The sequence below is a fragment of the Leucopleurus acutus genome (genome assembly GCF_964270905.1).
Source record: "Leucopleurus acutus genome assembly, chromosome: 14".
NCBI classification, from domain to species: Eukaryota; Metazoa; Chordata; class Mammalia; order Artiodactyla; family Delphinidae; genus Leucopleurus; species Leucopleurus acutus.
Genome location: NC_139156.1, coordinates 850553 through 1129793, shown reverse-complemented (window position 1 = coordinate 1129793; position 279241 = coordinate 850553). Strand labels below are relative to the sequence as shown.

Here is a 279241-nt window from a genome sequence, read left to right as displayed (position 1 = left end):
CAGGCTCTCTCCTTCCCAGAGCCTCCTGTGACCGGCAGAGCTGCAGTGTGGGGAACACTTTCCCCCTGTTTTGTGGGACTTGAGGGGGGCTCCCCTCCCTGAGAGCCCACTGCTTTCTTTAGGGAGGGGTTGGCCCTGAGACGCAGGGCTGAGATGTCTGCTGTCCCTGGTCGAGGATGACCACCTTGTGGTCAGATGGGAGGTGGGGACAAGTCAGGAAGCAGGGCTGAAGCCTGGGCTCCCCACCAACCTGGGAGAGGATTTTCTTGTCCAGGGTCTGCCCTCTGCCCCACCCCCACCCACCCCTGACCCCAAGGGGGTCTCTTTAAGCCAGGAGGGTGCATCTGGTGGTGGGGCGGGGCTCCCAGCTGGGGGCGGGGCTCCAGGGGTGTCAATCACTCCTCATGCTGGGGCCTTCTGAGCCTTGAGCCTGGGGCACGTGCACAGCCATCAGCCCTCCCAAACCCCCAGCCACTCCCGGCTGGCAGGACCCGGAACAGTTGGCCCGTCTTCAGCCCCTGTGTGCCGGGCCCAAGGCTGCGGGGCTGCAGGACAAGCCTGTGGTCTGGGTCCCTGGGCCACTGAGGATCCTGCACCTTCCCCGGGCAGTTCAGGGCCCCTGGTAGGTAGGGTGGGCACGGGGGGATGCAGGGGTCAGACACCTGCCCTAGGAGAGGGGCAGGGGCACCAAAGGGGGCGGGACTCCTGAGATGGTAAGGGCTGGGTGAAGCTGAGGGAGAGACTCAGGAGAGCTGGGTGGGCGCCCTGGCCCAGTGCTTGGACTCTGAGAGGCCTGCCCCCGGCACTGGACCCTGAGGTAACCTGTGTCCCTTTCTGCTTCCCCCCAGGTCGCAGACAATGAGGGCATGGCTGTTCCCTGCAGCTCCTGACTTCAGGGGTGTCCTCCGCACCCCGGCTCCGTCCCAGGACCCTGCAAGCCTTCCGGCCGGCTGCGCACGGAGCCCCGGCCCGCGGGCTCAGCCTGGTTCGAGGCCTCCGGGGGCAGCGGGTGCATCTGGCCGCGAGGACAGACCGCCGGAGCGCTGCGACTCCTCTGGGCCAAATGTGTTTATCCCCCCGACACAGACTTTAGCTTTTCTGGTTTGTGAAGGGCCAGAGCCCAGCAGCAGGGGTGGCCTCCGGGCTCAGGGCGCCCAGGGGAGCAGGGCCGCATCACCTCCCCGCTGGCTTCGGGACAACCCAGCCCCGGGCGCACGGGGTCTCTGTGCGCTTGGCAACCGGCTGCCCCCCCACCCCCACCCCCCTCCGTGTTCGTCCAGAGCGTGGGTGTCGCCGGGCTCCCCTCGCCAGCCCCAGGGCCACCCTGTCCCCCTGTCCCGTGCGGAGGTGCTGGGGCTGCCACTCTGCAGTGAGACTTCAACGTAACAAGGATGAAAACCTCGCCTGTGCTTTGTAAGAGCGCGTTCCGTACCCCTTTTTGTCACTCTGAAGACCAAAAAGCAAAAAGAAAGATAAAGAAAACGAGTTCTGCCCTTGGTTTAAATGTAAGAGAACAAAGGTCCGCGAGGAAGTCATCGGGGCTCGGGCGCATCTGCAGTGCACGAGGACCCCGGGGAAGCGCTTACCGCGTGGGCAGTGGTGGCTTTGAGGACGGGTCCTTGCGGTGCCCCTTGCCCGGCCCCCCTCAGGGCTCTCTGGCTGGCACGACCTTCCCAGGCAGGACGACGTCTCAGGAGGTGGGGAGTTATGTTCTCGTTTCTCCCTGTGAAACCTCAGCTCCCCGGTTTCCTTGTCGGCTCCTTGAGAGCCGAGGGACACCCCAGAGGGGACGGTGGGGCCTCTGCCTGTTCCTGGCTTTACTAGAACATTCGTGGTGTCCCCGCACCCAGCAGGACCTGCTCCTGGCCAGGCCAGAGGTCCTCTCCAGGATGGGAGGGGGCGGGACTCCCCTCCCCGTGGGGCCTGGGGTTCTGGGCCTGACTCTTGGGCACGGGCAGCGGGAAGACGGTGGTTTTCAAACATTTGAAGCATCAGAGCCCTTTTCTCAAACAAAACCTTACCAGAATAAACCCCCTAGGAGGAGCTGTTCTGGTCCAGGCCCTCCCACCCTGAGACCCCCCCAGAAGAGGGAGGGGAAACCTTGCATGAGTCCAGGAGGGCAGAGAGGGGGTGCTATCCTTTGCCTGCCCTCCCCTACCCAGGGAGCCCCCTTCCTGCCCCTGCCCTGAGGGTCCAGCAGAGCCAAGGCCCCGACTTGGGGCAGGGCAGCCTGGCCTCCGTGTGCAGGCCCGAGGGGCCGTCCAGACCCTCTGTGCCCGCGGTCGCCCGGAGCTGTTCCCACCTCAAGCCCCGCTCGGCGGCCTTGGTCCTAGACGGCTCCCTTGGGGAGGAAGTGCTGACCACGCAGAGAGAGACAGGGCGCTCTCTGTGAGCCAGGCACTGCTCCGTGGAGAAACGCATGTCTTGGAGTGATGGGGACCCTGGTCCCCTGAGATGGCAGCCTGACCTGGGCACGCTCACTCCTGACTACCAGCGCGGCTCTCCCAGCCCGGCTCTCCCAGCCCCTCCCTGCAGGCCAGCGCAGCAGGACCATCCCCAAGGTCAAGTGTGAGGATGGCCACCAGCACATGGGGCTTTGGAGCACCACAGACAGACAGGGGACCGCCTCTGCAGGAGACACAGGCAGTCCCTTGCCCTGGAGTCGCCCCTGGGCCGTCCCAGGCCAGTGCCCTCTATGGTCCAGCTGGGCCCGGCCCTGATAGGACCCTCAGGCCTGTGGGCTCCCCGGTCCCTTGACCACTGTGCTCCTGCCCTGGGCTGGGGGCCTCTCCATGCCATGGCCCCAAGGCTCCCCTCCAGCCACCCACTGCTCAGACACCAAGGGCACCCAGGATGGGGCTGCCCGCACCGAAGCCTTCAGGAGGGCGGCTAGGCCAGAGGGGCTAACGGGGAGCCGAGCCCTGGCCATTCCTGTCCCAGGGCCTTATACGCCCCCGCCAGCTGGGGTGCGCTGTCCCCTGGGGCAGACAGCAGCTCTAATTGAAAGGGAAGGCAGCCTTTTTTTCTCTACAGTCTTTGTGACTGTTTCTTTAAGCAGCAAATTGATCATGTTTTCTTGCCAGTTTGATTTCATTGCGTCTCACCACACCCTTCTGCGTGACCGGCATTCTTCTCCGGACCCAGGAGGTAGGACCCTCACCAAGAGCTGGCCCCCCAGACCTGGGCTGATGGCTGGCTCCTGGTGATATCTGGGATGCCACGGTGATGGCCGGCCCTCAGCTCCTTCTCCACACCGGCGCCCCCCCAGAGGCTGGGCACAGTGCCTGTAGGAAGGGAGTGGGCCTCCAGGGGAGTGGGCACCTTGGGGGGGGCGGGGGGGGAAAAGCTCAGTGGAGCAGGAAGGCCCCTGCCATTCTGGAAGGGGCCGGGGAGGGGCCCTCTCAACAGAGGGACCCCACAAGCACGCCCCAGGCAGGAGCGGTTGGTGTGCTCAGCAGGGGAAGGGCGGGGAGCTGGGCTGTCAGCGGAGCCGAGGGAGCCGTCCAGGGCCCTCCTGACTCTGGGTCCCAGCTTCCCATGGGTCTCCCTATGGGAGCTCGTCTGCTCCGAGAACAGAGCCGGCCGGGCCTCCCTCGTGTCCCTGTGGGGAGGGTTCTGACCCCTTAGCCTTCCAGGGGACCGGGGCGGGCCCCGTGGGGAGCCCTCGCCCCGCCCCACGTGGCGCTCCAGCCTCCAGCCCCACAGGTCCCTGCAGGCACCCAGCAACCACTTGCCCACCCGGTCACACGACCCTGCTCCCCATGGGGCTGGCCGCCCGCCCCCCGCCCCTTGGCCAGCTGTCCTCACCTTTGCTGTGGAGCAGGCTGGCTGGTGGAGGACAGCAGGGTGGAAGGCAACAAGTGTGCAGGGCACATGGCTGGCTTTCTGTCACCCTCCCCCCGCCCAGCCCAGCCCCGTTCCTCCAGGGGATGGGGTCTCGCATCCCCTCCCAGCTGCGGCGGGGGGAGAGCATCTTCCTCTCACTGCCCGTTCGAGGTCCTCCAGCCAGGTGGCCCATTTCGGCCAGTCCCCTCCGCCCCGGAGGCCCGAGCCCCCGACCCCCAATCCACGGTCTTCAGAAGCCAGAGCGTCCAAGGAGGCACGCGCTGCAGGGACAGGGCCCGCGTGGGGTCCTAGGTCTGGAGTCTGGGGTCTCCTTAGCGTGGCCACTTCCAGGCTGAACCCACAGCAAGGAGAAGGAAGGTGGAGGGACACAGGACACAGCCCGTGGTGGCCTGGCTCCCCCCGAACCCAGGGGTGACGGCTTACTTTTGGGCTTGTGGTGTCCATCTAGAAGGAGCCATTGGGTAGAGGGGCACTGATTGGGTGGCGGCCCAAGGAGGCAGTGGAGGCGGGGCTGGGGGCTGGGGGCTTCCCCTGGGATAGAAGGGAAGCCCCCAGATGGCGGAGCTGCTGAGCAGCTGGCCAGAGGGCATGAAGCCTCGCAGGTCCCCCTAGTCTCCCACACCAGCACCACTCGTTTAGTTTCCATGGAAGCCTGGGGCTGGGAGGACCACCGCTGTCCCGTCGTTCAGATGGGGAACCAAGGCCCCGAGACCGCACTGCCAGGCCAGGTGATGCTGGAGGGGTTCGGGACTTGTCCTCTGCGGGGGCAGCCCCTGCTCACCCTGCCGCCCACCAGGGAGGTCGACGTCTTCTTCAGCTCTCGGAACTCCATGGGGTGTGCGACCTGCCTATACCAGGCAGTGTGATTCTAGACATGGGCCTGGACCCCAGGGAGGCCTGGGCTTCCAGGTGGGCCAGGTGCTGTGCGGCACGGGTCGTGGGTGGGGCTCTTGGCCCCAGGATGACCAGCTTCTGCAGCCCCTCAGTCCCCGATCCCCCCTCCCCGCTGCGCCTCTGGTCTCCACTCCCCATGAAACACACAGTGTGGGATCCCCACACGCCACCTGCTAGGCTGCTCTTGGGGGTGGGGTGGGGGCGGTGAGGGGCAGAGCAAACATTTACGGGGCCCTCACCGTGGGCCTGCAAGTTGCCACGGTGCCCACATCTCACAGCTGGGGACACTGGGGCTGGGGCATCCCAGTTGGTCCCCGAGCCCTGTCTGCAGGGTTTAAAGGCCCTGCCACCGGTGGGGTGGCCCCCTTGCTGTACCAGGAACCAGGGTGGTACCTTCCCTTTTCTCCAAGTTTTTTTCTCTGATTATAAAAGAATCCCTGTTGGGGGTAGAACATTAGTAAAATAAAGAAAAGCAGAAAAGAAAAGCAAAATCCCCCGCCGTCCCCCACCCCCGTGGGTCTTCTGCGTATTTCTCCCTGCGCGACTCCTCCGGGCATTACCAGATCCTTCCCTGCGTTCCTGGCCTCCAGCCACCCAGGAAGCTCTGCCTGACTCCCCTGCCCAGTCTCCCCCTGTCCTGGGCTCCCACCCGCCCCCTTCCTGCCTTGGGCCCGGGGCGTGTCCAGCGGGCATCTCCACCCTCCTGGACGCTGCACAGGAGCTGTCAGTGGTCTGAGGCTGGGGCCGCCGGCACCCAGAGCCTCCCGCAGAGAAGGGAGCCGGCCTCTGCCCTGGCCATCGTCAGGCCGCGGTAAGGGATGAAGGTGGAGGAGACGGAAACCAGGTGGGGCACGGCCATCCTGCTGGCCGATGGGGGCCCTGTCCCCGGCCTGAGGGCGGCCGTCGTCTGCTGGGGAAAAGCTAAGTAGCTTGTGCTCTTCCCGCACCCCTAGAGCCCCAAGGAAGCTTCCGGACTGAAGCCCATCAGTACCCAGTGGGAGGCAGGGGCTGGGGCTGGGGTGGGCTGCCCACAGCCCCTCGCCCACCTTTTCGGGCTGGAGGCACGTCAGCGGACGCGCCGGTGCGGCCTTGCTGGGCCTGCGTCCCGTCAGTTACACGGTTACCAGGGCCTCCCTTCCTGCCCCGCCCTCGGAGCATCCTGGCAGTGCTGGCTGATTTATTTTTAGCTCCGCCTGACGCCAGGGTTGCCTTTCACCTCGGAGATCAGAGGCCTCGGGCTGGGCGGCCAGCGCCCTTGACCCTGTATTTTTACAGACTGGCTGGGCGTAGAGGGAGGTGTGCCTTCCTTCCCCAGGGGCCCCAAGCCTGGGGGTGCAGCCCGGGGAGCGCGAAGCTGGGGTGGTGGTCAGAATCCTCATTCTTCAGGAAACTGAGGCTGAGGCCTGAGCAAATGGACCCACCCCTCCTGGGGGTGCAGGTGGGGATGGGGGTGGGGATGGGCGATGGGGATGGGGGTTGGGGGTGGGGTAGGGATGAGGTGGGGTGGGAAGTCCTGGTCAGCTCAGGCTGCGTTCCGAAGTACTGCGGACACGTATTTCTCCCAGAGTGGGAGGCAGACGTGCAGGGTCTGGGTGCCGGCTGATCCAGTGCCGGGTGAGGGGCCCCTCCTGGTGCATAGGTGGCGCCTTCTGATGACTGAGAGCCTGGTCTCCCCTGGGGATAACACTGACCCTATTGTGGGTGTCTCACCCTCATGACCTCATCGAAACTGAATCACCCCTGAGGCGCCTCTCCAAATACCGTTGTGTTGGGGGTTATACGTCACCATGTGGATTTGGGGGTGTGGACACGAGGAGGCACCCTGGACCGGGGGGGTGTGAGCTGGGCCTCAGGGATCAGCCAGGAAGACCGCAGGAGGAAAAGTGGGTGCTGGGGGTCTTGAGGGAGCCGGGAGGACTGTGAATGGACCTGGACCCGACCTGCGGGCACTGGGGAGGGGTGAGTGGGGTGGGGGAGGCCCGAACCGAGGAGGGCTGAGGATGGGGTCCAGGAAGGAGTCCTGCGAAGGGGGTGGGGTCGCAGAGGAGTGTGGCAGCACGGGGGTGGAGGAGGGCAGGCTGGGGTTCAGGGGGAGCCGAGCCGCGGCTGGGCCGCTGGGGCCTGGGTGCTGGTGGTGCACGGGGCCTGGATGGGTGGGGCCCGTGCGCCCACAGGAGGAGGGCTGGGGGGGCCGCCTGCTTTGGGGAGAAAGCCTTGCCCGGCCCCGCCGGCTGCGTCGGCCCCTCTTCCCCCTTGCTCCTGCCCCCTGGTTTTCCGGTGGGAGCAGAATGGGGGATCGCCCAGCACAGGCGTCCGCGGGCAGACGGGAGCTCCTCACGCAGGTGGGAAGGGGCTGTGTTAGGGCCAACCTCAGTGACAGTCACCCGGCCTTTGGGTCCCTAGTGTGGAGGCAGGTTCAAGCACAGAGCTCCTAGTGGCCATCTGTCATGGAGAGAATGGCCCTAAGGAATTCCCCTCATGTTTCTAGGGCGAGGACTCATGACAGGACCAGGGGTCAGGAATCCCTTCAGTCCATCTCACCTCCCCAGGCCAGAGGCACCTGGTCATTCCAGAGCCAGATTCGCAGAGACACCGCTCTCATCCCATCAGACCACCCATCACAGGGTGCGATTCAGCAGGTTTTAGGGCGTTCACAGATGGTACAGCCGTCACCACAGTCGGTTCCAGAGCCTTCCGTCACTGCCTTCAGCCATTGCCTGAGCCCGGCCCAGCCCCCGAGACCTCACCTCTGAGGAGTCGCCCGGCCTGGGCGTCCACACCAGCGGGTCTCGTGGTGCGTGGGCTCGGCGCCCGGCTGGCCCCCGGAGCTCAGTGCTGGCAGCGCCCACGCTGCCGTCTGCGCCAGGGCCCCCGTCCACTGTGGGCAAGAGCGTTCCCGGGCTTGGATGAGCCGTCTTGTTTGTCCGCTTTTCTGTCGGTGGACACTTGGGTTATCTGCCTTGTGGCTGCTGTGAATACTCCGTGCAGTCTCGGGGTGACATGTTTTCGTCTCACCTGGGTACACGGGGTCCTTACCTCATGGGATTCACCGTCTCAGGTGACTTGCTGAGACCCGGCTCCCAGGTTTCGTCTGAGACGCAGGCTCCTGGCCTGTGGCCCAGCTGCCTCCCCGGCCTCCCCCCACGCCCAGGGTTCCGTGCCCCACCCCACCCGAGTGACTGCAGAGAGGGCTGTCGTAGGGTGGGCTCCGGAGAGGAGGGGCACAGGCCTGACTGGTCCTCCAACACCCGGCTCCTGGCACGCTGTCCAGAGACGCCTTCCCATCGTCTGCCTTGCTGCAGACGCGCCAGCCCTTCCGGACTGTCCCCAACCGGCAGTTGCCCGTGTGCTGAGAAGGGGCCTCCTGGCCATCACAGATCGTCCCACTGGTGCTTCGGAGGAGAGTGGCAAGGCAGTGAGTTCCCTCCTGCAGCCAGTCCCAGGCCCCCTGGCCTGGCATTTGGCGACGGGGCCCTGGAGGTGCCCAGACCCAGCAGGGACGACCCTGCAGGTGCAGGCTGGGTCCACCCCACAGGCATCGCCTTCCCTTGATTGGCTTTTTGTTGCATCTGCTGTGGAGTCCTACATCAAGGACACAGGACAGAAGCTCTGGAGTTAACCAAGCCCCCATAGCAACTGTTGCCACGCGCTCTCCTAACCTAAACCGGACCCCCCCCCCCACTCCATATTAGGTAAAACAATCACTATGTAGTAACCTTGTAGTTTCCTGGCCAATCACCGAATGCCACCCTGCCAGCAGGAACTTCCTTTGTCTTGAGGCTATAGAAGTCGGCCACTAGCCTGCAAAGGGGGCCGGCTCTCCCTGGTCTATCAGGAAGTCGCCCGCGTATTCGCAGCGCCCCTCACTAACTCTGTTCTTCGTTCTCAACAAACTCACTCTCATCTAAAATACTCTGTGTCTGGAAATTCTTCTTCCAACCAGCATGGACCACAACACTGCTTTCCTGGCGAGCCCCCTGCATGGATGGCCTGTCCATGTCCGCATAGGCCTTTCCGGGATGGGGAGCATAAAACTCTCAGGGGCCTGGCGTGTGTGTTTGCTGGGACATGGGTGCACCCCTGGCCCAGGGTCTCATATGGTGGCTTGGTTTCTGCAGAAAGGGGAGTGCAGCCCTGCTTTCTCAGCGTAGCACAATGACTGTAAATGTGCTGTGCGGTCATTCCACGCAGTGAGGCTCCGCTAACCAGAGACCTTTCCTACAGACAGCCATCGCTCTGGCCTCAGTCCCGGAGGAACCCTTTCCTTCTGGGTCACATACTGTGCATTTTCCCCTGAAACATTTCAAGTGTTAGGTCCCAGCTTCCAACACATTAGCTCTAAAGTAGACTGTGTTTAGCTTGATTGTTAAGCTGAATTTGGCTCTGAGATTTTAAAACAGAAAAAACTCCTGCCAGAGCTATGTATCTAAAGAGATAACATGTTGATCTTGGCAAGAAGACGTCTCACTTTCTTCAGGCATTTGCGGTTGGGTTAGTATTTATTGGGAGGAGTGCACACCAGGGAAACGTCTAGAACATTAGACAGATGGTGCACATCGACGCGCGTGCTCATGGTGCACATCGACGCGCGTGCTCATGGTGCACATTGACGCGCGTGCTCAAATACTTTATCTCTTTTCAGAAATGAGCCTTTTGGTTTAATTGCTCTGAATGTACTGGCTGAGATTAAACCACGTGCGCCTTCAGAACGGAAAACCCTGCAGAAGTCCTCAGATCCATCTGCAAAGCTGGGAACGGGCCCCACTGGGCAAGCCCTAGGCGGGGCTGTGTGCCTGGGCGTGTGTGCACGTGTGTGAGTTGCATCAACACAGAATTGCACTTTCAGTGCGATCGTTCCTTCCTTTCAGGCCGCTGCGGAGGTGCCCGCTGTCTGTGGCCATCACTGGCTGTGGAGCCCTGGTCTGCGGAGGTTCCTGATGCCCTGCTCCATTCACCAATGGGGAGACTGGCTGTTGGGGGCTGGCCTGAGCCAGGGCCGCTGTTCCCAGGTCCTGCAGGGCTCTAAGGGGCCCCCTTTGGTAGCCTGGGGATAATTTTTTAATATTTAATAAACTTTTTTAAATTAATAGACTTCAGGGCATTCCCTGGCGGTCCAGTGGTTAGGACTGCACGTTCTCACTGCCGAGGGCACAGGTTCAATCCCTGGTCGGGGAACTAAGATCCTACAAGCCACGTGATGCAGCCAAAAAAAATAAAATAAAATAAGAGACTTTATATTTTAGAGCAGTTTTAAGTTCCCAGAATAATTGGGCAGATGGTACGGAGCCTTCCCATCCCCTCACTGCACATCCCTTGTTACTCACACCTGGCACCAGTGGGATACATTTGTGGCAGCTGAGAAGCCAACATTGATACATTATTGTTAATCAAGCCCAATGTCCACGTGAGGGTTCACTCTGAGTCCTACACTCCAGGGTTTTTGACAAACGCGCATGACAGTACCCACCGTTACGGTAGCACACGGAATCATTTCACTGCCCTAAAATCCCCTGTCTGCCACCATTTATTAATGTTTTCAATGAGTAAAGACACATTGGATTTCAAAGGAAGCAGTTATTTTTTAAATAATTATCAAAATATTAACAAAGCGGCCACGTGGGCTCCGTGCTGATCTGGGTGAAGAAGCCCGAGCTGCTGACACCGCCCAGGCTGGGGTCGTGGTGAGCGTGGAGCCCTGTGCTCCCTGGTGCAGGTGAGTGCCAGGCACCGCGGACGCTCCTGGGGAGGGAGACGCTCAGTTTCGGTTGAGCTCAGCGGGGCTAAGACGCCGTTTGTTCCTGTCCACGTTCACAGGCCCCTGAACCAAGAGTCCCTGCTCTAGAAAAAACTTCGGAAGCTGGTGAACTGGGACAACACAGGCGAACGGGAATAGAAAATGTGCTTTCAAAACGAGATCTGTGTTGCCTTTGGAATCTCCCTCACGGCAAGTAGCCAAGTGGCGCTCAGATTTCCCTGGTTGCACAGACGGCTCTGAGCGAATTCAATGATCTCACGTTGACAGAAAAGGGTTAATTAGGAGAAGTTGATCAGGCTTTGCAGGAGGGAGTGTAATTAGTGCCCGTCTGCACCGCAGGCACGAGGGTTGCATGCCAGTGTCTTCCCGGGGCCGGAGAGCTGCTGCCTGAGCCGGGAGAGGCTGCAGGGCGACCACTGTGCCGCTCCCAGGGGTCCAGCAAGCAGCCGGCACCCCGCCGTGCCCTCACCACCCGCCCCCCAGGCCCCGTGACTCCCACTGGTGCACAGGGCACCATGAACAGGCATGGGCTGGGCCCAGGCCACCGGTGCTGCGGGGATGGACGCGCAGCTCGGAGGCCAGGACAGCGACGCCTTCACGGCTGCTGGGAAAAGGCCGCTGGGCTCGAAGGACCAGAGCCTCGGCGGCGTGGCCCTGTTGGCTTGGTGGCCCCCTGGGCAGCGTCAGCCCTCGGTGAGCAGGTGCTTGGGTTCTCTCCTGCTCCGCACCCCCTGCCCGGCTCAGAATAGCGCCGTGTGGCCTGCTCTCCCGCCCCCGCCGCGCCCTTCCTCCCGTTTTCTGCCCCACTCATTTTGACCTGTTCCTTCAGGCCCTCAGATGCCTTTCCCGTCCCAGGATCCCAGAGCTCAGGTGGCTGAGACCTGCACTCACGGCAGGCGCCCTGTCCCCCTGCCCCATTGGTCCCACCGCCAGCGCCTCCCTCCCCTGGAGGCCCAGGCAGGATTGACTGGGGTACCAAGGCAGGGGGCGTACCCAAGTCTCCCTCCTGCTGTGGGAGTGGGGAACCAGAGCAGCTTGTCCAGGTCCCCGGCTGGCCAGGCTACCACTTGTATGTTGATCTCTGCCCCAGGGCCTCAGCCAGACTCACAGTCCCCTCTGGGGTGGCTGCCACCCCCTCCACATGGCGTCTGGCTCTGAGCCTGTGGGCGGGGTGTGCTAGGGACTCTCCGGGGAAGGCCAGGGGTCTACAAGGCTTTCCGTGGCCAGCCATTCTGAGCACCCATCTGCCCCTCCTGTTGTCCCTGCCCTGCCCCTCCCTGCCCCAAAGGCAGGCCCTGGCATACTTGGTCCCACCTGCCAGCCAGCAGGGGTCCCACCCAGAGGGGTCCCACCCCTTCACCCGGGCAACAGGACTCCAGGCCCGCTTCTCCCGGGCCCCCTCCTCTCAGCAGTGCTTTTGTCTCCAGGAAAGCAGGCATCTCAGGAAGGGCTTCTGCCCTGGGTACGGGGCCCGGCCTGGCTGGAGGACGCAGCGGGGTGGTGGGTGGAGGAGAGGGTCCTTTCCTCCCACTTCAGGACCTGGGTGGGCAGAGCCTTGGGCTCCCGGGCCTCTGGAGGGCTGGACTTGGCCTCCCCACGGTGATCTCAGGGCCTGTCCCCAGCCCCCGGGCCCTTCCGCCCACGGGCATCTCATCGGCCTCTGGCGGGCGCCCACGTGTAGCCTGAGTCCCAGGTAGGCTCAAGGGGGCTCGTCTGGCACATGCTGGAGGCCCTCGGGACTCTGTGATGCCGTGACAGTGACCGTGTTTCCTAGGAAACCGCAGCCAGCTGCTGGGCGGCCTGCCTGTTGGGCTGTGGGCGTGGCTGCGGCTGGTGCAGGCAGGGGACACCCGGGCGGGAGGGTGTGTCCCAGCGCGTGTGTCTGTGGGGGGGTCTGTTTGGGGGTGTCTTGTGCGAGCCTGTGCCGTGGCAGGTCTCTGAGGGGCATCTGCCTGAGCGTCCTGGCTCTCTGTCTGGGTCTCCTGGGGGTGTCTGGTGTGGGTGTGTGTGTCGTGGGCGCTTCTCCTCGGGCCTGGGGCTCAGCAGCTCACCCACCAGCACCGAGCTTGCCCTGTCAGCTGGCAGGGCTGCTCCCCTCCCTCGCCCGCCTGGCAGAGGCCTGGGGCCTTCCGGACGCTCCCGTTGGCAAACAAGTGGGGCCGCCCGGGCCTGGCCCAGAGGGAGGAGTGACCCGCCGAGGGGGGTGAGGCCTGGCCGCTCGCTCTCAGCAGGAAGTGGACGGTGCCTCAGAACTGCAGCGTCGTCAAAGCCCACCACCTGCAGCTTCCTGCCAGCCCCTCCGTGTCCCTGCACAGACTCCCTGGGCCTGTTGGTCAACCTCCTCCCCCTGAGGACAGGACGAGCGCACCCTTTGCGTCCCGTGGACTTGGTCGTGTCTGGAGGTCTCTCCCGGGGAGACCTCCCCCACCCCAGGCGTGCTCTGGGTCACCATGAGGGCGCGGGCTGAGCCGTGGGTGGGGCGGGCTTGCAGGTCGGGGGCCCTCAGGACACAGTGGAGACGAGGGCGCCACCTCCCCTCCATCTGCGTGTGACTTTCTGGGCCACACACAGTGCACAAGATCAGGGAGCCCAGGACGCAGGGAGGAGGAGATGCAGGTGTGGCCATCCCGAGGGCCACAGGCCTGTTGACACTGTGGTACCACCCACCCTGCGGTCTGTGGGTGCGCAGGGCCGGTGGGGAGACCCGGGGCTTTGGTGGCCCCTCACCTGACCCTGCTGTTGGCGAGGCCACACGCTCTGCCGGGTGAACTGAGGTGCAGGGCCTGGGGGGGCCCGGCTCCTGGGAGGCACCAAGGACAGAGTCATCTTCAGGGCCTGCCAGCTGGGGCACAGCTACCCCCGCGGCCCTTTCCAGCACCGGGACTGTCCACAGAGGTTCAGTGACTCCCAGCCTGCCTACCGCTGTGGCCCCAGCAGAGGGGCCAGAGTCTCCTCGTCGGGAGCCCATTGCCCCTCCCCTGGGGCTGTGGGGCCCATGGCAAGGCACACTGTCAGGCTGCCAGGGAAACGGGCGGCTCCAAGCACCCTCAGGCCTCAGGCCCTGCACCTCATTCATTCGTTTGTTCAGTTGTTCCGGCAACCCCTGTGGGGATCCAGGCTCCAGGAGCCCAAAGTGGACGCAGAGCAGTCGCTGACTCCTTGGCGCTCAGCCCCAGATGCGTTTTCTTTGAGGACGTGACCTGTGAGGGTGACTGTGACGCGAAGAAGAATCCAGCCCCCTGGGGAAATCAGGGAGACTTCCTGGAGGAGGCAGTCTTCAGGCTGACGCTGAAGCAAGAATGGCAGTTAGCTTGCTGAGGGTGGTGCTGGAGGAGGGAGGAGTTTTCCGGACAGAGTTTGCACGGCCTGGTGCAGGGCTCCCTCTCGGTCCTGCCCAGACACGGGGCCCACGCGAGGACGTGTGTGTGGGGGGTGCTGGTGGAGGGCACAGCAGGGCCATGGAGGTGAGCGAGGCCGAGGCCCTGGAAACCGGGGAGCCTGCTGCAGGCTCTGGAGGAGCACCAGCCTGGGTCTGCGGGGCTGGGGGCTGGGAGCTCTCCCAGGCAGGTCTGCAGTGTGGGCTGTAGCAGAACCTGGGGGTTCTTTGGGGGCGAACAGTGTGGGGCAGGTGAGGAGGGCTCACCCCCAGCGCAGGAGTGAAAGCAGGCGACCCTGGGTGCCCCATCATGCCCTATCCTGAGGTCTGCCTGGGTGCACGTGGTGGTGAGGAGTGGGGTGAGCCCAAACTCCGGTGTCACTAAAGCACATTAAGTACATGGGGGCTTTGGGCCACCCTGTGCCCGGGGCCTCTGCTCCCCACTCCACATTCCAGGAGAAGCAGACCAGCAAGGCACCCCATCCTCCAGGCATGGGGGTGGGCGCAGAGCAGGGAGGCCGGATCGGGAAGGGCTCAGGACCTGCCAGGCCCAGCCCCTGCCAGCAGAGACTCCCAAAGGGCCCTGACCCCAAGGACAGGAAGCAGCACCCTGAGGCCAGGGCTGGGGTGCTCTGAGGGGTCCCCTGTATTGAAAGTACAGAAACGGTGGCCCCAGGGAGGTCCTTTGTACAGCAGCAGCGTGGCCACCACCCCGTGTCCACCCCCTGGGAAGAAGGGGCTGCGGGGTGGAGAGTGACATGGACGGCAGAGGGCCGGCAAAGGGGACGTGCCAGGGAGGGGTCCATCAGGCAGCCCCTCTTCCCACCCGGCCCTTCCCCGCGCCCGCTCTGCTCCCCGCCATGTGGCCCAGTCCCTGAGGGGCCCAATATATAGATATATATATAGAGATTTTCCCCTTTGCTAATTGGAATGTCTGCCTTAGAGGTAACAAAGAATTAGACATGCAGGATTTACAGTTAACATTTAAAAAAAGCACGTTCCCCCCTTTGAGCTAATATTGGATAAGGAGAAGCAGGACGTCAGCCTGCAGCTGACGGGAATGAATGATCACTGTGGCCACCATCGCTCTGAGGAGCCTTCGTCCCTACCCCGGGCCCAGCGCCAGAGCAGCCCGGGGTGGGGGAGGGACTGGCCGGGGTGCACGGTCTGCCGGCCCCTCCCACCCCGGCCTCACAGAGCAGGGAGATCAATCCTCGTGCTGCAAGTCTTTCTGCGACAGGGGAGACTGTCAGGCTGGAGTCACCGTGTGTTCAGGCTGGGGGAAGAAAGCGAGGTGCGCTTCATTATGTAATTGTTCTCGAGTCTAATTTAGCATGGAGTCCTCTTGGGCTCCAGCAGCCACAGCACAGCCCGTGCTTTGATGGGGCGGGGTGGCAGCATTGCTGGGCGTTGTTCAAATTAACGCGGCCACCTTGGATACCGGGTCGAGCACCGCAGAGCCACAAAGCCAGGCGGTGGCTGGCCTGCAAGACTCTGGCCCCAGAGAGGCTGGGAGAGGGGAGGGGGCTTCTCTGGGGGTGGGGCGGGCGGGTGGGTGGAGGGCCCAGTCCGTGGGTGCTGTGAGCAAATTGGGAAGGGGCCCTGGTCCTTCCCGGCTCAAGTGCAGGTCCTCAGCTGTGCTCGAGGTCAGGGCTGGACGCCATGGCCCCGCTGGAGCCAGGGCAGGGCCTCAGTTTCTGTGATGGTGAATTTCACGTGTCTGCTGGGTTGGGCCACGGCGCCAGCTGTGTAGTCAAACAGCAGTCCAGCTGTGGCTGTGAAGGTGTAACGTCTGCAATCCGGGGACTCTGAGGAAGAGCGTTGCTCTCCAGGAAACACAACCCCTGCTTCTCCTTCTCTCACCCACAGGATATTTCCGACGTCAGACCTGTGTGTCTTTCCCACACCAGCTGGGTGTTCTGCTATTTGATTCAATTCAGATACCGACCAGTTAGCTCAGACCCCACAGGGTAGGGGCTCAGTCCCACAACTGTCCCCCACTTCAGCTCCAGTCACAAGTAGTAGGTCCCCAGGTTACCCACAACTTCTGCCCTCTTGGCTACAAATCCCTTGACACTCTCCCACGATTTAATCATTTGCTAGACTAGCTGGAAGAACTCAGGTAAGTGCTTACTTACGTCCACCAGTTTATCAAGTCATAAAGGATGAACAACCGGCTGAAGAGGCACTTACGGGGAGGACTGGGAGTGTCCCAGGTGCAGGAGCTCTGTCCCCGTGGAACTGGGGTGTGTCATCCTCCCAGCACTTGGGTGTGTTCACCCACCTGGACTCTCTCAACCCCGCACTTCAGAGATTTTTATGCTGGCTTCATCATGTGACAGGGAAGAGCTAAATCAGAATCCAGGTTAGGTCTGTCTCTTTAACTTTAACCTTTGCTTTTCGTTGCCTTTGTTATTATAATCATACATAATGGCCTGCCTCAGGGAACCCCGCCCCTCTGCCTGAATGTTAAGCCCAAGTGCCTTGGTACCTCCTGACCCAGTCCACCTGCGGATGGCTACAAGAAAGAAAAATTAACACACCCCTCCCCGAGGCTGGCCGTTCCAGGGGACATTTGCAAATCTTATGGCCTTTTTCCTTTACTTCCTCATCTCCTCCCCCTCTCTGTGCTATAAAAGAAACTGGCATCCAAATCTCGTAAGATGGTTTTTCAGAGACACTAGTCTGCCATCTTCTCCGTCTGCCGCTTTCCGAATAAAGTCGTACTCCTTGTCTCGGCGCCTCGTCTCCCGATTCATTGGCCTGTCATGCAGTGAGCAGAGCGACCTTGGTCTCGGTAACCATCACATCAGGGTGATCGGTCCTTAAGTCAGTCTCCAGCCCCTCCCCATTTCCCGGAGGGTGGTGGGGTGCCGACGAAAGCTCCAGCTCCTAACCGTGTCTTGGTCTTTCTGGTCACCAGCCCCCATCCAGGAGGCCACCCAGAGTCACCTCATTAGACGCTCCTATCACCCAGGAAATCCCGAGGGATTAAGGAGGGCTGCGTCAGGGTCTGGAGACGGGCCGATGTTTATTTTTTCTGTTATTTCACACCCTGCAACCTGTGGTGGGCCTCATCCAATCAGTTGCAGAACGTAAGAGAAAAAGACTGAAATTCCCCTTAGGAAGAGGGAATTCTGCCTCCAGACGTGAACCCTTCCGCGGGTCTGCCCACTGCCGGCCTGCCCTGCAGACTTCAGACTGGCCGCGCCTGCAACGTGTGAGCCAGTCCCTTAAAATAAATCTCCCCCTCCTGGCACCCCCCCACCCTCGCCCACACGCGCACAACCCCCCACTGGTTCTGTCTCTCCGGAGAAGCCTGACCAGCCCGGGAGCCCAGCAGCGATGCGGGGGGCGGGGCATTCCGGGCTGTGAGACTGCGCAGAACCCACAAATGCCCCCAGCCCACCCCTCTAGGCTGCCAGCGCCCTGGGTCCCCTGGTCCTTCTCCATCCTGGATCTGGTTCATCGGGGCTGCAGCTTGGGGTCCAGAGACTGCAGGGCTCAGTGCTGGGTGGGAGCGGAGAGCGGGGAGGGGGGCGGGGGGAGGAATGCCAGATGAAATACAGGGTGCTCAGTTAAATTTGAATTTCAGATAAACAATGAATGAGACAGCTTTATACTGAAATGATTTATTGTTGATCAGAAATTCAAATATCACCTTGCTTTAACTTTGATTTTTTAATTTGCTAATCCTGTCCACCCTCGATGGGAGCCTCAGGACAGGTGGGCACGGGGCACCCTGTGTGCCGTGTGAGGGTCAAGCCTGGCCTCGTCCACCCTGCACTCCGCCCAGGCACTCCGCCCAGGCCTGCCTGCTCCAGCTCTGTCTCCTGGGAGGGGGCTCCTGGCACTCTGGGGAGGGGCTGGACCCAGTTCCCACTAAGGGTCTTCTCAGCGTGAGGGCCCGTGCTGCAGGCAGGTGCTGGACCGATGGGTGCAGCTGGGACCTTTTGGAAGCCACTGTCATAGCCATAAACACAGGGACCGCCAAGCCTCTGCCAACAGGACAGAGCCCACTGCTGTGTCCAGGCCTGGGGACAGTCTCCACCAAGTCCAGCCACCAGGGCTGGTCAGGGACCCTTGTTTCCAAGGATCTCTGGGTGACGCTCGCAATCCCGCCGCCCCACCCATTCCCCAGTGCTTTCCTAGTCGCCTCCAGGCCCTCCGGCATTCACTGGACACAGTGCCAGCCAAGAGACTCCCTGGCGCTAGCTCACAGGGAAGTGGGGATGCGGGAGGGCCTTTCACCCCCACAGAGCCCTGCGTTTAGCTGGCGCGTCGGACATGGAAGCTGCTCACTCCTCCCAGGGGCTCTCTGGCGTTTTGGTCTCGCTGGACACCCCAGAGGAGCACGGATGCTGCCGGCGACCTCTGGTGCACCCCACCTCCTGCGCATCCAGGCCACGTGTCCAGGGCCTCACTGAGTGCAGAGAGCAGAAGGAACATGACTCCCAGTCAGCCCGCTGACCCCTTCAGCCCAGCCTGAGCTCCAGTTTGGAAACTCTCGTGCAGCCTTGGCTCTCAGGGCCAGGATCCCGTTCACGTCCCATCCTCCCGGGGTCGGCCATGACCCCGGCCCTTACTGTGGCGGCGGGTTGGCCTTACGGAGGTGGGGGTGGGTTGGGGAGAGGGTCCCTTATCAGTCGCCTCTTCCTTGAAGCCGCAAATGCAGGCAAAATGCACCCTCTGTTCCTGGAGATGCAGGTCCCCCACCCCGCTCAGACCTGTCCTGCTGGCCAGCCTTTTGTGCCCCTTTCTTGCTCTGTTCTGATTATAAAAGTTACAGCTGCGCATTATACATTAGTAAGAAAACGTGAAAACATTTTAAAGAACAAAATTAAAATTACCCATAATCACACCCAACAGAGATAATCACAGTTGCCTCTTTGGTTTATTTCTTTTGGAGGGATATGCACGCACATGCACACACATAGATACACACATGTGCACACACAGACACATGCACACTCACAGATACATACATATACACGGAGAGACACATACACGCAGATACATGCATGCATGGTTACACACAGAGAGATACACACACACAGAGATACGTGCGTACACACAAACATAGGTACACACACACATACATGCATGCACACGCAGACACACATACATGCATACACGCATACATGCACATATTAGATACATACAGATACACACACAGGTACATACACACAGGTACATACACAGAGCGGTTGAAGTCATTCTATGCACAACATCATTTCATACACCTTTTCTCTTGCATTAAAATTTGTTCAAAATCAACAAGATGTTAAGGGACCGTGTGGAGCTTCTGTAACAAAGTCACCGTTCCTGACCTTTGGATCCGCCACTTGATGCCGTGCGTTTGCATTTACAAACCACCCCTGCTGAGCAGGTCTGCCTTTGTCTGAAGGGGCCGCGCTCGCTGGGAGAGTCTCCTGGGGGAATTCCGGGATCCAGCCCTGAGGACAATTTTAAGGTTCTTGGTAGGAAAAGCCAAGCAACCCTTTACAGAAATATAGATGGTCTAAAATGACACATCTCAAGGGGAAATTTGACACAAAACTTAAATAAATGGTGGACAAGTGTTGGACCATGACTTCTCCTTTCCTTTTCATAACATTTAGGTGTGCCTGGTGTAGAAATAATAGATAGGTATCAGGTCATTAGAAAGGATATTGTAATCCGTGGTCACACCCCCCAGACCAAGCACCTGTCCTTCCGGCCCTGCCTGCTCCCCCATCCTCTGTCTCTGGAGTGGGAGTGCAGTGATGGGGCGGCCCCAGGCCTCAGGCTTCTCCCACGGATGCCCATGGGGCCTTGGCCTGGGTCTGACCCCTCTGAGCCCCATTCTCACTGGAGAGGAGTTACCACCCGGCTGCTGGGTCTTGAAGCTTGGGAGACGGTGCAGCCCAGAGCAGGGCTGCATGGGGTGACCACCACCACCACCACCCACCACCACCCCCCACCACCACCCCCCACCACCCCCCACCACCACCCCCCACCACCCACCACCCACCACCACCCACCACCCACCACCTACCACCACCACCCACCACCACCACCCACCACCACCCACCACCACCTACCACCACCACCCACCACCCACCACCATCACCCACCACCACCCACCACCCACCACCCACCACCACCTACCACCACCACCCACCACCACCCACCATCACCCACCACCACCCACCACCCAAGTCCCCCAGAAGATCTGGCAGTGAGACCCTGAGGAACAGATGGGACCAGGACTGGGGGGCCTGGCAGGGTGAAGCCTGCTGTGGGCACGAGCCTGGGGGCACTGGAGGCCCCAGTCAGGAGCAGAAACTCACCGGCAGCAGGTCGCTCTGGGGCACAGCAAGGTGACTTTTATGTACCTCCAAGTTCCTTTGTACTGTTTTCAGAAATTTGGGGCTGCCCTATTTTTATTCTCTTTAAAAATAGCTTTATTGAGGACTTCCCTGGTAGTCCAGTGGTTAAGACTCCACTTCCACTGCAGGGAACGCGGGTTCGATCCCTGGTTGGGGAAAAAAGATCCTGCAAAACATGTGGCTCGGCCAAAAACAAATAAAACCCTTTTTGAGATATAACTCACATCCCGTACAGTTCTCCCATTTAAACAGCACAGCCAGTGGTTTCAGTGCGTCCACAGGTGCTGCTCGCTGTGCAACCATCACCACAGCCCATGTTGGAGGGGTTCCGTCACGCCAAAGAGAAACTCTGTATCCTGTAGCTGCCACCCCCTGCGCCCCCCGCCACTCCCAGCTGCTGGTAGCTGCTCACCTGCTCTCTGTCTCTACAGATGCACATTTTCTGGACTTTTCACATTAATGGAATCATATAATATGTGGACTTTTGCATCTGGCTTCTTTCACTTGGCGTGATGCTTTCAAGGGTCATCTGTGTTGCAGTGTGTCACGAATTCACTCCTTTGATAGCTGAATGATGCTCTACTTTGTGGATGGACCACATTTTGTTAACCTTCATCCACTGATGGACAAGTAGCTTCTTTCACCTTTTGGCTCGTATGACTAACACTGCCCTGAACATTTGTGTCCAAGTTTCAGTGTGGGCATAGGTTTTCCCTTCTCTTGGGCATAACCCAGGAGCGGAATTGCTGGGTCACATGCTAACTTTGTGTTTGATCTTTTGAGGAACAGCCAGGCTGTCTCCTAAAGTGGCTGCACCTTTTTGCCTTCCCAGCAGGAATGAATGAGGATTCCGATGACACCACCTCCTCCAGCACTGGTTGTTATGTCTTTTTAATTCTAGCCGTCCTAGTGTGTAGGAGGTGTGTAAGAACCCTGCGGTTCTTGGGGGTTCCCTCACTTCCCAGTGAAAAGCTGAAGCAGATAAATGTCCAACAGCAGGGGATCAGATAAATAAATCACAGTAGGCCATAAACAGCACATGCCAAAGGAATGAATTCTAGGAAATGTGAAGTGGTGATTGAAAACATGCGTGTGAACAATTAAGAAGATCATGAAACTATTGCAAAACTTGAAGGCAGAAACACAGTTGAAAATGAAACTGGCGAAAGCCGCTAGTTCTCCTGATCCCATATTTTTAAAGCTTATTTAAAATTTTTTTCTTTTTTTTAGGGTATTTAATTTTTAGAATAAAGTGAATTACGATATGGGAAGAGCTCAGAACAGCTCCTCTGGGTTGTTATTGGTATTGCTCTGGTTATTATTTTCTATTGTGTTATTATTTTCTCCTTCAAGAGAGGAAGCATGTCTTGATCAATTATATTTCTTGCATAATATTTTTAAATCCAGTAGAGGCTTTCACTTCTGCTCCGTAGACAGTGCAAATCTATGTACTCATGCCCCACTGATCCCCGAAGAACATCTTTAGCAATAGTTGCTCCTGGGAAAGGAGCTGGAAGTCCCCTTGGAGGGGCTGAGTGACTTCATCAAAGAGGAAGGTTTTTTCTGCCAGTGGCCTTCAATCTAAGAGGTGTCTTTTAATTTCATTTTTTAAATTAAAATGTGTTCTTTTTTTAAATCTTTGATCCCCTTCACCCATTTCTCCCATGCCCCCATCCTGCCCCACCTCTGGCAACCTCCAATCTGTTCTCTGTATCTACGAGCTTGTTCTTTGTTTTTTAATTCCACATATAAGTGAAATCATATAGTACGATTTTTTCTGTCTGACTTATTTCACTCAGCATAATGCCCTCAAAGTCCATCCATGTGGTCATAAATGGCAAGATTTTCTTCTTTTTTTTTAATCTGAATAATACTCCATTTTATGTATATACCAACTTCTTTATCCATTCGTCTATTGGTGGACACTAAGTTTGTTTCCATATCTTGCTGTTGTAAATGATGCTGCTATGAACATGGGGGTGGTGCAGATACTTTTTTAAAAATTAATTAATTAGTTTTTGGCTGCGTTGGGTCTTTGTTGCTGCACGCAGGCTTTCTGAAGTTGCAGTGAGCGGGGACTACTCTTCGTTGCGGTGCACGGGCTTCTCATTGCGGTGGCTTCTTTTGTTGCGGAGCATGGGCTCTAGGCGTGTGGGCTTAAGTAGTTGTGGCACGCAGGCTCAGTAGTTGTGGCGCACGGGCTTAGTTGATCCGCGGCATGTGGGATCTTCCTGGACCAGGGATTGAACCCGTGTCCCCTGCATTGGCAGGAGGATACTTAACCACTGCGCCACCCCAGGGAAGTCCCCAGATATCTTTTTTGAGTTAAGTGTTTTTGTTTTCTTTGGACAAATACCCAGAAGTGGAATTGTGGGATCACATGGTAGTTCCATTTTTAATTTTTTGAGGAAGCTCCATACTGTTTTCCACAGTGGCGGCACTAATTTACATTCCCACCAACAGTGTAGGAGGGTTCCCTTTTCTCCACATCCTCATCGATACTTACTTCTTGTCTTTTTGATGGCAGCCTTTCTAACAGGTGTGAGGTGGGATCTCACTGTGGTTTTGATTTGATTTCCCTGATGACTAGTGATGTTGAGCATCTTTTGCATGTGCCTGTTGGCCATCTGCATGTCTTCTTTGGAAAAAATGTCTTTTCAGTTCTTCTGCCCACATTTTAGTCAATTGTTTTTTGTTTTTTGTTTTTTTGTGGTACGCGGGCCTCTCACTGTTTTGGCCTCTCCCGTTGTGGAGCACAGGGTCCGGACGTGCAGGCTCAGCGGCCATGGCTCACGGGCCCAGCCGCTCCGCGGCATGTGGGATCCTCTCGGACCGGGGCACGAACCCGTGTCCCCTGCGTCGGCAGGCGGACTCGACCACTGTGCCACCAGGGAAGCCCTAGTCAATTGCTTTTTGTTTGTTTGTTTGTTTTGCTATTGAACTGTGTGAGTTCTTTATGTTTTTTGGATATTAAGCCCTTATCAGATATGATTTGCAAATATTTTCTTTCATTCAGTAGGTTGCCTTTTCATTCTGTTGATGGTTTCCTTTGCTGTGCAGAGGCTTTTTAGTTTGATGTAATCCCACTTGGTTATTTTTACTTTTGTTGCTTTTGCTTTTGGTCTCAAATTCAAAAAATTATTGCCAAGACCTATGTCAGGAAGCATACTGCCTAAGTTTTCTTCTAGGAGATTTATGGCTTCAGGGTTTACATTCAAGTCTTTAATCTATTTTGAGTTAATTTTTGTGTGTGGCCTAGGATAGTGATCTAGTCTCATGCGTTGACTTGTGGCTGTCCAGTTTTCCCAACACTGTTTATTGAAGACAGTGTCCTTTCCCCATTGTATATTCTTGGCTCCTTTGTTGTAAATTAATAGACCAGATATGTGTGGGTTTATTTCTGGGCTCTCTATTCTCTTCCACTGGTCTATGTATCTGTTTTTGTGCCAGTACTATGCTGTTTTGGTTACTGTAGCTTTGTAGTACAGTCTGAAGTCAGGGAGCATGATTCTTCCAGCTTTTGTTCTTTTTTTTCCTCAAGATTTCTTTGGCTATTTGGAGTTCTTTGTGGTTCCACACAAATTTTAGGATTTTTTTGTTCTAATTTCTTTGAAAAATGCTATTGGAATTTTGATAGGGATGGCACTGAATCTGTAGATTGCTTTGGGTAGTATGGACATTTTAACAATATTAATTCTTCCAATCCATGAACATAGTATATCTCTTCACTTATTTGTGTCTTCTTCAGTTTCTTTCATTAATGTCTTATAGTTTTCAATATAAAGGTCTTTCACCTCCTTGGTGAAATTTATTCCTAGATATTTTATTCTTTCTGATGCAGTTATAAACAGGATTGTTTTCTTTCTCTTTCTGATAGTTAGTTATTAGTGTATAGAAATCAACAGATTTTTATGTATTGATTTTATATCCTGTAACTTTCCTGAATTCACTTATTAGTTCTAACAATTATTTGATGGAGTCTTTAGGGTTGTCTATATATAATACCATGTCACCTGCAAACAGTTACAGTTTTACTTCTTCTTTTCTAATTTGGATGCCTTTTATTTCTTTTTCTTGCCTAATTTCTCTGGCTAGGACTTGTAGTATTATGTTGAATAGAAGTGGTGAGAGGGGGCATCCTTGTCTTGTTCCATATTTTGTAAGCTTGTTTTCTTATTACAAAACCAATCCATGCTTCTTAAAGAACACTCACAAAACATTGACCATCATGACCAACATTGACCATCATGACCAACATGACTTTAGAAAGTCATGTTCTAAACCCCCTCACATTTCCCGCACACCCTGAGACAGCTCCTGTTAACCCTGGTCTCGTCTTCTCAGAATGTCTTTAGGTGCAGGCACAGGCCCGTGTATGTAGGTAAGTGTACATTTTTAGCCTATGTGAGTTTATGGGCCACCATGGTATTATAGCCAGACGTTTAACCAGCCCCCAAAGGCTGAACATTTAGGGTCTTTCGAAGTGTTCCTCTTACCAACGGCGTTGCAGGAGCAGCTGGTGACAGAGGAGAGGAAAGGAAAGTGAAAAGTGGGGAACTCGGGGCCTTTTAGAGAAACTACAGGATGTATTTACAGAGCAAGTGAGCTGGCACCAGAAAAGCAGGGGCTGGGCTTGGACCTGATGGCCCTTGTCTCCACTTCGTGTGTGGTTGGACACATCCACAGTAAAAATGTTTAAAAAGTATGGAAGGGGACCAGAAAAATCTGAAAAAAATGCATGTGGTTCTTACAAGGTTGCTCTGGAAGACCCAAAGGGGCTGGGCTGGAGTGTCCCTCTTCAACCTCGGACTTTCGGGCCAATTGTTCCCACTGTGCTCCTCCCTGAGGTCACTGGCACTGACCTCGGGTCCACATAAGCAGCGAGGTGAGGGGACCCCAGTCCGCACTCAGACTGGGAGGGATGACGGCGCTGTACTTTTGTATGAATACAAAAATAATTTGCAACTATCAGCAGTGAGTTAGCTCTTTGATGGGACTTTAATTTTCACACGAATATTTGTGAACTACTGCCAACTGCGCCTGGCGGTTCCCGATTCTGCGCTGCATGATGGTGGCCTGGTTACCCCTCCCGGACCCTCCAGGAGCGGCCGGTGCTGTCTGGAGCTCCCGTCCTCGGGTCCACCTGGCCTTGCGCATCTGCCTGGTGCCCCCACCCTCTGCTCCTCCACCGTAGCCCGCGGCCCCTACCCCTGTCTGAGCACTCGGCCCCGCCTCCCCCCCTCAGCCCTCTCCTCTGGGCTCAGCTAGAATCAGGGCTGGGGCCTAGGGCGTCGTGGGTGGGGGGAGCATGAACCCTCCATCTCCAACTCCTTTCCCAGGATACCAGGCCCCCTTCTAGGGGCACCTGAGACACAGTAAAGAAAAACCCTGACGTCACAGCTTCTGCCAGGTGTTTAAAGGGAGGCCCAGCAGGCGAGAAGGAACCTTTGGCTTGAAAATGAAGGCTCGGAACCAGCCACAGGGAGAGCTCCGAGTGACAAAGTAGCCGAGATTTGGGGTCTGTTCCCATGGAGATGTGCCCAAAGGCCCCCAGAGTCCTCGGAAACAGTGGGCGGGGCCGGGGGTTTAGGGGAGAGTCCAGGTGCCCCAGCAGTGAGGGAGGCGCCCTGTCATAGACTGCGTCCGGGTTTCTCTGCTGTGTATCCGTCCTGATAAGAGGCCAGCTGTGTCCCAGGTCGGGGGTCATGTCTGTGGGTAGGGGCTGTGTCCATAACGAAGGGCCGTTCTAGAAGTTTCCTTGGACAGGCCCAAAGTGGAAGCCACTAGCTGGTGAGCTGTTGTGACGGGCGGTCCGCCCTGGACAAGGCTGTCCTCGAGGGGACAGGCGGCCGAGGCACCCGCAGCACCAGGCCAGCCGCGCGGGCACTGTGCCCCACACGAGCTGGGTGCTGGGACTCGCACGCTGGTCATGGGCTTGAGGCCCTGGCACTGCCCAGCGACTCCTGCCCCTCCTGCTTCTGTCCCCTGGACTCCCACCTCCCCGCCCCCAGCTGGTGGGCTCAGGGGGAGCGGAGCGCCGGGAGGGGACTTTCCCATGGGGGCTGGGGGCAAGGTGACAAGGTCCAGGCCCTGGTCAGCCTCGGGAGCCCAGGCAGCGGAGTGAGGGTGGGCAGGAGGGGTGGCACCCCGAGATCAGCTCGCTGGCTACTCCAACCCGTCCCCACCCCAGGAAGGAACGTGGCTGGGTCAAGGTGGGGTGGGCAGGCCCCCTCCTAGTCAGCTGCTGAGAAAGCCTCAGGTGCAGAGCTTTCCGGAAGCAGGGAGGCCTAGGGAGGGCTTGTAGACTGACCGGCTGAGAACCTCGCAGCTCCCTGCTGACTCACAACAGGAGAGACACAGAGGAAGTGCACTGGGAGGAGCTGGAGGAGGGAGGAGGGACCTGTGGGGCGGGGAAGGTCAAGGGGAGGAGGGGAGATGAGGAGGGGGAGGGGAGGAGGGGGAGGAGGAACCTGTGGGGAAAGTCAAGGGGAGGAGGGGGAGGAGGGGGGAGGGGAGGAGGGGGAGGGGAGGAGGAGGAGGGGGAGGGGGAGGGGGAGGGAGGGGGAGGGGAGGAGGAGACGAGGGGAGGAGGGGAGGAGGGGAGGGGGAGGAGGGGAGGGGGAGGGCCAGGGGCAGGAGGGACCTGCAGGGTGGGAGGGGGGCAGTGGGAAGGCCAAGGCTGGGCGTCCAGGGCCTCCCCAGCAGGCCCTCCGTGGCATGGCGGCTCCCGAGGGCCCTGGGTGCTGAAGGTCACAGCTAGGGGTCGGGCGCCAGGGTCCCGAGGGCCTGCCAGCTGGGCCACAGGGCCTAGGGCCTGAGGACCCAGGAGGTGGGCCTCTGCCTCTGCAGGCCCAGGAGGGCCAGAGGAGCAGTGCTCCGGGGCGGGGGCCCCTAGAGTGATCCATGTGGCCCAGGGGTCTGCCCAACACGGGGTCGTGGGGAGGAGGCCCGCCTGGCGGGGCTGGAGGGCCTTGGGCTGTGGCGGGTGGGCCGGGCACGGCTGGGGGAGGGTGCTCAGAGAGGCCGTGGCGTGGGGGGTGCGTGTGTGCGTAGGTAGCCGAGGTCCGGGCGCCTCCTGGGCCCCTCCTGGCCCGTCCCAGTCGCCCTCCACCGACCATTAGGCTTCCGGTTCTCACACAGACCGCAGCCACAGCCACCCCTGACCAGGAGACCTGCATTCCTCCTCCCAGCGCCCCAGGGCCTGGCTGAGGCCAGACGGCGAGGCGGCCGGAAAAGCCGGTTCCGTGGGGCTGCCTGACCCCAGAGGCCTGTGCTGACAGGTGGATCCTGGGGGCCAGGAATGCGGAGGTGGGGAGGCCCAGGCCACCGTGAGCTGGGAGGCTGGGCTGCGCTGAGCCCAGGGGGCTGAGGACGTCTCCCCCACTCTTGGCGCCTCCCCACCAATTCCCAGGGACCGAGGGTGACGACGTCTACGCTGGGCCCGCCGGCCGCTGGCAGGACGGTTCTGAGAGACTCCCTGACCCTGGAGTGGGGGCGGGCGGTGCAGGGGTTGTGCGGCGGGAGGCCGGGAGCCCAGGAGCCGAGGAGTGGTCTCCCTTGTGTCTGGGAGGGGCTAGCGGCTGCTCGGGCAGAGCAGGAAACAAACGGCCTGTCAGATTCGAAGTTCCCATCCGGCATACGCGCTGGCTCAGCGCTGGGAGAAGGGAAACCCCGCCAAGGCCAGGGTCGCAGCTACCTCCGCACAGGAGGGCCCTCAGCGCAGCGTCCAGTGTCCTGCTCAGCTGCCCCACTGCCCCCTCTGGGGCGCCCCACCCAAGGCCCCCCAGGCCCGCCCCAGCCCTGTCCCAGCTGGGAAGGCCCTGAGCCGCCTGGGCTCAAACCTCCTGGGAACGTAGGGCTTTGTCTTACACTTTCTGTTTTTTAAATAAATTATAATTTTTAACAAAATAAGGTAGTGTTAAAGCTGCTCATTATAAAAGAGTGAAAATACAAAAGTCATCTCCATCCGGGAGAGCCGGAGAAAGGCGCGTGGGGATGGAGGGAGGGAGGGCTCGTGGGGAGGGAGGGAGGGGGGAGGGAGGCCGTGGGGATGGAGGGGGGAGGGAGGGAGCGTGGGGATGGAGGGAGGGGGGAGGGAGGCCGTGGGGATGGAGGGAGGGAGGGAGGGAGGGAGCGTGGGGATGGAGGGAGGGGGGAGGGAGCGTGGGGATGGAGGGAGGGGGGAGGGAGCGTGGGGATGGAGGGAGGGGGGAGGGAGCGTGGGGATGGAGGGAGGGAGGGAGGGAGGCCGTGGGGATGGAGGGAGGGGGAGGGAGGCCGTGGGGATGGAGGGAGGGGGGAGGGAGCGTGGGGATGGAGGGAGGGAGGGCGCGTGGGGATGGAGGGAGGGGGGAGGGAGGCCGTGGGGATGGAGGGAGGGGGGAGGGAGGCCGTGGGGATGGAGGGAGGGGGGAGGGAGCGTGGGGATGGAGGGAGGGGGGAGGGAGGCCGTGGGGATGGAGGGAGGGGGGAGGGAGCGTGGGGATGGAGGGAGGGGGGAGGGAGGCCGTGGGGATGGAGGGAGGGAGGGAGCGTGGGGAGGGAGGGAGGGGGGAGGGAGCGTGGGGATGGAGGGAGGGGGGAGGGAGGCCGTGGGGATGGAGGGAGGGAGGGAGCGTGGGGAGGGAGGGAGGGGGGAGGGAGCGTGGGGATGGAGGGAGGGAGGGAGGGAGGCCGTGGGGATGGAGGGAGGGGGAGGGAGGCCGTGGGGATGGAGGGAGGGGGGAGGGAGCGTGGGGATGGAGGGAGGGAGGGCGCGTGGGGATGGAGGGAGGGGGGAGGGAGGCCGTGGGGATGGAGGGAGGGGGGAGGGAGGCCGTGGGGATGGAGGGAGGGGGGAGGGAGCGTGGGGATGGAGGGAGGGGGGAGGGAGGCCGTGGGGATGGAGGGAGGGGGGAGGGAGCGTGGGGATGGAGGGAGGGGGGAGGGAGGCCGTGGGGATGGAGGGAGGGGGGAGGGAGCGTGGGGATGGAGGGAGGGGGGAGGGAGGCCGTGGGGATGGAGGGAGGGGGGAGGGAGCGTGGGGATGGAGGGAGGGGGGAGGGAGGCCGTGGGGATGGAGGGAGGGAGGGAGCGTGGGGAGGGAGGGAGGGGGGAGGGAGCGTGGGGATGGAGGGAGGGGGGAGGGAGCGTGGGGATGGAGGGAGGGAGGGAGGGAGCGTGGGGAGGGAGGGAGGCCGTGGGGATGGAGGGAGGGGGGAGGCCGGGGGCTGGCTGTCGTCCAGGAGCCCATCCTCCTTGAGCTCAGCACAGCACGGGAGAGCCTCTCGAGCAGTGCGCCCAGCGCCGCGGTGAAGACCCGGCTCCACGCGGGCTAGGTCAGCTGCTGAAAGGCCCAAGTCCTGGAAGCCCCAGACACGGGGCCCACCTGGGCCACGGTGAGGATAGGCGGGGACAGGCGGGGACAGGAGGGGTCAGGCGAGGACAGGCGGGGACAGGAGGGCTCAGCTGGGACTGGCTGGCAGTGGCGTGGGTGTGGATGCTGGGCTGCAGCCCCGGGGGGCACGGCCTGCACGGTGGGATGTCCCCCACGCCAGCCTGTGTGTGATGCGTGGACCAGGGTGACGTGGACCGTCACCTCACAATACGGATCCCCTCTTTAAGTGTGGCTGTGATTCAGTCTATGAAATCATCACATCATCTTTCTACATAAGAGCCTTCTTTATGGTGCCGCCATGAAATAGTCAGTTCTGAGTTGTGCTGACCCAGCCGACACGCCGATGCGGGTGAGTGAGCCGCAGGACGGCCCTTCCCAGGTGCCAGGAGGATGCTGCGGCTGGGACAGGAGTGCTCAGGGAGTTGGGTAGGCAAGTCCCACCCTGGCACCGGGACCCTCCCCGTAGGCCGCACCCTCCGCTCGGGAGCTCCTGGGTCCACATCCACCGGGCAGGCTGTGACCTTGAGCAGGAGATGGCCAGGAAGGGGGTGGGTCTTGGATTTCCAGGGGATGCCTTTGGTGAAGGGAAAGTGAGGGCCAGGATGGGTCGCCCCGGGAGCCACTGAAAGGGCCCCTGTGCCCACGTCACCCTGGACCTGGAGTCCCTCCCTGCCCCTCTCCCCTGCCCAAGCCCCCTTCCTCCGCACCTCCTCTGGCCCCTCCCCAGACAATGGCTGGGAGGCAGAGTGGGCCCTCATGCATGTGCTCTCGGCTGTCCCCCAACCAGAACCAGGTGTGGGACCTCCCCGCCCCCGCCCTTACCAGGCCAAAGGGCTGCCCCTGTCCCGGCCCCTCCTGGGCCTGTTCCTGCCCGTCTGTTCCCTCCAGTTCTGCGACTGGGATTTCTCCGAGGCCACAGCTGTGGAAGCCACCAGACGGCATGTTACCAGACGTGTGTGAGTGTGAGCACGTGTGTGCACGTGTATGTTCAAGTGTACGGCGTGTGTGTGGCATATGTGTGGGCATGCATGTGTGCACGTGGGCATTAAGACTGCAGGTGAGTCTGCAGGTGGAGAGACCCCTGGGTCCTGGGAGGCCCTGGGTTTCGGAGACAAAGAACTGAGTCTGGGGGCCAGGAGGTCCAAGAGGCTCAGGCAGGGCTGGTCCTGAAGCAGACGAGGGGACCCCGGGCAAACACCATCCCCTGGGAGTGAGCCGCGGGCTCGGGTGATGGCCCCCCTCGCCTGCCTGCCTGCCAGCCCCGCCCAACAGGGCAGGCAGAGTGGCTCGTGGTGCCTCAGAAGGAACGCCCGGAGGGAAGCTACCCTTGCCCGGCGGAGGGCTGGACTCACGTGCGACTCCAGGCTATGTGTGGGGTGGCGGGAAGGAGGGAGAGAGGCAGCCCCTCCTGGCGCTTGTGTTGGGGGGACGTTGTTGGGATGCTCAGCTGGACAGGAGGAGTTCTGGGAGAGGAGGGGAGGAGGGAGGGCCCACCTTGGGAGAATGGGGGGCCGACCTCGCCCCGGGTGTGCTTGGAGTGAGGGGACCCCATGGACTGCGGGGTCAAGGCCTGGGGGGCATGGTGAGCTGCAGCCATTGACGGAAAACCGTGAGCCCCATGTGGGGGGCAGCGGGGAGGAGGCTGCAGGCCCCCAGACCCTCCTGGCACAGACACGTGCTGTACCTGGCGGGGGGGGGCAGGGGTGCTCAGAGTGGCCACCAGAGCCTCCTGGTCACCCATCAGAGCACAGCCAAAAGTGCCAACTGGCCTCCAGTCCCGGAGGGAGGCTCCCAGGATGGGCCAGCCCAGCCTGGGGCCCTGTGCAGTCAGCTGGGCACCCAGCAGGCTGGCCCTGCAGTCTCTCTGGGGGGTCCGCACCGCCATGGAGGGGCATGGGGGCCCTCTTCTGGCCGCACTGCAGAAGACATGGCCTCCGCCAAGCACGCAGCCCCGTCAGGCACCCAGGCCGCCCCAGGCCGGCCCGCGTCCCTCACCTTCCCCCGCGGGCCCTCTACCAGCTCCCTGGCCTCCTTGGGCCTGGCTTCCAGGACAGAGGGCTGACCCTCCATCCGTAGGGAGCTGGCTCCAGCCCTGTGGGGTCTCAGCGTTTCCAGCACCCCTAGGACTGGGCCCCCAGAGCTCACGGCCCACCTGGGGCTCAGGGCCAGAGGGATCCTGGGGAGGAGGGGAAGGCTGGAGTGCCGGGCTCCGCTTGGACACTTCAGGCAGCCGAACCTGGGCCAGGTAAGGACCAACAGCCTCCTGTCTCGGTTTCCCCCTTCAGAGCCCCAGGTGTGCGGAAGACTCCAGACGTGTGAAGCCCCTGCAAACCGCACAGCCACGTGAGTCCCTGCTGTCTCACTGGGCCCCTCTGGGGACAATTCAAGCCAGACCGGCCTCCAGCCCTGCCGGGGACTTCCAGGGCATGGTCTCAGGCTGGGCGGCGGGGGCGGGGCGGGGGGGGGGGCCCGGAACGCGACTCGTGCCCCCTGGCGGTGTGCCTTTAAATCCGCAGTGAAGCATCATCACGGGCCGGCGATGCCACCTGCTGACGCTTCTCAGCATCCTGGCCGGAGTGGCCGCAGATGCTGCGGTGGGTGCGGTCGGTCGGGGAGGGGCGAGGGGCCCAGGCAGGGCTTACAAAGCCGGCAGATGCAGACACAGTTACTCCCGCCTAAAGGAAGGGTTTAAAAACTGAATAGCGTCCACTTACCTAACAAACATTTGCTAAATCAAGGCAAGGGAGGAAGCGCACAATAGGGTGATTTCAAGGGAAAAGTCTTTTCTTCTGGGTCTGAGCAGGCAGAGCTGAAGTAGAAGCCCTTCAGGTGGAGGAGGCTCGGGCAAGGGCCAGGGCGGGCCGGCAGCAGGCAGGGGGCTCAGCCCGCTGCTCTGAAGCCCTTCAGGTGGCGGAGGCTCGGGCAAGGGCCAGGGCGGGCCGGCAGAAGGCTGGGGCCAGGGCAGCAGGCAGGGGGCTCAGCCCGCTGCTCTTCAAACCTAGACTTCCACTCTTTTATAGATGGATTTTGGGGGTTTTTTGGCCTTGCCGCGGCTGTCAGAATCTTAGTTCCCCGACCAGGGATCGAACCCAGGCCCTCGGTATTAAGAGCACGGGAGTCCTAACCACTGGACCACAGGGGAATTCCCAACAGGCTTTCCACTCTTTTGAAGTCCATACTCCACGTCTATTTGTAAGTCTAAAAACTGTCACAGGGTCTTTAAATAACTGTTCCCACTTACAAACTTCCAACATTTTAAACTGCATTTATTAGTTTAATATATTTGGTTCCTTAAGTAGTTCGTTGTGTGGATTAACAAACACAACTTGGGTAACTGATGTATAACGTCTAGAAACCTAATACATTTGTTAAAAAATAATTTTCAGTAAAAGGTAAGATTGTGACTCACAGATATAAAAATGAGCTCACGTGAAAGATGTTATTTACTTATTAATCAAGGGAGAACCAGGCAGATGTTCTAAGCAACTCCAGAGAGAAGCTGCAGGACAGACGTACTGAAAGGTCACTGATGTTGAAACCAACAGAGGAAAACCTGGTTTCTGTGCAGGGGTCGGGGAGGGGAGATGGAATTTCGCATCTACCCCCTTGGTGGAGCTGAGCTGACTGAAAGTCAGATCAGACGCCCTCTACACGATGCAGAATTTTCCACTGAAACGTAATTTTTCGATCTAGATTACAAGTGTGAACACTGACCTTCAGCCTCACTTAGTATTCTCGCAGCACTGTCAGCGTCTATCTGGGAGGATTTGTCTGTTACACACTTTGCAGACGCGAGGAAGCTGGCGTTCGGCCCACGTTCTCTGACACGTCACAGAAAAGACCAAATGTGCACAAGTACATTTGCAATACTCACAGGAACCTAGGATAGACTGTGACTTCCTGCCTGTTTCTGCACTGAATCCCAGCTGATCCTGGGCAGGACGGGTGTCTCCCACTGGAATGGTCCTTGGGCCAGGTGGGCCGAGCCCTTGGTCCCCAAACACCCTGACCACGAGTGGTGGGATGTCGAGGGCCTGATGGGGAGGAGTGGGGCCCGCAGGGCTGGACAGAGGGGCGCAGGTCGGAATTGACCGAGACCTGGGGGTTTGGTTAGAGGCGGTTCTTTCAACGCAGGGGCGGGGGCTTGATCAGGGCTGGGGAAGGATCTGGGTGCCTCAGTGTGGCGGACAGGACAAGGTGAGGGCTCGGAGGTGAGAGATTCGCAGGAGCTGAGGCACTGATGGTCAGTGTTTCCTGCTGCAGGGCCCATGGTCTCTGGAAGTCCCCGTCACCAGCAACCGAGCTTCCTGCCGGGCAGAGGCTCCGGGAGACGTGCCGTCTTGCTGATGAAGATGGTGGCCCCAAAGGCATGTCTGGGATGGTGAGGGCTGCCGGTACCCAGGGTCCAGGCTGCACCTCCAGAGAGTCTGGGGCAGGTCCCGCAGGGCTTGGGTAGAACTGGGGGACAGGCCTGCCTGAGGGCCCCTCGTCTCTCCATCCCCGTGCAGAGCTTACTCTCTTGTGGAAGGGTGTCTTGGGCCTGCCCCAGCGCTGACACACGCAGACAGGCAGCCTTGGATGAGACCCGGCCCCTGAGTACGAGCTCACCGAGGGGCAGAACCCTGGCTGGGCTCCCACCCCAGCCTCCCTGCTCCCGGGTGTCCAGCAGGAGGCCTTGATGTGGACAGAATCAACCGCTGGGCCGAAGGTAGTCATTTTCAACCCTGGGCTGGAGCCCAGTGAGCCGCAGATGACAGGGTCTTCGGGGTGAGTCACATTCAGACGTCAAGTGTGACCTAAAAATATGACGCCTGCAATTACGGCACCGCAGCAGGGGGAGGGAGGCCTTCCAGACGAGGACGCGAGCCCAGCCCCGGGGGCCCCTGGTGGCCCATCTATTATTAGAAGAGCTAAAACCTCCTCGAACCCACACAGTACAAAGACCGGCTCCGTTCACCCCGAGTGCGGCGGCCACATTGACCTCAGTCCAGGGGCCGCCCACTGCCCACCGGACAGAGTCAGTGCGGTGGGTCCAGTCCCGCCCATTTCCCGGGAACTGCGCCCCGATGTGGGCTGGCGCTGGGGCACGGGTGGGGAAAGAGCAGCGGCCAGGGCACGTTCCCGAGGGAGTCCTGCTGACGGAGTCCCTGCTGAGAGAACCCCTGGGGAAGGCCCAGCCGGCCCCACCCCTCCTGTGACAGTGAGTCCCCAGCAGGGCTGGTGGCACCCTGCGACAGCTGGAGAAGGCAGCCTGGGTGGGGTAGCCAGACCCTGCCCCCAGGCTGCTCCAGGGGGTCAGGGGTGCAGCCCGAGAGGAGGGGCCCGGTCCCGCCCACCCGCTGCAGCGCCCGCCACCGCCGGCAGAGGGCGCCCCGCATACCGCACTCCGCGCCCCACTGCGACCCCATGAGCTCCATCGTGACCACTCCCTCCTCACAATGCTCACAGCTCGATCTTTGCTCCAAACACTCTGGCTACAATGCCGCAGGGGCTGCTGCAGGACACGTGGCAGCTTAAAGAGGAAAATGAGTGTCCGACCCAGAGGGTCTCTCCTCCCTGACGCTCTCCTAAGAGGGCAGCTTTCCTGCTTGTCTCCCCACGTCACTCAAGCTGCACCCTGTTTCACTCGCCCCGTCGCTGAGCGCTTAGGCCCCTGCCAGCTCTCTGCACGAGGACGAGGACGCTGCGGTGACAGCGCGCCGGCGGTGTGGGAGCCGCCATTGTCTTCGTCTCGGCCATCGCCATGCCGCTCCCTGCCTGCCCCCCCCCCCCCGTCGAATCTGGACCCTCAGCTGCGGGTCTGAGGGCTGCAGTCCGTGTCAGACAGCGCGGGGCTTGTCCTCCCTGACCTCACGTGACTGGGCTCCCAGCTCTGACCTCGGAGGGCTTGACCACAGGGCGGGCAGCACAGGAGAGGCCGTGGGGATGGTCACCCTGTGACCTCTGCCGCCCGCAGTGCTCCCCAAGCAACTGTGACCCCAGACAGGCCCCTCCTGTAAAGCCACGGGGGCTCCAAGTGTCTCCCAGGCTGACCGTCTGCTGTTCGTGACCAGCATGAAGGCCAGAAGGACGGGGATCAGGGGCTGGGGTGCCCAGGGCGAGCGGGGCGCTGCCTCTCACCCCACGGTCCTGCTCCCTGGAGCTGCAGCCACACATGGACTTACTGTCCACATGACGACCTGGGGCTGACCACAAACGTGTGGTGACCACGGGCGGTGCTGGGCCTGGTCTTCCCGTGTGTGTGTGTGTGTGTGTGTGTGTGTGTGTGCGCGCGTGTGAGTGTGTATTTGCATATGTGCACGCATGTGCACCAGCCACATTCTATTCTTGGGCAGGACTCTCCGTTCCAAGGAGGAGGGTGTATGAGTTTCTGTGGCTGCTGTAACAAAAGGCCAGAGTTCAGTGGCTTAGAAGATGCAAACTTAGGGTCTTACAGTCTTGGGGTCAGAGTCTGACGTGGGTATCCCTGGGCTAAATCCAGGTGAGGGCCGGGCTGCTCCCCTCCAGAGGCTCCGGGGAGAATCCATTTCCCCTCCTTTTCCAGCTTCTAGAGGTGCCTGCAGCCCTCAGCTCGTGGCCCCTCCTCTACCTCAGGCCGCCAGTTGCCTTCTCTGATCCTCTGGCCCTCCTGCCTCCCTCCTCCCCTGTGAGGACCCTTGAGATTACGCTGGGCCCACCTGCACGGTGCAGGACGATCTCCCCATCTTGAAATCAGCCAACTGTCAACCTTCATTCCGGCTACAGCCTTGACGCCCTTCTGCCCTGTGAGCAACAAAAACCCAGGCCCCGGGTCCCTTATTTTCCCACCACGCGTGGTCTCTTCTCCGGGCCCCAGGCCCTGTGCCTGGAGTCGAGGCTTGGAGTGGACAACCTGTGCCGCACTCAGGCCATCATTGGGGTGACCAGGGGTGCCTGGCCACGGGGGGACCAGTCGCTGGGAGCACAGGCTTGGGGCTAAACCTGCTTGTCAGGTGAGCTGGGTCTTCCAGGGGCTGCAGCCTAACCCTAACCCCACTCAGCTGCCTCTGCTGCCTCTCCTTCCAAGGCATCAGCAAGGGCTGCCCATCCTGGAGTTCCGGCCCCCTCCCCTTCCAGGCCCCTCCTCCTCCCAGGGCCCCTCCTCCTCCCAGGCCCCCTCCTCCTCCCAGGGCCCCTCCTCCTCCCAGGCCCCTCCTCCTCCCAGGTCCCCTCCACTCCCCAGACCCCCTCCTCCTCCCAGACCCCCTCCCCTCCCAGGGCCCCTCCACCCCCTCCACCACACAGGGGCAGGGTGTTTCCTGGGGAGGGAGGGCTGCACAGCACGGAGAGGGCAAGGCGCCACATCACAGAGGCCTCAGCTCAGTGGTTTGGGCCCCAGTGTATGTCTGGCGCCAGTTCAAAGGCTTCAGCAGATGCCTCTTGAGCGATAGTGAGGGACTCCTCTTTGCTCTGCGGGTCAGGAAAGCCATCAGGATTCAGGGTCGCCCAAAAGTGGAGCTGCCCCAGGACACTGCCGCAGCCACCCAGCGGCCTGGGAGGAGGAGGGGCGGGCCATGGGGCAGGGTGACAGCAGCCAGGGTGGGCCTGCAGCAGGGCCCAAGTTGGGGGCGGGGTCTCTCCGGGCCTGTCCCAGCCATGCTGGCGAGCAGAGAAGTGGACAGGGCGAGCACAGCGATTCCCGGGGCTCCCTGAGCCCCCGACCTGGGGCAGCTGCAGGCAGGTGGGCATCAGGCGACTGTCACACAGGTAACCTGTCTGGGCACCTGTCCAGCCTGCATGCAGGTCTGTTCGGTCCTAGACGGCTGGGCTTGCCCATGCCCTTGGAACCTGGGGGCCACCGAGGACTGGACTCTGGGCCTCCCTCACCGGCACCGGCCAAGCCCCTGCCCTACCCCTCCCGCTCCAAGAACCCATGTGTCTCCTATGCCCCCACCCCAGCGCTCCCCATCTCAGTCCTCATCTCCTCCCTGGAGCCCTCTCCCACCCTTCCCACCCCCGCAAGGCCCCCCAGGCCTCTCTCTCCCCGCGGCCCCGATGCCCCGCCCATCCCAGGGCGTGAACTGCTCTGCTCCGGGTCCCCTGCCCCAGCCTGGATGCTCACGTGCGTGTGCGCGAGACACTAGGCTGATGAGTGAATAAACGGGGGGCCTGGGCATTGCCCACCTGAGTAGGACCTGGCTGGCTGGCTCCCGGGCCCTGCCCTGGCATTGCACGTGGGTCCCCGGGACTCAGGGAGGACGAAGCTCTGGGGGCACTGGGTCGGGGAGTGGGGTGCCGGCTGCCGGGCTGACGGTGCCAGGTCTCCAGGCTGGGGTGGGCCTTTCGCCTCAGACCTCTTAGAGTCGCTGTCTCCCGCTGTGGAAGGGAACCTCGTGGGGGGTCCCGGGAGCGGAGGCTTGGGGTCCACCCAGGAGTGTTGGCCGCGGTGACGCGAGTCTGCACCTTCCAGATCTGGAATGCAAGCTGTCCTCCTCACGGCGTTGCTGGGTTCCCCTGGGACGGGGTCTGCAGCTGGGGGGGGCGCCCCCCTGGGAGGGGTCTGCAGCTGGGGGGGGGGTGCCGGCGAGCACCCCGCTGGAGCAGCCTGCCCTGCCACCAGCTCCTGCCTGCCCTGCCGAGCTCGCTGCCTTTGCGGGCGCCTCCTTCTTCCGAGGGTAAATCAGGTTACCCACAGCTTTTCCTCGAGGAATAAGGAGGCAGCCTTTGAAACCAGGACAGATGGCAGCCCTTCTCCAGGGGGAGCTGGCTCATTAATCGTTTCTAAATTAGTCAGAGGGATGGTGGGACTACACGGGCTCTGGGAACCCACGGAGCCACCTTCCCAGCCCCAGCGGGGGGGCTGCAGCTTCTGCTCTGGCCCAGCCGCCTGGTCTCATGCTTCCTTCCTTCTCTCCCTCTCCTGCCCCTCCCCATTCTCTCCCCAGACCTGAGCAGCTTCTGGAAATGTCTGGGAGAGAAGAGCCTGCCTGCAGGGGGCTGTGGGAAAGGACAGTGGGCCAGGGGGCATCAGGCTGGTCCAGGGCTGGGCCCTGAGTGCCCCAGCTGGGACGCAGTGGGGACAGTGGCTTGGGGCTGCTCCAGGCCCCCTCTCGAAGGGCAGGGGTGGGAGGGGCAGGCACAGCTGCAGTGGACACAGGCCAGGCGGGGCAGAGGGGCCAGCCAGGACCAGGGCAGGGCCGGGAGGCTGGTGGGCCGACGGCCAGGCAGGGCCAGGGCTGGCAGGGCACCTCAGAGCTGACATAGGCGCTCAGGTGCCCAGCGCACGTGGTGGAGGCTTGAGTCTGGGGGTGGCCGGGACTAGGCCCGAGACGTGGGCTGGGGGTCTGTTCGGGCTCCAGCTGTAGGGGCAGAGCTCCCGGCACTGTGATGGTGGGTCTGGGGCCTCTGATCCTGTCTCCTCAGACGTTGTTGCTGATGGTGGCCACTCCCTCAGCTCCTCCTGGCTGTACCAGCATCGGGGAACCTCCACCGGCCTGCCGGACACAGAGCCCGGGACGCCTGCACCCTGGGGCCTGGGGTCCAGGCCAGCTCGCCATTCAGGGACTCGGGGAGGACTTGCGTCTCCGGCTGCTATTTCCTCTCCTGTAAACCAGGCCGTGGACCCCTTCAGCCTGTGCACCAAGGGGCTGGTGAGAGCCAGTGCAAAGACCCAGGCCGACTCTGCTCAGGGGCTCCCTTCCCTGTGCCCCCGACAGAGACCCCTCCCCACTCCCCCGACTTGTGTCCTCGGGCTCTCTCTCCTCTGCTGGACTCTACGATCCCTGAGGGCATGGTCCTCCTGGGCCCCCAGTACAGCCGGGACGGAAAATGAGCTCTCACCCTGTCTGCAAACCTGACTGACACAGAGGAGAGGAAGCTGTCCTGACAGAGGGTCACCAGCCCACCTCTGTCCCCAGGAGGGAGGCAGGGCCCCCTCTGCTGAGCTTCCCGCCCCACTGACCTCATCACTGTTCAGTCTCCCTGCATCTCTGGGGCCCATATCACAGATAGGTAAGTGGGGCTGAGGGCGGAGTCACTCACGGAGGACACCCAGCCTCAGACAGCGTCTCAGGGGTCAAACCAGGCAGTCTGGGGCCTTAACCCCGAGGCTGCCTGAACCCACACCCCACCCCCGTCCGGGGCCAGCAGCCAGAGCGCCCCTACGCTCCCATCACAGGCCCCGCAGGCTTGTGGGATGGAGGCCAGCCCAGCAGACACCCTCGCTGGATGCCCACCTGGCCCCCAGGGCCAGCACCTGGAGAGGACAGGCTTGGCAGCCCCCGGCCGGATGAGGGGAGCCTGCGGTGGAGGCCGCCCGGCCCCGCCCACACTCCCTGGAAGGGCCGCCCGGCCCCGCCCACACTCCCTGGAAGGGCTGCCCGGCGCGCTGGGCCAGAGCCGCATGTTTTCCGGCTTTGATGAAAACCAGCTTGTTCTGTCCAAGCCTGGACCCGGCCCAGGCTTCCAGAAGGGGCCGAGCCAGCCCGAGTCTCACACTTGGCTCGGGGAAGGCCCGTTCTCTCCAGCATTCCTGAGCCTCCGCGCCGCCCGCCTGCCCTGCCCGCAGGTGTGCGGGCCCGGCTGGCCCAGCAGATGCGGCTCTTGGTGAAAGCTGACCCCAGGGCAGGTGTGGGTCTGGGCTGGGATGAAGGGAAACTGAGGCCCCAGGGGTGGTCACCTCCCCTGGTGGTCAGGCTGGCCCCTGAGTCTCAGATCTGTGCGCCTCACTGCTTCAGACAAGCCTATGGCGGGGCCTGGGGCCTGGGGTTCATGGGGCTGCCTCCCCCAGAGAGCAGGGGGGCTGGGAAGGGACAGGGAGTGGTTTGTGGTGGGCGAGGGTACCCCTCCTCCAGGGCCCCAGACCTCTCGGAGGCCGCTCGTTCTTCTCTGGGAGCAGCGCTCAGTGCTGGCCCGAGGCTGGGAACGGCAGTGCCAGGCCTGGCTCCCAGCAGGCGCAGCTGGTTCTCTTCTCTGGCTGGAGTCCATGGCGTCGCCTGCCGTGACTGGGGAGCCTCCAGGACGCCCTGCAGGCCGAGCGGCCACACCCAAGCCCGGCGGGAGGAGGAAGCCGAGACGCAGGCCGGGGACGCAGATGCTCGCGGCTGGAGCTCGGCTCCGTACTGACGTTTCAGAGCCTCAGCCCTTCACCTGTGAGGTGGCGCCCACAGCCTGGTGCCTCCAGGTCAACCACGGGATGGTGGGGCAGCGGCCTGGCCCGGGGCCCGCCGGCCAGGTCAGAGGCGGTGAGGCCCTCGCGGCTCCCGCCGGGCCCGGAACGGCCACTTTCTGTTTCGTGAGCCGGGAGCCGGACTAGAACCCTTGCTGGCCCCACCTGGGCCTCGTCTCCAAGTCGCTCTTGGAGTCACACAAGGATCTAGCCACGAGCTCCAGGACCCAGCGCTAAAGGGCTAGGGGACCCCGCGTGTAGCCCCACACGGCGTGAAACGTGTGAAGGAGGTCAAAGGCCCGCTCTTTCCCGGACAGACTACGTGGGTGCATTTTAGAAATGACAAATATCAAATCCTTCCAGAAACGGTCGCCGGAGGTCCGCCCCGCCGATGCCCAAGGCGTGCCGATGCGCAACCCCGAGCGCCCGCCTGAACCGCGGGGGAAGCCGTGGCTGTGAGCCGAAGGACAGGCCGCACCAGGCTCCTCTGGGAAGCCCCTGCCGCTCCAGGCCCACGGCCTCCGGGGGCTCCGCCCCCCTCCAGGGTGGGATCTGCCCCAGGGCGGTGAGACAGCCTGTCCTAGCTTCCCCCAGTGCCAGGCTCACCCCGCCCCGAGCCAGGCCTGGCTACCTGCCCACTCCATAACGGGGAAAGCTGAGGGGATCCGGGCCGCTTGGAGTGGGTTCCCCAGGAAAGAGGGTCCCTCTCGCGGGAGGGAGGGAAGGCGGCTGGGCACGCAGGAGCAACACTCGACTCCTGACGGACCCGCCACTCTCGGGTCAAGGCCACGTGTCACCCCACACCAGGTGGTCCTGGAGATAGACCGCAGGCTCTGCTGTGTGCCCCATGTGTCTGGCTAGTCCCCGGTCCTCTGAGCACACCTGGACAGATGGGGGCAGGGCCCGGGGCAGCGCCTGGTCTCATCTGATCAGACTCTCTTGCACCTGGGGACACAGTGGCCAGGAGGGGTCAGTCCTGCCTGAGGACGCAGGACTGCTGTGACAGCCCAGGGTGTGGGTGGAAGGAAAGGCCGTCTCCATCTGGCCATCGCTGGCTGAGGTCATGTGGAATCAGCTGCTGAGCTGGCTGCCCCTTGCAGGCAGGAACAGGGCAGGGCACATGGCAGGTGACACCCTGGGTGACAACTCGATGGGGAGGCCTGGAGATCCAGGCCCTGGGGCCATGTAGAGCACACAGTCACCAAGGCGCCCCAGCTCGTGGCCATTTGACTAAAGAAGGAACAATCTGGAAGAAAAAAGGCTGGCCCAGAGGGGAGGGTGTCTGCGGCTCAGGCCTCCTGTCTTTGGGCCCAGGGGATGCTCTGTGAAAGGGGGGCTTTTGATGATGGGGGGTCACCCGGCCAGGCCGCGCACCCACACCACCATCGTACCCCGAGAGCACCTGGACCGAGCTGACCTGTGCTCTGGCCGTTCCTGCCGGCCTGGGGGCCTGGGGTTGGAGAGGCATGTTGGCACCTGTGGGGAGAGACTCTGGCCCTGCCCCCTCCCCACATCCCAGCCCTCCCCTCGGCCGCCCTCATCCCAGTGCCCCAGATCCTGCTTCTGGAAATACACTTGCAATTAAATCAAAAGGCCCAAGCGCTGCCTGGAGAGCCAAGCGGTGGTTACACAACCCTCATCCCCGTGGCTCCCAGCGGCCCAGAAGACACACGTGCCGCCCAGGCCGTGCTCTGGTCCTGGTTGCAGCCTCCCGGATGGGGCACGCATGGGCTCCAGGAAGTGTGGGTCCAACCCGGGCGCCCTCCCGGCTGGAAGGCAGGAGGAGGGCAGGGAGCTGGTGTGGCTCCAGGGCTTGGTTGCCCTCTGCCCTCTGCTTGCAGGTCCCTCAGGGCTTCATGTGGGAGGACACAGCCCCTTCCCCGGTCTGGCTAACAGACACAGTGCGTGCAGCACAAGGTGACCCGACAAGCGGCCGCCCGTTTCCAGGCCGAGTCTTGAGGGAGACAGTCGTGCTGAGCAGAGCAGCATTGCCTGAGGGTGGGCTCCAGGCCGGGAGGGGCAGCCAGACTGTGGGCTGGATTCTCAGGGCTGGGAGAGGGGTGACAGCCCCCTGGGACGTGCCCGGAGAGGCTGGTGGCGGCTCAGGCATGGGGGCAGCCCCAGGGATCAGGGCCCCCGCTGGGACAAGGCTGAGAGCTGGCCAGCCCGCAGGGTCCCCAAGTCCAGACTCGCTGGCCACCGGCCACCAGGAGGGGCTGCAGCAGGAGTGGCAGCACCAGCCTGGGGCAGGGCTCTCTGGGCCGGTGGACCCTCTGCTGCCCCTGCCCTGGGCCCGCTCCTGCCTCCTGGGCAATGGCTGGGAGTGACCGGGCCACATCACAGCTGAGAGGCTCTGGCAGAGCTGGTGCTGGCAGCCTGCCCTGGGCAACAGGACACTTCCGGGGCAGGAGGTGTTTACGGCCCTTTGACCAAGAGGAGCCCAGCCAGGCCCTGTTGTGTGGCCCAGGCCCAGCACCGGGCCCTCCTCCCTGCCCCGCCCCCTCCGGCCCCTTTCTTTGCTAAGTGTCCACAAGATGAAAACTCAGAGGGTTCTCCTGGCATTGGCTTTCCCTTAAAAACAACGTGTGCTGCCTTTTCCAGTGATGGAGCTGATTTGTCAGTACAGTGGAACATCTGCAAAACCAGATGTCACTCATACATCCATAGACGAAGGGACCGTGGTGAGCACATTAGCCACGCCCTTCTAGCCTGTCCCCAAGACTCCTCTTGCCCATTCTGTGCCGGCCTTAGCGGTAGACAGGGTCCCTGTCACAGTGACGCTCATGCCCTGGTAGGGAAACCAACGTGCAGACCTGCGAGAGACCAGGCGCCAACAGGGATGAACCGGGTGTGCAGGGGCCGCCGTCCAGCCGGGCTGGCTACAGGGCGGGGGGCCCAGCTGAGGACGGGACATTTAAAAAGATCTGTTTGTATAAAGGAGGCAGCAGTGGGAATATCTGGGGAGAGTGTTCTGGGCAGAGGGCAAAGCAAGTACAAAGGCCCTGGGGCAGGAGATGGTTCGTGGCAGGAGCAGAAAGGGCCAGTGAGTGAAGCCCTTGAGTTGGGCAAGCCTGGGGAGGCTGGGATCCCTGCGGGCCTCAGAGGCCCAGACAGGGGGCGGGTGTTTGGGGCAGGCAGGTTGGGGAGGTGGGGGAGGCAGGGATGTGCAGGGGCCCGGCATGGAGAGGGTGTCCGCAGCAGGGTGCAAACCTTACATTCTGTGGTTTAACTTTCAGCAGCCCTTCCTGCCCTGGGGTGGGGGTGCGGGGGGCTGCCAAGTTTGTCTCCAGGGGAAACTGCTTATTTGTTTAGGAAGATATGTTAACGGACCTTTCGTTTCTAAAAGGAAAATTCCAGGGCTTAGTCTGGACTGGAATCAAAACAGAGTCAAAGTGTCCCCCCCCCCAAGAAGGAGGCACTCTGGAAGTAAAGCTATTAGGTGACGCCCCACCCCCCCAAACCTTGGCCCTGCAGCAGGGGAGGGAGAGGGAGAAGGCTGGACCACGAGGTAAGGGGTAAATCGGACCTAGTTTTCACTTAATTTCTCTGATGGCTGGAGAGGTTAAGTACTTTCACTTTAGACATTTGAATTGTTTTATGTAAATTGTTTTATCCTAGTCTTTCCCCATTTTCCATTGGGATATTTGTCTTTTTTATTAATTTTGGAAATCTTCGTCTGTCACAAATATTTTTTCCGATTTGTCACTTGGCATTTAATTTTTCAAAGATATTTGTATATATAAAAATGTTCAAATTGTATGCCCTCAAATTTATCCATATTTTCCTTTCACGACTATTCTTTGGGTTAATACTTAGCAAGCTCTTACCAAATTTAAAACTGGTGTGGTACCTCCGTGCGCCTTTTTCATTTATACCATGATTTTCTTCTTTATTTGCTTCTCTAATCCATCTGGAATTTATGTGGGTACTTGGCTAGGGATATAAGTTTATTTTTCTCTCCAGATAATTAACCAATTATCCTGTCAGTGTTTGTTGATATTCACTATGTAACAGAGTTCTCCTGCTTGGTCTGGTACTTCGACTAAGACTTAATAAAGGGGGTGACTCAGAGACGTGGGCAGGGTTTAAGGCAAGAGAGAGGGACTGAGCCTTGCCCAGGAGTGTGGAACTGGGGGTCCTGGGCCTGAAGCTGCACAGAGAGTGTCACAGGGCCCCACAGGGCAGCTGTTTGCAGAGAGACCCTGCAGGGTCCTGCCCCTGGGGAAGAGACACAGCCAGTCCAGAGCAAACTGGCTGAGCCCGTCAGGAAAGAATTCCCTGGCCTCTCTCTCCTCCCACGTCCCCCCTGGCAGGTGGAGGAGTTCTCAAAGGCAGAGGGAAACGTCTGCAGTCCCACCCCTCAGGGGGGATCTCCTCAGCCCCTCCCCCGGGGCGGTCACCAGATTGCCACCTCTCCTCTCGAAGCCCTGGGGCCAAGGGGCCCAACCTGCTGGGCAGGCAGGTAAGGAGCAGACTGGGTCTAACTCAAACTGCTGTCAGCCCCGCCCAGCTCCATCCTCCCCTGGACGGACCAGTCCAGCCCTCACTCCTCTGTCTAGAAGGTAATGTCTAGTGGAAGGGACGTCACCTGGATATCACCGGTTCTTTCATGCACAGTGTTAAGCTTGTAACCAACCATTACCAAACATGGAAGAGGCAAGAAAACAGGACCCACAATTAGGAGGAAAAAGTAGACAATAAAAGTGGACCCGAAGATGGATGCTAGAGCTAGCAGACAAGGACTTTAAAAGAACTGTGATGAGTGTATTGCAGAAAACTGAGGAAAAGATGAATAAATAAGCAGATGAAAAATGGAAAATTTCACCAGAGAATTGACGTCTTAAAATATGATTTAAATTATAAAAGAACATCAATGGACGTTTAATAACTACAATAGTCAATCAAGGGCTTTAATAGCAGAACACAGGATTGGTGAACTGGAGGGCAGGTCAATGGAAAATACCCAAACTGAAGCACAGAGAATGAAAACAGAGACACATGGAACATGCTCAAAAGTTCTAACGTACTTAGAGTTCCCGAAAGAGAGGAGAGAGAATGAGGCAGAAGCAAAGTGCAAAGAGATAATTACCTAGAATTTTCCAGAACCGATGAAAGACATCAACCCATGAATTCAAGAGGCCCTGCAAACCCCAGGCAGAAAAAGAAGGAAATGATTAACTCCAGGAAAATATTAGGTTGTATAACAAAGAGAATACAATCAAATGACATTTCATGGCTCGAGTCTGAATGGCATTGACCTAATCTAATAACACAGCCATCCATTTTGATTTAATAAAAAATTGTGATAAAGTCCATAAAAGTGGGGGAAGAGAAGTTCATGGGTCTGTGTGGGGCAGAGGCAAAGGGAGAATTTACCTTCATCTTCCAAACCAGGGAGCTGATAGAGAACACCTAGAACTGAAAAATCAAGCCATGGTAGGTAAGTATGTTGTTTAGAAGTGGATTGGTAAATAGCTGGGGGGATCTCTAAAAAGAGCTGAAGGCAGTGACCCCTGGGGAGCAGCGAGAGGAGAGGGTTATGCATTATATAACCCCAGACGGGCTTGCCGTTTAAGGTTGATAATGAATGTTCATCGACAGAGGAATGGATAAAGATGATGTGCTGCATACACACAGTGGAATACTACTCACCCATAAAAAGGAAGGAAATAATGCCATCTGCAGCAACATGGATGGACTAGAGATGATCATACTAAGTGAAGTAAGTCAGACGGAGAAAGACAAGTATCATATGATATCACTTATATGTGGAATCTAAAATATGACATGAATGAACTTATCTACGAAACAGAAACAGACCCACAGACGTAGAGAACAGACTTGTGGTTGCCAAGGGGGAGAAAGGGTGGGGGAGGGGTGGAATGGGAGGTTGGGATTAGCGGATCAAACCAGTATATAGAGAATGGATAAACAACAAGCTCTTACTGTGTAGCACAGGGAGCTATAGTCAATATCCTGTACTGAACTATATTCAGTATTCAATTATGATAAACCATAATGGAAAAGAACATGAAAAATAATGTATATGTATAACTGAATCACTTTGCTGTACAGCAGAAATTAACACAACGTTGTAAATCAACTCTACTCCATTAAAATAAATTTTTAAAATTAAGGTTAATGAATATTAAGTATTATCAAATGCCTTTTGTGGTGTCTATTGATAATCAGATTATCATATTTCTGATTTAATCTATGGATGTGATTAAATTATTAATACAATTTAGATTGTATCATTTTAACTCATCCTTGCCTACGATGGATAAAATTAATGCACTCAATGAATTGTTAATTTACGATAGTGACTGAACTTAATTTGCTGAGAATTTATTCGGACTTCTTATATTTGTGTTCATAATTGACATTGTATCATAAGGGTTTTCTTGTAATGCTGTCTTTGCTAAGTCTTAAGTATCAAGGTTAAATTAGTGGTATAAAGTTAATATTTCATTAATTATCAGTTGATAGCCTATATATGCACGTGTATATATAGATGGCATTGAAAATATCTGTTCCTTGAAATTATAGAATAAATTCGCCCACAAGGTTGTGTTGACCTGGTGCCACTTATGCGAATAACTCCTTGGCAAGCCTTTCAGTTTAGTCCGTGGTTATTCATCTATTAAAGTTTTCAAGTTTCCTAGTGAGACAATTTTGGAAAAGCATATTTTCCTAGAAAATTGTCCCTTTCTTCGAGGTGTACAAACATTGTAATAGTGTTGTGCATGAGTTCACTTATTGTTTTTACGCTACTGTGGTTTTTTTAAGAATTGTTTTGACGTTTAATTCTGTTTTGCAATCAACTACAATTATTTAGGCTAATTCCAGGTGTAATTGATTTCAGAACTCACTACAGATCGTTCCAATTTCAGGACGTCCCCCGTGCCCTTCGTCTCCTTGGGCAGAAGGAAGGCACCTCCTCTGCCCTTTCCATCGCACAGTCCCGCTCCTCTGGTTTGCTTTCATTCCTCTGAGATCTCGCTTCTGCTTTCTTTCGGTCCGGCAACACTTTTCGTTCTACCTGATGTTCGGGCAGCTGCTCTCTTTTTACAAAGCGTATCTTATCCCACTGAGACTTCTCATTTGTCCTCTTGTTTCCTCAGTACGTTTATTCTTGATTCTTAATGAAAGTACAAAGCAGACACTTTCAAATATACACTCTTCTCTATTAGAAAATATTTTGTAAAATGTGTTTTCCATTTTCATCTTGGTTGCTATGTTCTCTGTCTCTCAGGATGGAGGACTGTTTTTACAGGGCCCAAGTGGGTGTATGCACACGGGTGCATGTGTATACATGTGTGCACACACGTGTGGGTTACACATGGGCATGCATGTGTGCACAAGTGTGAACACACGTGTGTGTATGTGAACATGAATGCGCTTGTGCACATGTGTATGTGTGGGTGTGGGTATGCATGTCTGTTTGCCCATGTATTTGTGTATGTTTGCATATGTGAGTGTGAGTGTGTGTGTGTGTGTACAGCCTGAGTGTGTTTCTTGTCTGTCACCCTGGAGAGGCCGGAGGCCCCGTGCCCTGGTGAAGGTAGACATCCGTGTGTGGAAGCTGGGGTGCGTGGTGCCCCCGGCCGCCCTGCCATCTGCTGGCCCTTCACCCCACGTGGAGGCCACCGGCCATCATCCCCCTTGAGAACCGGATCCAGGTGACCCCTGGCAGCGGGCCTGAGCGCCATGGCCCCAGGGTCGGCTGCACCCATCGCAGACCAGGGGTGGAGGGGAAGAGCCCCCAAGCCGGCCTCCAGAGGGCTGTGCCCTGGGAACTCCAGTCCCAGAGAGGACGCAGGCAGGTGGGTGCCTGGGCTGGGACCTCGGAGCCCAGCTGCTGCCTGTGTCCGGAGGGAGTGCGTGCCCTCCCGGGTGTGTGAGAGCCCACTGCTATCGATAAGCCGTTTACAGCCGTGGAAAGGGGAGAGGTCGGCTGCCGGCCCCGTGGCATTTTGGCGGAAGAGCATTCGTCGGCAGCGACCTTCGCGTTTGTCAGCCGCCCACGTGTTCCAGAAGCCTGGCCTGCCTGACGTGGTCACGGCCGTGGGGGTCCTCCCCGACTAGGAGGAACTGGGGGCTGTGGTTGGTTCCTCCCGTGACCCAGGCGCCTAGGAACCGGGGACCCTCCTGGACGCCCACCCTCACACTGGCAGCCAAGCCCCCCGTCTCTAACAGGCACCCCACCCCACTCTCACCCCGCCACCTCCCTCCCGATGACACCTGGTGCCGGGCCCTCTGCTCTGCCCCGCCAGCCGGGGGTCCACCCCCTGCCCCTCCCGCCCCCACCTGGGGCCCTCTCCTCCTGGCCCCGGGGGTCTGAGGCCTCACCGCCTCAGCCTGGCGCACAGCAGGGGCCTGTCGGTGGAGCTGTGGTGGGGAGGTCCTGTGTCCTGTCACCATCCTGCTAGTGTGGGCTGACCTGCTCCCTCCTAGATGACCTGGGAGACCCCTGCCCCTTCCAGAGCCTGAGGCCGCTGAGGGGTCAGGAGAAGTCCCTGAGCTCCGGAAGGAATTGGAACCACCTGCTTCCTGGAAGCCTCTGGGTGGATCCACCCAGAGGGTGTGGGAATCCCGTGGACACCCAGGATGCTGGAGGGCCGGGCAGGCCTGTCCAGGATGGCTGTGTGGCCAGGGGCCACGTGCATGTCCAGGGCGTGCTGGTTCACTAATGTGCGGGCCCTGGTCGCCCCAATCCACCTGCCTCTTGCTCAGAGGCAGCCTGGGACGGAGGTCCCCGACGACCAGCCCGGTAATCCCTGCAAAGCCACCAGATGCCCCCATCACCGGGCACAGCGAGCTGTCCAGATGGCCTCGGCTATTTTTAGGTCTGGAGTGTGTGCCGGGGCGGAGGACGCCTCCCACTGGAGTGGCCGCCGGGGCCTGGGGACGTCCCTCCTTCCTTAGCAGGTGGAGACGCACCTGCTCAGGGCTCCCTTGGCCTCCGGGGTCCCAAGGGTGGGTCCGGGAGCCACAGGTCCACAGCCGCAGAGCTGGGGACAAGCGGAAGCCAGGCAGGGAAGGGGCCCAGCCAAGGAGCCTGGACGCACAGCGGGGCCCCTTGCTGAATCCCCACATCAGCCCGAGGCCAAGCAGGAGAGGCTCCACCGGGCCGGCCCCAGGGGCGCTGAGTGACGGGGGTGCTGGGGGCCCTGGGCTTCTGCCCGCCAGGAGGACCCGGGAAGCCGAGTCCCACGTCACTGTGTCCATGCGGGAACGGCCGCCGGGGGCCACTCTGCGCGTCCACCGCGTCCTGGGCCTGGGCAGGTGAGGCCGGACGAAGGAGCAAGGGTGGGCCCAGCTCCAGGCCTCCCCCCGCCGCTGCCGAGGGTCCTGCCCCACGGGGCAAGGCCGGCCGCGTGGCTCTGAGCCTGGCAGGGCCACCTGGTCCCGGGTCTCTGAGCGATTTCTCGGGCTCCTCAGAGGCACGGAAGGAGAGTGTGCGTCACGTCACGGGTCTGGGAAACATACTCCTGGAGGCCTGCAGCGGGCAGGTGTGGCGCCAGAGACAGGCCCAGCCTCGGGTGTTGGAACGGCACCCGGCCACGGCCGCAGACCCCTCGACCTGCTACCCGATGAAGCAGAGCCAGGAGGGCCCCACCCACCCAGACTCCACCAGTCGCAGCCACAGGCCACGGCCGGTCCAGGCAGGCCTCCAGGAGCCCCAGCCCAAGGCCCCCGCCTGTTGGCTGTGGGATCCCCCCACCCTGGGGCCTGGGCTGGGTCAGAGCCTGAGCCCAGCACTGCCTGACCCCAGTGCCTGTCACCTGACCCCCCCAGCCCTCCTCCAGGGGCCCGGGGCCTGGTGCCAGAGAGCGGAGTCAGAAGCCAGAGCGGCCAAGCTGGCGAGTGCAGAGCCCTGGCCTCACAGCTCGCCCGCAGGCAGGCTAGGCGGGCCCCAGCCCGGGGGCCGCAAGGAGAGGGGAGCACAGGGTGAGACGGAGGGCAGGGGGCCCCTCGGCCCCAACCAGCACTTACTCCTCCAGCTAAAATCCAAGCAGGATGAGCTGCCGGGGAGAGCGGCCCCAGGGTCTCCTGAGCACAGAGCCTCACCCCGCAGATAGTCCCCATCCGTGCGACCCTGAGAAGCGAGAGCCCTGCCCCGGCACCTGCAGGGAGCTGGGTCCTGCCAGTGGGTCAGAGGCCTCCCCGGGCTGGGGAGGGGCGGTGGCGCAGCCTTGGGATGGGCTGCGGCTGCAGTCGCAGGCAGTTGCCCAGATCAGGATGAGGGCCCCGCCCTGAGCAAGCGAACCGGGGAACAGGAGAAGCTCCCCAGGAAACGCCGGCCCCGGGAGCACTCGCGGGGAGCCCGAGGGCTGGGCCGGGCTGGAAGGAGTCCGGACCAGACCAGAGCCAAGACGAGCCCCGGGCCCCGGGCAGCGATGGGAGGTGGTGCCCCTCCAAAGCTCTGAGCCCTGCCCGCCAAGCTCCATTTTATCTACAATTCTTGTAGCTGCATTAACCAATGAGCGTGGACACCCTTCCCGCTGTCTGGCAGCCGTGGAGCCCAGAGCGACCTTCCTGTCTCAAGTGTACATGGAACACTCAGGAAAAGTAACTGCACGTTACAACACGGAATATACCAACCAGTTTCCATGAAATGATACCACATAAACCATGTTTCCTGACCATAACACAATTAGTTAGAATGGAAAACAATATTTAAAAAATAATCTTAATGATTTAAGACAGTAAAAATAATCTTTTACAATCTCCATTTATTTGGAAAATAAAATACACACTTCCAAACGATGCCTAGGTGAAGGCATAATGGAAACTAGAGACACTTGGAACTGGCTAACGGCGAGGATACTCTGTGTCGTGCGTGTCGTGTGTGGGGCCACCTGTATGCGGCATATTGCAAAGCGGGGCCAGGGGAAGCTGTGTAGCCTTAAAAGAAGAAAAGAAAAAAAATAAAAGAGGCAAGTATGCAACTTAAATCAGAATAAGAGGCTAAAACTGATAAAAGGAGGAGGAAAAGGCACAGATGTGAGCAGAAACCAATAAAATAGAAAATGAAAGGCACAGTGGGGAGAATCAGAGATGAAAGCTGGCTGGTGACTGGACAGACAAAAGCAAGAGAGAAAGAGAGAGGCAGACAGACAGACAGCCAAATTGACATTAGGAATGGAAAGGGGAAAGCATCTAACATACACAGAAGTTTTAAAAGATAAAAATATCGTGAACCACTCAATTTGAAATCTTATTCAAAATGAACAAATTCCCAGAAAATTATGACTTCAAAAAATTGATTCAAGAGGAAAGAGAAGACAAAGTATTTCTATGACGTTTAAGGACGTTTAACCATTAGTGGCAAATATCGCTACAAGAAAACTCACTGATGGGATTACACAGATGTGTTCTACCAAACTTCCAAGGAAGGACTTTTCCAGTCTTACACAAACTTACACAAAAGGGTAGACAAAGGGGGAAATCTCCCGAAATTATTCTGAGGCCAGCATAACTTTTAAAACAAAACCGTACGAGAATAGTACAAGAAGCATATTTTAGTCCAGTCTCACTGTTAAGTAAGGATGTAAAAATCCTAAACAAATTATTAGCATTAGCACGCTGCTCCCTGTAAACTGTATAGTTTTTAAAAGTGATGATAATATATACACACACACACACTTAGGTACGTATAAGAAAATCCAAGCGGCCCAACATAAAGATGGGCGAAGGGCATGAGCAGCTGAGAAGAAGCAGAGCGGGGAATACAGTGACCCCGGACCACGCCGAGGAAGGGCCTTTCTCATCTCCCTACGGGAAACGCAAACTAGCGGAAGTCAGGAAGTCTGACCAGATCCAGTGCTGGAATGCTGTGTTCCAGGAGGAACTCTTCCAGAGCATCGCTGGGAGCGTACCTTGGCACAGCCTGTTCGGGAAGCATCTCGGCATCTCCTGTAAAGTTGAATATTCATAAAGCTTTGAGCCGGCAAACTGACTTCTCGACACACGCTGCTCCCTGGACGCCGGGGCTGCCTCCCTCGGGCCTTTCTCCGCGCGGCCCCTTCTCAGCAAGGTTCCCTGGCACCTCCCGTCCACACCCCCCAACCTGTGTCTTCGTTTTCTCCAAAGCCGCGTAACCGTCCAGAACACCAGGGCCTCCTGTGTATTCCTTTGTCTGCCATCTCCTCCAGGATGGTGCTCTGTGGGGTTGGATGTGTCTGCCACGCTCTCTGCCGCGCTCTGAGCCCAGGACAGTGCCCGGCGCGTGCTGGACACACAGTACGTATTTGGTGAATAAAGAACGAGTGAGGGGACGGGGCAGTGAAGCACGTAACGCAGGGCCCTGGCCTGGCCTATTGGCCACCTACGGCAGGCACACCCAGAATATTTCGGGGCCCAGGGAAAGGGTCAGTGGAGGCCACACCTCACACACCACATGTCCAAGCCTTAGGAGTCTGTGGTGTGGGGACTTGCCAGCTCCCATGTCCACATCTCCTGCAAACAGCCAGGGGCCTGCGGCGCCACTCAGGCATAGGGCAGCCCCTGGAGACAGACCCAGGGGAGGGACTCACACAGGCCCTGGAGGTGAGCTTGGGACTGTGGGGCAGGCGTGTGCTCTAGAGGTGGGACACGGCTCTGCGTGGACTCCTCATCCGTGGGCAGGGGTGAAGCGGGCACCTCTGGCACTGCGACGGGCACAGGGGTCCCATGGGATCTTGTTGAAATGCGGTCCTTATTTGGGGCCCTGGAGGGGCCTGAGGTGCTGCGTTTCTAACGAGCTCCCAGGTGATGGCGTGGGGCCGGGAGCAGGGCTCCTGTCCTGATGCCTGGGGACAGTTCTCAGTACTGGACTTGACTGGCACAGACCGGGCCCAGCCGGGATGGGAGGAGGTGTGTGGGGGGCCTCGTGCTCATGGGGGCCTAGCCGTGCCTCTCGGGAAGGACTCAGAGGGAAGCCAGCTGTCCAGGAGGCCAGGAAGTGAAGTGCTCAGGAGAGAAGGAAGCTAAGGGGGAATGCGGGAGGTGGCCCTACGGTGTCAGGGAAACCTGCTGGGGGGGGGCTCGGGGAGAGCAGGCCATAGGACAGAGAGGGGGCTGCCCTGCCTCGCGCAGCGACCAGTCCCCCCCACCTGTCCTGGTGTCCCTGGGTCCCGGTATCCCCATGTCCCGGCGTGCCAAGGTCCCGGGCCACACGGCTTTCCTCTCCTCCGGACTGGGCACCTCCATCCACCTGCTCCCCCTCCCCGCTCAGGCCCCAACTCTGGGACCACCTAATTCAGTCGCTAAGGCCCTGCTGCCCAGGGCCCCAGACAGCGAGGGCACCTCTGGGGAGACCCCGTCGCGGCAGCCTCACCCCAGTGAGGGCGGCTCCCTGCCTTGGCGGCCCTCGAGGGGCCTCACCCCGAGCTCTTGGGTTCCTGTCCCTCTGGCAGGACCCGGGTGACGCTCGGCCGTGTTCCTCTCTCTAAGGAGAAGCGCGAGCTCCTGACAATGGAGCTGCCAGCCTCGGAAAGGCTGGACTTGGTCAAGAAATGGCTAAATATGTTACCAGGGCCTGGGAGGGGCCCCCTGGCCTGGGAGGCCAGCAGACGACTCCAGAGTCAAAGCAAGAAGCCCATTTAGCTCGGCAAACCTCGGATTTGCAGCGGAGAGAATTGTATCAGCGGCCTGGAGCCCAGAGCCAACGAGGTTTACGCTGAGAGTGTCGCGGGAGGTGTGCCCTGTGCATCCCCCCAGTCCGTCCAGGGGGCACGACCCACTCCTGGTCAGAACGTGCTTTTCCCTAAGGGGAGACGCTGAGCCGGCCAGTGACGTCCAGTTCTTCTCACACCGCCCTCTTTGGGCTCCCTGGGAGCCCCCTGGCTGGTCGGCCCTGAGGTGGGAGCACACCCCAAGAGCGTCTCCTTGCGTCCTCAGGTGAGGGTCGCTGCGTGGGCCTTCCTGGAAGAGGAGGCTGGAGAGCTGGGAGCTGCAGGATCCCAGACCCACTTGGCCTCGTCACCGACAAATCGGCGCTTCACCCGCCTCCACAGGATCAAATCATGAGTAGCCGCTGCAGCCGCTGCCCTTCGACACCCCGTGAAAGGAGCTCAGGGGAGATTGGGAAGGAGGCCCTCCGTGCTCTGGGAGAAACTGGCAGAACAGGCCTTCAGATAGTTAGATATTTTCAGGAGAAGATTTTATGAGCCCAATTCTAGCATCTTCTTGTATCTAGAAAAGCACTAAAATCCATGGTGACGTCTGCTCCTCGAGACTGGCAGTAACCTTCTGCAAAAGAAAAGCGCTTCACTGCACGCACTCCCCCTTCACCAAATCACATCTGTACTGACCTCCCCCGCACCTTTTGGGGGAAGTTTCTCCGGAGCTCTCTGAGATGCCGTCTCCTGGGCCGTAGGCCTCATTTCGCCCCAAGCAGCTCTCACGTTGTGCAACCCTTTTCTCAGCCAGCAGCCTCCACCCCCTCAGTGTGGAGCAGACCCTTCTCTGCCCCCCGAACCCCTGTGCGGGCTCTGCGAGCGGGAGGGGCTGGGTGGGCTGGCCTGGGGTCTCTCTGTCCGAGGCTCCAGGCCCTGCCCTCCATCCCCAGGGCTCCCAGGGTGGACAGAAGCCACAGTCCTGGATTTCCCCCAACATCCGGGCCTTGTGTGTGTGTTGCGCCCCGTCCCTGTTCAGTGCCCCCCACCTCCACTGGTTGCCCCTCCACCCCCAGGGCGGCAACAGCAGGGCGCGGCAAAGGTGGGCCCAACGGGGGCAGAACAGCCGCCCCTGCGGGTCCCAGGGGGCCTGCCGAAGCTTATCTGGGCCCACCCCGCACGTGCCCACCCCCACGTCAGGGCTGGGTCCTGGCGGCCTTACACCTATCGGGCGTCCCTTCCAGGTGCAGGCGTGTGACCAGCAGGTCCCACTGGATGAGTCTTACTTGGAACAGAGGACGGAAGCCTGCTCTCCTGCCCTGTTAGAACCTGGCAGCTTGTAACTCTCCAGGCCGCCAGGCTCCAGTGGCACCAGAGGACCGAGGGGACGTGCAAATGGGGGGATGGAGGAGGTGGGGCTCTGTCCCTGGGGAAATACCTCTGCCCAGCTCACAGCCCTCAAGCACGGCCTCCAGGTGCTGGGCAGGGGAGGGGGCTGGGGGGAGGAAAGAGCGAGCTCAGCGTCATGTGGTGAGAGGCTTGGGGTCTCCCCGCCCCCGCTTCCTTGGAGGAAGGTCACCTCCTGAGCAGAGGGCAGCACAGTGCTGGGAGGAGACAGGCGAGGCCGGGCGCCTGGGCTCTACCGGGAAGTTCTTCCCAGGGACCCTTGCACAGTGCGGGGAGGAGACAGGCGAGGCCGGGCGCCTGGGCTCCACCTGGGAGCTTCTTCCCAGGGACCCTCGCTTTGCTGGCCGGAGACCTGGTGCATCGCAGCTCCGGCCAGGCCCAGGCTGGGCAATGCGTGTTGCGTAGGGTTATGCCTTCCTCAGCAGTCCTGGCTGGGGGGACCCTGAGACGCGCTTGCTTCCGTCCAGGAGACGTCTTAGGTCCACCTTCTCTGCTGCTGCCCTGTTGAGAGTCTCGCGCAGTGACCTTGTACCCACGTCCCCCCATGTCTCCCCTGATCCTCGGCCCCACCAGGTACCCCGCCAGGCACCCCGCCAGCGTGCCGTCTGGGGCTCCCTGGTGCTCGCAGGGCGCTAGCGGGGGGCTCTGGTGTCACTGTGCTGCACTGGGTCCCAGGAGGATGTGAGGACAGGGTCCCCGCCCTTACCCTGCTGCCCTGGGCTCCCGGAAGTCCACGCTCGCGTGTCCTCTGGCGCCTCTGCTGAGGACACCGCCCTGGGTGGGGTGCGGGGGACACGAGGTGTGTAGGGCCCCTCAGCGCTCAGGAGGGGCAGTGGTACTGCTTCCTGTCCCGGGGACACCAGCGGGCATCCAGGGCAGCCCCGGAGAGGACGGCTGCACCTTGGGCTCACCCCTGTAAAGGGAGTAAAGCCCTCCCCTCAGGGCTCACCCCTCAGCACCTGGGGGCCTGCAGAGATGAGGACCCGGGCATCCCGGACTGCCCTCGAGGGGCGTGGTCACCTTGGGCCAGCCGTCCTCCGTGGAAAGGGCACCAAGCTCTCCTCGTCCAGCCAGAGACTCCGGGTCCCAGTCGTGAGACCCCGACAGCGGCTGCCCCCTGCCCGATGCCTGGGGGTGAGAGCGCTCAGCCCCCAAGGTCTGTGGGAGCTGCAGGCGCTGTCCAGTGGGGCTTCCCTCCTGGGGACGGCGGCCACAGGCCCACCCTTCTGAGGACACACAGGCCGCTCCAGCGCTGCTCCTGGCCCCATCTCGTCCTGGCCCCTGAACCTCGATGACAAGGCCTGCGCGGTGCTACCTGGCCCCTCCCCACTCACCCACACCAGCGCACGGCCCGTCCCAGCGGGCCTGGCGTCCTCTGGCCCGCAGCCTTGCTTGGCTGGTGGGCCCCGCAGCCCTCTGGCCCGTCAGCCCTCCCCGTCGGCCTCCTTCTTGTTGGGCTGAGCCTGCTGTGAAGGGGCGGCCTGGAGGCCCCCTCAGGACTGCCTTACTCCCCTGCCCGTGTCCACCCCTGAGCCTGGGGGGAGGACAGCGACCCCGCAGGCCCCCCCACTCACCCCGCCAGTGTCCCTGAGGCCTGTCCCTGCCTGTGCTGGTCGCCCAGCCGCTGACCCTGGCCGCGGGCACCACGCCTGGCCTGGCCTCAGGTGCCCCAGCCGGGGGCCGGCTGTCCCTGCTCTGCTCTAGGGCTCGAGCCTCATCCCCTGCTGCAGAAGCTCCCCCTCCGTTCAGCTGGCCAGGCTGACGCCCCCAGCGCAGGGCTGGACGTCTTCCGTCTGAGAAGGGCCGAAGCCATTTCCCCTGACGGTTATCCGGCCACTGCTTCCTTCAACGGGGCCGTCTCTCTTGCCTCTACTTGTTTTAAATTTTTTAATTGAAATGATTTACTTTAAAAGTAATACCAGTTTATTATAAAAGTCTGGTACATGCATGAAACAGAAGGAAGAAAACACGCTCCCATGGCCCCATTGCCCAGCCCACACTCCCAAGCGCCCTGGCAGTATTTCATGCCCACGTGTGTTGTCACCCAAGACTGGACACAGTACACAGACGGCACAATTCACTGTTTAACGGGTTCTTCTCTGGTCGTAAAGGTGATACACGCACATTACAGAAGACTGGATGCCTCAGAAAGGTGCCATGCCCTGGAGCCCCCGCTCCGTGCCTGCAACCACACGCGCTTCTCTGGGGTCCTCTTGGGGGCTCTGCTTTGAGATCATTCCACAAGCCAGATCAGCTTAAAAGTATCCGTCGTCCCTGGTGGAGGAAAAATGAGGAGGAGGTCGCTGTCAGGTAACCTACACTTGTGGCCTTCTGTTCCCTATGAATAAAAGTAAATACATGCTCCAAGGAGAGGCTTCGTGACGCAGGAAGGCGTCCTTCACAGCCTTTGGCAAGAGCAGGACACCACTCTTGACACACGCATGCTTTTGGGGGGGGGGCGGTCTGCTCGTTTGGGCTTCTGCCACCAGGGTCTCAACCACATGAAAAGTTCCACTGCTGCTGGGATGGGGGGCTGGCACTGAGCCACGTGGTTTGTCCAACAGGCAGGGAGAGGTCTGAACTCCGGGGGTGGGGACGGGGGGAAGATATGCAGAAACGCACCTCCCAGAGCTGGGCCCAGGGTAGGGGCCGGCAGCCGGGCACCGGGCGACCTTGCTCTGGCTGCAAAGTCTGCACCAGACACATGGCTACAGACCCTCATCGGGGGGCGTGGGGTTCACGCTGCTTCATTTCTCATTTGGCCAAAGCGCATCTTTAAGGACGCTTGACAGTGTTACGTACCTTATCACAATCATTACCACCGTCTTTTGTATACGGATGTGTAATAAAGGCCTTTGGTTTTATCGGTAATAAATGTTATTATTACTTTCTCCCTTGGGGGTAACGTAAGAGCTGTGTTTGCGTATCTGATGGGCAGTGGCTCGGTTTTTGCAGCATTTTGAGGCAAACTGGGTCTGGGGTCCTGTTCCAGCAGCGCTGCCCAGCGTCTCCTCGAGAGGACTTGACAGGTGGCCATCCTGCCGGCAGAGGCCCTGGGCCGCCGGCCCCCGTTGCGCTGCGGATGCCGTGCAGTTTGTCCCGGTCCTGCCCCTGAACTGACTGCCGCCCCTTGAAAGGCCTGCTGAGCTTCCTGTTACTCACTCGCAGCATCTTCCCGGATGAGTCTGCTGGTCCCCAGACTCTCCGGCCACCGCCCCGCTGGCCCTCTCTGCCTCTTTCTGCCTGTGCGCCAAGGGTTTTCCCCGTGAAGCCTCCTGCCCCGATTCTGCCGCCTGCGGGTCTCCATCCCCTGACGCGAGCCCCAGCCCCTCTTGTCACGTCTGGAATAAACTCCCACGTTGCGTGGGGCAGGGCCTCCCCCATCCTAGAGTAAATGTCAAAGAGTTTTCTTCTTCCTCCAGAAGATCGTCTTCAGATGTGGTGGTTCTTCCACGTCTTCAGATGTGGTGGTTCTTCTGCGTCTTCAGAACGATGCTTCTGTTCCTGTTTTACACTCTTCTTCCGTAGTCCCGTTAGTCCCTCATTCAGCCAGGGCTGACCATCCACCCAGACCGCCCTCGTGAGGTGAGGGGGGCCGCAGAGCCTGCTCCTCCTGTCACGGGTCCCCCTCCCCATGTCCATCCCACTGGCGTGGCACTGGTGGTCCCGTCGCTCCAGGCTGTGACGGTCGCTTCCCCGTGGTCACCCCCGCAGCCTCCCAGCACCTGCTGAGCCTGTGGCTCCATCTGGTCCAGGCCCATCAGCTGCACCTTCTCCCGGGCCTGGGCTGGCTGTGGGCAGGCTTGGCGTTGCTTCTCTGCAGGACGACTCGATGTTCTTGACAACGATCGAGCCTCTGACCTCCCTCTGCAGTCGCCAAGAGCCTCCCACACAAGCGTGTCAGTCTGTGAGCAGGTGGGTGCTTGGTTTCTCTGTGGAGACTGAGGCTTTCACACCCCAGGAAACCTGCCCTGGTCTGGGGGCTGGGCCTGCACCAGGGAGGAGCCTGGGCGCAGGGGCGGGGATGCCTACCCACTCGGCATCGACTCTGTCCACCTTTTTGTGGTAGAATAAAGCTCAGATACAGAAAACCACACCACGAAGACACGAGGTTGAGTGAGAATAAACTGAGCATCCTTATAACCATAGCCGTAGCCAAAGCAGAACTCGGCCAGCCGCCCCCAAAGCCCCTGTAAGTGCCCTGCCCCCAACGCAGAGCCCCAGCCCCCAGAGTGACCGCTGGTTTCCCCGACACTGACAGTCAACTGCCCGTGTTTCTCTGGAGCTTTGGCCCCAAGTGTGCACATGCCATAGTTCAGTCCTGCCCATCCAGGAGATCCGTCAGACGCAGGTCCAGTCCCTCTGGCACATCTCGAGGGGGGTGACCGTCCCTCCAGAGGCGTGTAGGTCTGCTGTCGCCCTTTCCCTGACGTGAACAGCCGTGGGGCCTGACGCCCAGATCCACTCACCCACGGGGGTTGCAGAATGGTGACGTTTGGATTCTGCCTTTGCCCTTCAGTCCTGAGTCGACACACTTTTATGAAAAGTCACTTCCCCTCATCTACCATTTGGTTGCCTCGTGGTCCAGTTCACAGAGAAAAGGCGGGAAAAATGCTGGATGCTTTCCCTTTATCTAGCAGCTCTCAGGATAATGAATTTGTTCATGTCATCTTCCCAAGATGACCAACCAGATTATAGATCGTTCGGTTTCACGTAAACGTTATCAACTAATGTATTTGATGGGGTGTGTCAATTGCAACGATTCCATCTTTCGAATGTCAGGTCGATCCATGTTTGGTCAGCGGGAGCCCAGTCAGGTGGCCCCTGAGTCCTCCTGACACGATGCTCGTGGGCTCAGCAGCAGCACTCTGCTGTGACTAGACGTCCCAGGCCCTTCTTTGCATTTCCTCTCCCACCTTGGGAATCGGCCGTTTCTCCAAGAACCCCTGGCTTTCTTGTTACTGCGCTGATCACTGTTTCTAAACGTCTTCAGATGCCAATCTCAGGACCACAAGGTTGGGGTTTTTGTTTATTTTTTGTTGTTTCAGTTCTGTATTAGGTCTGTACTTCCTTCTTTCCACACTGAAGATCTTTGTTCTCAAGGAAACAGGAGATGATACATCCAACATCATTGAAATATCCCACAGTTACTGACTTTATTCCAAGTTGTACATACAATGGTATCCCAATAGCAAAATACCACAATCGCCTTATAGTTACTGAGAAGAGTTTTTATACATGTTTGCTATGCTGTTCCCTGTTGTCTAATTGCGTGACCTCACCATTAATACTGAGCCCTCTCCTACTTCACCCCCTCTTAATCTTAGCTCCGCATAATGATATCTGTAATGTCCACCACTGGTCCTTATATCACCAGTGCTGTTCTAGTTATTTTGATCGTCTGGAGCTTGGTAAGGGCTCAAGCGGAAGTAGTTCCTGAGTTCTCGTATGTTGATAACAGTTTCCTTGTAGAGTTTAACACTTGAAAGTCAGTTTTGCTGGGTATGAAAACCCTTGTCTCACATTTTCTTCCGTTGAGTATCTTAAGTACGTTACCTAATTTTCTCCTGGCAAGAAATATTGTTTTTTACAGAAAGTCTGATGACAACCTGATCGTCTCTCCCTCGTAAGTCACTGGCTCTTTTGGACCAGATGGCTGAGGCATCTTTCTTTTCCTTTAAGCCCCAGTTGCTTTACTGGACCGTGTCTTGGCTCTGGCATTTGGGGCAATACTCTCGGGTGCATGGCGTGCTGTTTTGAACGTAAGTGCTTATTCTGCTCTTTGTTTCCGTTTTCTTCTTCAGGAACTCCTATTGATCCTCTTTGCCCATCTTCAATCTTCGTCTGATTCTTCCCAATAGTTTTTTTTTTTTTTTTAAGATGTCGGGGGTAGGAGTTTTTATTAATTAATAAATTTATTATTTTTGCTGTGTTGGGTCTTCGTTTCTGTGCGAGGGCTTTCTCTAGTTGTGGCAAGCGGGGGACACTCTTCATCGCAGTGCGCGGGCCTCTCTTGTTGCGGAGCACAGGCTCCAGACACGCAGGCTCAGTAGTTGTGGTGCACTGGCCCAGCCACTCCGCGGCATGTGGGATCCTCCCAGACCAGGGCTCGAACCCGTGTCTCCTGCATTAGCAGGAAGATTCTCAACCACTGCGCCACCAGGGAGGCCCCCTTCCCAACAGTTTTAACCCTTTTGTTCTTTTGTTCTTTCTCATTTTATTTTCCCCTCTTCACCTTCTACTCCTCTTAAGGTACTATCTGTGCTAATTCACTCTCATGTTCCTTTTCATTTAGTCTTCATTCCTGACATGAATTCTTCACTTTTATTTCTAATTCTGTCCTGAGTTCTGACACCTCGCTTCTGAGTTCTTCTAATTCTGATTTATGTTATTCTTTCATGTCGTGTATGTATAATTTTCTTAACATCTTTTAACTTGTTTGAAGTAGAAGTTTTCAATGTTACCTCTACTGTGGGCATACCTTTCTAGTATCCTTTCATTTTCTGTAGGAATGTCATTGTGCTCCTTATTTAGCATTATGTTGACTATTGCCTTGATAGTTTTTAGTGCTCGCCTGTATGTTAAGTTGATGTGCGTGGACTCGGAAAACAGTGGGTTTAAACTTTTTAAACTCCACGGAGTTCTCTGCTCTTGCTTCTGTGTAGCACGCAGACAGGGGTTCTCTTTCCCCGCTCGCACCTGGACGTTCTCGTCCTTCATCTCCGCGGTCCCTATGTTGCTCAATGTTGTTTTCACCCCCAGAGGTCCCCTCGGTGTGCGACCCTGTCCTGGGAGGGAGCCCTGGCAGTTCTGAGGGTGACAGCGGCCGGGCCATGGCAGCTCCTGACTGTCGTGTCCCAACATCCTGCCCACACCTGCTACTGGAACTGGCAAACCTCCCCTCACCTCCAGCTACCCCTCCCCAGGGGCTCTGTGTTCCCCAGGGCGGACCTGTGGGCTGTTTGGGGTTCCCTGCTCACAGGTTTGTCGGGTGCCCCATTGCTTCCCTCTCTGTGTGCCTACATGATGCCTGCATTCTCGTGGCTGGTATTTTGTGGCAGGGATGAGGGAAGGACCAAGGATGGGGGCTCCCAGGTGCCAGAAATAGGGATGATGTTCCCACCCCTGGGCCTGGAGGGAACAGGGGCAAGTGGTGTCCTCTGAGCTCAGTGAGGGGCCGTCATAGGATTGGGGATAGCTCCCAGCATGCTCTGTCCTACCCTTCCTCCTGGGCTGGTATTTTCAGGCTCAGGAATCGTTTTCCCCTAATTCTGTTGCACATGTGTCCGTGGGTTGTGCTTTCTAATGGCTCTGCCTGTCTCTGGTGGGAATTTAGAGAGAGTCCAACGCTGGGCCGCCACCACCGCTGTGCTTCCCACGTCCCTTCAGCCCCTGGGGCCCTTTCAGGTTCCTTCCTCCTGCTTGGGCCCTCAGGTGGGAGACAGTTGTTTCATCTGCTTCATCATTTACCCTCTGTGTTAGCTCTGCTCCTCGTAGAAGAAGATGCCAAGATGGAATTAGACATGAAGGAGGTTTCATTGAGGGAAATACCGTGAAGGATGAAGGAAAGAAAGCTGGATAAAAGCGGGAGAGAGGGCTTCCCTGGTGGCGCAGTGGTTGAGAGTCCGCCTGCCGATGCGGGGGACACGGGTTCGTGCCCCGGTCCGGGAGGATCCCACGTGCCGCGGAGCGGCTGGGCCCGTGAGCCATGGCCGCTGAGCCTGCGCGTCCGGAGCCTGTGCTCCGCAACGGGAGGGGCCGCAGCGGTGGGAGAGGGAAATGAAGCAGACTGGGAAGGGTATTAGTCAGGGTTCTGCAGAGAAACAGAACCAAGAGGTTTGTGTGTATGTGCATGTGTGTGTGTACATATATGTAGGTAGATGTACATATAGATAAAGACAGAGAGAGAGATTTGTTATAAGTAGCTGTTTCACACAATTAGAGAGGTGGGCAAGTCCCAAGATTTATGGGCGAGTCGGCGGGCCGGAGACCCAGGGGCACCGATATTTTGTTCCAGGCCACGTCCGAAGGCCTGAGGACCAGGAGAGCCGATGGTGTGGTTCTCATCTGAAGGCCAACAGGCTCGAGACCCAGGAAGGTCAGACGGCCCAGTTCAAAGCCCGTTGAGCAGAAAGAATTCTCCCTTCCTTGTGGGAGGGTCATCCTTTTTGTTCCATTTGGGACTTCAGGTGATTGGAAGAGGCCCACCCACACGAGGGAGTGCAATCTGCTTTTCTCAAAAAATGTTAACCTCATCCAAAAACACCCTCACAGCGACACCCAGCATAAATTAGACCAATACCTGGGAACCTCTGAGCCTACTCAAGTTGACAGACACAATTAACCATCAGAGGAAGCACAATTCCAAGACAGGCACAGCCAGGCCAGTGGGGAGCCCTCCAGCCGACGTCCCCACTGGAGCGGCTCCCCACCTCCTGGGTCCTGCTTGTTACTGGTTGGGAACTGTGGGAAGAGCGGCCTTGGGTGAACGAGGAGGTGGACCCAGAGTCACAGCACCTGAGCCATCTCGAGGTGTAGGTCTGAGCCATGTGTTTTCATGGCCACCACCCCTCCTGACGAGATCTCAGTGTTGAGTCATGGACTAGCCTCGGAGCTGCAGGCACTTTCTTGGATCCAAGTGAAAGAGACGCAAACCCAAACTTTAAGCCACAAGGGAAAGGGCTGTCCTGTATCCACGAGAAGCTCGTTCCAGGAAGGATGGCTGTGGACACACTGGGTCACCTGGCTCAGGTGCTGTCCTCGGGACACCCCACCCTCGGCTTTCCCTCACTCTGTCCATGGCCTTGTGTCTCCCTCGTAGGGAGCCTTCTCCGTGAATCCAGGGAAAGTGAACACGAGCAGCTCCAGCCAACACTGTCCCAGGTCCCCTGAGCCCCCAGGGAAGGAGGGAGACCCTGGTCTCCCGGCCCCGCTGAGCACACCTCCAGGAGGGCTGACAGACCCAGTCTGTATCAGGTGCATCTCCCTGGGCCAATCCCGGTGGGCTAGGGGGAGGGCAGCAGGGTCGGCGAGGCATGGGGGTCCAGGCCCCCACTGCCAGGAGGGAGGCAAGTCCCTCCCACGCCCTCCAGTCCACCTTGCGTCCTCCCCAAAGTGGACCAGACGTCCCTCCTCCATCTCTAGTTTGGCCACCACTACCATTCACCCCTGAACTGAGGCAGCATTTGGGGTTGCTGAGAAAGCACGAACTTTGAAGATGGGTCAACTTGGGTGAGGACCCAGCTCTCATACTCACCAGCTGGTTGACCTTAGGCAGATTCTTGACCTCTCTGAGCCCCAGGTCCCAACAGCACCGGACACTCCCTTCTCCAGCAGTGCTGGCGGTGCCATTGGGCATGGGCCACACCAGGTCTCAGGATGCGACTTGCTGTGGGCCACCTTGGGGACCGGGTGGGGCCTCCCCCGGCCTCCGGGGCACCCAGGGCTGACTGCCTTCTCCCCTGGGAGCCTCATGAGTACCACAGCTCCTCCCTGGGGGAGCTCGCCTCCCTAGGGACAGAGGATGTCTCACGGTCCACTGAGGGGCCCCACCCCAAATGGAGATGTGGCAGGTGGGAGTCTGGAGCCCTCGTTTGGGGCTGACAGAGGGGTCACTCAGCCTGGGACTGGTCAGGGCCACCTGGAGGCTAGTCTGCTAGAAGGTTCCAGGACCCTGGTCATTAGACGCTCACACAGAATCACATGTGAATGTTCAAATTTGCCATCCAGCTGGGACCAAAGTTTACACTTCGCCCAAGTGACATGGGCCTGCTTAACTCGGGGTGCAGGCACACACGGCTACACAGACACGCATACGCACGCCCTCTGAGCCCCACGCCCGGCACCTCGTATGTGCCTAGTGAACACCCGTGCAGGTGACAGCCTGCTGATGAGTTTCCAGGGCAACGTGAATAAGGTGCCGATTTGATCTCAAAGGGAGGTGCTAAGGGACCCCACTCCTGGGGATTCGTGGGCCTGGAGACCCAGGGAGGTGGACTGGCCCAGGCCGCGTAGACGTGTCACCTTTCAGGTCACCCCTCGAGTGTTGCTTCTTCAGAAAGGCCACGCAGACCCCCATCCAGGTCACATCCCCTCGCGAGCATCCAGCACTCTCACCGTCTCACCTTTGTCACCTCTGCCATTCCTCACCCCGTTCCTGTCTCTGCGCTCTGGAGGGCGAGCCCCTGGGGGCAGGAGTGCGTCTGCCCCGCCCGCCCCGCCCACCCCCTCCCCCGCACCGTTCCGGCCCCTCCTCATGGGCCGAACCACGCACTGCGCTGGCGGTTGGTAGGGGTGGGACAGCAGGGGCTGCGCCACTTGCTTCCGCCCAGGGCCTCCTGTCCAGGCGCCTGTGGAGGGCCAGCAGCTCGGACACTGGCGTGGAGGTGACCGGGAGGCCGACGCCTTTGCCACTCAGTCTCTCCTACACACCCCGGCATGTGAGTTCACGCCACATGGCTGTTCCAGGAGCAAAGCCCTGACAACGTCCCTGGAACCAAAGTAGTCAGGCTGGAAGCCGCACAAGAACTGCGCCGGGACCACGTTTCCCAGGTCCCTGCAGCGAGAGCTGCGTGGTGACCACAAGGTTCAGAAACACCGGAGCGGACAGGGCGCCGGGCAAGGGGTGCTTTGCTCCCCGCTCGGACGGGAACTGGGTCACGGTTTTAAACCTTCTTCATAGAAATTCTGGGGAAAGTTCACAGAAAAGAACAGGGACGCTGAGACGAGCTTTAGACATAAAATGAACACCTCCAGCCGGGCCAAAGGTGGTTCAGCCCAGAAACATCCTCTGCTTTGAACCAAATAGAAAAAGCAGCAAAGCCCAAATTCAGCCACAGCCGCACGAGAGTGCCACGTGGGCCCAGAGAAGCCGCTGTGCCAAAGCCCCGGCACAGGGACCCCGCCACCGCCAGAGGCTCGAGCAGAACCCACGAGCCCTGCGAGCTCGGCACCAGCAGCCGGGACCCCGCCTGTCCCTCCTGGAGTTGCACCATGACGGCCTGCAGCGGGGACACGCCCTGCACTGGGGACAGTCCGTAGCGGGCACACGCCCTGCGGAGAGGGTGGGAGGGCATAGCTGGAGCTGGTTCTGTCAGGCTGGTCTGGCTTCTAAGGGCATCTGGGAGGACGTAGGCCCCAGAGCCCAGGGAAGCTGAGCGGATCTGAGGCTGGGATGAGGGTGCTAGGTCCTCCAGCCTTGCCCGAGGCCACACCCCGTCTGGGGCCTGTCTCCCCTAGGACAGATGAATGCAGGCTGGTGACTCGGGGTAAGGACACGGAGCTGCCCCGCTGGGCTGGAATGGGGGTGGGGCAGCCCGGTGCACAGAGTGAGCTGGGCGATGGGTCCAGGCCCTGGGTCAGCTCTGCTTTCCACACGGTCACCCTCAGCACTCTGGTCACTAGACGGCTGAAGCCGCCCCAGACCCTCACATGAGGGAGCCTCGGTCCCTCCGCGGGAGTGGAGAAGCTGCCCAGATGCCCCCGGCAGGCCTGGCCGCGTACCCCCTGGCCCCCTGCCTCCTCAGGACCGAGACTCCACCCCGGGCCACGTCTGACCCCACATACACTGGGTCCAGAGTGGGACCCACGCCTGAACCCCGGGGCTCACGGGGTTTGAGTTCTTGGAACTCCAACAAGGACTCACCCAGTGTCCGTCCTCTGGGTGCAGGGGGCTGGCTGTGGTCAGAGATGACGTCACAGAATGGCTCCCGCCGTCCCAGGAGACGTCCAGAGCAGGGGACACGGAGGGACAGAAGGCAGATCAGTGGTTGCTCAGGGCGGGGTGATAACTAAGGATACGGATTTCTTTTTTGGGTTAACGAAAATGTTCTAAAAAGGACTGTGGAGATGACTACCTGTGAACACACCAAAATCATCGAATCATTTCCTTCAAAGAGGTGAAGTGTGTGGGATGTGGATTATACCCCAAGAAAGCTGGTTTTCTTCCTTTTCTTTTTTGTTTTTAAAGGTAGTGTCCCAGCAGAAAGAATTTTCTCAGCAGACGTTTCTAAGGGCAGGCACGGGCGAGGGCGGGACCCCAGGCCAGGACCCAGTCTGGGTGCCGGTGCGTGGGGAGGTTGTCCGCACACCCCGGAGTCCTCACCAGCCTGACCTTCCCCCGAGGGACCTGCCACAGACGCCAGGCCGCGCCGCCCTAGACTCGCCTGGGGAAGGTGGCCGTCTCTGCTACGCGGCGGGGTGTGAGTCTCTGGACACTTGGTATGTCGGACATAAGGAGTCATGGAAATTTCCCACGATATTTAGGCCAAGATGAGTCAAAGGCAAAGGAAATCTTTTTTTAGATTTATCCCTTGTGATGATGATTTGAAAGGGCCATTGTTAAGGATCTGCCAGTTAACGTTTTTATGAGTCAGTCCCAGCGAGCGAGCGAGCGAGCTTGTTCGCAGCGCCCACATGCAGCCTGCAGAGGGGGCGTGGGCCAGGGGTGGCGGGGGGGTCATCCTTCATTGTTTAAAAAAAGGCATCGATAATAATTCTGAGGCTTCCGATTTTTCTGCCAGGAGTGTCACTTTTTCTGGAAGTTTCCAGGAAGCCACCTCTCCCACAGCAGCACTTTGGATACAGGGGGGCTGTCTGGATCTCCTGTATCCAGACTGTTGGGATACAGTCTGTCTGGACCCCCGGGGAGGGGGGCTCCAGGGCCCCGGCCCTCCGTGTGGGCTCCTGCAAGAGCTCACCAGCCCCCAGCCGTCCTTGCTGTGGCCTTGGAGAGCATCCCTTCGTTCCTTGGCCTCCCTTCCCTGGCCCAGGGCCACCCGAGGGTCCTGAGCATTTAGCCGGCCCCGCACACCCTCCCCGGGGGAAGGGCCCAGCCCAGCCCAGGTCTGGGGACAGAAGGTGCGTCCCATGTGCCCGCCGAGCCAAGCCCAAAGGGTGCCGTGGGCTGGGTGCAGAGGCCGCAGCAGCTGACCCCCAGCCCGCACTGCAGCCCCAAGAACCGCCACCCGCCCAGAGGCGTGCTGCCTGTATCCAGGGACCGGTCAGTGCAGGATGCAGGGCCTGGGGCCTGGCTAAGACTCTGGTGGCCCAGAGCCCCCCGTGGGGTCTGCTGAGGCTCATTGCCCACGGGACCCTCTGCCCGGGCTGCTTCCCTCCCTCAGAGCAGGGGTCCCGGGATCTGCCCTGCGGGCCGGGTGCAGAGATGCACAGCCCACCGCCCGGGCAGCCGGTCCCTCCTGATGGGTGGTGAGGGGGGCTCAGGGGCTCTGCCCTTCTGGGAGTATCCTTGGCTTTTGGAGACTGTGGGAGCTCGTTCTTGATGGACAGTCTCTGAATCACAAATGCAAGGTGAGCTGTTGTGTTCAGGCTGGTGAACGTGGCAGGCGGAGCTGGGGGCCTATAGGGAGGCCCCCGTTCACGCCCGTCCGCCCCCCAGCACTCCCTGTTGTTCCCTCCTGAAACCGGCTGGGCCCATGTGGCCCTGTAGCGCCCTGGGAAGTGCCCGGAGACGACCGCCACTGCCTCCCAGGGGGACTCAGCCCCGCAATGGTCATCCCCGGAGCTGAGCTGGGAGGGGCCCGTCCTCACCTGTGAGCTCATACCTGGCGGGGTTGGCCCCCGCCAGACCTCAGAGGGGCCTGTGTCCATAAAAGGAGCAGGAGAGACAGGGGCTCAAGGCAGGATGGAGCCCCCTCGCACCCTAGCTGAGCGCTGGGGTCTCTTTCCAAAGGCCGCCTGGCCCTCAGGCTCTCCCAGGGCCTTCCCTGTCAGCAGGACGGGACAGAACAGGGTGGGACGGAGGGGCCCTGCACCAGCCTTCATGTCAGCCCAAGGCTCGGTGTCCTGGGTCCCCCCACGGGTCATACCCATCTGTCACAGCAGACACTCGGCCAGCCTCTGGGCGTGAACTGGGATCCGGGGGCCGCAGAGCCAGGCCTGTGGGCCAGGGGCCGTCCTTGCAGAGAACAGGCAGCGCGTCCCGGGCCGGAGTGTCCTGAGCTTAAGTAGGTCGCTCACGTTTCAATTTGGCAAGAAGATTATAAATCGTCCCAGAGGAGGCCGCCGGACGCTAGGCAGAGGAGCGAGGCTCTGAGGAAGCCCTCAGAATGGGAGCCCTGGGGTCTGGGCTGCCTCTGGCTTCTGCCTCCCCCGGTCAGGCAGGTGGCTCTGGGGGGCGCAGGGGCCCTGTTCTGTGCACCCAGGGAGGCGCTCAAGGCCACCACGGCCACTGCCGGCTGTGATACGGCATCCAGAGGGTGTGAAGCCCGCGACTCGGGCCTCCCTCCCCGCCGAGGGCACGCTCCCGCCACCCCCAAATCCCTGCCCGTCACACCTCTGCTGAGCGTCCCTGCTGGGGCCACGCTCCTCTCCCCGCACCCATGCACCTCCCCAAAGCAGCCTGAGGCCACACATCATTGACGGTGCAGCCCCTGTGTCTCCTGGACAACTTGGACCTGGACCTGTGGACCTTCCAGCCTCTGCCTCACTCCAGGTCAGCCGCCCCCCTGCCAGGACACCTTGAAACGGAGGCGCTGGACCTGCCCCAGTGCAGCGCCCGGCTGGACCTTCAGTCTCAGTGAGTTTCAGTCTCTGCATCCTTTCCCGATGACCCTGGGTGATCTGAGTTGGCCAAACTGGGATTTGAAGTGACTTGAGAAAGGTTGGGGGGAGCAGAGGGGCTGCAGCGAGGGGGGCTGTGGTGAGGGGGGCACTCAGCTTCTCACTCCCCACGACGTCAGCCAGTGGTTGGCCTCCTGGAGCCCAGCGTCCTGGGCTGTGGACGGCAAGGCGTGAGGTTCCACAAGCAGGAGTGTGTGAAAGCACGTTGTGAGCTGTCAGCATGTTCCCAGTCTTTGTCACAGAGGAGATGTCCTGAGTCCAGGCTACACCTCGGACCCCCTGGGGTGGGCCCCAGCATCAGCATTTCTATGAAGAAGCCCTGGTCCTTGAGAAGCCCGACACCCTGACAAACCAACACAGGTGTGCACGCCCCCGGCCGTGCCAGGAGCACCCGGGCCCCGCGAGCAGCAGGCAGCCTCACAGATCCAGTGGGCGAGCCTGGCTGGGAGGACTGGAGAGCGAGGCTCTGGGCACCACGCAGGCCATCTGGCAGGTGACCACGTCTCAGGCCTTATTAGCAGTTGGATTCTCAGCAGCCAGTTCTGGGCCAAGCACCCTGGGAACCAATCTCACGCACCTGCTGGGAGCTGACGCCACAGAGGCCGGCCCAGCTTCCTGCCCACCAGCCCCAGGTGGTCCCAGGGAGGCTCACCACAGGCCCGGAGGTCAGAACCGGCTGGCCTGGCTCTCCACCTGCCGGTGCCGGCCAATTTGAGTTTGTAGTTTGCTACGCCGACCAGGCAGAAACCCTGCAAAGTATGCAGAACAGTCAGCAATGTCCCAAGTCAGCACACACTGGGACCGTGACATCTGGACAGAGGGGCCCTCCCGGTGGACAGGAAGTGGTCATGTCCCAGACAGAGCGACTTCTCCGCACAAGCGTCAGCAGGAGACAGAAACATTCCCGAAACAAAAGCAGTTCCTCGTTTGCTTCTTTGAGCCTGAGGAATGAGACGGGAGCGAACGCGGGGTCACCTGGGGTGTTCTCGGGGGATGCTGAGTGCACCTCCTGGAGAGAAGAAAATCTAGCAGTGGTGGGGACATGGCAGGGCAACCCCTGGCTTCCCGCAGGAGCGCTGGCCAACTGGAGGCCACGGCAAGGCACACACAGAGCCCAGCGGAGCCCGGACCCGCTGCGCTGGCCCTGGGGGCTGGCCAGGTCAGCCAGGGAAAGAGCGTTTGCCCCCGGACGAACGGGGTAGGGAGGTCCTGGGGCCGGGGGTGGGCGCACACCCAGCCCCACCTGACCCCGAGGACGGTCATCCTGGCCGCCCCCATCTGCCCACAGAGCCGCCGACCCTGCCCTCCTGCTCCCTGGGCACCAGTGGGACAGTCTGTGGGCCTCCAGTGGTGCAGACGGTCCGACGTGCCAGCTGCAGCTCCTGAGAAACGGCCTGGCCGCTCAGGGCTCAGCAGGGTCCCCGACCCCTGGGCCCTTCGGGGCTCCGGACTCTTCTCGGCAAACCGGGATGCAGCTGACAGCTTTCAGCCACGTGCAGCTGACCCTCCCTCGTGGAGCTCCCGAGGGTCCCGGTCCCCACGTGCTTCACCCTCAGGGCCAGGAAGCCAGGAGTGTGCACAGGGCAGGAGGCAGCCCCCAGACTCGGACTCCCTGACCTGCTCTCGGGCCCCATCGAGCGGGGCGGATCACCTCTAAGTGCAAACCCGGGAGCCGTGCTGGGCCCCGGGCTCACTGCATCAATGAGGGGAAGGTTGAGGGGCGAGAAGCCAGCTACTGCTGGGCCAGGGCGGCGAGCTCCAGGGAGGGAACGGCAAGTGCAAAGGCCCGGAGGCAGGATGAAGTCGGCAGTTTTTTGGGACAGACAGAAGGGTGGAGGGACGGAGGGAGAGAGCTGGGCAGAGGGCAGAAGGCAGCTCCCTCTGCTGGGCCAGAGCCGGCCCGCGGAGCCCCCTGCAGCCCCAGGGTGGCGTGAGGGCAGCCCGACGCCCGCTACGTCTGCGGGTCAGGCGTGCAGGCTGGAGCGTGTGAGACTCTGCGGCCGGGGAGGGAAGGAGCCCCAACCCGGGACTCAGGAGGGAAGAGACCCATCATCCTTGGAAGGAGAGCCCGTCTGGCTTCCGACGTCCAAGTCAGCATGGTCGGGAGTGAGAGTCCGGCTGCGGAGAGGGGGCCCGGACCCGGGCGTCTCGTCCCCGATGAGCTGGCCCTGCAGGCTGCTCTGGGCAGGCGTCTGTGTTGAAGTGATCCCCTCAGCCGGTGGGGCAAGGTGGTGAGTGTTCTCTGCTGCTGCAAGCTGCGTGGTTGGGTCTTGGATGGAAGTTGGCGTTTCCAAGCAGGCACAGACATCCGTCTATCATGGAACCTCACAGCCACCCTCACCCCAGCCCTGGCTCCTGTTGGCCCAGGCTCGGCCCAAACAGCTCCTTCTCAGGAGGCACCGACCAGCAGCTCAGGTGACCTAATGCTGCACCAGACCTTGAGCCCTGACCTTTTGGCCACACCCTCACCTGGGACCCCGAGACTGGGCGGGGCCCTGTTCCATCGTCCCTGCCCCCACCACCTGGGGACACACGTGTTCTCACGCCGGAAACACTCAGGCAGAAACCACCAAGAGCCTCGCTGGGCCACGCGGCACCCACCTGTGACCTCAGGCCAGCCAGTTGTGTCCCTAAGCCCGGGACATGCCTCAGGTCGAGCGGGGATGCGGCCTCCTCCCCCTCGTAGGATTAATGGGACGGTCCCAGGGCCCTTGTCATGGCCCGTGGCACACAGTGAACACCTGAGGGATGTCAGCCAGGGTTTGGCATGATTAGGGATCCAGGGAGGTGAGCTGGGAGCTACTGATCCTTCTAGAATAAAATGATGGTTTCATCGTGTAGAAATACAAATAGCTGGAATTATCAGAACAATATTAATTAACAGTGGTGAAAGGGGATAGGTCTGTTGTGACCGAAGCCCGTATCAGTCTAGACTCTTAATTACAGAAGACAGAAAAGCCAACTAAACTAGTTCAAGGGCATTTATTCACTCACATGGCTTTGAGATTCAGGCATGGCTTGATCAAGCATCCCAGTCTAGCTTCTAAGTGTGTTTCTATGTTCCAGCTCAGCTCTCTTCTTTGTCATAACATGCCTACAACAGCTCTAGACCATATGTCCACTCGGGGAAAAATTCAAAGGAAGGGTGAGCCTGTTTCTTCCAAAATTCCCCAAAAACGTCTCGTTATTTTCCATTGGCTATCAGTGGGTTAGTTGCCCATTTCTGGCCAGGAGAACAGGACGTTTTGATTGACACACCTGGGTCACATGCCCACCCCAGGATGGGCTGGAGAGGAGAGAGAAGTCTGGCAGGCAAGCATTGACCAGGATAACTGTTGCTCCACATTCTGTATTATTCTGTTCAGAGTTTGCTAAGAATGCTGGGAAAGAATTGCGAAGTTTATCAAAGGCTCTTTGGCATTTGCTGAGAGGATAAGAGTTTTCTTCTTTGACCTTTGGCCGTTGTAGAGCTTATACGCTCCTTGAAATTCAACTATCTTTGCATTCCTGGGCTAAACCTTACTTCGTAGGTTGTTCTTTTCATATCTTCTTGAATTTGATTTGCTAGTGTTCCGTTTATGATTTTGCACCTGGGCGGTCTATAATTTTCTTTTTTGGATCAGTTTCAATTTCCTGATCAAGATTATGCTAGCATCATAAATTGAATTAGGAATTATCTAGTCTTTTTTTTTTTTCGGTACGCGGACCTCTCACTGTTGTGGCCTCTCCCGTTGCGGAGCACAGGCTCCGGACGCGCAGGCTCAGCGGCCATGGCTCACAGGCCCAGCCGCTCTGCGGCATGTGGGATCCTCCCGGACCGGGGCATGGACCCGTGTCCCCTGCATCGGCAGGCGGACTCTCAACCACTGCGCCACCAGGGAAGCCCTATCTAGTCTTTTTATCAGAAAAGTTTTTATACCTTGGGAATTGCCTGTTCTTTAAATGTTTGAGAGGATTACTTGGGAAAACTTGAGAACATTCTTCAGAAATCTTCTACTGTTATTTGCATGTCTAGTCTTTCTCATGCTTCTTAAAGCCATTTTGCTAATTTATATTTTTATAAAATTACTTTCATTGGGATTTTTATATTTTAATTCCATGTCTGCTGTTATTATAATTTTGCTTACTTATATTTTAGTTCTTTTTCTGGATTCTGATTGCCATGGATTTCCTCATTTGTTGCTATTTTGTCCATAGACCAGCAGCTGGAGTTATTGATCAGTTTTTTTTTTCTAATTTCGTAGTTTTTTCTTCTGGGATCATCTGTTCTTTCCCCAATTTTGTTTTTAACTGATGCAGCTGGTTGATTCCAGATCTTCAGTCTCATTTAGAATGGCAACATGCCAGAGTTGTGACAAGTAGTGTTTTCAGTTTCACTGCGTCTTACGCACCCTGGGATTGCGCCTTTGCTGGTCTCTTTGACCCAAGAGCTATTTTGGAGGATTTGCTTTAATTGCTAGCTGCTGGGGTCTCCGTGTAAGCCGCGAGAGGTGGCACAGCCCAGCGGGGAGTAGAGGCTCCGGGGCTGGCGGCCATTGGCCCTTGGGGGGCCCTGGTCTGGAGCAGGACGGCTCTGTCCCTTCGCCTGGTGGTGGGGGGCACCACGGGTCCCTTGTCCGGGGAAGTGATGGGTTAGCGTGCCTGTGGCCTGGGCCCAGTGCCACAAGCTTAAGCTGCTTCAGCGTCGGTATCATGTTGTTATTCATGTCTAGTTTACTTCATTGTGACGAAAAAATGTGGTCTCTGCGAGAACATTTTTTGGAATTATTGAGGTCTAGTATAGGAACAAACTTGAGAAAGATCTAACACACACTTGCAAAGAAATGTATTCTTTATATGACACACGGCATTTGACGAAACAATTAGGTCAACCTTGTTATTTAAATCTTAACTCTCCTTCACGTGTCAGAAGTGGGCAGAAGGATGTCATCATCTCCCAGCACCAATGGACCCCTGTGAGTGGGCCTCGGTGTGCAGAGTGTTTGCTCCTTATACTTGCTGTGCTATTATCCAAAGCCAGGGCTTCAAGCCCTTTATCCCCCATCATGTCCTGTTACTTCCGTCTCGGCTCACCTCACCTTGCTGGCATCTCTTGCCTCACGGAAACCATGGCTCCTCCTTGACCTTACGGCCTCCCCGCCTTCCTGCAGGTTCCTCAGCTCCAAAGATGTGCTCTTCTGGTTGAATCATCAGAATGACGACACTTTGTTGCCCTTAAACAGGGCTATGATGTGAGCTCTGTGCTGTGTGTGCCCGTGTGTGCTGTCGGCGGCGTGGGGGGGGGGTGTGCACGTGTGTGCTGTGGCGGCGTGCGGGGGGTGTGTGCATGTGTGTGCTGTCGGCAGCATGCAGGGTGTGTGTGCACGTGTGTGCTGTGGTGGCGTGCGGGGTGTGTGTGCACGTGTGTGCTGTCGGCGGCGTGCGGGGTGTGTGTGCACGTGTGTGCTGTCGGCGGCATGCAGGGTGCATGCACGTGTGTGTGTGCTATTCTGTTGAGCGTGTGTGTAGGGATCCACCCCGTGTTAGCCGGCAGCACGTGGCATTGGTTTTCTTCCTCCGGGTCCACCTGGGGCTGGTTGCACCCTGTCCCACAGCTGGACAGAGCCCCTGGGGGCACCAGCCCCATGTCCAGGGTTCCTGGGTCCTCCAGTCACCTTTGCCCCAGGCCCCGAGGTCACGGCTGCTGCTCGCCTGGCCTACAGTCCCCTTGGGAGGCTTCCGAGCAGGGTCCACGTGCACCCAGAGGAGGTCCTCAGCCCTCCGCCTGCCTGGCAGGGTTCGGAAGGGACAGAGTCTCGAGGGGTCCTCAGGAATCAGCACAGCTGCCTCAGAAAGCAGTCCCCATGGCCGAGGGGGCCACATGGGTTTCCAGTGAGCACAGTCTGGGGGTCCTGAGTGGGAGGCCATCCAGCCTCCTGGGGTGCCGGCAGAGGGATTGCTGCCAGCCGCACTTCCCGGGATATCTGCCAGATTCTCAGAGGAGCGCGTAAGCCCTGGTTTCCCCAGCTGCCGTGGGGTTTTGTGTTTTTCCTTGTCTTCGAGGGTATCTTAGTGGGAAGTTTAAGAGGACGCCTGGGACGCGGCAGGGAACCAGATAGTTTTAATGGAAGACTCTTTTCCAAGTGATTTTGAAGTTAATGAAAAGCAACACAGTGCTTTCGTTGTGGAAAAAGGCTCTTATACATCTTTTTATTTTCCCTTTACTTCCTGAAGGACAGACTTAGGAATAAAAAAAAAGATGCAGAATCAACAAGGTATAATTTACTGTCATTATCCATCTTTAGGAAGCAATTTCTTCCCTAAATATAACAGCATCCTGATACTTGAAGCAGAGAAAACAACCAACAGACACGGCAAAGACTGTGAGTCCAAGGTCAACACCAGCAGAGCTGTCTCTCTTAATGACCTCATTCTGGGAAACACATGACAACGTGCACCCCGCAGCTGGACAGCGTCGGGACACTGTGGGGCGGTGGGAAGACACCGCAGGCAGACTGGGAGGCAAGGCCACCGTCCCTTCCCTGGGACATGTGTTTGCCGAGGCCGTGGTGGCCAAAATTACAAGGAACTGCTGGGAAGGTGCAGGGCCAGGGCCTGTAAGAACTGCCCTTTCCAGCCGGAGGGCTCTGGGGTCTCGGGTGGGCTCACCAAGTCCACCCCCACCCCCAGCTCCAGGTGTCCCGTCAGTTCAGCCCCGCCCACGGCAGAGTCGCCCCAGTGCCCCTCCCCACCTTCGAGCCCAGCGTCCCCACAGAGCCACTGCCCCGCCCTGGGGCCGGCCCTGGCTGCCAGGGTCCTCCTCCCATCTCAGTCCAGGGGTGCCGGAAGGCCTGAGCACACAGAGACAGGCTGGGCCCACGCAAACCTCCTGCTGGGTGGGAAGGTGGTGGTGAGACGGACATCCCTCTCTGGACCAGAGGATGCTGAAAAACGGCAGTTACTTCAAAGGGACCAAAGCTCCCACACACACGGGTACGCACATGCACACACGTGAGCATGCACAGGTGTGCACGTGAGCACATTTGCCCACACGTGCCTGTGTGTCCACCGCCCTCCCCGTAACCCACACGTGCTTCCCCCAGGAGGGGACGGAAGCAGGGCCTCCGCACCGCCCAGGGGGTCGAGTGACACAGCTGGGCGGGGAGTCCGGCTCCTCGGCTCTGCTCCGCTCTGGTGACCTGCTCCAGAAACCCTTCCAGTAATAAATGGCCCAGCGGCCGGCTGCTCACAGGAACTGGGCTGCTGGGGGCAGGACCAGCCTGGGGACACTCGGGAAGGCACCTCGGGCACCCAGTGCCAGAGTGAGACCGCCCGCCAGAGGCAGCTGGGTCAGGGCCGCATTGGGGGCCAGGGAGGGGAGAAGGGTGGCCCCCAGGACTCCTGGACGCCTGCAGGGAGCGGGGAGACCCAGGCCCAGCCCCCCTGGGGCTCAGCACAGCTCCCCAGGAGGTGAAGGTCAGGCCACATTCTTTGCTGAGACTGGAATTCTGACATCAGATTTTCCATGCTCCGCTTGGGGGAGGAGCTGGCAACGCAGGGAGGGAGGAAAGGGGTGGGTGGGGCGGACAGAGGGCCGGAGGCTGCCAGGCACCCACGGCTCCAGGCCCAAGGCGGGAGGGCTCCACTGGCCCTGGCCTGACTGTGCCCAGGGCCCGGCCTGCCCACGCGCGGTCGCCTGGCGCGTCCCGGCCACTGGCCACCATGCGACTTTCTCATCCCAGCGCAGGGCCTTGCTGAGTCACATGGGGCTGGGTTAGGGACTCTAAAAATAGCCTGGCAGCTGGGGCCAGCGCGGGAGTTATTATTAGGCTGGGACGGAGCCCTCCTCCCGGGGGGCTCTCCCTTCTAGGGGGCCCGGAAGAGCTGGGGCCTTGGCCAGGGGAGGCCGGGCTGCTGGACACCCCACCCTGGACACTCAGGCCGATCCCTCCTTCCTGGGGCCCAGGGCTGCAGTTCCTCCACCTGAAATCTCCCTGGACACCCCCTTCTTCCCCTGCTCCCATGGTGCACCCTAGGGTGGGGGGTGCTCCTGGACCCTCTCAGAGGTCAGAGTGCCCCCAGAGAGCCTGCAGATGGGGGTGACCTTTGCTCAAGGAGAAATCACAGCCGAGGAGCCTGAAGCAGCTTTGGCCCCCTCGGGGTGCAGGTCCCCGAATGCCCAGACCTGCAGTGTGCTTCCTTGGAAGAGCAGCTGCAGGCCAGCACCTCTGGGGCACCTCGAGCCACTCACGCGAGGCATCGACCTCCGGGCGGCCATTTCGGCCAGTGAAGGAACAGTGGCCCCCAGATGTGGCTCTGTGAGCAGACCCCGGAGGAGAGGGCTGTGCTCTGAGCCCCTCCCGCAGAAACTCTTTGGTTAACTTCTGAGACCCTGTAGGGGACTGACCCAAGGGCATGCGCACTGGGCCTCCTGCGGGCTGGCCCCCTCCGGGCCAGAAGGATGACCCCAGGGCTCAGGCCCCTTCCCCCTTCCCCCCACCCTCCCCCCACCCTCACGCACCTTCTGACCCAGCAGTTTTGGAACCAGAGGCCTCGGTGACCGAGAAAGCCCTGATCCAAGCTCAGCCTCCGTACCTCCAATCCAGAGACCCTTCGGGGGTGAGCCCACTCGAAGGCCGGACTCTGGCCTGGCCCCAGAGCAGACCCGTCCCCATCCCGCCCACACGGGTCATCTCTGGTGCTAAAGCGGCATCCACGTGGTGGTGCAAGAAAGCGCTCGTGTGCCAGAGTGGACTTCTGGACTCAGAAGGAAAGAACCGACAGCCTGGGGCAGGGCCACCTGCTTCCAGAAAGGGAGTGAGGGCCATGTGGCTGGCGGGGCTCACCGGAGCAGCAGCTCCCCGGGCCGGCTGCTGTGACTTACCGAATACTAATAGGGAGAGCCCCTAGGTTGGGCTGCCAAAAAGGTACTCAGGCCACAGATGTTCAGTGCCACCCAGAGAGATGGCAGCTCCCAGGGAGCAAGAGACAGCATCACAATCACACCCGAGAGCTGTCCCAAAGCACAGCAGACACCCGAGGGCGACATGGCTGGTGGCTGAGTTCGAGGCTGGCCCCCCGGTGGCGGGCTCACCTCTGACCCTACAGCGGGCACTTTCAGACGCCCCTCGTGGTCCTTTGACACTCTAAAGGAAGAAAGCATGTCCGCACTTGCCTCCCACACCTTCTGGCAAAGACAAGGCTCTTCCTGCTGAAAAAGTAATTTGTGGCCTGAAAGAGGCTGCCAGCTGGTCCTCGCCTGCCGCCTCCTGATGTCCTCACGCCGGGCCGTAAGCGCGAGCAGTGCGCGCGTCGGGTGACTGTCGAGCCCCCGCATCAGTCAGCCCCCCTCCCCAGCAGAGATCCCCTGGGTGCACAGGGGCCAGCTCTGCAGGGCGAAGGTCAGCGTCCACGCCGCACTGAGGGTCGCGAGGCGGCAGATCTGAGCTGCTGGGACGAGAACAAGTTTGTCCTGGGGCTCAGAGCTGCCCACGGTGTGGGCTGCGGCCATCGCATGCTGGAGGCAGCCATCTGCAAGTGTCCCACTTTCCTTCCACTCGCCGTCACGTACCTCACCAAAAGCTTTGAATCTTCCTAGAGGTCGAGGGGAAAGCGGGATTTCTGCACCTGCTTTCTGGTGCTGTGGGCTGGAGCCCTGACAGGCCCATCTTCCCAGGCGTCCTGCTCTCAGCCCCGTGCTCCGCAGCTGAGGCCTGGGGAATGGGGCCTGGCAGCACAGCCCCTGCTGGGCCACAGGATGAGCTGACTCTGAAACAGACGCTGCCCTGCAGGACCTGCCCCAGCATCGGGACCGAGGGAAACCAGCACCCCAGGCTGCCTCTGCCCTGTGCCACCAAAATGCCCTTAGTGCCTGGAGCCCAGGTCAGGACAGTAACCTGCCCACACCCTCCCTCAGGGGATCAAGGTGTGCGCAGGTGAGGTGCTAAGGAAACGTTTCAGGAGGGATGGGCGTGTCTTGAGAGGGAGCTGGGTGGGTTCTGAGTCCGGCGTGGAGGGGACGGGGGAGGAGACGGGCCCGGGGGGCAGGGTCGTGCCCACTTGCCCTGAAGCCTCGATGAGAAATTAAAAACCCACATTTACCCTTTTGCTCAAAGTAGGTGCCACCCTTTGAAAGGAGCCATCTGTTTTCAGGCGAAGAGAAGACTGACAAGGGGACAGGTGTGACATTTATGCAGCCAAGATCAAGGTCTCGGCCCGGGCAGAGGGAGGCTGTGGAGAGGAAACAGAGCAGGAGGGGGACGGAGCCACCTGCCGTCGGGGAGCTGGGGGTCCCTGGTGGCGGCTGAGGGGGCATCTGACATGGCCCTGGCACCTCTGCACGGCTAGCAGCTGCCACCAGGCCTCCCGCCCCGGGGTCCACCTGGCCCTGCCTCGCCGGCCAGACGTGCGCTGAGGACAGCTGAGCGCAGGGCCCCGGCCTCGACCGGGAGGAGGAGGGAAGAAGGGTGCTGGGCTCCCCTGGAGCTGGGCTTCTCCTGAAACTGTGGGGCAGGGGGGCCTTGCACAGCGGACCTGGAGAGCAGCAACGGCGCCGACCCGCTTAACAATTTGAACAGACCGGCCTTCCTGCTCCAAGGTATCGGCTGCGCTTTGGAAATTCCACTTGCGGACCAGAGCTCCAGGAGGGCTGGATTCCCTCCACTTCCATCGCCATCCCCGCCTCCTTCCTCCTCCCACCTCCCTCTCCTCCCCCTTCCCCCTTCCCCTTCCAGAGTGTGGGAACCTCCCCCCACTTCTAGGCCTCCAGGGGGTCAGACAGAGTCCAGAGGCCTGGGGTCGGGGTGGGCATAAGAGGCTGAGACAGAGGAGACGCAGGGAAGTAGGAAAGCCCGGGAGGTGATGCACCAGGAGGCCCCCCAGTGAGCAGGGACCCTGTGTCCCGCCTCAGGACAGGCCCCGGGGCCCTGGAGCAGATGGCGTCCAGGCCTCTGCGCTGCTCGAGGTGGGGCGGGGCAGGGGGCTGCTCTCCTTGGGGAGGTGAGGGACCAGCAGTCAGGCCCCAGACCGGGGGAAGCCCGGTGCCTGAGGCTGAAGACCCCGGCCTGGGGGTGAGCACCCCACGGTGGGCCCCCGCCGGCTCAGAGCCCCCCTGTGAGCACAGCCGAGTAGGAACCAGAGACAGGACCCTCAGCACCGACCTCTCTCTGCACACGGGCTAACGGGGGTCCTGAGACCTGGTGCTTCACGGCCTCACCAAGGTCTCCACTGGGGGAGGTACCACCCCAAGCCCTGCCGCCTGTGTCTAGGTGTCCAGCTCCATACACGCCGGGCGGGACGTGGCCACCGGGGACCCTGCAGCAGTGGGGTGGGGGGCACAGAGAGGGAGAGGTAGCCAAGGGCGCAGGCACCTGGCGGCAGAGGAATGCAGGAGGGGTCCCCAGACCCCATCGGGGACCGTGGCCTGAGCCCTAGGGGCGGTCCTAGGGAAAGCTCCGGCCACATGGGCCCCGACGGCCGGCTCTGGGAGGGTCGGGCAGGGCCGTGCTCTCTTCTCGCCGTCCCGGGTGGTGGTGGGGCCCCGCTGGGCACGCCCGCCCTGGCCTCTGTCCAGCCCCTCACCGGGGGAGTCACTGCCCCTCGGCGCTTGCAGGGCCTGCCAGACCGGACTGCCTGCCCGCGTCCAGGACGCACCACACACGGAGCGGGGCTGGCGGCGGAGGCCTGGACCCACAGCTTGGCCAGCGGAGGACTCAGGCCTCTGGGCCCGCTGGCCAGGTCCTCGGCTCCAGCACTCCAGGAGATGGAAATGTTCCTAAACCCGTTCACTTCACAGCTGCTTTTACTTCTAAGTCTGTGCTTAAAATAGCCTGGAGCGGCCGCTCTGGCTCGCCTTTTCCGCGGTTGAAAAGCAGTGCAGCCCGCGGGGAGCGCTTCTGTCACTGTGGCGCGTGCGCTGCAAGGCCTCTATCTGAAAGCCAGGTGAAGAGTTCGCTCCATAAACTTGCTCTTTGACTCGGGCCAGGGGCCTGGCGGGGAGGAGGAGGCAGCACAAGGCCGTGGAGTGGGTGCGAAGGCTGCTTCCCTCACGCGGTTGAGCTCAGAGCCAGGACCGCACCCAGCGGGCAGCCTGGTGCCCGGGCTAGAAGCTGGCTGGGCCCTCACCTCACCTGCCGGCCGTGGGCCCTTCTCAGCGGCTTTGCCGAGGTCACACAGGGGCTGAGGGAGACGCCTGGAGGCCCCGCACACATCCGCCGGCCAGGACCTCGCTCCTGCGGGGATGTCCGAGGGCCCGCCCCGTCTCCTCTTTCAGGGGAGGGAGGCGGTCTTCCCATCTACCTGCGAGAGTCAGGCTGCCCGCGGGGAGCCCCTGTGTCCCCCTCCAACCCTAGGGCTCACCTTCCTGCGTCTGGGGCTCGGAGGGGAGCCCAGCAGAGTTCCCTGGCCAGCCTGGATAAGGGCTCCTGGCTTCTGCAGGCGCAGGTGACAGGTAAACTGTCCCCCGTGGGGCAACAGTGAGCACCCGCCCCAGCTGTGCTGGTCACAAGTAGCCCCTGGACGCCAAGGAGCCTCCCTGGGCCTGGAAACAGGTGACACCCAAGGCCTAGTTCAGAGCAGGTGCACGGCCCAGAGTGCGCACGCGGGGCACCTGTGAGGGTGCCCACCAACCACACAGCTGACACCCTGGACGCACTCCTCGGTGCTGGCACAGACGGTGCTCATCCGTGAGCAGGTTTCCTCGTGCGACTCTGATTCCGTCTCACGAAGGTTTTATTTCTGGTCTTGTGACTATTTCATGCCGAGCTTAATTAACATCGGCCCTTTGCTTCTGCACAAGAATAGTTGCATGGCCCCTCGTCTGGCAGCCACTGCCCTGCCCCTCCTGTCCCTGGTTTTGGTCACAACAAGGAACTTCACAGTCATGCTGTCACTCAGGCCAGTGGGTGGGGACTTTGGCGCTGTGCCCCCGATTTGCACGAGAGGTCCCAGTGTGTTGAGGGTCACCGCTGAGAGCTCTGCCCGGGGTGGGGTCCCCTGAGAAGGGGGAACAAAGCTGACCATGGCGGACACCTGGCTGGACGGCGCGTCCTGATGCGCTGGGGCTGCCAGGGGCGGCAGCAGCCTCCTGGCCTCAGGCTGTCTCTGCCTCTGAGGCTCCAGCTGTCCCAGGCTCCATTGGCCTGCCTGTCCCAGGCTCCTGCTCTGCATCCTCCCAGGCTCCTGCTCTGCGTCCTCGTCCTCGCAGGCGGCTTCTTCGGTGGCTTGGGGAAGTTGGCTGAGGTGGCTCCAGCCAGGGAGGTGAACCCCCCCGGACCCTGCACCCCCACGAAAGGACAAGCCCAGTCACTGGCACCAGCGGAACAGGGGAGGGGTCCCCGAGGAAAGGGACCTGGAAGAGTCTGAGGGGACGAGTGAAGGCCACGAGGGGGTAGGGGGCCCCCAGACAGTGGAGGGGGTGGTCCCGCCTTGGCTCAGCGCCCTCGGAAGCCGGAAGCCGTGCTGCTCAGGAGTCAGCCAGGAAGGGGAGGGGAGCGTCCCGGCTGGGAGGAGCCAGTGGGCTCTGAAGGATGAGGACGGCTGTGTCCAGAGGCTGGGTCCCTGTCCCTCCCTCCCCGGGTCAGCAGGAGAGCGGGGCCCTGTGGGCGCCCACGGTGTCAGGTTTACCTCTCCCCTAAGCACCCTTGGGGAGCTGGGAAGCATCTGTGCTCTGTGCCTTGAATGAGGACCTGGGTCGGAAAGTCCGGCCAGAGACACACAGCGCTTTGCCCGGGACCAGGATGGTGGCCTTCTCTAAACCGTGCGTGTGGTTAGAAGTACAGCCAATCTCCTATCCCCGCAGGGTCAGTCTCTGAGCCCTGGGAAGAGCCCCACGCCGCCACCCAAGCAGCCCCAGCTGCCCCCGGGGAGTCTGTGTCCTCTCTGGGTGTGGCCCACTGTCCCACTCCGCAACCCCCCACCCCATGGCCCGCTCCCCTAGGCCTCCCCAGGGCACCGCTGGAGCGCCATCCCCTTCGCGGGTCAAGCACCGAGACCCCGAGGGAGCCCGGAGAAGCTGGCCTGGAGCCGTGAGGGGGACGGGACTGTGGTTCTCTGTTTCCCCGAAATTTCAGGGGCTCCTGTCTGGTTTGTTTCCTGGGCTCTGGCTGGGAACGGCGGAATCTGCAGCTTTAAGCAGGCTTTTAGTTTTGAATGAATCTTCTAACTAACAAGACCGTTCCAGGAATTGATCCTGGACTCATTTTGGAGGTTGGAGGGTGAGGCTGCCGGCTGCCGGGCGGGTGGGCAATCGTACCCCCTGCAGCTCGGCTGTGAGCTTTGGGCGATGTCTCCTGCTGGCCCACGAGCGCCGGCAGAAGGTGGCTGCTGAGCCCAGCACGGCGACAGCAGAAGAAACCGCGCGGTGAGGTCGAGGCTTGAAGACCCAGGCCCCCAGCGCCGCCCTGCCAGGGCCAGCAGGACCTGCCAGGAAGGCTGTTCTTCTTAAAGAATTGCTGGAAATGGTTTATTATTCAAGGCAGGGCATTTAACATGTTCTGATAGGACAAGTTGTAAAGTAAATATGTCGTTGGCCTCATTTCAAAAAATAAACAGTTTAATTAAATCTATTTGTGGTTTGAAAAACTATCTGTCATGCTTTTTCCATTCTCGGGGATATCTTAATTTAGCTTTAAACAGCATTAGCACCGTCATTTCAAATCAGTTAATGTGATTCCCTGCCTGAAAAATCCAAGAGAATGTCTAATACATAATCAAAGAGAGAAAACCAGAAGCAAGAGTTTTAACATTTTAAATGTATGTTTAGATTAGTAGCATTTCTACTTACAAACCACACGAGTTGGACTATGTGATTGAAGACAGTCACATTCCTAATGACAATACAAAAGATGAAAATACCCGGGAATGAACTTAAAAAGTCTGCATGACATTAAAATTTTAAAAAGGAAATTACACCAGAGGATATATAAGAACGCTTGCATTAATAGAAAGTCTTGTTTTATATTAACACATTTTAACTTTATATTTAAGAGGATAGTAAACACTGCCTACTAAATAAACAATGCATAGTATAATATTAGAATACTCTTAATATTACTAACAGTATATTTCTGTTTAATACAGGAACAAACAACATAAATACATATAACAAGAAAATGAAACATTTGGTTTTTACTAATTTTTCTTATTAGACTTGAATTTCCCTAAGATATGAACAAATGGTGAATTCGAGTAGCTCGTGTAACGAGCAAAGAGGTATTCCTAATTAATTATAATTATACCCCAGACAGCCCTGCTTGTAGGAGTGAACCTGTTTCAATAAGATACTACCGGGTAGAAATAAGTAAATATTTTAAATAGAAGAAGATTTGAAAACACGTGGCCTTTGTAACAGAGGTGAGGCCAGTGTCTGGGGTCACCCTAAAAGGACCACCCACATCAGGACACTGGAATTGCCTTCAGTCACTAGGAGATGGGGCTTTGAGTAGTGACTTAATAACCATCCTCAAATGCGTGAAAAAGGCTTTCAGGGGTCCAGGTGACCAACCTTCTTTTTCCTTTTTTCTTTCTTCCTTCCTTCCTTTTTTTCTTTCTCTGTTTCTCTTTCTTTTCTTCTTTCTTTGTCTCTTTCCCTTTCTTTCTTTCTTTCTCTCTTCCTTCCTTCCTTCCTCCCTCCCTCCCTCCCTCCCTCCCTTCCTACTTTCCTTCCTTCCTCAGAAAAACTGGCTTTAAAATACAGTCCAGGTGACGTTAGCCTGCATCCAAGAGCACACAGGGACGCACTTCCTTCACCGAAGGGCTGGTGGAGGTGCTTCTGTGTTTCCTACCATTTCCCTTAAAAACAGAGGAAATAATACAGCTGACAGTAAGTGATCTACGAGGATCCACCAAAGCAAAGATGTAGTCTGTTGGCAAAAACGAATCACTGAGAAGTTCATTTTAATAGAGAGACATATGTAATGCACATAAGTAGTGAGATTTAATTTTGAGCAGGCCCCCACTCAAAATAATGTCAACATTTAACAGAATGGTATCTTCTCATTAAACCATTTCCACTTAGTGGACCCTTTATTCCTGTGCTTACCTGCTCCTTCACCATCCATTCACTTCCACGCAGGGCTGAGTCTCCACATCAACAGATAAAAGCAACAGGATCCTTTCTATACAGACCTCAGGAAAGAAGGGGAAAGAAGAGACGTGTGCTCACAAACTGCTGTTGACTAAGGGCTAAGATATAGCGGAGGGTTTTTTCTTGTAAAATAAAGTTCGGGTATTTTTGAATTCTTCTGAAGATTCGAGCAAGGGACAATGGAGACGAATCTTCTTAACGCCGATTTGATAAATACAAAGTTGCAAAATAGAAATGACAGCTGAGGTGAGACTCCTTGAAAATTGGAGGCTGTGGGTTGCCCGTGCGAGCAACGCTGACTATTGAAGCAAGAGCTGGTACTTCCTCAAACGCCGGTCGGCGGGAGGAACACCAGCCTCTCGCTCGAGCCTCAAGAGGAGCTGAGACACGTCGGGAGCCTCGACGGCTTTAGAAGAGCAGCGCCAACTCAGAGACAGGTTCTCCTTGTACGATATTCCTGACTTTGTTTCAGTTATCATTTGGGACTCAACAATCCGGGAACCAATTTGTCCTTTTGGCTACAAAGGATTAACCTCTGGCCGGGTGGTCCCTGGGCAGGGCTGGCCCACCGTGGACAGCCCCATGCAGAAATGTGAGCACTTGCCAGCCGGAATCATGGAAATGCCAACATTTCTGCCTGCACAATATTATGTAAATAATCTGGTCCCGTCAGCAATCTGTCTCCGCCAAAGGAGAGGAGCTGCGCACCTTCGCCAAAGCAGCAGGCCTCGCGTGTGCTCGGAGGCGGCTCATTGCAGAGGCTGCTGAGACGTTGCCACGAGGACCCCAAATTCACTCTGATTTCCTCCAAAGGCGAGTGACGGTCTCACACCCTGGTAGGGCCGCAGGGAAGGTCAGGATCGGTCAGTGCTCTCCGGGCGAGTGGCCGAGGGGTCCAGGCTGCAAGGCCCAGGCCGGGCATGTTGTCTCAAGCCTTAGGAAAATTTTGGGAACAATTATGGTGCCACTAATTTTATGGAGTGGATTAAGAACAAACCAAAAAGAGGAGCTAGAGAGGACCTCTGAAGGCAGAACAGGCGTCCTGCAGACGAGCATCAGGCCTGCTGGTGAGGCCTTGCTCTCCAAGAGCCGGCTTCCTCAACGTCCAGGGTTTGCAGAGTGTATCCTAGGACGCTGGAGCCCCAGTCTCCCTGGTTAGCGATTCCCTTCCGTGGAGGTTCTGCTTCAGCTGGTGGAGCAGGCCATGAGGTGTGAGGTCCAGGCCCGGGCTCTCAGCCTCTCATCCTGGCGCCCCCTCCCTCGCGGGCGCCCTCCCCGTGTGGGTGAGGAGGAAGCCCTGCTCCCAGCCAGGGGCTGCTGCTCTGCAGGCTCCGGACGGAGAGCAGCCTCTGGCTATTATGTTTTGAGACTCATGACACTGGGAGTGCGTTTTCTAAGGATGAAAGTGCAGGTCTGAACGGGGGCTGTTTTCTCAGGAGCTGTCACAATTAAAGCTCCACATCGCTTATCTGAAACCCTTGGGGCCAGATATAATTTAGGAACCAGATTTTAGAAAGGTGATGGTCTACGCACCCCACGTATCACGTACCACAAACAACAGGGGATGGGGGAACCCACATCTGAGCCCATATCCAAGCGTTTCAACCTATGGGAAACAATACAGATGAATTCTCAGGCTGAGCAGGGCATGAAGACTGTTTTGCCGTATTTCCCAGGTTATGACTTTCCAGGTTATGCCAATAAACAAATTAAAAAACAAGTTCCCAATTTTAGAGGATTTGGGTTTATGTTATTGTGCATAAGAAATTGTAGATGTACAGAATCGTGATGATTAATTCATTTTCCTTTTCAAACATTTTAGATTCACCTTATTGAGGTATGATTTTCTTACATAAAATGCACCCTTGTTCAGTGGACATTTCCGTGAGTTTTGACAAACGTATACACCATGTAATACCACTACAATCGAGATCAGGAATGTTTCCTTCTCTCCAAAAAGCTCCTTCCTGTGCCCCTTGCACAAAATCCTCCCCCACCCAGGCCCAGCAACCACTGATCCATTTTCTGTCACTGGAGAGAGAGTTACCTCTTTCAGAAATTATGTAAACGTTGTCACCCCTTTGCGTGCGTTTGTGTCTGGTGTTCCTGAGCCTGTCTTATGTCGTTTCTGTTACTGAATAACAGAATAATAGAACAATAATAATAACAGTCCATTGTGTGCAGACTCCAGGATTCTTATTGTGGCCATTTTCTTGATGGGCGTTGGAGTGTAAAAAGGATGGCTTTTTTCATTTTATTAACGGTGTTTCTCAAAGAACAGAGTTTAAAACTTTCGATAAAGTGCAATGTTTTTCTTTTTCATTTATGAGCAGTGCTTTTGGTGTCTTCTCTAAGAAATCCTCACTTGCTCCAAGTCTCAAACATGTCCTCATGTGCTCCTAGAAGTGTCATAGCTTTAGCTTTTGCGTCTGTGGCCCGGTTTTAGGTTAATTTGGGCGTCGTGTGCGTCAAGGTTTATTTCGTCTCATGTGGGTGTCTGGTTGGCCCCAGCACTATCCACTGGAAAGACTATTCTTCTCCCATTGAATTAGCACCTTTGTCTAAATCGATGACCGCATAAATGTGGGTTCTCTGTCCTCTGCTCTGCGCCATTTATTTACGTGTCTGTCCTCATGCCAACAGAACTGTCTTCATTTCTGTAGCTTCATGGTAAGTCTTGAATCAAGCAGTGTAAGTACCCAAACTTTGTTCTTTTTCAAAACTCTTCTATGTATTTTACATTTCCATATATATTTTAGAATCAACCTGTTAATTTCTAAAAAAAAATTCAAACAAAAAAAGCCTTCTGAGATTAGATTGGGGTTGAATGAAGTCAATGCATCAATTGAGGAGAACTGACACTTTAGTATCTCTGAATCTTTCAACCTACAAACATGGTGTATCTCCCCATTTACTTAGGTCTTCTTTAATTTTAATCCTCCACGTTTTGTAGGTTTCTTGTACATCTTTTGTTACATTTATTCCTACACATTTAAATTTTCATGCTGTTGTAAACGGGAATGGTTTAAAATTTTATTTTCCCATCTTTAGTTACATTTATTCCTACACATTTTAATTTTCACGTTACTGTAAATGGAAATGATTTAAAATTTTATTTGTCTAGTGTTCATTTCTGATATATAGCCATATAGTTGATTTCGGAATATTGACTTGTATTCCATGACCTTGCTAAATTCACTTATTCAGTGACATTTTTTGTAGATTGCTTGGGCTTTCCTACGTAGATGATCACGCTGCCTGAAAGCACAGGCAGTTTTGCGTCTTCCTTTCCAATCTGTGTGACCTTTATTTCTTTTCCTTAGCTCATTGTACAGACAGCGCTTCCGTTCACGGTGAACAGAAGGGGTGAGAGTGGCCGCTCCTGCCTTGTTCCAAGACTCAGGGAGCAAGGGTCCAGTCTGCCAGCACTAAATACGATGTTAGCTGCGAACTCTTCCCAGATGCACTTTATCAGATTTAGGAAGTTCCCTCTATGTTTAGCGTGTGGAGAGTTTTTCTCCTAAAAAGGATGTTCCATTTTGTCAAATACCTTTTCTGAATTCCTTGACCTAATCACGCAAAACTGGAAACGACCTCAACTTACAACACTAGGGTGCCACTGGTCAGGTGAACGGCAAAGTAAATACTTCACATTAATAACATATAGGGAGAGTTTTCAGTGGTGCCGAGTGTGCAGGAGGGTCAGAGCGCTGGGGATGGGGCTGAGTGCTACGGAGATGGTGAGATGCTGGGGATGTGTTGTGAAGTCCTGAGTGGCTGCTTCCCCTTGTCACACTCTGTGTACAACTCTCTTGTTTCAAACATCCTACAGTGAGCGTTTGGCTTCCACGAGGAAACGTCCAGTAAGCTGGCAGGGCACCACCTCAGCGAGTGCCTGCGCACGTGTTCCCCGCCTGCTCTCCTGCGGGAACCTCGGGCTTCCTGCGGACCTTTGCCGTCTTAGCCATGGTGTCCAGAATAGCACACAGCACAGAGAAGGTGCTCGATAAATGTCAGCTGAAGGAATACATGAATGAATGGCTGGATGGAGGTGAAGGCCACGTGATGCTGCTGGGGACCAGCTGGGCCTGGAGTCCTGGCCCCGTACCAGTTGGCATGTGAAGCTGGACAGCTTTTTAGTCTTGAAGGCTTGGTTTTCTTATCTATAAAACAGGGATACACACCTCTTAAGACTGCTGTGAGGCCCAGAAATAAGAACTGCAAAGCACACACAACCGGTGCTTGCGAAGCGATAGAATCACTAAGCTGGTTAATGAGGAGCAGCCAGAGAATTCAGAGGGAGAGAAGCCTCACTGGCTCGGATGAACTTGAGGCCAGGGAGTAAAATTCCCATTACCTTGCTAATGGCAAAAAACACCTCTGGCTAAAGCAACCGAGTCCAGCCCCTCAAAAAGAGGACAGAGCCCTAGATTCCTTGCACTGTGCGTCCAGCCAGCCTGTCTGCCTACAGAAAACTAGCTTGAGTGAGTCAGTTAACCTAGTGTTTTTACATACAACAGAATAAGGTTGACCCACCCTGCAGGAGTATTGAAGATCGATTATTCAATGATTGAAGCACATCGTGCAGCTACAAAGTACCATCTATCTCTCCATCCATCCGTCTGTCTGTCCATCTGAAGAAGAAGAACTCTTTTTCTTTAATTTTTATAAATTTATATATTTAATTTAGTTTTGGCTGTGTTGGGTCTTTGTAGTTGCGGCTCGCAGGCTCTAGAGCACAGGCTCAGTGGCCATGGCTCACGGGCTCAGTTGCTCTGCGGCATGTGGGATCTTCCCGGACCAGGGCACGAACCCGTGTCCCCTGCATCGGCAGGCGGACTCAGCCACTGCGCCACCAGGGAAGCCCCTGAGGGAGGATAACTTTTAAGCCTGTGGAGGAGGAATCCCAGCTGTAAACCTCTCAACCATCGGCTAATCTGAATCCATAGATAAATTGGTTACTATCTTAAATGAAGTAAACATGTGATACACTTAGTGGCTAACATACTGTCCTTTTTTAAAAAAAGCTTACAGCATATTGCTGTTTAATCAAAGAATTGGGTCAGCCTCCCTCCTGGGAGCCCAGAGGGTGTCTGGCTGAGCGGGCCGGGTCGCAGTGGGCTGGCTCCCCTGAGGAGCCCGTGCCTCAGCCCGGGCTGCCTCCACCTACCCTCCGCCGCCCTCGAACACTGAGGGGCTAAGCCAGGCCTCTCCTGGGCCAGGAAAGCAGCCTTTGCAGAACGTCTTCTTTCTCCTCCTCTTGCTTCTTCTTACTACGACTGCAAAGGTAACAGACATGGAACAGTGTTCCAAAGGTAAGAAGGGAGTCAAGCAAAAATGATTTTAGGAACGTGGCTTCTAACACAGGTGGTCAATGTTCCACATCTCTGAAAGTTGGAAAGCCCTGGCCCCGGGCATGGTGATGGCTTCGGCGTGTCATCGATTCCTGTGATACATACTCACGGAGTGCTTCTCTGTGACAGGCTGTGCCCAGGCGGTGGGGGAGGGGAGGCAGTCAACAGGCGGAGAGGAAAGGAGAGCCTGGCTTCCATGGTGAGATGGGAGATGTGAGGGGGATGCATGGGGTGCGCTGGGGGCGCTCAGAGGGGTCTGATGGAGGAAGGGGCATTGGAGAAGCCTGAGCAGAAGAGGCCAGTCAAGTCACCTCTGGGGCACAGAGACGAACACGGCTGCCATGGCCTTGACACGGCCGCGGGCCCACGAGGCAGCGCGAAATCAGGGGTGTGCGGCCACCCGCTGGGTTTGAGGTGGCTCTGCCCTCAGGGGTGTGCGGCGGTCGGGCACATGGCTGAACCAGGAGACGCGATCACGGTGAGCACGGCCCCAGTGGGCTGCGTGCACAAAGAGGCGCGGTCTGAGGGCCTGGAGGGGAGGGGCCACGGGTCCCGGGGCAAAGGCTGGTTGACTTTAAGGAGTGGGTTTGCAGCAAAGGCAGTGGAGACATGGGAGAAAATGGTGGATGATGGAACCACCCAGAGTGGGTGGCCAGACGGAGGAGGCCCAGCTGCTGGGGGGCCTCAGACTGCAAATGCTCCCCTGTGAAGTGTAAGGGCATCCCTGGGCAGGGAGGACCCGCTGGCGGCTGGGAGAGAGGGGGGAAGGGGCGCCATCTTGGAGCGAGGGGGGCACATGTGCAGAGGCCAGGAGCTCCGGTGCTCAGCGCAGACACCCCCTGGGACCTGAGCTAGGGCCGTGGGGCTGGAGTTTCTCTAGTTAATTTTCTCTAATTTAGGTGCAGTCTCAGAGTGAGTGTGTGTGTGTGTGTGTTCGCGCCAGCGCATGTGTACCTATGTGCCGGTGTGCACGTGGTTAGTGGTGTTTCTGGGCCACAGAGGGCTGGGGAGGGAGTAAGAAAACAGCTCGAGGGGAGGGGAGGGGAGGAGGCGAAGCCATTTCCTAGGAAATAGGTCCCAGGCATCAGTGATGCCCTTGCATTTGGCTTCTGCTAAGGGCATCCCTGGCATGTGCTGCTTTTGTAAAAAAGTAAAACAAGAGATGCTGTGTCAGTCAGCTCATGCTGCCGTAACAGACTGGGCAACCTAAACAACAGAGGTTTATTTCTTAGAGTTCTGGAGGCTAGAATCGGGGATGCTGTTCCAAAGGGTTCTGTGTCTGGTTTGTGGACTGCCACCTTCTTGCTGTGTGTTCCCATGACCTCTTCTCTGTCCTCTGTTCAGGGTGGGAGGCTGTGGGTGAGGGACAGCCGGTGCTCTGTGGTCTTTCCTTATAGAGAGGCCAACACTGTTGGAAGAGGGCCCCACCCTTAAGACCCCATTTATCCTGAATTAGCCCCCAGGAGGCCCCGTCCCCACAGGCAGCCACACTAGGGGTTGGGCTTCAATCTACGAATTCTGGGGACACATTCAGTCCACAGCCGACAGCTGCTGCATGGACGGGACAGTGGTTTTAAGTGAAATGGGTTCAAGTTGTCAGGCTGAGCGGTCGCTGTAGGCAGGAGGGGATGCCTTCCCTACAGGGCCCGCAGCCCAGGGCCTGCGCCCCAGGCCCTGACAGGTGGTGGTGTCGCCTGCCCTAAGGGAGCAGCGCGCACATCTCTCGTCTCCCCTTGGACACTGTCCAAACCGGCGCCGTGGAAAGGCGGCCGCGCGGCCGAGATGCGCCTTCAGAGCCTTGAGAACCGTCCTGGATACGCGGTCACCGTCACCTGCAAAGACCGGGTGGACAGAACCTAGTGCCACCGTTAGTGTTGGCGGCTACTTGTCATTTTTCACTGCACTGTCCGCGCGTCTCCCGTCACCAGTGGCCATTTCATTTCCGCGGACGGCCTGGCGCGGAGGGTGGGCTGGGGAGACCCCACCGACCCCAGCGCGCCTGCTGCCTTCAGCCGTCCGGTCCGGCGGCCCGGCCTCGCCGCCCTCCTCTCCGTGGGTCCGGCGCAGTCCGCACAGAGCCACGCGCTCCCACCGCAACCCCTGCCCGGGAGCAAGGGGGTCGCGCCCGGTCGAGCCCGGAGCAGCGCGCGGCCCCTTTAAGAAGCGCCGTCGAAGCAGGGCCATGACGTCATGGGGTGCGGGAGGAGTCAGTGCGCCGCCGCGGCGTGGGGTAAGGCGGGGCGGTCGCTGACTGACAGGAGCGTGGCTGCGAGCGCCGAGGCCTTCGCAGGAGCGCCCCGCGCAGGCCCCACCCCTCAGGCCCTGCCTCGATTCCACACCCCGCCCCTCCCACACCCTCTCCGCCTTCCCCGCAGTCCCCGCCCCTGCAGTCTCACCCCGCCCACATGCCCCTCCCCTCCCCAAGTCCCCGCCCCGCCCCGCCCCTCACATCCCTGTTCCGCCCCCTCAGGCCCCGCCCTGCCTCTCGTATCCCCGTCCCACCTCCCGCAGGCCCCGCCCCCGAAGCCTGCCACGCCCCCTGGCGGTCCCGCCCCACCCCCGCGCTCGCCCCGCCCCCGGCCCGGGCGGGCCTCGTCTCAGCTATCGGCAGCGGCGGCGCTGCGGGAGCTCCGGCGGCCGCGATCCTAATGGCTGCGCGCGGGCCGCGCTGAGCGCGGGCGGAGACCGACGGGCGTGGGGCTGCGGAGAGCGAGAGCGAGCGCGGCCGGACCCTGGCCAGGCCCCGCCCGACCGGCCGAGCCCGCGATGCGCCCCGGGGTCTCCCCCCGGCGCAGCTGACGCCGCGGCCCGCGGAGACCCCGGCCGGTCGGCCCCGAAGAGCGGCCACCCCGGCCCAGGCCGCGATGGCGGGGAAGGCAGCCGCCCCGGGCACCGCGGTGCTGCTGGTCACGGCCAACGTGGGCTCGCTCTTCGACGACGTAAGTGCGGCGCCGGACGCGGCACCCTGGACCCCGGACCCTGAGCCCCGGGACCCCGGACCCCTGTCCTGAAGCCCGAAATCCCGGGACCCAGACACTGACCCCAGAGCCCCGGAACCCCGGACTCGGGCCTGAAGCCTGGGACCCTGGGACCCAGACACTGAGTCCTGAGCCCTGGGACCCTGGAACCGAGACACTGAAACTTGAGCCCTGGACCCAGGACCCCAGCCCTGAACCCTGGCCCTGGGCGCTGGAATCCTGGTCTCCTGGTCCAGCCTTCACACTCCATAGGTTGAACCCGGAGCCCAGTCCCTGAACCCAGGTCCCTAAACACCAGTCCTAATCCCTTTCCAAGGTCCCCAAATCCTGACCCCCGAGCCCTAGTCCGAGGGCCCCATACCCTGAACCTGGTCCCAACCCTGGTACTGAATTTTGTCCCCAGAAGCTCAGCCCTGAATCCTGGTCCCCAGACCGTAGCCCGTGTCTCCCGAGCCCCAGCCCCTGACTTCTGGCCTGTGACTCCCGACCCGGCCCTCCATGGCCCTCGCCCCTGCCCGCCTGCCTGCTTTGTCTGCAGAGCTGTCTGTGGCTGCTCGGAGGTGTAGGCACCCTCATTTTACCTTGTAACTTAGTAGCTCGCTAGTTCTCAAACAAGGGGTTTCTGTTGAAAGCCCTGGAGGACGCTATGTTTCTTGTCTGTTAAGGAGAAAGATGCAAGAAGCTTTTCAAGGCCAGAGAAAAGGATGCTGACTGCCCAAGGCCTTTACCTTCTGAGACCTCCCACCCAGGCACCCGAGGCCTTTGGGAGAAGAGTCTGCCAAGGCCCGGCGCTCCCCCGGCTCCCGAGGCAGGCGGAGGCTGACCCAGTTCGGCGTTGCAGCCACGGTGCCACCCCGCTGTTGGTACTTATACTGCCAACCCAAATAAAGCAGAATGTGGCTGCAAGTGGCGTGCTTGTTTAAGAAAAAAGGGTGATGGCCCAGATGGAGCCTGAGGCGGCCTCGCACTGCCCGCCCCCTCCTCCCCCAGCTCCTCCCGCGGTGAGGGTGCGGCCACTGACCACGCAGACCACTGGTGCAAACATGACTTGCATCCCTGCCTCTTCCGAGCCTCCCTTTGCTGGCAGCGAGCATGGGTGGGATGTTTCTGTAGGCTGAGTTCATGTACAGGCGAGGTGTGATTTTATTAATCAAAGGTAGGCGCTGTTTTTGTGTTTTTCTTATTTTAACTTCCAAGTGCCATGTATTATACTTCCCTGCTGGAGATGAACTGCGGGCCCTCTGACTTGGGCACAGACAGGACAACTTTATCTAGTTTCGTGATTGATCATTTTCTACAAAAGTGCCCGGTATGGGCGTGCGTCTGTATATTTAGCATTCTATTCTCGGCTTTGCAGTAACATCCACGCTAACATGGTTTTACTCAGATGATTCAGATCCGTTAGCTGTGGCTTCAAAGCCTCAGAAATGTCAGGAAAATTAAGCACGGTGGGGGCATTTCAGTCTCAAAGGGAGAAGAATTTTGCTGTGCAAACATTCTTTCCAGTAATCTTTGATTCCAAGTTAGAGCATTTTTGTTGTGTTCCGACTGTATACACACACTTCTCTCTGTGGACATTAAAGTGGATCCCTTAATTTACTTTTGTTTAGCAACAGGTTCTCTCTGAGTCTTCATTTTTCTTAAAGGCTGTATGGAGTTTTGCATCTTGTTTGTATCGGGAAGGAACCTTTGTTTTGGTAAGCAGTGCGTGGGTTAATTCTGCAAGGTGGCTTCTGACTTAAGGGCCAGTAGAGACATAGCTGTCCTCACCCACAGCTTTCTTAATGTGTGCCGCTTGGTCTGGGGCCGCTCTTCCCCAGTGGCCTGGAAAAGCAGGGGTGGGTGTTAACCAGTCCCCTGTAGCATGGCTGGTGAGAGCAGCCGATTCTCGAGTGAAGGACATCTTAACTCCTTGGTTTATAGTAGGTTTCAGAAGAGCTGCTTGGTGACTCTGTCTTTGTGTGACACGTGCCCCTGTTGACCCACTGTGCAGACGGTGGCCCGGCCTGGGCAGGGATTTGTTCTCGCCCAGTTTCATCGTCTGGAAACCAAGCTCCACTGTGTGGCCAGGCCTCACAGTGTGTGGTATCGGCCTCTTCCTGGAGGGTGCGGGCCGAGGAGGAGGGGTCTGAGTTAGAACCTGGCCCTGCTGGGAAGGGCGGGCCGAGGAGGAGGGGTCTGAGTTAGAAACAGGCCCTGCTGGGAAGGGCGGGCACTGTTGCCTTTCGGGTGATGCGTATCTGCTTCCGTAGTTTCGTGGTCTCCCCTCACTACCTCTTCTCCATCCAGAGGCGATCCCGTTAACGCTCTGGATGTGGACTTTCACCATGGTTTGGCCCTGACGTCCTGAGACCCACAGGGCGTCTGTCTGGCAGGCAGCTCTTTCCTCGTCTGCCCGCCCGGCTTGGTTGGGTCTGGGACAGTGCGGCTACTTTGGTCCCCACACAGGGCCCTCGGGTCGCTCCTCACCCTGTGATGTGACACACGAGGGGGTGGTCACCGTCCAGAGTACATTGCTTCTCAAACTTTTACCCCTTACACCCTTAGAAATTTTGGAGAGCCCCACAGAGTCCTTGGTCTCGTCGGTCATAACCACCAGTGTCTGCCAGGTCAGTGGGTGGACCCTGAGGCAAGTGGAAACTGAGACAGTTTCAGTAGCTCTCAGAAGGGTGATGTCATCGCATGTCACAGCCCCGGAAAGCTCCACCGTTCGTGCTTGAGACGGCGGGATGGAAAGCGAGCCACGGGGCTGCACTGTTGAGGGCATAGCCGTGACCTGCCGAAGCCCTGACCTCCAGGGCCCCTGTCTGAGCTGGGGCCCGTCCTGAGCCTGCAGGGAGGGGCCTAGCCTGGCTGGGCTGCCTGGGCCTGTTCCAGGGGGCCCCCAGAGAGCCCGGAGCTCTTCCCGGCAGTCCCCAGTCGGACTGTGCTGCCACCCCCCACCCCGTCGCTGGCAAGGGGTGGCTAGGCTTGCATACCTAATTGCTTTGCTCGAGGTGGCTGGATTTTTGACAAGGGAGGTTTCTAGCTTTTGGTTCTTTACGTGATTTTGTTGTCGTTGTTGTTTTGCTAGAAGTGAACTGAGAAGGTGGATTCTTGCAGGCTGTCGTTTCAGAACTCAGTCCCACCCTTACATGGTAAGACTGTTTCTTGGGAAAGAGACGTAGCCAAGCGGTAGGATTCTGAGAGCACAGCTCGCTCTTGGGTGTCTGCCTGGAGGGCCGTTGTCCTGCTGCGTATTCGGAGCTGAACGTCAGTTTGGAGCTGGTTCCCTTTTTGCCGGGCCAGCTCCTGAGCAGCCCCTCTTTCCGCCTGGACCTGGGGACGGCAGCTCGCTGCGCATGTGGCTCTGTGTCAGGGGTCCACGAGCCCCTCCCCTGGGCTGGGCACCTCGGGCACTTGTCCTCTGTCTCCCCCGCCCCAGCCCCGTGTGTGTGTAGGGCCTCCGCCGTCCATCCCGGGGTGCGGGGGGCCCGCTGGGGCCTCATGCGGGGCCAGCCTCGGGTCCGGGCCTTCTCACTTGCTCTAATGGTGTGGATCCCTCCACTTCTTTGAGGAATTTCGTTTGGTGACGGCTTCACTGAGGCGTCACTCACACGCACGGACTTCACCGTGTAAAGCATACGACTCAGTGGTTTTTAGTGTGTTCTCAGAGCTGTGCTACTGTCACCGCAGTCAGTTGTAGAATTTGTTTTGTACCTGAAAAAGGAACTCCGTATGCCATAGCCGCGCCCCCCCACCCCCCGCCCAATTCCCTCCATCTCCCCTGAAACCCCAGAGCCCCGATCATCACCAGTCTGCTTCCTGTCTCTGTGCATCTGCCTGTCCTGGATGCTTCACGTAAGTGGAGTCACGCGTGTGGCCTTCTGCGTCTGGTACCGTGTTTTCAGAGCTCAGCACGTCACTCCTGTTGGTGGCGAGCACCGTCCCACTGTACGGCTGTGCCCTGCTGTGTATCCAGCGCCAGGTGATGGGTATTTGGGCAGCCTGCACCTCTGGGCTGCTGTGGACGTTTACTTACAAGTCTTCGTGTGGACGTGTTTTGCTTCTCCTGGGCACGTTCCTGGGGTGGGGACTGCTGGGTCTGCGGTGACTCGTGTTTAACCTCTTGAGGAACTGCCCACTGTTTCCCCGTGTCGGCCCCGTCCTGCGTTCCCACCAGCGGCGCACTAGGGTTCCGATTCCTCCACGTGTTCCGGTGCCAGGTGTTAGCTGTCTTTTCTTGAAGACTTGCATTGGGCCCCCCACCTCCCGGCCTCCTGGGGAGTTAGTTTCTCTAGTCGCAGGTCTTTCACTAGCATCTCTTATGTGGATGCCCAGGACGCAGGGAGGAGACCCAGACCCAGTGAGGACCGCCTCCCTCCTCCTGCCTTTGCCTGGGAAGGTCCAGTGCTTTCGGCCAGGGCCGTGAAGCAGGGGCCGGTTCTCGTCAAAGACGTTGGGTTTTCCGAATTTCGAATTTTGGAGGCGGCGGTTCCTCTGCTGTCCATGCAGCCCCTGAAGCCCCCGAAGCCCCCAGGGGCTCTGCTGTGCTGGGGCAGGGGTGGGGCTGAGCGGGCCAGGCCTCTTCGCAGGCCCCCTTCTGGGCTCTCCCGGCCCCTGTCCCGTGGGGATGGCTGCGGGGGCATGGCCGCGGGGAGGTGTCTCCACATTCTTCTGGCATTACTGCCTCTGACCTGAGATCTCAGTGTCCTTTCTCTGTGGGAACTTGGTCTGTTTGCCCCAGCTGGGGCCTCTCCGTAGATGGGGGCCTGCCCGTCCTGTCCCCAGGGTGGCGGGGTCGGAGGAGTCGGTGGGCTCACACCGGTGGTGTCTCAGAACTGCTTCCTCCACGCTGGGAGGCTGCGCCTGCACCCTGCACGCCTCCGCCCAGCCCCGACGAGCTCCTGTCAGGCCTGCCTCGGATGCGGCTGGAATTTAAACCGACGTGCGGTCATCCGTCTGGGGCCATGCCTGCCTCCTGGTCCCTCCTGCCCGCGTCCCCGATCTCTGCCGGCCCTGGGTCGGCCGCGAGAGCGCACTTTCATCTGCAGCGCTTCCCGCTTTAACTGGCTCTGGAGATGCTGAGGGTTTAGGTTGCTGGTGGGGGAGGTACTTCTTAGGTTTGAAGTCTTAAATGCTTTGCGTGTCCTGAGTCCAGAGGAGTGAGCAGTGCCGGGGGACCTGCTGGACAGCCCTGGAGGATGCTGACACGGGGCGCGTTCACGTCCACTGCCTCTCAGCCTGCGCCACTCCGCGAGCTCACGCTCTGAGCCCACGTCGTGAACTCCGTCAGCACGTGGACTGCGTGCCCTTCTGGGAGTGAGTGGGCAGGGGAGGAGGGGCCGGCGCTGCTGCTCTGGGGTTGTCTCTGGTGGGAGTCTCTTTCTGGGGAGAGAGGCCCCTGCTGGGGGTGATGCCATGTGTGTCGGGTCTGATTCGGAAGTTACAGGACTCGGACCAGGCCTGCCTGCCCGCAGCTTGCCCTTGTTTAAAGAGCCCCCTGTTTGACCCGAAGGGAGGGATGCGGAAGCCGGGGAGGCTGCCTGGGGGAGGGGGCAGGGCTTGCTAAGGGACTAGGGTGGGGTGCCTCCTTAAATGTTGACCTCCTCAGTGTTTGCCCTGGCGGGCGGGCGGGCGGGCGGGAGCATCTCCTGTTGGGAGGTGAGCTTGGTCCAGGAATGGGATCCAGTAGGTGGGGGTCAGCACAGGGCCAGGAGGCTAGTCAGAAAGGCAACGAAGGGTCTGAGCGGAGTCTCGGTCACCTGTCTGTTGTCACGTCTCGGGACGCGGCCCTGCTCTCCCTGTGTTTATACGGGGGGGGGGGGGCGGGGAGGGGGACCCTTCTGATGTGAGTGAGCTGAAGGAGGATGATCGTGGGCCCGGGGAGGAGAGGAGTGGAGAGAATGTGGCGAGTGCCCCAGGTGGACACGGAGGTGACTTTCGGGTTCTCTCTTTTGTTGCTGCTTCGGGTAATCGGGGCACACGGGACTCTCCTGTCTGAGCCTGAGAAGTGTCCAGACGTGAGCTCCTCTGCAGGCTGGGGCTGGGCAGGTCCACTCCCAGCGTGGCTCTGAGCTCGTCGGAGAGCTCATCCTGACGAAGGTACCGCCAAGAATGCCATCGGGTCTCGTCTCTGGTGGTGAGCGAGGGTGAAGCAGCAGCTCGTCTGGGATGTCTGGAGTGTGGGACCAGCACAGGGCCACCACCCAGCCGTGTGACTCCAGAGTTGGAGCGGGCGGGGTAGCCTGTGGGAGCCCCGTCCCTGTGCGTCTGGGGAAGGCCGGGCACACGTGGGCCTCTGTTTGGGAGCATCCAGGCCCTTGTTTAGTCATGGTCCCTGCGTCTGCTTGGCCTCTGGTGATTAGACCTGTTTTCTAAAACTTAAATTTTGAGTTTACAAGGTTTGTTTTGGAAGATGGATGTGGCCCTGGGACAGGGCATCCCCTTGCATCTGCTGCACTGCGGGGGGCGGGGAACAGTGTGGAGGGCTCACGGCTCCGTCGTGGGAGGAGGTGAGCAGGGTGCGTGAGGTCTGTGGAGGCGTGGCGTGCGCCATGCACACCTGAGCCGAGATGCCCCGGGAGGCGGCTCGGCCTGCACAGCTGTCGGCATCTGAGGATCTGGGGCAGGTCAGGGAGGGACCAGCCTTGTGCCACGGCTGGTCTTGGTGCTCTCACACAGCAGGGGGTTCCCGGGCTGACGGTGTGCCTTGACCATCAGGGAAGCACGCTGGTGCCGACCAGGCTCAAGGAGTTTTGGGTTTCCCTTGAGTAAGAATAAGCCAACTCCATTTCTGGAAGCATGGCTGTGGGGTCATGATGGGTCATCGTGACCATAGGCCCTTTCTTTCCTGGTCCTTTGCTGAGCAGACGCCCCGAGCTCTGGCCCCGTCTGAACTACCCAGGACACCTCTTGGGTCTCCGGCACTGCAGAGCCCACGCTGAGTCTTCCTCCCTCTTCGTGGGCATCCTGGCCCGGTTACTCATGTCGTGCTGGCCTTCCCGGCTCATCCGGCCTGCGAGCACGGGAGCTGGTGTCTGGAGCCGCATCCTGGAGGCCGGGGGCCCCCGTGTCCCCCCTTGGCAGAGTCTGGCCACAGCCCTGCTTTCAAGACAGCTCTCAAACAGCCTCCTTTTCTGCCCCGCCCCTCGGGGCCTCTGAATGATGAGCAGTTATTCTAGGAACTGAAAGGGCTTTGAAAGCAGAAGGCCCGGCTTGGGCCTGGGTCTCGGTGGAGGGCAGCTCCACCTTTAGTGCCTGTCCAAGGCGGCGCACTCCAGGGTCTGCGGGGACGAGCGGGGACGCAGGACAGCTCCACCTCTGTGTACACGTGACGGGGCATGTGATTCACCTTTTTATGGCCATTTGCACGTCAGGGAGTGTGGAATGACAGCGGCACACTGGCCGCAGCGGGGCAAGGAGGGAATGGATGCCCTGGCGGTCGTGAGGCACCTGTGCTGGCGGGGCCCCGTCCTCTCCTTCCCCACAGGGCCTCCGTGGGCGGCAGTCTTGTCCTCACCTGTGTCCAGGGCTGAGCTGCGCTCGGGCTGCTCCCCGCCTGCGGTCCTGACGTGTGGCTCCCGCCCTCGCCTCCCACGAGCACCTGCAGCTATCCCGGTCCCCGCTGCCCGGACGGAACACGCGTCTCCGTGCTTTGGCCTAAAACCCTCTTTTCCCAGGAGCCCCCCAGCCCCCGGGAAGGCAGGATCGCACCTCCCTGCCGGCGCGGGTCACTGTGCCCAGCTCTGCCGCCTTGTCCGCCCCACATCCCTTCCCCACCTCCAGTAATTACAAGCTTTGGGCTTTTGTCATGTTTCATTACATTCGGTTGTGCTGGCCTCTGACCAGCAGTGCAGGGGCGGGATTTGGGGCTCTGCCCTGATGAGCGCAAGGGGCAGAGCGGACGTGGCTGTAGGGAACCAGAGTTGCTGCCAGCCTGCTGGTTGCTGGACCCCCCTGTCAGAGCTGGGTGGGGGCTGAGTTGGGAAAGGCGCGTGCCCCACTGGCCTGGCACCTCGCGGGCATCGGGGGACCAGTGTTAGAGCCGCTCTCGGAGGTGGATGCCTGGGCTCCGGCTGCCTTTTCCTGCTCGCTGGGACAGTCTGGTGGAGGCACGATTTGCATCTCGCACGGTTCACCCAGCGTAAGTGTACGGTTCGATGGTCTTCAGAAAATGTTTGCCATCGCTCAGCTGTCACCACGGTCCAGCTTGAAACGCTGCCCTCCTGGCCTTTCGCAGAGCTCAGCCCCAGCCCCTGGACGGCTCTCCCCTCCACCTGCCCTCACCGCGGATCCCACAGCACCGACAGTCCGTGGCCCTCGTGGTGCTTCTCCTGCTGAGCGCTCGTGGATGGAGGCACCGGCAGCGGACTCGGGGTTGTTCCCGGCTGGGCTGCTGCGCGCGGCAGGGTGCAGCCTCTGGGTGCCAGGCCTGGTCGTGTGGCGGGTGAACTAAGTTTACCCTTTCTGGGCACCGCTCACCTGCTGTCAGAGCGGCGGCTCCACTTCCCGCCTCTGGCTGCGTGGGCTCCAGCTAAGTGTGCTCCGGCCCCTCCACGCGGGGCCACTCGTGCTGACGTCCCTTTGATGGTGGGTGTGGGCGGAATGTCCTTGTGGCCTCTGCTTCTGAACAGTAGGCCTCCCACTCAGATGGACGGTTTGCCATATTTGTGACAGTTTTTGGCAAACTGTTGACTGGGTTGACAGGGGTGGCTGCTTGGGGCTGTCGCCCTTCTCACTTCCGGGGGGGGGGACAGAGGGTGCCAGAATCCCCCCCAAGAGGCCTGCTTTGCCCCGACAGAAGGGGGCTGCGGTCATGGCGCACCTCTGAGCACAGTTCTGCGGGGGAGGCGGGGCGAGGACGGGGCCGCTGTACGGCGGAGCTCGGTGTGGATGGTGGGACGGCATGTCTCCCTGCAGGGCTGGCGTGCTGGCCGAGTCCCACGCCCTCCCTGGAGGGTGCTGACTAGTCTGTTCGAGGGGGCAGTGGTGGCGAGGGCTCCCTGGAAGGGACTCGGGTGTCCTCCCCGCCCACTGTCCCCGGACATGGGGGACACCACCCCAGGTTAGGGGCAGAGCGTGCCTCTCCCAGGGGAATTCTTTTCTCCCAGCCCCTGATGTGTGATGGCCCATCTGGGGGGCTGTCCTCCACCCCCTCCCCTTTGCCTTTCTCCCCTGGCTGAGTGGCTGTTAAGCCCAGTACAGGTCTCAGAATGTCTCCGATAGGCCTGCTGGTGCATCGCCCGCCACCTGCCAGGCTGCCATCCCTCGGGGCCCTCACCTGGGCAGCGGGGCTGCTCTCAGGTGGAGCATCTCCGTGCAGCTGCCCAAGGTCGCCTGCCTGTGGGACAGAAGCCCAGCCCTGCAGGTGCGTCACCTCCTGGCAGGCACGCGGCTGTCCTGGTGTGGGCTCGAGGCCCAGTGAGGAAGTGCCCCTGCAGGACTGTGGGGTGGGTGTCAGACGCCAGTGTTTCCAGCGACTTCGTGGTAGAAGAGCGAGAGGCGCCACTTTGGCCTGTTCCTCCTTTAGGGAAAACCTTGTGTGACCGCAGAGGTGACAGGTCGTCAGGCTCTGAGAGGCCTGTCCCCAGCCTGGCCTGGCCTCCTGCCGTCTGTGTCACACCTGGCGGTCGTTTCTTTGCAGCTGGACTTCATGGAGGCCTTTGGGGGTGCAGCTCCCCCTGCTGGGGCCTGGCCGTCCTTCGGGGGCAGGGGTGCGTGTGCTCAGGGCCCACCTGCAAGGGGCCGCACTGGGGTCCGCTTGGACCAGCGTCTTGGTTAGCTACACTGCCCGTTAGTCCTGGGGTCCCGAGGATGAGTTGGGGGCAGCTGCCCCGACCCCAGCATGGACCCAAGCTCCGAGCACCCTACCGTGCCTACGTGGGCTTTGGGGCGGCGGTCAGTGGTAGGCTGTTGAGTAGAGAGTTGGGTGGGGGGAGCTCTGGCCACGCGGGTGAGCCTGTGTGTGTGAAACAGACCTGGGTCGGGTGCTCAGTGCTCTGAAAACCATCACGAGGCTCCCTCAGCAGCGTCCTGGGAGCCGTTGCGCTGAGAGGCCGCTGCGCAGGCTTAGGAGCAGGCAGACCCGCCTGTCCCAGCCGCCTGACGGTGTCCTGGGTGCTCTCAAGTCCTGCGCCTACTCTGGCTCCAGGGCTTCGTTGGGGTGTCCTGGGGGGCGCTTACTTTGTGCAGTTCGGGGCAGAGCGCGCTCCACGTTCGATATATTGTAATTTGGGGTGGTGTGGGCTTTGCTTTCAGTGGATCTGCTCCGTTAAGAATGGCACCAGTGGATCTGCTCCGTTAAGAATGGCACCAGTGGATCTGCTCCGTTAAGAATGGCACCAGTGGATCTGCTCCGTTAAGAATGGCACCAGTGGATCTGCTCCGTTAAGAATGGCACCAGTGGATCTGCTCCGTTAAGAATGGCACCAGTGGATCTGCTCCGTTAAGAATGGCATCTGTCCAAGTAACAAACAAATTTGTGGGGACGTGTGTTTTGCTTTTATTTTCCCCTTCATCACTGTAACGGTTTTCAGATCTGTTGCAACTTCCTGTTTTTGCTGTAGCACGACCGCTCCCCTCGCCACTGCGTCCAGGCGGGGTGCTCTGTGTGCGGTCCAGGCGGGAGGTGGCAGGCTGGGCCGTGAGGGGCGAGGGTCGTGGTTAGTAGTGGTGCTGACAGAACGTGGGTGAGCGGCCAGAGCTGACCAGCAGGGGAACCAAAGCAGGGCCCGGGGGCCCATCTGGGGGCTGTCTCACCAGGGCAGGCGGCATCCCACCTCAGCTGAACCCCTGCCCCCAGGACGCCAGCCTCACATGCGGGGCCTGGGGCACACTTGGTGCTTTTGGGGGTCGTTCGGGCTCCCAGGTTCCATGGGGTTCTGCTGCGTCCGCTGCCGAGATTGCAGGCGCACGGTGACACGGGGACCGGGAGAGCTTGTCTTTAAGGGCTCCTAGTAGCGTGGCCCCAGGGGCCCCGGGCTCCCGTGTCTCTCCAGAGCCGGGCCCTCTTCCAGGGGCTGGAGCCGCCCCTTCCCACGCCGCGCTCCCGCCAGCCCGGCCGCCAGGCCCGGCCGCCAGGCCCGTCTGGGGTGTCCTCTGAACTGGTGGGCGCGGCGGCCGAGCGCTGGGAGCCTCCCCGAGGCCCCTCGCGTGGCGCGCTGCTCCCTGGCCCCGCACCTCCCGCGCCTTCCCCGTCCGTCCTGGACCAAGACAGGAGGAGGGGTTGGCGGGAGGTCATGGGCAGGTGGAGGCCCGGAGAGGAGAGGATGGTGAGGAGGGCCCCGGGAGGGGCGTTTTGGGAGTTCGAGGAGGAGTACTTCGAGAAGGGCATGCTGGGGGTCTGAGGCGCGGGGCCCGGGCGGCCCCAGAAGCTGACAGGTCCGACTGCACATAGCCTGAGGCGCCTGCCTGTCACCAGGGCTTCGCCCTCCGGGGCACGGCGCCTCTGTCCTGGCCGTCCAGGGACGGGCACAGTCCACCTTCAGGGCACGGGGGACCTTGCACCGGGCCGCCTGGCTCATGGCTTGTGTGCGGGGCCCAGGCCGCCCCAGCTGCCAAGCAGAAGCAGGAGGTGAACAGGGATCTGGCTGGTGACTCGGGGTGGCTTAGGACGCCCAGAGATGCCCTGAGCACAGAGACCACGGAGGGCCCCCCGGGGCGAGAAGCAGGGGCCGGGCCTGACGGCTTTGGGAGAACTAAGGAAGGGGGGCCGTTGGGGCCACTGTGGGGCAGGAGCAGTGGCAGGAAACGGGGAGCTGGGTGCGCTGGAGAAGCCACGTGGCCAGCGTGGGTGGCGAGCGCGGAAGCCTGGCGCTGCAGGCTGAGAGGCTGTGCCTCCGATCGTGTAGGAGCCCCTGTTTCTGTCGTGCACGGGGGACGCAGCGGGTGATGCAGCTTCTGCAGCCGGCGGGAGGAGGCCCTGAGGTGCGGGTGCTGCCCCGGCCCCCTGTCTCCCGCACGGGCCTTGGGTGCGGACAGTCGGCTCCCTCCTCCAGGGAGCTGCCTGGAACCTGTCTGTAGTTTTTAATGACTGATAAGTGAGTCAGTCCGGAAAGGGAAGAAGGGGGAACTCGGGGCCGGGCCCAGCCGGGAGGGTGAGCAGCTCTGACCCACTCAGGGAGATGCAGCCAGAGGTTACTGGCGCCCCCGAGGTGCACCCTGAGGTGTACGGGAGGAACCCTTGAGGATGGGGTCCGTCGGGAATGGCGCTTGAGGAACCCGGGACGGCAAAGCGGAAGCGCCGACGTGCGTGCTTTCCATTGCTGTTTTTCCAGTACAATAAAACTCCACTCAGAAATGTAAAAATTTATGCTAGTTCCTAGGAGAAAATTGACGTCTCTGAACCTTGATAACCTTGACAATTTTAGTTTCCTCTAATGAGAAAGATTGTGTGGTGTGACCCACAAAGGCTCTGAAATGTCTCCTCTGTATTCTGCACGGTGTTGCCTTCAACGCTACCAACCCGGACAGACCGCAGAATGATTTCAGCGTTTTGTGGCAATAGCTGCATTCCGAACCTGTGCCGTGTGAAAACAAAGTTCTAACTTTGTTCTGTAAGAGAATGAACACCCGCCTACTGCTGGGTGGAGCCACCTGGGGGTCTGTGGGAGCCTCTGGTGCCCAGAGGGGCTGCGGAACTGGGCACGCATGCTGGACTCCCTCAGGAAGGAGGGGGGCACTGGGGCCCAGACACCTGTCGCGGCGTCCGTGTGTTCTGGGGCACAGAGCTTGTGGCGGAGGGACCCCCAGGCCGGCCCTTCCCCTTGCAGGTGGGCCGTTGAGTCCCTGTGCTGAGGTCACAAAGCGCAAGGGTCCTGGGGCACTCCTGCCACTCCCACCCTGCGCTGCGTCCCCTCTCGATATCGCGCCACTTCGTTGGCGTTGTAGCAGCTGTGGGATCCACTCTCCCGCACACAGCGCACTGCCTTCGCGGGGGGACCCCGAGGGCCAGTGAGCGCCCTTTTCCTGCGGTCACAGTGCCGAGCCCGGGCCTCCCCGCTCGCCTGTGCAGAGCCCCGGCGTCTGGAGAGCCCGGCCCACGGGCTGGTGTGAGCCGCCATCCTGCGTGCCTGGGCAGTGTCACGTGCCTGCGTGTCATGTCCACCCCACGCACACGTGCGTGCGCGTCACACACATGCACGTGCACCCACGCCTCCAGTGATGTGGGGACGCCTGGTAATCACATCACACCAGCTGTTGGTTCTGTCAGATGGTGTGACGTGGGGTCTGTTATCATTTACTTTGTTACCCTGCTTGCTTGTAGTATCGTTTTTGAGCCCTTTTCCTTGGCTTTTCCAGGGTCTCTGTTTTAGAATCATGTAGCTCCTATGGACCTTGTATCTAAATTATTAATAGAGCTATTTGGACAGGGAGGTGATCATAGGGTCTGTGGAATAGCTACTGTTCTTTTTGTTACTGACAACTGTTATTTGGGGTCATTTATCCCCTCAGGGCTGCGATTACACAGAAGTCCAGGGAGGTCTGTTTGTACAGGACTCTTGACTGCAATTTCTTTCCTGTATCTCCTGTTGTGCTCGCGAAATTTTGCAACTTTCTTGTGTTTTTTCTTCCTGTGCCGTGACGCTGTCTGAAAGCCCCTGACCAGAGCTTGGTGAGTCCACCCGCCTGAAAGCACTCGGAGTGCCCGAGCGATCCCCCCCCACTTGGTCCAAGGGCACCTTTCTGTTTCCTGCCGTGGGTGACTTCCTCGGCCCTGAGACTTGGGCAGCCGCGGGCAGCGCGGTTGGGACCTGCTGATGAAGTAGGAGTCTCTGTATCTGGCCGGGGGCAGATAAGTGCGCTTGGAGCAGGTAAGCTTAGGGAGAGTGTCGGCCCTGGGAGCAACCCCTCCGCAGGAGAGGCCCTCTCCTGCTGTCCCCCAGCACCAGCCGTGAGTGGCCCCGGTGCTGTGGGTGGAGGATTCCAGGCTCCTGGAAGCGCCTTAGCCTGAATGAGAGACTGCAGAAATCTGAAGACGACGGCCATTTGTCACTGTGGGGCTTAGTTCGCTCCTTCTGTGTAGGGCTGAGTAGATTTGTCTCCTCTGGCTCTTTCCCGAGTTGCTGTGACTGTGGGGTGGCAGGGGCCCCACCGAGGGCCTGCAGGCCCGCTGTTTGTCAGCCTTGGGCTGTGATGGTCCTGAGGTCAGACCGCATCCAAGTTACAAGGTGAGTGAGAGCGAGTGTGGCTTGCAGTGGGCGAGGGCCACCTGGGGCTCTGTGTCAGTCTTCTGTCTGACACGGGTGGCGCAGTGCAGGTTCACAACCTCAGATGGGCTTTTTACCCCGCGTGTCTGTCAAAGCATGGAAGCTGCTGCCCCCGCTGCCCTCCTGGTCGGTCCCCCGCGGCCTGGCTGGTGGGGTGCCCGGCTGAGCCCTCTGAGATGGGCCTCCATCCCCTCCTGCTTCAGTCACTGCTTTCCCAGGGAGCCTGTTACTGTGAAAGTGAGCAGGTCCTCCCCCACGATGAATCACAAAATAAGGGGTGATTGAACATAAATGTGACAACCAAGCCTTTTTAGCTTACAGAAGAAGCAGCCTGGTTGCCAGGTGTCGAGTTTCTGCAGGGCGGGCAGGGGACTTCAGAGGTCCCCTTCCCTGGGCGGTCCTTCCTGCCCCCCGCCCGTGCGTCCTGCTCTGCCCCGCGAGGCTCTCGCTCCACGGAGAGGCTTAGCGCCCTGATCGGGATGGTCCCGTGGTGCCCGCCGGTTCGGATCTCCTGCCTGGACCCTGAGCCCAGCGTGGCGCATGCGGCTAAGGTCGCCGTCGCCGTCCCTCCTCAGCTCTGGAGACCTGAGTCCCCGTTGGGCAGGCTGCCTTTGGAGGGGGGGCCTGGTGTATGTGGCCCCTCCCGTGGCGGCAGGATGGGGAGGGGCACTGGCGGCTCCAGTGCGGGGGAGTGTTCGGTGCGGAATCGCTTTGCTCTTCTCTCCACGGGGCGGGGCGGGGCGGGGGTGAGCACAGCCCACGTCACTGCATGTTCACCCACCTCGCCGCGGTTGACGTGCCTTGACTCTAGCTCCTGCACTGTTCAGAGGCGGATCGGGACCCGGGTGGCGCGTCCCCGCAGCTTGGCGCCCTCTGTCGGCAGAGCTTCTGGGCGCTCGCCGGCTCCGGCGCACGTCCAGCCCCACCAGGGCCCCGGCCGGGGGGGGGGGGCTCTGCCTGCCCCTGCGGGCGCCCCACATCCAGGAGGCACCAGGGCCCGTGGACTTGTGTTCTCGTGGGAACCAGTCATCTCAACGGCCCCAACATGAGGCCTCTCGTCGCTGTGCCCGCCAGCCCCCTTCAGCCCGAGGCGGCCTCCACTGGGAGCCTCCCAGCTCCACCCGGACCCCTAAGCTGGCCTCTCCCCGTCTCAGGGTCCCTGATGAGGACCTGATGAGGTGCTACTGAGCCAGGGTGGGTGGTGGGGGGCGTCCCTCCTGGCTTGGGAGGAAAGCCGGCTCACCATGGCTGGGGTGCTGTGCTCTAGCCTTTGTGCGTGCTGTCAGGTGGGTGGCATGCAGCTCCCTCCCGCATCTGCCCTGAGGCCTGGACTCCAGTCCGGCCTCGGCCCCCGACTGCAGCACCCCACGTTGTAAAGGGTTCGCACGGTGGAGGATGAGTTTGGAGGGCCGTTTGGAGGGCTGTATTGGCTGCATTTATTATTGTTGTTGTTATTATTTAAAGGTTGGGACAAAATTCAGGTACCGTAAGGTTCGCTCTTCGCGCGCAGTTCAGTGTTTTAATATACTCTCAAGGTTGCGCAGCCGTCGCCACTAACCCCAGAATTTTCTCGCCACCCCTAGAAGAGACCCAGTACCCCTTAGCAGTCACTCCCCGTTCCTCCCTCCCCCCAGCCCTGGCCCCACTAGTCTACTCTGTGTCTGTGAATGGGCCTGTTCTGGACGCCGCATATACATGGAATCAGACAACGTGTCTGACTTCTTATCAGGTGTTCAAGGCTCATCCACGTCGCACCTGTGTCAGCACCTCACCCCATGTAGTGACTGAGTGCTGCTTCATTGTATGCCAGACCGCGCTTTGTCCATTCCGCAGTGGACGAAGCCAAAGCTTCTGTGAACAGTGTTGCTATGAACGTTTGTGTACACGTTTTTGTGTGAACATGTTTTTAATGCCCTTGGGCATATAGCTAGGCATGGAATTGCTGAGTCATATGATAACTCCCTGTATAACTTCTCGAGGAACTGCCAGACTGTTTTCCAAAGTGTCTGTACCATTTTGAATTCCTACCAGCAATGCACAACGGTTCCAATTTTTCCACATCCAAAACGACCCTTGTTATTGTTCATCTCTTTGAGTCTATAGCTGTCCTGGTGGGTGTGAAGTGGCGTTGTTTTGCGTTTCCCTGATGACTGATAATAGATATTGAGTGTTCCCTCCATGTGCGTATTAGGTATTCGTATATCTACTTTGGAAAAATGTTTATCTACTTTGGAAAAATGTTTATTTAAATCTTTTGCCTGGTTTAAAATTTTTAAAAATTGTTGAATTTTTCTTTATATATTCTGGATACTAGATTCTTATCATATATTTGATTTGCAAATATTTTTTCCTGTTCTTTGTGCTGTCTTTTCACATCCTTGATAGTGTCCTTTGAAGCACAAACGTTTAAAATTTCAATGAAGTCCAGTTTATCTGTTTTTTTCTTTGGTTGCTTGTGCTTCACATTGTCACATCTAAGAAACCATTGCCAACCCTCCTGCACTGTTGATGAGAATGTAAACTGGTGCAGCCACTATGGGGAACTGAATGGAGGTTCCTTCAAAAATTAAAAATACAACTACCATATGATCCTGCAATCCCACTCCTGGGCATGTGTCCAGAAAAGACAGAAACTCTAATTTGAAAAGATACATGCACCCCTATATTCATAGCAGCACTATTCACAATAGCCAAGACATGGAAACAACCTAAATGTCCACTGACAGGTGAATGGATAGACAAGATATGGTCCACATACACAATGGAATATTACTCAGCCATAAAGAAGAATGAAGTAATGCCATTTGCCGCAACATGAATGGACCTAGAGATGATCATACTAAGTGAATTAAGTCACACAGGGAAAGACAAATACCATATGATATCACTTATATGTGGAATCTAAAAAAATGACACAAATAAACTTATTTACAAAACAGAAATAGACTTATAGACACAGAAAACAAACTTACGGTTACAAAGGGGAAATGGGGGGAGGGATAACTTGGGAATTTGGGATTAACAGATACACACTGCTATGTATAAAACACATAAACAGGGCTTCCCTGGTGGTGCAGTGGTTGAGAATCCGCCTGCCGATGCAGGGGACACGGGTTCGTGCCCCAGTCCGGGAAGATCCCACATGCCGCGGAGCGGCTGGGCCCGTGAGCCATGGCCGCTGAGCCTGTGCGTCTGGAGCCTGTGCTCCGCAATGGGAGAGGCCACAGCAGTGAGAGGCCCGCGTACCGCAAAAAGAACCAAAACAAAACACATAAACAACGAGGTCCTGCTGTATAGCACAGCGAACTGTATTCAATATCTTGTAACAACCTGTAATGGAAAAGAACATGAAAAAGAATATATATATGTATGTATGTGTGTGTGTATATACATGTATATATATGTGTATGTATATATATATATACACACACACACACACATATATGATGGAATCACTTTGCTATACACCTGAAACAACGTAACTCAAATATACTTCAATTAAAAAAATACCAATAAAGATGTATTAAAAAAATACACATAGGGAAAAAAGAGAGACAGCAAAGAAAAAGGAAACCATTGCATATCCAAGGTCACAAAGACCCCATCTTTTCTTCTAAGGCTTATAGTTTCAGCTCTTAAAGTCACGTCCTTGATCCGTCTTGAATTAATTTTTATATATGGTGTGAGGTAGGGCTGCTCCCTCATTCCTCTGCGTGTGTGCATATCTAGCTGCCCCGGCACCGTTTGTTGGAAAGACTAGTCTTCCCCGTTGAATTGCCTTCTTGAAGATTAATTGATCACAGATACATAGATTATTTTCCTGGACTCTCAATTCTGTTTTCTTCATCTGTATGTCTGTCCCTGTGCCAGGACCGCAGAGTCTTGATAACTGTAGTTTGTAGTAAGATTTTTTTTAAATTTTTGAGGTACACGGGCCTCTCACTGTTCTGGCCTCTCCTGTTGCGGAGCACAGGCTCTGGACGCACAGGCCCAGCGGCCATGGCTCGTGGGCCCAGCCGCTCCGCGGCATGTGGGATCTTCCCGGACCGGGCCACGAACCCGTGTCCCCTGCATCGGCCCCTGCATCAACCACTGCGCCACCAGGGAAGCCCTGTAGTAAGATTTGAAATGGGGAAGTGTGAGTCCTCCAACTTTGTACTTCTTTTTCAAGCTTCTTTTGTCTGTTTTGGGTGTCTTCCATTTCCACATGAAGTCTAAGATTAGCTTGTCACTTTCCACAGAAGAGGCAGCTGGAAGTTTGATGGGGATGGCTTGAATCTGCAGATTGCTTTGGGGAGCATTGCCGTCTTAACATTATGTCTTGCTGTCCATGGACCCAGGATGTCTTTCCATTTATTGAGGTCTCTTTAATTTCTTCCAGTGATGTTTATACTTTTCAGGACAAGTCTTACACGTCTTTTGTTTAACCTATTCCTAATCTTTTTACTTGTAATTAGGTCTGCTCGGATTTCCTGTTTTTTTCTGGGTTAGTTTCAGAGTTTGTCTTTCTGGGAATTTGTCATCTCATCTAGGTTACCAGTTTGTTGGCAGACCTTTGTTCATCTTATTCCCTTGTGATCCTTTTTATTTCTGTAGGGTTGGTAGTACTGTTCTCGCTTTCATTCCCGATTTTAATAATTTGAGTCGTCTGACTTTTGTCAGTGTAGCTAAAAATTTGTCAATGTCACTGATCTTTTTAAAGGACCAACTCTTGGTTCCACGGACGTCTCTCTGTTGTTTTTGTGTTCTTTGCGTTGGCTGCGTTTCGGGTTAGATCACACAGAAGCCTGTCTTGGAAGTCTCGTTGCTGCCGTGGCTCCTGGGGAGGATTCCATTCTCTCCTTCTGTCTTGCCTTGCCTTGTGTTTGGTCAACACTGAGCCATCCTCTACTTGTTCCTGAGGCAAGTGGCTGCCCTTCTCCTGAGCCGCTTGTGACTTTGGGTCCTCTTCCCATGCGACAAGCTTCGGGGCAGTTTTCCTCTGTGCCTGGGCGAGGTGACCCTCACTGCAGGTTCATTGGCTTCGCCTGTTGCTTGAATGAATGCAAAGTCAGCGCGAGTCTGCTTCCAGCCTGGTGCCCCTCTGGGCACTCTGGCGTCCCTGGGCCCCGTGCCCGCAGCTCCGAGACCCTGAGGGTTGTCATGGACGCACGTACTCCCTTCTGCGTGCGGGCTGTCCTCTCCAACGTAGGAAGGCGCAGCGCGTGCCTGGGGTTGTCTGCAGCCAGCCTCCCGCTGGCCCGCGGAGGCCATGGACCGAGAGGAGCCCGCACAGTGCGAGCTTGGTTCACCCATCTGATTCCGGAGGATGACCCTGCAGTTGGCCCTGGTCTCCAGGGAGTGTGGACACTTCCTGACTCAGGGGCAGTTTTCCAGAGCCCATTAGGACCAGAGGTGGCCGTGAACCCTGCTGTCCTACCCCTGTGTGTCTGCCCAGGAGGGAACTGGCTTCTCGCAACGAGGCAGGTCTTGCTTAAGCAGTGTGAGCAAGAGATTGACTTGAATCCGCGAAAAGTGGAGCTTCTCGTGGAACGCACTGACCCCAGCGTCCCCCACTCTTCCTTTCCCAGTGAGGCTGTCGGCGGCCCCCTGCTGCTGCTTGGCCACTGCACGGTTGCCAGGAGCCCCGAAGGTTAAGGTCACAGTTCCCAGTGTGGAGCCTCTTTGGGGGTGACCTGAGGGAGTCTCAGCTCTGAGGCTCGGCCGCAGTGGTGGGCTGGCCCTTGCCGACCGCAACCCTGGCCCCTGCCTGGCCTGGGAAGAGGCCCGCCTCAGCCCGCGTGGTCAGCCTGGCGTCCACACCTGGCACTTGAGGTCCTCGGTGGTGCGAGCTCCGTCCTGTGTGCATGAGTTCTGTCTGAGGGCGAGCGTTGGGGCCTCCTCGGAGTGGAGCCCGCCCTGGGGGGCGACTCTGCCCGCCCCCGCTGACTTGGGGTCTGAGCCCTGCCCTCAGCGGGGCGGAGTGAGGGGAGGATCATGGCCAGGTTACCTGCTGCCAGCGCAGGGCTCGAGGTACAGGAGACAGAGCTGCTCTTGCACGTCTGAGCAGAAACGGAAGTTTTAACAAGCAGGTGGCTTCCTTGTCAGGCCGAGTCCGCCCCGCCTCGGGCCCTCGCACTGCTGTCGGGCAGAGGGTACCACTGCCGGCCCCGCCTGGTGGCTTCGGACAGCTGGGTCCTCCGCCCCTGCCCTCGCCGAGGTGGGCGCCAGGCAGACCTCTTCCCGTCACCGGTGTTGGGCTCGACTGTGTGGGTGGAGCCCAGGGAACCACAGTGACAGGAGGACGGCCACGTGGGCCCTGCCAGGGGCACCGTCACATCAGGCTGCACTTCTCCCCCTGCCGGGCATTCAGACTGGTAGGTCGTTGACACACCCCAGTTTTAAATTCTGGTTACTGTGAAAGACAGTAATACTTCGGCTTAAAATATTCTTTTCCAACAGCTTGTCATTAGCTGCCTGAAAACAGACATTTTAGTCTAAAATGTGAAAAGAAGAATTAGAAAGTGAAAACTCATTTCGTGGCTCCTGTGTGATTGACAGGTGCTCCTGTGCAGCACCTGAGACAGCAACTGCGGGGGCGAATGCAGGGCTGTGTGCTCGGCATCTTGGGGGCCCGGTCAGGACCTGCAGCCCCCAGGCGCGGAGCTGCCCGTGTGTCCTCTCTGCTACCCACGATGTTTGGAATCGGTTTGCGATGGAACACAGGGTGTTTGTATTTTCCTAGACATTTTAAGAAGTGGCGTTTGCTGGGTTCTGAGATGGAGACCACATGAGTGTGTGTAAATTTAACACATCTGCATGTAAATAGGTGTTGTTTAAACATAAACTCCCTTCCATTTACTGTGCCTTAGTATACACTGGTTTTTAAAAATACATGAGTGGTGAGCAGTGTGGTCTCTGAGTTTCACTTCAGGGTGACAAAGGACGCAGAGCACAGTGTTGATTTTAAGGAGGGGCATTGGTCCTGGCGGGGCTAGAAGCCTGGAAGTGTTTGCCCTTCACCTTGGGCCTCTCCTTCCTGAGTCTGCGTCACGAGAAGGAGCGGGCGGCCAGAGCCTCATGGACATCGTGCCTGGGTTCAGACGTGGCCTGGGCACCGTCGCTGAGTGGCAAGATCCCGGACGTTTGGCCCAGGCCATTGACCCGGGAAGGGAGGAGGGAGGCCCCCCTGCTGGTCGGGGTCTCGAGGAGCAGCAAGGCCCCAGCAGGACTGTCTCTGTGTCTGGGCTCCTCTCAGAGGCCAGCGCAGACGTGGCGCCCACACCCAGCATCCCTGCCCCGCCACGCCTTGTGTACCTGCCGTCTGCGCATTCCCAGACGGCCCACCTGGCTCCTCCCTCGTGTCCCTGCGAGGGCCGGGGCGACCGTAGCTGGCTTAGATGCCACAGCGGCCTCGCTTTGCTGCTGGGGATCCGTGCCCATCCCAGAACTGGTCGTGTTTGGAGGCGTCTAGTCCGCCGCCCACCCTCGAGGTAAAGGGCAGTGACACCCACTGGTCACAAGGGGGCGAGGGATGGCATCCTTGAGGAAAGGGGGCGCCCCGAGGGGCTGTCCTGGCAGCAGCACGCTGTCTCCTCCGAGGCTCGCCGAGGCTCTCCCATTGCCTGGTGGCCGGCCGTGGGCCTTTCTTCCCGCACTTTGCTCACTTGGGAGCACCCACCTGTGGGCTCCCACCTGTGGGCTAGGGCTCGCGGGGCTGGCGCCCTGGTGTCTCTGCGTGTGCTGGCCAGCTGGGAAGCCCTCAGAGGCTTAGCCAGAGTCTGCCAGAGGCCGAGGGCTGGCTTTGCCCAGTACTTTGAGGTTGGGAACTTGGCTTTGAGCGGGATGTGGACCGATAAGACGTGACAGGAATGGATGAACTTGCACTTGTGTGCAGCCCGCTCTCGTCTGTGGACCAGCTCCTGTGTCCACGGTCATCTGTGGGCCAGCTCTCATGTCCGTGGGACAGATGTGTCGAGTGCCGGGGTGGCACCTGGGAGCTCGAGCACCTCGGAGCTGGGAGGGCTGTGGCTGGGCTGGCCGGGGCCTTCGGTGCCGTCCTCCCCGTCAGGGCCACTCGTGTCGCGGGGTCAGTTGGCCGGTTTTCCAGCTGCAGGAACTTGAGAGTTACTCCTGGCCCTGCTTGATTGGTCGCCCCCCGCCTTTGTTCTTTTAAGACAGCAAGTTTCAGGCGTGAATGTCTGTGACTCAGCTTCTAAGTCCAGCCTGGCAGAGTGCACTGTGGCATCCCTGTGGGCGCCCTGCTGAGCCCGGGCCAGTGGAACGCTCACTGGTCCACCCACCTCCCGGGTCCCCCGCGCACCCAGGCAGCCCTCCTCCCCGCTGCGGCCCTTCCTGACCCTGACTCCTCTCCTCAGCACCTTCTTCTGAGGGGCGCAGCCCCAGGCAGGTTCCTGGGGGTGGGAGGGCCAGCGGACGGAGCAGTGCCCGAGGCTGCTCCCCCCAGAACTGCCCCCGGTCCGGACCTTCCCCCAAGCTCCCGGCAGCCGTCTCCCCCTTCCCAAGGTGCTCAGCCAGTCCACACCCGAGCTCTGGTCCAGGCGTCCCCCAGCCCAGGCCACGCCAACTCCTTCACTCACGAGCTGACCAGCTCTTTCCCAGATCCAGTCTGTTAGCACAGCGCTTCCCAGCTCGCGGGGCCGTTGTCTGCCTGGGGCCCCGGAGGGCCGTCCGAGGCGGTCAGCGCTCCCCCTCCCCTGGCAGGTGCACTGTAGGGCCGGGGGCCAGGGGCGCATCCTGGAGTTCACTGGGGACGTGCGAAGGCCTTGACATTGATCGTGTCAGCTCTGTATCTTGGTCTCCAACCCTGGGAAGAAAACCTGAGTCAGAGACGAAGGCTGTGGCCTTTCCTTGAGGTGACGCGTGTCAGGCCCGGACCGCTGACCGTGGTGGACTGTGCTGTCGCTGGGACGTGGAAGGACCGGGGGTCAAGGCCAGACCCTGGGAGGCCCCAAGGGCCACTTCCTGCCGGAGCCTGAACGGAGGAAGGTCCGGCGGGGCGCCCGCTTCCCGGCCCGCGAGCCCCTGGGGCCCGGCCTGCTCCCTGCTCAGCCTGGGCCCGCCTGGCCCTCGCAACTGAGCTGCCCTCGGCCTGTTGCGAGCAGAGCAGAACCTCCTGGAAAGTCTTCAGAGGAACAGTCGTCAGGCTGGAACAGTGTTCAGTGCTTGCGACGGGGGACCACCCTGGGCCGGGACCCCTTCAGGGGGATCCCTGCGGCCCCCAGTCTCTGGTGGTGCTGACATCTGGGGACACGGCAGAGTCAGGACAAGCTCTGGGGCCCTGGCGAGCGGGAGCCGCAGGGCCTGCTGGGAGGAGGCGCCCGAGGACCCCACCGAGGAGACCCCACCCCGGGTGGAGGGCCCGGTCGGGGGAGGGCGCCAGCTGCAGGCCTGCACCTGCAGCTCCTGCAGGAGGTCCAGGCGTGGGAGGAGCTTCTGGGAGGCCGAGTCTCCTTGGCCGGCCTGGGCTGGGCGTCCATGTCCTGGGCCCGGGGCGGCAGCGAGGTATGGGCGTCTGAGGGTGTGGTGCTTCTGGGACCCCTGGCCACGAGGAGGGGAGCAGATGACGGGGACCTGTGTCCTTGTGGTCTCCATATATGCGTTCTCTCTGAAACGTTCGCCGGACTCCTGCTGTGGCTGTACGAGTAGAGGGGTGATGGGTGGTAATAGTCTGACTTGGGAGCTTGGGCAGGACCGGAAAGCAGCGTGAGCTTTGTTCAGAGTCCGGGCTGTGAAGCCGCTGGGGCCCCTGGAGCCGGCCGAGGGGTCTCCTTGTTGCCCTCCCCCCTGCCCTCCCCCCGGCCCAGGGTTCTGGTTCTGGCGTTTCCGCGCAGACAGCGGCCCTGCGGGGGCGGCTCCATCTTTCCTGGCCAATCAGGTGTCTCAAATGCAGATGTTGGCTTCGTATTTACAGCAAGGGAATTAAACGGGAGCGTGTTCGTGTTCGCTAGTTTTACAGAAAGGCTCACGTTTTGTTTTGTGTGTCAGGGCAGGAGAGCAACAGAAAATACCAGTAAGTCTGAAAGGATCATAATTATGAGTTGCTGTCGTGAATAACTTTAAAATCGAGAAGAATTCTCAGGGCTGCTACTGAAAACAAAGCATGAGGGGGTGTCCCCAGAAAGATGACACCAGAAAAAGGAGCGGAAAGAGGAAAACAAGCCCAAAGTCTCCCCGGCACACGGGTCAGCTTTATGGTTCCACCGTGATTGCTGGTCGGGACTGACCCGCAGGGGCTCTAGTGCCTGGTCTTCATTACTCTGTGCTTTGGTCCAGGCGTCAAGGACGTACATCCACTCGAAGTTCATCCGTCAGGGCCCCCAGCACAGGCTCGCAGACGCCACCTCGGAGGGCGGGCGTGCGGGCCAGGCATAGCTTCGGGCCCTGGATCTGCGGCCTCCTCTCCTGTCATCGTGCTGGTCGCCGTCCTCTGGGTGTGGCAGTGTCCTGGGGGGCCTCTCGGTGACCTCGTCAAGCCCTGGGCTTCCTCCTTGGCCTGGGCAGCCCTGCGTGTTGTGAAGAGCATCTTGAGTGTGTCTGGGCGGCTGTGACCTTGCCTCTGGGGGCGTGTGACTCCGGGCGTGGGTCGTCCCTGGCTGTCAGGCCAGCGCCTCATGCCGCTCCTGGGCCCCCCCCGCCTGTTGGTCACCTCGTCAGTCCTTACGCACCCACGTGATTGAGAGTCAGTTCTGAAAGTTCTGGAGTTATTTGGAAGAGAATGTATACATCAGGAGTGTTGTCGACGTGGCTGAAAGCTCCTGAGGAGAACTCAGCAGTGGGGTGGGGCCGCGCGGGGGGTGTGCAGCGTGATTTCTGGGCACCCAGCACGGCTGTTAGCGGGGTGACTTTCCACGGGGCCTGGGCATTCCAGCCTTTGAGGTGCTACGTTCAGGGTTTATTCACGCGGCACGTGTGTACCGTGTGCCTGCTGTGTGCCGGACCCCACGTGGCCCGCGGGGCGGTGCTTGTGGGCAAGCTGTGCTCGGAGAGGCCGCTGGCTGAGCCTCACGGGGCCACCCCTGCTCCGCGGGGAGCAGCGCGGATACGGCGAGCCGTCTCCACGGCGCTGTCCTACAGCCTCCGTGCTGAGCAGTTTGACATGTCTCCACATGTTTCGTAGAGCTTGTTTTAAGTGGTGCCTATTTGAAGATTTATTTTAATTCCAAATCTAAAACCAAGAGATGAGCCAGACTTTTCTCTGAGGCACTTTTCCTCTCTTGGTCTTCAACCTACAGCCGTGGAGGCGCGCCTGCTGGTGTGGACGAGACTCCAGATGCCTGGGGTTTGCCGTCGCTCTGAGCGCGGCCCTTGCAGGTGCCCCTGGACTCGGGCGCTAGCCGGTGGGCGAGGGCGGGGCTGGGCATCTGTTTCGGCCTAGACCTGTAGATCAGCAGCATCGCCTTCTCCACACGCGGATGCGGCTGTTCCCCCGACTTACAGGCTCGCAGTTCGGGCCTGTGTCTCGGAGGCGACTTCAGCAGGGCCTCGGGGTAGGCCGTGCCGGGGTGGTCTCGGGGTGTGGCTGCCGCCTTGCCACTTGCACTGCTCCCCTTGGTTCTCCAGGGACCCTTATCAAATCTAAAACAGCTCTAAGGCATTAATTTGTTCCAATATGTTCAAATAATTTTGAAAAACTTAATGAAAGGGATACTTTTCTAGCAAAATATACATGACCACGTTGACCCTAGAGGAGAGAGAAGCGCTGAACCAGCCAGTTATTTGAGAAGAAAAGATCAGTCGATTTGTCAAGGCCACGGCCCCAGAAAGCCTCCAGGTGCAGATGTTCCAGAGTGGGTCCCACCAAACGGTCAAGGAACAGCCACCTGCAGTTCTGCTTGGCCTGTCCCCGCTCCAGAGTGACTCCAGGGCCACGGAGGCAGGACCGTAGACAGCTGCAGGGCCGTCCCCCTTCTGCCTGGTGGCGGGATGACCCCAAAGAGGGTCAGCAGCAAATAAGAGGGTTAGACCCGTAAGCACTGCTTCGTATGCAGAAAGGTTGGGCCGTGTAGTTCGGCATGTTATAGTTAATAATTTATCAATAGGAAGAACCCCTCGCTTGGTCACCTCTATAGCTGCTAAAGATGTATTTGATAAAGTTCAACATCTCTGGCTTAAAATTGATTACTCTTAATAAAATTGAAACAGGTAGCTATTTCCTTAATATGATTTAAAACATGGAAATCAAACATCTGCAGTAGATTCAGGGGTAAGACAAAGATATTTGCTATAACCATGATTATTTAATATGTTCTAGAAGCTCTAGCTAGTGTAATTAGCAAATAAACAAGAGGAGAGTAGCTATTGAAACGTTAGAATGGACAAAGTGATCCACATCTGGAAAAGTCAAGAGCGTCTACCGCAAACCTACGATGGACAATGAAAGGATTTAGTAGTGAATTTAACACATAAAGTCGGTAGCATTCTTATATATCCAGACAGTAAACGGAGGAGATCCCATGTGTGATCATAAAATACACAGGCATGAACTTAAGGAATATGCTGTCATTATGTCACGTCAGGGTGGGTGACCTCGGTGGGACTTGGGGCCATGATGCTGGCCCCCATCTCCGGTTAATCTGGTGCCTGCCTCTCCCCACCGTCAGGTCACCCTCTTCCTGTCCTGCCCTGCAGTGGGGGCCGGTCGCCAGGTCCCCAGCCCCTACACTCGAGGGGGTAACAAGCCTCACCCCCCGGGGCACCCACGGGTACTGTCGGGTGCCTCCCAGCTCCTCCCGTCTATTCCCCTCTCAGCCGTCCGTTTGCGCCAGTGTGGACTCGTGGACATTCGTCGGATTCCTGGGTCACAGTCCGTCACTGTCACACATGGGGGCGCAGACGGCCCGACTCTGGCCGTGGCTCTGTGTTCACGCCCATCCTGCTGTCTTCTGAGCACTTCCTGACTTTGCAGCCCGACAAGATGGTCCGAGCAGCTCGGCTTGGAGTTTCCCTGCCCAGCCCCGAGTCGGCCACTTCTCCAAAGAGTCTGGTTCTTCATTGGAGAGTGGTATTTAGAGGCAGGATCTGGGCGCTGGTGTGCCCGTTTACCCCAGCGGTGTCACGTGCAGCTTCCTGCCAGGGAGGGAGTCTTCCTGGAAGGCACCCCAGGATTCCCCGGTCTCGCCCAGACTGTCTGCTACCTGCCCCAGGCCAGCCGGCCAAGGGAAGTGGGATTGCACAGCCCTGGGATACCCCTGGGTGGGCACATTTGCATCTGCAAATGTCTGGGTCCTTGCCCCCCTAGACTACCCGCAGTGCTGTCTCAAATCTCTACTGCACTGCTTTGGAGTTCGACAGGTACAGGAACATGCAGTGGCAGCCAGGAACACTATAAGAAGGGTGGTAACTCAGAAGGGACGCTTGAGCAGATGTTACAGTGGACCACAGAGCTGTGGGACTCAGACAGTTTGGAACCGATATCAAACAGAGGTCAGGGGACTACAGTTGCCAAGGCTGAGTTGTACATTTGAAAGTTGCCAAGAGAGTAGAGGTTAAGCGTTGTTGTCACAAGGGAAAATGTGTAACTCTGTGAGGCGATGGCTGTCAACTAAACCCACTGTGGTGATTATTTTGCAACAGATACAGACATCAGTTCACCACATTGTACACCTGGAAACTTACACAGTGTTTTGTGTCAATTATATCTCAGAAAGCTGGGGGAAAAGAGAGGTAGGTCAGGGGGACATGACAGTGCTAGAAAGAGACACAAAAGTGCACGAGAACTGGCCACGTGACGAAGGCGGCGTTTCCCTCCCAGCAGAGAAGTTTCAGTGCGGGTTTCTGAGGCGGCCTGGTGGCCCGTGAAGAGCAGAGCTGAGTCAGAGACTGACTGTATTTCACCACATCTGAGAGCGTCACTGGGGCGGGGGACCAGGAAGGAGAAAGAAAACCACTGCCACAGTAGGATCACCCACCATGCGTTCACTGGTAAATTTGCACGTGAAAATAGATAGAATATAGCAAATTCGAGAAACAGGAGCAGAAAAAGTACCAAAATAATTTAAAACAATCTCGGCACAGAGAAGACTCTTTGAGTAGCACATGCGCACACGCACATGTACATGCGTGCACACACACGCACAGAATCCACAGGCATCTTAGGAAAGGTTTGTTCTATGTGTGTTGGCCTGCCTGTTCTGTTCCAGCCCCGTTCTGGGCTCCGGGGAGAAGCTGGTGAACTGAACACAACAGAACAGAAAGCCCTTGTGTTCGAGCATCTTATATTCCAGCCAGTGTCTAACTCATGTTCATGTTCAGAATGATTATTTCCATTTAAAACTGCCTGTTCAGGTGAGGCTGCAAGGCTTGGTATGCTTCTGAAAGCCGCTCTTGCACCCGAGGCCCTGCCATCTGCCCCGAGGTCCAGCTGACCTTCCAGTTTTATTATTCCAGTGCCTGGTTATTTAAAATACATGATTTAATTTTCTCTAAATACAAAGTTTATTGTGATGTGAATTATACTGCCACTTTTTTGTGAGTCATCACGTGATAACTTAGTGCTCAGTGACAATGTATGGAAAGCATTTTTGAAAATTTTGGCGAGACCCCAGCTGTTCTTGTGTTCATCTGCTGCCGCCCGTGTGAGGTCCAGCCGATGCTGTGTGGCCAAGTCCTCACGGAGCCCGTCTGCGTGAGCGCTGCTAGTCAGGTTTGTCCTGATAGTTCAGAAGAGTGCCTAGCAGCTCCATGAGATCAACAGGATTTTTAACCTGTCTCTAAGTAAGCCCTGAGTTTTCCATTTCAAGCAAATTGTTAAGAATTTTTCTGAAACAATTGAAGCTTAGTTAATATTGAAATTTTATTGCCCAAAACATGTAAATTCATTACATGTATTTGCAGAAGTAAACATAGATTGCAATGGTATATTATTTGTACGTTTTGGAAATTCTTTTAAATACTGGACATCTGAAAACACCTGATTAATTCTACTCACGCAATAAACTGCTAAATTCTGATACTGCATCTTTTTCTTTTGGACTGTCATTGATTCTCTGTGGTTAAAAACAATTGAAGTTTTACTTAAATGTCTCATTTTATGAGGCTGACTTAGGATAAATCTTGTAAGGTCTTCCTCATCGGTGAGCCCCGTTTGTACTCTTGCCGTGAGCCATGGCCGCCTGGACCCCCACTGGGACCCAGGGCAGCGGGACACCCGCGAACCACTGGCCCTCGGCACGGGCGTGGGGAGCAGCGTCCCTTGTGGGGGGTGGTTTCCTTCCAGATTCTGTTCATAGACTCTTCATGGTGCCCCGCGCTTCCGGGCAGTGTCGCAGGCTGCGGGGAGGGCTTGGGGCCGGGGAGCTGTCCTCCGGTGTCCCTCGGTCTCCTCGTACCCCTCCCCTGGTGCACCTGAGGACGAGCCACCTACCCACACAGAGGCCTTCGCTGTCTCTTCATTTTGGGTGTTTGCATTTAAGATTCTGTTAGATGTTCTTGTCTTTCTAAGTATCAGCGTCCTCGCGCTTCCCCCCAAATTGCAGAGCACTGGTGGTGAAACCAAGGGCCAGCTGAACCGTCCGGAAGGGGCAGTAACTGTAGTTTGGGGTGGTGATGAGGGAGTGGCTCTTCTGGAGGGACAGGGTAACTGACAGAAGCTGGGTGTCTCTCGGCTGTCAGGACAGTGGGAGGCTGGACCCCGACCTCAGGGGTGTCCACGCACGTACTCAGGTGCACACGCCAGTCCCCCTCCCTCCTGCGCTGTCGTTCACCGCCGAGGCCGGCATCCCGAGGGCTGAGGGCTGAGGGCTGAGACGACGTTCCAGCTCCGCCCGGCTGCCCGGCTGGGGCTGGCTCTCCCGCCACGGGCTCAGGCCCTGGGTCCTTCGGACACGTCGCCTGGCCCTGACCAGCGGCCGCCTGGGCATGCTGACGGGGCAGGGACCCTGGGCTGGAGGCCGTAGGTGAGCAGAGGGAAGGGCAGACGAGCAGCGGAGGCGGGTCCCCAGATTCCAGGTTGAGGTCCAGGACCGGCCTGTGGGGCAGGTGGCGGACGCCCGTGCGTGCACCTGCCTCCCGAGCCCCCAGGGCTGGCCAGGGTGCCCCTCTGGTGGCCCGACGGCTGCCTGCCGCTCTGTGCAGCCACACGTGCTTCTGAGCTTGAGACCGTGGAGAGTCAGGACCACCACCTCGGACGCAAACAGCTGTTAGGGAGCTTACCTGACTCAACCCCAAAACAGCCAGCGTGGGTCGGGGAGCCGCGGGCCGAGCAGCGCCGGGGGCAGGGCCAGGCCACCCCTCTCCGCTGCTGCTGGCTTCCTCCCTCCTCTGTGGCCCCGTGGAGTCGGGCTGCGGGACGAGGGCCTCCGTGCAAGTGCGCGTGGGGAGTTGCAGCTCATGTCTGTGTCAGACGCCCAGCTGAGGACGGTCATCCAGTGAGAGCGTCGTCCAGGGAGCAAGGGCTCTGGAAGCCCCAGGCTCCGGACCCGGGCACCCCGACCCTCGAGCCCCGGAGAGGCCTGCCCCGACCCAGGTGTACTGGGAGTCCGGCCCTGCGTGCGTGTGGCCCAGTGCTGTGCGCATGTGAGGCCGGAGGCTTCAGTGGAGAAAGTTAGTGACAGGACAGTGCCCTTGGCCCAGTGGCCTGTCCTTGGGGAGAACACTGAGAGTGTCTTTCTCAGCGGTGTGATCCCCTAAGCGTGGGGCTGAAGACAGCTGGGTGGGGAGGTTTTCCCTGTGGTTCTCATAGGCGAGGCGGGCGTTGGGGGTTGGGGGAAGCCACGTCCGAGCGGCCGGCAGAAGCAGAGGGCGGGGCGCCAGGGATGCTCGGAACCGTTTTTCCCTCGAGTCCGCGGGTTCACGGTGAGGTGCATCTCATTTGCTCTTTTCAGCGCGTCTGTTTTCATGAAGCATTTTAATGTTGCGTGTGGTTGTCTGGTCACGCACGTGGGCTCAGGGGCTCATCTGGCTTTCCTCTGTCGCTTTTGTCACCGGGACAGAATTCAGGGGAGGCTGCGGCTAGTCAGGGAGCGGGGTGCTCCCTCGTTGTGCTGAGGGCTGACATGTCGAGACCTGGATCATTTCCTGAGTCAGAACGAAAGTTCCTTTTAAACGTCAGCTGAGCTTAGTCGTGTATATGCTGCTTTTTGCAGACGTTGGGTTTCCTTGAGCTGTTGCTTGTGGTAGACGTGGCACGTGGGCCCCGTGAGGATGGGCATCGTTCCTGTTTAGGGCGCCCCCGGGGCTGCCATGGGCCCAGTGGACACAGGCTGGGGGAGGCTGTTTTCCCTCTAATTTAAAGGGGTCTGTGAAGGCGGCTTCAGCGAGATGCACCTGAAGCTCCGGGGCACGGGAGCAGGTGGCAGGCGGGACACGTGCTTTCCCGGTGGGGAGGAGCCTCCCGTCTAGAAGCCTGACAGCCGAATGGACGATAAAAAGTGCAAAGCACGACTCGGGTTGCTTTCGGGGCCCCTGCACATGAGCAGACATCGTCTGCAGCGTGGCAGGTGAGGTTTCTCTCCAGCACAGGCATGCCGGGTGAGGGGTCTGCTCCTGGAATTTTGAAAGCCGGTTAGGCAGTTTTAACGGTAACTTGAGGAGGGAGCCCCTGCAGACGGGGGTCGCAGGCCCACCGGCTGTCCGGGCTCCTCTGTGCATCACCTAAAGGCCCGCGGTCTTCCTGGCGGCCTGGGGTTTGCTGGCCTCTGAAGGCTTGCCAGATGCCTGCCTCTGTGGCGTGGGCGGGCCACCGGCTGATACCTGGGCCCCTTGCAGATACCCACGGACAGCCCCGTCCCAGGCAGGGTTTTCGGTGGCCACCGGCTTTGGCCCAGTGAGCTCACGAGGTCAAAGCAGGTGGGAGGCAGGGGGTGCACAGGCAGAGGCCCCGGCGGGACCCACAGGAGGGAGCAGCGCCCTCGACAGACACGCCATCGGAGCGTCAGGCTGTCTAGAGACTGTAAGATGAGTCACCGAGCGATGTGACCACATCCACAGTCATCTGGAAACTAGTGAGAAAGGGAAAAGACCACATCATCCCACTTCCTCACCCGACCACAGCATTTGAGTGTATTTACTTCTAGGCTTTTTCTTGTAGAAATCCGTTTATTTGAAATTCTGTAAGCAGTGTTTACACTGGCTAGGAGCGGCCAAGAGTGAACGTGAGCCCTTGGCTCACGGGTGCCCCCGCCGTTGGCCAGCACAGCTGCCCTGCTTGTGCCCCGTGGCCTCGCGTATCCGCGCCCGGGTCCAGCGGGCGGCCTCTCTTTGGCTTCTTTCTTCCTTGTTGAATCGCTTGCTGCCAAAGGGCCGTCTGATGTAATTAACGTCGTGGCTCTTGTGGATGTAAAAACCCGTGGCTCCTCTCCATTCCTGGACACGGTACTTTGGGGAAAGGATTTCCCCTGCTCCACCCGGGCCTCTATGCACCGCAGCTGCAGGCTCGCCCGCGAAGCCCCTGCAGCAGTCTTCTTTGTGCCCTTCCCCGCTCGCCCTTGGTCGTGTTGGCGGAGGCCAGGCCCAGTGCGCAGCCCTGACGCAGCAGCGGGCTGCGGGCTGGAGTGCTGAGGGTCCCATCTCTCCCCCTGAGGGCCGGCCCCTCTCTCCTGTGCTGGTCACAGCAGATGGACCTCTGCGTGCCGTCCTCCATGGCCCCCCCCGCTCAGTCACTGACCCCACCCCACCCTCACTCCTTGTTCGTGGATGCTCCTTTGCTTTACTTAATAGGAATTTTGGAAAAGTGCGTGTTTTATGAATTCATTTTGTTTTCAGGAAGATGTTTTCTACTTTTTGCTTTGGAAATATGATAAGATTTGTAAAAGCGTATGTTTCAGGCGTTTGGAAAACGTCGATACCCTCCTGCCCCTGTGCCGGCCTCTCATCCCCTCCCCCTCCCCCCGGGCAGCCCTGTCCCTCAGGACCCCATGCCTTTCCTGCCCCAGTTTCTCCTGACCCCAGTCCACGCCCCTTCACCCCTGCCCCCCACTCCTGCCCCATCCTCATCCCGCACCCCGTCTGGTCCGAGGTTGGGGGTACCACTGTGGACCTTCGGGGCAGGGGACCAGGAAGCGGGTGTCACATGACACAGCGCTGGCTCCCGTGTGCATCAGGGTTGGAGCGGAAGACTGTCCACCCAGAGCTCAGTGGAGCTGGGGTCCGCGGGTCCCTCAGTCCCCATTCCGGGCCCGTTGTGTGTATTGACTGGGGCGCTCACCTCCACCCTGCACCTGGAGCATCGGCCAGTGCTGGGTGGGGGGTCCCAGAGTGTTCTAGGTCAGGGGAGGGGACGCTCTGAGTCCTTGGGGGGCTGTTGTATGCTCTGTGTCCAAGGGGTCTTCTAGGTGGAGGAGGAATGTTGTAGTGGCAGGGGGAGATGCTCCAGGTCTGGAGAGATGCTCTAGGTCCAGGGAGGAATGTCCTGAGTCCCGGGGGTGTCCTAGGTCTGGGCGGGGAGTGTGGCAGGTTGAGGGAGCCCTGGAGGGGGAGGGGCTCCCAGGCAGGGCCAGGACCTCGGTGTTGCGCTGCCCCCGTGGCCACCTCCCCCCAGCCCCAGCCTCTGTGCTCTGGCAGCCCAGCACTCAGCTGTGTGCCTCGGCCGTGGGACGCGGTGCTCATTCTTTGAACTGGTGCAGTTTTGACTTAGTTTCCCCCAAAGCAGTGGGGGCCTTTGGGGGTTTTCAGTAAGAGTGTAAGGGTGGGAGTGCGGAAGGGTCACTCTGGAGAGTGAGCTGGTGGGAAGGGGGGGTCCCAGGGGAGGGCGATTGGGCGTCAGGTGGCCTCCAGGTGACCTCAGGGAAGACTGAGGCTTACTAAGGTGAGAGCACCCTGAGGCGCTGGGGCAAGGTCATGCGAGGTCACGCATTCTCTTGGGGGTCAGCAGGCCTGGAGGGGCAGGGTCTGCTGCAGGACACATCGTGAATAACAGGAGAGGCTGTTGGTCCGGAGCAGCGTTCTCCGCGAGCCCGGGTGGCCAGAAGAAGGGCTGTGCTGGCTGGAAGCAGCGGGTGGTGCTTGTTTGTTCGGGAACGTGTGGACAGGAGGGGCTCTGTCTTGTACTGACCATCTGATAACTTTGAAAACAAAACCGTGATTTGGGGAAAGCACTGATTTTTTTCCAGGCGTATGTTTAGAGCTGGACGGGGTGGAGCTGCCATCTCGGAGCCCGTCCCGCTGCTGCCGTGGTCAGAGCCTCCACGTGCACCAGGAGGCTGGGGCCACGGACGCTGTCAAGGGTTCCGGCGGGAGCTGGCTCCACTCAGGGCCTCCTCTCTGCTGAGACTCGGGGGCAGCCTGGGGCGCCCAGCCCTGAGGAGGAGGCTGCCAGCCAGGCCGGCCGGGCAGAGGTGGGCGCCCCAGGTGTGGCCTCCAGGTTGCGTTATGTGACAGGTGTTTCTGTTCCGTGCATCTAGTCCTGACGGATTCACATGGTTCAGGGGAGTCGGTGACGCAGCCCGTGCCTGCTTACCTGGCTGCAGGCTAGCTCCCCAGAGGGGGCCCTGGCTCAGAAAGCCGATGTCTGCACAGAACTTCTCAGCAGGAGAGGCCTTGTCTGAGTGGGTTCTGAAAGCTCCGGCCTCCCGGGGGGTAGGGGGACTCTGGGGACACAGCGGCTAGGATGCTGAGTCTGGCGTGTCGTCTGCAGGGCACGTTCACGCGGGCTTCATCTGCCGGGGACAGCGGTGGGGTGAGATCCTGCCGGGCCACCCTTCCACAGATGCACACGTGCACACACCGTACGTCACAGGCGTTGGTGACCCCATGTCCTGCGGGCACAGGCGGGACTGACCCCGCATCCCTGCTCGAGCCTGTGCTCGAGCTGCCCATGTGCCCTCCTCCCCACCTGCCTTCCTTTCCTTCCACGGTTCAGGGTCATTGTAACAGTGCACTCTGGGCACCATATTCTCTATCAGTCAGGCAACTTCGGGTGAGAGGGGCAGGAACTCCGACTTGGAGAGGCTTGAGTCCACGTGGGATCTCCTGGCTCATGTGACTGTCTCCACGCTGGGTTGGCTTGGGCCACAGGCCGTCTTGCCTCCTGGTTGCAAAGTGGCTGCAGCCTTGCAAACTGAGCTACACTCACCATATCACCCAGGGCGGGGTGGGGAGATAGAGGCAGGGAGTCCTTGGCCCCCAGGGCTTCACACTGACCGGATGGCTGGTCGTGGGGCTCACCCCACCCAGGGCACCCTGCTCTGCCTTTACTGCCCAGAACACAGTCCCAGGACACCCCCTGTCCCTCAGCAGTTGTGTGCTGTCTGTTTCGGGACCGGGCTGCATGTCGGGTGTTTCGTGTTTGCTGGGGCATCCCTCGGGGCGGGGGAGCCCAGGGCCGTGCGCGAGACTCCCACCGCACCCCCTGCCGCCCCCATTCCCCGGGCCTTGACTTTTTCTGGACCTGGGGTCGGGCATCGGGCTCTGGGGGCTCTGAGCCGTCTCCCAGCACTCCCGGTAGCTCGAGGGCACGTGCAGAGCTACCCTGGCAGGGGTGGCGCAGGGTGATAGCCGTGGTTTCCCACCAGGAATGCCGTGCACTGCTGCCAGTGGTGGTCCTGGGCCGGGGGCCGGCGGGGCGGGCGGGCGAGTGCGCAGCTGGCTTACGCATTTCCCCGTGTGTGTGTGTCAGAGGCCACGGGAGGACGATGCCGGGAAGAGGCAGGGCCTCCCGTGCGCTGGCGGGAGCCTCGCGGGCTGGGCTGGTCAGATGGTCGTCGGACGTGGGGAGGCCCGGCCCCCAATCTCCCCCCTACGCCCTCCCGTTCCACACCTCGGCTGCCCTCGCCATCCCTTCTCTCGTCCCCAGTGGGCGCTCGTGTGGAGAGCGGGCCTCTCTCTTGGCGGTGGGCAGGCTCATGTGGGTGCCGCTCCGTTGAGCGCACGCGGCCCTGCGGTTTTTCAGCTGAGCGCTGATGGCAGGGCGACCGAAAACTGGGGTCGGGCGACCAGGGCTCCTTGGGTCCAGCTGTGGGGAGGTCAGAGGGACAGCGTCCCGGGAAGTACCTGGGGCGATCTGGCTCCCTCACAGGAGGGACGTGTGGGCGGGGGGGGAAGGTCAAGGGGAGGGTGCCAGCCCTTGACCTTGGAGGTTGGACGCCGTTGGGGGTCTGCCTTCCCTGAGCCCGGGAAAGGGCCTCCAGTGCACAGAGCTGGCGCCCCTCTTGCCGAGTTGGGCTTAGGTGGGCCGGTGCTGGCGGTGGGCCGGGGGAACTTGAGGGGCCGTGCCCCTGGGGGCTGCCGCGTCTCCCCTGCTCAACAGCCGGGCCCTTTGGGGCCAATACGCCCCCTCCTCTGCGGCCTGATTCCCGCCTGCTGTGCCCAGCGGGGTAAGCCGGGGCTTGGGAGGTGCCTGTGCGCGTGAACCAGCCCTGCCTGCAGCTGGGGGCTTCAGGGCACCCCCGGCACTGTAGACCTGTCCCTCTGCAGCCTGCGGACCCCGCGGGGCTTGGGGTGGGGCTGTGGCGCTCAGCACTGCTCAGGGCCTGGCGCCGTTGTGATTGCTGGTGAGAAGGAGAGGAGAAGCTGGAAACATTGTGCATGTATTTATTTTACAGCCGCCCTATTTTTAGACTTAAGTTACTTTGGACTTGAATTTACAAATTTTCAGAACTCTCCCGAGACTCAGAATTAGCATGTCTGATGGTTGCAGGCAGGATGTCGGGCTTTGCCGCTTCGTGACCCTGACCGTCCTTCCTTCCGTGGCTCCCGACTCCTGGCCTCCTCTTCGGCCCCCAGCTGTCCTGGCTCACGGGGGCCACCCCCTCCGTCCCCCAGCATGGGCTGCAGAGGGCCCCTGCCCGGAAAGACGCCCGCGCCCGCCGCGGCGCTCTCCTCCTGGTGGGGCCTTACGGTGGCTCTTGGGTTGGGGCTGGGTCAGCTTTATCAAGTGACCTGCCCAGAGGTCCCCGGGGCTGTGTCTGCTTGGTGTGAGGTCTGCTTGGTGTGAGAGGAGGGTTCATTCAGTGAGAAAAAGAAAAGCAAAATCTGTCGTCCTGGAGCTGGCCATGCTCTGTGGCAAAAGTCACAGAGAGGACCTTGGAGACCATCAACTTCAGCCCTTTATTAAACTCTTTTCCAACATTTTATTACACAAATTCCAAGAATGCAGTCAAGTTGAGACTTTTATCGTTAGCACTCGTCTGTCAACCACTGAGATTCTGTCACTAACATATCACTAGGCTTGTTTTATCACACGTTTATGACACACCTATTCATCCATCAATCACTCTTGTCTTTTGTGCATTTCAAAGTCCCGACACTGGCCGGGCTCCTTCCCCTGTCTTGCCGGGCAGATCCCTCTGCCGAGCTCCCCTCGTGCTGTGGTGGCTTTGGCTCTTCTCCCGGAGACACACACCTGCGCTGTTTCCACGTGCGGCCATTAGGGGCAAAGACACCGTGAACGTCCTTGTACAGATCTTTTTGTGAGCACGTGTTTTCACTTCCTTTCGGCAGCTCCACCTGGGAGTTGAGCCGGGTTGTCGCGGGGTGCGTGTGGGTTTAGTTTCCCAGGTGACCCAGCCACCTCCCCCCCCCGCACCCCGTCCCGCCGTCGCTGTGGACGCTGCGTTGCTCCTCACTGCCCCCCCCCCCCCCCCCGCTCCCCGGGGCTCAGGTCGTTGCAGTCTGAGCCCTTCCGGGGGGTGTGCGCTGGCACCTCGTTGCTTTGCTTCGTGTCTCCCTGACGACTAATGGTTGTCGGCGTCTTTTCAGGGGCTTGTTAGCCATCCGTGTATTTTGACGGGCGGGGGGTAAAGTATCTGTTGCTATCTTTTGCCTGTTTTGTTTGCTGAGCTGTTTGTTTTTATCACTGAGCTGTACGAGTTCTCTGTGTATCCTGGATGCCAGTCCTTTGTCAGATGCATTTTTGCAAGTTCTCCCAGACTGTGGTTTGCCTGCTCGTTTTCTTAATGGTGATTCCAACCCCCGGAAGTTCTTACCTGTGACTCTTTCATGAGTGATTCTCGCTTTCTGTTCCCTAAGAAATCTTTGCTTACCAGCAAGTCGTGAGGACGTTCTTCTTGCTTCTTTCAGGAACTCTGCATTTAGGGGTTCCATTCATCCCAGATTAATTTTGTGTGTGACGTGAGGTCTGGGTTGAGGTGCGTTGTCCCCACATGGATGTCAGCTGGTTCACTGCTACCTGTTATAAGAGTTTGTTTTCCGCCGTGCATTGCTTTGGCACCTTTGTGGAAACTCACAGTATCAATGTGTGTCTCTTTCTGGACTCTGTTCTGTCCCATTGATCTGTTCAGTGAGTTTTACTGCAGGACCGCCTGTCTTGATGAGTGTAGCTTGATCGTGAGTGTTAATGTCAGGGCAAGTCCTCTGTTATTCTTTGAAGATTGCTTTGGGTATCCTAGGCCTGTTGCATTTCTGTACATGTTTTAGAGTTAGTGTGTCAGTTTCTACAGGAAACCTGCTGAGGTCGTGGCTGTGGGGTTGCACTGAATCCACAGGCCAGTGCGGGGAGAATTGACATCTTAGCTATTCTGTGTCCTCTGCTCGTGGACCAGGCGTCACTTCCTTTAGGTAGGTCGTCGATTTTTCCCGCAGTATTTCGTGGTTTTCAGTGTAGAGGGCTTGCATGGCTTTTGTTAAATGTATTCGTATGTAATTTACATTTTTTGGATGCTGCTGTAAATGGTATTTTTAAACATTTCATGTTCCAGTTGTTTGCTGTTGTTACATAAAAATGCAAATGAGTTTTTGTGTATTAATCTCGCGTCCCAGGGCCTTGCTAAATTGTAGCTCTTTAGAGAAGTTAGGACTCTATGTCAGCTCCACATCTGCAGACAGACGGGCTGCCCATCCCTGTCTCTGCCTCCCTGCCCAGTCAGGACCTTCCACACCACGTGAATCAGGTAGTGAGTGTGGGCCTCCACATCCATCTCTTCTTTTAGGGGAAAGGATTTAGTAGCTAATCAGTAACAATGGTGGTGGCTGGAGGATTATTTTTTTTCTTCTTTTTTTTCAGTTGTCCCATATCAAACTGAGGAAGTTTCTAATTCTTACTTTGCTGAGAGTTTTTTTTTTAACCACGAAAGAATGTTGAATGCTGTAAAATGCTTTTTCTGCATCTATTGAAATAATCCTGTGGTTTTTCTTTTTTAGTCTGTCAATTTGGTGGATTATATCTGTTTTTCAGATGTTGAACCAAACTACTGCATTCCTGGGCTACTTTGTCGTGTTATATTCTTTTTTCTTTTTCTTTTTATTAATGTATTTCTGCACTTGGTTTCTGTATGTGTTCATAAGAGACATTGGTCTGTAATTTTCTTTCTTTGCCATGCCTTTGAAGGCTTTGGTATTAGGGTTGTGTTGGCTTCTTAGAAGAAACTGGAGAGTATTCTCTCATCTGTATTTTCAAAGAGCCCTGTGAGATGGTTGGTGTTTCTTCCTTAAGTGATCAACGGAATTCACTAGTGAAATTAGTGAAATCCACTAGTGAAATTGGAAACACTAGTCTGTGTTTTGTGGGGAGGTTTTTGGTACAAATCCAATTTCTTTAACAGATAAAAGTGTTTGCTTGTGTGTCGTTTTATTTTAAGGAATGTGTTCATTTCACCTGCATTGTCGAATCCGGTGGTGTGATGTTCATATTCCCTGTTGTTACTTTCGCATCTGTAGTGATAGCAGCTCCTTGTTGATTCCTGACACTGATTGTCTGTGTCCTTTCTTCCTGCTCCTCCTACTCAGGGCTCGTCAGTCTCACTAGCTGTCCTCTTGCCGCCATCTTGGCTGCGGGTGGTGACTCGTCTGTCCTCTTGCTGCCGTCTGCTTCCTTCTGCTCAGGACTCCCGGGCCGGCTGGGGCTGCTTTGTTTTGTAGGTTGAAGTGGAAGGTCCGGGCCCCACTTTAATGTTTCCAGTGTAAAATGCGGCTTGTTTACAAACCAAAGTGAACTGAGTGTTGGCCCTGCGGCTGCCTCTGGGAGAGGCTGTCCTGCTGCCTGAATCTCTGCCTGTGACCGAGCCATCCGTGTGGCGGGGACGGCGCTTGCTGGGGCTCTGGCTCTGGCTGGGCCAGGGCGAGTTCTCCCCTCTCACTTTTCCATGCACCTGCGATCGTGTTCTTCAGACACCCACGCTGCCTTTTCCCCTGAACTCTATGCATTTTGTAATTTTCCCTGGGAACGTGCTCCTCCTGACGTGGACGATCTGCAGCCCAGCCCGGCGGGAGTCTCGCCCTTGCTCCGCGACCGCTTCTCCTGGCCCTGAGCCAGGCCACCTGCTGCGGCGGGAGGTCACACGGGACGGCTGGCCTCCCCAGGGTCCCCGCGACAGCATCAGTCCACCGTGATCAGAGCCGGGAACTGGCCAGGTGTCCCCAGACCCCAGCGTCCGTGTTTGTGTGCAGACGAGGGATGGTGTTGTGTTGCAGGTGGGAAAGCCTGTCGCTGAGCGTGGGGTGTGTCCTGCGGGAGAGCCGGGTAGGGGCTGCCTGGCCAGGCCGGGTTGGGCCTGTTCTCCCCTCGGGGTCTTCAGAGAGGAAGAGGGAGCTCCGTCAGAGGTCATGGCATCTCCTGTCCTCCCAGGACCGTCTCTGGCTCTCGTGCTGCACCTGGGTCCACCCAGCAGGGGTGAGGGGCCCTCAAGCCCACCGACAGGGCCGCTGTGGAGTCCTGTCCTTGCGACGGTCACCTGGACAGTCCCCTCCCGGAGAGGGATGTGTGAGCCTGTCCCCAGAATCCTGCGGGGACTCCTCACCCCGCACTCAGCGGGGTGCCCGCTGTCACTTGTCACATGGGGTTGGGAGGCCCCCTGACTGAGCAGCCGTGCTGGACAGCCAGCTGGAAGGGTGGGGGGCAGGGGACCAGGGACTGTCCTGCCACCGATGGTGTGGTGATGGGTCTGAGGTCCCCAGGGGGACAGCAGCTTAATTGTATTTCTGGGCTCCCCTCTTGCTGAATTTCCCAAAATTTCTGAAAAGACTGTGATTCCCTTTTGAAAAGAAACCTCCTTGTAAATGAGACAGAAAGGCATCGGTGCCCTGACTCGGGAGAGGGGCAGGTGGACCTCCACCCGTCTCTTCCCCAAGCAGCCCCCCCACCTCGGGGTTTCCTCTGGTGCCCTCTCGTGTTTCTAAGTACAGGCTCATGTTTGGGGTCTGTGGCGTCTGTGGACTGAGCTGCTCTGAGCCCCGCCCTCCCATGCAGTTCTGGGCCAGGGCTCCATCAGGTCTGAGGTCCTTGGGACCACGTTGTTCATGGCTCAGCTGCGTGGCCTGCTCTCATTTTATTTCTGCTCAGTCACCTTTTTATTAAAAAGAAAACAAGCAGTGGGAGGAGAACAGCACATGAACCGTGTTAACGGGCTTTGGAGGGTGGGAAGGAGATGGCCGGGCGGCAGCTCAGGTGTGGGCCCCTGCACCAGCTGATGCCACATGGGGGCAGCAGGATGGAGGTGGGCCTGCGGGAGGCGGGTGCGGGGCAGGACGGGCAGCGAAGGCCAGGTGCCCGAGAGGAGCCCCACCCCTCCTCTGCGTCCCCAGGCACCGCCCCCAGTGCTCCGGCAGTGCTGGTCAGGGGTCCTGGTGCGCCCCACTTGCTGTTCTAGCCAGAGCGACGTCTTGGAAGGATGTCGTGGTGCCAGAGGGAAGCGTGGTCCTGGGGAGAGGTACACACGCGTGAGGCTCTGTAATGCGGACGCGCTCAGAGCGGAAGCTGAGGTGTGTTTCCATGCCGATGTGCACACCTGCCTCAGGTGTCAGCCTTTTAGTCTGTTTCCCTCTGCATCTGCTGCTTACACTCCGCTGGATGGGTCTCTGTTAAACGGGCTCAGCTTGGTCTTAGCCCTAATGGCTGGCCTGAAAGGTGGATAATTTCATTTTTTATAGGCTGCTCTTTCAAAGTTAAACTTGCCTTGTTTCTTAGAATTTGATCCTGTTTGATGATTCACTGTCATTTAAATATACTATGTTCCAGGGCACTCTTTAGGGGAAAATGTTTATTTTGTTATAAAAGTCCCCAAGCCCTCCTTCCCAATGACTACGGTTCTCAGAGTTTCCGTCTTTGTGAGAGGTTGTGGCGTAATTTATAGAGACGTGCACTGGCTTTTTGCTTTTCTTTAATTAGAGGAGGATGTTGTTGAGTTATCCTTCATGGGAAAACCTCTCTCGCAGTTCTTATTGTCATTTTGTCCTGATTCTCTTACTCTGCCAGGTTTATCTAAAGGCACACGTGTGAGGAGGAGAGACGGGTTTCAGGGCGTGCGGCTTGCCCTTGCCATTTGGTGGAAGGCCCATCGTTACTTCCTTCTGCAGAACTATTTTTAGCCTCAGTATTTGTGACCGCACAGACAAGATTTCCTTTCTCTTGAAAGGAAACGGTTTTCCGCAGGGATAAGCGGGTGGCGTGGGGCAGGATTTCCTGAGGAATCGGGCAGCAGGGCGGGTGCACGCCTCGGGGCGCGTCCCCAGGGGCCTTGCCCGCAGGGTAAGGGAGCCCAGGGCCCTCGTTTGTTTCTAAATGACTCCCGTTTGAAAGTTTTAGGAAGTGCTTGAGAAAGACGAGCTTGTGTCCTGTGTCCACGGTCCTGGGGTGTCACTGTTTCCTCGGAAGGCAGGTGCGCTCAGCTCTCTCGCGGGCTGGGACTGCTGCAGCTGGGACTCTGGGGCTTTGGTGGCCTTGAGTCCACATCTGCCCCGAGCCCGGGCTCCAGCGCCACGCAGCCCCTTTCCTGCCGGTCACAGTCGTGCTTCCCGGCTGAAGGACAGCGCCCGCACCAAGCAAGCGGGCAGGCTTCCTCCTCTTCCCGCGGGTCCCAGAGGAGAGGGATCTCGGGAGGCGGGGGAAGGGCCAGAACTGGGGCGGGGGCCTCCTGGTTCCCGGCCCTGAGAGCCCCCAGGAGGACAAGATGCCCCAGGGGCCGGCCAGCTGCAGAGGCGGCCCGTCCGCTGCTTTGCGGCGCCTTTGCGGCCACGCGGCCCCTGCCCCTTCCCGCCGGCTGCCTGCCCTGACGGGCTCCTCTGCGTCCTCTCCTCGGGGGCCTGCCTCTGCCAGCTCTGCCCCTGCTCCCCGCATCTGTACTCAGGCCTTCCGGGTGGAGGGGGTGCTTCCTTCTGCGCAGCCGCCGCCGCCCCCATCACTGTCCTCCCCGGAGCCAGCGGACTCTCGCGGCCCCGGGCTGTTGGCCTCCTTCGGGGACCCTCCTTGCGGACGCGTCTGCAGGATTCATGACACTGCAGTCGATCGGTCGATGTCTGAGCACCTGCTGTGTTCCCTGCCTGCGAGGCCCAGGCAGTAACAGAGGGACAGAGGGGCAGAGGGGGCGGGGCCCATCCTGTCCTCTCTCGGCCCTGAAGGGACCGAGCCGAGGTGCTCTCTCCGGCCCGGCCCTCGCACCTGGCGCGTGTGCACGGTGTCTGGGGTGGAGGGGCGCTCCCCGTCGCCCGTCTGGTGCCCTGCAGCCTCCTCCGGGACGGCACCGGCGAAGAAGGAGTCGGGGTGGCCCTGTGATGGGTGGACGCCCGGGCACGTGGCTGCCAGCGCAGCTCCCTCAGAGTCCTGAAGCCGTTTCATGGATTCTCAAAGTACGTTGTTTCCGCATTTTCCGTCTGTCTGAATTGAGACTAGTCTCCAAAGTTCAAAACCTCATGGGGTGGCTGACATAGGGGCGTGTTGGACGCGGAAAGTGGCCGTCATCGCTGGTGGAGGCGTGCCGTGGCTGAGGGACCATCCCAGGGCTGGCGGCCTTCTCATGCGGCCGGAGTCTGTCCTGCGGGAAGAGGGGGCCCTCGGCTCTGTTCCCGGTGGGGGCCCTGGGCTGGCGGGGCAGTGTCTTTCTAGGGCCCTGGGGGGGAGCTGGGATCTGGCCCCTGGCTCCCCGGTGCCTCGTCCTAGGCGTCCCTCTGCCGCTCTCAGCCTGGCTCCCTCCGTGTCGCGGAACCCTGGGCCGCGGAGAGAGCGGGGCTGGGAAAGCGGGCGGCCGCACAGGCTCAGCTGAGCCCCCGGCTGGGAGGGTGGGTGCAGAAGCTGGGGGGCCCAGGCCAGCGGGAAGCAGAGGCCCCCCAGGATGCTGGGTGGCGGTTGCTCAGAGAGACCACTGGCTGGTGGGGGCAGGATGAGGCCCAGGACCAGTGCCGCCCTCCAGGCCGGCCAGGCTGTCACCCCAGGTGACCACCGAGGGGTCGGGGTGGGAGAGGGAGGGGGATGGAGGGGGCGCTCGGCGAGAGTTGGGACCTCCGCTGAGGGTCACAGCTGCTGTCGGCATGCACGCGCCCTGCTCACGCTCTGTTGGCCTGGGGTCACGGTTTGTCTTTCAGTCCCGTCCCCACCCTGGGTCCTTCTGCCGCTGACCGTGGAGGCTGCTCGTCCTGCAGGGGGTGCACAGTTTGGGTCCCTGGTTGTGTCTCCCTCTTGGTTTCGGGTTGGATATTGGGGGCCAGGTGCCCCCTGCCCCCCCTCGGGAGCCCAGCTCCAGGAAGAGGGCGGCCTCCGTGCACACAGGCCAGTCAGGGGTCTTCTTTGCGATGCTCTGTTTGGGTTTTCTCATATTGTGCCTTTTTTTTCCCTGGATGTTAAGAGTTCTTCAGATATTAGGAAGATTAACTCTTCCTCTGTGATATATATGACAGATATTTTCAATCGGTTTGACAGTTTTTGATTTTGCTAATTTTTTTGCCATGCAAAAGTTGTTTTTTTTTTTAATTGTAGACGAACATATCATTCTCTTTAAAAATTGTATTTGGATTTGAGTCATAGTTTGTTTCTCCGAATGAACTTTAGAATCAGCTTATCTAGTCGAGCTGGGCGTGGGCGGTTCACTTATTGGCATCGTCTGGGGGAGAACTACTGACTTTATGGTGCCGAGTCCCCCTCTGAGGACCAGAGAGGGCTCTCCAGTGGTTCACATCTGTTTCTTGTCTCTGCCAGGAATGTCATAACACTTTTCTCTTATAAAATTGTCACATTTTAAAATGTATCCCTAACTTGTGCCTTTTCTTACGTTGCTGCTATAAATGGGGCGTTCTTTCCCAGCGCATCTTCCTACTGGCTACTGTTTGTGTTTATGATGGCTGTTGATTTTGGTATGTTAACTTTATATCCTGCTATTTTCCCTGAATTCTTCTGTTGTTTGTTTTAGTCTTACCATTGATTCCCTGGGCTTCCCAGATGCACTGTCACATCATCTGTGGATGCAGGCAGCCCCGCCTTCCGTTCAGCTGTTATACCCGTAGTTGTTTTCTCGCTTTGATCTCATTCCCTAGTATCTTCGACGTAAGGTTACGTGGACGTGGGAATAATGGGCATCTTTGCCAAGTTCTCGACCTTAGTGGGAGGGGCTAGTGTTTCCCCCACAAAGAAGGGGCTAGCTTTAGGATGAGGTGCGAAGGTGTGCGTGGTGTATAACTTTTCCAATACATATATTCTGTGATATTCAAAGTTGTTGCTATTAAATAAGAAGCAACAAAAATAAAGAAGGCTTTTCAGTCCAAAATAAAATACAGAACTATGCCATTAACTGAAGGAACACAGGAAGGATAAACATAAATCCAAATATTATTGAATAAGAAAACAGGAAAAACCCAGGAAAACAGTAAATTAAGGAAATGTTAAGAGTTGTTTGTTTGAATACGTTAAGTGAGATAAATATTTGATAAGCTGATTATTGGAGGGAGGGAGGAAGGGAGGGACAGGCAGATAGACTGACCACACAGTATCACTTGGGGACAAGGATTACTCATACAGTTTAACCATTTGGATTACATTGTAAATTAGATCCTTACCGTAGACGTTATACCAAAATAAAATCTGAGCGGAGAAAAATGTTTAGAGTGACATGTTTCATTTCGTTATACACACACAGACATGTTTGTAATAGCAAGGACATGTATGGGTTTTCTATGCTGTGTAACAAATCATCACTGACCTTGTGGTTAGAATAAGCACCCGTTCACTGTGTCAAGTTCCTGTGGGGTAGGAGTCGGGACAGCTGAGCTGGGTCCTCTGCACAGGGTCTCATCTGGAGACCCCAGGAGGGAAGGTCTGTGGATCAGCTCCCTCAGGCTGTTAGCAGAAATCATTTCCTTGTGGCTGTAGAATTCATGGTATCTTGCTTCTTCGGGGCCAGCAGGAGAGAGAGAGAGAAAGAGAGAGAGAGAGAGAGCCCTTTGCTCCCAGCCTCTGACCTTTAGATCCTCTAAATGGTTCACCCGATATCTGATAAGGTCAGACCTACCCAGCATAATCCCCCTCTGATTAATTTAAGATCAGCTAATTACGGGATTTCATTACATCTGCAAAATCCCTTCCCCTTTGCCGTATGTTACCCAATCATGAGAGTGACATCTCACCGTATTCACAGCCCCACCCCACCCCACCCCCACTCTTGAGTGGGAGGGGTGGTGCGGGAGTGAAAGCCTGGGTGGGGCCCCTGCGGGCTTGCTGGGATTCCGCCTGCTCAGGGAGCACCTATCAATTCCTGGTTCATTACAGTTTCATCATAAATGTTGCTTTTATTGAAAAACTTTTCAGTTCATTTTTTAACCTTCATTTATTTCTTCTCCATCATTTTCCCCTTATTTAAATCCAAATATTTGACCTATATAATTTTCCTTCTCCCTGCAAAACTTTTGAAAACATTACTTTCAGGTCATGTCTACCTGTGATGAATTTCCTCAGTTTTGTTTGTCCAAGTAAGTCTATTTCCCCTTCTTTTGAAACATGATTTTGCTGGATACGTAATTCTAGGTTGGTGTTTCGGTTTTCTTCTTTCACCACTTGAAAGATTTCACTTCACTCTCTCCTTGCTCATGTGGTTTCTGCTGAGAAGTTCATGTAATTTTCGTCCTTGTTCCTCTATAGATTAGGTGACTTTCTCCTCCTTCCTTCTTTCAAAGTTTCTCCTTGTCTTTGGCTTTCAGCAGTTTGTGCCTAGTTTCAGACATTTTGGTATTTATCCTACTTGGTGTTCTCTAAGGCTTTCGGATCTGTGGTTTGGTGTACGTCCTGAGTTTTGCAAAGTTCTTGGCCATTGTTTCTTGAAACTTTTCTTCTGCTCTCTTCTCTCTTTCTCCTTCTGCTATTCCTGTTACATGTACGTTTCATCTTTTGAAATTGTCCTACAGTTCTTGGATGTTCTGTAATTTTTTCATTTTTTTAATCTCCACATTTCAGTTTTGGAAGTTTCTGTTGACGTATCTTCAAGCTCACTAATTGTTTCCTTGGCTGTGTCTAGTCTGTTAATGAGCCCATCGAAGGCATTCTTCATTTTGTTACTGTTTTTGATTTCTAGTATTTCCTTTTGACTCTAAGAGTTTCCATCACTCTGCTTATATTACCCATCTGTTCTTGCATCTTGTCCACTTTTTCCATCACAGTTATTTTAAACCCCCTTTCTGGTAATTCCAAAATCTGTGTCATAATTGAGTCTGATTCTGATGCATTTTAAAAAATGTCTTTAGGGAATTCCCTGGCAGTCCAGTGATTAGGACTGTGCACTTCCACTGCCAAGGGCCCGGGTTTGATCCCTGGTTAGGGAACTAAGATCCTGCAAGCTGCTAGGTGCAGCCAAAACATAAATAAATAAGTAAAATAAAATGTCTTCAGACTGTTTTTTTTTTCTTGCCTTTTACTATGCCTTGTAATTTTTTGTTTGAAACCTGGACATGATGTATTGGGTAATAGGGACTGAGGCCTTCAGTGTGAGGCAGGAGCTGGACTGTGTTTACTGTTTGCTGTAGCTGTGGTGTCAGAGGCTTCACATCCCCCAGTGTCCTGGTTTTGGGGTTCCCCTAAGTACTCCTCCTCCATCTTGCCCCTGTTTCAGCTAGAGTCACTGCCATTGCACTGGAGCCCTCCTGGTGTGTGGTAAGGAGTGGGGGAAGGGGTGTTCTACAGTCTGTGATTAAATCTCAGTCTGCTAGTGGCCCCGTGTCCCTGGGCTGTGACCCTCACACATTTCTTACTTCCTTTTCCCCATCCCTTAGATGAGGTAGGGAGGCTAGGAGGGGGAAACATCCTTCCCGCAGGTGGGCTGAGGCTCCGGCAAAGTCTTTCTCTGCCAAGTGGGCTTCTGAGAATGCATTGGGTGTATTTCACAAAGGTCACTCTCGCCCTCCTTCTGCCAGAGCCAGGAGGGGATCTTCACTGTGAGCACTCTGTGGGGTGCCTGGAAGTAAAGCCTAGAAAAATGTGCAGGCCTGCTTGGAATTGTGGTCCCAAGGAGTTCCCCACGTTCATGCTGTCTGCACCCAGCCTCCAGCCTTTCTTCAAAATTACCATCTATTATAAGTCTTCCAGTGATGTTCTGACTCAAGCAGCTTCTCTTCCAGGTCTCAGGGGGGTGGTTTCCTAGACACTGCAGCTCTCTGATGGGTCCAAGAAAAGACGTTGTAAGGATAAGAGTGAGGACTTGCAAGCTCTTTACGTCATGGGTCTGCAGCTGCAAGTTTCTAGTTAACGTCTCGGTTCATTTTAGAGATAATCATTTGATTTTCTTAGTCTTGTTAGTATGGTCGGTTGTATTAGGGGCTTTCCTCATATCGAACCGTCCGTGCATTCATGGTTTATTGCACTTAGTTCTGATTGTGAATTTTCAGTGTGCTGCTGCATTCTTTATGGTCGGGTATTTGCACTGATAGCCATACGTGAGACTGGCTTGAAGTTCCCCCTCTTTATGTATGCTGTCTTTATCTCGTATATATGTCAGTATTACACCCTTTTTTCATGATGGAGACTTTAAAGTTTTTCTTCTTTTTCTGTGACCTAGAGCTGTACTGTCTAATAATGGCTAATTATATGTGACTGTTATACTTAAATTAATCAAAATAAAATAAAAATTAAAAAATTCCATTACTTAGTCCACACTAGCCACATTTCAAGTGGAAATTTAGCTGGTGCCAATAGAGAACATCTTTATCGTCACACGAAGTTTCACTGGAAACTTTCATGAGTTTCATGAGTCAGAGAAGCTTCCCATGTCTCTGAAATCTGCACTGTCCAGGCCAGTGGTCACTAGCCACAGGTGGCTTTTGAGGAGATTTGTATGTGTGGTGTGTTTGTGGTGTGTGTACAGTGTGTGTGTGTGGTGTACTTGTGTGTGTGTGTATGGTGTGTATGTGTTTGTGGTGTGTGTTTGGTGTGTGTTTGGTGTGTTTGTGGTGTGTGTGTGTGGTGTGTGTGGTGTGTGTAGCGTATGTGTATTTATGGTGTGTTTGTGGTGTGTGTGTGTAGTGTGTGTTTGTGGTGTGCTTGTGTGTGTGTGTGTGGTGTGTATGGTGTGTGTGTCTGGTGTGTTTGGTGTATGTGGTATATCTGTGTGTGTATGGTGTGTGTGTGGTGTGTGTGGTATGTTTGTGGTGTGTGTGGTGTTGTCTGTGTGTGTATTGTGTGTGTGGTGTGTGTGGTGTGCTTGTGTGTGTATGGTGTGTGTGTGTGGTGTGTGTGTGGTGTGTTTGTGGTATGTATGGTGTATGTCTCTGTGTGTATTGTGTGTGTGTGGTGTGCTTGTGTCTGTGTGGTGTGTGTATGGTGTGTGTCTGTGTGGTGTGTGTGTGGTGTGTGTATGGTGTGTGTGTCTGTGTGGTGTGTGTGTTTGTGGTGTGTGTGTGTAGTGTGTGTGTTTGTGGTGTGCTTGTGTGCGTGTGTATGGTGTGTGTGTCTGTGGTGTGTGTGGTGTGTTTGGTGTGTGTGGTATATCTGTGTGTGTATGGTGTGTGTGTTTGTGGTGTGTGTGGTGTGTGTGTGGTGTGTGTGGTGTATGTCTGTGTGTGTATTGTGTGTGTGGTGTGTGTGGTGTGCTTGTGGTGTGCTTGTGTGTGTGTGTATGGTGTGTGTGTGTGTGGTGTGTGTGGTGTGTGTCTGTGTGGTGTGTGTATGGTGTGTGTGTGTGTGTGTGTGGTGTATGTCTGTGTATCGTGTGTGTGGTGTGTGTGGTGTGCTTGTGTGTGTGGGGTGTGTGTGTGTGTGTGTGTGTGTGTGTGTGTGTGTGTGTTTGGGGGGGTATGTGAGTTGATGGGCTTCTGACTTACAGTGACCTTTTGCGCAGTAATATGCAGATTAGCCCAATAGCTTTCATGTAAGCTGCAAGTACTTTCCCGTTTGTCATTTGCCTTTTTTTTCCCCGTTGTTCATAGTGAATAGTAGTTGTTTCAAATGTTGCTAAACTATTCTGAGAGCTTTCATTGTTTTTCTCTGCCTCAAGCTTTTAAAATTAACAGTTAAAAACATGAAAGTAATGCATGGTAATAATTATAAGCATATTAAAAATGAAGAAAAGAAAAGAAAAAGAAATTGCTTCAAATACAACTACTCAAATTTTGGTGTTTTTTTCCTCAGTCTTTTTTTTTACCCTGACAGAGGGTTCAAAGCAGCTGCCCCACAGGGAGGGCCCGCGACTACCTTCCGCTCAGCCATTCATTCCTCACGGACCCACGTGGGTCTGTCCGCCCTGCGTTAGCCTTGGCTCTCTGGGGACGAAGTGGAGGGCGAGGGTGGCCCGTTGCTGCAGGGTCCTCTGCAGATGGCTGTGCTGGTCTGGTCCTTGCTGTTGGGCTTGTGCGTGGGCGCGAAGTATTTTTGTGTTCCTTCCATCTCTGTTAAGGTGTAAACTGCTTCCATGTTAATATGTGCTCATCAGATGTTGTATTTCTTGGTAAAATACACCTGGCATAGTATTTATCATTTTAATCTTTTGTAAACGTACAGTTCACGGGCATTACATCCATTTACAGTGCTGTGTGATCGTCACCACTATCTATACCCAGAACTTCTTTATCACCTCATGGATTTCTTGCTGTTGCCTCCTTCTTTCCTTCAGCAGACATACTACATGACTTTCTTTATCGATGAGCCGTCCGCAGTACTATTCTGAAGTATTCTTAATTGTAATTCTCTTATAAATGATGTTATCGTGAACTTCTTTGTGTGCAGAGCGTTTTTGTTGTTTAGAATTACATTTTTTAGGATCGACGTCCAGAAATAGAATTTCACATTTGGAAGGAATGAGCATTTTTAACATTTTTCCCAGCCACATTTTGATAGTTTTTTTATTATTCTGCAAGGTCATGAGAGCAAATTGAGGGTGTTTAAGAGGTAAGTAAGGTATGTGCTTTCTTCGAATACACACAGAGCCCTGCCTGGCTCACGCTTTGGGCTGAAATGAGAGTATTTCTTTAAGAGCTAGTACGTGTGTTTAGCTTTTATTCTTACTTTAGTGTCTTTAAAAATCACTCTGCACTAGCCAAATATGGGCTGCAGCTCTGAGGAGGCCTCCAGGCCTTGCCGCGCAGAGTCACCAGTTTGTTAATTTAGCCGCTGGGACATCAGTGGCCCCGTGATTGCAGCCCAGCAAGACCTGTTTGGGTGGGGCTCTCCGTTAAAGGGTGCCGTGCTAAGGTAGGTCTAATTTTATAGAAAATTCTGGGATACGTACATTTGAAAAAATCATTTTTGTGTTTGGTCTTGGCAGAAAAGCAGGCCTCTGTGTGTGTGTGTGTGCGTGTTTGTGTACATGCACACGCACTCACGTTTTAATGTGTGAGCATGTATTTTCTAGATATTTGGAACCACGGTGACAAAGCTTTTCCGGTGTTTCCGCTGTACCTTTCCCTTTTTTGCACGGCATCGTGGGAGGTGTGTCAGGCGTGTGCACGTGTGGCTGTGCCGCTGTGCGCTTATCCAGGACAGGCCCTGGGCGGCATCCACTCTGCTCCTCCAGTAGCAGGAGCTTTCGGTCGCCCTGGTTTAACTCCTTGAGGACATCATGGTCTGTTGTTAAGCTCCTTCCATTCTGTGAGATAAGATTTGAGGCAGATATTAGGATTTCAGACTGTAATTCCAGTTGTAACTTTCAAGAATTTAGTGTTTTTCCACACATCTTCAGGAATGCATTAAGAAAGGGAAACAATAGGGCTATATGCTGGGTGGGGACATTCTTATCTGTAGAGTTTAAAAATTATGTATTATGTTGGCATTGCAGACCGTCTTCTCATTCTTATTTTTGTTTCCAGTGTTTGCCCTTTTGATGTGTGTCGTGTGGTCACAGTACGTGGTGACATTGTGCTGTGTTCGGCAGCCCCAGAGTTTTCTGTGTGTCTCCGTCAGGTGGACCTATGGGACTTCCCTTTCTTATCACTGGGCTTGAAACTTTTTTTTTTTTAATAAAATAAGGGTAAAATGCAATAACGTACCTAGAACAGCTCCAGAGGCTGCTGAGCCGCAGCCCGGGGGGCTTTGCTCCGGTGGAGCTGCAGCGACTCCAGACGTGTTTCTCTTTAGTTTTGTCATGGTCAGATGCACATGACATACGACTTACCACGTGACCCAAGTGCCAGGCTCAGTGGCATCAGGTACTTTCACATCGTTGTGTAGGCGTCGCCACCATCAGCTCCAGGACTCTTTCATCTCCCAAAACTGAAACTCTGCCCCCATTAAACACTCTGCATCCCCTCCCCACCACCCCTGGCCCCCACCATCTGCTTTCTGTCCCTAGGGACTTGACTGCAGTAGGGACCCAGCATGAATAGAGTTATGCGGTATTTGCCCTTTTGTGATGGGCTTATTTTGCACAGCCTAATGTCTTTAAGAGTCATCCATGGTGGAGCACGTCAGAATGTCCTTCTCTTTTGAGGCGGAATAACAGTGCAGTATGTGGATGACACCACGCTGTGCTCGTCCGTTCCTCCACCAGCGGCCAGTTGCGCTGCTCCCACCTTTTGGCTGATTGTGAATAACAAATGCTGCTGTGAACGTGGGTGTGCAAATGGCTGCTTGAGTTTCTGCTTTCGATTCCTTTGGATAAATACCCAACGTGGAACTGCAGAATCGTATGGCGAATTCTATTTTGAATATTTTGAGGGACCACCATACTGTTTTCCAAGGTGGGTGCACCATTTTACATTCCCACCGACGTGCGCGAGGGCTCTGATTTCTCCACGTTCTCACCAGCGCTTATTTTATTTATCTATTTTAAGATGATGGGTGTGAAGTGGTGCCTCACTGTGGTTTCGACGTACATTTCCTTAATGGCTGGTGACGCTGAGCGTCTTTTCATGCCCTTATTGGCCCTTTTTGCACCTTCCTTGGAGGAGTGTCTATTCCAGTCCTGTGCCTCTTTTGAATAGTCATATTTGTCTTTTTGTTGTTGAGTTGTAAGAGTTTTAAAAAATATATTCTGGGTGTTAACCCACTATCAGATATATGATTTGCCAGTATTTTCTTACATTCTGTGGGTTGTCTCTTCACTCTATTGATAGCGTCTTTTGATGCACAGAAGTTTTAAATTTGGGTGTAGGCCAGTTTATTTTTTCATTGGTTGCCCGTGCTTTTGGTGTCGTGATCCAGGGAGTCATCGCCAAATCCAGTGTCACGAAGCTTTTCCCCAACGTTTTCTTCTAAAAATGTTATAGATTTAGGTCTTGTGTTTAGGTCTTTGATCCATCTTGAGTTAATTTTTATATATGGTGCTAAGTAATAGTCCAACTTTATTCTTTTGTATGCAGATACCCGGTTTTCCCAAAATTATGTGTTGAAATTACCGTCTTTTCCTTATTTCATGGTCTTGGCACCTTTGTGAAAAATCATTTGACACACGTGTGATGGTTTATTTCCGGGCTCTCTTCTCTGTTCCACTGGTCTATACGTCTGTCTTTGTGCCTGTCCCGTGCTGTTTTGATGACTGTGGCTGTGAAATCAGGAAGTGTAAGACCTCTAATTTCTTCTTCTTCTTCAAGATTGTTTTGACTATTTATGGTCCCTTGAGATTTCATATGAATTTTGGGTTGGGTTTTTCTATTTCTGTAAAAAAAGTAGTTGGAATTTCAGTAGGGATGGCATTGAATCTGAAGATTGCTTGGGATGGTATCAACATTTTAACAGTACTGTCTTCCAATCCATGAGCTCGGGATGTGTTTCCATTTACCGATACCTAATTTCCTGCAGAAATGTTTTGTAGTTTTCAGTGTACAAGTCTTGCCTTGGTTATCTTATCCTTTTTGATGGTATGGTAGATGGAATTTTCTTTATCTCTTTTTTGGATTGTTCATTGTTAGTCTATAGAAAACCAGTGATTTTTGTGTGTTGATTTTGTGCCCTACGACTTTGCTATAATTCATTTATTAGTTCTAACAGTTATTTTTTTTGGTAGAATCTTTAGGGCTCACTATATATAAGATCATGTCATCTGTGAATAAAGATAATTTTATTTCTTCCTTTGCAATTTGGATGCCTTTTGTTTCTTTTCTTGCCTAATGCTGTGGCTAGGACTTCCAGAACTGTGTTGAATACAAGTGGTGAGAGTGGGCATCCTTGTCTTATTCCTGATCTTAGGGGAGAAGCTTTCCATTTTTCACCATTGAGAATAATGTTAGCTGTGGTTACTTCAATTTTGAGTGTTAGAATCTATAGGCATTTCCCCCCTTAGGTTCCTTTCTGTGCTTTTATGTCTAGGAAGGCTATCTTTCTAGCATAAGGACAGCTATTTGCTTATGTCTTCTTCTGATAGTTTTTCCTGTTTCATGTTTTGTGTTTATCTCCTGAAGTCATGTAGAGCTTATTTTGTTTGCACAGTAAAGAAAGGATCTAATATAGCAGTTTAAAAATAAGCATTGAACTAGTTGACTACTACTGCCTTGGCCCTCACCAGTGTGACATGCCCGATTACTTCCTGCAGCTGCCTCAGTTCTGTACTTAGGAAGGGGGATGCTGTGTCTTCGAGAGTCTGGGTGCCTTTCTCTGTCAGGGGGTGTGGGACAAGCATGCTAAAATGACTCTCAATTCCTTCACGCTTCCTGCCAAAATAGAATTCTTTTATAAGGTCCTTTTTTGTTTTCCTTAAAGTCTAAGCATTATAGAAAAGTACAAATCATCCCACAACCCAGAAAGAGCCATTGTACACGTGTCCCCAGCTCTCTGTGTGCAGGGCGGTGCAGTGAGCAGGGTGGGCTGAGTGACCAGGGGCCACACAGCACTGCTGTCTTCAGTCCAATGTCAAATTGAATTCTATTGGAATTTTCAGGAGAAAAAAGTACTGGCTTGAAACTGAAGGAACTTGAGAAAAATGCAAACTATATATCTCTCTAAAATTCTCCTAAGTATATGAAAACTTAAAAACAAACTTTAAGAATTTGTAGTTTGAAAATACATCTTAACTTTAGACCATGTTCGTGAACTACCTGCTGTAAAGAAATCACTCTTCTGCAGTGGTTCTTTGCTTGCCACCCCCCCACCCCCACCCGGTATAGATTTAGTATCTGCGTTTTGTCAGGTTTCTGACATCACATCCCTTCACGTCTAGTCCTTAGTCCTGTGCGTAGGTGGACGCCGGGCTTGTCCCCGTGGTCTTCCGGTTTCTGTTTCTGTTCCTGAGTTCTGGGCCTACGGGTTCCGCATCCGTCTGTCCGTCAGTGACTGGGTTGGTCTTGCTGTCCGTCTTTCCGAATCCCCTTTTCTCAGAATACTGTTCCCTCGCAAGCTTGGTCGGTTTTCCTTCCCTTTTAGGGAAGCATTTGCTCTACATTGGCTTCTGGGCCCTTTGTGTCCCGTTTTCCAGCTCCCTCCTCGGGGATGCCCATTCCTGCTGCTCCGCACTCTTAGGCTCCCGCGCTCATGGACTCGGGACTGGAAGCTGAATCTCTTTGCCCTCTGTCTCCAGGCCGAGCCCACGAGCTGAAATGCTGGTGGGCCCTCTGCGCCCCCAAACCAGCCCCCTTGCCCTCAGCCCAGGACAGGGGTAGGGGGGCTGCCCTCCCCTTTCACTCGCTCCTGGTCAGGACATCTGGGACCTTTGCACTCTAAGTCTTCTTTCTTTGATCACCCCGGGGCCCAAGGCCGACTGACTGGCCATCCCTGCTCGCGTCCTCGCCATGGCGTGGGTTGCCCTGCGTCCCTGGTTCAGGTGGGGGATCGTTCGGGTCGGTGGGAGAGGGGTGCGCGGTGCTCTCCGTGCTCTCAGAGCTGTGCCGCCGTCACCGCCTCCACCCCTCAGCCACACCCGGGACCCGGCAACAGTCTGCTGCCTGTCTCTGCGGACCTGCCTGTTCCGGAGTTCCGTGAACCGGCATCAGACGTCATCTGTCCTTTGGTGACGGGCTTCTTTCACTGAGCACAGTGTTCCTGAGGCTCGTCCACGCCGTGGGCCATGTCAGTGGCCGTCGTGTTCTCTTGGACCACTTTTTGTCTCTCCGTGCATGCTGGCCTGGCCTTTGGGCAGCTTCTGCCTTTCGCCTGCCGGGATTCCGTGGCTACAAGTGCTCGTGGCCGAGCCTCTGCTTGGACAGGCGTTTCCACTTCTCTTGGGCGCGTCACTGGGCCACAGCCGGCGTTTTGAGGAAGCGCCAGACCGTTTCCCACAGCAGCTGCGCCACCCGCACCCTCCTCCCCCGCCCCCAGCCGTGTCTGAGGGTCCGCTTCTGTGCAGTCTCCCCAGACTTGCAGGCTTGTCTCTGCGTCAGCGTCCCGGGCTGTGGGGCGGCATCTCGCCGTGGTTCGGGTTTGTGTTTCCCTGACGCCTAGTGATGTTTGGCATCTCCCACGGGCTGTTGGCTGTCAGTCTGTTCAGGGCCTCGGCCCGGTCTTTCCGTGGGCGGCCTGCCTGCTCGAGCTCTTCTTTGCTCACCTGGGAGGGTGACAGACCGAGGCGCGGCGGGCCCTCCTCCCCGTGCAGGGCGTGGGGGCTGGGCGCGGGCCTCCGTCCGCTGCGCGGGCGCGGCCCCCGCCCCCGTGGTCCGCGAGGCTCCGGTCCCCCACCGTTTTCCCTCCATTCGTTGCTCAGCCTGAGGTGCAGGCTGCCGGCCCTCGGGACGCACAGAGGCACCAGCGGGCGGCAGCACCTCCCGCGTGGCAGCCGTGCACTCTGGCGTCGTGGGCCGTGGGTGACGCATTTGGGCCCAGCCGTGGCCAACCTGGGCTCTGGCTCCGGCCCACAGCCTCGCCGTCCAGAGCTCTGCTCGGATCAGGGGTCTGAGTCCTGAGACGTGGTGGGTGGGGTTTGTTTTCTTTGTTTCGAATTGTGGTAGAAAACCCATTAGAGTTTTCATCCTCGCCGTTCTTTTTTTTTTTTTTTTTTTTTTTTTTGCGGTATGCGGGCCTCTCACTGTTGTGGCCTCTCCCGTTGCGGAGCACAGGCTCCGGACGCGCAGGCTCAGCGGCCATGGCTCACGGGCCCAGCCGCTCCGCGGCACGTGGGATCCTCCCGGACCGGGGCACGAACCCGCATCCCCTGCATCGGCAGGCGGACTCTCAACCACTGCGCCACCAGGGAAGCCCCATCCTCGCCGTTCTTAAGCGTGGTCCAGCAGTGTCAGGGACATTCACACTGATGTCACCACATCTCAGGAACTTTTCATTTCCCGTGTCTTGAAACTCTGCACCCACTGGACGTACGTCCCTGCCGTGTCTCCCGTCCCTGTCCAGGCCTGCCGTGGCCTCTCAGCACCTTGGCCTCGTTGGGTTGGGTTGGACCATGCCCCTCACTCGGCTGGCTGGCCTGGTGGTCCAGGACCCTGGCAGGCCGTGTGGGAAAAGGCGGCGTCCTGTTTTCTCAGGGACTGGGCACTCTGTGTTGGCTGTGTCCTGGGGTGTCTGCAAGCCCGAAACCAGCACTTGGTGCCGCGTGGCTGTTTTCATGTTCTCAGAGCCTGGCCTGGGCCACCTGCCGCTAGGTCCTGCCGGACACCCCCGCCTGGCTGCGGGCAGCCCCTCCCAAGCCCCCCGCCCCAGGGACAGAGCAGGGCTGGAGGTCAGCTCTGGATCCAGGGCTGTGGTGCCTGCCCATCACCAGGCGAGGCTTGTCCTCGCTCTGCCCCTTTTCCCTGGACGAGCTGTGGACCAGCTCCCCGTGCAGAATGGGGTCTCCCGAGTGGAGCAGGGTATCCTCCGCCCCGTGTCGCGCCCTAGCCCCCATGGTGAGGACGGCAGATGGGCCATCATGTTGGTGTCTGCTCGCGGACGTCAGGGCTGTGTCACTGGCCTGACTCTCTTTTCTTCTTAATTTACAGCCAGAAAACCTCCAGAAGAACTGGCTGCGGGAATTTTATCAGGTAAGAGCCCCGTGGCGGCCGGGCCCGCGGGAGGGGAGCGGCTCACATTGCGAGAGATCACGATTCGTCCTGTGGCCTCGCGCAGGCAGCCGGGGAGTCCCATCCACTTCCCGGTTCCTCCTCGGAGGCCCCTCCCTTCTCAGATGCCCCCACCCCTGCTGGGGTCTCTGGTTGTCGGAGGGGAGGCTGTCGAAAGCTGGCGGGGACATTTGGGTGCCTTTCGGGGCGCCCTGGATTCTGGGCAGAAAGCACGATGACCGGCTGGCGGGTGGACGCCGGCCGGAGGCTCTGGGGGAAGCCTGTCGGGACGAGCGGCTAGTTCCCGGCACCTTCCGTGGAGCAGCTGTTGGTTGGGCCCCTCGTCTGTGGTCAGTTCTGTCCTGGATGCTGGGGGGGCCGCTCTGGAGGGATGACAGAGGACTCTGCTCCTGGAGCCTGTGCTCCACGGGGACAGGCGAGGAGCACAGCCAGGACCAGCTCAGACGCCCCCCCACGAGGACCAGCCTCGCAGTATCGGGGTCCTTGGCGGCGCGCGTGGGACCCTGATGGGGCGTTGAGAGGCCACTCTGGGAACTGGTGGACGAGTAGGGCATCCCGCTCAGCGGGGCTGCAGGCTGACTGTGGGCCACCAGGAGGCCAGTGTGGCCGCAGAGCCTGGGGTAGGGACAGAGTGACGAGCCCAGCACGCGTGTTCTGTGAACAGGAGGAAGTGTGGATATTGGGGGCCGGCCTCAGGGCTGCTGAGACCCCAGGGGCTGAGGGGTGGCACCTGGCGGGTCCCCTCGGGGGCGCTCAGTGTCCTGACCATCCCATGTGGGACACATGGGCCACTGGGCAGCCCTGGGCTCCTGCCGTCCCTGCTGGCACTGGGGGGTGGCCACCTGTCAAGTCTGTTGGTCTGAGCTGTCCACGCCTGACCCCACCAGATGCTCAGACCACTGGTGGGGACGGGTGGGGTGCGGGTTCTGCTCCCACCCTGGAGATGCAGCCGGATCCAGAGGGAAGAGTCCAATGAGGTGTGTCTGCCTGGGCTATTTGGAGGTGGGCGGTGGTCTCGGCTGGGAGGGCAGGCGGGTCCCTGGGGAGCATCTGAGCCCCCGGAGGGTGGGGTTGGCAAGAGGCCGTGGCGGGGGTGTCTGTGGTAGTGAGTGGGGCTCGTTTCCCCATCACCTGGGGGTTCTGAGCTCTTCCTTCCCCACATTCTGCCCTGCCCAGGTGCAGAGCTGACCTCAGGGCCCCGGCCGAAGCCTGGCCTGGCAGAGCTGTTACGTCAGCTCCAGGCAGGCAGCTGTCCGAGGGGGCAGGGCGAGACCACCTTCCTGGTCGAGGGCTCACCTCGGGGGCGCGGTCCGGCTCCAGCGGCTCCCTCTGCCTGTGGCTGTGGAGTGAGAGGCCCTGGTGTGTGGCCGGAGCCATCCGTCCAGCTCTGTCTGTTCCCTGGTCTGTGTTAGTTTCGGCCAGAACAGCTGTCATGTTTGTTCGTTTGTTTTTCATGGCTGGGCCTTGGCAGTGCCCGAGGAGCACAGGGTGTGAGATGTGGTGGGTAGCGGGCCTGGCTCCGGGCTGGGAGGGGTCTTGGCGGTGACGGCCTCAAGGATGCAGGTGGGAGGCCTGTTCGGGCGCTGGGCTGCCCTCGGTGAGAGGCCCCTGGGATCGGTCACGGGGAGCCGGCGTGAGACGCCGACTTGACAGGCCCCAGACTGAAGGCGCGGGGCTCACGTCCAGCCTTCCTTTTCCCTCCTGTTTTACTGACGACCTGGAGCCTCGGTGCAGTTAGGACAGTGAGTAGCCGGTGGTCTGGGGGTGAGTTCAGAGGGCGGCGGCTCCACTTTTTGTGACCTCTGACCCCCAGGAAACACAGACCTCCTCCTTTCTGAGCCTCCTGGCTGCACACTCAGCCGTGTCGGGCTGTTTCCGGAACCAGAGACCGACCGGCGGGTAGGCAGCTAGGTGCTTCTCTCGGCGTCGGTGTGCAGGGCGCCCGCGTCCTTTCTGGAACACTCCGCCTTGGCAAAGGGAATAGAACGTAGGGAGTGATGAGAGCTGCGGGACGCTCTTCCTGGTTTGTGAGCAGAAGCCTCTTGAGGAGGAAGAAATTTCAGTGGCAATTCTTGAAAGTAAGATTTTTAACACAAGCCCCCCCGCCCCGCCTTTCTTGGGCCGACTTGGTCAGTGGGGTGCCCAGCCCCCTGCCCGCAGCCCAGCAGCTGCAGGTCGGGGAGCCGAGCAGCCCCACCCAGCGCAAGGCTGGCGCTGGCCCAGGGCCCGGGGGGGTGGGGCCTTGAGACACGGGGAGCTGGGTGGCTGCACTTTTTAAAAAAAAATCCTAGAGTTTCTGTTATGCGGTTATGATATTTTTCAAAGTAGGCTTTTAATGACCTGCTTTTATAAACAGGAGAACTGAATACAACCTTCATGTTTTCTAGAACCCTTGGAGTAATTTTTGCTTTTTTGTCAAACTTGATCACCGTAAAAATGCAGGGACAGGAGGAAATACCGTTTATGTTCCCATCCTTAGTTCTGAACTGAGATTTTCGTGTGCTCTGTCCCGAACGTGGCCACGGCACCAGAGAGGGTGGTCAGCCTTCCAGAAGACGCAAAGCCTGGCCTCACCCCTGCTGGCCTCCCCATGCTTCCCTGCCCTCTGTGCCCATCCCAGCTCTGACCTCTCCCCAGGCCTCAGACTCCTGGAACCATCGCCAGCGACCCTCACCCACTTCCAGGCCAGCGGCAGCCTTGCCAGCCCCCTTCATGGTCCCTCGGGAATCTCCCTCGGGGCCGCCACACCCCCCGTCCTTTCTCTGTGAGCAGCGGAGTGCACTGCAAATGGAACCCAGGTCCTGCTGCCCTCCTGCTTCCCGTCTCCATGCGGGGCCTCCAGGCGGCCCACTCACCCCGCTGCCTCCTTCTGTGCCTGCTCTGTTCCCAGGCACGCCTGGGGTTTGGGCCTCTGCCTTGCCCCCCCGCCCCACTCTCCTCGTCCTGAGAGGCCCCTCCCGGTCACCCTCTTGGCCTCCCCCAGCCTTATCTTGCCCTGTGGACTCGTCACTCTCTGAACTTGTATTCTGCACCTGCAGCCGCCACCTCCGCCCCCAAATTCATATGCTGGAGCCTCATCCCCATTGTGATGGCATTTGAGGCGGGTCCTTTGTGAGGTGATTCGTTCAGGTGAAGTCATGAGGGTGGGGCCGCCATGGGATCAGTGCCCTTATACAAAGAGGAAGAGACCATGCTTGGGAGGTGCCAGCCGCCGTGCAGGGTGCTGGGGGCCAGAGGGGAGGGGCCAGACACCCCGCCCTCGGGAACTTCCGCGGTGCCGCCAAGATACAGCCGGAAACAGCCCAGGGGGACCTAGGGCTGCTCTGGGCTGGGCTGCAGGAACCGGCTTGCAGGGTCCTCAGGAAGGCCCTGGACGAGGCTGCAGCCAGACCTGAGGACGGGCAGGCGCAGCCGTTCTGCCTCTGACGGTCACTAATCCTGGTGACTGCAGGCCAGGTTGGTGGGAGGTCGATTTTAACTTTCCAGCTTACAGAGACGGTGCACTTGGGGCAGGGCCCGTCCTGCTGCTGCATCCCTAGAGCCTGGAGTGTGTCTGCACGTGGTGTGTGCTCAGCTCTCAGCTGAACAACAGTGAAGAAACAGCACAAAGCAGTGGAGGATAAATAAGTGTTCCCACCCCCATTCTGCCTGTGCTTGATGTCACACCCTCACGTCTAATGTCTGTGTGTCCCGGGGAAAAGGTCCCTTCCTTAGCCAGTCGCAGGTCAGTGCACTTGGACATCTTACTCTTTGTTTGGTAAACTGGGGAATCTTTCTCTGTAGATTAATATACACTCTCTTTTAATGGCTTCAGGGTATTTCATCAAATGGATGGATAGGCCATCATGTTTTAAAGTCATTTTTCTATCAATGGCCCTTAGCTTGTTTCAAGTTTATAGTAATGCTATAGATAAATTATAAAACAGGTATGACGCTGGCTCACATCCAAACATGAAAAATCAGCAAGTATTGATGATTTTCTATTGAGATAATAAATATTTGTTATTTACTAATGAGAAATCCAGTAAGATGTTAGAACTGGTTCAAAGAAGAATCCAAAGAGCAAACATATGGGCTCTGCTGTCTGCAGAATTCACAGAACTGTAAAACACTCAGAGATCATTAAAGACAGAGATAACCCGAACAGGGACAGGGCACCGCTAATCTTTTATGCCCATTTGAAAGTCTTTCACAATTTTCCCTGACAATAGCTTAAAGAATAACGGGATGAGTAATATCTTCTTCCAGCTAACATGGAGAAACAGGTACCAAATTTATCCTCCTGCCTTAAACAAATTAAGACCAGAAAACATATATGAAACAGTAGTTTTCAGACCTCAAGCAGCAGGCAGGACTGAGGGGACGAGAAAGGAGCCTGTACTCACCCCAGTTTACAGCCAGAGAGAACTTCTAGGCTAGGGTCCAGCAAGACAAAAGTTACAATTTGATGGTTTACAACCAATGAAAAATGACCACGCAGGCAAAGAAGCAGGGAAACAGGACCCTTAAAGAGGAGAAAAGTCAGTCAACGGTATGGCTAGAGGTTTATCACTTTTATTGACCTTGGAGAACCTGCTTTTGGTTTTATTGATCACGCCAATGTTGTTTTCTGTTTTCTCTTTCACTGATTTCTGCTCTTTATGTTTTCCTTTCTTTTCATCACTTTGGGTTTAATTTGCTCTTTTATATGTAGTTTCTGAAAGGAGAAGACAAGAGTGACCAATTTTAGAAATTTTACATTGGGGAATCATCACTAAAAATCCTGCAGACAATAAAAAGATAATAAGGGAAATATCATGAACAACTTTTTGCCAATAAATTTGGACACTTATATGAAAGGAAGATGTTTTTGGAAAAACAAAGGCTCAAAGCTAAGTCAAGAAGAAATAAATGAGCTCTCTATTAAATTAAAATTCTGCTAAACACTTTCCCACAAAAAAGACCGTCTAGGACCAGATGGTTTCACTGACGAATTCTGTCAAACATTTAAGCAAGAAACAGTAACAATTCTACAGAAACTTTTCAAGAAGACTAAAGCATGGGCGATGCTTCCTAACTCATCCTGTGATGCAAGCAGTGCCCTGACAGCAAGGGCAGACAGAGGCATCACAGAATAAAAAGATCCGTATCCCCCATGGAGTAAATGCCAAAATTCATGGAACTTTAGCAAATCGAATATATGAAACTATATATATATATATATATATATATATAAAGATACAAGTGACACAAGCATGCGTATAAACAACAACATATCAAAAAGTTAATGCATTAGTACCAAGGAACAGAAGCCTGGTGTTAACATACAAAATTAATAAATAAGATTACCCATGTCAACCGACTGAGGAAGACAAACCACATGATTATCTCGGTAGGTGCACAAAAAGCATTTGCCAGAATTCTACAACCGTCTCTCATGCAAACCCCCAGCAAACCAAGAATAGAGAGGAGCTTGCGCAGGAGCTTCTCTAAGGGCACTACAAACCCCACAGCTGACGCAATGCTTTTTTGCCTCGGGAGTGGGAGTAGAGCAAGGATGCCTGGTTTCACCTCTCTGTTCAGTGTGGCAGTGAAGGTCCTAGCCAGTGCCGCCAGGCAAGAAAGGAAATAGAGCCACACAGATCTGAAAGGAGGAGGTTAGACTGTGTCTGGGCTGAAGGCATGACTGGAAATCATGAGGAATCCACAGAAACTTTACTATTACAAATACAAGTCAACTTATTTAGTTTGCAACATACAAGATCAATTTGAAAACATATTTTTCTGTTAGATATGATCACTTATTACAGTAGCACCAAAATGAAATACTTGGGTATAAAGCTAATGAAATATGTTAATGTCTGTACACTGAAAACATAAAACACTGATGAAAGAAATCAGGGAAGATACAAGGAAATGGAGAGGTGTACCATGTTCATGGACTGCGAGACTCAATTATGCTAACATGTCAGCTCCACTAATTGATCCACCAGTTTTGCAGTTCCAATCAAAATCTCTGCAGGACATTTTGGTAGAAGACTGCAAGATGATTCCAAAATGTAAAATGTATATGGCAGAGCAAAGGAACTAGAATAGCCAAAACAGTGTTGGAAAAAAACAGTTAAGTTTAAGGAGTCACACTTTCTGATTTCAAGACTTACTACAAAGCTACTGCAATCAAGACAGTGTGCTTTTGGGAAAAGGACAGAGATATGGATTAGTGGAACAGAAAAGAGATGCAGAAACAGACCCATAAATATGTCTAAGTGATTGACAAAGGCTATAAAAAGACTATTCATTAGATAAGGGACAGTCTTTTCAACAAATGGTGCTGGACCAATCAGACATCCATTTGCAAAAAAAATTTTTTTCCATACTTCACACCATACACAAAAATTAAAATACATTGTAGACTTAAATGTAAAAGTTAAAATTATGAAATTTCTAGAAGAAAACTTAAGACAAAAATTTTGTGGATGGGGCTTCCCTGGTGGCGCAGTGGTTGAGAGTCCGCCTGCCGATGCAGGGGACACGGGTTCGTGCCCCGGTCCGGGAAGATCCCACATGCCGCGGAGCGGCTGGGCCCGTGAGCCATGGCCGCTGAGCCTGCGCGTCCGGAGCCTGTGCTCCGCAACGGGAGAGGCCACAACGGTGAGAGGCCCGCGTACCGCAAAAAACCCAAAAAGACAAAAAAAACAAAAAAATTTTTGTGGATGGCAGCTAGACTGTGGTGGTGATCACTCTGTAGTGTATACAGGTGTCGGATTACAGTGCTGCACACCTGAAACGTACATTAAGCAAACAGACAAATAAATTTAGCTCTAAGTCCCGCCCCCCCATCCCCTCCCAAATCTTTATGAGCTTTGGTTAGGCAACGGTTTCTTAGATACAACACCAAAAGCACAACTCATAGAAGAAAAATGCTGATAAATTAGAACTTTGCATAATTAGGGACTTTTGCTCTTTGTTAAGACACTGTTACAGGAATGAAAAGGCACCCCAGATGTGGGAGGGGTATTTGTAAATCACATTTGACAAAGGGCTTGTATCCAGAAAGTACAAGGAACTCTCAAAAGTCAATAATAAGAAAGCAGAGAACCCAGTTTACAAATGAGCAAAGGATTTGAATAGACACTTTATGGAAGAAGATACACAAATGGTAAATGTGTGAAAAGGTGCTCAACATCACTAGGCTTTCAGGAAATGCAAATTAAAACCACAGTGAGATATCAGTTCGTATGTGTCAGACTGGATACAATTAACAGAACCCTGACCACGTCCTGCGTTGACAAGGATGCAGTGCATTCTGAGCCTGCTGGCAGGAACGCAGGATGGTGAGGCCACCGTGGGAAAGCCTGTCTGTCCATTTCTGTGAAGTCAACACGTGCCCACCACGTGACCCAAGATTCCCACCCTGTTTACCCACCTGACGTGGACACGTATGTTCGCACAAAACCTGAGGCGGTGTCTCCACTGCTTTCCTTGTCGTCCTCTGCGAGCCAGACTCTGGTGCGTGCCCTGATCCACTAATGTGGCTCGTGGGGACAGGAACGACGCACTCCTACAGGAAGGACGGGGGCCTGGAGGAGGCGAGACCAGGGGCACGGGCCCTGCTCGGATTCTGGGTGGCGCTGGGGGCACAGGAAGTGCCAGTTCTTCCCTCCGCCCCCTGCTGTGGGCTCGGCCGCCGTGGGTCTGCAGCTGCCCCCCCTCACCCCGTGCCCAGCCTCACCCTATGCGTCAGCGTTTGGCGTTCTTTACAGAGACACAGAGCTGGTGATAGGCTGCAGACGTCGCTCGCCTGTGCTGTGCCCGTGGACGCCGGCTCATCCTCACAGCAAGCGAGACACAGCACAGCGATTCCGGGGGACCCAGCGGTGCCCCAGCGGAGAATCCTCACCGGCCCTTGAAGAGCCACTCGCTCGCTGGTGTCAGCGTGGCTGCATTCCTTGCCCCTGAGACTGGGACGAAGGCCCACCCCCCTCGGAGCCCACTGACGTGGTGCCACCGGTGTGTCCAGGCTGCCCTTCTAGAAAGTGCTCTGACCCCTGACCCCGGGACCCCCTCCGAAGTGGATACTGGGGGGGCTCACGCCCACAGGGCCCCACAGCTCAGCAGCTGGTCGGGGGTGATGGACTTTCAGTGATAGGGCAGAGGGTTCGTTGTGCTCTTCGCTGTGACGATGCGAAGGCACCTGCGTTAAATCCACACGCATGGGAACAACGGGCCGCAGGAATCCAGGCGACCCCTGTCTCACGTTCCTCCGGCCCGTTTCCTTCAGTTGTAGCTGCCGCGTGGCGGGCGCTTGCGGCCTTTCACTCCTACGACGGGCTCAAACTGCCAAACTCTGTTTCCCACGTGAGGAAAGGGAGGTTTAGAGGTTCCGAGACCTGCCGGGTTGCATTAACAGGACGGCGCCCGTCGCTGTGATTCCAAAGGCCCCTGAGCTGGGAGGCGCGGTGCTGGGGGCGCGGGGGCCGCAGAGCAGGCAGAGGGAGGTGGCGGGGCGGGGGGGAGGCATTGATGGGAGTCGGGCCCAGGGGTGAAAGGGGGTTAGGTGGCCTCCCTGACTGAGGACAGAGGAGGAAGAGGCGAGGACACGGGGATTCCGAGGTGGGGAGGAGAGCGGCGGGAAGAAGGGGTGGATGCAGGCCGGCTGGAGGGGCGGGGCCGGCCGGAGGGGCAGGGCCTGAGGACCTGGGGGGACTGGGCTCACCCGGGCACCCGGGACCCTAGCGCAGGGACCACGTGGCAACTGGGAGAGGCTTGGAGCCCCGGCAGGGAGAGGAGATGGGTGCAGGGCGGGGAGCCTGCGGGCCGGGACTCTGGAGGCCGCCTCCTTGGGATCCAGGGTCCCGGGGAAGAGATAGTCTTTAGGGGGTGGCTGGGGCTGGGGGGAAGCCACTGTGATGAAAGGCCGGGGTGGGGTTGGGGGCTTATCTGGACTCTTAGACGGTGATCACAGTACCCTGTGCGCTGCAAATGGCCCCGAGGGACACGGGCCGGCTTCAGGAAGCAGGGTTCCAGAAGGGATTCCAAGGCATCTTGTGCTGTGCCCAGGAGTCTGTGGCTGCCAGCCGGCCCTACGGTCAATGTGGAAAGCCGGGTGGGCGCGTGCGGGGCGCGCAGTGGCCTCACGTGTCGGCCCAGGACCTGCTTTGGTCCTGCTCCCACCTTGGTTGGGAAGAGTGCTTTTTAAATTAAAATCAATCCGTTCATATACAACTCTGATGTCCCAAAGCAACAGGTTTTGTTAAGAGTCAACCGAGCTTCATAGTTCTGCCTCTTTAAAAGGAGCGGTCTTGTGTCCAGCTGTCTGGATCTGGTGTAAAGCAGTGGCTTGCCCTGCCTGCCGGACGCTGCTTCACCTTTGCGGTCGGCGGTCCAGCGTGCCTGTAGGTGCCACGGTCAGTGGCTGCACTAAGAAAACTCCAGCCCTGCACTTCGGGCTGGACGGCCAGGCCTGCACCCACCCCAAGGACGCGGAGCGGCCCTCCTGCCCCACACGGGGCCAGGGAGACAACTCCGCTGATCGGACGGCCAGGCCCTCTGCCTGCTGGCGAGGTCACAGAAGCTCGTGGTGTCCTGGGTGCTGGCCGGCGGCTGCTGTGGGGCCTGGGCTCTGGGACGGCGCCCCGTCAGGGCACCAGGAGCTGAGTCTGGGCCTCCTGGGGGCGGGCGCCCAGCCCCCACCCACAGCCAGTCCCAGCGCAGCCCTGGGGCAGAGCGGGGGCAGTCTGGGTGTCCAGAGGACAGCCCTGCCTGCCCAGGCCAAGGGTGGGCAGACGTTGTGTGCAGGGTGTGTTCAGGCGTCGTTGGTAGGCGGCAGCCATCTTTCCTCAGGAGGAATTCCTTTGTCCCTTCTCGCTCCTTATCTTGGCTCTCCCGGCTTCCACTGGGTTGTTTGTGGATGTGATTCCTTTTTAGGTCACTCAGACGCTTCTCTTTGGAAAAAGCCTAACCAGGCCTGGCTGTTTCTATTTTTAGTGGGGGGGAGGGGATGGCAGGGCTGCTCTCCTGCGTTCTGGGAGCCGAGGGCCGCCCTCTCACTGGGCCACCTGCACAGCATCAGGAAGGGGCTGCTTTTTGGCCGCAGGGTGTGTATTTTTTGGTTTTTTTAATTCCCTAGGCTCTTCCTTGCCAAAGTTTCTACTTCGCTCTTTTCCAAAATATTTTTCTTGAGCCTTCCTATGAACGAACCCACCTATTTTTATCAGTTGCCTACTCTTTCCCTAAAGTTCGCAGAAGCTCCTTTTCTTGGTGAAGAATTTTGGCCGAGCACGTGTGCAGTTTGGGCAGTGACCTTGTCCCAGGTGGGCAGGGTGGGAGCCAAGCCAGAGCCCAGGTGGGCGGAGGCGCCAGACACCCACCCTCCCGGGGGCCTGGAGCCCTCTGCCCCGTCCAGTTCCCGCTTTACTGAGTTCCTTCCAACGAGACGTGACCTGAGCGTGCTGCCCACACCTTGGAGGGGCATTCCTGTCCATCCTCAAGATGTCCATGCCATCGGACCCAAAGGGATCTCTGTCTGGGCTCATTCAGCTTCCAGAGCGCCTTCCCAGAGGCTGGGGAAGGCCAGCAGCTCCATCCTCAGCTGCCCAGAGAGCTCTGGGCCGGAACTGGCGCGTGTGGTTCTGGGGCGGGAATGACTGCGCGGCCCCGGGGCCTGGGTATATCCCCACAGCCGGTCCCGGCACCGCAGCATTTGTGGTGGCGTCGAACTGACATGCCGTCTGGTGCTTCCTCTGTGTCTGGCCTGTGCACGGCGATTGTCCCAGGCAGGCGCCTAGGGACGTGGACGCTCAGAGAGCCCTGGGCAGCAGGCACGGGGACTTATTCTGTGGCCCAGCGATGACCCTTCTTGGTGAGTGGGCCACGGAAGCGGGTGCGCCATGCAGCTGCGGCCTGGACTGTTCCGTGCGGTCTGTTAGGGCAGCGTGCGCACGCGCGTGTGTGCGCGCGCGCGTGTGTGTGCTCCTGTGAGTGGGAGTTTCGGATACTGGCCATGTACACACGTGTGGTTGTGTGTCCTCCTGACGAGTTCTGTCTGGTTGCCACGCATGCTCTTCACCCCCTGGGGTCCCCTGCCGTCACTGAGGAGGCCTCCCAGGCTTCCCGTGTGTCCTTCTGCCCGTTCCCTTCCGCGTGTGACTCTGCGCGCCCATCTCCCCTGGTGCTGGCGCTGCCTTGTCCCGCAGAACCTTCCGCGCTGTCCTGTACGGGGGCCCCTGCAGCCCTGCCACTCAGCGTGGGCCCAGGCCACCCACATGTAGCGTAGCGGTTGGTGCGGCTGCTTTGGGGCCCGCCGTTTAATTATGTTTTATGTTTGTGCCTCCTGGTTCGTCCCTTTGTTTCCCCATTTCTGCTTTCTTCTGGATTCTTTCTTTCCTTTTTTTTTTTTGTTTTGCCTTCTATTTAAATTTGCTTATTGGCCTCTTGCCTTTTGTAAACTATTTTTAAGTGGTTGCTGTAGGTTTCGATACACGGGCCTAAAGGTTTCCCCCTGCTTCTGGTTAGCGTTACGCTCCTTCACGTATGATGTACAAACGTTGGCATCGTATGCGTTTCTGTGTGGCGTGTGCTTTAGGTCCACACGCGTGGAGGACTCCGCCAGGCGGTATTATCATCGCTGCTTTAAGTAGGAGTCAGCACCACCTCCCCGCCCCACAGCCCATCCCGCCTGCTGCCTGGTTTGGGATCAAGTTCCTGGGGGGCGGCCACGCCTAGTCACACAGCATCTTGTCCACACCTGCCCAGTGGCGTTGCCTGCAGAGCCTGCCGTCTTATCTGGTTCTTGAGGTTAACGTTTGCCCAGCCCTGCTCTAGTAGATCCCTCAGGAAGGGCTCATGGGGACAGAACTGACCGGATTTTGTATGTGGAAAACTGTTTTTCTCTGTCTTTGACGTTTGAAGGACAGTTGGCTGATGTGTGTGTAATCCTTGCCTTACGCTTTGTCTCACTGAGGTTTTCAGTGAAGGTTGTTCTGCTGCTGCCGTGACTTGTACGTTGGTCCTGATGAGGGTCTCATTGATGTTGTTTCCTGGAGACCTGGAGGATGGTGTTTTTACCTTTGAAATCTAGTAGTTTCACTAGGATACGTCCAGGAGTCAGTGGTTTGGGGTTAATTTTCTCAGGTGCTCAGTAAGCCCTTCGGTGTGTGAGTTCGGGTCTTTTCCTGTTTTTGGAAAGTTTTCTCGGGTTATGGTTTTAAGTATTAGTTCTGGTCCATGGGTTTGCCCTTCCTCTCTGGGGCCCGTGTGGCAGATGTTCTTCTTTTGCTGCCTGTCGGCCACGGTCACTCCTTTCTCCACTGCTCTCCTCACGACGCTGTTTTCACTTTCTTGCTGAATTTCCCTTGAAGCTGATTCTCCCTTGGGCACTTTGTAATTTGCTCTTCTTCTCTGTGATGATTTTGTCTTTTTCTCCCCTTTCTTTCCTGAGGTTAGTCCACACTTTTCTCTCTCTCTTTTGGGTCCATTTCCAGTTTAGTTTTGTGTTTCTAATTCCAGGTGTGTTTTCATCACCTCCGCGCTTGTTTGAGTGCGTTTGCCTCCGTTTGCGATGTCGGCTTGTAATTCTGTGTGGCTTCGCGACTCCTTCTGGGGCGGAGGGCCTTTTCCTGGCGTGGGACGTGTACATTTTTGCTGACTTGTTCACAGCGGCTTTGCAGGGACTTGAACTTCCTCTGGCTTGTCCCCACGGTGTCGGCATGGGTAGGATTCCTAGCTTCACAGCGCCCTCTTCTGTCTGTCCAGCGAAGTCCGGAGCACGGGGGCCACCCTGCCTGGCGTCGGGCAGTGAAGGACCAGCCTCTCCTCTGTCTCAGCGTTTCTGTCTCCCCCTTTCTCCTCTGCCCCTTTATCCGGTTGCCAAGGGCGCCTGCCCGCTTGGCTTCCCTTTTTCTCTCCAGAAGCAGAGTCTCACCAGCGCCCTGCAACCTGGTCCTGTGGGCCGGTGCTTCCAGGGATTTTCCCTCGAGGGTTTCTGGCCTCCAGCCCCTCGCCCAGCCCCTCCCACGCCCGCAGGGCCTGGGGCGTGCAACTGCGCATTGTGGACTGGTCACCAGGCTGTGCGTTAGATCCAGAACTTGTTATCTTATCACTTGAGGCTTTGACCTACATCTCCCACCCCCTCCTCCCTCCCCAGCCCCGGAAGCTGCCTTTCTATCCTCTGTTTCTCTGAGTTTGGCTTTAGATTCTACGAGTGAGTGAGGTCATACAGGGGGTCTCTCTGTGACTCGCTTCGCGCTGTGGGATGCCCTCCAGGTTCTCCGTGTGGTCGCGGCTGGCCAGGCAGCTGGGATGCTTCCTAAGGAGACGCTTGCCCTCCTTGGTTTCCTTCCCCAGAGGCGCAGGTACAGAGCGAGGCAGGATGAATTCTTGCCTCATTCTCTTTATCTACCAGTTTTCAAAAGAATGTCCTGACTGCAAGACGACTAACGTGTGGGGTTTTTAGTATCGCTGTGAACTCGTGGATACAAATATATTGGTGTATGTGATTTTCAATCCAATTTACGCCCTGGTGGCCTGTCCTGGATGGAGTTGGGGCGTTAGTCACTGCTCTTAACGTGCCTGCAGGAAGGCATCCAGCCATCCAGGTGATGCCGTCAGGCTCCTCCTTCCCCGTCGTGAAGCCCCGCGCTGCCCCGCTGGTGCTTTTGCTGCCAGAGGTGGGAGCGAGGCTCTTCTGAGTCTACTCTTAGAGCAGGAGCTCCCCGTACTTGGCTGCAAGTTTATCTCCGGCTGTTCAGGGAAAGCCTGTGTGGATCTGTTCCGTCACCTTTGGTTGTAAATGAAACGTGCGACTTGTGGGCGTAGAGAAATGGCAGCGGCGTGTCCCTTGGTGTACGCTGTTCGTTTCCATGATCATTCGTTACTTTTCTTCTGAAATGTTTCGTGATAAGGATCTTGTCATTTTAATAGCTTCGTTTTCAAATGAGACGTGACTTTGGCCTCTTTATGGTACATTTCGGCGTGATTTCATCTAAACACCTCCTTTTGGCTTTTGAAACGTCCTCTCGTGCCCACTGTGTGTGGATGGGGCACCTGAGGCCACGCCAGCTGGAACCTGTGACCAGGCATGGCCGGGCCTGGCGAGCGGCCCTCGAGGTCGCCGATGTGTGCGGGGTCCCGGTAGGTGGCATGTCGGGCGATCTCTTAGTAGCCCTGAACTTGGGGCCTGTGTCCACGCCACTTGAGGTCACTGTGGTTCAACAGGGCTGCACTGCTCCCTGGAGCTTGGTTTTCCAGGGTTGCCGCTCCCTGCACCCCTTGGCCACCCGCTCTCGTGGGGGGAGCGAGGGCCTCCCCTCCTCCACTGCGTCCCCATCGGGCTCCCTGCCCCTGCCACCCAGGCTCCGCCGGCAGGCGCTCCACCAGGTGCGTCCACGTAATGCAGGTGGCTCAGGGTTAGGTGGACGGGACCTTTGTCGACAGCCGGGCGGAAGCACATGCTGCACGTGCTTCTCCACGCAGAGGGGAACCCAAGTAAGACACACGCTCGCTGGGAAGCTCATAACCGTTGTGACGGTAACCGCTCCTGATCTGACTTTTCACACGTGTGCGCTTGAGTCAGGTGTGCCTGTCGTCCCTAAAGGCGGTCGTGCTCGGCCATCGGGAAGTGTCGTCCGGGTCATTGTGTAGAAGACTGAGTTTCAAGAGTTAAAATAATATCCGTCATTTTATTTGGCTGTTGATGTAAACTGATGATCAATGGAAATTCAGTTTCAGGTTAATTTACTTTCACTATAATTTAAATTTGGAATTAAATTTAGTTTAAGTTTAATTGTGTTTAAATTTAAATCTAATTGTGATTACCAATTAAAATGTGTTGGATAGGGGTCATCCTTCCCCAGAAAGTGGCTCAGTCGGGGATGGTGTTGTGGGCACACAGGGGCTTCACCTCTGCTGGGTGGGGCTCCCCAGCCTCTGTCTGGGCAGAGCTGCAGCGCAGGGAGTCCAGCCGGAAAGTCTCCCTCCCGCTGAGCTGGGACAGATGACTTGGTGTTTGAGTAAGACCGGAACGCAGTGGCGGGGACTGGAGGGCAAGGCGTGGAGGGGCGGGAGCTGCCCGCACGGCTCCAGGCCAAGGACATGTGGGGACATGTGGACACGCGGACACGCGGCCCTGGCTGTGTGCCGAGTCGCAGGCGCCGGCACTGGGCAGGCTGGAAGCACCTGCGTGTCTGTGGCGCGTTCGCACCCAGCACCTCGGCTGGGCTGGAGCACAGCCTTCTGAAGAGGGGCTCAGGTCTGGGGGGTGTCAAGAGAAGAGGGACAGCAGGTTCCTTAGTCAGCGAGCCCTTTGTCTGTGCCCAGGGCTTTGCTAACCAGTGTCTTCAGAGACCATGGCACCAAAGGGGGTCACAGATGTGGCCACCCGACAATTGTCCTTCATTTCAACCTGGGACTCGGGAGACTGGAAGGTGGGTACGTGGTGTGGCGGAGGCTGCGGCAGAGGGGGCAGACGGCACCCCCCCCGCTGATGTATGGTTGCACGTGACCCACACCGGGCTCTGTTGCTTGCAGAGTGCCAGCCAGTGCCACCTGTGCGTGGCTTCTGGGGGCGTCCTGTGACACAGTGTGTAGGCAGAAGTCCCCGGCGAGAGCTTTCTTGTCTAAATAAAGTAGGCAAAGCACTAGAAAAGAAGCCCTTTCCCCTTTTCCTTTAACCTTATGCCCTTTCCACTTCTTCCCACCTGGAATGTAGGCATGAGGCCTGGGGGCTTTGCAGCCATGTTGCAGTCACGAGGATGACAGCCAGTGCTCGCAGTGGCAGAGCAGACATGGTGGAAGCAGCTGGTTCCTGGATGCCGTCTGCGAGCAGGTGCACCATCTCTGCCTGCCAGCCCGGCCTCCTTATGCAAGTGGCTGGTTGTTGGTTTTCTGTTGTTGGCCAAGCACAATCCTAATGGAAACCTCGTAAGCCAGATTTTCTGAGAATTTCAACTCTTCATTTTGTCACTTTCCTTTGTGAGTTTACAGCACGAAAAAGTGCTCCTGGAGGGCTTTCAGGCACCACGTCTTTTCTTGGAGGTGGAGATGCAAGACGCCCTGGGAGGAGCACGGTGGGGCAGGGGAGACACACGTGGAGATGAGCCTGGGGTCAGGCGGACTTGGTGCGCAGGTGTGCGGGCCGGGAAGACGAGAGGCAGGGGAACCCCAGCTCTGCTCTTGCTCTGGGCGCTCCGTGGTGCAGCCCCGGACCCCAGCCTCGCACGCCAGGGCGACATGGAGCCATGCGTCCCGGAGCCAGCAGACCCGCCGGCTTGGTGCTAGTGTCGCCTCTTCCCAGTTGTTTAAGGCAAAGCCCGAGTGGACGGGCTGGTCCTTCGGGAAGAACGTTGGCAGTGCTGTAGGGAGACGTGCTCTGCGCAGGGTGACCTCAGACTGAGAGGAGTGGGCTGTCTGGCCCCGTGAGTGCCCGGGAAGCCCACAGCGTGCCCATCGGGGTGGTGCCCACCCCATGCGTCCCCCGGTGCCGCTGTAAGCTCAGGCGCGGCCCCCCACGGGCGCGAGGTCCCAGCCCGCCCACCCCCGGGCCGGCGTTTGCTTCCTCAGCTGTGGCTGTGAAGGGGCTTCCCTGGCCCACAGCAGGGCCGGAGCCCCGGCAGCTCCTGGAGCGCCCACCTCGGTGGTACCGCCAGGCCCCTTCCCTCGCCGGTGCCCGGTCCCCCCGCCATCCGTACACAGGCCTCGTCTCTCCTTTGCAGCTGAGGCTCGGGCGGGCAGGTGGGGGCTGCCCTGGGCCCCTGCTCCTCCAGGCCCTGTAGCTCAGGCAAGCCCGCCACGGGTTTCAGAGATAAACCACCGCGGAGATGGCTGCACGTCCCAGGAAGGGGCCCCTCTGCTGGGCGCCGCCCGGCTGCTCTGGCGTCCGCGCGAGGGGCGTCCGCCCACTCCCGAGGGGCTGCTCCTTTTGGATTTCTCCATTTTCTGAGATTTGTGGGGTCAGAGTCAAATGTCTGAGGAGTTTCGTATGATTTAAAGAGTGAATTCTGTGCCATAAACGGCTATTTCAATTTAAACCACAGCAGAGAGTCGTCTTACGAGGGCGACGTGTATGGGATTCGGGTGAAGGCAGACAGGTGGGCAGGCCTGCCCAGAGAGACCCCGTGTGTCTGTGACTTAACGCGGCCGCACGTGGGCCCCTCGTCCTCGCTGCCCTAATTCATAATGGAAAGTCCTTGGAAAGCAGCTCCGCTTGGCTTTTACTGGGGACTTGGGTCGTGGTCCCAGCCACGATCTGGTGACCTGCAGCCTCGGTTACAAGAGGTGACAGTGTGAACTGCAGGAACCTGTCACTGACTCGGGGCCCCGTCTTCACCCACAAAACCCAAGCGTCTCTGGGGCTTCCTTCTCCTTTTCCCACCCCTGTTGTAGAGCTGGGCAAAGAACACGCTGCAGAATTACAGGAACTTGGTGTCACGAACCTTACAGTCGCGCTCGTGACGATCTGCGTGTGTCAGAGCATCGCATTCACTTTGTGTGAAGTCACCAGCTTCCCAGGGAGGAACTGCTCCTGGGGGAATTCTGTGCCCCCTTTGTGAAGGTCTGGTTTTATATATTGTTCTGGGCACTGCAGAGGGTGGGTGACAGAGCTGCACACATCAGGGAGCCTTTGGTGGCTTCCGTGTGACCAGGCTGCTGTGTGCAGCTGTGGGCGTGGCTGGCGTTGTGCACACTCGACCTTGGGCCTGAGGGCAGGTCGGTCTGGTGATCTGACCCAGGCTGGCCCGGAGCCTCTCCTGACTGGGGGGTCCCCTGTGCCCTTTGCATCCAGGCTTCAGGCCCGGAGACCATTCTGCAGTCTTTTCTGGTTGGTGAATGTGATTTGCTGCATGGATACCCCTGGGATTCCTGAACTTTGTCTTGTGATCGTTCCATGCCGGCAAGGGCTGCACAGGGGGCATCGTGTGTGAGGGCGCCTGCCAGGGGGCCGCCGGCGGGTGGCATCCAGCTTGTCTCGGAGTCTGTGTTTTAGCGCCTGCGCGGAGCAGGACTGAGCTCGCTGAGGCGAGCTGCCTGTTCTCCCCACCCCTGCCCCCGGGCAGGGCTGTGGCGCTACCAGCTGGGGAAACGTCTGGGCCTGTTCTGGTCCCCGTCCCCGAGAGCCTGAGCCCTGCGGCTGGTGACCAGGGACAGAGAGAGTCCATGCCTGTGTCCAGTGGGAAGCGGAAGCACCCGGTGGGCGTCCCGTAAACCCGCTTCAACGGAGCGTAGGGTGCGAGCCAGGGCAGGCCACTCTACCCGCTGGTATCGCCTTTCCCACGCGGCTGAAAAGTACACTTTCTGGCCTGAATTTTCCTCCTGTTTAAAGAGCCTCCCCGTCTTGGGGATTGTGTTTTGATGTCACAGCTGGAGCAGGACCAGGTCCAGTCACTCTCCCCGAGGCTGGACGTGCTGTCTGCTGTCTGCGGGTCAGGGGCAGCTACTGCTGGGCAATGCTTCCTTCCGAGACTCACAGAAGCGTGGCGCCCAGGGCCTGATGGCCTGCGTCCTCTGTCCCCGTGGCCGACCTTCTGGCCTGGCTGAACCCTCGACGCAGCCGCTTCCCATCAGGGGCCACATAGCTGTTGTTCCCGGAGCACCCATCTCCGCAAGGCCCGTTGGATGCAGCCCTCACCTGTCCACGGTGCCCTGACCTCCGGGCAGGACGCGGTGGTGGCCGAGGTCGGGTTCAGGCGCTGACACTGTGGCCTTAGGCGCGGATGGCCTTGTGTAGGGGACCTGCCTCTGGGATGGTGGGCCTGGGGAGGGACAAGGTAGTTCTGTGGGTTTGGGTGAGGCTTCAGAGCTGGCAGTGTTGCCGTGTCAGCAGGTACCAGGGAGGGGGCGGAGAAGCGCAGAGCCGAGGAAGGGCAGAGGGGCGGGTGCAGGCGGGGACAGGCAGCCTCTTGGCCTCCAAGTGCCCTGCCTGGCCTCCTGGTATGCCTCCATCGCTGCCCTTCCAGTCCCAGGAGCCCTTGCCCCTGCTGCTCCCCCAGGCCGTGCTGACGCCCCCTGTCCTGGCACAGCCGCCTCGTCACCACACAGTGTGCCCCATCGGTGACTCGCTGTCCCCGGCGCCCCAGGAGGGCAGGGCCGTGGGTTCCAGGCCCCCTCGTGAGCACATGCGGTCGACACCTGCTCAGGTGACCTGTGGGTTGCCCGGAGACGCCTAACGTGGCTTACGGCAGGGGTGAGACGCAGGTCCGTGCCACCGCCTGGGGGTGGCTGGGTCCGTGCTGGGTTGGGTGTGGGCAGCGGGGGGCAGCTGGACGGCGCTCTCGGGACCATCCCTGTGAGCTTCTTGGAGGAGCCGCTGGGGGGCGTCAGCGGCCGCAGCTTCGAGGACGACTCCAGGTCGAGTGGCCGAAGTGTGGCGGGTTGGGCGCTGCCTCGGGGCCAGTTTAGTCGGAGCCCAGCGGGCAGGGGACCCTGGCGACCAGGGAGACGCGGCGGGCCTGGCCCCGTGGGCTGTGGTGGGTGGGCGGCGCTGAGAGGAGGTGGGCCAAGCTGGCTCCGCTGCCCAGGGGCCGCGTGGCTGGACCAGGTCCCGCTGGCGGCCGTAGCAGCATCAGTGATGGCTGCCCTCACGTGTGAGGTTAGGATGCATGTTTGCTCCTCTGGGCCTTTGCAGGTGCCCTGCAGCTGACACGCGGGACTCTCTAGTTGGGAGGAAATGTCCAGATTACTGAGGAAGGTTCTGAGGAATTGTGAATCCTTTCTGAGGATTTGTAGTAACGGGGAGGGTACGGCCCTGGGGACCGAGGTCCTCAGGATTTGTGGGGAAAGCACTGTGGCAGGAACCCCGCGGGGGCCTGACGCTGCCGTGTTTCCTCCCCAGGTCGTGCACACACACAGGCCGCACTTCCTGGCCCTGCACTGCCAGGAGTTCGGAGGGAAGAACTATGAAGCCTCCATGTCGCACGTGGACAAGTTTGTCAGGTACGTCCCGGGGCAGCCGCTTGTCCCTCTGCTTCCTCCTGGGGTGGGGGGCACGCTCGTGTGAGCGCGAGGCCCGGGGTGGGGTGACAGCGCCCCCCGGGTCCAGGCCGAGATGCGGTCACGTGGCCCGATGGCTGTGAGCCTGCTGCTTCTGCCTCTGCTGCGGCCGGGGACAGACGGGGCTGATGTCCACGCAGCAGCCCACAGCTTTTCTGTCACAGTGGGACGGGCACAGAGCGCCATCGTCGGTGTGGCTCTGTGGACGGCGGGCCTCCCTGGCGCCACACGGGAAGCGAGGGCCCGGGCCTCGGGAAGGGCGCAGGGGCGGGGGCAGGACAGGTGGGACGGCAGGCCTGGGCCAAGAGGCTGCGTGCCGGACAGCCCTGGGTATCGGCAGCCGCCAGAGCGTCCTTCCTGCCTCTGGCCCCAGTGCCTGGGGCACCCTCTCTGCACTGTGTCCCCTGCGATGTGGCCCTGTCCTCCCCGACCCCAGACCCCGGGCCCTGTGACAGCTCCCACCGGCGGAGTGTGGGGAGGTGACACGTGCCACTTGTGAGGCTGGTCGTTGAAGGTGGCTGTGGGTGGGGTGGGCCGGGGCCACGTGTGGTGTGCGGGTCTGCGGGTGGGTGGCCTCTATAGGCTCTCAGCCTGGGGCCCCGCCTGGGGCTGAGTCCAGCTGCTGTCCCAGGCCTCGGCCCCTGTCACAGTCCCCAGTGGCGTGGAATGCCACAAGCCATCCGTGTTTTCAGCTGTCAAATTGTGGGGTCCTTTGTTAAAAGGCAAATTTTTAAAAGCTACCAGACTTTCCCCAAATAATCTATAATTTAAGGCAATTTCAATCAAAATGTTTTCTTAACACTTTAACACTAGAATTAATATGCAAGTGCAGAGAGGCAGGACTCGCTGCAGTACTACTGAAACACAGCAAGGGGGGCGTCCTCAACTCCCCCGGCCCGAGGGCCTCGTGTGTGTGTGCGCGCGTGTGTGTGTGCGCGTGTGCGTGTGTGTGCGCGCGCGTGTGTGCGTGTGCGCGCGCGCGTGCGTGCGTGTGCGCGCGTGTGTGCGTGTGCGTGCGCGCGCGCGCGTGTGCGTGCGTGTGTGCGCGCGCGCGCGTGTGTGCGTGCGTGTGTGCGTGCACGCGCGTGTGTGTGTGCGTGTGCGCGCGTGTGCGCAGGCGGCACCTAGATGCGCGGCAGCGGAGCTCCTGCCCCGCCTCACCCCAGTGTGCAGCAGGTGGCGGCTGGGTCAGGGGGTGGTACCCCTGGTGTCCTGGGCCAGGAAACCATGAAGCTGGGTCCGCAGCACGTTTTGTTCTCTCCACACACAGGGATGAATTTCAGTTATTACTGAGTCAATGTAAAAGGCCCGAGGACAATTCAAGAGTAAAGTGTAGGAGAGCAACTAGGGAGAGATTTCTTTAAAAAGGTGCAAAAGTGCAGCCCTCAAGAGGAAAGACTGACGCATTTGACCATGCTGAAGTTAAAAGCTTTATCAAGAGACACTGTAAACAAAGCAAAAGTTTAGCCACACTTGGGAAAAGATATCTGCAACATACTTTACTGACAGAAGTCGCCAGTGTTTATGTATATAAAGAACTGCAGTAAGTCAGTGAGAAAAGAACACCTTTGGAGAAGCTGGGCACATCAGCGACCAGCAGACGCAGGTGAGGGGCAGCGCCCGGCAGGGCTGTGCGTCCGAGCTCGTGGGATCCCACGGCTCCCGTCCCTGCCGTCCCCCGCCGTCCCCCTGCTGTTGTCAGAGATGTTTTACTCCTGCCTGTGCTCTGCGTCACACACATGTTGTTATTTTTGCTTGAAACCGTCGGTTGCCTCTTGAAAAGGTTAAAAAGTGAGAGAACATGTCACCTGTTTGACTAGAGTCACCTGCCCCTCCCGGGATGGGTCCTTCTCCGTACAGTCAGCTTTCTCTCCAGCACCATTTTCCTTCAGCCTGAGAACCTGAACATTTATCTCAACACAAGTTGCTGCTGGTCAATTCTCTCAGCTTTTGTTTATCTGAAAAAGGTCTTTGTCTTTGTTTTTGAAAGATGCTCTTGTTGTGAGCAGAATTCTAGCTTGTCCATTTTTTCCCTTCAGTGCTTTAAGGGTATTGTCCCATTGTTCTCTGTGTGCCATTGTTCCCGAGGAGAACTGGGCTGTTGTTCTCGTCTTAATTTTCTGTATATCGTGCGTCTTTTTTCCTGACTGCTAAGTTTGTCTTTCTAGCTGGTGAGCAGCAACTTGATTGTTTTGCTTTAGTTTGATTTCTTTGTGTTTCTTTTGCTTGGGGCTCTTCGAGCTGTTTCAACCTGTAGGTTTATGACTTCACTGAGATTTGGGAGAAGCTTTTGCGTGGTTGCTTCCCTTCTCTTTTGTTCTTGGACTCTGGCTTCCTGATGGGAGACTGTCACACAGGTCTCTACAGCTCTTTCGGTTTTGTTTTTTTTTTCAGTCCATTTTTCCTCTTTGCTCCAGTTTGGATATAGTTGTGTCTGTTCTTCTTTACGTTTTAATCTGCTGTTAGGCCTATTCAGTGAATTTATTTCTGAGGCTGTATTTTTCAGCTCTAGAACTTTCATTTGTGTCCATGTTTTCCTTTAAATCTTTGGTTACATTTATAATATCTGTTTCAAGTTTATTTTCAGCAAACTCCATCATTTTTATCCTTTCTGCATCTGTTTCTGTTGCCTTTTTTTGTAGATTATGGGTCATATTTGTTGCTCCTTCAACATGTCAGTAACTTTGATTCTGCTGCTGTGTGTGTTTCGTGTCTGCATCTTGCCTCGCCCCCTAAAGCATGTTGGGGTTCATCCCAGCAGGCAGGTAGGTGCTTGAGGACTAGTGTGATCCTCTCAAGGCTTTTCTTCTTCCTTCCCCTCCTCCCTATTCCTTCCTGCCTTCCTCATTGTCACTCCTTAAAGCTGGAGCCCCTCTTCTTCCTGCCCTGAGTGCTGGCTGGTCACACGGCACCCATGTCCTCCACCCCCTGCCGGGGCGCTGGTGGGGGAGGGGTCAGGTGCCTGCGTCCATCCGCGCCATCACGGAACTCGAGGGTGCGCGGAAGCTCTGCCCCAGCCATGTCTGTAGAGACGGCGGCAAGGCCGCCTGCTGAAGGCTTTTGTGGTGACAAAGTGTGGCTGTGAGGTGTGCAGTCAGGGCTGGAGCCTGTTCATAAGGGACGTCAGGAGACCCTTCCCTCCTTCTTGCTGCAAAGCCTTGGCCCCTTGTTCACGGTCCTCAGCTTCTCTCCTGTGAGGAGCGAAGGCGGGCGGGACTGCCCAGGCCTGGGGGCGCCTGTGTGGCCTCTGTGAGGACCGGGCGCAAACAGCCAGGATGCCCCACAGGCTGTGGACTCGAGCTTTCCTGGTGTGTGGCCCTGGGTGAGTTCCCCGTGTCAGCTTCCCGAGGGGCCCCCATCCTGCTCATCTCACGGCCAGCATGGAGCGGCCTGCGCTGAGGGCACAGAGTGGGTCTCAGTTTATCCACCTTCGCCTCTCTTCCCCTCCCCCTCCCCTCCCCCTCCCCACCCCTCCCCCTCCCCACCCCTCCCCCTCCCCCTTCCCTCCCCGCCCCTCCCCCTCCCCCTTCCCCTCCCCCCTCCTTCCTTCCCCCCTGTTGCTATTGTTTTCAGGACAACGTAAAGCATGGTTTCCAAGCTGCCATTCCTGTGCTTCGTAAGCGCTCCTATAAGAGGGTGCGGTGCCCGTGTGGCTGTGCGTTAAACAGCTCCGTCTTTTCCTTCCAGAGAGCTGCTGTCCGGTGATGCGATGAAAGAGTATAACAGGGCGCGGGTCTACCTGGATGAAAACTACGAGTCCCAGGAACACTTCACGGTGAGCACACTTTCCTTCCGTGGAGTAAGCGTTGGCCAAGCCAGGAGTCTTCTGGAGCTGCCATCCTCTGATATCGTAAAGAGACTCGGTGGCCAGCTCTGCCACGGGCACAGGCGGCCGTGTGTGAATTACAGTGTGACAGTGGTCTGGGGGACGGCGGATGCCCGGGGAAGCAACCCTGGCTGGTGTGGTGGCCACGGGTGTGCCGGGTGCAGGGCCAGGCGGGGGCGTCTCGGAGCAGCGAGGTCGGCCGGCTTTGAGTGGCCGTTGCTGCTGGGAGGCTCTCACCGTATTTGGGGAGCCCTGAGGCCGCCTGTGCTCCCTAGTGTCTTGTGTCATCTGTCCTCCGCGGCCTTCCCCTCACACCGTCCCCTGCTGCAGGTGCAGGTGCTGGTTGCTGGGTCCCCTCCTCAAGGCATCCCTGGCCCAGGGATCCGGCAGCAGGTGACCGTATGCCCGCTGCCTGGACCGGGGCTTGCGTGCGGGGAGTGGGGGCTGGGAAGAGCGTCCTGCGTAGAGCGGCCGGGGCAGAGGTGCCACCGCGCTTCCCCTCAGCTTAGAGAGGCTGCTGCCAGGTTTCAGGCCTTAAATTCGGGGCGTCTGATGCCAGCTGTGAGGTGGTCACGGGCTGCACGTTCGTGTCTCTGCCTTTAGCTGCATTTGCAAGATCCTGCATCCCGGGGTCTTGCCTCTGCCATGCTGCTCGGCGGGGGGACCCTCCCCGCATTCGCAGGGGCCTCACCCCACGGTGGCGGGCCCAGCAAGGCCTCGAGGGCGGGGACAGAGCCCCCCTCTCTCTCCCCTTTCTCCCCGACGGCTCCCTCTCCGCAGTTCATCCTGCAAATAAAAATGCTTTCCCCAAGTGGGACTTATTCAGATGAAAACGGCAGCGTCTGGAATGAGAACCACACCGTTAGCAGCAGCTTAGGGCCACAGCGTCAGGAAGAGCTCCCTGAAGGGCCGCAGCCGCAGGAGCTGTGGAGAAAGAAGGACTTGGCGATGGGCGTCGCCCAGTGCCAGGACATCAGGTGGTGTCTCTGGAGCGCCAGGAGGACCGGGAGAGGAAAGGGCTGGAAAAGGTCGTGGCTGGGATCTGTCAGAGTTTGGTACAATGTGTAAACCCCATAGATCCAGTCACTGTGACAAGCGTCAGGCAGTCAGCATCGTCCCTGGGTTGCTGCTGGCGGGTTAGCGGGGCCCCTCATCGCCTCCCCCTCTCAGAGACCTCGGTCCCTGCTTGGCCAGTAGAGCCGCCATGGCCCACTGTGGCCCTGGTCGCCTCTGCCTCGTGGACACCATGCTCGGGTCTAGAGCCGCCATGGCCCACTGTGGCCCTGGTCGCCTCTGCCTCGTGGACACCATGCTCGGGTCTAGAGCCGCCATGGCCCACTGTGGCCCTGGTCGCCTCTGCCTCGTGGACACCATGCTCGGCCAGTAGAGCCGCCATGGCCCACTGTGGCCCTGGTCGCCTCTGCCTCGTGGACACCATGCTCGGGTCCTCACAGTCTCCTTTAGGTGGCAAGATGGGTATTTTACAAGTAAAAGGATGAAGAAAAAGACCATCCACACGGGTTCTGAGAAGGTAGGAGTGGCCAAGCTGATACCGAAGGAGCCTTCAGAGCGAGGGCTGTGACAGGGCCAGGGCGCCGGGGCAGCTCCCCAGGGGGATGTGGCAGCCCATCGTGCGGGTACCCGTGTCAGAGCTACGTGTGCGGGAAAGCTGGCAGAGTCCCTGACAGCTGGCATGAGCTCACAGGCCTCCGTGGGACACAGGGCTGGCGGCTGGCTGCACGCGCAGCCCTGGGACGTGGACAGGGCATGTGGCACGTGGCATGTCGAGGGGCGGGGCGGCCTCCACTCTCTTCCCTGGGAAGGCGAGCGTTGCTCTGACGTTTGTCGGGGTGGGTGCAGGGTCGCCGGTGGTTGGGAGGGGGTCGGTCCCGAGGACTCGAGCATTCCCGCCCTGGCGGCCAGAGCACAGACGGTCTGGGGCCTGGACGAGCCTTGGCCTGTGTGTGCACATGGAACATTCCACACACTGAAATCTGAGCCGAAACGCAGCTCAGCACATGTAGGAGATTGAGGTCACCCAGAGGAACTACATTAGGAGGAAACAGAAGCGGTATCTGGAAATAAGCCCCAAATATGTGGAAATAAACAAGAAACTTGTAAATAACCCATGAGTCACAAAGGACATTAGAAATTGTTTCCAATTACACGAAAAACAAACTAAAAACCTTCAGAATTTGTGAGATGCACCTAAAGTAGCGCTTAGAGGGAAATTTCTAGCATCAAATGCTGACGTTAGAAGTTTTGAAAATGAAGAGCAAATTTAACCAACGCCCTTACAAGAAAGGAAATCATAAAATAAGACAGAAATCAGTGAAATAGAAAATAGAGTATTAGAGAAAATCAACGAAATCAAACTGATTCCTCAGAAAGGCTGACATATCTGATACACCTTCCCCAGTGGACCAGAGACTGAGGCAGGGGTGGGTGGCCGAGGGAGGGTGGAGGCGTCTGTTTCCCTGGGGCAGAGGCCGTCCATCCGCTGAGGGAGTTATTCTGGCGCTGGCCTCCGTGCCCCGGGGGCTCTATGTGCACCTGGGACTGAGTCAACAGTGAAGCGTGGGTATCAGCTTGTTAGTGGACGGGGCCTTGGTTCCTGTGCACAGAAGCTGCGGCCTCAGGAAGGCCAGGAGCTCCCACTGTCTCTGTCTGTCTGTCTGTGGAAGTTTTCCATAGTTTTTTGAAATGCTGAGTTTTCTAGTCCTCTGTGGTCTGTTTTGTGTCACCTGTCGTGACGTGCTGACGTAAAGCCTGCGTCTCTCCTCCAGCCAAATGCTTGGTGGGCTGAGACAAGGTTTGTGTTGGAGGCGCCTGGGGGCTGAGAGCTCCATTTCGGTCTTCCTCATCCCTGGAGATTTATCTTAAAATGTGACTTCACAGTTCGCAGTGGAATATAGAAACCTGCCGAAGAGCGTTGCCGTCACTCAGCAGCTTCCCTGGAGAAGTAGCCGTCATGCCAACTGTTGTGTATAAGCATGGTCATCAAAAATTATTTGATAACAAAAGTTGGAAGTAATTTTAAGTACCCAGAACTAGGTATGTTTACACTGTGGACCAGTCACATGGTGGAGTAATCTGCAACCACTGCAGACGCTACAAATGACACGCCCGGAAGATCTTCCTGTCCGGTTGGTGCATGGAGGTACCTAAGGACGATATTACCTCCAGTCTGTTCTTCCACGAGTCGATTGTCACATTTACATCTGAGACCAGGGTGCATCTAACACCCACAGCATCCCTCAATTAGAAGCGGCAGCGTTTTCCTCTCTTGGTCTTAGGTGCGCTGATGGCACGTTAGTCGGTGACAGGGCCACATCCTGCTTGGCTCCAGTCTGGGACGGCGCTCAGGGCTGCACCTCCCTGGGCAGGACTGACCCTGCACGGGACGGCACCGCATCAGACATGGGGATGAGCCCAGGTCTGAGGCCCTGAGGCTGTGGCTCCAGGTGTCTGCAGGACTGGACAGTGTCTGGGAGTTGAGGATGAAGGTCCAGCCTGCCCAAGGAGGGGTGGGTGTGTCGGCTGGCCCTGTGAGGCTGTGGCCTGGCTTGCCTTCGAGGGTTGCTGTCCTGCCGGCGGTCCCCTCCTGCAACCACAGTCCAGTGTGGGCATGTTTCCCGGGGCGGGGGGGTGGGGGGCGGCGGGAATGGCCAGCGGTGCTCCACTCTCCGGGTCTGGACCTCATCCCAGACTCTTCCCCAGGGGAGGCGTGTGTTTGTCACCCGTCTCCTGACTGGGACCGTAATGGTGATAAAATCCTGCTTGGCCCTGGCCCTGCGGCCCCATCCCCATCGTGCCCGTCCATTGCCCCTTCAGTGTGTCATGCGTGGAACCGCCTTTGCTGGGTCCCCTGGACGTCCTGTTGGAGGGGACCTGGGCAGTGCTGGCCAGGTACATGGCCACTCTCTCGCCCCAGCCTGGTGGCCTCTGGCTGTCAGAGGGAGGAAAATTTAATTTTTACAAGATTAATAGTATTGGAGCAATATTTTTAGCTGAGTGTGGTTCAAATAATAGGCCATTAATTGAAAAAGGAAATTGAAATGAATTTATCTTGTACATAAATGCTGTCACAGGTATTAATAGGGATCAGAAAACTGCAGCCTGTTCCCAGAAAGAGCTGAACCTGCAGCTGCACCTGGTGATGAGCATAACGGTGGGGGGCTCACGGAAACATGGGGGGCTGTGTGTCCTGGGGGTCGGCGTCCTGGGGGCCTGTGTCCTGGGGGTCGGCGTCCTGGGGGCCTGTGTCCTGGGGGTCGGCGTCCTGGGGGCCTGTGTCCTGGGGGTCGGTGTCCTGAGGGGCTGTGTCCTGGGGGTCGGCGTCCTGGGGGCCTGTGTCCTGGGGGTCGGCGTCCTGGGGGCCTGTGTCCTGGGGGTCGGCGTCCTGGGGGCCTGTGTCCTGGGGGTCGGCGTCCTGGGGGCCTGTGTCCTGGGGGTCGGCGTCCTGGGGGTCGGCGTCCTGGGGGCCGGTGTCCTGGGGGTTGGCGTCCTGTGTCCTGGGGGTCAACGTCCTGGTGGGCTGTGTCCTGGGGGTCGGCGTCCTGGAGGTCGGCGTCCTGAGGGGCTGTGTCCTGGGGGTCGGCGTCCTGGGGGGCTGTGTCCTGGGGGTCGGCGTCCTGGGGGCCTGTGTCCTGGGGGTCGGCGTCCTGAGGGGCTGTGTCCTGGGGGTCGGTGTCCTGAGGGGCTGTGTCCTGGGGGTCGGCGTCCTGGGGGGCTCTGGGCCAGCAGGGTCTGCAGCCTGGAGGAGCTGTGGCTGGGTGGGCAGCGAGCTGGGGGCTGTGGCCTTGGGGGCAGTGGCACACCAGGAGCCTGCAGATGCCCATTTTCACCAGGAGGTGGCGGCAAAGCAGCATTTCCCATCCCAAGCAGGAGCTGCTCGAAGGGCAAGTTTCAGACTTGAATAAAATGATTACGGTAAATTTTGTCTGCCTCTAAGAACCATCCCGAGTGGCCGCTCACTTAAGCACGTGGCTCGTCTGGTCTGCTTAGGCCTGAGGAGGCAGAGTGTCCCCCACTGGGCGTCCTGCGGCGGGCCACCCTCCCTCAGGCCCTGCCCACTGGCCGGGTCCCTGCCCGCCTGCATGTCCTTCGGGAAAGTCGAGCTGGAAGTCTGTTCGTTCAGAGGTGCCACCAGCATGGCGTGCTGGCATCGCCTGTCCCGTTCCCGGGAACTCGTGAACCGCCGTCATGGGCCAAGGGCCTGGCCCTGGGCGTGGACAGAGCCATGGGCGAGCCGCACGGGACGGAGGGAGCTCGCAGGCTGCTGCAGCACCTCAGACCCCGGGCCCCCCTCGTCTCTGGGCACCGGCCACCTTGGTGTGCTTGGGGTTGGCCTTCTGGTTACCGTGTCTTCCTCCTCGAATCCAGAGTCCAGGAGCAGCAGCCTTGCTCCCTGTGCTGCCCGGGGCCTGGGCTGGTGCCAGTGCGTGCCGGTGCCCGGCAGCCGTGCTCTGAGCAGCGAAGGAGGCATCCTGGGGCAGAGGGGCCAGGATGCAGTGGTGGGCTGGACGTGGATGCCCCGGGCGCCCCCAGCATGGGTCCAGAGCCATGGATGCGCCAGTGTGAGCTCACGGGGGGTGCCGGCCTGAGGACAGACCTCCAGGCCATCGGGGTGTACGTGCATTGAAGACCGCGGGTTGGGCGAGCTTCCCCGAGAGGAGGCTGGGAAGACAGAAGGCTCATGCAGGGCAGAGTTGGGGAGGTGGGGGCAGGGGCGGGCTGGAGGGCACGCGACAGTGAAGGAGAACCCCCAAGGGAGGGGCTGCCCCCCAGGCACCCGCCCTCCCCGGCCCCGCCCCCTGCCCAAGGCTGCCGGAGCGGACGTGGGCTTCTGGACGGGGCTCCCAGCAGAGGAAGGGTGGGGCTGTGCAGCCAGCGCCCTGGACGGCCTTTGCCCAAGCGTTTTCCGTGGTGAGATGGTAAACACCCTGGGTCTCCTGGCCGACGTCGACGCCCGGCATCCCCCAGTGATTTTGTGTTTGCCTGAAAGAGGCAAGGTGGCCCAGTTTTAATCCCCCGGAGAGTTCAACGCGGGTTCTGTTCCTGCCATGCCAGGTGCGCTCACGGAAGGTGACCGTCTCCAGGGAGCGCAAGCAGGAGTGCACAGAAGAGGCCACTCCGGTGAGCCCCTTGCGGGGTCCCTTGAGGTGTGGCTGCGGGGGTCCTGCAAGGCCTGACCCACCCGCTCCCTGTTCCCACGGCGGCTCCCAAGTCCCTCCCAGGCACCACGTGGTGGGTTGAGCCCGGCTATTGCTGGGATGCCCTTCCAGCGCAGGGGGTGCGGGTTCGATCCCTGGTTGGAGAACTAGATCCCACATGCTTGGCAGCCAAAAAACCAAAACGTAAAACAGAAGCAATATTGTAACAAATTCAATAAAGACTTTAAAAATGGTCCACGTGAAAAAAAAATCTTAAAAAAAATGCCTTTAAAAAGAAAAATGCAGAGGAGACCAAGAGAGGGGGGCACGGCTGTCGTTCCGCCGTCCCTCCTGCACCGCGGTGGTGCTGCGTTCTGCAAGCCCGCGTCCCGAGGAAGGTGGCTGCCACCCCGACGCACCCTCCGTCCTGCTCTTTCCCTCCTCCGTCCCCTGCAGGTACTGCAGGCCCTTTGCACCAGCCCTGCCCTCCCCGGGTGCCCTTGCTTCGCAGGCCCCGTGGACCGGCTGCCCCAGGAGAGGTCAGAGTGCTAGCCTGCCTCCTCCTGGGCTTCTCCCTTCCCTCCTCCCTCCAGTGCCCCTCCTTTTCATACGCACATCCTGCCCCTTCCCAGGGCCTGGCTCCCCGCGTCTGTCATGCGTGCTCATGACAGAAGCGTCAGCAGTGGCAGTGTGAGCACCCCCCGTACATCATTGGATTTAACCATGCAGTCCGGTGGAAGAGCGTTAACAGTCGGGCCCGTGATGTGAATCTGTGACTTTGTCTGAAAAGTGATTCATACAAGAATGCTTGGAAGAAACCTTCTCAGTTACAAGGATGGGCCCCGAGGTGGGTCGGGACTCTCCTCAGAGGAAGGAGAGTGCGCTGTTTATCAGTGTAAGTTCAGGGCTGCTCAGGGCTGGTGAAGGCTCCAAGCAGGCACAGCCAGCGGCCACTCAACGTGCCCCCCTCACCTGGGGCCCCCGCATCCTCCCCCCTCACCTGGTCACCTGTGATGAAGAAGGGGAGGAGAATGGGGTAGGCACCTCGCTCCTGAGGCAGGACACGCAGCCTGGCCCAGAGGCCCCAACGTGCAGTACCAGAGGGGCCACCTGAGGGGTGGGGCTGACGCAAGTCCCTGGGGAGCCCCCTGGTACAGAGGGTTGGTGCTCCGAGCACGTGAGGTGCAGGCATAGGCCCTTGCTTGGTTTTCTCCTCGAAGCACGTGCTGGTGGAGCAGCTGGCGGCCATGGGCATCAGCTCCAGCCTGCTGGGCAGGACCCCCCAGAGCCTCCCGACCTGGCCTGCTCGGGCGACTGGGCGGGAGCCTGGAGGGCGTCGCCCCCTCAGAGGGCGGGCGGCCCCCACCGTCTCTGCGGCGGGGTGGGCATGGCTGCCCCGTGCCGTGGCCTCGCCCCTCCCCTCCCCTCCCCTCCCGCAGTGGCACCATGTCAGCCCCGCACGCATCTGTGCCGGGAGGAGCCTTTCTGGCGGCGCCTTCGCGAGTCCCCCTTGTCCGGCGTCAGCCTGCAGGACCTGAGCCGTGTGGCCGTCTGTCCAGTGGACGTGACGTCCGGGGAGCACGGGCCGGAGGCTGGCGGAGGGCTCCCCCTGTTGGCGCCGGGCTGGGGTCGTGGGCCCAGGGGGAGCCATGCGGTTGGGGCGGCCACGCGGGCGTCCGTGGGCTGGGAGAGTGCCGACTTCCCCTCAAAGCTCGGAAAGTGGGGGTGCGTCTGGGCAGACGGGTCAGCGGCTGTCATTTGCCGGCACCTGTGTCCCCAGGGCACCGGAAAGGCCGGCGGGGGGAGGGTCTCCGGGGCTGCACCTGGAAGATGGAGGCCCCGCGCTGCCCAGGGTCCCAGGCTCGCCCTCCTCTGCTTCCCACCACCGGCCTCCAGCTTCATCCGCGGTTAACTTGGCCCCTGGAAGGGGCGCATGGTTGGGCTTCATTTCCTGTGGGGTGAGAGTGCGGCCAGACCAGAAACCCACTGACACAAATTCAAGGCTCACAAAGGTTTCCCGGGACCGTGGCCTCACTGGTCGGGGGCGGGGGTGATGTTGAAGTTGGGAGAAGCGACCCTCCAGGAAGCACCTCTCCATCCCTGGCCTAAAGCTGCGCTTTGCAAACCCACCTGTCCATGGGTCCCCAGGCCAAGAGCGCGCAGTGGCCTGACGGCATTTCTCCCTCCACGTCAGACCAGGAGGCCCAAGGACAGGCCCTGGCGCCTGGGGTGGGCGTGGGGGTCTGTGTGTGCCCCAAGGAGGTCCTCGCCCTGGAGGGTCCATCTGCGTTCCCGCTCACTCCACTGTCCATGCTAGTGGCTCCTGGGCCCGGGACCCCGTGAAGGCAGGTCACCACCAAAGCAGCCCCCTCTTCTTCCTGCTCCTCCCCGTGTTGGGGGCTGCTTCCTCTCCTCACCGGCGGAGCACAAGTCTGGAGGGTCCGCGCTGGCCTCGGTGGCCTCCTTCCGCAGGAGGGTCTGGGCCGGCCTTCCAGCCGTGTCCCAGGGCCCTCCCCCCGCCCCTCGGTGGCCCAGTGCCTGTGCAGGGTCAGGCCGGAAGCCACGCCCCTTCCGAGGAGACGCCCTCCTGGACCCTCCTGGCTCCTCGCTCCGGGACCCGCCCCTTCCCTGTCTCTGCTCTCCTGGATGAGACTTTAGGGAAAATTTGTAGAAAAGTAACGGAGCTTACTGATGTTCTCTGCTCCAGGGAAGGGGAGGAGGGCGAACGCATCCTGATGAGGGAACCGACCTACTTTAGGGCGCCCCTCCGGCCCCGCCCCGTCTCCCAGCCTCTCGCCCCGCCGGTGGGTCCAGACAGGCCTGATAAAGTGAGGGAAGCAAGATTGGTTTTCCGAGGGCACCGGGCCCTCCACGCTCAGCTAAATCACGGCTGTCGGCCTCGGGGGTGGGGGACGGCCGCTCCCGCTGCGGCCCCTGCAGCCCCGTGGGACGTGGTGATGTGCGGCCGGGCAGCGGCAGGGGCTGCAGGGAAGGTGAAACTGTCATATCGATCTTTTTAGCACTAAAATATGAGCCACTTTACTCTGCTCCCCGCTGCTGTGATGTGAAAAATAATAACTGGGATCCAAATTAAAAATATTGATCTCCAGAAGGTGCTGGAAGTAAATAAACGCCTCCCGAAGTTTTCGGGTCAGCCGAGAGACGGCACTCAGCAATAAACGTGTCCGCGGGCCAGAGCCCAGGGTTCTTGATCTGTTTTTTCTTTAAATTGATTTTTCATTATTTACTTCCTAAAAGTGTTGGAATTTGGTCCTCAACTGTTAAATCCCAGCGTTTGGGCGAATTATTTCTTTGGGGCTTATGGGGTGCGCCTAATCCACTTGTTCATTGATTGATTTGGGCGAATTATTTCTTTGGGGCTTATGGGGTGCGCCTAATCCACTTGTTCATTGATTGATTGATCTTTGACTCAATAAGCTTGCAGCCGGGGCCTTATTTAGGGCTTCCATCATAATTTTTTATGCATTTAGGCTCGACTTCTTTATTTCCCTCTAACGGATGAGCTGGCGTTGGGCTATCAAGCGAGGAGGACAGTTGCTGGGCTAGTTTGATCTGGCCGTGCGTTCCGCGGAGCTGGGTGTGTCCTGGCTGCGGGCCAGCGGTGGGGCAGAGCCCTCCGGGGCCTCTGAAAACCCACTTGCCCACCGGGCTGTGACCCCGGGGGTCTGAGAACTGTCTGCAACCACGCGGCTTGAGTCTTGGATGCGGTGACCTTCTGGGAGCCGAGGAGACGCCAGGCCGGTTGCTTCCGGAGGCTCTCCTCTCCAGAGGCCCCGAAAGCTTGGGCGCATCGGGTCGCCGCACAGTCTGGGTCCGCGGGCCTGGCAGGAAGGCGGGAGGGCTGGGGACTGGGGGCCACTCGGGAAGGACAGAGGAAGTGCTGTGTGGCGCCTTCTGTGGGGCTGTTGTGAGGTGAAAACTCACCTGGGAAGACCTGGCAGACTTTAAACGTGTCTCGTGGCCGACAGTGGGTCCTGCTGCCCCGAGAGCCAGTGGCCGTTCCCACTGGTGGCTGGAACAGGACACCGCCAGGCGTGGGAGCTCCCTGGGCTGGACCCCGGGGTGGCAGGAAGAAGGGGGCTGTGCCTAGGGCCCCGGGGGGGGGCGGTGTGCTGCCCCACCCCGCGCTCTGTGTGCCCAAGGCTGCCGTGCGGCCCTTAGCTCCAGGAGGGCCCCTGTGTGCCTGCTCGTGGCCGTGGGAAGCAGTGGCTGCAGGTCCTGTGTGGGCCGTCCCACAGGTGATGCTGAGTGCTGGTGCCGTGGAAAGCACGTGTGCAGGGCCCCGCGTCTGCTCCGGCGGGAGCCGTCCACGGAAGGCCTCTCCCGGCATCCTCGCGCGGCCCACGGTTGCCCATACTGGGTGCAGGAGGAGGCCAAGGCCATGGCGGCTTGTCTGCCTCACCTGGACTTGAATCCCAGGCCACGAGGCTGCCTCAGTGCCTTGCCCGAGAGCCTGGGGTCCTGACCTCCGCCCAGGCCAGGCCAGGTCGGGAAGGCTGGAGACGTTTCTGAGAGTGGCTGGCGTGCTGGTCAGAGGGAAGGAGGGCCACTGGCTGGGGCACGGAGGTGTCACTGGGTCCCGCAGAGGACAGAGCCCTCAGGGGTTTAGGGGGGCCTGTTGGGGAGGGATGGAGGGTCCAGGAGGAAGGAGCTGCTTTTCTCCATCCTGTTTGGAGGTGGTGGAGTGAGGGGGACATGGCAATGGCTGCTGTACCAGCATGATGGTAGGGTGCAGGACCCCAGGTGTGGCGTCAGCCAGTCGGGGTTTTGGGTGGGAGGTGGGAGGAGCCCCACCAGCCTGGACACGTGGCCTGCCCTCTGGGGGCTGAGACGACCCCTCTCTAGCAGGGAGCTTGTCCGAGTGCCAGACACCCCGAGTGTCCAGTCCTGGGTCCTGTTTTCCAGCCGTCATGCCCATTTCTGGAGCACTGGTACCTGCCCCTCGCTTTGGGCACCACTTCCCCCCAGAAGCCACGTTTCAGATGAGAACATGTGTCTCGGAGGATGACGTGCCCTTCAGAGGCTTGCTGGCTGCCGTAGGACGTTCGGAGCACGGCCCTCCATTTCCCACCAAAGACCAAGAAGACTGCCCGGGGGCAGCCGCAGAAGGCTCCTCGCGCAGGCTTGGCCCGGTCCTGCTGGTGTGTTGGCACGCGCGGAGCCGAGACCACAGGTGTCGGCTTCTGAGAGCTGAGTCTGCTGTTCTCGGCAGGGGGCTCGAAGGTGCGGTGGAGCCTTTCAGTTTGGCTGCAGGACACGCGTGCTGTGCTCTGTGTGCTGGGCCTACTGCGGGTGCCACGGACGCAGAGACACGGGACACACGCCACGCTGCCTGGGATTCCCCATGCACTACACACAGCGCACTCACGCTCTTTGCCCTCGTGGAGCTTACACACTCCAGTGAGCAAACATGCAGACACACGACACTCAACCCACAGCATGTGACGTGCTGCATGTGACCCTACGTGTGACCTGACATCCTCACACTCTGCCCTCGTGGACGCTGGGGCAAACACACAGCTGTGCAGTTGGGAGGTGTGAAGAGAGCTGATGTGCCCGTGTCTGCTGCCCGGAAGCGCCCGCGGGGCCTGATGGTGACAGGAGTGGAGAGCAGGCTGCTCTGAGGACGGCATTTAGTGAGACCCTGAAGGATGTGTGGGAGTGGGTGGGGAAGGAAGGGGGAAAGGGCAGTCCAGGCAGGGCAGTCATGTGGGCACAAGACCAGGGCAGACTCGGAGATGTGCCCCCTGGGCCCCTTCGGGGATGGCCTGCTGCTGGCCGTGGGGCACGTGGTCCTGGGTGGCCTCCCCTGCCTGCCTCCCCCTGAGGCCATGTCCTGCCTGGGCAGCCCACCCTGGTGACTGAGGGGGTGAGGGCATAAAAACCAGCATCGAGGCCCCATGGGGCGACTCTAAGGGAAGAGAGGGAAGGGCAAGGGCCAGAGGGGCAGGGACCCTGGCAGTGCCTACTTCCAAGGCCACACTGGAAGGCAAAAGACGGACCTTAACCTCTGGCATGCCGGAATTTCCATCCAGAATTCCCATCCAGTCACAGCTTATAAACGTGCAGAAAATGGTACTTCAGATATGTAAGGCCTTTTAAAATAGCATGTCCCCAGTGCCCTCTGTCAGGAAGCTTTGGTTCTCTACCCAAAGGTCCAGGAAGCACAGGAAGCAGGGCTTTGAGCACACCAGCTCCCTTGAGGGCAGGAGCAGAGAGCTCAGACGTGAGGGTTGGTTACCTCCGCCCTGACCAGGTGTCTGCTGGGCTCTTAGCAGAGGGCCTTACCTGGCTCCCTGGGTGTGAAGACTGGATGCCCTTTCTGTTCAGCTTGGGAAACACTGATGTGTGCTCCTCTGTGCTAGGCCTGATTCTCAGCTCTCAAGGGAACCCCCAGGTCAGTAGTGAAGGGAGATCCCAGGAGGATAACCATGTAATAGGCAAGAGAGCAGTCATGCAGCTGGTTGAGTTTCTGAGAGAGAGTCTCCAAGCAGGTGAGATTGATGTGGAAACATACTGAGATGAGGTTTAGAAAGTGTGTGAATGACTTATGATGAATGTATATTAAAGAACTCAGTTAACAAAAAAAGAAGGCAGTAACGAACTCCAGGGAAAACAAAGAGCTGTTCAAGAGAGGAAAAGCAGTTGTAATGAAATAAATGGTTTTATTGTGAAGAGCATTTTCAAAGTTATAATGATATAAATACTGATTATTAATTTAAGTAAAAATGTGTTTTTATCTGGAGGATGGGGATGAGGGATAGTGTGTGTGTCATGTGGATGAAGGAGGAAGATGGTGTAAAGGGATTAAATCCTCATCCTCCACAGTGGAAAAATCTGTAGTCAATATTGAAGACTAGAAAATCAAGAAGTAGCACTGTAAGCTTTAGAGATACAGAGGGACGTGCCAAAGGAAACAATTAAAAGAGAGTAATAGCCTCTGGGGAGTGAAACTTGAAACGGTCAGAGCACTGCTATTTTTCCATTATAAGCTTTGCAGAACTGTGACTTTTTAAGACAAACTTTTAAAAAAAGAAATAGCAGGAAGAGATTCCTTCCCTTATTGCTGACCTCAGAGGAGACGGCCGAGGAGCAGGTGGAGGTGGTGCTCGCGCGGCCTGGCCTCAGGGAGATGGCGTGTGGATTTGTGCACTGATGCACAGAGGCAGCTGTGGGCAGTGCATGGGGGTAGTTCCGGCCGTTGAACACAGGCTTTCTGAGAGAGATTACAGTGAGGGAGGAGGCTAGCATCCTGGAGCTTCCTTGAGCATCAGGCAGAGGAATTTGGGTGGTCGGCAGGGAACCACTGCAGAGTTTTGGGAGAAGAGGTAAGGCCATCAGAGAGGCAGGGAAGGGATGGGCGGGTTGTTTGGAATGTGAAAGGCCTATAGATGTGGCTTTGAAGTTCTTGTTGAAATCAGTACCCAGAGTGCACCAGAAGTAGTGACCCGCTTTGGTTTTATTTTCTTGACTCTGTGCCTTCCTTTCTCTGAGCCTGAGCCATCCAGGGCATGTCCCCTAGTGAACACTGAGGAGAAATGGGCTGAACCCAGGAGGTGAAGACAGTGCAGACTCTGAGTCTCCTGGGATGAGGAAGCCAGGGTGTGACCAGTCCTGGAGTACAGCTTACAGCCCCCGTCCCTGCACACACACCCTTTCACTCCAGCCAAACCACACTGCACCTCCAAATGCATATCTCTACCCCTCTGTGCTGTAGTTTTGAAAACGCAGTCCAGAGCCAAGGGCAAATTGTTGGAGGCTTGAGATCAGCTTTACTGAATTGACTGCATTGACCGTAATGAGGACAATATCTCCTTCAGGGAGAAACAATACAAAATGCAGTGCTTTCATGACGAGTCAGAATGGATTTGCTCACGGAAAAGTGTTTTGTTCATGTCTTTAAAATCTAGTCATGTAGGTACAGCTTGTAAGCTGTCAACTTGTAAATGATTTAGGTGGAAAATGAAATTCCAATAACGTTACCGTTTATAGTAGCACCAAAATGTGAAATATTTAGAATAACTTAGGCCAAAGATAAGCACTACAACATACTGTTGAGAGAAATTAAAGAAGAATGGAGAGATATACCATGTTCATGGATTGAAAGACTCAGTATTGTTAAGATGTCATTTCTCCCAAAATCTATGTAAAGATTCAGTGCAGTACCAATCAAAATCAGAGCAGACTCTTTTTTTTTAATAGACGTTGACAAACTGGTTCTAAAATTTATATGGAAATGTAAAGAACCTAGATTAGCCAAAACAACTTTGAAAATGAACAAAGATGGAGGAGTTATACTACCTGATTAAGATTTATTATAAATCTACAATACTCAGGACAGTGTAGTCTTGTAAAACCAGAGAAATCGATCATGGAGCAGAATGGAGAATCTAGAAACAGGCCCACCCCACCACTGATTTTTGATGAAGGTATTGGGGCAACTCAGTGTGGGGACAATAATCTTTTCCCAACTGGTGCTGTAACAGATGGCCATGTACAACAACAAAGCCTCGATCTTTACTTCAAAACTTATGAAAGTTTAACCCAAACAGACTACAGACCTAGTGTAAGAGCTAAAACCGTGAAACTTCTACAGGAAAACATAGGGGGAAATCTTAGTGACTTTGGCTTTGGCAAAGAGTCCTTAAATATGACACAAAAAGCGCAAACTACTACTAAAGAAAACTTAAGCTATCATCAAAATGAAAAACAGTTGTTCTTCAAAAGATACAAAAATAGTTCACAGCCAAAGAAAAAATATTTGCAAAATATCTCTGATAAAGGACTTTACGTAGAGTACTACGTATAAAGAACTGTTACGAATCAGTACTAACCAGACAACTGAATTTCTGAAAGATCTGAACAGACAGTTCACCAGACGAAGTATAGAAATGGCAAATAAGCATGTGAACATACACTCAACACCATTAGTCACTAGAGCAACGCGATGAGGAGCACGCTGTTTGTTAAAGATCACAGATGTTCCACTATTGGCTTAAGTGAAAAGACGTCACGTCAAGTGCTGGAGAGGGTGAGGAAGAGCTGAACTCTCAGATATTGCTACAGTGGAAATGTCAGGTCACACAACCACTGGGGAGACACGTGGGGAGTGTCTTAAGTCAAAAATACACCTACCATATGACCTAGCCTTTCCACCACTAGGTACCCAGCTAGGAAAGATGAAAGCACATGTCCACACAAGGACTGTACGTAAGTGTTTATGGGAACTTTACCCCCAAACTGTGGACGACCCAAACATCCACCAGCAGCTCAGTGGATAGACCAGCTACAGTACCACTCGGCAGTGGAAGGTGAAGAACTGTTGATACAGGAGATGGTACGGATGGATGTAGAGATTATGCCAAGTGAAAGACGCCAGACGAAACACACATTCGTGTGACTCCATTTGTATAATCTTGAAAATGAAAACTGATCTACAATGACAGAAAGTAGTTAGTGGTTTCCTCAGACAGGGACTGGAGGGATCCGGGGACCAGGGGACACAGGGAAGCCCCCCGGATGATGGACGTGCTTGTTACCTTGATTGTGGTGTTGGTTTCACAGGTGTGTAGATATGTCACGCCTCATCTAATTGCAAACTTTAAGTCTATACAGTTTTCTATATCCATCAATAACACTGTAAGAAACATCTAGTCATGTGGTTAATGGCTGATAAGCAGTCAAACTTTAAATGATTTAACTGAGAAAGGTTATTTCCATGACAAGCTGACTCCAGGTGAAAGCCATACAAATTGTTCTGTACGTCTTATGATTGCGGAGACTTAACGTTCCGCAGGAAGTAACAGCAGAGTGTGAATAATTTTCAGTGTCACATGTGCCCTATGCAGATATTATCAGTATAAAATTCATTCCTTAGGTAAAATAAGGCTTTATTGATTTTGAATGTAGCATTGTTCCAACTCAGTGAAATAATTAGTGTTGACTTTGGTGCACACTTTTTCCTGACTTTGGGCTGGCGGGCGCTGTCTTTTGGTGTGTAGTTGGCCAGTCCATTTGCACGTGATTTACATTCCTGTGATGGGGCCTGTGAGACGGGCGTGGGGTCTGCAGGCTGGGTGTGGGGAGGGGCTAGGAAGAAGCTCCTGGGGTGGGGGGCGCAGGAAGTGGCCCGTGCGCAGCCGTGCGGTGTAGGAGTGAGTGATCCCCATCGCGGCCGCGGCTCCCCCGCCCACCACAGGCTACTCACACAGCTGCCCGTGCTTGCCGGCCCCGGTGTCCCCAGGCTGTCCCCCACCTACATAGCGCTCACTGTGTGCGCAGGGTCACGGCTGTATCGATGTGATTCCTTGGTGAAGGGGCCCCTGTTCCTTTGCCCAAAGCCCCGCTTGGGGCAGTTTTCCTGATCCAGGCGGTGTTTGTCTCTGCTTCCGTCCCACCACGACGGGCCGCTGGCAGGGCCCTTCCCTCACCCTCGGCCGGCTCTCTGGGTGGGAATCAGGCCGGGCTCTCGGTGGCAGCGGCAGGGCCCGGGTGACAATCGGTCAGGGGCAGACAGGTGTGATGGAGCGCGTGTCACCCGCCGCCTGGAAACAAATGCAGCTCCTGGAATGTCCTGGTGAACAACTGAAAAATTGTAAAGCTCTTAAGGACTTTCAGGCTTGTTAGCATTTTTTGACAGGAAATCAGTGAAGCAGTGAACATAAAGAGTGGTCCCGTCGACTCACAATTTACCTGTTGTCCGTTCATTCAGCCTGAGTGACGCGCCCCCGCCCCCCAGCCCTGAGCTCACCCAGATTACCAGGCCCCCCCGTCCTTCTCCCGGGACCCTGCGCCACTGCGCCGGGGCTCCAGCCTCACGCTCCCAGGGGGCCCCCAGGAGCCCTCCGAGCAGACCCCTCCTCTGACGCCGCAGCTGACGGCAGACCCCGGGAGCTGCGCCCCAGGAGTGTGGCCCACTGGGTTTCACAGCCCGTTCCCAGAGGAGGGCGGGCACAGGGTCCCGTGAAGGCCTGGTGAGGAGGGGCTTCCTGAGGCCTCCCCGGAGCTCCCGGGGAGGTGAGCATCGACCAGCCTTCCGTTTGGGCGACGCCTGAGTTCCTGTGACGGGCCGGGGTCCAGGCGGAGCTCGGGGTGGTGTGGGCTGGCCGGGCTCTGCCTTGTAGACCGTCCGCAGCCCGTCGAGGAGAGCGAGGTGCAGGATTTCCGGGGAAGGACAGCCTGCCGTGGGCCAGTGCCCGACTCGTGCCCGCTGCGTGCACGGAGCTGCGTCCGCCGTCCGGGCGTTAGTCCTCACGCTGGACCGTGAGGGTGGCCAGTGCAGGGCTTTGCTGGCTGGTCCCCGGTTGTCCTGTGCCTTCACCCCCAGGCCCACGTGTGTGAACAGCACAGCCTGGTGCCCGCCACGCGCAGCCAGCTGGCGGAGGTCCTCCTCCGCGTCCGAGCCTCGTGGTGCCCGTGGGTTGTAACTCAGTGGGGGACGTGGCCATTGGGCTCCGCGTGTCGGCCACATCCTTTCTGGATTTATGTCTGTTAGACCTGCCCATCCAGACTGTGCTGCTTCCTGTTGGTCCCAGCCCTGTCCCTTGAAAGAGAGGAAGTGGCGTCGGGCAAGCCCGGTGCAGGCTTCCCGCCGGGGGGCCGTCTGCGGCTGCCGTCTGCGGTGGTGCGGCGTGGCTCTCAGGACTGGTGCTGGATCTGGGCCCCCATCGGCGGGGGACTTGTTGGCAGGGGCTCCACACCCCCCTGTGCAGCCGGGTGCTGAGCCGTCAACAGGCCGCCCCTCCCTGCCCAGACCTTTCTGAGGTGGTGGCTGGGCGCCAGCGTCTCTGGGCTGCGCCCCCCAGGGTGAGTCCCACCAGCTGAGCTGTTCCTACTCCAGGCCCATCGGACAGGAGGAAACGAAAAGCGGACGGAGCTCGGAAACTGTATGTGCGTCCTGTGTTCCCTGCAGAATTCCTGGTGTTTTCAGAAAAGGCCCACAGTGTCGAGCCCGTCACCTTCCACCTAGAGCCGCCCTCCCGGGTGCCTTGTGTCCCGAGAGCCCCGGACACCGCCTCTGAGACTCACACGAATACCTGTCCTGAAAATCAGCGTGTCCCGTGGTTTTCCCTTGATTTTGTGTCTCTTGCCTTTCAGAAGTCCTGCTTTTTAACTATTACAAGGAAAAGTGGGCTGAGATTTGGGGTTTTCCTCACTGTATGATTGTGTTCCGGGTTGAAAGGGAGGAATGTCAGCACCCTGATGGCCCCTCCCCGCGTTCGCCTTAAAATCGAATGATCATGTGCCCAACTCTCCTCCACGTCATGGCTAATTTTAATGCATCATTAAAAATTCCTTCCTGTCTAGTTCCTCACCTTCGAACCTGATAAGCTGTAGTTGGGATGTTTGCAGTTAGAAGCCAAAGAAGAGAACCACGTGCAGACATGCTGCTACGATTGCGTGGATTTTCCGCCGTATCCTGCTGGCGGGACGGTGCCCACTGCGTCCCAGTTGTGGTCGCATCGCCAGACGGGCAGCAGGCAAGGCCGTGGTGGGGAAGTGCTGACCACAGCCTCCCTCCTCTGCAAAAAGTGGAGGGACATTCAGGCGACGGAAGGCTACAAAGCCCGCTCAGCTGCCCTGGATCGGGGAGGCCCTGGCCCTCTGCCGCGGCTCTCCTGCTCCCAGCCGCCTTCCGGGGTGGCCCAGTGTCCGCGATGGTCCAAGGAGGCCCTGAGAGATGGGCTGCAGGGCACTTCCGCATCTTTCAGACGGAAACTGCTACACGTCTCTCTTCATCTTGATATTAATGTTTGGTTGTCAGCTTTTATTGGTGATTTGAAGGATGAGGCCCAGGGACGGCAGGTGTCCCCTTGGAGCAGCCCCTCCAGTGCTGTGGACACCATCCCCCGTGTGTGCCCCCCCTGCCCCCCCCCCCCCCCCCCCGGTAAGTGGCTCAGGTGGAGAAATACCTGTGCAGGAGAATCAGTCAGAGGGTCTGACTTGTACTCTGGGCCCATTGCTCCAGGTACTGGGCGAGAAAAGGTGATTTTTTGTTTGTTTAATTTTTTTTTATTAATCCTCCACTCCCACCCGCCACTCAGGAAAAAAATGGCCGGACGCATCTTTCCGGGCTGGGGCCAGACCAGCCGGGAATGGGCAAGGCTGAGGTTTATATATCAGTTTACGAGAGCCAGTAATGCAAGATGTGATTGTGCCTGTCTAAAGATGGCTGCTACGAGCGGCAGCAGATGTTACACTGTGACCTGAACCGGTGGGGCTGCGGCCCCGTTTGGGTCAGAGCTACGCTATTTAATCAATGCGCACTCTTGTTCCAACCATCGAAATTATTCAAAGGGTTTTCAAAAGAGAGAACAGATCAAGTCAAATCACAACTGTTGTGTCTCATTCCGGAGTCAAGTGTAGTTTTTAAAATGTGGGCCTTGTATAGCATCTCCTCCCAGTTTTCATCTATTATCACAACAATTGAGTTTGTAGCTGGAATTAAATTTATCAAATTGTGTTATCCTCTTTAGAAATTGGAGAGGTAGCCTGGCAGGGCGCGGCAGAGTTAATCCGCTTTGCTGAAGCCCCCGGTGGCTCCACGGGGCCCATCCAGGCAGCTCAGACATCTTCCTGTCACCCTGGACATGCTGCAATTTCTCCTCAATCCCTTGTGCAAATAATGACATTTGAATCAAGCATTAACAGGCTTAATTACTTCAAAATTGTCATTTTAATTTACACTGATCTAGTATTGATCATACAAGCAGAGATTAAGCTGTTCAGTGGAGCGGATGATGGGGAATTAAACATTAAAGGGCCCTCCAGGGGCTGCGCGCCGCCCGGCGGGAGCCGAAGAGGGATGATGCTTCTCGGTAATGAACTGGCAGCATGCGGGGACATGAATCTCGGGCTCCTGGAAAAGTGGAAATAATGGGGTTTGGGCGGCATTTGCAGGTTATTCATTCGCTGCCATGCATCAATTCTCCGGTGATCCATCTGCCTCGCCAACGTGTATTTATCCAGCAAATTCCGAGCTGTGACCTTTTGGCTGAGACATCGACCAGAAGTTGCAGTGGAGATTTTTCAGGTGTAACTTTTGTAAGTGTCTGTTATGTTTCCTTGTGTCTCGGTCACACCCAATAGACGCCTCCGTCTTTCAGATGCGCTGGGGATCTGGGCCGCGTGGCGACAGCAGGAGTGGCGGGGCCGGTTTAAGCGGCACTTTGGTCCCTTTTCAGACGACATGACTTGAGAGTCTTGCATTTTCACCAAGGAAGTCTTGGCCCTTTGCCTCCTTCCGGTTCGCCTTTAAGTTTTCTTATAGTCAGAGCGACCCCCGACCGTACAGGTGCTGCTGGTGGAGAGAGCGTGGAAGTGAAGCGGAACATCCCCTTTTCAGAAGGAAGCACGTTGACAGACTCCTCCCGGCTCGCGCCAGAGCACATCAAATATCTTAACCTCAAACCGTTTCACTCTGTGGAGGTTACGTAATAAAAACTTAACGTGATTGATTTTATAGCTTAGCAGGGAAGAATGAAAATCTGGATCCGTGATGGCTTTATTTTAAACAGGGCCTAGAGATTGGATTAGAGCCTGATCGGGAGGTGAAGAAACGCCGCTCCCTCGCTCAGGAGAAGCGTGGATTTGCACTTGGGGGCGTTGGAAGGGCTTTATCGTTTCTCTTCAGCGCGACTTACAGGCTTGTCTTCCTTTTCACTGGTCTTGACTAGCTCACCGACCTTCAGCCGCAGCAGTAGCTCTTTCTGGTTGGTTGGGCTCTGTGGCTTCTGCAGAAGCGGCCTCGCTCCGACGCATCACAGGCGCTACTCGCTTTTACTGGGCACCTCCTGTTTGCCAGGATTGTCCCGAAAGCACAACCGTGATCCCCCCATTTTATAGCTGGGGACTTGGGCACAGAAAGGCCAGAAACACTAGCGACTGGACCCGGTGGGCAGTCCAGAGGGTCACAGGCGCGGCCCCTGCAGCCCTGCCCGAGGCGCAGATAGACGGTAAAGAGAGGGAACGCACACGCGTGTTACCGTAACCCTCCGCTTTTAGACCTGCCAGCACATCCTTACAGAGGAGGGTGGGGCCTCAGTGACCCGGGTTCATAAACTAGGCAGGACGATTCCCAAGGACACTCCTGGGACAGGTGGCCGTGCTCTGTCGGGCCCTTTTCCTTGACAGCCGCGGGAGGGTGACGGCCAGTCCTCCGTGCGCTCGCCAAGCCCCCTTGGAGTGGCATTGACGCGCCCGTCAGCTGGTCAAGGGCGGGTCGCGAGGCAGCCGGCAGGACGGACTCCAGGAGGGCTCTCCTCTCTGGCACGGGACGAGGTGCCACTAGAGGCTCATTGAGACTGTCCGGGCATGGGGATGACAGGCTCGCAGCGCTGGGGTCTTTGCTGTGAGCCCAGGGCAGCTGTGCTCCATCACGGCTCTCCCTGATCTCGTTACGTGTGTTTCCCGAGGTGGCCCCAGCTCTCCTCGTCGGAGTCGGGGGGTGAGGCTGCACGTGGCTCAGTGGCTCCCAGTGCACATAGTGTCGTGCGTGCACACAGGAGGGCCTGCCCTCCATGCCCTTACTGCCCCCAGCACTCGAGGGGCATCCTGCGTCCCCGCCCAAGCGGCCCCCACCCCCCCTGCAGTCTCTGCGGCCCCTGAGCCCCCGGGTCCTCGGGCCACCCCTGGCCAAGCCCAGGTCCACAGACCTCCTCCCGAGAATCCCCTCTCCCACCAAAGCCTGGCGCCGCCCCCAGGCCTCCGGATCCGCCTTCTCCCGGGCCCCGGGCCCCCTGTGTCCCCCTCACCACTTCAAGCCCCGTCCCCTTCCCGCCGGCATCCACCCGCGTGTCAGACCCTCCCCTCAATCGTTTGCCAGTGACTCTGTGACCAGTGGGCAGGCAGGACGTGTGAGGCCCCGGCCACTGAGGACAGGGTGCACCTGGGCCTTGTCCACCCCATCCCGACCGTGCAGGGACGTTGGGCTCACGGCTGGGGGGACTCGGTGTCCCCACCGGCCTCCTAGGAGGTGCCGTCAGGAGTCCCCCCGCCATCGGTTTTTCCCGCTGGGCCCGATTGTCCCCATCAGCGCACAGGCCAGTGTTTCCCTCTTTTATGGAGAAAAGCTCTCCCGACCTTCTCCTCCCCTAGATTCTCTATCGTGGGGAAACACTGATTTCTCTTACTTTCTAAGGGAAGGGAGCTCTGCGGTTCCGGGGGGAGTGCAGGCGAGGAGTGGTTGTCGCGCTGCTTCTCCGTGACCTCGTCAGTAGGGTCAGTAGGTCCCATTCCTGTCGAGGCCGCAGGGGGCGGCTGTTGTGACCTGGCCTCAGAGAGAGGCAAGGGAGGAGGGGCCTTCCTTTCACGTTATGGGCATCACACTGCCCGTGTGATGTGAAGTGTGGGGCGCATGGGAGCCACCGCCTTCCTGCCTTTATCTGGTGCAGCGCGGGGCGGGGGGCAGCAGGCTCATCTAGGGGGCGACGCAGAGACAGTGGGAGCCTCTCCCGGCTGACCGCCCCTCCCTGCTGTGCCATTGTATTCCCCGGGCCGCGGCGGGGGCTCCGCGTGGTGGAAGATTCCCACCATCCGCCCGACCTGGTGGTCAACTCTGAGCGGCTGCGTCCCGATCCAGCACCGCCCGCTGCGGGTCACAGCGGCCCTGCAAAGCAGACACGGGGCGCACCTCCCACGCCACCGCTGGGGTCCCAGTAACGGGACTGGGGTCCCCAAGTCAGGAAGGGCAGGTGCGGGACGTGAGCACGGGGCGCTGCTGCAGGGCCATGCTCTGGACCCCTGCGCTGCTCACCCCCGAAGAGGGCGAGGGGAGGAAGGTGGGCTGGAGCCAGGGCAGCGGCGGCCGGTCAGCGTTGGGCCGGGCAGGTGAGCGCGGGCGCCGAAGCCTGGGGGCCGGTGTTTGCAGCTGGCGGGGCCCTGACTCCAGGGAAGGACAGGAGACCGCGCCGCTGGTGCTCCTTTGAGGACACTGTGTCCGTGGTCTCTCACAGACCTCTGTAGGCAGACTGGACCGGACACCCCTACAAATGAGGCTTTCCTGGTGTGTTTGCCCAGATCACAAGGCTAGAAACTGCAGAGCTGAAGACAAGATTAATGAACTGCAGCAGGTGGGCCAGCAGAAAATGGTGAAAGAAATCGTGGAAAGACAAAGGGTGGGGTGGGAGGTGTGTGGTCTGACAGACGTGGAACTTGAGCTGAGGGGAACGCTGAGGGCATCAGTAGTCGTGTTTGAACAGAGAATAAGTGACAGTTTCTAGCATATAAGAGACAAACACACAAACGCTGCAATCCCCATGGGCCCCAAACAGGATAAAAAAACAAAATCTGTGTCCAGACAACAGATGATAGTGAACGTGAACAGAGCCCTGGACAAAGGGGCAGAGACGGGGTCCCTCCCACGGGGCAGCCGTGACGCCGACGGCCTCGCAGCCGAGGCCGCGTCCCAGAAGGAAGCTGCTGGCATAGGATCCCGGACCCACAGGACACCTTCAGGATGGAAGGTGAAATCGACGTTTTTATTCAAATGAAACCAAAAAGGATTTGTCACCAGCAGACCCACCCAAGGGGCGATAAATTCTCAAGGACATTCTTCTTGCGGAAGGAAAAGGACCCCAGGTGGAAAGTAGAGGCTGGAGGACCGAGAGCGGTGGGCACGTGCGGGGCGAACGTGGGGGGGAGGATCGCCTGCGGTGTAGACGCGGGGTTGAAACCCACCAGCACCAGCACGAGCAGGCGGTGGTGTCAGTGGAATCAGTGTCCGCAGGGCTCTGCCACGTTGAGAAAGGGCTGTGAGGCTTGAGCGGCTGGGGTCCCTGCGAGCCATGCCCTTTGCAGATGCTGCTGTTTTAGCGTTTCTGTGGGCTCAGGACTGGGTTAAATTATTTGAAACAGAAGTAGGTGGCAGTTTCCCAATATAATTGAAGTTTAAAAATCAATTAAACCTTTTCAGTAGCATTTTATATTCCCAGGCTTTTCTGATGGCGGAAGGTAGTTTGTAAACGGCGGGCGTCCGTGTTGGCTGCTCTTAAATGCATTTTACTTCACTTAATCCTACGTCCATGATGCTCGTAGCCTGTTTCTCCAGAACATTTGGAGGAATGAGACTGTAATTGAAAAGCTAATGATTTTTAGGAGACCAAAGCTGAGAGTCAGAGCTGTTTTAATAATTAGGATGCAAACTCTCTACATAATTTAATTGGCATAAAGTTGATTGATTTACTTGGTAAAATCGTTTAGATGTGGAAGTATGACAACAAATTTCATAATTAAAACTGTTGTTATTTTAAGTCTGGTATTTTTCTTTGCTCATTATCAAAACTTTCCATTTGCAAAGGTATTATTATTGAAAAGAACGTTCATACTGCAAAGGAATCTCATTTGGGGACGAAATACTTAGGTGATGTGAAGTTAAGGATGGTTTGCGGGTGCTCGCCGCGGGGCTCGGGGTCTGCGGCATTTCTCACCGTTGCCTTGGAGGCTGGCGGGCCCACGGCGTGACTTCCGTCTCCTGGCCGGATTTACTTTCCCACCTGCTGTCAGGCGTCAGCTCCTGGAACTTGTTAATCAGGCCAAGTCAGTAGCATTTCCCTTTTGAAAAGGAAGGTCCAAGATACTGCCTTGAACAAAAGCGAGTGATTCCGTGGGGGGAGGAGGGTGTCGGGTCGTGGACAGGGGCATCTGAGAGCGTCTCCCAGGTGCTGGGTGGGTCCGGGGCCCCCACGAGTCCCTGCCCTCGGGGAGCAGCAGCTGCCTGGGATCCTCGGCTGCGGGATCCTGCCACAATTTCTTCCACATCACCACTGCCCCGAGCCGTGGGATCTGGGCTCGGTGCCCAGCCCCGGGCACTCAGTGTGCCCCGTGGCCATGCCCCCTCAGGACCACCCCCAGGACACCTCCTGCCCTTGTCCTATGCTCTTCCCTGACTGTGCCTGGCCCCCGCTGACCATTCCTGGTCCCCACTGACCCCCGGTTCTCATGACTTCCCTCTGTCCCTGCTGACCCCCCAGTGTCCTTACTGACCTCTCCGTGTCCCCACTGACCTTCCCATGTCCCCGCTGACCCGCCGTGTCCCTGCTGATGGCCCCCTGTCCCCTGCCCTTTGCACTGGCTCTTGTCCTTCCCGGGGGGCTCTCCACACACCAAGCACCCCATTGACATCTGGGCCCAAACGTCTGTCCTGGACTCCGGGCCTGATGTCCCCCTGAGGTGTCTTAGGGCCACTTCAGCCCCAGCTTGTCCAGAGCTGGACGCCTTCCCTCCCGAACCCTCCCCGTCCCAGGCGATGGCAGAGCCCACCTCCAGCGGTCTGGGCAGCACCCCGTCTCCACCTGTTCTGTCAGGATGTCCTGGGGATGGCGCCCCCCGCTCAGAAGCTGACCGTCCCTCCGAGGCCCCCGTCACCGCCCCACGCCCCGCGCCGCCCTCGGACTCTCAGGCCAGACTTCGCGCTGCCTGAGTGCGGCTCGATATGGTGCGGATGGTTTGCGGGGTGCGTGGGTTCTCTGGGAGGGCTGTCCTGGGCCCAAGGTCGCCGTGCGCAGGTTGGGGTGCGACCAGCGTCCTTGCAGTGCGGGGCCATGGCGATGTGCCCTCCCCGCAGCCCGCCCGCGAGGCCGTCTGGTGACACGCCAGCCCTCTTCACGCGGCGACTGGGAAAGGTTAGCAGCATGTCACCCTGGTGGGGTTTGTCGCGGGCCAGGGGACGCTGAGTGGCCGTCGCCGCGGTTTGCCCCCCGTCAGGACAGCAGTGCCAGCACTGGGTACTGGGCAGCCCAACGGGGGACAGCACAGCCAGGCTGTGACGGGGCCCAGCGCCCGGGGGCGCAGCATGCCAGCCGCTCTGGTGCACGCTTTGTAAAATGCTTTTTAATTCAGCAACGGAATATCATTAACTTCGTGAGTGGATGAATACAGTGGACAACCGATTTGATTAACTTCAGATGCCGCAGTCGGCGGGAGACCAAATGACATTACGCATGTACCTGGCGCAGGCGGGGTGCCTGGACTGGGGCTGCAGGGTCAGCGGGGGTCCGGGGGCGTCCTTCCGCGTTTAGCCCACAGGCTGACGTGGAGAGTCAGTCAGCTCCTGTTTGAGGTCGCAGAGCTGCTCGGAGAAGCAGCAACACCTCAACGCAGCGTCCCCGCGGCCGCCTGCTGGTGACGTGGGCTGACGCGTCCAGTCGTGCTGCCTTGTCCAGTTAGGCTGCCCGTCCGAGAGTTTATTATACGGCGAAGATCAATGAAGCTCTGCATTGATGGAAGCAAGAGCCTTGTTTCGTTTATCCTTGTTTATAATCTAATGAATGTTATCGTAACTTTGCTTTGATTTATTACTGCATCTATTAAATTGTTTTAAGCCCGGAGTCTTGGGGCTTCACTCCTGTGAAGCGGTTGTTCCCCTTATTGGTGAAAGTGCCTTATTCTTTGCAGCCAGGCTCAGCTTCTTGGAGGCGCTGGAGGCTGCGTTAGGTTGTCCTTTGAACTCTGCGCGTTGGCTCCAGAGCCGTGGACCTGTCTCTCATCGGGGTGTCCTGCGCCTCTGCGACTCTCGCCTGACCGGTGGACTCGTGCCACGTGCCAGGCCTTGTGCGGGGGACTCAGAGGTGACCGGACCACCCACAAGGAGCTCCCTCCACTCCCGGTAAAGAAGGGAATAAGCACACAGCCAGAGTGGGCAGCACTGCAGAAAGACAGGGCTCTGCGGGGCTGCAGTCTGGGACGGCTGCTCAGAGGAGGCAGCATTCCCATGGAAACCTGCGGCCTCAGGGCTCTATTCCCATGGAAACCTGTGGCCTCAGGCTCTCGTGAGAAGAAGCTGGCACAGCAGGTAATGCCTTGATGACGGCAGAACTTGGCCATCTTCAGGCCTGGGAGGGCCAGTGTGGCCAGAGCTTTGTGAGCTGGGCGGGCTTGTCGTGAGGAAGGGTGACTGGAGAGCAGAGGAGCACAGGGCCAGACTCCTGGTGGCCCTGGCAGCAGGTGGGGGAGAGGCGGGGAAGCAGTGGAGGAAACGAGGGTCCCACCTGGTGTGGGGCAGGGGAGGTTAGAGACACGTTTCTGTAACAGCGGAGTTCATGCAGGGAGTGGACGTTTGGGGCGGACGTGGTGGTGGAGAAGCAGCGGGAGGTGTCCAGAGAGAACGAGGTTTTCAGTGGGAGCAGGAGGGGGACCGGCGCCGTAATGTCTGAATCGGAGAGGCTGGACTCTTGCGGGAAGTCGCGTGGGGACTGAGTGCCCTGCACCTGAGGCTGGCCTCCGGGGCGGGCGCTGCAGGGTGAGCTGATGGCTGCTGCCACGTGGAGCTGGGGAAGAGACCCCGGGGAGGCCGAAAGTGGTGTCCTGACACCCAAAATGAAGACCCGTGCAGGAGGACGGGTCGGTGACAGGAGGACAGGTCCCATGTTGCTGGGAAGCTCAGGGTCCCAGAAGGTCTCCTGTGGGTTTGCAGCTGGGCCGGCATGAAGACCTGGCTTAGCGATTTCACCGGGTGGTGAGGACAGAGACCAGGTTGGGAACAGGCAACACCCTGGACATGGCACAGCAGACAGAATCCAGCGAGGTGTGAACATGGGCATCGTGATCAAGCCAGGCCGATGCCAAGAACGCAAGGCAGGCTTAACATTTTAAAGTCTCTTAAAGCAACTGGCTGCTTTAACCATCCAGAAACCAGACCTCAATGTGGTTAAAGATATGTCATGTTTATGGGCAGGAAGACTGAGTAGTATCACCAAGACGTCAGCTGTCCCCGAGTCAATCTGTGTGTGTGATCCTAACCCCAGCAGGATGTTTCGGGTGTAATCTGGCCGTTGTTCTGGAGTTTTATATGCAAGTATAAAGGGCCCCAAATCACAGAAGCAATTGTAAAAAAAAGCAAAACGGGGCATTTATTTATGCTACTAAATATCAAGACTTATTATAAAGCTAAACTAGGAAAAAGTGCTATTAGAAATAGACCAATGGAACAGAACCGAGAGCCCAGAGAACAGATCCCCAAACGGATGGAGATGTGGTAAATGAGTCGTCACATACGTAAAGGGGAAACTGGACAGTGTGGAATTCCATGTGGAATGAAGCAACGCTAGATCTCACCTTGCGCCATACCCACGAGTAAGTCCCTGTTATTGTAAAAACCTAAATGGGAAAGAAACAACCTTACACGTTTTACATGGAATATTGAGACTCATTGTGGGATCAGACTAGGGAACTGTTTCCAAACAAGACGTAAAGGCGAAACCATAAAGGACTATGTCGGCTACTTTGACTACCTTAAAAATAAAGGCTTTCATTCCATGAAAGATACCATAAAAAACTGACTAGGTAAGCCACAAAGAGTGGGGGAATTCTCTGTAATACAAGTAGTAGACAAGGGAACTAGAAAATAAGCAAAGGATAAGAATCAGGTGTTCACAGGAGAAACCCAAGTTTCCACTCCTCTTAAAAAGCGGTGCTCAGCGGCACGAGTCTAAGGAAAATGCAAACAAGACAACAGTGACGTGTAATTTTACCGCAGTCGGCTGGCAGAGATCCAGGTGTGCCGGCACCAGGTCCTGGCGAGGGTGTGGGGCAGCAGGCACTGCTGGGCGCCGTGTAGAAACCCGTGTGGGAGATGCCCATCCACCGTGACCCAGAACCCCCAGCCGCATGTCACGTACATGCACATTTAATGCACGCGGGTGTGTATCTCTCCCATGTGCTCAAGGACACCGTGCAATGTTCATTTTAGTATTGGTTCTAATAGTGAAAACCTTGGAAGCAGTCTTCATGTCCAACAGCAAAACTGGATAAATAACTTTCAGTATTATTGTATATTGGATCTTATAGCATTAAAAATAAGCTAATGTTACATGTTGCAACATCGAACGTTTCTCAGATAGAACTTTGAATGGAAAATAAAACAAGTTCCTTAGCCAAAGCAATGTTGAGGAAAAGAAATGGAGCTGGAGGGATCAGACTCCCTGACTTAAGACTGTACTACAAAGCTACAGTCATCAAAACAAGTTCCTGAGGAGGGAGTAGGTACGATGGTGCAGATAAAGTTGGTGAAGGCTCTGAGCCCTTCCAGGGGTGCCTTTGACCTTGGTCACCGACACTGAGGATGGCAGCCACCTCTGGGGGGACAGTTGCGTTGGGAGTGTCCAGCACAGCGGACGCCTTGGAAGCCCCCACACAACCTAAGGCCTTTCTAGAGCAGTTGCTTAGTGCCCTGCCCCCCCCATAACCCCCATGCTGACTTCTGTGCCGATCACTTTATTCCTTCGTTCTGTTTAAACGCACACTCTTGATCGTGTCTGTTGCCTGGGCGCCGCGCCCCGTGAAGGGGCAGGGGCTTCCGTCTCTCCACATCGCGAAGCCCCTGTGTGGTTTTCGGCGCGGTTTGCTTGTTCTTGCTGCGCAGCGCTCCACTGCAGGGCTGGAGCACGAGTACGTCTTCACCTTGTTAGGCATTTGGTCACTGGGTCTGTTGGTGTTTCGGGCAGCGCCGCCTGCCTTCCCGTGCGTGTGTCCTGAGAGCCCCAGCTTCCGAGAGAGAGCTCTGTGTGTGTGTTTATGCACGGCTTCCCTTGGACGTAAACTCGCTGTGAGGCCGTGGAGCTGTGCGTCTCCCCATGGCTGTGTGCTCAGAACTTGCGGGTCCCCCATGTTACGAGGGCTGGGTCCCCATCACAGCCACATCGCATCACTCCCCAGGGCTGGGTCCCCATCACAGCCACATCCCATCACTCCCCAGGGATCGGTCCCCATCACAGCCACATCCCATCACTCCCCAGGGCTGGGTCCCCATCACAGCCACATCCCATCACTCCCCAGGGCTGGGTCCCCATCACAGCCACATCCCATCACTCCCCAGGGCTGGGTCCCCATCACAGCCTCTCGCGTCCTGCACTTTGTTCTCCGAGGGTGGAGATGTTTGCGTCTGATCCTGTTGGAATGTCAGTGCTGAGCTGAGCACAGCTGCTTCCCTGACGCCACAGCGCGTGTGCACACGCAGGGCCGTACCTCCTTTGGGGGCTCTGTGTCCACGGGGCGCTGTCTGCTCCCCAGGATGGAGCAGGTGACATGTCAGGGGTTCATCATAACCTCCAAACCCAGGGGCCTTTCCAGCCGTGAGTCATCCACGCCCATCGATGCTAACGCAGAGCAGCTCCCGATCTGTGGTTGCTGCAGGCTTGAGCATTAGTTATCAGCTGTGTCTTAGGAAGTTTTTATCGTCTTCTCAGATGCATTTATTTTATTTTTTTAAAAAATGACATGTTGAAAATGCTTTATCCGTAGAAACAATGTAATGCAGTGCCTTCCGGGAGGAGCTGTGTTGCATTTAAAGGCAGTTGGCCTTCCCGCTGGGCAGATTCCCTGGCCCTAGGCCGTGTGTGACCCCCTGGCTCGCCCTCTCCTGTCCTAGAATACAGCAGCTGGCTTCTCAGGGAGCCCCCTGCCTGGGGGATGGCGGTGGGTGTTCCCTGGGACTTGGAGGAGGGAAGCTCCCTTCTGCAGGCGCCCCGGGAGCTGAGACCTGGCCTTCTTGTTCCCACGGTGCCCTCAGGGGCACTGTTAGCGCCTTGGGGTCGAGTGCGAGAAGCACGTGTATGGTTTCCTCTTTCATTGCATCCGGAGAAGAACATTTCGCTCCTGTGCCCCTTCCTGCTCAGTCGATTTGACTTGAGGGCTAGGAACTGTCTGAAAGCCAACTGGACGTGGGGGCCGAGGGCTAACCTGTACCTGGGCCGCTAACGTCGGCGCAGAAATGATCGGTTAATGAATGTCTGATCAGTTTGCAAATAAAAGGTGGAGGGGTGTTTGCAAGCAGTAGCTTTTGCCGGTGAGTCCCCGGCCCGCAGCGGGTGGGCGGCGGCTCCGTCCGTGGTGCCCTTCGCAAATCCACACTTCGCCGACGTCTGCGGATGCGTGGCTTCCTGTCCAGCGTGGGGGACGTCTGCCTGCGGCCCCATCCCGTGCCCTGGCTCTGTGTATCTGCAGAGCGGCCTGCAGCTTTCAGAGCTCAGCTCCCTCAGGCAAACGAGCGCCCAGGTGTGGCCTGTGGTCCCGTCAGCCATTAGCCAACCTGCTCCAGGCAGGGGACTGGCTTCGCAGCACTGCAGACCCTCGAGGATCCAGTGGAGCCGGGCAGGTGGGACCAGGAGCCACACGGGCCGGATCCGGTCCGCACCCAGCACCCCTTCAGAGCCCTGTCGCGAGAACTCTGGCCTTGGGTCCCCGTAGCCGCGGGGTGAGGCCGCCCCTGAGGCCATCCTGCTGCCAGAGGTCAGGGCGCCCGCCCTGTGTCTGCTGCTCCGGGGACACAGGAGCGGCTGGACTGCATTTCGCTAATGGAGAATTAATAAGCACTCTTGACAGTCAGGTTTATAAATATGTAAAAAGTATTTTAATTGTTTCTAGCAAAACAGGCAAGGAGTCAATACTCTGAGACATGACGAACACACTGCTGACAGGTGCGGGGTCAGAGGACCCGCGAGCCGGCGTCCCGTCGGCAGGCTGCTTCCCGCCACCCGTCCTCACAGCCTGTGACAAATGGGCCCTGAACTGTATCGATGGAGTCGGTCAGACGTTGAAAAAGTTGAGTTGAACTTTGACTTGAAATATTCATTAGAGCTAATTATGGATTTTCTGACTCTGTGAGTTACAGCTCTGCACCTGCATTGGCAATTGATTTTCCATTTATTTACTGTAAACTTCTTAATATCATGTTAGCTTTATCACATCCAATGAGGCAATAGTTCAAATCTTTGCAATTGCGTTATTTACTTACGCATTTCCTGAGTGCTTTCTTTACCCAAGCAAACGGGAAGACATCCGTTCGCTCGTGGGTGTGGTCCTGCAGCTTTCCAGGGTCCAGTACTGCCCACGTCCCTCTTCTTGGAGGGACCTTGACTGTCCGCGGTCAGAACAGAGAGCAGAGGCTGGTCCTCGGGTGTGTGCGCCAAGGTGCCCAGCTCCTCTCAGAGAGGATTCGGGGCAGAGACCCGATGGGTGAGTCCGGCAAGCAGCAGGTGCGCTCCGTTTACTTTGTGCCTGTGCTGTGGGGAGCCTGTCGGCACTGACCACATGCCTGAGTCCCCGTCACACACATGGGTACACACGAAAAAGATGTGTAACTACACACGCGCACACACACACCCGGTTGAGTCTGAATCCCAGGTAAACAAGTGACTTTTGGCGCCAGATGCCCCATGCCCACCCCAGCCCGGTCCCTGCACTTTGGCCTTTTCCTGAGGGGGGCGAGCAGGGCCGACTCATCGCCCAGAGCAGCTCCTGGCACCGGCGGGCGCTCCGCGGCTGCTCGTGCTGTTGATCGTGGATGGGCAGGGCCGGTGGCTCCGGAGGCTCTGAGGTCGCAGCTCAGTCCTGAAGGATGAGCAGGGATTGGACCGGGCAGCGGGCGGCTGGCCCGCCGAGGGGCAGGGGGAGCCACGGCGAGGCTGTGCTGCCCGGAACGGAGCCGTGTCCTCACTCAGGAGCCATCCGCTCTGCCCCGACCCTCGCCCTCTGGACCACTGGACCCTGCAGCAGACGGGAGGCGGCAGGGGGCGGGGCGGGTGCGTCCACAGGGGAGATGCCTACTCGGGGTTGGCTAGCGGCCGGCGCTCCTGGCGTCCTGGGTCGGGAAGTGTCTGCGGCTGACTATTGAGTTTGGGGGCTGTGATTGGGCTGCAGTGAGCTGAACTCTTTTTCTCACCCACAGAGCTTCTTAGTCACCGCTCAGGACTGCTTTAGAAACGCTCCCGTGCTGGCCTCACTCCATTTCTCTGTTTGCTCTACAGGCACTAGGAAGCTTTTACTTTCTTCACGAATCCTTAAAAAACATCTCCCAGTTTGACTTTAAAGGTAAGACTCCATGCGTGCTCTGCTGTCTTCTGGGATTCTCCATCTTGGTGGACCCCCGCCCCCCGCCCGCTAGTCTGGCTTCTCCTGGTCCCTCCCACCCAGTGTTCCTGCGAGAGCACTGCATGGTCTGGGTTTGATCGAGGGGTTTGCGCAGTCACTAAGCAGGGAATCGTGAGGACACCTGCTTTCTGGCTTCTCTGAGGCCGAGGTGGCCGGCCTGTGCTGGGCGGCTTCCCCCTCCCCGTCCCGCCCCGCCCGCGGCCGTCCCAGCCCATTCCCGCACCTCTGCCACCCCTCACGGCTCTGGCGGGTGACTCTAGCTTTCCTATAATACAGTCAAGAGGAGAGGGAAGTGTTTTGTATCTGTGTACCTGTCGAACGTGAGAAAGTAAAAAAAAATGAAAAACACAACTGGAGGGTAGCATATTTCAGAAGAAAATGGGCGAGAGCATATGTTTGTGGCAAGCTAGAAAATGTAGCCCCGTGTTTAATGGGTAAACGCTGTGTGTCTGTACTGGGAAGAGTCACCTAAGATGCTCATGACACGAGGGCGTGTGAGTCTGTCCGCTGATCTGAGGAGTTGCCGTCCCTGCTCCATTCAGTCTGCGGGATGCGTGTGCATTTATCTTCCACGCAGGGTTGTCTCTTCATGCTACATGTAAACCCGTCTGAGCTCCGCTTGGGCTGTTGAGCCAGATGGCATTAATCTGAGATGCCTCCCGCGGTGAGGTAACTGTGGGAGCAGCTGATTGTGTCGGTTTGTTCAGGTTCATTACCACCACTCACTCGGGAGACGCCTCGCACTCTCCAGGTTGGGAAGCAGTGATTCCAGCAGCGCTGAGAACAGGGTCCCAGCCAGCAGGTGATGTTCACCGGCCCTGTAGCCTGAGCTTTCTCTGCTCTTGAGACGCAGCGTCTGCCTTTCCTGCCGAGGAGCTTGGAGTGGCCCAGCAGACCTGGCGAGAGCCGGGGCTGGGGCCGCTCTTCCCATGACCCTAGCAGACACTGGACGTCGAGTGTCCTGTCCTCGGGCCGCGGAGCTGTGAGCAGAGGGGCTGTGCAGACACAGCGGCTCCAGACGAAGCTGAAACAGAACGGCTTGCGCTTCTAATAAACCTGCACCTCAGGCTCCACAGGTGCCACGTCTGTTGAACTTTTCCTTCTTCCAAGTAACCATTTGCAGACATATTTTATTACTAAATCAAACTCGTCCGAAAGTACCTGGCTAGTACACAGTTTATTTACAGCTGTACCTTCGATGTACATTTATTTGACTCTAGCAAAACCTCCATGCTATCAGTGACAAGAACCATTATAAGACGGGCAGCGGCTGTGCCCTGAGCAGGCGAACCTGGCGGGAGGCTGTGTCGAGTCTGAAGACACCCCGGGGCGTGGCGTGGCAGGTGTTGCTGCCGACGGATCCCCAGCGCGGGCGAGGCCGGGGTCTCAGGCAGGCGTGGGCCGCCGGCCCCCGCTCCACAGCCCCGGCTCTTCGAGGCTCGCACTTCTGCCTGGAATTGAACTACAGCAAAAGCAATCCAGGTTTGTGAAGTTTGCATCAACTTTTGAAAAGAAACAGCCTGAATTTTAACAAATGTGTTCCTACTTAGAAACTTGAGATGAAAAGGGATGAAAGGGACTCCAGTGTCTGGTCCAGCACGTGATGAGCTTGCAAGCTGTCACTCAATCCTCAGGAGAGACAATCCAAACAAGCTGAAAATGGGTGATTCTTCTTAGGTCCCTCAGCGGAGCAAGGTCACAGGGCAAACTGCTGCCCCCCAAACCGGGGAGACAGACAGACGGGCGCAGAGAGTCAGAGCCCACTGAGCAGAGAGCACCGCACGGTCAGGACGCTAAGACAGGCCGAGCCTGGGCAGCTGGCGGGGGACGCGCACCCAGGCTCAGGGCCTACGCTGTCACGGGCTTTACCTCCTGGAAGCTAACCACGTTCTCACGCCGAAGATGAAAGAAAAATCCCCAGACCTTTCTCAGGGGAGGGGAAGGTAGCTGTTGTGAAGTGCGCCCAGACAGCTCTGTTCTTCTTGAAGGCCTGCCCGCAGGGAAACCCTGAGCCCAGCCCACTGGGGTCTGATCAGGGCCTCACCCACGGGGGAGGGAGGTAGCCGATTGCACCTCCTCTAGCCTTCCTGTGCAGCCTGAGGAAACAAGAAGAGCAAAGGAAGTCCAAAATAAGCAGAAGAAAGGAAATAATAAAATTGGAGCCTATACGTCAGTGAAATTGAACAGAGACACTCACGAGAGAAAAGCAAAGAAGCCAAAAGCTAGTGCTTTGAAAAGATCAATAAACTTGGTAAACCTTGAGCCAGGCTAACCAAGAAAAAAAGAAGACACAAATGACTAGTGTGAGAAATGAGAAAGGGGTCATCAGTACTCATCCTGTGGGCATTAAAAGGATGATAAAGGTATATTGTGAACAAGTCTATGCCTATAGATTTGATAACTTAGATGGCCCACTTCTTTGAAAGATACGATCCACCAAAACTCATTCAAGGGGGACTAGATAGTATGCATGGGCCTTTGTCTATTAAAAGGAATTCAGTCAATAAGTAATAACCTTTTAAAAACATCACGCCCAGATGGTTTCCCTGGTGAATTCCACCAAACATTTAAGGAAGAAATTATACCAATTCTCTACAATCTTGCCCAGAGAATAAAGGCAGAGGGAAAACTTCCTAATTCATTCTATGAGGCCAGCCTTACCCTAATAACAAAACTAGATAAAGGTATTACAAAAAAGGAAAACTATAGGCCAGTATCTCTCATGAACAGAAAATGCAAATTCCTCAATATAATATTAGCAACTCAAAACTAACAACGTATAAGAAAATTATACACTGTGAACAATTCAGATTTATCCCAGGTATGCAAGCCCGATTCAGCGTCCAAAAAATCAATTAATGTAATCTGTCACATCAGCAGGCTAAGGATGAAAATCACATGATTATATCACTAGATATAGAAAAAGCATTTGATAAAATCCAACACCCATTTGTAATAAAAACTCTCCGCAAACTAGGAATAGAGGAGATCTTCCTCAACTCAATAGAGAATATCTACAGAGATTCTACACTAACATCAGAATCAATGGTGAGAAACTAGATACTTTTACCCTAAGGTCAGTAACAAGGCAGGGATGGCCACTCTCACCATTTCTCTTCAACATCATACTGGAAATCTTGGCTAATACAATAAGACAAAAAAAAAAAAAAGGAAATTAAAGGCTTATTGATGGGAAGGGGCTGTCTTAATTCTTAGGTGACATGTTTACATAGAAAATCCCAAGGAACCACCACCACCAACAGTAGCAACAAAAACTGGTACCAGTAAGCAAGGTTGCAGGATATGAGGTTAATAATCATACGTCAGTGGCTTTCCTCGATACCAGCATTGAACAGGTAGAATTTGCAATTAAAAACACAATATCATTTACCTTAGCACACATATAAAAAGAAGTACTTAGGAATAAATCTGACAAAATACGTATAATATCTACATGAGGAAGACTACAGAATCTGATTGAAGGAATCAAAAAAGACCCAAAGAAGTGGAGAGATAGTTCATGTTCATGGATAGGAAGCCTCAGTATTGTCAAGTTCTTCCCAACTTGATCCATAGATTCAACACAAGCTCATTCAAAATCCCAGCAAGTTATTCTGTGGATATTGACCAACTGATTTCTAAAGTTTATGTGGAGGCAAAAGACCCAGAAGAGCCAACACAATATTGAAGAAGAAGAACAAAGTCGGAGAACTGACAGTACCCAACGTCGAGACCTTCTATAAAGTTACAGCAATCATGATGGTGTGGTGTTGGTGAAATCGGAGGACTGACACTACCCAACGTCGAGACTTTCTATAAAGTTACAGCAATCAAGACGGTGTGGTGTTGGTGAAAGAAGAGTCAGATAGATCAATGGCACAGAAGACAGAGCCCAGAAATGGACCCACACAAATACAGTCAATTGATCTTTGACACACGAGCAAAGGAAACAAAACAGAGCAAAGAGACTCTTCTCAACAAGTGGTGCTGGAACCTGCCGGACATCCACACACACAAAAAGGAATCTAGTCACAGACCTTACACCTTCACAAAAACTTAAAATGGATCATAGACCTAAATGTAAAATGTGAAACTGTAAAACTCCTAGATGATAACATAGGAGAAAATGTAGGTGAATCTTGGGTTCAGTGATGACTTTTTAGATGCAACACCAAAAGCATGATCCATGAAAGAAACAATTTTAAGTTGGACTTTACTAAAGTGAAAAACTTACATTCTGCAAAAGCCACTGTTAAGAGAATGAGAAGACAAGCCAGAGATGGGAGAAAATATTTGCAAAAGGCACACCTGATAAAGGACTGTTATCCAACATATACAAAGAGCTCTTAAGATTCAACAATAAGAAAGCAACCCAATTTAAAAGTGAGCTAAAGATTTGAACAGACATCTCACCCAGGAAGATATACAAATAGCAAATAAACATGATGAAAAGATATTCAACATCACATGTCACCAGGGAAATGCAAATTAAAACAACAATTAAAACCACTACACACCTATGAGAATGGCTAAAATCTGAAAACTTGACAACGCCGTGCTAGCAAGGACATGGGGCAACAGGAGCTCTCACTCACTGCTGGTGGGATGCAGAACCGTCCAGCCTCTTTGCAAGACAGGTTGGCAATTTCTTGCAAAGCTAGACATACTCTTACACATCCCTTGGCATTTACCCAGATGAGTTGAAAACTAATGTCTGCACAAAAACCTTTACAACAGAGATGTTAAAGAAAAAAAAACAAAAAACAAAAACCAAAAAAAAAAAAAAAAAAAACCTTTACAGCAATGTTTATAGCAACTTTATTCGTAATTAGCAAAAACTGGAAGTACCAGAATATGTCCTTCACAGATGAACAAATAAACAAGCTGTGGTCCAGTGACAAGGGAATATTATTCAGCAGTAAAACAAAGTGAGCTATCAAGATACAAAAACTCATGGAGGAACCTTTTAGGAGGAACCTAAAATGTGTGTTCCTGACGGAAAGCAGCCCACTGGAGGAGGCCGCCTGCAGTATGTGGCCAACGACTGGGGAAAGGATGGAGACAGTAGAAGCATGGCTGGTTGACAGGCGCTGGGGGAGGGAGGGACGGACAGGTGGAGCACGGGGGTTAGGGCCGTGGAAGTGCTCTGCATGCCACTGCAGCGGTGGATACATGGCGTTGTGTGTCTGTCGGGACCCCTAGCGCGTACGAGCCCACCAACATGGGGGGCGGATGGGAACTCTGCACTTGCAGCTCAGTTTCTGTAATCCCCAAACTGCTCTACAAATACAGGCTCATTTTTAAGAAAGAGGCCTCCTCTGCCCCACCCCCCCAGTCTCCTTCTCTTTCCTCAAGGGAACTGGGGTTTCATCTCAGCAGAGCTGCCTGCTGCTGCGGCCCCTGCCCTGTCCTCATTCCCAGGAGCCTGCAGGTGGCTGCCCACGCCTCAGGGCTGGTCCTGCACCTGTGCCCGCCTGGCTCACCGAGGGCTGGTGCGTCTGCCCCGTGGGCATCCATGCGTCCTGAGGATGTCTGGGGGGGCGTCCACCCCTCTGCAGCTCATGACCCGATGCCCCCAGTGGGCTGTTGGGGTGATTCAGCCTTTGCTACGAGGATCCCCATCCTGAGCAGACCTTTAGAAAGAACTTTCTTTATTCTCAGGTCCAGGCGATACTGGCGGTTAGCAAAGGGGGTAGGAAGGAAGGATAAAGAACCCCCTGCAGGGCGCCCAGACGGTGGGCCCGCGTGGCCCCAGCAGCAGCTCGGCGCCTCCCAGGGACGAGCCCGGATGTCGGGAGGAGGGGTGTCTCTAGGACCCGGCAGAGGCGGCCGCTGCCAGAGGCTGGACCTCCGCCCGGCCGTCACCCTCAGAGGCCTCGTGGGGGCCCAGGGCCACCCCTCACTCCTCCATCAGGCTCAGCTCCGCCCTGCTCCGGGGCTCCCCTGACCGCCCCCCAGGTGACACCCTCCTGTCCTCCACACTCGGGGAGTATCCACGTCCCATGTCCTAACCCACGTCCATCTCCCCGCCTCATGCCCAGGCCCACTCTGCGGGTCGTGTCTGCGTCCCGTGTCCGCGTCCTCAGCTTCTGGCCGGGCCCCACGGCACTCAGTGGACGTCCTGGTGCCCACTGGTGCAGGGAGGGCCCAGGAGGGGAGTTGGAGGCCCGGGCGGGGTGGAGGGAGGGGCGAGGCGGGCGGGTGCACACAGCAGGCTGCAGCCGCCTGCCAGCCTGGCGCCCCGGGTGGTCTGTGCGGGACAGGCCTGCCGTCAGCAGGAGCGGTCAGCTGCCCCGCTCTGGGGCCGGGGTGGCCTGTCCGCCTCGCGAAGGGGAGCTGGACGCGAGGTGCCGGTGACGGCAGGTGTGCCTCGCAGACAGCACTCCCCCCCGCCCCCCTGCCACCCTGCTGCCGGCTGTGCGGGGTGGTTTGATAAATGCTGTCCTTCCACGGAGATGGGTGGGTGGCTACTAAGTGCCTCGTGTGGTTAACACACTCCTGCGTCATTTCCCGCCGCAGGTGGGTGTCATGAGCGGGTCGTGGCTTCGTGCCTTATTAGTTTACACTGGCCTGTGCCCACCTTCCCAGGCACCAGCCTCCTGGCTCGTGGGTTCGCCTGCGTTTCCCCCGATGGGCAAACCCGGGGGTGGGACGGTAGCCTCAGAGCCAGCTGCACCTGTCATCTGAGGCTCGTCTCCGTGGTTTGGGAGCCAGGTCAGAGGAGCAGTGGGTACAGCGCAGCTCCGTCCTGGGGGAGGGGTCCACGTCACGTGCTGTCTGTGTGTCAGTGGGCCCGTGGGGGCAGGCAGCCCAGAGACTGCAGGCGGGGCTGCCTGTGGGACGCGGAGCAGGACCTCCACAGACACTCTGATGGGACGGCTCGTCCTTCGTCCCAAACACCAGGATCTCCACACACCCCAGGACCCTCACCCCAGTGTCCTGGCCCGGGAGCAGGGGACAGGTGATGCTCCGGCAGCCGGTGGGGGCAGTCTGGTGACCACCTGGGCTGGGGTCTCCCCGTGGCGGCTCGGCAGGCCCCCCGCTGCCTGGGCTCTCTGCCGGCATCTCGTGGGGAGGCTGACAGCCTTCCCACCCACCAGCCAAGTAAGAGTTTGAGGAATAAACACATTTGTGCATTAAACTCCACATTGGTCTCTGAAAAGGAACGATCCCAGGTCTGGGTGTGAAAGGACCAGGCCAGGCCCTGTGTGCGGGACGTCAGCCAGATGCGGGGAGAGCCCGCGGGACACTGGACGGGGCGGGTGGCCCAGAGTGCCTGGCCTTCATCCCTTTCCCCCGTCTCACGTAAGGACTCCCCTTCCCTGGTTAGGAGTGATGTTGGCTGGATGCAAGGAGGAAATCCATGTTATTAAATGAATTCGTCTTAAGTGTGAATGGACGGTAACTCCACGGCCCTTTTAAATGCAGTCGCACTTTGCTCAGAGGATGCCAATTAGCCCCTGTAAATCCGCAGGCCAGGAGCTTGGAGCGGGTAATGACACCCCGTGTCAGATTCCAGGTCCAGGGATGGGAATGCACGAGCCACAGCGTCCCCGGGAGCAGCTGCCCTGCCTGGGGGCGTGGCCCTCGTCGGGTCTGCCTCCTGGGCCCTCCCTCGCCTCCACAGCACTGCCCGGGTGGGATGCGGGACCCCACGTGGCCCTGAGCTGGGGGGAGGGGGAGAAGAACTGAAGTTACCCCCGGGTCCTTCTTCTGCTCTTTCCTAGCCAAGAAGTATAAAAAAGTCACTGGTAAGGAGATCTACTCAGACACGCTGGAGAGCACGCCCATGCTGGAGAAAGAGAAGTTTCCGCAGGACTACTTCCCCGAGGTACGTCGGGGCCCCGCCGGCCACACTCGTACTAGTGCGTTTACTTTCAGGTGGGATTTAGGACGTGAAATCTTCATACTTCACAGTGGGGATCCCCCAGCTGCCGTCATGCTCCAGTATTCTGTCCTGAAACCCACGTGGGCTCATCTGGGTGGTCTTAGATGAGGGTTGGGAGAGCCCGTGGTGTTTATCGTTACATCGGTAGGTAAATTTTCTAATCATCATCGTTTCCAGGCAAAGGAACCTTCCCCCAGAGAGGCAGAAAAACCATAATCTGTTCATTTGGGGCCTGGGGTGCGCCAGGGGCCTCCCAGCAAACCTCAGTGTGAGCAGGTCGATCTGGCCAGTGATGCAACCCGAACAGAGAGCTCGGGCGTGCTGGGACAGTGGCACTCGGGGGGCTCTCCCCATCCCCAGGGTGCTGAGTGAGCCCCGGGCTCTTCCCTGGCAAAGCCTTGGGTGTGGCCAGAGAGGCGCAGCCGCAGACTCGGAGCCGGTGCCCCCACCCTGTGCGCTTCAGCAGAGGGAAGTGCGGGGTTACTTCTCACCCTCTGCTCAGACACAGTCAGGAAGCGTGCATGTGTTTCCTCTGGGTTTTAGTGCCTTTTTGTCTAGTTTTTTTTATGTAGCCGTTATGCTGCACACATAATTTTGGATTCTGGGATTTTCAGCGAATACTCTCACGACCAGCGTGTTTGGAGTCTCGTAACCTGTGTAGTCCAGGTGTTGATCCAGACTGGATCACCTTCCCTTTCGGGGCCCGTTGACTCGCAGTAGGAAGTGACCCGTGACTGAAGCATTCGGGGGTGAGACTGAGCCGGGCGGCCCCTCCTCACAGCTGCGTTTCCACACGGCCCCCAAAACCCCACGGGGCAGGTTTTCTTGGTCGAGGATTGCCCGCCGTGACTCTGTGGAGCCGCCCCTCCTGCGGCACTGGGAGCCGATTTCAGCAAGGCCGCAACTTTATTAACTTGCTTTATGACCCGATCCTGCAGTGGAGGAAAGGTGGCCGGTGCCTTGAAGGATGGGCCGCGTCCCCGGCCAAGGACGCGGTGTCAGGGGCCCGCCTCCCGCCCCGCCTGCCGCTGCCCCTGCCCCTGGGCACTGCTCCCCTCTGCTCTGCGTCCAAGATTGGAGGAGGGTGTGGCTAGAAGGCTCCGGAAGCTTCCGTTCTCAGCCTTCCATGAGTGCAGCCGAGCCCGTGAGTCCTGCAGTCCTCCCGGGACGTTGGCCAGTGGACATGTCCAGCAGGAGGCCGGCCCAGGGTTCCCCGGATCAGGGTGAGGGCTGAGAAGTCAGTTTCAGAGGCCATCAGTGCCGGTCTCCTGGCCCATCCCGATCCAGACTCACCCTCGCTCCCCTGCAGGCAGCACGGGAGCCGGCACTGGCCCTGGCCTGAGAGCAACCAGGGACCCCGGTGAAAACGGCGCAAGCTGCGGGGAGACCGGGGGCAGGGCCTGCAGCGCCACAGATAGGGTCTCGGCCTCTCCCCCCACGCGGGCACCTTAAGAGCGGGAGAGCCAGCTTACAGAGGCCCGCTGGGGACAGCCCTGAACGGGCCAAGGAAGAGGCTCTGGCATGTCAGCCGCTGCTCTGCAGGAGGGACCCTGACGCCCCTGCTGACGTCCAGGGTCCACGCACCTGGCAGAGAAGGCAGGGCTGCCGGGGACGGCCACGAAGCCAGCCTCGCCCAGATCAGCGCAGGGGCTGGGTGGCTGGTGGGCAGTGCTGGGCCCGGGCCTGCGTGGGGCTGGGCGGGGAGCACCTGAGGCAGCCCTTTGAGCAGTTAAGTATCTTTGCAGCTCTCCCCTTTAACTGCCACTGGAGTCCTGAGCCGCGGCAGGTGCCAAGGCGAGCCCGTGGCCTGGGACTGGCAGGCGGCAGGGATGGCAGGCGGGCCTCTGCTCTTCCCGAACCCGCCCGTTCCCTCGAGGTGCTCCCCAGGCCGCTGCCCACCCAGGGGACGCCTGGTGCCTGGGACGGAGTTCCCACTCCGCGCCCCCCGCCAAGGACTGGGACGCACCTGGGTGACCTGGCTCGTGGTTGGATGCCCAGCGCGCGGCCCCCGTCGCCCCAGGGACTCGCTCAGCCCACAGGTGTCCCTCATCCTCTCGTCACTTGCCAATGACTCCAGAATTCGGGGTCCTCTCACTCCACCTGTGCCCTCAGAGCTGGGGTCACTGGAGGCTCCCGGCATCTGTCATCTAGGAGCTGTGCTGCTCCCGAAGAGGAGCCTTCTGTGACGGTCACCGTGTCCTCCTGGGTGGGCAGAGGGGACCCCACTGCTTCCTCCGGAGAAGGTGCCCGGCACCTGGGCGGGAGCCTCTGCGTTCCCGGCTTGCCCGCTGCCGCCCTGGCCCTCAGGCTCTGCCCTGTGCGGGCTCCCTCCCCAGAGGCCGCGGCGTGTCTGGGGGTCTCCCCGCATTTCTCTTCCCACCAGGGCCCAGGCGGCTGTGAAGCTTGGGCTGAGGTTGACCTGTGGGTGGTGGGGGGGGCAGGTGTGGGGACCTCAGCTGTGGTTCCCACCTCCCTGCACATCCCATGTGCTTGCTGTGCCCTCCGAGGTGCTGGCCGGTGCCGGCCGGGGGTACTGAGCCCTCCTCAGACCCAACTCCAGGCGGCCTCACTGTCATCCGCAGGCAGAGGGGGGAGTGCGTCTCTGGGCAGAGAAGGTTGGGGGGTCTCTGGGTTAGACCCCGATGTCTCGACTAGAGCGGCGTGTTGCTGGGACAAGGTGACCCCTGCTCCGGGGTGCTGGCCTTCCTGGGGGCCCCGTTCTGCTCCATGGAATTGCCCGAGTGTGTGCTCCGCTGGGTCTGATGACGTATGAGTTTTCAGGGCTTGTTCATTTTCCTCTCATCTCGATAAATTAACAGAAGGAAAATCTTATTGAGAAAAACACAAATGCTTCTGATGTTTCTGTCAGCTGCGTGGAATTTCTCAGGTGTAAGAAACTCCAGGACCGTTGCCGGCTCCCGTGTCCTGCTAGGAGCCCTGCCTGGCGTGCGTCAGGTCAGCAGGCCGCCGGGCAGGGCCGCGGTGCCCAGGAGGCTGCGCTGCGGCTGCTCCCCTCCTGCTGGGCCTGCAGTCCAGGCCTTTAGCCTTATTGGAACACGTTTTGGGGGAGGGAATTAGTTTAAGACTGATTTCTCTTTCTTTTATTACCGTCACTTAAGGGCAATCTAAACGTAATTACCGTGATGGAGGCATGATGCAATTCCAAATAATTACAGCCCACTGCACATAAAACCGACAGAACTTCCCTGGTGGCTTGTGGGCGCTCTTGGCTCGACGCGAATTCCACGTGCTGCCTCTGGGGGAAGCACTCCAGGCAACGCGAGACCGTTTTGAAAAGCAGGTCTGCGTCGTCCGTCGGGGCCGAGGCATTTTATTCCTCCTGCCCGTCGTGAGAAATTGGTTGTTTCCATGCATCACAGGGACTGTTCCAAGCTCTTATGAAAGATGAATTAATTTCACTAATGCTCTGAAGCGGGCCTTTCACGGGGAGGCTGCGTGGTGATAACCTTCCTGCAGCCTCCCTTTTCTCACCATGATTTATGCCGTCTTTTAGTAGATGAAGCTGCCTGTATTCGCCATCCATCTGCTGGTAAAGGCATCCTATTAACAGGGCATCTGAGCAGAGACTTAATATTGTCAGGTGAATGATGTGGCGGCCCCCCCCCACCGCCCCCGCCCAGACCCGGGCGTGACATGGTTCCCACTCCAGTGTGAGAGCCTCTCTGAGAACTGGGGTGGACACCCCGGGGCACCCCAGCCACTGCCGTCCTGTCTGCCGTCGCCTGGAGCCTTGGGTGGCTTGAGAAGGCGGCCGATGACCAGTGAGCCTGGGAGCGTGCACTGGGCTGGGAAGAGGCAGAGGAGGCCCAGCCCCGCCCGCTTGCACCCCGCCTCCGTTTGCTATGAGCACCTGCATCCGGAAGCTTCTGTGCTGGAGGCCCCAGCCTCCCTACATGTGTGCTGACCACAGGCTGCCCTGCCAGCTGCTCCCAGGGAACCGGCCCAGACCCTGGTCCCGCTTCCGGAGGCTCGCCCTGAGCCCAGGAGTCAGGCCGCCCTGTGCTGCAGCTCCTGGTTTCCGAATGTGCACGAGGGCACCAGGGTGGCGGCGCCTGCTTCCCACTCTCTGCAGGACGTGGCTGCAGACGGAAGACAAGTCACTGGTTCTCCCGGAGAGGCTGAGGGGGGGTGGGGCGCCCTCGACAGCCGGTGTGCGTGGCGACCCCCTCCCACTCCCGCTGCGGCAGTGGGAGAAGGCGACAGACCTTCTGGTGGATTTGACCGGGCCCACGTCCTGCCTGGCTCCCCTGCGGCCTGCCCCAGCGGGTGACCACTTGCCATGTGACCTTGGGTGCGATTCTCAACCTCGAGGGCTCCTGGGTCCCGCAGGTGCTGCGCTGAACAGCGGGCTGGATTCTGAACCGGACGTGGTCAGAGAGAGGGTCAGCGAATCAGCGGTCCGGTTGAGGACGCGTCAGGAACTCAAGGCCGTGGTGACCTTGTGAGAGCAGTCTGGGCAAGGGGTGGGGTTAGGAGCCCATGGGGCTCCGAACGAACGGAGCAGAAGAGAGAGGAGCCCCTCGTGACGGCTGGCTGTCGGGGGAGTAGAAACAAATGGGACGGTGGTTAGGGAGGCGCGTGGAGAGCGCTTTAGCTGCTGAACTGTCTGCACGAAGTAAAGAAATGCGTGGCTGACCTGGGCCCCCACTTCCCTGGACATGGCCGTCAGGAGGCAGTGCTTTTCGCCGCGTTGGTCTCTGGGTCCCACTCGGCTACCATCTCCGGGACCACGCGGTCTCCGCCCTCTGCCCCCGCCTGTCACCACGGCACAGCCCCACATGCCCCCCGCCCGAGGACCAGCCCCTGTGCTCCGTGGACGCTTGACACGCTGCCCTGGGACGTGGGCGGAGGGTCCCGGAGAAGACAGACGTTCCCTCCAGCACCCTAAAGTTTGCCACCAGGGATTCAGGAAGGTCCCCAGTGCCTCCCGCAGACTTGCAAGGGGTGCCAGGCGGAGCCCCACTCCCAAAACTGCTCAGGCCGTGAAGCTACCCTGTGCTGTGTGGCCATTTAAGTGAAAGTTGATTATGACACTGTCACACGCGGCCCCCAACACGGAACGTCCTTCGTCACAGAGCGGCTGCTGGGCAGCCCGGCTGCATCCCACCCTCCTCCCCTCCCAGCGTGAGCACGAGGGGACGTGGCCGCTGACGCTGGGCGGGGCAGGTGCCGCCCCAGCTGCGGGACAGCAGGACGGGTGGCGGCTTGGCGAGGCTTCTCCCAGCTTCTACAGCAGAAGTTCCTTTCTTTGAGGTGGGGTTGGTGGAGCAGAAGTAGAGATGGGGTTTCTGTGTCTGTCTGCCTCCCGGGGTCCCACACGGCTCTCTCGCGGCGATGACGCCGCAGGCCCCGAGCCCGCTAGTGGCGGCCTCTCCACGCCGACCGCGCAGCTTCCTTCCACCTCAGACGCGTCCTGTCACCCGCCAGGCCCGCCAGCTGCGTAGGAGGTCTTGCTGGCGCCGCCGCTCGGGGCCCCCTGAACTTGGCCAAGGGCGTCCTCCTGTCCACTGGGGCCCCCCATGGCCTGGCCGACTGAGCCCCTGCAGCTGGTCTGGGAGATGGTGGTGGTCGTGCCTCGTGGTCCCCTCCCTGCCCGCAGCCAGTGCAGAGCCCATGTGGTCCCACTTTTCTCGGCGCCCCGACTGCCTGTGAGCCAGGCGTGCCCTCCTCCCCCCTCACTGCTGACAAGTGTGACCTGTTTGTTTTTCAGTGCAAGTGGTCGAGGAAAGGCTTCATCCGGACGAGGTGGTGCCTTGCGGACTGGTACGTCCACCGTGGTCCCCTGCGTCCCAGGACGCCCCCCTTCAGCACTGCGGGGGCACTTCCGTCAAAGGCTGCCCGACCTGACCCGACCCTCTACTCTTTGACCCTTTTTGTTCTGGCGACTCTGTGTGACACAGAGCGTGGTTGCCGGGCACATGACTCTGGTGTCCCAGCACTCACTCCCACCCGCCCCCCCATCCCATGGGTGCCCTGGCAGCCCCTCCCCATGGCGGTCCCCCTGCTGCTGCGTCCAGCAGCGGGTCCTGCTTCCCTGACGTGCGCTCGGCCACCTGGGGTCGGGCCCGGGAGACTGAGGCCACGGTCTGCACTGTGAGGTCCTGGGGTTGGGGTGTCTCCCTGGGGAGAGGCCCGACCTGCCGCTAGCTGACCGCTTGTTCAGGCCAAGGCTGCAGCCCATCCTCAGGAGCTGCACTCCCATCAGGTGCCAGCGTCAGCCAGTGACCGCGGCCCCCCTGCTATTTCCACGCGGGCCCCTCCTTGGGGCCACGCAGGTCAGGGCGTTTCCTGAGGCCAGGGTCCCAGAGCGTGAGAGGGAGCTGAGACAGCCGCAGCCTTCCTGACCTGACCCCCCAACTCCTGCCCTTGTTCTCAGTCCCACGGGCCCCCCCGGTGCAGCGTGGGAGGGGCACGGGGTGGCCGCCTGGGGTCAGTGGGTCCTCATGAGGCCATAGGAGAGAATTCGAGCTCTTTATCCGGCCCAGGACAGTGCTGTCAGGTCAGCGCACGTGTCTCACTGGATCGTGGGGCCCAGTGGTCCCAGCTCTGCGGATGGCCCCCACCTCTCTGTGCGGCAGACAGGCTGCAGCGGTGCCCCAGGGCTCCCTGGGCACGAGAGGCTGACAGGCCAAACCCGCCTCGCCACGTCCCTGCAGAAGCCCAGGCGACACTGGGCTGCTGGGGTTTCCCCAAGGGTTTTCCAAGGGCTGTGAGCTTGGGGCTTCTTCTGGGGAGTGAAATGAATCCCTTAGTGACCCCTATGGCGCGGGGACCCCGTGGTGAGCACAGAGCAGCACAGGGAGCTTCGGGCTGTAGCACCAGCTGCCCGTGGGGGGAGCTAAGGCCTGGGGAGGGGCCTTGCCCCCCCGCCTCCCGTCGCCCCTTCCCCGGCCTCCCTCCCGCTCACCCCACCCCCCGTTCTGAGGAAAGTTCCTGGGATCCTGTGTAGGTCCCTTTCTTCAGAGAAACAGCTCCCTTTTCCGTTGGCCGAGTACCCGTGTCCGTGTGGGGACTTCACTGTGTGAGGACTCCAGGTCTTGTGTGTCCTCTGACCACACCTCGGGGGAGGACACGCCCGGGCAGCGTGGGTGCACCTGCCTTGAGGAGCCAGGTGGGGCGGCATGGGGGGCCGGCCCAGGCAGCCGGGCAGCTCCAGCCCTCCTCCGAGCTTCCTGTCTCTGTCCCCACAGTGCCTTCGACTTGGTGAACATCCATCTTTTCCACGATGCTTCCAACCTGGTTGCCTGGGAGACCAGCCCTTCTGTGTACTCGGGGATCCGGCACAAGGCCCTAGGCTACGTGCTCGACAGGTGGGTACTGAGGGGGGCCTCCCCCCGCCCACCTCTGGGGAGGAGCGCGCCTTGCTCTTTAAGCCATTTTTCGTATTTACCCAAAATACAGAACTTGCCAGTGTCGACCCAGGGCTAATGCACAAAGCCCGACCCCTGCCCCAAGGCTCCCGTTATCCTGTCCAGACGCGCTGGACAGTGGGTGGCCTCACTTTCTTTTCCGTCTTGGGGGGAAGATGAGCCATGGCAGACGGAGGTCTCCTTTGGCCTGGGGTCCCGCTGGCCGTGGGCTGAGTCTTCCCAGACTCTGGCCCCCCACCGGGCTCCGGCTATAGGCCCCTTGGAGTGGCTGGCCGGGCAGGTCTGCCCTGCCTGGCGGAGCGCCGCCTCCCGCACCGCTCTGCCCCAGCTTCCCGGCCCGGCTGCGGGCCCCTGGCCAGAGGGGAGGCAGCCTCAGTGGTCGTCAGAGTGCGCGAGTTCCTCCCATCACCTGCCCAGGCTCCCAGCACACCCCTCCGACCGCCCTGGCCCCTGTCACAGCTGGTTTTCAGGACCCTCCCCCCTGGGCCCTCTGAGGCCCTCCCTCTGTCTGCGATGGTCTCATGTGACCTCTCACGGGGTCGCCGCTGATGGGCTGTCATCTGGGAAAGAAAGGGAGCTCCTCACACCCAATTAACAGGCTGCGTTGGGCCCTGATTTGCCGGAGCGCGTCCAGCGGCCGAGTCCTCAGCTGGAGTCCTCTCCCACCAGCGCCCGTGCCCTAAGTGGGGCCTTTGGTCCGCTTGGGCTTGGGGCGGGGTCTCAGATCTCCCCAGGACCTCGCCAGCCTGCCCAGACCATGAGTTGTGCCTGTTCCTTCTGTGCGCGTGCTCGGCCGAGACGCTCCCTGGACGGAGCCGGAAGGCCAGGAGCCTGTCCTCGTGCCACCAGTCAGCGGGACGAGACAGTGGCTGCCAGTTCGCCTCCGGGCTGCCGGAGATCAGGCCCCTTGCCCCATCCGAGGCCCCCACGTGGGGGACACGGGGATCTGCTTGCCCTCACCCTGTCTGCAGCCAGGCGCCAGCATCGCCCAGTCTGTGCTGAGGCCCCGGGCTGTCCGCCCTCGCGGCACCGGCCTGACGCGCACGGTGCCTTGGTCCGGGAGGAGGCCCGGGGCGCGTGTGGTCACATCAGACTTGGGAGCGGCCCTGCTGGGAGGGCTCATCTCGCAGCGGCCAGACCGGCCTCCCAGGGCTGCTCGGCTGGGGCGCGGCTGGGGCCCTGCGGTCCCCGGGCCCTCTCTGGGGCCTCCTTTGGGGCTGGAGCCGGCTGGATGGGGAATGAGCTGGGCTTGGCGGCTGTGGTCAGGTCGTCAGACGGATGGCCTGAGGATGTGTCACTGCCCCAGACCGCCTGTGCTTTGCGGCCCCCGGGAAAGCGGCCTCTGGGTTTCGGGCCCTTCCCCAGCTCTGCGTTCCCATGAAGGGCTTCTGTGGGGCGCTCAGCCAGCCGCATCCGGACCTCCGCCGCGCGGGGCCGGGCCGCCCGCACAAAGGGCCGCTCTGTCGGCGGTGAATGACGGGCCGCCCTTTCATCGGGGATGCTAACCTTTTGGCAGCCACCAGCAGACCGCATTCTCTCTGCCGATTGGGAGGACAATGCCATGCTGGCCCTTTGAATGGACGCTGCCACCAACAGTTTCCCATTCAGGGCGTTGGGAACCTCTGGGAACATTGTCTGCGGCCGGCGTGGACGCAGGGAAACAGTGCGGGGTCCGAGGGGAGCCCGCCTTCCCGGCTTAATCTCCCCGTAAAGCCTCGCAGGCTCGCGTTTCCATCCGAGCGAGGGTGTCGGGCCCGGGAAAGGTGGCACGTCAGCCCAGGTCCTGTCCCCACAAGGTGGTGGGGGGACCTCGGGTTAAAACCGAGAGGCACCCGGTGCTGTGTTTGCAGTTTTTCTGTGAATCCAAGGTTATTCCAAAATAAAAAGCTTACTTAAAACAAAACAAAACAAAAAACCCTGAGAGTCAAACTCTTGTCTGAAGTGTGTGAACTTTCAGAATTGTTTACGCTAGGAGCAGTGCCCGCCATGCATGTCCCCTGCAGAGCACCACGCCTATGGCGCCCTTGCTGTGATGGGCTTAGTGGGAAGGATTCCCCTTGGAGACGTTGCAAAATAGGATTTCCAGTGTTAATAAAGGGCGGCCAGTGGGTTCGTCCGGGTTTTTATGGTAAATCATAACTGATGTTTTTGTGCAATAATTTTTTGCTTTAAATCTCTTGTTCTGGGACTTCCCTGGCGGTCCAGTGGTTAAGACTCTGTGCATCCAATGCAGGGGGTGTGGGTTTGACCCCTGGTCGGGGAACTAAGATCCCACGTGCCGCGAGTCGGGGCCAAAAAAAAAAAAAGAAAATTAAAAAAAACCCTCTCGCTCTGCAAGGTTAAAAGAAGACAAACCTCTGATTAGCAAAGGGCGTCAGGCTCAGAGACGCTGCAGTGGGCTGTGTTGGGGCCTCTGCGCGGGGCCTGGGGTCCTGTCTGCCTGGAGGGGTGGCTCGGACCCTCCTCGGGGCTCTGGGGGGCTGTGTGTGCCGCGTGCACCTTTGTACCCCCCGTGGGGACAGGTGGTCCCTCTCCAGGCGCACAGTCACGCTCTTGGGGAACGTTTAGGGCGTTAACTCGGCAGCAGAGACTGCAGCTCACACAGTCCTTCCTGGACTCTCCCAAGCTTTCGGCCGTGAAGTGAGATTTTTTTTGCACAAGTGACAGGGCTCTTGTGTCTCCCTATGCAATGCGGCCGGGCCAGGTCCTCAGGAACATTTTTACATCACAACTGTGAAATCTCGGCATAAAGCGCCCCTTTGTCCCCCAGTATCTCTTCACAAATACAGTCCATTGTCACAGCGCTGAAGTTAATTTGATCAACATTGGGACATTTAACTTTTATGTCCGGTCAAAAGAGTTGTTTCATGCTCATGTTGGGCTTTCAAGAAAATGATTGCCAGAAAAATAATGCTGCCGGGACAATTGGGAGTAATTAGTTTCCCAGGGCGCGGCGGTGTGATGCGGCTGCTCACAGCTCCCCTTTGTCGTCCTGCGGGCGGTCATCCGTCAGCTGTCAGCGCCTCAAAGACCCTCGTCTCAGGGTTTCTCTTAGGGCCGTTCCCAGAACTCGCCTCGCTGGTCAGCCAGCAGAAGAAAAGCCGCCGGTCTCCAGGCAAAGACAGGCTCTGTGCTAAGGATGCGGGGCTTCGGGACGCCCCACGTGGCCGGTGGCCCCCACCTCCCCACTCAGGCGTCCCTCAGCCTGGAGGCCCAGGTGGCCACTGTCCCGCGTCTGTTTGGAGCCCAGCTCAGACGCAGGAGTCCCGGGCCCACCAGGCAGCGTCCTCGCCGCCCCAGCTCCTCCCCAGCCGAGGGCTGGGCTCCTGCGTGCTCCTGGCGTCAGGCATCCAGCGAGGTGTGGAAGGCTACGATGACAGTCCTGCGCCCTCCACTCGGCAGTGTCAGGTTTACGTTTTTCCGTGCTTGTCCTTCTGTCCAGAAGTGAAACGAGGGTGCCGTCGGTGCCCCTGTGTTCTCTGTCCTGAACCCTCGTCATACCCGCCCCCCCACTCTGCCCCCCCGCCGTCTTGATCCAGCGCCTGTCTTTCCTGGACCCCGTGCACATCCCTGGACCGCTTGTGTGTGTTAACATGTGTGCAGTATTGTATATGTTTTTATTGCACGTTTGCATCCTCTGTTGTTTTGGGGGAGGCAGGCTTCCGTGAGCCCCTTACATGATATCCTGGAGTGTCACGTGAACGGCAGCACGGGCACCTCCCTCTGTGGCTCGTCTCGTGGCTTTGTCACTCCCACCCTCCAGCTCCACGTCCCTCGTGGCAGCCCCGTCCGTGCTCGTCCACCATCTTGCTGGCCTTCGTTTGCGGTGTTCTCGGGGCTTCGCTAGCACTCAGGACGTCTCGTCCTTCTCCGCCGGACGGTGGCCCCGCCAGCTGCGTGCTCACCGGGCTGGGGACCGCGGGGTGGTCTGCATCTCCCGAAAGCCGCTGGCATTCAGCATTGTTTCCGACGTTCTTTGATATCAAAAGTCTTAAAGCCTCCCTCGGCTTTCTGAGCTTCCAGCTCTTGTTTTCTCTTCCGGGTACGTGGGGGAACTGAGTGGCCCCAGGAGGCTACGGGTCTTCTCTGCTTCTCTGGCTTGTGGTGGCATCTGAGCAGAAAAGGCGTATTTAATATTATGATGCTATTTAAAGAACGAATGAGAGAACTGCTGACGGGAAGCTCAGCCTGATGCCTGCAGGAGGTCTCCACCCACAGCCCTGCCCTGGAGACCGTTGTCATCAAAGGGAGCACGGCCATGCAGAGGGTGGCAAACAGCGATTTGATTGAGAAGTGCCAGCCATGGTGGGGCCTGAACCCCTCCTGTCCCCCCGACAGAGGCAGCCTCGTGGGCTGGAGGACATCTCGGTGCACAGACAGGAAACTCAGGCCCAGGCTGGAGCCGGACCAACCGTGCAGATTACTGGAGAGCCCGCGGCCACGATGCACTTCGTTGCCCTCAGCTCTGGAGGCCACGGGTCTGGGGTCAGGGCCCGGCGTGGTCCGGCTCTGGAGAGACCCCTTCCTGCTGGACGCCGCTGGCTGCCTTCTTGCTGTGTTCTCAGGTGGCAGAAGAAGGTGCCTCTTCTTACGAGGACACCTGTCCCATCGGGTCAGGGCCCACCCTCATGGCCCCATTTGACCTGGATCATCTCCTGAGCGCTCCGTCTCCAGTACTGTCTCAAGGGGCTGGGCTTCCTCGTAAGACTGCAGGGACAGTCTAGCGCCCGCGGGGCCTCATGGCCTCATTCCAACAGCCGAACTCCGGCCACCAGCCGGCTGAGACCAGAGGGGCATTTCAGAACCGGGCGCGGTCCCCGGAAGCTTACAGAAAAGAGTGGGTTCTGTAACCAGCCACAGCGGCTGCCCCGGCGCTCTCCATGTTCTGCTGCTCGAGGGTGTGGCCTTATTGTGCTGAGACTCCCCCTGGTCCACCCCACGCAAGTGGCTGAGGGTTCGTGTGTCACCCGTGCTGGGGAGCCCTGGGCCCAGTCCCAGGGTGCCTGCTGCTGCAGGAGGCATGGGTGACCTCACAGGTCACTGGGGCGCCAGGCCTGGGTAGACGCCGGGCTGGAGGAGCGCACGCGTCTCTGGAACTCGGCTCAGGCTCCATCCCTCAGATGTGTCCTTCCTGCCTTCACACGGTATCCTCCTCCTCTGTCTCTGCCTCAGGGGCGTCTGGGACAACCCACCTCCCCACAGGCTCCCTCGTGCCTGCAGCTGTCACAGTAGGGGACTCCCCCAGGGCTGCCAGCCCCACCGGCCCAAGCCCGAGGCCAGCACGCGGGGCAGAGTGAAGCGTGCAGTCCTGAGAATAGCTTCCAGGAAGGTCGGTCTGTAGAAGGCAGCTTAGATGCACGTGTGATAAACCCTTCAATCCGATGCTTTAAGACTAAGGGAAACTCCAAAGACCCTGAAATCAGCGGCCAGTCGTAGGAACCTCCTGCCGTCCATGCTTCGCTATTTCAACTTGTTTGACCTGAGCACATGGCCTCTCCCAGATCTGAGACGAAACCTGAGGTCGGTTTCCACCACGTTCAGTAGCTAAAAATAACAAAGGAAGGACCCTGGAGTGCAGCCTGGTGGGCAGGCCCGACGGCCCCTCGTCTGCCCCTCTGCCCGGCGTCCTGTCCAAGGCCTGAGCCGCCCCCAGTAGAAACGTGTGACCTCAGGTATTCGATCTGTGGCCCCTTCAGGGCTGTCGCCTCTGCCATCGGGCTCTTCAAGCCGCGAGGCGTCCTCGGCCCCTTCCTTCCGCACAGGCAGCCTGAGCGGGTGGGGACCCTTCGGCACAGCAGGGTTCCTCGCGTCATGAAATCGCCCGTCAAGACAGAAAGAGGCTCCGTTCTCAGGGCCTAAAGCACTGATTTTCATGGCTCTTCGTGTAGTTCTCTTTCTGAATTAGGCACAGGGTATTGACGTGGACCTACTTTTTAATCATAATAGCTACTGACAAGGTAATTAATTTTAAAACAACGCTTCTTTCCTGCTGGCCCAAATGGCACTATGTTGAAATTAAAAGTGAGGGCTGCGGGCCGCGGTCTGGCACTCGGACGACTGCTTCCCCGTGACAGCCCTTCCATCTCGCCTCGGACGGCGATGTTATTAATGGGCTCAGGCCATTACATCAAAAGGAGCGGGGCACGGGAAGATGATAAAGTTTAGGGTTTTAATGATAGAATTACAAGACCCGAGACAAGCTGATGAAATCACGTCACCCGTCACCACGGGCCACCCCGTCCGTCACCAGAAAGAGGCCGCGGGGGCCGGGTTCCAGGAAGGCCGCCAGATGCAGCATTCTCTCCCTCCGAACCCGCAGAGCTCTTTAAAGTTGATTTAGTCCCATATTAAATCTGAAATTCGTTATCTTTTAAAAAGGAAATTACCTCTAAACGGATTCTGCCATTTAATTAGCCAGATAGTCTTGCTTCCCCGGCACGGTGTCGGCCGTCTGCACTGCTTCCTGGTCCCTCGTTTCCCGCCCATCCGTCAGGGCGAGGACGGTCAGCCGGGGTCAGTCGGGCTCGTGCTTCACCCAAATCGTCTGACGCCCGCCCGCCTCCACATACCTCCCGGGAAACCGCCCGTGTGGGGACTGGGGCCCAGGCCTGGGCCGGACCTCCTGTGCGTCCCTCGTGGCCCCCTGGAGCAGGAGAGCTAGTGTGGCCGTGACCTCCAGCGCCCTCAGGCACCTTCCAAGGCTTCGACCGCAGGAGATGTGGAGCTCCAGCCTTTCCTGCCGCAGGGCTGGAGCCCGGCTTTCCAAGCCAAGACTTAAGGCAAATGCTCTGGCTCGAGAAATAGTTCAGGACCGAGGGGCGCTGTGAGCGCTCTGGCCTCGCGTCTGAGCCGTGTCCCCGTCGCCTTGCTCAGGTGTTGCGTGTGGCCCGACACCACGTTAAGCGTAAGAAGCCGCGAGAGAGCAGCCGGTTCGCCTGTGAACGCAGAGGTTTCTCCACTTGCAACACCGACTTTTCTCGAGGACGTTGTGCCCTGGGCTTCTTATAAACAGAAGCTGATACACCCTCAGGATAAGATGTGTAGGTTTAAAGTGGACATTTAAAGTGTTTCTGCCCAGGAAGCGTGACAGCTCGCCCTCCTTCCTTCAGCAAATCAAGTCGAAGCTTCGGTTTGGTTTAGTTTTTCTTAAAAAATAAATAAAAAGAACGAAAGAAAAGAGAAGTCCCCTTGAGTGGCCTGAGGTCCGAGTGGCGGCGGTGAGGAGGCGCCGTGCGACCGCTGAGCCCAGACCTCGCGGGGTCCCAGGCGCCGTGTCAGCTTGCTCCCCAGCCCCTTGCCCCGGGGACACCCCAATGGGCACCCCCCAGGCTCCTGTCTGGAGGCAGCCTTGCTGGGCTGGGGGCGCAGGGGGCGGGGGCTGAGGCCGGGAGGTGCCCCCGAGGGCCTCCAGGCGGGCTGGGGCCGGCGGGCCTCGGGGAGCTGCAGGGACTGGCGGTCCTTGCGCTGGGGCTGCGCGGCTGCTGGGCGCAGAGCGGTGACGTGGGGTCCCAGAGCCGTGAGGCTGGAGGGTGAGGGCACGGGGGGCAGCCCCAGGCACAGGCCCTGGGGCCGCAGGCGTCTCTGGCCTCCGCACACAGCCAGCAGTCACTTGGCAGGGCTGCAGTGAAGAGTTCCGTTTGGGGGTTTTTTAAAGAGCAGTGTGGCGGAGCCCCAGTGGTTGTGTCTCTCTCATCCACTCACTGGTCCTGGGAGGCGGGGCCGGGAGGGACATTGCTGCTTCTCCTTTCCTGGTGGGGCTTGTGCACTGGGTCCCCTTCCCAGAAGATGGGCGACCACGGAGTCCGTGCCCCGACGGGACACCCTGTCGGCCTTTCCAGGAACCTGTGCAGGTTCTCTGAGGTATTTTCTTCTTCTAAAGTTTAAGGGCAGAAGAGATTAACTTTCTTCAAGATGGCTTGGATAGCCTCCTGCTGACAGACAGTCGATGGGGGTGGGTTCCTCCCCCTCCCCCGCAGGTGCCAGGCGGGTGAGACGGGGTGGGGTACACGGCCAGTCCTAGATGTACGGCAGCCCCAGGGCCGACCCACCGGCCTCCCTGTATTTTCATCCCTGAGCGATGTCTCCTCCACAGAAAGACTTAACTTTTTTTTTTTTTTTTTTTGCTGTACGCGGGCCTCTCACTGTTGTGGCCTCTCCCACTGCGGAGCACAGGCTCTGGACGCGCAGGCCCAGCGGCCATGGCCCACGGGCCCAGCCGCTCCGCGGCACGTGGGATCCTCCCGGACCGGGGCACGAACCCGTGTCCCCTGCATCAGCAGGCGGACTCTCATCCACTGCGCCACCAGGGAAGCCCAGAAAGACTTAACTTTTCACACAAGAAGTGACGTCACTTGTCATCTGCACCGTTAATGACAATCTGTTAAAATACGTCCTTTGTCTTCAAATTCGCATGTGTGAGAATCAATCCAACTAAACAGGAAAACAAGACTTTTTGTGGAATTTAGCTCCGTGATACAGCAATTAACATGCGAGAAAATATGAAAACAGCTGAGACAATTCCTAGAAGAACTTCAACAAGCAGGGCTTCCCCATGAGAAGTCCTATGATTTAAAAGCAACAGGAATAGATAAAAGATCTGCAGAAAAGGAGAGTCTCGAAAAGACCCATGTAATCTAGGGACTCCTGTTCTGCACAAACTCAAGGGGAAGAGGACTGAATGTTTAATAAAGGGTTTGGATCAGCCGACTGTTGGGAAAATCGATAAACTAAGACCCCTTCTTCACACGTAATTCCAGATGGATTAAAGTCTGCGCTACAGACTCTGCCAGGAAGATGAGAGAAGGACTTGTCGGGAATCAGCCTTGGGGGGAGAAGGGCCAGCAGCTGGGGGGACGTGGGTGTGTTTCCTGCGTGAAAATTAAGGCTCGTGCATGACAGGTACCGTGAGCACAGACAGCATCACCATCACACTTCACAGGGAAACTCTTGGAGTTGAAAAAGCAGGAGGCAAGGAACCAGAAAGGAAAGCAGGCCAGGCGTGAGCAGAAGCCACCAGCTTGCCGTCCCCGGGGGTGCGGACGGGACTGTCCCTCCAGCCAGCGGCCACCGTCGTGAAACAGCGGTGATGTCATCGCTGTCAGTCACCTTTCCTTTCTCAGGCTAGTGCATGAAGTTGGGAAGGCCGCTCCAGGGTTGGGGGCACGCCTGCTCCCTCTGCACTGGGGGCCGGACGAGGCAGGGCGGTGGCACCCAGGTTTCTCGGTGCCGGCCAGATATTTCTGAGTTGATCTGGGCGAGGGGTGCTCCCGGCTTTGCCTGCCTTTAATATTTATTTTCTCAGAGTCCATCGCAGCACGTGGGCCATGGGGGCGGCGCTCCACGCTGTGCCCGTGGGCCCTGCTGCTCCTTCTCGGCGGGGGTGTCAATGCAGCCACCGATGGGCAGTGGAACTGGGGACCTGGGTCACTGAACCTCCTTTCCCTTCTGCCCAGACCACACGTCTGCTCTGCGGGCTGTCTCGTTAGCCGTGGTTCGCATTCCGCTTTGAGTTGGAAGTGACCCGCACTTGCTTCCTTTGCCCTTGAGGCCAGTGCAGCCGGGACCCTGCTGCCACCAAGGGTGGGGGAGTGAGTGAGCGGAGGATCGGGGTTGGGTGGTGTCCTGGCCTCTTACCGGGGAAGAGAGGTCTGTACGGGGCCGGGGTGGGGGTGACACTGACATATCACTGTCACGTTTGCCGTGTGTGCGTTTCTCAGCTGAAAAATCTCTATGAAATAAATTGTGATTGATTTAAAATACGTGGAAAAAGTTTTTTGAGCCAGGCAATACTTAGCTTAAAAAAAAAGACATAGTCACTCTCACTTTGTAGCTTCCAAACATCCACGTGGGGATAAGCTACAACGCTGAGAATGAGGTCAGGTGTCCACCACCAATGGGAGGAACTGTCCACGGACCAGACGGAGGCGTCCTGGGCTCATGTGGGTTGCCCGCTCCTGGCTGCTCTCCTGTGTCTGGCGTGTGGCGTGGCCCTTTTCCTTCCCTGGCGCAGGCTGTCGTTGCACGCCAAACGTGGTTTTCACGGCCCCGGCCCAGCGGATGGGACCGCGCTGGCGCACACCTCAGTGCTGGCAAGCTGGGAGCCGTCTGGGGAACACGTGTTGATCACAGTCACTGGGGTGCAAGCGTCCTTCAGCAGGAGGCGGTGGGAAATGCGTGGTAGGGAGCCCGGGGAGAGGCCGGGCGTGGCGGGCGCCGTGCCTCAGTAACCCCCTCTGCTTCTCTCCTCCCAGAATCATTGACCAGCGATTCGAGAAAGCGTCCTACTTTGTCTTTGGCGATTTCAACTTCCGACTGGATTCCAAGTCCGTGGTGGAGGTAGGCCACGCCGGGAGCCTCACGCGTGTTCGGTCATGTTGGGAAGACAGCGGAAGCCCGTGATCCTCGACGGGCGTGTTCCCACTGTCCTGCTCACTGGTTCTATTTAAGGCAGAAACTCCTAATGGAGAACGTTTTACTGTCAAAAGGGGGCTGTTATGGGAGCCCCTCCGAACGAGTAGTTGGGTAGTGGTCGGGTCACTCAGCACATGTGTGCTGAGCCTGGAGATTCCTCTGTTGACCGTCGGGAGAGGAAAGAGGAGGAAGCTACCTGTGAGAAGGCAGCCCCTGGTCAGCTGCATGCGCCAGTTCCCCCCAGCTGTGGGAATCTCCTGGGTGCCCTCAGGCCCCTGGGTGACGCTCCCGCTGAGTAGCAGGCGCAGGTGGAACCTGGATGGGCACCAGCCGCGAGGCGACCGGGTCGGAAGGCCAGCTCGTCGGCGCCACCGGGTCCCGCCACGTGGCCTGGAGCGTGGTCTCCTCTGCGTGGGGCCGGCTTCTCCCAGAGGGTCTGCGGTCCTGAGCCCCGCTGCCGCGCCTGCCCCGCTCTCCTGGGGCTGCAGTGCTGATGGCAGGGCCCCAGGCCGCAGCGAAGGGGGCCTGCCGGCCGCCCAAGGTGAGCGGGTCCACCCAGACCCAGGTGCAGGAGGGAGACCACAGCGTGCAGGGTCCAGCCCAGGCCTGTCCAGAGCAGGGCACACACAAGCGTGTGCCTGCAGTGATGGTGGAGACAGCAGGGGGAGACCCCGGGGGTCCCCTCTTGTCATCTTCCTTTGGCGTCTCAGGTACAAGTAATCCTTCCTTCTCGGCAGAAGATTCTGTTTTAAAACTGAGCCGTGAGAGGCGCCTGAGTGTGGGGAGGGGGCTTTCGACCACTCGGAGTGTTTTCAAATAGACAGATGAATTCCACTGAGGACCATGAAATCCTGTGTTTGGTTCTGCTGACTTTTCCCCTCCTCATTTTGAGTTTGGCTCAATCAGCAACTTGGATCCAAGGTCCCATGGGTTCCGTGCCTTTGAGCCATGGGTGCGATGCCCGCCTGTTGAAATCCGCCAGTGCACGTGTGATGCTGTGAGGGGCGTGGGGAGCCCGGCCCAGTGCCCGCAGGCCAGGCGCCCTCGCCAACAGTGCCTCCTCTGGTATTTTAGCCGCGCTGGTTTTGCTGGGGTGAGCCCCCGAGCGCAGGTCACTTCCGGCTGGTACTTGGGCGCAGGGAGCCTGCTGTGCTGGAACGGCCTCTCTGCTCGCCCGAGGGCCCCGTCTAAGGGCCCTGGACAGACCGGAGCCGACGGACAGGAGCCGCCAGCCGCAGGCGCGTTGGGAAAAGTCCGGGAGGTTTCCAAAGTGGCCTTTTCTTTGCCAGCAGAACAAATGCCACAAAAAGGGCAGCGGCTCTGGACGCGGGTGGAATGGTCACGGGACGTGTGGCGCGGGCGGGGCTCCGGTTTCCATGGGGGGCGCCGAGGCTCCTGCAGAGTCGTGCTTTCCTTTTCTTACTGAGTGGGAAGCGGGAGGACACGGCCCTGGGCGTGAGCGGGCGTGAGGGGGCGTGAGCGGAGCTGGGCCGTGACACGTGTGGCTGCCGCTGATCCTGTGACCCCCTCCCCTTCCCCAGGCTTCTCTGCCCGGCGCCCTTTCTCCTGACCCTTCACCTTCAGACCTTGGCTTCACCTCAGGGACCCGTCCCATCCCCTAGAGGAAGGACTCCTGCCACACGGTGACCGCACAGGTGGCCGGTGCTGGCCGGGGTCCTGATGGACCCTGGACTCGGCCAGGGAGGCGCTGCCCGCGGCTGGGCGCTCCATCCTTCTGTGTTTCCTCCAGAGTTGGCAGCCCAGCCCCGTATCATCAGGATGTCGGGGCTGGTGGTACAGGACCCACGGCCACACGTCCTTGACCGTGAGTGAGAGGGGGCAGAGCCTGAGCAGGGACGTAGGCGCTCACTTCCTGGTCAGTAACAGCCCGAGCTCGTCCCCTGAGCAGCAGCGCTTTGAGGGCCAGACGCGGAGGAGGGAGAGGGCTCGCCCCCGCGTACTGAGGGGCTGCCTGGTCTGTGGATCCACAGGGAGACCCCCGATGGGCGCATTGTTCTGAAGGCCACCCGGGGGCCCCAAGCGTCTCCAAGGACCAACAGCCTGAAGGTTCCAGGCCAAAAGCCTCGATATTTGGTGGACTGCCCAGGTTTTAATAAGTTCCTCTTCCTTCAGGAAAGTACAGGGGATCTTCGTTCTTGAGCGCTTTTCCAACTAGTTAACTGACTTAGATAAGGAACTACAGGAAATGCTGTTTTTTGTAGGCAGTTCTCACAAACAGCTGATTTTTCAGGGAAGCGGAACTATGTGCACAAGCTTCCCCTCCTGGGCCCCTGCGGACCCCACCTTGGCCTCCCCGGCCCTCGGCTTCCCTTGGCCTGGCCGCCCCTGGACCTGCCCCCGGCCTTGGTGTCCCGCTGTCCGGGCAGCTGGTGAGCACACCTGGGAAGGTGTGGGGCACGGAGTGTCTGCCCCTTCCCTGTGTGGGCGGCTGTGTGTGAGGTCAGGTGCAGAGCAGCAGTTCTGCTGCTGGTAAGAGTCACAGACGTTACGCATCTGTGTGGCCCCTTCCCCCAGGAGGTCATTTCCTAAACAGTCAATCATCTGTCTGCTCTAGGCTACGCATTTCCATGTGCCTTAATCGCAAGCCCCTTGGACTGTGCTGGGGACCCCATGTCAGTAGTCCTGAGAGGTCAGAGGGACCCACGGCAGGGACGGGTCCTGGGCACACAAGGGCACACGAGGGCTGACCCAGGCGGGCCGCCCACCACAGGGGGGCAGGAAGCAGAGGCCCTCCGCCCCGCCAGCCCCGCCCACCCCACCCCGCGCGGGAGAGTGGGTTCTGGTGAGGGGGCGTGGCGAGGGCGGTCTCGGGCCCGAGGAGGTCCCACTGCATCCCAAGGGGACGTGGTCGTTTTGAGCAGCAGCTCTTCCCGGCGGGCCTGCTGGTAGGCGTTGGGCTTGGCGGAGCGGGGCGGCTCCAGGAGACCCTCGTCCTCCGGGCACACGGAGTCTCCCTCGCGGAACCGGCGGCTTCACCCAGGGCTCCGTTAGTCTCCTCGCAGCCTCTTCTGGGAGCCGCCCGGAGTGTGGCAGCGCATCTAAGTGGACCTGAATGCCACCAGGACACCCCCGCACCCCCAAGCTCTGGGCTTGCCCACGACAGCTCGCTGGACACTGCCCCTGCCCCGCTGCTGCCAGGGAGTGTTTGCTCTGGCTGTGCACCCGCACACGTGAGAAACCCAGCGCTCCGTTGTCCAGGGCTGTGAAATTGGCACTTTCAAAGGAGGGAGGAATCAATGGTGTTTAATTGAATTACTTGCTCGATGAATAAACAGATGTGTCTAAGGTTCGTGCATTAATTTTTGGAGGGTTTTCTTGTGCACGTGGTTCTTTAAACCATACGGTCCATCTATCCTGTGGATAAATGGCTGTTCAGTTGACGAAAACTTACATCTCTGCACACAGTTTACTGTGTAAGTAAAGGAAACCAATGGGAAATGATTTTTATTCCCAGCACGTGGAGTATGATTTTTGGTATAGCGAGTTTTTAGGACCGTTTGGTCAAATGAAGACTTTAGCCCTAGGGGTTAAAGACCATCCTCTCACGCCTCATCAGCACAGTCATCAGCTGTTCACAAAGCATCCAGGCTGAGCAGGAAGCTGCCATGCAGTCCCGCGGCCGAGCGCCCTGGCGGAGAAGCAGGGACCCAACGGGGGAGTCGTAGGCGGATAGCGTAGCGCGTGACACCCGGACCCCACCCTTGCGCCCGCGTGTCCCCTCCGGGTTGTCACGTCACCTTTGGCCCCAGACGTGTCCAGCTGATGAAGAAAATTGTAATGAACTTGGTATGTTCTGAAGTCCCCACGGAAGACACAGCTTGTGCCTGGCGGCACCTTCCTGTGTTGCGTTTCGTGTCCCCAGCCGGCAGCTGGGACACTGGTCTCGAGGCAGAAGTCTGAGGTCAGGGGGCTCCCTCCTGCCTCCTCAGCTCCGGTGGCCCAGGCGCCCCTGGGCTGTGGCCGCGTCATCACTGCCTCTGCTCCGGCCTCACGTGCCTCCTCCCTGCCTCACTGTCCTTGTGGGGACAGTCACTGCACTTGGGCCACCCTGAATCCAGGGTGAGCTCGGCTCGAGAACGTTGACCCGTCACATCTGCCAAGGCCCTGGTTGACAAAACAGTCGTGGGCTGAGGTCTGGGTGGACGTGGACTTGGGGATGCTCTGCAGCCCCCTTCCTGCCAGAGCCCCATTTCCTCTCCCACCGCTGGAGAGATCGATGCTAACTCAGAAACATACTTGTGGGCAAAGCTAGATCTAAAAGTTTAACTGAAAGAGGCCAAGTTTCTTTTGCTAAAGATTAATTTCAGTGGCATTCATTAAGCTACCTGTTTAGGTCTTGAATTTTAAAACACCATGGAAGCACCTCTTGGAACGTCACAGTCTGCTGGCCCGCATGGCTTTTTGAAAGGGTTTCTAACTGTAGAAACAACTTACAGAAACTCTGTGGACACCAGAGGAGAGGTCTCCAAATTTTCCCGAAAGGTTGTTAGACCGAGTGGATGGCTTCTCGAGACCTACCAGCCGTCCCAGCTCCCAGAACGTGCAGAGCAGCGTGAGGACGAGGCCGCCCGGGCGTTCCGTGGCTCCGGGACACCTCTTCGGGGCTTTGCCTGTTACAGGAGAGCCGTGTATGGAGGTGAAGGTGGCCACTTCTTGCGACTTGCACAGCGGGGAGTCAGCGGGGCACATTTGGGGATGGGCCGCCTGGTGGGCAAGGCCTGGCTGGGGCCACAGGGTCCTGCAGGTTCTCAGGCAGTGCTCGGGGGCATCACTGAGGGTGGCAGGCAGCCTCCAGGTGGGCACTGGGGCACCGGGAAGAGGGGGAGGGGGCTGGGATGCAGGCAGCTCATCCTCTGCCCCACCCCCTCCAAGGACTGTGCCCTTTCCTTCCAAACAACACGGCCCAGGAAGAGCACCGGTCAGAGCAAGGCGCACCACGGCTTGAGCCGGGGCCCAGGCCTCGAGCTGTCCCCTCCCTGGGTGAGTGGCTGCCCTCAGCGGTGACCCTCTAGAGACACCGGCGTTTCGTGCCTACAGACCGGGTCCTGGGGTGGGAGAGGCCATGCCGGCCCCGACCCGTATTCCTGGGGAGGCCGGTGTCCTCAGCTGGTGGGTCACCCCACAGACGGTTTCTAGATTGCCCAAGGTCAGCGTAGCACCCAAGGTGACCACGAGCACCCCAGACAGCCCTGCAGTCGTGCGGGTCAGAAGGTCCGAGGAGACGCAGGGATGGGGATGCGGGACCTCCGTCTGCCGGCGTCGTCTTGTCTGGAGGTGGCAGGTCACCCCCTTGAAGAGGGAAGTTGAGGTCATCCTTTGTGCCGGCTTGGCTGGGCTTTGGTGTTGGTTGCTGGTCCCCCACTAGAGTGGCAGGTACACCCTCCCCAGCCCTGGGCCCCTGAGATGCCCAGGGACGCCCTGCCTCTGGTGCTCACCCCGCCAAGCTCCTGGAAGCTCCCGGAGGGGAGTCAGGTCCTTCCGGAAACACGAGCATCCTGACCTGCAGGGAGAAAGAGGCTGCAGCGGGCAGGGGCTCCTGGAAGGACAAGTCGGCGAGGGGCTCCAGGGCAAGCTGGACACCCACCGGTCCTCTGCAGCAAGGGGTCGCGGGCATCTGGCTGGCGCCAACGTCGGAAAGAAGTGCTTTGTGCAAAGTGAACGGCTGCCCCTCCCACCCCCGGAATTAGAGCTTCGCGTTTCAGATGCAAATTAATACAAACATGCTTGCCTAGCAGAACTGAAAAGATGATCCTGCGATCAAACTTGGCACCTCTTAAGCCGTAATTAAAACAGACAAACTATAAACACCACGATCGTGTGCCGTCTAACGGGCTGTGCGTCCCGAACGAATTAATGATGCAGCCTCCCACTCAGCTCCGCCGGCGGGATTGCTCAGAGAGTATGTTTCATGCCTTGCGCAGTGGCAACTGGCAGCTGGGCGCTCAGCTGGCCAGTGACAAAGGGTGACAGCGGTGCCAGGCGCTCCCATCTCCGCGCGCCCCAGCCACACCCACCTGCCGTCCGTCACCGCTGACAGCCGTGGTGATGGATGCGTTTTTGGAGGCTGGCGGCTGTTTTGAAAAACCGGTTGCCGGTTGCTGACAGGTACAGGTTCAGGTGCCAGCAGGGCCTGTGAGGACCCTGGCTTCTCGGAGGAAGCAGCCGTCCCCACGCTCATGTTCGTGGGGCAGGGGCAGGGCGGGGGGGTGGGAGCCCAGGCGGTGCCCCAACAGCCGGGGTCGCAGCACTAACCACGCCCGCCTTGGAAGAGGACCAGGGGCACCGCACAGCCCGCCCCGCATCACAGTGCGGCCAGGGAGACTCTGCAGGCTGCCCGGTGGCCTGAGCCCCTGCCCCAGACCACGGGCATTTCTGCCACCCAGCCTCCTGCCCTCTGGCTGCACATGCGACCTGGCGAGGGTGGGTTCCCACTCAGCCAGGAGGGGGCATCGCACCTGGTCGTTACCTGTGCCGGCCCTTCGTAAGGCCCCGTGAACTGTCCCCAGCCTGTTTCTGCATTTTCTCACTTCTCTGATTCAAGTTATTCTTTGGAACTCAGGGAAGGCCTAGGAGGCTAAAGTTTTTCTGCAAACAGAGGCAGGCAGGGGACAGGGGCAGGGAGTCTGTCCCGGGGAGACAGAAGGAGGTGACAAGGGGTCCTGCTCTCCCCCCTGCCCCTTGTCCCCCACTGCCCGGCAGGTCTGAGCCCTGGTGTGTCTGTGGAAGGCTGGGGACGTTCTCAAGAGGCCAGACCAGGAGCGTGGCAGGTCCCCCGGCCGGATCCCCTGCGGGCAGGGAGACCCCCGAGCGGCAGTCCCGTCCTGCTGGACAGGAGCCTAGAAAGAGCCCGCGCTGCTTCCTTCTAGAAAACTCAGTCAAGCTCCCCTGGTTTGCGCAGCCGGCCGCGGGCGGGCGCTGTCGCCCCTCCGTCAGCGGGTTGGGAGCTGGCGGGGCGTCTCGGGGAGGAGATGAAAGGGTCTTTATGGTGGTTGTTGTTCTCGTGAACAGCTGATGATACAGAACAAAAAGGACGAAGGCGCCTCTGACGCTGACACGGCCTCACAGCAGCGCCTCTCACGGACCCCGGCGCCGTCTGCGCCTTCAGGCACTCGGAGTCCATGTGCTCTCGGTCATCAAGGATGTCCCTCCTCCCGGGGGCTGGGGTTTGCCAGGAAAACCTCTGAAAAGCTGCACTTCTCCAGAAGGGTCTTCCTTGGGGAAATCAGAGTAAACGGAATGGGGGTGTTCGGGGTCGCTCCCGCCCGATGCAGGACGACCTCCCCACGGTGCTTCCTGGTGAAAGCCCGACGCGGCCACCGCCCTGCTCAGCCTCAGGTCCTCGGCGCGCACCCAGCACGGTCCTTCTGTGTCAGGCAGGCCACTGGGACCCTGAAAACCGAGGAAGTTAGCGCTCTGCTGAGCTCCCCCGAGGGCAGGGTCCCTGCCAGGCCCCTCCTGCGGCCGAGGCAGCAGGGTGTGTGTTTCTTCATGGCTCTCGCGGGCGCCTGCTCTGGGCCCCACTTGGTGCAGCTGAGAGGCAAGACGCTGCCCAGTGGCCTCGTCTTAACTACACGAGCTCCCCGCCCCCCGACACCCAGGGACAGCCGTCACGGCCCGGCACCTGGCCGCAGACCGTCCCCCTAGAGCACGGTGACCTCCTGGGCCTCGGGCCGGCCTGGCCACCACTGGAGGGGCCCTGGAGCTGAGCACGGGCCAGGCAACCAGGGTTCTTGCTCTCCAGAAGGGGTGTGTGTGTGTGTGTGTGTGTGTGTGTGCGCGTGTGTGTGTGTGTGTGTGTGTGTGTGTGTGTGTGCGCGCGCGCGCCGAGGGGCTGTGTGTGCGTGTGTGATAGGGAAGGAAGCTGAAGCTTAGGCTGGAGCTTGTTGGACCACATGTCCGTGCGCTGGGAGGTGCTGTTCCTGTCGCAGGCTCAGTGGCCCCGGCTGTCCCCCGGGGGCTCCCACGGCAGCGTGTACCCTGAGACCTGCTCACCCGGCCGCAGGCGGTGCGGGCGGCTCCGAGACGCATTTCTATCTGTCTGCCCAGCGCCTACTTTTCAGGCCGTGGCACGTGTCTGCCCCGAAGGGGATGGTCAGAGGGTTCGTGAAGACTTTTTCTGAGCACTTTCCTGCGGAGCCATGAGTTACCTATGACCGAGGCAGGTTCTGAAGCCACTGACTCTGCGTCCCTTCTTCTCTGCTCCCTGGACGCCTTTAGGACTGAAATGACGTCTGTAGACGCTGGTGACCAAGGACTGGCCCATCCCTGGGACGGATGGTGCTTCTCTCCTGTTCCTGGCGGGTGGGTGGGTGTCCAGGGCACGGGGCTGGCTGGCTGACTCTCCGTGCCCACCTCACAGTGACCCAGCGTTGGACCCACACCTCCCACACGCTGGCTTGTGAGTGAGGTGCCAGAGGCAGCCTTTAACCCCTCGAGTCCAAGAGGTGGATCTGGGCAGCCCGGGTCGGGACCCCGTTCTCCTTCCAGAGCTGAGGCAGGTGTGGGGTTAAGGGGGTGCAGCACAGCAGGAGGCAGACCCGGGTTAACGTCCAGAGTCACGGGGAGAGTCATCGCAGAAAAGGTCACGTTTATCCTCTAGAGCGGGATCTGTTTTCCACTCATTTGAAAAAACTCTAAATGCAAAAGGTAATGATTTTCCATTAACTTGTTCTGAAGAAAACCATGTAAAGGACTCAGGTCTGTCTGCGCGCCACCGTTCAGAAATCCTTCTCTTTCTCCCTGTGGTCTGTGCTGCAGGAGGATGCAGACGGAGCGTTTATTTGTAGACATTTTTATGGCTAGAATTTAACCAAAAGTAACAGGATGACGAGAACAGCCGTGGGACGGGGGTGAACTTGATGACGAGAACAGCCATGGGACGGGGTGAGCTTCTCCCTGACGCCCTTGGTTGGCTGGTTTTCAGTGAAGGGTGTGCGTGCCGAGGCCCGGTTTCTCTGACGTCTCCGTGATATTCGGGGGGGACCCCAAGGACTCAGGGCCCTGCAGCCCAGCTGGGGCGGCAGCTCCATGCCGAGCTCCTCGGGTGCAAATTGCTGGCCTCGGCCTGGTTCCTGCTGGACGCGCAGCACAGAGACGGCGAGGGTGTCCGAGTGCCTGGGGAGGAGATGGCCGCCCCCGCAGGAAGGAGAAGCTGCTTGTGGCTGCGGCTTGCTGGAACCAGGAGCTCACCCTGTTCCAGCTCCCCGACGGCTTCCGCTCCCGGAGCGCGGACCCCTCTGCGCAGAGGAACAGGAGCTGAGCGCGGGCCGGTGGGAAGCCGGGCTCAAGGCCGGCCGTGCGTGGCTGCAGGTGGGCGGGGCGTCTCCGGCCCCTGCTCCCGGGAGGTGCCGGCAGCCGGGCTGCAGACACAGCTGATGAAGCACCTGCTCTGTTCCCTCTTCTGCTTCCAGCAGGTGGACCCAGAGCCAAGCCCCACGGGAGTGGCCAGAGCGGGGGCCACCGCCCGTCCCCGGGCCGTGGCGAGTGGAGGCTGGGCTCCCCACAGCGCCCCACCCCCGTCGGAGGTCTGGGCCTTTCTGGCCTCACGCTCTGCGTCTGAAACGCAACTCAGAGCAGCCAGCCACCCCCTCACGCGGGGCCTCCAGAGCAGGGTCACTGTCCTTTTGACATTGCGCAGGAGATGAGGCCACGGATGTCGGTGGGTGGAGGGTCCTCGAGGGGCCGGGCGGGGCCAGGGCTCCCCCGCGTCTCCCCTGAGATGCCAGAGGCCAGGCCGGCGGCCCCGCCGAGCATCTTCACCCAGGGGCACACACGTCTGCGCTGTGTTGAAGCCCTTGAGGACATGTTTCTTTGACGTGCTTTTCCTTTCAGCTTCTTGGGGGTCGGTCGTATGCGCACGTTTGTGGCTGAAGAGAGAACCGATGGCCACGGCCGGTCGGCCTCTTTGTGCCCCGGCTTTGTTTCCGATTTCACGCTATCAGAGGGTCCGCGTGTTTTCCTGCGTGAAGTTGTCGGGGGATGAAAGCTCCGGAGCGGGGTCGCACGCCAAGGGCCAGGCATGGAGCCCACCCGCCAGCCTCCCGCCCTCCCCCTGGCCCCTCCGCACAGTAACGGTGTGGAGCTGGCCGGCCTGGCCCTTCGCTGCAGAACCAGCGCTTCCGTCCAGACCGGCTCATTAGTCTCCCATGGGGCCAGAAGGAGCCTCGTCCAAGGCTAAAACAGGGCGGCCAGCTCACCCTCCCCAGCGGTGACCCACTGCCCAGGCGCGGACGGCCAAGCTGGGTCCCTGACGTGGTCAGGGGAGGGGGAGGTGAGGACGCTACCAGCTCCCTGTGTTTTCGGGAACATGTGGCTCTGTGACGGGGCAGGTGGAGTTCCCGCCCCGTCCTCACTTGGGAAGGACCCCAGCGGCGCAGAAGCTGTGTCCAGTCTGGTGGGACGCGGTGTGCAGCGGACCTCACATTGGAGGCTGCTGGCTGTCCTTCCAGAGGGCCCGTGTCCAAATAGAGGAGCTGGACGCCAGGCCCCAGGCGGCGGGATGCCACCACGGGGACAGAGAGGACCCTGCGGGGCTGGGAGGGCTCCACAACGTCAGGAAGCCGCTCTTCGGGTTATTTTTCATTTCAAGGCTGTTGTATTTTCCACTTGATGGAAAAAAAGGTTAATCCAGCCCCCAAGGTCTGAGCGGGGGACGGGGGATCCCGTGTAGGTGCCGGCTCGCCACCCACGCCCTTGACCGGAAGCGGCCTTGTCACTGGCAGGTGGGCGCCGCTGAGAGAATGCTGGACCTCCAGGGGGCTGGACGCCCTTGGTCCCGCTGGTCCCTGTTTCTGGGGGCCCGTTCTGTGGTGTGAGCTTCTCCTGGGGGCCCAGGCAGAAATGGGGGCTCCGCGTTCTGTCCTGCAGGGGGTCTGCGTTTCAATAGAAAGAGGAGCGCTGTCCTCTTACTCAGAATGAGCTAGAACGTTTCCAGCACCTGCTGGGAGTGTCTGAATTTGGATGCCAGGGTGGCTTGGTGGTTCGTTTTGATTTCGTTTAAACCTCGCTGCTCCCCACGTGGAGGGGAAGAGCGCAGAGGGCTCTGTGGAGAGACGCACGGGGTCGGCCACTGCCTGTACCTGAGACCGCCGCAGTCATCTGGCCACACCGGTTTGCTCGCTGCCTGAAATCAGGATTAAACCTGCCCCACCCTCTGTGCAGCCCCATGAGTGACGGCACGCCAGATGGTGACCCCGCTCACCGCTTCTGAGCTCAGGCCCTGACGAGCCCCCTTCCCCGGGTGCAGGTGTGTGGGGGAAACCAGAGCGGCAGGGGGCAGGAGGCCACAGGGATGGACTGCACGCACGTCCCCTGCTGCCCACCACGCCCCGCAGCTTGAACTCCTGGTCACCTGTCTGTGCCCAGCCGTCCAGGGGACCCTGGCACTCCTCGGAGCCTCCTAGAAGCCAGGGCGTGAGGCCCGTCGCTGAGAACGGGGGGTGCCTGTGGCTCTCGGGGTCCCGGGGGGCTGTGGCTGCCGGAAGGGGGTCCGTGCCTCCACCAGCACCCAGTCTGTGTCCGACTCGTAAACAGCTGCCAGGATAACTCGGGAACGAGGCGTCGCTGGGGCAGGAGGCGGCCCCCTGAGCCCGGCCCCTCGTCTGCAGGCCCGAGCGTCCTGCGGGGCACGAGGGGAGGGCGCCGCGTGCCAGGCTGGCAGGGAGCACCCTGGGGGGCGAGCCCCAGCGCCTGCTGACCCCTCCCCGTGCCCGCACCCTCCGCAGGGTCTAGAACCCGCAGGGCAGGGCCCACACTCGGGCTGTGGGCCGGTGGGCTTCTTCGGGGTCCCTCAGAGACCCCTGCACGCTCACGTCGGGACTCTCGACTCCGGTGGAGAGAGACCCAGACGCAGTCCCCAGGCCACACCGGGCTTTGCAGACAGAAGCAAGACCAGCTATTCGTGTTCATTCGAAATATGCTTCCAATACCTGCATCGCTTCCTGTGTTTTCTCAGGTGGAGAAAATAGGTAGAATGGAAGTGTGTTCTGATTCTCTTTTTACCTCTGAGGAGAGAACAAACCCACTGGGCCGCTGGGCAGGCCTGTGACTATGGGGCAAGCCCTGAATTTCTGTCCTGGCCGCCTGTGAGCTCTGTAAGACAGGCTGCGTCCCCTCAGCTCTCCTCCACACCGTGTGGCCCGCCGGCCATTCCCTGCCTGCCCCCAGCCCCCCTCAGGCCCTGTCTCCACCTCTCACGCTGCCACCCCGGCCTTTGCCCCACCAGGGCCCTCCACCTGGAACCCGGCTCCATTAGCTCAGTTACACGGTTACCATCTCTCTAGTTACCCCGACACCCAGACCCAGGTGTGCCCCCCTGTATACACTGCACGTCCTGGACGCCGACCACAGGTGCCCGCCGACCACAGGTGCCCACCGGCCCGGCCTACGCTGGGTCCTTTGGAAACTTGGGGGGTGTGTCAGCTGGGGCTCCTGGGGGAATCCCCTTCCTCCAGGCCCAGCGTGCTGGGTCCAGACAGAAGCCGGGTCTCTGGAATCACAATAACTGGGTCTGAAGCCTTGGCGAGCCATCAGTAAACGCAACTGAGACGCTTTTTTTTAATGCCTACTACCTCTCGAAGTGGATGCACAGAAGAGAGCCTTATGGCTTTTATTTACCATTTAGAAGCTTAGCAGTTACAATGAGAAAACGACCGGTGTGCCTCTGACCTCCACAGACGGAAACTTACCGCCCAAACTTTCCAGAAGGCGCGTCGTGACCCAGACTCTGAAACCCGCCGTATCCCCCAGGTCAGGCTTCTCAGACTCGAATGTTCCTGACCAGCTCCTGGCTGACCCCAGGGCCTGTCCTCGGGTGCGGGGCTGGCTGTCCCCCCACCCCCGCGCCAGTCTGGCAGAGAGCAGGGTGGGTTCTGTAAGGCCGCATTCGTGGGCTCGCCTGTGGGGACCCCAGGGGCTCTGTCTGCATAGAAGTTGGACCCTGGTGGGGAGCGTTTGTGACGGCGGGATGGGGGCAATGGGGGGGCAGCTCTGGGAGGAGCGGGGCCAGCTGCACAGGCGCCCTGAGCCCCAGGGGGCTGTGCGGCTTCAGTGGCTGTAAGACTGCGGGACTCGCAGGAAACGCTGCACGCTGCGCCTCTGGGCTGACACCGGCGTGGGGTCCTGTGGGCACCGCCCCAGCAGCCTGTGCCCCTAAATTCCAAGTGAAACACCAGGGGCTCCGGGTGCCAGTAGGACAGTGCTGGGCCGCCTCTCCTGTGCCCTTCCTGCCGCTGCTGATCGTGAAATAAATCTTACAGGGCTCTTTAAGAATAACATTTGGGAAATTGTTTTCTCCTTTCAAAAGAGGAAAATGCCTTACTGTAAGCAGGCGAGCCGGAAAGGCCCTGGCCCAGGGGTTTCTGCATGAGTGGTCACGACTGCGATTGAAAGGCCCGCCCGGGAGGAGGCCTGGCGGGTGTGGGAGAGAGGCCCGAGGCTCGCGGAGGCCCCTCCAAGGGCTGGGCCGGTCAGATGTTTATCCTCTGGGAGCCCGTCTGAAGTGGCGAGAGATAAAGCAATTTTTTAAAAAGTTTCCAGCAGATGCCTTTGGGAGAAGACCATGAATTTCCTGAATCGTCGAGAGGCTACAATGCCGTCTGCCTGCCGGGCCCTCCCCATTCACTGTGCTTAAGCCACTTAAGCGCATTAGCATCTGGATGGGGTGACCTCCTCGCCGGGGGCTGGGCAGGGTGGCCGCGCTGGGCCGGATGGTCCAGGCGCTTGTTCTAATCCGGCCGTTTGAAGGCGGCCAGACTGATTTGTGACACATGAGTCCAGAAGCCACTGTGGGGGACTTGACCTGAGTAGCTGTCTGTGCTCTGAATGTCAATGCCTGTCCTGGAGCGCGCGGCCCAAGGGGGATCGGCTTCCGGCTTCCGGGCCTCCCCGGGCCCTGGGGCCTGTTGCGGGAGGATCTCCCGCAAAGCTGGCTGCTTTGAGCCTCTGAGCCCCGCGGCTCCGCCGTGAAGTGACCTCACGAGGGCTCCTTAGACAAAGAGGGTTTTTTTTAAGTCAACATTAGTTCAGTGGTCTTACTTTCTTTTTTTAATAAAAATCACCTAGTGCTTTTTCCAAAACAGCCCTATCGAGGTATAACTTACACACGAACTGAAATCCAGCTGTGACCTTCTCACCCCACCTGGCCTCCGCGGCCCCCGCTCTGTCCTTTCTGGACTCCGCGTGGATGGACTTTCCCGAAGGGAGGGGTGCGGGGCCTGGTCTCTGCACATGCTCGCCAGCACTTGCCGTACACCTGGGGTGTCTCTCAGCCCGTTTAGAGCTGCACTTCGTCTCTGCGGTGTTGGTGTGGTCAGCACGGCCCTGCGGTGCCCCTAACTGCACCAGGCCTCGCGGCCTCTGCGCCAGCCTCCAGCCTCGTCCTGACTGGGGAGCAACCCTGTTTAACCCCCATCCTGCTGCCTTTCCTCGCCCCACACCCAGGTTGGGACAGGGAGGATTTTCTAAAGGAGTCTGGATTTAATAGAGTTTTCAGCCTATCTGCAGTCAGCCTGTCACCCGTGCCCTTCCGTCTGCCCTGCCGCAGCTGGTGGGCGTCCCTGCCCAGGGCCCCCGGCTTGGCCTCTGTGTCCCGCGTGCTGCCCCCGGGGCCTGTCTGGCTGCCCTTCACTGTCCCTCCCGCTGTGGCTGTGGAGGACCGCCAGTCAGACTGTTCCCTGCCCAGCCTCCACAGGCCCCCTGGTCCCTGGTCCTCGGGGCAGCCTGGGGCGGCGGGCAGAGGGCCGGGTGTGCGGCCCCGCGTGTCTGGAGCCGCGGGTCCCTCCACGGGAGGTCTGAGCCCCTGAGCCGAGGTCGGGGAGCGGTGGAGGCGGGCAGCGGGCTGGCATGTCTCTGGGGACTGAGCTCCTTCCGTGTCTTTCCCAGACTCTCTGCACAAAGGCCACGATGCAGACCGTCCGGGCCGCCGACACCAACGAAGTCGTGAAGCTGATATTCCGAGAGTCGGACAACGACCGGAAGGTGAGCCCCTGAGCAGCTGTCTGTGCTCTGAATGTCAGTGCCTGTCCTAGATGCGGGGGGTGCCGTGCCCGGTGGGCCCCGCGGCGGGAGAGGTGGGGCCCCGCCTGCTCTGACGGCCCTTCCCTTGGCAGGTGATGCTCCAGCTCGAGAAGAAGCTCTTTGACTACTTCAACCAGGAGGTCTTCCGGGACGACAATGGCACCGCGGTGAGCTCTGGCATCCGACGTGCGGCTGGTCCCCTAGCAGCTGCTGTGGGGTGGCGCTGGCCCCCGGCCCCTCCCAACGCCCCCGCTTCCCCAGAACCATGCTTCCCGGTGCCGTCACAGCCTGTGGGTCGGCTCCTGAACCCTCACCCTCCCGTCACTTCTCCACTGGGCCCTTCGTGGGGGCGCGTCCTGCCGCCGGCTGGGCTGCGGCCACCTGCCTCGCTGCCTGTGCCGGCCAGTATGGCTCTCAACACTGGGGTCCTCCCCGGTGAGAGGCAGAGGGCTAGGAGCTTTGGGTGCGGAAACCCTGGTTCAGGGCCGGCCCACAGAGGCCTGGGCTTCCTTTGGAAAGAAGAGAACCACCGTGCAAATTTGCGGGGGCATCTCTGTGGCTGCGAACGCACGTGTGTGCGTGTGTGTGTGTGCAGAGGGAAGTATTGGTATGTGTGAGCGGACGCCTGCAGTTCAGACCACCCGGCGGGCACGGCCCCTGCAGCGGGAGAGCCGAGGGGGCCCTGCAGTGCCCTTTACTTCTTGTGCGCCAGTTGGGCCTGCTTTTGACGCATCGGCGCCCGAGGGCGGTCAGGACGCCTGTGGGAGCCTCACCGCACGCCCAGGTGTGCACCTGTGCCTCCCCCCTCCCGCCTCCTGGGGGCCTTTCTGGTCTTCCCGCCCTGGTAAGGGGCCGTCTGTACCATTGTCCCCATTTTCAGTTCCCGGTTCACCCCACCTCACCTGCTTGCCACCAAGACCATTGTCACCCCTCAGGGACGTCTTTATCCCAAAGGCCAGGGATGTGCTTGGATTTCAGGGCCTGCCTCCGAAGCGTCCCCCCCGGGACCACACCCCTCATGGGTCAGCTCCCTGGTCCCCCTCTGCCCCCAGCTCAGCTCTTGTGCCCTGGGCACCCTGAGTGGCCGGGCCACCCGTTGGGTCTTGAGTTTCCAGCTCTGGACGATGCCTCTGTCTCGCATCTGCCTCAGGCCCCTCCGAGCACTGGCACCGGCCCAGCTGGGGGCTCCATGCCTCTGTGTGGGAGGACCCCTAGCTCTCGTGCCAGGCGCTCAGAAGAGGGCTCACGTCTAAGTGGAGAGGGGCTCTCCAGATGTCCAGCAGACTCTGCCAGCCTGTGAACCCGCCCTACCTTCCTGTCCTCCCCGGAAGCCCTCGTCCCCCGCCGGGCCTCCCTCGCCTTGCACGTCCGGCGGCTCCTGGGCCTGGACTCGCCACACGTCTGAGTCTGCCGCCCCCGGCCGTCGCCCCCCCTGCCTCCTTCCCGACCCCTGCCCCTCTGTCCACCCCCAGCCTGGAGCCCGCCCGGACCTGGTCACACGCCCACCCAGTCAGGCCCAGCTTTGGGCCTTGGCCACCTCCCACCGCCGTCGGGTAAAGCCCGGGACCCTGACCTCTCCTCCGAGGCGCGGCTCACGCCCGGGGCCTCTGTGCTGACCCCCCACCCCTCCTGCAGCCGCACGGGGGGCACCTCTGCCCCCGCGGATGCTCCGAGCCGCCTCACGCACTGCCCCCTGCCTGTCGTGCTGCGTCCCCGCGTCCCCGCGGCCAGTTCCCAGCTCGGCTGCGCAGGGGCCTCGGGTCCCGGTGAGGTGGGCTCCTGCTGTGTCCCGCAGCGCCTGGGCTCAGCACACGGCACTCACGGCTCAGCTGCGGCCCTGCTGGGCTGGACGGGAGGCTCTGTAGGGCGCGGCCATGTCTGGCTGCCGTCCTGTGACTTCCCAGGCCCGGAACACGTGGGGCAGGTTTGGGGACACGACGCGTTCAGTGTGCCTGTGTGGGGTGAGGTGCCCAGGAGACTCGGGGTGCCGTCCGCTCCCTGGGCAGCCGTGCAACCTTCTGAGCTTGGAGTAGGGCGGGCGGGGTGGGCTTTGAGGGCCCCTAGCACAGAGACGGCCCCTCGAAGCCAGGGACAGTGTGGTTACCAGGGCGAGCAGAAAGCGGAGACACCCTGGGAGGGGAACGGTGGACACAGAGAGTGGCGCTGGGGTGGCCAGGGGGCCAGAACGTTCTGGAAGGAGCCAGGACACTGGAGAGAAGGAAGGTCCACCGTGTGAGGGAGAAACAGGGTCCTGAGGCAGGTATGCGGGGCGGGGGTGGGGGGGGGCACGGGGATGTCACGGTGGGTCCAGAGTCCCCGCTGCCCTCGGTTAGCACTTAGAGAATGTGTCACCACCCTGGAAACTACAGATGTCACCGTTAGACGTAAGCTCTAGTTCTGTATTTATTCACCATGTGAAATTGTGCTCCTTTAAGGTGGAGCAAAGTTAGTTTGAATATCTGGGAGAAGTTTGAGGCTGACTCAGATGAGAAGACGCAGTGGAGTCGAAGCAGAGACGAGGTCTACACGTGGGTCTGGAAGGCCCGTGGCCCCGCCTGTCGGGTCAGGAATCTCCGGGGAAGGGGGCGGCCTCGTGCGTCCCCGTGGTGCAGGGCCGAGGCTCTGCGGCAACTGCCCCGGCAGCGCGGCGTGTCAGTCCCACTTGGGAGGCGGGCGTCCAGACCCCCCTGGGGGACGATGCATGGCCTGCGGAGCCCTCAGAGGACATCTTACCTTCACGCGAGACGCCCACAGCAGGATGGATGTGCTGCTCCGGCCTCGGCCCCCAAATCCATCGCATCCTTGATCAACCACCAGCCTTGTTCCCATCTGACAGAAATTTAATTCAAGCTGGCTCTGAAAATAATTATTGTATTTTAAGAGTAGTAATCATTGGCTGGGACATGATTGAATGTGTCCATGCCTATTGACTTTTTCTATGATTTATAGCTTTGTTTAGTCGATATTCCCATCGAAATTGTATAATTAATTATAAGTGTGGCTGTCAGGGCTGCAGGATGGAGTGCCCTGGTGAGGATTTGGAGAGATTAAATTTTCTGCGGCTGTCCCAGGGCAGGGCGCGTGAGTTTCCACCGCGCTCGGCCTGTTGGATAGAGATGTTTTCTGGGTGTGTAGCAACTGCTCCAGCTCGGGGCGCATCGATTTTCCGGCTCTTTCCCTTTATCAGCGCAGCGTCTCTGCAGTAACTGAGGAATGTGTGCAGCCGGGACAGCGCCTGACAGATACGTACGATCAGCTGCCGCTTAATCATTGTCTACACACGCCCTGCTCTGTTTTTCACTTTGTAATCAAGAAGAATGTTAAAGATACATGTGAAATTGGTTGCCACTTTGTGAAAAATCTCAGAGAGATACAGATTACCCTTTCAACAGAAATGCACTGTCATTTCTAATCAGAAACACCTCACACTGGCCTCCTGTGGCAGCAGCCGTGGCTCCATCCCCCATCATTCCCGTGGACTCAGGGCGTGGAGCCGTGGGGGCCATGGGGCAGCAGGAACAAAACACAGCCCCGGGTACAAAGCATGTAGGAAGCACTCCACAGTAGACAGAGTCCACAGACATCAGATAACTGAATACTTGATAAAAATTATAAGATGAGATTTAAAGGTATTGAAAACATGAAAGCATCAGAAACATAAACAGATACCATACCCGGAAAAAAGCAGGCAGATTAAAAGATATGAGAAGTGCTAGCAGCGGTCACTGAGGTGGAAGTCTCCACAGGTGAGTTAAGTGTCAGGACGGACGCAGCCGGACAGCGGAGCTGAGACCCCAGCACGGCGCGCAGACCTCACAGGTCGCTGGGAGGCAGCGCCTGGAGGCTCAAGGCGGGGCCGGAAGGCCTGGTCCTCAGGAGCTCGGCGAGTCCTGAGCCGAACGCCAAACGCGAAGATGGAGAGCAGCCCGAGCGCCAGGGCCCCACAGGACGGACGCGGGCAGCGGGCCTTGTGGGAGCGACAGCCGCCGCCAACCGAGGGATCGGCGGGAGGCCCCGCGGAGGGGCCGGAGCAGCGGCACTGAGCGAGCGTGCGGGCTCTGCGGACACGTGTGTGCCCGTCACGCACAGGACGGGGCTCTGCGGACACGCGTGTGCCCGTTGCGCACAGGACGGGGCGGCGAGCCCATCGGGACGCCTCGCGGACTTACTGTGTCCAGGATGTTCCTCTTCTTCTCCCAAGAGTCTGAGTTAAACTTGGGAGAAGCTGAAAGGCTTGGCAGCTCTCGGTGGGCGAGGCTCGGGCCGCTCGCCGCCTGCAGGTTCCCAGGTGCTGGACCGAGTCCTCTGGGGGGAGGAGGCCAGTCGTCAGGGGTGCCGTGGATGCACCTTTCCTGACGGTCGCGGCTGCCTGCAGCCGCCACGCAGCATCACGGCTGTCTTCCCGTCTGACCTGCGAAGGCCAGGAATTCACGCTTGGAGCGTTGTGGATGAGACATGCTCGCCGGCCTCCGCGGGGGGGTGTGTACCTGCGAGTGTGATGCGAGGGCATCTCTAGGCCCACATGCGTGCAAACACGTGTAAGCACAGGACTGGTCCAGGCCTCACGCTCATGCTTCACCCCCCCACACACACACCGTTCTCCTCCATCCCCGGCACCCCTGAGGCGCTAACTCTGCAGCCTTCCGGAAGCTGTTTGGCCTGGGCTGCTCCCTGGAAGTGGGGTGTGTTTCTCCTCGATGCAGAGGCAGGGGCCACTGGGGCCGGGAAGCTGAGGGGCTCGGCCACCCCCCCATGCCCGCCCCCGCCCTTCCCCTCCCGCACCCACAGCTCCTGCCCTGTCCCTCCCCTCCCCCATCCCAAAACCCTTCCCCCACCCCATGCCCCTCCCCATCCTGCATCCCCTCTCCTGGCCCTGCACCCCTAGGGCCCCTGGCATGGCCGCCAGGGGGTGCTGAGTGGGGTGAGGTTTGCCATGGGTGCTTCTTCGCAGCAGATACGGGCTCACGAGTGTCACCTGTGGGGTCCAGTATCCAAGCCTCGCCAGGCAGGGTCCGAGGCTCTTTGTGCCCCCGTCTCTGGGTGTCCAGGATGCTGCAGGACCCTGTGTGAGACGGAAATCAGGCAGCTGTGTCTGAAGTGGCCCCGTTTATGCAAAAGGAGCTTTGGTTTATCCCCCCACGCAGACCACAGACGCCATCAAGGGCTCCTGCCGGGGGAGGTGTCAGCTCTGCCTCCCTCTGACCGGCCGATGGCTGGCCTGGTGCACGCAGGCTCAGCAGCGAGGGCCACGTGCAGGTGGCTTAGGTAGCAGCCTGGCGCCCGGTAATTGCTGTGTGCACGGCACCGCTAACTGCACGCTCTGGGAGTGATGGGTGAGGTAGCAGAGGGAGAGGACGGGTGTGGCCTCGGGCTCCCGCACAGCTGCAGGGCACGTGAGTGATGACCGCGTCCCCAGGGTGTGTGTGGCCATGGTGGCCAGACACTGCCAGTGCCCTTCCCTCCTGGGGGCACGGTGCCCCGTGGGGTGTGGCTCTGAAGGGTCCCTCAGGGCCAGGTCTTATTTTTTATCTTCCTGTGTGAGGTCAGTGCTCTTACTCTTTTGACTTAGTTTGGGCAAAACGGTGTCCCCCCTGCTGGACACTGCCTGAGGGCACCTCGGAGGCGACGCCAGCGCCCACGGCGGCTGCACCGCGTGGTCTCAGCAGGGCAAGGTGGCCCTACGTGGCCAATCAGCACAGGTAGTGTGGGTCCAGCGCCGGCGGCAGAGGGGCTGAGTCCGGAGCAGGGCTCGCACAGGAGGGCCTGCAGGGTGCCCCGGGTCTCTCGGGCCACACGCCCGGGGGGCCCGCCCTCGGGAGGCCTGCACGCGGCCCGGGTGATGTGCAGGGCAGGTGCTGGAGCGACACCTGTTTCCCGGAAGTTGCAGGTCCCTGCTGCAGACAGACCCTCCCCCAGGGCTTCTTGGTGCCCCTGGGAGGCAAACCAAAGTGACCCTATATTTTTTTCTGTTTCTTTCCTGCAGCTCTTAGAATTTGACAAAGAGCTGTCTGTCTTTAAGGACAGACTGTATGAACTGGACATCTCGTTCCCTCCCAGGTAAGGACCGCCGCTCGCTGGGCCAGCAGGTAACTGTCCTCCTGTCCGTGCATCTGCCTGTGCCCACCTGTGCCTCCTCCCCCTCCCCCACCCCCACTGAGCACAGCAGGGGTCTGTCCGCTCCTTTCTCCCAACATGGCCTCCCAGATTAGCCCACGAGGGGCCCACACAGGCAGCTCTGTGTTCTGGATCTTTCTGGAACCGCCGTGGCGCGGGTTTTGGTTTGGTTTGTCCGTGTTTGTCTTTCTCGGGTATGTAAGCTTTTGCTGGGTTTGCTCTGGTGTTCCCAGAGCCTTGAAATCTGCAGGAATAACAGTGCGTTCCCTCCCGACCAGCCCGGGCTGCAGAGGGCCGGGGTGGGGGGAGAGAGACGATTACGAAGTGGCCAGGACACCGGGTGGGCGCTCGGCCCGCGGGCCCGTCTGGAAAGACACGGATGCCCCATCCCGGGCTTCTCCCGCCCATCTCTCTCCTTTCATAGATTCCAAGTACGAATTCTTATCACTTGGGAGAAAGTGGCCCTTGGGCAGGTTCAGGGAAGCTTTCTCAGGTAGACGGGACCTGGTGAGCAACTGGGGCCGAGAGCGCCGCCTGGCCCCCCCTCGTCTGCGTCGGGCCTGGCAGTAAACGCGTCAGATCCACGTCAGAGGAACGGTTGGCCTCAGAACGCGCTGGGGAGCCAGGTCCTCTCAGGCTCCCTCTGAAGGTCACCCCCTGCTTCCTGGGCCACACTCCAGTGGTCAAACGTGTGCAGGCTTGAAGGGCCCCCCACCATCCACTGGACATGGGACTCGCTACGGGTCCAGGCTCTGGCCAAGCCGGCCAGGCGCTCGCAGTTCAGGGTCGGCGCCCAGACCAGCGGTGCGAGGTTCAGGGGCCAGAGAAGCAGGGACCTGGGCCCTTGGGGTGCCTGGTGAGCCCCCAGCAGCGGCTCCAACACCTGTGAACTCGTGACTCAGCGTTTCAGGACCAGAAGGGCGGCCCTCAGCAATGCCGTCCAGGTGCTGACCACCACGTTGCCCTCAGTCTCTGACGCTACTTTAAACGTACACATCACGTGCGGTGAACCGTGCTCCCAGGGGCAGCTGAAGTCGAAAGACGTCCCGAGGGACTTGTTCAGCCGCGCCTCCTGAGGGTAGTGCCGGGGTCTGGAGCGCCCCTCCCGCTTGACCGGGGTCCAGCGCCTCTCTCAGGGCTGTGGAGCCGGCCAGGAGGGAGGGGGCCTGGGGCTGCCAAAGGCATAGCCCTGTGGACGTGTGCCCTGAGCTGGCGTCAGCCCCTCGAGCGTCTCCCAAAGGCCGCAGCCTTGAAGGTCACCCAGGTGCGAGGCGCAGAAGATGCAGGCAGGACCGGCCACAGGACCTCATGGTCCGTGCTCAGGTGGCCGAGGGACGAGCCCCCACCCCTAGGCAGCAGAGAGACTGGCACGTCCAGAGTCGGGAGGGACAGGGCTGCGTGGTCCAGCCAGGCCCCGGCTGGCGGTCTCCGGGAAGCAAGGGCCGTCCCCCTGGAAGGGACGTCCCCCCCCAGGCCGTCATGCCTGTCCTCACCCAGCTTTCCTCTCTGTGAGGCCTGTTTTCTCCAGCTTGTCAGCCGGGGAATTAGCCATGGGCATCCCTGGTGCCAGCGGGCAGTGCCGCGGGCGCAGGGTGTCCCGAGCAGCATCCTCTGGCCGTCGCACCTGGTTTACAGAACCTTTCTGCGCCTTTTGCCTTTGTTATCCAAGCAGTGGACTCACCGCAAACTGGCTGCGGAGTCCTGTTCCCCGTTCTGGTGGAGGCGAGCTCTCAGCTGCTGGGGGCCGGGGCTGGGGGCGGGGTCAGTGCAGAGCCTGGAGTGGAGGCCACCGGGGCCCCCGTGGCTCCAGGCTGTGGCTAATCGCATACCCGGGACAGTCCTCAGAGATGCTCGAGCAGACAGGTCTCCTAAGGAGAGCGAGGGAGCGGGGGCGAGTTTCTCGAGCAGAGGCGTTCGTGACTGTTCTCCGCGGGCTCACAGAACGCCACTCCTAATGGACTGTAACTCAGTGCTGTGTGTCACTTTGCTGGAAGAGGTGCTAATATTTCAGGCGTTTGTAGAGCCTTCAATTCTCGTTCTTCTCAGCCTCGGGGACAGTTTTGCACCTTCGTGAGGGACAACCACGAAGTGACCGGCGGGGTGGGGTAGAGGCAGGGAGCGCGGCCAGGCCAGGCTAGTGGGCGCACGGGGTGCCCGCCATAAAGACCCTCCGGGGCCCACCCTGCGCTCCAGATGATGCCCGCCAACCCCAAGTGGCCAGGGACGGCACTCGGGACCAGGCCAAATGAAGGCCTTTAAGGCCACGTGGTGTTTCCACGTGCTGGTGACGTAAAAGGCTATAAGTTCATGCTCAGAATAACTGGTGGGCAAAGAGTGTGACGCTGGCGCTGGCATGAGCCGTGCCCACCTGGTCTGTCTGTGTGACCGGCCTCGAGGCCGGTTGTTTGCAGTGGACGAGGCGACAGTCAGCTTTCCGCGTCCTGCGTTGTCATCCTGTCCACCCTCCCTGCTCTCCGGCCCAGCGTCCGCTTGCAGCTCCCACTCTCAACCCGGATTTGGGCCGATCGCGGGAGCCCCCCTTTCCTCTCCCCAGGATGGCCCGGCGTGAGTGGCAGTGCTTTGGGACGCCCCAGAGGTGACCACCAAAGCCTGCCCTGTGCAACCAGCAGGGAGTTTCTAACGTAGAGTGTCTTTCTGAGTTACTGTCGTTGGTTTTAAAATAAAGAGATCAAAGTATGAATATGAGATGGCTTAGCTGCCTTTTCCACTAATGTGGTGGCAGCAGGCTTCCCGTGGTGTGGAATCCTCCCGCGGCCCTGCACGCAGCCCTGCCCTGGACCCAAGTCCCTGTGGAGCGCTGCTGCCCACCTGCGCCCTCAGAACCGCCCCCGCCGCAGGAAGCCTCCCGTCACTGAGGCTAGAGAATTCCCAGAGGTGGCGGGATGCGCCCCACACGCTCCCCTCTCGTCCCACTGACTCCTGAACTGTGTCTCCCAGGCCTGAGATTCAATCAAGGAAGCATTCGCGTGGCTTTGCCTGGGTGGGGCTGAGGAGGGGACCGCCCCCAACACCATGACAACAGCAAGCAGCGTCTCCGTGTAATCGCAAACATAGAGCTTACCTTCCAGCCTCTGACAGGGTCTCGGGGCCCCTGGGGGTCCACACGTCACGGCCGAGAACTCCCCAAACCTGGAAGTAACCAAAACGCCGCCTTTAGCGGATAGATGTCGGCCGCTGAAGCGGCCGGACCGCTGCTCCCCGCGGACCTGGGAGCAGCGGGAACCAAGGGGCCGGGCGCTGCTGTCTGTGGCGCGGGAGCCGCCGGGGGGTGGAGGGGTGCTGCGGCCCCTGCGCTTGTGGCCCTGCGTGACACGTGTGCCTCAGAGTGAAGCTGACCGGGGAGGTGGACAGACGCACAGTCAGAGTACACACCTCGCCAGAGAAAAGTCACACCTTCCCAAGGATGGACAAAAACGCTCCACGGTGGGAAAGAGGTTTTTACTGGGCAAGTTACTTACAGAAAAAGATCCAGTGAGAGCTTTCGAAAAAGACAAAAATATACACAACACAGGGATGAAATATATCACACGGCAAAAATATACACAACACGGGGATGAAATATACCACACGGCAAAAATATATACAACACGGGGATGAAATATATCACACGGCAAAAATATACACAACACGGGGATGAAATACACCACACGGCAAAAATATACACAACACGGGGATGAAATATACCACACGGCAAAAATATACACAACACGGGGATGAAATATACCACACGGCAAAAATATACACAACACGGGGATGAAATATACCACACGGCAAAAATATACACAACACGGGGATAACATATATCACACGGCTCTGGCCAGAGGAGGCCGTCTCTCTTCAGTGGATACATTTATTTTTATATTAAAGATTTGGAGGCACCTTTCAGACTTCTTTTTGGGCCATAATTCAACTTTGGACCATCTATAGATTCCTGTTTGTAACGATAAATATAAGATGGTGACATTTGGACAAAAAGGCTGAGCTCCCTGCTGTGTGCCCGGCCTGGTTCTTGGGAAGGGAGCCAGGAAGCTTGTCCAGCTGGTCACCGAGCCCCGGGTGGACACGGCCCACACCGAGGCACGGGGGCCAGCGCTGAGGGGCAAAGGGCCAGGGCACCGGTTACTCGGGAAGCCGCCGGTCACCCCACGGGGATGCTGCGGGCACCTGTGTCCACAGAGCCGGGTCAGCTCTGTGGCTCTGATCACGGGCCCCTCCTCCCCACGGCAGTGTGAATGTTATTGCCCAGTTCAGGGGCAGCTTCCTTCCGCCTCCTTTTCTTTCCCAGGAGTCTCAGGTGTTTGAAAACTGAGTTCCTGCGCGGCCACTGCCTGCCGGCCTCTGGGGCTGCCATGCACGGGTGGACGGTCTGCCGATTCGCTGGCCACGCGGGCCCGTCTGCCCTCAGCAGGGCCATGACTTGGGAACACTCACGTTCTCCCCGAGCGAGAAGCCCAGGAGGGTCTCCCCCAGCACCCCCAATTCTCCGCCTCCCGCTTCGGTGAGAACTGGGCCTGTCTGGCCAGGTGCAGGGGCCCCCGCCCCCTCCACCCTCAGGGTCCTCCTGAGCCCGCGTCTCTCGCGCACGGCGGCCGGCCCTGCGGAGTCGGGCGGCCGACACAGTGGGCCTTTGTGCCTCTGCGGCCTGGCTGCTGGCCTCGGGCCCTGGTGCCACCACCCGCCTGCCCGCCGCTCAGATGCAGGCCGAGCCTTGGCAGCGCCCTGGCAAAGGGGCCGCTTGCCCACATCCTGCATCCTGCGGGAAGGAGCCCGAGGCGCTGGGCAGACAGGTGGGCGATTGTTAGCTTTATCGCAGGGCCATTCGTCGTGGCGTCACTCCCCACTGTGCGGGGCCAGGCCAGCGGCTCCGTCCCACGTCCCCGCCCTGCGCAGCGTTTGCTTTCAGATAAGTCCGCGTGTGCAGCGAGCATTAATCATCGGCAGCCCCGGCAGGCAGCGCTGGGCCATCCTCGGAGTGGCCTAGGCAGGGCCCCCCTCTCGGGCCCATGCCGGCCTTGCCCGGCCCGTCTGCACCGGCACCGCCCTGCTCACTCCTGGCCTGGCTCTGGGAGTGGCTGGCCCCTTCCGGGAGTCTGTCCACAGCAAGGGCCCCCGGTCCGTGGGGTGAGGGTGCCGCCCCCAACCGCCCTGCCCGTCCCGGCCAGGGTGCCCCTCACGGCCAGCTTCTTTTGCCCGCTGAATCACACGTGGGCAGGCCCCACGGCAGCAGCAAGGTTGAGGACACGGACTGAAGGCCCGGGGGGAAGCTTGTCACGGCTCCGGGCCTCCCGGGTCCTTCCCTGTTACTCCTCACCAGGCTGACTGTCCCCGTGATGGCCCGTCAGTCAGCTCCTGGTGGTGGATGGGGGTCTGGACTCGGGCCCGGACACCCTGTGACGATGGCTCTGCGGTGTGCGTGGGGACTGTCCGTCACTTACCTGAGTGGGCTTTTCGTGCTGTTTCTAATGCAGGACGCTTGCCCTGGGCAGGTCCCCAGGGGGCTCTGTGGGCATTGGGGCGCAGCCTCAGTGGGACCCCCGATGGCCAGGGCTCCCGAGGGCTTTCCCGTAGCAACAACGTCATAGGTGCAGCTGAGGGTCACGTGGTGGTTCCTGAAGCCCCCGGGACTCGATCCCACTCCCGTCTGCGCTGCGTCTCTGAGGGGTGCTTTGAGCCGGCCCGTTCAGCGCTCCTGGAGCAGCGCGCGTCTGCGCGGCTCCTGCCTGGCAGGGAGCGTGGGCGAGGCCCGGGGTGGCCGGCCCCACCTCCCAGGCCTCCTGCTGGCCGCAGATGTCCCACCGGGTGAGCCTGGCCTGCCCCGCCGCACGGTCAAGGACCAGCTTGGGTGGGCTCAGAGCACACGACCTTCCTAGCCCTGGCCACAGCCCTGCCGGCCGCTCTCTCCCCTGACCTTGGCCTCCAGTGGAGGGGGCTGGGGGCTTGCTCTGTGCTCAGCACATCCTTCTCTGGACACTCAGGGTCGGCCCGTGCGGACCCCGATTCCTGCAGCTTCCGGGAGGATGGGGTGGGCAAGCGTCGCTCCTTCAGGACCACAGCCAAGCTAGGCTGGGACGTGCCTGGACAAGCCCGCCGTTGGCCCCCCTTTTCCCTGAAGGACGTTGTAGGGTGGTCAGCGCTCTGTGCCGTCAGCAAGGGTGATGCTGTTAGAAGCAGAGATCAGGGACGTTATGTTTGGAGCCATGATGCTGCTTTGGGTCTGCAATGAACTAAATTCCTGCAGGGCCTGGGGCCGGAAGTCGCCGTTTCTGGCGAGAGTGTGTGGAACACTCTGGATGATGGAGTAGGCTGAGAGTCATTAACTCAGGTTCTGCGGACCCTGACCACGGGCCACAGAGGGAGGGAGGAGGGCAGAGGCCCCCCGCGAGCAGGTGCCCAGGACAGAGCAGCTCAGGGAGACAGTGGCATTTTTCTCCTCCAGCTGAAAGCACAGGAAAATTTAACAGAGAGTACAGTGCCATTCACAGCAAATACCATGTGGCATTTTGGAGCCAGCCTAAAAAGCACGTTAGACCTTGGCAAGGAAAAACTTTAGACTGTGTTGAAGGCCATAGGAGATGCACCCCGAGAAAGCAGACCCGCCATCCTCATGGGTGTGCAGGGAGCACGGCTGAGGGTCCCCCAAAGCCCGTTAGTTCATTCTGGGTAAATGCACCTGCTGTTAGTTCAGTGCAGCCCAATCAAAATGCCCACGGTGGGCAGTGCAGAGCCCGGAGCCGGAGGTTCCGGTGAGTTCTGGGCCTCAGCCAGGCGGCTAGTGTTGGGGTGTCGGGGGCTCAGCTGGTGGTCACAGGCCCCACCTGCTTCTCGCCATGGCAGTCGGTCTGCTGCGGTGGCCCCATTCCCAAGGGGCCCCAGGCGTCTCCCCGCTGCCGCACCGGGCCGGTGGGCGGGAAGAAGGGCCCGTGCGGCCAGGGCAGTAAGTCAGGGCCAGGCACACACTCCGCCACAGCGAAGGTCCAAAGCCACGGCCCCGGGCACCTGGGCGCTTCCTGAGGTGGGCGCCTCGGTGGGACAAGGGTGTGCGTCAGTCTGGGCCCAGGCGTCCGTAGGCTCCTGGGCAGGTTTTCGTTGGGCTGTAGGCCGCATCCAGAAATAAAACCAAGTTTAATAGACGTGTCCATGTCCTTGGGGAGGGTTCATCTGAAGTGCTGGGGGGGACAGTCCTTTGACTTTATTCTGGAAACTTCCATCTGCCTGTTCTCACCCTGGACAGGCTCGGCCTTTCTGAGGTGCGTGGGGCAGAGCCCACACCGCCCTCCCCCGGGCGCGGAGGAGGGGCTGGAGGAGGGGCCCCGTGGCTGCTGACCGGTGCCTTCCTGTCCTGTCTCCCCAGCTACCCATACAGTGAGGACTCCAGCCAGGGCAGGCAGTACATGAACACCCGGTGCCCCGCCTGGTGTGACCGTGTCCTTATGTCCCCGTCTGCCAAGGAGCTGATTCTGAGGGTAAGTGTGAGGGCTGCGCGGGCCAGAGCCCGGGCGGGTGGGGAGCCTCGGGCCAGGGGACGTGCCCTCCTGCCGGCCCGGATGAGCCCTGACCCCGTTCTCGGGGCTGGGATGGAGCCCGATCTCCAGTGTCTTTCTGGATTCCAAATAGGCATAAACTGTCACCAGTGCTTTAGGAATCGTTTTAGTTTATTGTGTCCTCAGGGGAGTCAATGAGCTCTTGTCTTCGAAAGAGCTTGGGAGCTATGAAGTCCGTCCTTATTTTCCTAAGTTGTAAATCAGAGCCAGAGTCACACTGGGGCTTGAGAAGTTACGGATGCACGGCCAGCACTCAGGAGGCAGCCCCGTGAGACCGGGTGCACGGCCAGCGCTCAGGAGGCAGCCCCGTGCGACCGGGTGCACGGCCAGCGCTCAGGAGGCAGCCCCGTGAGGCCAGGTGCACGGCCAGCGCTCAGGAGGCAGCCCCGTGAGGCCGGGTGCACGGCCAGCGCTCAGGAGGCAGCCCCGTGAGGCCGGGTGCACGGCCAGCGCTCAGGAGGCAGCCCCGTGAGGCCGGGTGCACGGCCAGCGCTCAGGAGGCAGCCCCGTGAGGCCGGGTGCACGGCCAGCGCTCAGGAGGCAGCCCCGTGAGGCCGGGTGCGGAGAGTTTGAGCTTCCTAGAGCTTCTCGATCTCCCGGGGTTTTTCAATGCCCACATTTAACACAAGAGGACTGCTCTAGAGAATCAATATCTGCATTGGTTTTGTCAACCCCATCAGTGAAAAAATATAATAACGAGGTGCATTGATTCATCAGGGCAGCGGTCTGGCCTCTGCGTGATGTGGGCTGCCAGTTAGGAGGGGGCAGGAGGTCCCCACGGCCCAGGCCATCCCCCAACCTCAACCCACTACGTTTTGGGCTCTAGTCACCACCCTCCACAGCCCCCGAGGCTGCTGCAAGGAGCCCTGTCTGCGCCACTGGGCCCCGGGCCCTTTACCCAGAGACGCAGCCGGGAGGGCAGAGCCCCCTTGGCCTGCCGAGGTGCACGCCCGTCCCCCTGCTCAGCAGCCCCTGCAGCCCCCCTCCAGGAGGCCCCGCTGCTGGCCTTTCCGGGGCGGGCCGGCCCTCCACGCTCTGCCTTGAGCCAGAGCCCCCGGGTGCGTGGGGAGGGAGGCCGCTGGGCCCGGGTTGGAGGTGGGGACGCATCGGGTCTGCGGTGAGCTTGCTCTGACGGGGCCTGGGGGCAAGGGCCTGCGCCCGGCTGTGACACACCCGCCCCCAGAGCACATCACAGTGGACAGGCGCTGGCTGGGCTACTCCCACAAGCAGCCTTCCCGAAGGGAGCTGCACGGGACACTGGCCCTGACCACACAGACCCGGGCAAGCATGCCTGGTGCCCGGCCCCGGATGCAGCCCTGCCCTCTCTGCTGGGCCTGCCCTTGGGGCCCTGAGATGCCATGTGAGGACATAGCGGCTCACACCGGCAGGCGAGCTGAGCACAGGGCTGCGTCCAGAGAGGGGGCCTCAGGGGCCTCGGGGCGCAGAGAAGAGGTGAGTGTCCTCTTCCCGGGAAAAAGACATCCTGCGGTAAACCCACCAAGACAGCAGGAGTGCGTAGGATGGTGAGGGGGTTGCCCAGGGCTGCAGACGCGTCCAGCAGAAGGCGGCACTGCAGGCTGTGTTACCTGCGTTCACATCATGGCAGCTTCGGGGCCCGAGATTTGATGCTGCAGACACAGCGGGGACAGAGCTCGGCTGGGTGGCCCAGTGTGGGGAGGGCCCAGCGCCTTCCTTGGGGGGGGGGAGCCCCGGCAGGCCCTCCCCTGGGGGCTGCCCGGCGGGTGGCAGGCGTTACCAGCCCCCTGGCCGTGGCGCGAGCAGCTTCCGCGGCGTCATCCATCATGCCACGCTCGGTCACCTCGGCATCATGTTCCTTCTGCTTCCCGGCCCCGGAACACGGAGGTGGCGGGCGTGCTGATGAACGCGCAGCGAGGTGTGCGGCGCCCGCTAATTTGTTTATCTGTCTCACGATTATGCACTTGGAAATCACAGTTTCATGCTGCCGTTGTAAATTACCACGCTGCGCTTGAGCGTTTCCCCACTCCGGGGAGGTGCTGTGATGGCGAAGGATGCGCAGAGGGTCTGTCTTTATGCCTTCTGGCAGCGACCGTGCTGGAAGGGAAATCTGACCTTAAGCTTCCCGCTGCATTAAAGATGATTCAGTTATAGTCTCAGTCGCTTCAGCTGAGGATGTGAAATCCTGGCCCAGCTGGAGCCACAGCCGACCGACCGCGGGAACACAGCCTTGGCCGCACACCTGGAGTTGAGGTGCCTGTAGGCCGGCAGAGGAGGGAGGGCACCCTGTGCACACAGCCCTGCGTCACTGGGCGCAGACCGCTGGGTGCGGCAGCGTGGCGTTCGGGGAGTCTGTTCTCGTTTGAACAGGGCGTTCTGGGTCACCAACAAATGGCAACAGGGCAAACAGGAACCGGTGAGCTTCCTCAGTGCCGGGGGCACAGCTGGAAAGAAAGCTCACAGCTGCCCCGACTGCGGCGAGCATGGTCAGGGCCCGGCCCAGAGGCAGAGGGGAGCTCGGGCTCCACACCAGCGGCCCGTGTCGTCACCTCCCAAGGCCGGAGCCCTCCCACCTGGGACAGCTGGGTGCCGAGGTGCTGCCCGGACTGCCCGGACCTCCCTCCTAGGGTCCAGAGGCACACTGGCGGCTCTGAGCCGGCCGGAGCCCCACGGAGACGTGGGCGGGGTGGCCACGGGCGGAGCATCGCTGGGCTGCCTCCCGCTCGCTGCTCTCCCAGGAAACCCCACCATTTCCGCCTCCCATGCCTCTCCCTCTGTTTGCTTTTCCCAGTCGGAGAGCGAGGAGAAGGTTGTCACCTACGACCACATCGGGCCCAGTGTCTGCATGGGAGACCACAAGGTGACAGAGCCGTGCCGCGGTCTGGGGGCTGGGCCCGAGGGGCGGGCCGTGGTGGGCTTTTCAGGCTGGGGGCCGTTTCTGCTTCTACTGCCCCTCTTCTCCGCCTCCTTCGTCTGCTTCACAGAGGAGGCCAAGTTGGTCTGTTTTTATTTAACTTTAATAAAATACCAGAAGGTAGGTAGGTAGGGGCTAGATAGGCAGGTAGATGAGAAGACAGAAGTGACTGGTCACAGTAGGATAAAATGCGCAGTGTTACTGTTTGTAGAAGGAGGCTGTGTCCACCACTGGCTAGTTCTGGGGGCCGTTTCCTGCACTCAAGTACATTCCTGGCTCCTGATGGCGACCGCCCACCACCAGTGCGGGCGGGAGATGGGCGTGTCACCGACCCAGTGCCTCGGGGGAAACACCGAGTATTTGTTCCGGGACTAACTTTGTACGTGTGACTGGCCCGGGCCCCTCCGAGGGGCGTGTGGTGACGGGTCGTGTGTCACCATCAGCCACGTGAGAGACGTTCACCGTTTCCCATTTTCAGGGCCTCTGGGCGGGTCGCCCACACTGCCCAGTGGGCCGGATCCCAGGACGGGCTCTGTCCTTCCCCGTGTTCTTTGGGCCTGAAATCAGCTCTCACGTTGTCTTTATCTGGAAACAACACCGTCTTTAGAGAACGCGAAGGCCCTTTGCCTCTAGCCTCTGGTCGCCCAGTCCCACCAGCTCCTCGGGAACTGGGGCCCGGCGCTGGGCCTGCGGGCCGCGGCCGGGAAGCCCGGGAGCGGGGTCTGGGCGCCCGGTTCTGACAGCCTCTCTTCTCCCGCTGCAGCCCGTGTTCCTGGCCTTCCGCATGGCGCCCGGGGCAGGTAAACCTCACGCACGTGTGCACAAGTGTTGTGTGGTGCAGTGAACTGGTGGTAAATATGCCTCCTCCCTCGAGTTCACCTTTCTGAGCTTTTTGTGGTGTGTCTGTCCCCTTAACAAATGGCTGATTCCACGGCAGGGAAGCGATGCCAGCGCCACGAGGGGACCCCCGGCGAGACCTCCCTGCAGCACGAGGAGCCACGTGCTCCCACAGCTGCATCGACAGACCCGCCTGAGCGCCACTGCTAGACGGCCGGCCCCACACGTCGCTTCAGCCCGGACGGCGCTCCGGACAAGCCTCACATACCTCACTGTCGTGTCTGCTCGTGTGACATCAAGTAGAAACATTGGGATTTTTTAAATAAGTCACAGTCCTGTTGCCAAAACTCTAATAGACAGCAAAGAGATTCTGCATTTTAGACTTCACGGTTTTCGATTTTTAATCATTGTCAGCGTGGAGGAGCTTCTCCGGCGTAGAAACCCCACAGGGCTCGGAGTCCCCTCCGTGGCGGCGCGGCCGGCGCTCTGCCGGCCGGCGGCGTGGCCTCGCTCTCACTTCTGGGGGCCCCTGTTCCCTGTTAGTCACATGGTTTCTGAATCACACTGCGGCTGCTTTCCATTTTTATATATATAAATATATATAAATATATACTTTTTAAAAATAATTTATAAACCTTACCAAAACTTACGCTAAATATACTTTCCAGTATGAACGCTTGAGTGTCATATCAGCAGGTAGAATTGGCGTCTAGGGGTTTGGTTACATGCACGTCAACACACAAAGCTATAAAACAAGTACTACGACCCAGCAGAGACGTCAGGGGTCAGACCGACCACAGCACGTCCATACGAGCAGCTGGAGACTCCTAGGCCTTTTTCTGTCTCATATTAAGAACTGAATGTGAAGTTTATAGCTCGCTCGGGTGTACCTTTTAAGAATTTTGTAAACCGTTTTGTCTGTCTTTTGTTACCGTTCTATGGTGCCAAGTATTCTACATAAAACAATAATATCATGGGAGAAATAAAAATAGCTAGTCTGCTTCCGATAGAAACTGCTTGTAACGTGTGTATAAACATATCCAGAGAAACAAGCTGTACGCGTCCTTGGACGCTGAACCTCTAACGACCTGTCGTAACCCTGCTGCACATACTTGCTCCTGGCACCCGGCGGAGCCGTGAGAGGTGGTCCCAGGGCCCATGGATGAAACACAAACGAATGTTCTATTAACTTGTTTAACACTACAGAACTCCTGGGCTGGGTGAAGGCGCTGGGTAGAAGCTTGCTTTAGATAAATAAATCACAACCGCTGCAAGTGAGCTGGCGTCCACGTGCCGAACCTGTGTCCTTGACCGTACCGTCGGGGTCTGTGTCGAGCTGTGGTCGCCCTGCTCTGCCCGACTCACGGCGATTCTGTGCAGCGGGGTTTCAGCTGTTGGTCACTCAGGAGGCCTTTGGAAATGACCGCTCCGGTCCCTAAGCAATAAAATCGATCGTGGTGAAAATATCCCGTCTGCTTTGCGTTTCCTCCTCCCGTGCGCCGGCCCGTTGTAGCCTGCGGTGCAGGCTACGCTCGTGGCTCTCGGCGGTCCTGGACTCCACTGTCGGATGCTGTTACGGAGCTGAGCTCTGGCGTGAGCGCAGAAAGATCATCTTTCGGATTTTACTGCAGAGGTTACTGCTGGGACTTACCCCTCAGCGTTGTTTAAATGAGATTACATAAATGTGTTGCTTTCCTCAAACTTTAAAACTGGAGATTCCTTTGCTCTTGAGCTGAAAGAAGAGTTCACTCACATAAATTTTGAAAAAAAATTAATGCTCCCTTAGAAAACCAGCCAGTGAAAAACGTCTGTTTTTTAAATTGATGCAGCCATGTAGCAAAAAACACCCGAAAAACCAAACTTCAGCCTTTGACATTTCTCTTTAACATTTTCAGTAATGCCTTCCAAGAAGAATCTTTCTTACAGTAATACAACCCTTTATATTCAGTTTTTAAAATTAACACAACAGTTATGCAGCCACGTGGAGCGTCCAGAGTCTGCACGGATGGGGTGGCCTTCTGTGAACCAGAGCAGACGCTGTTAGCTGGAATCCTGGCCCTTGGATTCCGGGGTGAGGGACAGGCCAGAGAGAGGGCTTCCGGGACCTCCGCGGGGCTGGGGGGCTGGGTCGGTCTGGCCGATCCAGGGAGGTGCCCCGGGTGGAGGCCGGAGGTGCCCAGGAGGAGGACAAGGTCCAAGCACTGGCCAGACGTGCTTCCCCCGCATCCCAGGGTCAAACGGGCAAAGAAAACTCCAGGGCCCCTGAGAGAACTGACGCCGGGGCAGCAAAATTATCTTGGATTTCTCTTTGTAGTCCCGGTTTGAATTAAACCCCGCTTTCTACCGATGAAAACAATCTATTAAACCGCAGGAGAAGTGCTACGGTGCTGATGAATTTAAAACCTGATTTACTTCAAATTATGTAGCTACTAAGGCTGGGCACGTTCCAACCTACATAATCATGGCAAAGCACGTCAGCAGGACAGCAGGAGCTAGGGCCCAGCGGCGCCCCTCACCGCCCCCGCACCCACCAAAGGGGAAAGGCGCCACTCCGGGTGGGGTGGGGCAGGAGCGGGGGTTCGCCTGCCCTTTCCGGCAACCCCAAATGTGTCTAAATCTGCCCACACCTCATCCACCTAAGCCTCCAGAGCCCTGGGGAGGGCGCCCCGGGCTGGCGCCGGTGCAGTTGCGGGGAGGGACGGAACAAGGGGTCCTACCTGCTGCCCCGCGCGAGCCACAGCTGCCTGCGCCTGAGGAGCCGCCGCCGAGCGCCCAGCGCCCCGCTCCATCCCCCCGCCGTCGGCTCCGCTCCCGCTCGCTGAGTCCTGGCTCTTCCCGGCCCTCGGCCCCGGGCGGCCCCTTCCCTTGGCCGGCAGCCCGAGGGTTCTCGGGCGGGGCCGCCTTACCCGCGCCGGGCCTCGCGGTGCCCTCGGTCCTGCGAGCTGCTGCCGCCCGGGCAACCCGGGGCGCGAGGCGACCGGGACTCCATCGCACCCCGATTCTGAGCCGGACCTGCGCCAGACCCAGGCGCCCCTTCGGCCGAAGGCGCGGACCCCGCGGCATTTGAAGACTGGACAAGGGGACCCGGGACAGAGGGCCCGGCAGAGGCAGAGGGCCGCGCCACCGCGCCTCGCCCGCGGTTTTCGATAAGGAAGAAACACGCGGTGCAGCCTCGGGAGCCACGGCTCCGACGGCGGACGTGTTAAATAATTTATTGATTATACAAAGTGATTCCTCTCAGGACACGCGGCAGCGGCGGTCCCGATCCCGCGCCCACGCCGAGGACAGGGACGCGGGCGCTCTGGGGTCCCCGCACGCCGAGCCCGAGCCAGGCCGCTTTATAACTTATTCTGTAAAAATATATATACACACTCCGGCGCGGGCGGCTGGCGAGGGGCGCCGGCCCGCGTCCCGTACCCTGGTTGTCCGGCCTTGCCGCCGCGTCCTCACGAGGCGTCCCCCGCGCCGCCGCCGCACGGGCTGACCAGCGCCAAGTTCGAGGGTTTGTGCTTCTTGAGCAGCCGCGTGATCTTCTCATCGTCCGAGTTGGGGTCCAGGGGCCGGGTGTACTCGTCGTCGTCCTCCGCGTCCGAGCCGCCCGCCTTCAGCTTCTCGGCGTCCGAGTCCTGCTGCTTCTTAGCCGACGCCATCTCCGCGGCGTGCCGCTTGCGCCACTTTGTCCGCCGGTTCTGGAACCACACCTGGGGTGGAGGATGCCCGTCAGGCGGCGCCTCCCGAAGCACCCGGCCCGCGGCAGCTTGGCCCCTCGGCGGCCCGGCCGGAGACGCCGCCGGCCGCGCGGACGCAGAGGGACGCCCGAGGCCACCCCTCTGCCCGGGCCGGGCCGCAGGGCTGGGCGCCCCCGGGACCGAGGCCAAGGCCGACGGCCGCTCGCAGACCGTTCGCAGGACGCGGGGGAGCGGGTGGGCCTCGGCGCAGCGGGACCCGCGGGGGGCCGCCCAGGCCGCAGACGCCTCACCTTGACTTGGCTCTCGGTCATACCCAGGGAGTAGGCGAGGCGCGCGCGCTCCGGCCCCGCCAGGTACTTGGTCTGCTCGAAAGTCTTCTCCAGCGCGAAGATCTGCTGGCCCGAGAAGGTCGGCCGCGAGTGCTTCTTCTTGCCGTCCTTGTCCAGGACCCCGCTGGCCTGGGCTGCAAAGGAGGGCGGGTGAGCGCGGCCGGCGGCCCCGCGTCCCCGACCGCCCCGCCGCCCCACGCCGAATCCGCGGGTGGGCCACTTACCCGGGCCGGCCAGGCGCGGGTCCCTCCAGGGCGAGCCCTGCACCACGCCAGGCCAGAAGATTGGCGGGCGCCCGGGCAACTCGGCCAGAGGCTTGGGGTAGCCGCGCGCCACGGCGGCCGCGGGCCCGAAGTAGACGCCGGCCGACGAGGCGAGCCCACTGAGACGGGGCAGGCCGCCCAGGAGGCCGCCGCCCGCCGCGCCCACGGGCCGCCCCAGGATGTCGCTGATGCCGTGCGGGGTGCCGAGCGGCAGCTGCGCGCCGAGGCCGCCCAGCGCGGGCGCCTTGAAGCCGGCCGGGCCCTGCAGCGCGTACGGGAACAGCGACGTCTTCATCTCGGCCATGTTGTGTAGCGCGGCCAGCGGCGCACTGCTCAGCACGAACGCGCCCGGGCGGTTAGCGTCCATGGGCGCCGCCGCCGCCGGCCCGGGCGCCCATCCGGGCCCCGCCGCCGCCGCCCGCGCCCGCCGGCCCGGGAAGTTTGCGCGCGACCCCGGCGGGCGCCGGCTGCAGCGGGGGCTCGGGGTGCGGGCGCCGACGGCGCGGATGGCGGGAGCGAGGGAGGGCGGCGGCTCCGGCGCGGGGTGGGCGGCGGCGGGGGTACTCCGCGCTGCGGCGGTGGCGGCTCCGGGGCCGGTCGGAGCGGCGCCGCGCCGCGCGGGCTGGACGCGCTGATAACCGCGGGGCCCCCAGGCGGCGCACGTGCTGATTGGCTGCCGGCGACCGCGGCCCGGCCATTGGCCAGCGCCCCCGCCGTCTGCGCGCGCCCCCGCTGGCCGCGCACTCCATGAAGGGCCCATTAGCCCGGCAGGTGCCTCCCGGGCTGTAAATTTGCCCCCTGATTTATCTCCCTGGGGACGAAATAAATCCCGTTGGATGGGAGTTTAGTTAGGCAAAGGTTTTAGTGGGAAATCAGGAAAAAATACGAGAACATATTTTATCACCGAAAGAATGCAGATTTGAGGATCCACTTGGCACACTCCGTGCGCCCCATTCGGTGAAGAGGCACAGGCGGGAGGACGCGGGGATTCAGCAGGCACCTTCGGGGTCACAGTCCGCGCCCCGCCTTGCGGCTTCCCGGCCGTCCCGGTCTCAGGTTTGAGGGAGGAACGAAAACATTTCCGGGAACATTCTCCTCTGGGATGCAGAAGGGCGGAAGAAGCGGGACGTCAGAGTCCACGGGCCGAATGCTAGACTTGGCCCGCGAGAATCTGCTCTGGTTTCACCAGGCGCCGTGGCGAGGCCTGTCCCGGGGCCACACGCGAGGCTACCGAGTTGCGCGCGCTGCCGGAGGGGCGGTTCCCGGTCCCCTCCCTGCCCGCGGGACTGTACAGTGTCGGGTCAGGGCGCGGGGACCGCCCGGGCCTCCCGGTCAGTCGTTTCCCGGCCGCGAAGTCGCAGCTTGTTCCCGGGGGGCAACCTGAGTCCGGAGCTTGGACCTGGGCGCCCCGACCTAGGGCACAGCCGTTCCCTTGTGAAGCGCGGCCCGAGCCGGCGGTCGGGGACCCTGGCAGGCTCAGAGTCCGGGTCCCAAGGCGTGCGGGGCCACGCTCAGGGCCTTAACGTGGGCGTGCGCCCGAAGTGCAGCCAGCGGGCAGAATCGTGGCCTTTTGACGGGCACGCAGGGCCCATGGTGTCCTCCTCTGGGTGGAAAAGCCTCCCACCCCGTGGAATTGCTGTGCGGGTTCAAATAAGATCGCAGAGGACAGCGGGCGCCGGCAGAGAGCCAGTGCTGAGTACAGTTCTGGACGTCGCCTCCTTGGTTCTCTTGGCTGGTGTCACAGCAATTACTAGGTGGCGGCTATTATTATTATTCGCTGCCTGCTGGGAACGTGACGGGAACGTGTGCGAACCGACGGCTGCAGTTTCGTGGCTGGGCGGCGGTGTGCGCCAGGCCGGCCTCTCTCGGGCCTGGTGTGGTCGGTTAGCAACGACGTTCCCGTTTCACCCCGGCCGCCAGGGTTTCTGTGGCGCGGACGAAGGCGACCCTCTCGGCTCTGTGCAGGGACCCAGCGTCCGCTGGCACTGAGACCTTTGGGGGGATCCATTTTCGTTTTGTGCAGTTAGCTTTCGGGTCTTGGCGCTGCGAGTCCTTACGCCAGATCGCCGCTCAGAAAGCCATTGGCCGCCGGGGCTGGGCGGACGTTCGGTGGCCGCCCCTGCCCACGTGTGCGCGCACCGTGCTGTCCCGGGCGGCGCGCCGTGGCGCGTGTTGGCCCCGGCTTCAGGCGCGGTGCAGTCCGCGCGCATGGGAATTTCTCTCTTCCCGCCTCCTCGGTCGGGGCCGCACTCGCGGGATCCGGGTGTGGCTGCCCCGCAGGCGATCGGCACCTGCGGAGCCAGGCCCGGGATACCTAACGAGCGCTCACCTCTCGCATTCCCGCGCTACCTACGGGCGGCCAGGCCCCGAGACCCGCCCCGGGCCTCACTTGAGCCCCACCGCCTCGGGCACAGCGTAGGTGCTCCCCGAGAGCCCAGCCGCAGGGAGGATCCTTCCCAGCAGGGTTTGGGGCCCTCTGGGCTCCTCGGAGGCGGCTAACGGGGTGGCCAAGGTTCGGGCTCTGAGGGCGTGGCAGTTACTGGCTTGGGGGCGGGGCCAGAGGAGGAGGGGCGGGGCCAAGTCAGAGGGGTGGGGCCGGGTCTCTACTCCCGGCACCGAGGAGCCGACTCTGGGCAGCTGTGGCCCGACAGTTCTCTGGGGCGGGCCGGGAGTGGCGCGCCCGGACGGGGCGACAGGGCGCACTATCCTCCCTGCGACTCTGGCTCGGTGGCTGGAGGAACACCGCAGCTCTGGGTGCCGCGCTGTGGCTCCTCGAGCACCCGGGCTGGGGCCTCCGCAGCCCTTTTGACCGCTGAGGAAACAGACACCCCGAGTCGCTGCCCTGAGTCCCGGGTCTGTCTACGCCGCCGGGCCCTCCCTGGACTGCGGCCGGAATGCTTGGGGTCGCGAGTGGGGCTGCTTCTCCCCTGGCCGCAGAGTGCTCGGCTCTCCAGGGAGCCAGTGGCCCTGGGTGCCGGATGGGGGGCCGGAGTGCGGTTTGGAAGGCCCAGAGAGCATTGGGGGCGCCCGGGGTGCGGGGTGAGGGCGGCCTCTTCTCCATGCTCTCTGGTGGTGGGTGTCTCGGTGCCCTCCCCATGCGTCCTGTCCTGCCCGGCGCGCGGGGGTTCCCAAGCCCCGGACGCAGCCCCCCAACCCCCCAGGACGCCACGGCACGGGACACCTTCCCCCAGTGCCCCAGTCCCTGGTGTGTAGGCTTGATAACTTGCTCAACTGGCCTGCCCGCCACCTCTGCGCGCTCCGAGGCTGCGCCCCTCCACCTTCTACACGGCTCCCACGCCACGCCCTCCTCCTGCGCTCCCCGGAGCCGCCCCCTGGGTAGGATCAAGGGAAACGCCCCTCCTCCGGGAAAGTGCCGTGGCCGCCGGCGGGGAAGGAGCGCCTCTCGGCCTCCGCCGCTCGTGCTGGTTGCCGCCGGGGTGGAGAGGTTCGCGAATGCCACCTCCTGGTGCTGAAGGAAAAGTCCTGCCTGGGAAGGCGGCGGGCACTTCGGCGCTCACGCTTAGACGCTGTGGGAACACGCAGAGCGCGCGTTTGACAGAGACCTTTACTTAGTCAACGCTGATTTATTGGGCACCTACTAGGTGCCAGGCGTGCTCTGGGAGAGCCACGTGAAGGCTACGAACTCCACCTCTGCACCCCGCCCTGCCCCAGGGGAGGAGTGGGTAATAAAGAATAAACCAAAAAACTTCCGGAAGCCCCTGCAGGAGGGGGCAGGGCCGACGGTCGCCGGGGAGGGGGAGGTCGGGGGAGGCGGTCCTCCGGAAGCCCCTGCGGGAGGGGGCAGGGCCGACGGTCGCTGGGAAGGGGGAGGCCAGGGAACGTGGTCCTCCTGGAGGGCCAGCCAGGGCCAACAGGTGTCCAAGCCCAGGGTGGGTCAGAGCCCGGCCGGCAAGGGGGGAGGGAGGGGGGCGGAGAGGGAGGTGGGTAAGGGCGCTGGCACCTAGAAGGAGCTTGGATTCTATCTCCAACCACACAGACACCCCTGGAGTTGGCAGAAAACCTTGTCAAAGGAAAGAGTTGTCATTTTGCGGGGCTGGTAAGTCATGGAGCTCCCTGCTCGCGGCTGCTCGGTGGCTTCCTGCAAAGGGCAAAGGGCCCTGGCTTTGTCCTCCCATGTGTGAGCAGTTCTCAGCCTCTGGGAGCTTGAGGAGGTGACCACACCTGGGGGCGGGTTCAGGGGGCTGCTGACCCAGGGTTGGTCGGTCAAGAGAACCGAGTGCCGCCCGCAGCTCTGGGATGAAGGGGCAGAGGCGCGGTCACCTGGGCCCTGGAGCTGCAGGAACTCCCAGGTTCTGGAGATGCTGAAGGAGCCCTGCTGGCGCAAATCCCACCCGCTCCCAGCAAACGCCCGGGCCACAGGGAAAGACCAGACCCCTGCCCATCCCGCGGGGCGCCCTCCACTGGCTGGACCCCGGAAAGGCGGCTGGCGGACACCCGTCACTGCGCAGGGGCGCGAGTGGAGGCTGCCCTGCTCACTCCCAGTGCCACCAGGGCAGTGACTCTCGCTGTCTGAAGGCAGCGAGAGCACTGAGTGCTGAGGGTGTGCGGGGCCTGGGGTGAGGGGCACGGGTGGCTGGTAGGGGAGACCCAGCTGGTCACCGGGCCCCGCCTCACCCCTCTCCCACCTGCATTAGGGCCCAGTGCCGCGCACCACGCTGCAACTCGGTCTAATCCCCACGTAGTGACCCGTGTGCCTCGGACTGAGGCCCCCTGTGGCCTCGCAACCCTCTGACCCCCACACTGGTCCGTTTGCTGCCGCCCTGCCTTCCGCCGGCCCCCGGACCACTGTCCCCCGGCTTCCTGTGGCTCACTTCCTGCTCCCTCGGCTCTGGGCTGGACCCTCACCCCCAGCCTCCGCCAGGCTGGCCTGCCCGTCTGCACGGCAGCACCTTCCAGAGAGGCAGCACCTGGGTGCAGGGCCCCCGTGCTCCGGCCACCTGGAGGGCTGAGGAAGTGCTGCCGAGCCAGGGAGCGAACGTGCCCGCAGGCCCGGGCTTCCGAGGGTTTCCCGGAGCCCGTGCTGCCCCAGGGAGATGGCGCCGCTGAGAGGCTCCAGACACCCTGAGCTGAAGGGCACCATGGGCACGTGGGCCCCGGAGGGACGCCCGTGGGAAGATCCCGGCGAGACCCTGGGAGGCGGGGACTGTTGGTGGGTGGGAGGGGCCTGGGAGCCGGCAGGCCGAGGGGCCCCAGCTGACCCCCTCCCCGATCTCTGGGGGCGTCCTATCCCTCCCCCATCGTCTGTGATGCTCTGGCTTCACTGGACTTGAAGCTCCTCCCCCAGCCTGGGCCGGGTGGGCGTCTCCCACCTTGCAGAGCCCCTCCCCACACCCCCAGCTCCTTCACTTCTTTAAAGGTTATGTATTTTGATAAATGTAATAGCCCTAGAGGAGTGTACAGAGCTATACTACGCGTTCTTGTCACAAACCCGAGTCTCTTTTACCATTTAGCTGTGCTGGCCTCACCTTTCTCCTCCTGAAGGAAGAGCCCGTCCGCCAGGTTGGGATCTGACACGGAGGCTGGGCGTCCACCAACACGCTGGTCTCCCAGGACCTGTGGCTGTGCAAGCCACCGGTACTGGGCGACTCGGCCTCACGACTCTCTTTGGGGCACGTGGCCACAGGCCTCTCATGGCTGCTGGGAGGTACCCACATATGAACGAACCCCTCTGTTGATTTAGGTCCAATTATTTTCATTCTCTTCTCAGGCAGCTTCTTAAGAGGGTGGCACACTCCACCCTCCCTGGCCAGTGCTTCTGGACTCAGCGGGGCTGCCCTGTCTGATGGGCAGCCTCGGGGTTCAGGCGCCTGGCCTCTGCACTGGGGGCGGCACTGGCCATACTCCCACGGCTGCCGGAGTCCGCGTGCCTGGTCCTCCTCCCTCCTCCTTCTTCTCCTTCCAGGGTCCCTCCCCCAGGTCTGCTACCCTCCACTCATCTCGCATTCGCCACGTGAATGTCCAACAGGCATCAAGGCTGTGCTGCCTCTTCCCTTCCAGGTGTCCTGCAGGGTCCTTGGTGCAGGACAGGCTCCAACCCACCAGGGGCCCAGGCTGCTAAGAGCTTGAGTGAAGGAATGGCTGGATGAATAACTCCCTGGCAGAGAGGATTTGGGGCTGAAGAGGGAAACGTCCGTGTGGGTCTGGTCCAGGCCAAAGGGGCGGGCGGACCCGCCCCCCAGTCCCCCCTCGCCCCGCCCCCAGGCCCGCCTGGCCCCAGCTCTCGGGCACCTTTCCTGGGTCGCCGTTTTGCTCTGCTTTCCTGCTTCTGGGTGGCGCCTGGCTCTGGGTTGGAGAGTGTGGCCACCTTCCCCTCAGCCACATTCAAGGTGGGCCTGGCGAGGGCTCTGGCCCCCTCTCCACACCCGGGAGCGGGGCCACCACTCCCTCCGGCTGCGGAGGGCCGGGCTGGGGCGTGCGCCCCCAGATGTTCTCACCCGAGCTGGAAAGTTTCCCCCAGCCCATGGCTGTGGAAACGGGAGCCAGGCGAGGGGCCCCGGGAGGAGGTGGCCTCTGCCCTGACGGCAGGTGGCAGGCACCTGACGCCTCGGAAGCACTCTTCTGGGGTCCCAAGACTCTTGTCTCCCTCAGGAAAGGACAAAAAGCGGCAGCTGTGAATCCGCCCCCGAGCTCAGCGCTGGGGCCTCGCGGCACCAGATGCGCTGTCGTGGGTAATGAGCTCTCTCCCGAGGCTGCTCTCCCGGGGGTCTGACCGCGTGCCAAACACGCTAATTGGACGCCAAGTACACGATCTGTGTTAGGGCGTCTGCTCCAGCGCCTTTGCTGTGCTCCCAGGATGGGCTCGGACAGCACCGGCCAAGGAGACGCTTCCGGAAGGGCTCCTGGCTACACTCCAGGCCGCTCCGGCCCCAGGGTGGGGCTTCCTGGTGGGTGAGGGATCCAGCTGTGCCGTGGCCAGTGCCCTCCCATCACCCCCCCACCTCGCCGTGCGGGGCCTGGGCTTGGGCCTCGACGTCTTTGTCCTCGTACCCCCAGGTCTTTATTAAGTGCCTTTCATGGCGGAGAGGGGCAGACGGCAGGCAGATTAATAACCGAGCCTGACAGACGCAGGGCAGCATTGCTGACACGGCGACCCCTGCACTGCTGCTGAGGGCGCTTGCGGCTACCT

At 58.7% G+C, this 279241-nt stretch overlaps 2 protein-coding genes across 2 annotated transcripts; one reads left to right on the top strand and one right to left on the bottom strand.

The window, feature by feature from the left end:
• The first annotated feature begins 94395 nt into the window (after positions 1–94395).
• On the top strand, positions 94396–268036 carry INPP5A (inositol polyphosphate-5-phosphatase A). Its single transcript, XM_082853914.1, has 16 exons — positions 94396–94690; positions 152779–152820; positions 172664–172764; positions 176509–176596; positions 209562–209625; positions 217413–217516; positions 223305–223357; positions 224785–224904; positions 235215–235299; positions 250276–250371; positions 250503–250577; positions 256394–256467; positions 263897–264008; positions 266854–266922; positions 267740–267827; positions 267914–268036. Exons 1-15 carry the CDS (start codon positions 94616–94618, stop codon positions 267818–267820), a joined length of 1239 nt encoding a protein of 412 aa, XP_082710040.1. The 5' UTR covers positions 94396–94615; the 3' UTR covers positions 267821–267827; positions 267914–268036.
• Positions 268037–271259: 3223 nt separating this feature from the next.
• NKX6-2 (NK6 homeobox 2) lies at positions 271260–272461 on the bottom strand (the record flags this gene model as incomplete). The annotated part of the gene is made up of 3 exons (XM_082854039.1): positions 271260–271514; positions 271793–271965; positions 272056–272461. 3 exons carry the CDS (start codon positions 272459–272461, stop codon positions 271260–271262), a joined length of 834 nt encoding a protein of 277 aa, XP_082710165.1.
• Positions 272462–279241: the final 6780 nt, after the last annotated feature.

Excerpts from the sequence above, each read along its gene's own strand:
- INPP5A (XM_082853914.1), top strand. The coding sequence starts at position 94,616 with ATGGCGGGGAAGGCAGCCGCCCCGGGCACCGCGGTGCTGCTGGTCACG. Across the intron at positions 217,517-223,304 it reads CGCAGGACTACTTCCCCGAG|TGCAAGTGGTCGAGGAAAGG; the intron begins GTACGTCGGGGC and ends TTTGTTTTTCAG. Across the intron at positions 250,372-250,502 it reads AGTCGGACAACGACCGGAAG|GTGATGCTCCAGCTCGAGAA; the intron begins GTGAGCCCCTGA and ends TTCCCTTGGCAG.